This window comes from Phodopus roborovskii, unplaced genomic scaffold (assembly GCF_943737965.1).
Source record: "Phodopus roborovskii unplaced genomic scaffold, PHOROB, whole genome shotgun sequence".
NCBI lineage: Eukaryota > Metazoa > Chordata > Mammalia > Rodentia > Cricetidae > Phodopus > Phodopus roborovskii.
This window is the reverse complement of record NW_026125444.1, coordinates 16,458,970-16,697,500: the sequence shown is the minus strand read 5'-3', so window position 1 is coordinate 16,697,500 and position 238,531 is coordinate 16,458,970. Positions and strand designations below refer to the sequence as shown.

The following is a 238,531-nucleotide window of genomic DNA, read 5'->3' as shown; positions in this document are numbered from 1 at the left end:
AGTTGAATAGCTTTAAAATGTTGCCTATATTCCACAAAAAATGGCTCATTGAAGGCATTAGCATATTTTAATTAACAGATTTGAGTAGCACAATTATATCTAAATTACATTTTGTGATCTCTCTAATAGCTTTACAAGTAATTTTCAGATATATCTGAAACTCTGCTCAGGGATTTTATTTGGTATAAACCAACCAAGGAATTTTTTAGCGACTTTTATAGAAAGTTTCACAGAAACATCCAATTTTCTAAGCCATATCAAGATCAAGGTTTGGATACTGTGGGAATGTCTAATTAGTACTGAGACTATCACAAAGTCACCTTCTCATTAGGTATTTATTAATTACTTTTTAAGACAGGGTCTCCTGTATCCCAGGCTGGCCTCAAACTTGCTGTGTAGCCAAGGGTGATCTTGATCTTCTGATTCTCCTGAGTGCTGGGTTAGCAGGTGTGAGTCACAACACCCAACACGATGCTGGGGATCAAACCCAGGGCTTCATAAAGCTAGGCAACCACTCTGCTCACTGAGCTGCGTGAATAGCATCTCTGTTTCCTGAATGTATATCAATAAAAACCCCAAGTGCAGCACCAGCCTTGTGGTGTACTGCCCCTAGGCCATGAGAGCCAATTCTGTGTATCTCTTCCTAATTTTGCCTTCAGTGACTGAGTATCAATAGTTCTTATACATCGATAGTGTAAGAAGGGAAATGACATCAATGAAACCAACAATAATAACAAAAACTAAGCTCCGGGCGGAGTTTTCTCTCCCTCCTTCCTTTCTGGAAACAGAGGCCCACTCAGCTTCCCCCTAGGACCTGGTAGAGGCCTGTAATGAGGTGATTTTGATGTCTGTGGTTTCCGGGGAATGGCTCCTGCCATGTGGTTGCCTGGAATTTAACTGTTTCCATGAGCTCCCTGGGACTGATGAACCTGTATATTCGGTTAAGAATTGTGGTAAGGGACACACCTCCACTGGGGGTCCTCAGTGTCACTCTGTGCTAGGACCCTGGCCTGTGTGTCTCAGGAAGAGGGGCCCTCTTTGAAGACACTTCCTCTCATCTCCATTCTGCCCAGGCCTGCTCAGTGCAGCTAGTCTCCGCAGACACTCTTCTGTTCTCTTTAATGCCTCTTGGCGCTAGACTGCATCCCTCCAGGGTCCTGGTGCCCGAGGAGCTGGTTTTTCAATAATTTTAGGATATATGATTGTCCTTTGACCCACGTCACCCCGTTGCCTTCCCCTCACACACTTCTGTCTACAAGAGGGAGGATCGCAGCCGAGCATCAACAGCACATTCTCAGTTCAGAAGTCACATGAGCTGTGGCCACAAGCCAAGGTCCCAAATTAACCTATGCCATCACTTTCCTCCTAGTACTTGAAACTGTAGCATGTTCTGGGCAGAATGCCAAAGGCTTTCTATCTTGAGGCCCAAAGGCCTTCATTACCTAAATAAAATGATGCCTGAAATAGAAAAGTCAGATTTTTTATTAACTCTTTATTGACATTTTCTTTATGTCACAAGTTATGATTTAGTGTCCTTGTGAGCTATGGAGCACCTTGATAAGGGAGAAGTTTCCATGTAACATTTTCCCAGTCATACTTAGGCAAGAAGTATAAGTTCTTACTAGACTTAAGCAGCAGGCAGTTTTGTAGAAGTTGAAAGAAGAAATCTCCATATGTTAACTTGACAAACGGAAGGTCTGTGCAGCTGGGAACACTATACACTTTTTTGCAAGTCAGTTTTCCAAAACACAGAATGGTAACTGTGACGTCACCCACCTGGCTGGCCTCAGGTAATAAGAACCAAAATGGAGCTTGCCGGAAGCCCATGTCTCAGCATGCCAATCATCATCATAATTAATCAGCACGCAGCCAGCCATCTGTCTTCTATTTTAACTCACGCTGAGTAGAGTGGGTCGTTCGGAGTTCCAAACAGAACATACTCATCTCTGCTGTGTTCCCTTACTTCCCAGAGTGCTTTGGTGTTGCGTATTGTGGCTCTGTTGTGATTGTAAAAAGGGTAATATAAAGGGTAATGCGTTCAATATGGGTAACTTCCTCCTACGTCTTAAGTCAGTGTTCTGTTGCTGTGAAGAGACACCAAGAACAAGGCAACTGTTGTGAAAGAAAGCATTTAATTGGGAACCTACTTACAGTTTCAAGGTTTAGTCCATTATCATCATCGTGGCGGGAAGCATGGTGGTGTGCAGGCAGACCACCTGGAGAATTAGCCAAGAGCTATATCCTGCATCCTGATCCACAGGCAGAGAGAATTTGGACCTAGCCTGGGCTTTTGAAACCTTGAAGTCCATCCACAGTTATACACTTCCTCCAACAAGGCCACACCTCCTAATCCTTCTAATCCTTTCAAATATTGCCGCTCCCTGATGACCAAGCATTGGGACATTCTTATTCAAAACACCACATCCTGCTATGTTGAAGGCCCCTGCTGGGACTCTTCAAGGTTGCTTTTTGATGCCGTTCATTGCACTTTTCTTGGGGGGGCATAGTCTAGAAACTGATACCTGTAAAGATGGGAAAAAGAAGTGTGCAGTTAAAAAGTGGTCCTGCCGCAGCTGGGCTGGGTGGGGGGCTGTATTGATGTCTGTGACCCATGCTACCACGAAAGGACATTCCCATACCCATGGTCCCTGCTGCTACCTGAAGCCATAGTGATGTCCATGGGTTGTCTGCTACTAGGAGCCATGTTGATGTCTGTCATCCCTGTTGCTGCCAAGGGCCATGTTAGGGGTCAGTGGTTCTGCCGCAGCCTGGGGCCAAGTTAATATCTGTGTTCCTTGTTACCACCAAACGCCACCTGTATGTCTGTGATCTGTGCTGCTGCCTAAGGCCATAGTGATGCCCATGGGCTGGGCTGCCACTGGGGACTGTGTTGGTGTCCATGGCCTATACTGCCAGTGGAGACCATGCTGAGGTCTGTGGCACATGCTGACACCAGAGGCCAGGCGGAAGTCCATGACCTGTGGTCCTGCTGACTGTGAAGGACAAGGCAGCTACTTCTGCAGTGGCATCGATGCCGCAGACCCACAGATGAGAAAGAGAGACACAGAGGCTTCCGTGACAACCCCCACCCTCACCAAAAGTCACAACCCAGACAGGAAGCCATGAAAAATTGTGATAAGGATGCTGAAGTGTAGCTCTCCCCAATAGACGGCTACTGGCAGGGGTGGGGTGGGGAAGGACACAGTGTTCTTTAAGGGATGGGCCACTGGGAGTTGAACCATGCTCCAGTGAGTATATGGACAACACAAATTGGACTTGTTTTTTAGAGAGTTTTGTTTTGTTTTTTGTTTTTACTCTTTTTCCGTGGGGAGGACACAAGAGTGTGTGTGTGTGTGTGTGTGTGTGTGTGTGTGTGTGTGTGTGTGATGATGATGGGGAGACCTGGGAAGACTGGGAAGCAAGGGTGATCAGGGTGCATTAAATGAAATTCCCAAATAAGCAATAAAAATATTACACAAAAGTAAAATAGAGACAAAGGAACCACGGTCCCAAAACTGGAATTCTTAATGGTAAATTCGTCTTCTGTCTCCAATCTTTTTTTTTTTTTTTTTTTTTTTTTTGCTCTACTTTTCATTCTCCAGATTTGTTTATTCCCTTTCCTTTCATTGGTTTGTTGGTTTGTTTGGTTTTAGATAGTCTCACTATGTAATCCAGTCTGGCCTTTGACTTAACAGCCTGTAGCGGCGAATCGCTGGGATTGTGACTGTGTACACACCCATGCCCTGATCACCTCTCCTTTTACACAGTAAAATCAGACAAAAGGTTTTCTGTAGTCTGACTAAGAGGGGACTAATCTCTAACTGACTGTATCAATACTTTAATTATTTCATTATCCTGCTAAGTCTAGTGGATTATGTTATAACTACTTAACATTCTCTTAAACATTCATTCGCTTAAGTGGAAATGAAAAAAACAAATGGATAGTGAAAAATAAGGGTTCCCCAGACGTGGATTGAAACTTTAAGTTTCGTGTATCTAATAGATTGGATTCTTGTAACCGCTTTACATGCCATTAAGAATAAATATAGAACAGCATAACAAATACAAAATCAGGAATATATTGATGCCAGTTGCAAAAATGCTAATTCCTTGCCTTAAGCTCTCCTTGATCTTTTTACCTCAACAGGGAGATCTCTATCATGAGAAGTAGAGTTTTAAACCTAAACTATCACACTCCTAGATCTGAATCAATGGCTTTCACCCAATTCCACCTGCCAGATTAGGGGTCTTAAATCATGTCAGACCTTTCTGTTTTAAAGCCGAAGAATTACAGACTCATCTACATTTTTATTGTAAATATTGCGTTCGGTTGGTGCAATTGAAGCTTCGTGCTCCTGAACCTCTGAGACACAAAACAAATTTGCCTGAATTAAACAGTCCAGATACAGGGAATTGTAATGTGGAATAAGCCTTGATAAAGGAATACCAATTAGCCAAGAGAAAATCGCCTTTATGCTTGTGCTGGTACCTTGGTTACAGTTTTAATTCCCATGTTTTCCTTAGTCGTTCTCTCTCCCCATTTCTCACCAAAGTCAAGAACACAATGCCTGACCTGGAAGGAGTCTACATAAAGGTGTAGGATGGGCGTGTCACATCATCTCAAAGACATTGCTATAGCGTCTGTCCTGAGACAAGTCCTAAGATTAGACACACTGCCATCGTGCAGCGGAAAGACAGCACACTTCAAGGAGCAAAAACTCACACTGATGTCTTCAGGTGTCAGTGTGGATGCTAAGGGCTTTTACGTTCTAATAGAAACTTCTAACATGAGAGTCATAAAGAAAAACTGCATGTCTGCTCCCAAAAGCATACAGGCGTGAAAAGTATCGAATCAGAAGGGGAACTATTGGGGCAGATTATGAGACCAGCAAGAAGGGGAAACAGGATGGTAATAGGGAGAGTGAAGACTAGCAAGGTGTGTGTGCGCGCGTGCGTGCGTGCGCTGCGTGTGCGTGTGTGTGCTGGTGAACCCCATTATTTTGTGTCAATTTTAAAAAGAAAAGAAACTACTTGGCATGGGAAAACAGACAGGTGTCACTCACTTGGAGGAAGGAAGATGGAGAGAACATCAGAATCAAGAAGTGGATGTCATTAGAGAAATCAACTAACAAAGAGGACAGGCAAAAAGTATCAGTGTGCTTGAACATTTTTTGGACCTCACCCCCCCAGTTCCCAAATGATGACATGGAGATTTCTTATTGATTATGAAAGCTTGGCCTTAGCTTACTTAGCCTTATTCCCAGCTATATCTTTTTATATTAATCTATGTTCTGCCATGGGGCTTCTTATCTCTCCTCCATGCTATATGTCCAACTTCCCCATGCCTCACTGGCAAAATCCCCGCACCAGATTCTAACCCAGAGTTCCTCTCTGCCTGGAAGCCCGACTGTACTCCTGCCTAACTGTTGGCTGATGAGCTCTTTATTAAACCAATCAGAAGGTGCCTTGGCAGAGAAGATTATCCCACAACGAGTCGGGGTATAAAATCCATAGGATGAAAATAGGATTTCATGAGAAGGAAAGAACAACATGGGATTAAAAAGAGGAGGAAAAAGCATAGGACAGGTAAAAATGTTGGTCAAATGGAAAAAAACAAAGCCTGCAGCATAAGAACCATGAAGGTTTGCCTTTCTCCAAAGAGAGAGAGAAGAAAACAGGGTGGGCTTTCGCTGTGCAGACAGACGGCCTTGCTCCTCATATGTGAAGTGTGACAGAGCCACACCTCCTTGTGCATCCAGTGTCCTCGCCACACTTCTGTCCTTTGGGGCCTCCTGCTGCTGGTTCTCATCCTACCTACACATTGTCACAGGGAACCGTGGTCTGGGACTGGACATCTCAACCTGTGCGCAAACAGAAATGAGCGTGTTACAGGCCAACAACCACTCGGTGTTCCTGCCGTGACCTCAGAGCTTGAATCTGGGCAAGGCACTCCGCCCCCACCTGTAAAGAGAACTTAATAACATGAACAGAACAGGTGGCGTAGGCAAAGCCCTTAGCTGGCTTCGCTCCCCATGACTGGGACACCGAACACCCAGTCAGTGTCCCAGGATAGCAAGTGACACATGAGAGGGATAACAGGTGAAATAGAGGGGTTGGACTCCCTAGAATCCCATACAAAAGGACTGGCCACAGGACATGGGGCGGACACCGAGTTCTTAAGATTCCCTAGGCACAAGAGCAGAGACTTGTATCAGAACTTATGAAAACGGAGTGAAGCTTAGACACTGTCTGCCCTTGAATTTAGGTCAGTCAGCTGCTGCTTGGAGACCTCCTAAGAGTGTGTTCTCCCTTTGTTGAATACTCTCCCATGTTTGCACTTTGCAGTATGCTTTCACATTGTGTGTGTGTGTGCAAGCACGTGTGCGTGCGTGTGTGCATGTGTGTGTGTGTGTGTGCATGCACGCGTGCGTGCATGTGCGTATGCACGCACACACTCAAGAACATGCATGTGCATGCATGTGGACATACAGACACATGCATGTTCTATACAGTTAGAAGAATGATCTATGACAGCCATACTTTTGGTTTTGAATGAGTGTGTCTATTAAGTTATACAGCAAACCAAAGTAAAAGAATAAATAGCAAGAGACAGATAAATAGCAAAACATTATCAAATTAAGGCTCAAAACATCCAGCAGAAATCGATTGGGGAGGCCCTTTTATGGAAACCAGCTGGAGTTCCTCATAGGGTCCCAGACAGAGCAGAGTATCCCCGTGGGTGAAGCTTTTGGTAAATGAACAAGCAGCAACAGATAGAGATGATGTCATCAAGTCAGGCACTCATGAAGCCCAGCGGGAACTGAAGGGGAAACTGAGGTAGTCAATTGGGGTCCCCAGCGGAGCTATCCTGTTCCCACCAGAAGCACGTTACATCACAGGGTAAACAATAGTGACCTCTGCTGAAAATGGCCTGCCTTCTTCTAAGTGTGTTCGAGAACACAGTGCTTTTACTCTTCGGCCATTTTACCGTTCATCCTCTTTCCTCCCTGTCACAGAGCTGGGGGGGGGGGAACAGCCCACCCCCAGCCTTGGAGGACACTTTGAAACAAACAGGCTTGGATATGAAATGGGGGAGGGGAGAGGAGAACCCAGCTCCCCCTGGAGTCAAACAGCCCGTGACAATTCACCACAGCAATGTACATTACAGTACAAGTGTACTGAGCAAGTCAGCCTCAGGTGCTATTATTTCAGACACCCACCTTGTTTCTTTGAGGCAGGGTCTCTCATTGGCCTGGAGCTCGCTGGTTAGGCTAGGCTTGCTTGTCCAGAGTCCTCTTGTGTCTGCTTTCCCAATGCTGGGATTATAGACTTGGGTCCTGCGGATCAAACTCAAGTCGTCATGCTTATATAGCAGGCTCTTCACCAAGTAAGCCACCATCCCAGGCCCTAAAGGTTTTCTTTATGCATCCAAAATGTAATCAGTCTTAACTTTCAAATGTATTGATTCCCGCTGTGGTTGGCACAAAGGGAGACTTCTGTATCTACCCCAGCAACTAATTTGAGATGGTCTGGAAATACTGAACCTTGGAGTCAGCAAGAAGACTCAGTAAGTAAAGACACGTGCCGCCAACTCTGACATTCTGAGTTCAGCCTCCAGGGCCCACATGATAGCAGGAAAGACCCAACTTCCCTAAGTTATGTTGTGACATGCACATGCCATGGCACAAGTGTGCCCACAGGTAAACACATACACATAGACAGATAGATAAATACATGTTTAAAGTGTCAGTTGTGGTTGGCGGCACATGCCTGTAATCCTAGCATTTGGAAACTTAGATGTGAAGGTCACAAGTTCAAGTCCAACCTGGAATACATAGCAAGAGCCTATCTCAAACAAAGCAAAAAGCCTTAATTTTCATAGTATATGCAAACAAAAACCCCAAAGAAATTAGTGGCCTTAATATAAATGTTAAAACTGCCATGGCCTGAATGACTTAGGGATCAGCCTAACTGGGAAAACAGGGAAGCTGGGGTCAGGTGGGCCAGGAGCTCAGATGGAGATTTGCTAGCAGCTGCCCGGAAACTCAGTGCATTTATTATGCACATAAGAAGGATGCAGGTTAGCTAGTCAGCAGGAAGTCTGTGTAGGTAACTCAGTCTCAGGTTGTAGTCATCCAGGGAGGGGCTGTGGTCTGTCCTTTGCACACAGAGGTTTTAGCTAAAGGTCAACCGTTTGTCAATATTCTTTCTTGAACCAGGGGAAGGCTAACACACATTTCACTAGGGGCTTCATTCGCTCCTCACCTAAAAACTATCCTAGAGCTTGTAGAAGAAAGCATAATTTTGAAAATCTTAAGATTACATCTTATAAAAAGGAACCAGTTATCTCCTTCCTTAACATCTAAGGGCATCTAAGATGCAGAAGTAAGCAGCGACTGCTAAACCTTAATCAGATAAAAACGGACTTTTAGTGCAAAAACTGTAAAATGAGGCAAGTAAGCTCAAAATATATGAAAAAGGAGTCATCAAGAGAATTTAACAATTTAAATTATATGTTTCCAACACTGGATCTACATGCCTAAGCCAAATAATGAACCTAAAACAAGAAACCAATACAGCAGCATCCTTGCTTACTCTATATACAATGGCGAGCAGACCAACAGCTGAGAAAGAGATGTCTGAGTCAGTGAAGGGACTGTACCCCAGCACCCACGTCACAACCAGGGGCAGCATGCTTTGTCTGCAATCCCCTCACTGAGGGGGTGGAGACAGAGGATCTGTGGGGCTTGCTAGCCTGCCAGTTCAGCTGAGTGAATATAACCGATGAAGTTACATAACATGCACTTCTGACTTGCACACATCTAACTGGAGTTTCTTTCCAGCCTGGTCCTGCAGCCCATTCACCCCAAGTAAACACAGGAACGCTACATTAATTATAAAACTGTTGGCTGATGGCTAGGGCTTCTTACTGGCTAGCTCTGTCTTAATTATTAACCCATAACTACTAATCTATGCATTTCTACATGGCCTTATCTTACCAGAGAACGCCTGGTGTGTCCCATCTTCCTGGTCTCTACATGGCGTCTCTTTGCAGCTCCCTCTCTCTCCTTCATCTCTTGTCCTGCCTATACTTCCTGCCTGTGTATTGGCCAATCAGTGATTTATTCATCAACCAATAAGAGAAACATATATACAGAAGGATCATCCCCCATCACACGCCCACACACAGAAATCAATGGGGAAACACTGGATTGAACTGTACTTTAGGACAGTAGCTCTCAACCTTGTAGCTGGATTTTCTTGTCCCGCCAGCCAGCTCCCAAATAATGACATAGAGACTTGTTATTAATTATAAAAGATCAGCTGATAGCTTAGAATTGTTTCTAACTAGCTTTTATAACTTAAATTAACCTATTTCTATTCATTTACTTTCTGCCCTGTGGCTTGATTACTTCATCTCCATAGTGCCCATCCTGCTTGCTCTGCATCTTTTTTCCCAGTGTCCCGTCTGCCCTGAAAATCTCGCTTAGCTATGGGATGTTCAGCTTTTTATTAAACCCATCAGTGTCAAATCTCCACACTATAAAAAAAGATTATTCCACAACACAACATCCCTAGTGCTATGACCCTGTAACACAGTTCCTTACGTTGTGGTGACTCCAACAATAAAATTACTTTCATTGTAATCCAGAGATAAAGCAGCTCAAAGGCCTATCAACAGCTGGAAAAGTGGGGTGACATGAAATACCCATGCCGTGGCAGGCGGCAGCGTTGATTATGTCCCAGAAAATATGTTGAACAAGAGAAGTCAGACACATACTATAAAGCTCTGTTTTTATCATGTATTAGAGTGGGCACGGTGGATCTATGGTTATAGTAAAAAGAACTTCTTAAAAATGGGCTCAGGGGGCTGGAGAGATGGCTCAGAGGTTAAGAGCCCTTGGTGCTTCCAGAGGTCTTGAGTTCAATCCCCAGCGCCCACGTGGTGACTCACAACCATCTCTAGTGAGATCTGATGCTCCCTCTTCCGGTGTGCAGATGTGCAGGCAGGCAGAACACTGTGTACATAGTAAATAAATAAATAAATCTTCAAAAGTAATAATAAAAAATGGCCTCAGACAAAGATGAGGCAGGTACTGTCTCCCGGCGCCTGCAGAGGAGGTGGGAGCTTTGGGGTTATGGAAAGGGCAGTGACGAGGACTATAACTGGCCCCAACCGAAGCAAACTGTGGTTTAAATGGGCATTTTATTATGTGTCAACTTTGTCTTGATCATTATTTCATCTTTTACATGAGGTCAAGTCACATTGCTCCTGAGAACTTCGCCATAGCCCCCTGGCACTCGGCATAAAAGCCAAAGCTCTCACTTCATAGCCTGTAGCTTTCCTCTCTGCCTCCCAGGCCTATGTTCCTTCTGCCCCCACCCCCAGTGTGGCCCCCACATGTCCCCAGACAACTAGGCTGCCACCCCAGAGCCTTTGTGCCTGCTGAGCCTTCCATCTGGAATGCTCACCTCCAGAAACCACGCATGTCTCCTCCTTAGGCCTGGCTTCAACTTCCAACTGGCCAATGAGATCCATCTTGAGAATCCTTTTTAAAAGGACAACTTCTCCTTCCACTCTGCATACCGGCCATTTGTTGTCGTTAATTCCTCCTACCCGCTGGGGCTGTACATTGCAGTACCCACACGGAAAGACAATTCAGTCTTGAGTCAACTTCTATCCCAGGGAAACCCCTGCAGATGCTCCCCAGGAGGCCCTGCGTCTGGGTGCTTGCTGCAGTAGATCTCAAACAGTCGAAGCTGGAAACCATTGTGCTTGTCAATACTATTGTGTATTTGTGTGTATACCTCAGCACACATCTGTAGGCAAAGAGACAGATTTGTGGAGTAAGGGTCTCCTTTCACTTTTAATGTTGATTCCGGAGGTCAAACTCAGGTCATTAGGCTTGCACTGTTAGCAACAAGTGCCTTTACCAGTGTGGACCAAACACTGGGAATAGCTTAACAGTCTGTTAGCAGAAGAAGAATGAGTAAATATATCGATCATATCCATCTATGACGCTCTTTTCATAATTTAAACAGAATTGGGTGTTAACACGAATTAATATTGAGTGAAAGATAAAATTAAGATTTTTACCAGAAAGTGAAAAACAGAAGCTGTATCATATTGTAGGACAGAGTCAGGAATCTTTTGAGATGAACAAGTCTCCCTGCTGACGGTGTGGTGTGGTGTAGTGTGGTGCATGTGGTGTATATGGTGTGGTGTGTGTGGTATGGTGTGGTGTATGTGGTGTGGTGTGTGTGGTGTGGTGTATGTGGTGTGGTGTATGTGGTGTGGTGTATGTGGTGTGGTGTATGTGTTGTGGTGTGTATGGTATGGTGTGGTGTATGTGTTGTGGTGTGTATGTGGTGTGGTGTATGTGGTGTGGTGTGTGTGGTATGGTGTGGTGTATGTGTTGTGGTGTGTATGTGTTGTGGTGTATGTGGTGTGGTGTATGTGGTGTATGTGGTGTAGTGTATGTGTTGTGTGTGGTATGGTGTGGTGTGGTGTATGTGGTGTGGTGTGTGTGGTGTGGTGTGGTGTGGTGTATGTGGTGTGGTGTGGTGTATGTGGTGTGGTGTATGTGGTGTGGTGTATGTGGTGTGGTGTGTGTGGTGTGGTGTGGTGTGGTGTATGTGGTGTGGTGTGGTGTATGTGGTGTGGTGTATGTGGTGTGGTGTATGTGGTGTGGTGTGGTGTATGTGGTGTGGTGTGGTGTGGTGTATATGGTGTGGTGTGGTGTATGTGGTGTGGTGTATGTGTTGTGGTGTGTATGGTATGGTGTGGTGTATGTGTTGTGGTGTGGTGTATGTGGTGTGGTGTGTGTGGTATGGTGTGGTGTGTGTGGTATGGTGTGGTGTGTGTGGTGCATGTGGTGTATATGGTGTGGTGTGGTGTATATGGTGTGGTGTATGTGGTGTGGTGTATGTGGTGTGGTGTGTGTGGTATGGTGTGGTGTATGTGGTGTGGTGTATATGGTGTGGTGTATGTGGTGTGGTGTGTGTGGTGTGGTGTGTGTGGTATGGTGTGGTGTGTGTGGTGTGGTGTATATGGTGTGGTGTGTGTGGTATGGTGTGGTGTATGTGGTGTGGGAGAGTTACTCAGGTGCTCTCCACCCCCCCCCCCCGGTACAATCCGAATCAGGTCTGACTGTGCCAATGCCAGTGTTCTAGTTTAGGCACTAAACCATAATTAGATAGACTACTGCTAGGAGACGCTGACTGAATGGTTTCCTGTTCTGTTTATGTAGCTTCTTATGAATCTATAATCATTTCAAGATTTAAACAGTTTAAGTGTTTGGGGGTAATTGATCAACCGTAACTCATGAGACAGAGCAAGCAACCAGTTGACAGGAAGTAACCTTAGAGAGTGAGGGGAAGTCGGGAGGTCTGGGATAGAGGCACAGGAAGTAGAAGGGAGGGACAAGGGAAGGACAGCAGGTGGCAGGAGCTTGTTTCAGAAGGTGTCTGCGGGCTCTCTTTCTGAGATAGAGACTTACTTTAAACAACATTGGTCTCCGTATGTGGAGGAGCCGAGGCCATGGCGGCCAGACGTACAGTCCCGTGGCCATGGCCTCAGCCGAGTGGATCAGGTGCAGCCACGAGTTACAGATAAAGACAACGTGAACAGAATAAAAACTAAATCCTGATGTATTTGAAAATTCAATTTTGTGAAACTAATTTTTCCTGAATTGTATGTAGTCAGTAGCGCTTATACAGAAGAAAACAGAGAACAAGGTGTCGCAGGGACCCTCCTGAAAAGAAAAGCTGGGAATGTGCCCTGCCAGACACAGGGATTTGCTATAAAGCTACCGTGCAAGTGGAGGTTTCTCCTCCTGCCCGCCCACCAGTTTCCAAATAACCACTCTAAGGCCAATGGCTCAGGCATATTTCTGACTAGCTCTCTCAGTTAAATTAACCTATTTGGTTTATTTATGTTTTACCATGATGCTCATGGCTTGTTACCTCACATCTTGCTTCTCCTACAGCAATATGGAGTCTCCCCGACTCTGCCTCCTTTCTTCTTTGTTTGTATTCCTGCCTGGCTCTATTCTGCCTGGCCATTGGCCAAATCAGCCTTATGTACCAACCACTAAAAGCAACACATATTCTCAGCATACAGAAGGACATCTCATGTCACGGTTGCAATAAGGAAATGTGCTCTAGCCACCAGAATCAGCAAATTGATCAAAGGAACAGAATAGGAAGGGAGGGGGCAATGAATAGCAGAACAATTTATTAGTCACTGTAAAATAGAAAGCTTAGGCTTTTCAATAAAAGGTGTGTATACAAAATAAAAGTAGTGGTTAGGAATGGGCACACACCTTTAATCCCAGTACCATGGAGGCAGAAACAGATTTAAATATCTACCATCATCAACACAAGGAGATTCAATTTAATGTTATAACGATGCAAACTCGCCCCCAAATAAATCTCTCTCACAAACTAAACCCAATGGGGATTTTAGCCCATATCAAAAAAATAAAAGTGAGAATATTACCAATGGCTATTTTAAAAAGGAGTGATAATGTTGGGCCTGTGTATTTAGCCACAAGAAACATTTCAAAATATATTAAGTGACTTAATGAAGATTATGAAACATGAGCAACATTTTGTTGTAAGTTAAATTATGCCCATACAACAGATTGTCTGGGGGGGGGCGTGGAATAGTGGAATGATTTTTAAAATCACATTTGTATTTTCTAAATTGTCTACAATAAATCTACGATTGCATTAAGTAAAGGAAAAGGCAGCAAGCATTGCCTTTTTAAAAAGCTGAAATATTTCTCTTGCCCCTCAAGGAAATCCTTATTCAGCCCCATTCCTCCCCGTGTGGCTAGAACTCTTGTTCTCATTGGGTAATACTTCAAATAGAGGATATCACACCCTTGTCTAGTCCAACCATCTGAGCTTTTCATAAAAGAATCTTTCAGTTATCTGTGCAGCCTTAGAACAAACCTTAATATACTGTCAGCTCTCAATATTTGTTGACCAACCGAGAAAATTAAAAAAAAAAAAAAACAAAAAAACAAAAAAACAAACCAAAACAAAAAACCTTGCAATGTCTCATCTTAACACTAGGAGGCACCATATCTCCACTAAGACAGTGCCCGGAGCTTGGGAGACTGGAGAAAGGGGGGGAAAAAGTTGGTGGTTGGGGTTTTTTGTTTTTTTAATGTTTTTTTTCTTTTTTTTTTTTTCTTATTCCCCCCCCCCCAAACTGGGAAAGCTTCCATAAAGCATTGTCAAGTCCACCCGAAGGGGAAATGAGTGTAAACCATTCGCAACGATGAAATGTCGATCCTAAGATGAGATAGCCTTCCCTTATCTAAAGGCTCCGTACTTCGTGTCTGCATCATCCTTTTCCGCCCTTACCATAAACAGCAGTTTTACTGGGTACCAAATTAGATGCTGTGCTTGCCTCCACAAGAAAACAAGTTTGTGTTTCAAGCTCATGCCTTCTTTCAGCCACCAGTTCAGTTTGAACCCCTACGAGTGTAAAAACTGGTGAATTAAAGGGTTAAGGTTCCCTTTTGAAGCATGTGTTTCCCTCTCCCAAGAAAAATCCAACAGGCAGAGTTCCAGACTTAACAAAACACAAAAATGACGTGATGGTTATAAAACCCTTCTCGGATTTACGGACGGTTTCAACTCAAGTCATAACGGAATGTTCTCCTGATTCACTTAAAGTTTCACAAAGATATGATTTAAGGGCTGGCAGCCCTTGCTAATGACAGTGGGCAGGCAGAGAAGCCCACTCACAGGGGCAGCGATTCCTCCAGAAAAAGATGTAGCTTGGATATCTTTGATATCCGAAACAGGAGGCTGCTAGATGCAGCTCTGCTGGGTTGCAGAGGCTGGGACCCAGGGTCTAAGGAGCAAGTCTCCAGCACTCGCGCCCCTCCCCCGCCCGCCCCGCCCCAAGCCCTAAGCCCAGGGCTCACTGATCTCTCTGACCCTGAACAATTGCTCGGCTCCTCCGAGCTTCCTGTCCCCTATCTGAGATATGGGGGTGGCAGTGAGACTGTCTTGCATAGGAAGAGCCTCGTGAGGGTTAAATGAGACCGTGCGAACAACACCTGTAAACACCCAGAACAGTCACCGTTACTCACAAGCCCACTCTGCAAATGACGTGGGAAGCATCTAACGCATCCTGCCTAGCAGAGTGGGCACTAGGTGTGGGCTGTAATTTTCTTGTGAGAGAGAGGCTCCAGACGCCTGCCAGGTTCTTGAACCCCTTGAAGGATGGATGCCTCATCGTCACGCGCATGTGGCATGAGACATCCCACTTGTAACAGTGTGGGGGTCCTGGATTCTGTTTCGTACTCAGCCAAGAAGCCTTCTTCTGCCAGCGATGCCCCGCGTTATAGAAACATCTTGCCAACGAGAGAATGTGAGGGGCAGCTGGTCTGATACGGCCCTGTAGTTTAGGAGATGAAAATGCACTCGCATCCCCGCAAAAATGTTCAATTTGGAGAGACTTTTAGACCTTTCCTTGACCAAATCCAGTCCCTTCTTTGCCACAAATTGAGACTTACAAGCTTTCTTTACCTAGGAATATTCTTGTCCTGTTTACTTTTTATTAGCTATATTAACTTGCATAAGGGTTAGGGTTAGGGCACTCCACACTCAGCCATTACTCTCCCACTCCTGCTGAACCCTGTCCCCCTCCCCCCCCAAGTCCCCTGCTCCTTCACATCTTTTTGTTTTTGGATGACTGGTGATTCGGTTAGGTTTACTTAATTGGACCACGTGGGAGGGTTGTTCACAGGGGGCAAGGGTACCTCACCAGTGGCTACACCACAGAAGAAAGCGACTCTTCCTGTCCTGTCAACCATTTCTGTGTATAAATCACCAGGGAGGGGTAGGGCCCAAGTTCACACACACACACACGCACGCACGCACGCACACACACACACACACACACACACACACACCCCACATGGTGTTGGCGGGTAATTGTCTTAAGCGGGTAACCCCCGTTGCTGTGAGCTCAGGAGGACAAGAGCCTTGCCAGGCTCAGAAGTCAGCGTCCTGCCCCACACCACTCCCCTCCTTCTTTTGGTGGTCCCTGAATATTAAAGGGTTTGCTGGATTCAATCGGCAAGCATTTATTGAGCACCTGCTGTGTATCAGGCGCGGTGCAAAGCCCTGCTGAGAAAGGCCCCGCCCCCATCTCTGCTGCGGCTCTTTTCTGTTGGGGGTGGGCGCAAACTATGCCCAGGGGACGACAAGTCACGCCACATCAGGGACAAGGGACAAGCACTAAGGAGAAAAATAAACTCTTAAGTGACAGGCTACGGGGGGAGGTTGGCAGTAGAGGAGTAACACAGTTTGGATGGAGAAGGCAGGGCTCTCAGGCACAGGAGTCAGCTAACCTTGTGGCTGAGCCCCCGCAGTGTGCTGAGAAAGTAAGTTTCGAGTGTTCCCCAGTCCTTCACAACCGAGCCATTGCATCTCCCCTTCTGCCGAGCTCATAAGCACCCGGACAGAGCCAGCTGGCCCACAGCCATTCCCTTAATCCTGCTGCCGCTCCCTCCAGTGAGACCCCTGCCCCAGCTCCCAGGGCCTCCGAAGGAACGTGGAGCCGTCCAAGCGCACACACCCCACCCCCACCTCCGGCCGGTACCTCCGCGGTTAGCCCAGAGACTGCAGAGCTTTTCCCTTCTCGTTTTTAACAGGAGTTGGCCATGCCTAACATGACGGGCACAAAGGGCTTCCTGACCCCAGTAGGTGACCCTCAAACAGCCCAGTCCGGCTCTACTCCGTGAGACACCCCCCGCTCCCCAGTCCCGCTCTTCTGATACCAAGGGTCCAGAGTTGGGTGAGCATCTGTTAAGGGGCAGAGAAGAGTCACTCACAGTTTGTGAGATAAATAGGTTTCTGCCATCCAGCCTTGTTGCTGTTTTGCCACCGATTACAATTTTTCCCCCTAAAGATTTCTTTAAAGTTCTTAGCTGTGGGCTGTGATTACGCGTGCCCTGGGTCATCGTCTGGCCACCCCTACCCCAATCCGTTTGTTGATTCTTACATTACTGTTCACCAGTAGCTCTCTTGTGGTTAATAAAGAAGTCGTTGTCGGCTTAGGGATTTATTGGCTTATTCGTTTATTTATTTGGGGGTTTTTAAGACAGGGTCTCACTATGTAGCCCAGTCTGGCCTTGGATTTGCAATCCTCCGGCCTCAGCTTCCTGAGTACTGGGATTGCAGGCACGAGCTGACAGCGGGAGGCATTGGGAAGCAGGAGAAGTCAGCTAAAGGGAGATGGGTGGCGAGAAGAGGAGACTGAGGCTGACAGCACTGTGGAACCCTGCAGGAGAGATGTCAAAGCCGTGGTCCTGTGGCTGAGTGGACAAACCCTTCCAAGACTGCGCATCCTTAGTGCTGATGTAAAACGAACTCCCACAGAGCCCAAACCCTTCCTCCTGCCCTCAGGCAAGACTGTGGCTAGCCCCCCCCCCCACACACACACACCAGGAGATTGAAGCAGATGAAAGAATTTAAGGACGTATTGAGAGAACAGGCTTGGGGAAGCACTTTCGGAATCCGTCTAGGCTGCCACTCACGAAATATCCCCTGGGACATCTCACTCCAGACGCAGGTCCAGGAGGGCATCAGACTGGAGCAACCCAACAGCCCAGGGTCGTGAGGTAGCTTAGCCTGCTGTATACAGGTCTGCTAGGTGAGGGCTAAGGTCCCCAACGCGGACTGGACAGCAAACCAGGAAGCGGAGGCTGCAGACGGCAAGATCAGCCAGTGCTTACCATAACCAGTCTATAACACCAGCTTCTGCAAGGGGGGAGGGGAGGGGGAGAAACAGTGCCGACAGAGGCACAAAGACAAAGGGGATGTGAGGAAGGACCCCCAGAAATCCTAGGGAGGCCACTGGAATTTCCTTAGCATGTGGGAAGGGGGAAGGGACTCAGCTGAGGGATGACCTTGGACTCTGCTCCTGCTTGTACCTTTTGAGTGCTGAGATAACATCTGTTCCCCGTTCATGCAATGCTTCTTCCGATTAAACGCCATCTTGCTTGGTTTACCTGCCTACTGCCCAACAGCGTTCCATGCCAGTGGTACTCAGCTGGCCTCCCCGGTTCAGCAGCTACCACTTGGGAATTGTTAAAGATGCTGACTTTAATACTTTGTTCTTGACTCACCACTTCAGAAACTAGAGGTGGGGTGAGGCGGTCGGTGGGCATTTGCACAAGGGCCCCAGTGTTTCTGGGGCAGGCTCACCCTCAGGCACCGCTGTCATAACGATGGTTAGGGAAGAGAAGCTGGGTCCCATGCCATTTCTTTTTCCTGTTCTCTCCTGAAATCCAGTCCTTTCCCTCTCCTTACTTCCTAGCTGGAGTGACATTTCACTCTAGCTAACCCTGAATCTGTAGGGATAGCAGACCTCCACACTCTATCTGTGGAACTATGCAAGGTTGGAAAATTTCACTTTTCCTTTTCCACAGTCAGCCCTGGCTGCAATTTTGCCATTAGCCTTCCCCTGATATTTCCTTTGAGACTGTAGGATTACCATCAACATCTGATCTCTTCCGAGCCATGCTTGCCAGTAACCTTAATTTTGGAATTTCGGTCCCTACCTGTAATAAGACTCCTCTTAAATTCCATAGTTTCAAGACAACTCAAAGGACAGAAATCACCCTGGCTCACAAAACATAGAGCAAATACCTTCTGGGGTCATGATGCCCCCCTCCCCCTCCCCCGGTCATGGAAAAGGAATGTGCTCCCCGGAGCTGAATTCAAATTCATTTTGATCATGACTTTATATGACTCAACAGCCTCTCCTTCCGTTGTTCTTTCTCTGCAACCATTCTCAGCAGCAAGACAAACCCCATCCCAGGAGATTCTGGGGATGTTATGAGGACAGACAGCAAGGATAAGCCTTCCAATGGGTACTCCAAGACCAAAGGTGTTATCTGTCCTTAGAGGAAGTCACAGTTGTCTCCTTCCCATTGAATCTGGTCCCTGTGTCACAGGGCACTTTTTCCCTCAACTGCCTAAACGCTCCTGGGTCAGCCTGAGCCCTTCTAGCACCTTAGAACCACGTATAGGATATTCCACAGCATTAATAGTGGACCCAAAACAGAAATCAGGTAACTCATGGATTGGGGTAAGTTGGGCAGGTCTCAGGCAGACGATTCCAAGTCTCTGCCAGGCCAACCTTTCCCCAGAACGAGGAAGCTCGATCTGTTAGGAAGCTTGGTGATGTCCTTGTGGGTGACACCGTTCTGTTTGGGCTCTATTCTTTCTGTTTGTCCATCTGCTCTCTTCCATTCTGCTCGTGAGGCACTGCCCTGATACTGCAATTCTTTGGATCCCTTTCTCCTTTAAATACAGTTTTTAAGACAAACAAACAAACAAAAACGGATACTCCAGCAGCTGTATCTGATTGGCCCCTGATGGGGACCGTTCCAGGTCGTGTATATTTTTCTGTACTAGAGATTCATTGTGTAGGCTCATTATAAATAATTAGCTAACATAATAGAAGTAAGCATAGTGTCTGTCACCTTGGAAGGTGTATGTCCTTGATCATGTCACCTTCACAGGGCATCATATCATTTATCAATATGAAGGTAATTACATTTGTCCCGTTTGACATTCTGTTCCTGAATCCTCTTGCATGTAACTTTAAAGCCACGGTGACACACATGGATATGTTTCTCTGTTTTCATTTCTAATAATTCTCCCATATCATTCTTTTTTTTACCTTCTTCGTCAATTCCATTTTTAAAAAACACCATATAATAACGTTTCCTTCCCCCTAATCCCTTTTTTTTTTTTTTTTTTTTTTTTTTTTTTTTACTGAGTCTGATAACTTGGCTTTTGGTCATTGTTAGCCAATTATGTCATGGCCAGAGCTATACTATACTTGATCTTAATTTTTTCCCACTAATTTTATGTTTCTGTTCTTAATACTTCCCTTTTTTTTCTTACTCCAGCAAACAGATTTGCTCCCCGTCCCATTTGTGATTTGCAAATTATTTTCCATTTTGTTTTGTTTGTTTGTTTGTTTGTTTGTTTGTTTGAGCTCACTTAATTGAAGATACAGTTAAATTAAACCTCTTTATTTCATTAGCTAAAAGCAGTTGCACAAGTGAAATGCTAGCATTTGAAAAATTCAAGTAGCAGATAAATATGATGGGGAGGCATGAGATTCTAGCCCCGGAGAGGCTGAGGCAGGAGGATTGAGGGGTGGCGGCTGGAGCCAGCCTGAGTTTACATAGGAAATGTTATGCCAGCGTGGGCTGCATACAGTGGGGACCCTGTCACAAACAAAACAAACGTCAAACAAGATCAAGGAATGTAGAGTAAAAAGTGTAAGTTGTTTTCATGGCCCCAATCTCCCTGCCCCTGATACCCACAAAGAGCCACTATGCTAACACCTGAATGTGGTGTGCAGAGCTTTTCTGTGCATGTGTGAGAGTGTGTGTGCATGCAGATTTGTAAATATTTCAAAAATCATAAACAGAACCCATACCCATGCCTTTCTGCTCTTCTTCCATTAGATAGATCTCAACATAAGTAAGTAGGTCAGGTTCCCTACGAGTGCTCACACACCTGTTATTTGTGCTGTGACAATGGCCCATGAGATGGCTTTTCCCAAATTACAGACCAGCCTTTTAATGACCAGTGCTTAATTCGGTCCCTGGTTTTTTTTTTTTTTTTTTTTTTTTTTTCATTTCAAAAATGATCTTGCAACAAATCTTTGACACATATAGCTGTATTGATGGTTAAAAGTGAAGTTACTGAGTCAATGAGTAGGGGCCTTTAAGGTTTTCCTAGTTCTACCAAACTGTCCCCCAAGAAGTCAAGGGCCAGTGAGATGGTTCAGGGGGTGCAGGTACTGCTGGACAAGTCTGGTGCCCTGAGCTTGATCTCTGGAATCTGCATAAAAGAGAACTGACCCCACAAACTGTCCCGTGATCTTCACATGTATTCATAGACACATACACAGACTCCTGCCAGGGAACACATGCACACTCACATACACACGCACACACATGTGCACAAGCATGCACACACATGGGCACGCACACACACACACACACCACAAATACACATGCACACACATGGGCACACACACACACACACACACCACAAATACACATGCGCATATATGGGCACACACACACCACAAATACACATGCACACACATGGACACACACACACACACATACCACAAATACACATGCACATACATGGGTACACACACACCACAAATACACATGCACACACATGGGCACACACACACACACATACACATACACACACCACAAATACACATGCACACACATGGGCACACACACACACACACATACACACACACCACAAATACACATGCACACACATGAGCACACACACACATACACACACACACCACAAATATACATGCACACACATGGGTGCACACATACAACACAAGTACACATGCACACACATGAACACACACATACACCACAAATACACATGCACACACATGGGCACACACACAAGTACACATGCACACACATGGGCACACACACACACAATACACATGCACATGTGCCCTGAAGAGGCACATCTCGTGCCTCACACCCTTACTAATCTTGGATGTTAACTTAGAGCTCTGGCCGTCAGGGCACTGGCTGCTTTTCCAGGGGACCCCAGTTCAGTGGTGAAAGTGATTCTTTGCCATAGCTTTAAGCTATCTGCCCCATGGTGTGGTTACCATTACACATTTTCCGACCGTGCAGACTCTGCGTAACTCACTGCCTCCCTCCATAATAATTTGTAGAGGATCCATGTATGTATGTATGTATGTATGTATGTATGTATGTATGTGTGTGTGTTAGTCCTTCATCTAGAATATTTGCTGAAAAATATAATTATGGGCTCTTAGCCTGATTTTTTTTTTATTGTTCTTGTTGTTTATGATGACTTTGTCCTACAAGATTTTAAGAGTTTGTAGGATGTAAATCTATGAGTATTTCCCTTTATGGCTGCTGGGATTTGTGTCTTCCTCCTGTACTAAACAATCATAAAAATGTATATGTTTTCACAGCAGTGTTTAAATTCATATTTTAACATTCACAAACAAGGAATTTTCTTTGGAGTGGTCCATTCCAGGAATCTGAACAAATTCATCAAAAGAATTGTGCAGCGGCCACCACCACCACCACAGGATATAGAAGAGTTCTAGAATACCCTCCTGATCCAGTTTATTACTGTTGTTATTGTTATTTTAATATGTGCAGGTGTGTATGTCTCCATGTGGGTATGTTCATATGAATTTAATATGTGTAGGTGTGTATGTCTCCATGTGGGTATGTTCATATGAATTTAATATGTGCAGGTGTGTATGTCTCCATGTGGGTATGTTCATATGAATTTAATATGTGCAGGTGTGTATGTGTCCATGTGGGTATGTTCATATGAATTTAATATGTGCAGGTGTGTATGTCTCCATGTGGGTATGTTCATATGAATTTAATATGTGCAGGTGTGTATGTGTCCATGTGGGTATGTTCATATGAATATAAGTGCCTTCAGGGGCCAGAGGTGTTAGATCCCCTTGAACTGGAGTTACAGGTGGCTGTGAGCACTGAACTGGGGACCTCTGGAAGAGCAGCCAGTACTCTGAACCACTGAGCCATCACTCCAGCCCCTCTGATATGTTAAAGGGTTTCTCATGCACACAAAGCTGACCTTTCTCACTGAGCACGATGAGGCTGAGAGTCACCCTGGTGTTGTGTGGGTTGGTGTGTACCTCTCTCTGCTTAGTTGTACTGAATTCTTTTGGAAGGAGGAAGCCTTCTCCAGCTGAAGGGCTCTTAGGCTGCTCCTGGAGTTTGGGCTTTTAATGGTTAGTTACAATGGGCCTCACAAGTTGTCATAGTGTCCCCCAAAGCAGCAGTACGGTTGTGTGTCCCTCCCTCAATGTTTGAGGTGTCCACTTGACAAAGTTAGTACTGCCTGGCTAGAAAGTTATGTCCTAGGAGGTGTACATTGGTAATTCGCTGTGATTTTAAATTTGCACTTTAAAGGACTGATAACATTTAGCAGCCCGCATATGTCTTTTACAAAGATTTTGTTCACTTTATAGATTGAGGGTTTTTAAAATTGAATTTGAAAGTTCTTTATATTTTTATTATACGTCTTGTCAGATAGAGAAACTTGCAAATATTTCTTTTAGTCCATGTCTTGTCCTCAAAGTTTTAGCAGTCTTTTGCAGGAATAAATATTAAAACGTGTTTATGATTTTTAAAGAAATCCATTCTTATCAGTTTGTGCTTCAGAATTTGTGTATAAGAAGTCTCTCCTAACCCTATAATACAGTCTTTTTTTTTTTTTTTTTCCTTTTCTGTGGATTTTCTTCAAAGCTCTGGAATTTACATTTACGTCTATGATCCATTTCAGTCATAATTTTTTAGAAGCTGCGAGGCATGAGATTTTGATCGGTACTGTGTTTGTTAGTTTGTTTGACATAGACTCATAATATGTAGCCCAGGTTGGCTCCAAAAGTGTGATCAGGCTCACAATGTCCTAATCTGCAGTTGTAGATTAATTCCTGAAATCAAATGGTATGATAAAATGAACTTTGTTCTTCTCCCAAATTGCTTTATGTTAGTTCCTGTCAACAGCTATTACCTCCACAGGATGATTAGGACCACACTGAATCTGCACTTTCTCCCCTTGCTGTGTCTTCCGTGAATTGGTGCTTGTACGTATGCCAGCTTTATTAGTTTTATAATCACAGATAATGCATATTTCATTAAACATCCATTAAATATTCTCACCGGTGCTAACTTTAGTAGAAAACTAATTTTTATTTTGGTTTTTATTTGTTCATTGTCTGGATATAGGAATACGATTGATTTTTTTTTTTTTAATATCCAAAAAACCTTCCTAAAATTGCTTTTTTGATTCTGGTAACTTTTTGATAGATTCCTTGGGAATTTTTAAATAGACTAATCTCATCTAGAATAAAACCAGTTTTCTCCCTGCCATTCCAGCAACGATGCCTTTTTTGTTTTGTTTTCATGCCTCATTGCATGGAAAGGGACAGAAACCTCCAGTAAAATGTTGAATAAATATAGACAAGTGGGCTTGCCCGGTGGCGGAGGGGAGGGCCACCCCTTGCTTCATCATTAAGTACAATGGAAGCCTTTTCAGAGACCCCATTTACAATTTAAGTTTTCTGAGAGTTGCCAGTTTTTGCCAAGTGCTCATTTTATATCTACTAAGAATACTCTTTCACATCTTAAATTCATTTTAGTGCTTAGGTGGCTAGTCCACATAGAATTTATTTTTTAAAGATTGTATGCGAATGTAATTGAATTTAATTCCGCCCCCCCCTCCCAGCGATGAACTGTCAATGTTTTTTAATAAGTGTCCGTGTTTCCCCTCACTGGGAATGTCACTTTTGTCATTCCCTGAGAGTCTCTCATCTGCATGGCTGTTTCTGGATCATGTCTTTTGTTGTACCAATTAACGAGACTATTCCCCTGCCAACACCACACCGAATCAGTTCCTAAGCTTTATGGTATGTTTTGAAAGCTGCTAAAAAATGTTACTCTTGTCGTTTTTCTCTTCCAGATGAACTCAAATCCGCTTGCCAGATCCCATACAGAAACCTGTTGCTCCTCTGAATGGCAAAGCATCGTATTTATAAATATTTATAAATACACTCAATATTGTATAGCTGTCGGTTCTTACTGAGCTGATTTTTATAAACAGTGTTGTTTTGCAGCACCAAGCATCTCTATTAGGAAACACTATGTGTTTCTCTATTTATTCAACCATTATTTGTGCATTTCAACTTAGTTGTTTATTTTCTCCATGAACATGTGTATATAGTTATCCCAATGATATCTTACTTGCTACATAGTTTTAGACATTTCTTTTGGACTATAAAAAATAGTTGCTTGGAAATACCTGTAAAAGGTGACAATTTTGTATCTTCAAAAATGTCTATATAGCTTATTGTGCACTCTTAAAAGTATTTCATTGGATGGGACATCTAGTTCAACGCTACATTTATTCCCGTATTGTTCCCAACATAATGGAAAGTCTTCAAGTATTTCAAGATTAGACAGTTAGTTCAAGCCTCAGATGTCTGATAGAGAGCCGGTTTCAGAGAGCAGATGTTTCTTCCTCTTATGACTTATCTACGAAGATATGTTTAACCAGAGCTGTGTATTTCATCTGATCACTTACTTTCTGAAGCACCTTTTGAGAACAGTATCCTTTTTATCTTTAGAGAATACAACGAATTCTGTCAAGGTCCAGCTGGGAAACACTCAGCAGCTTGAACAGGGCTTCAGTGCTCTTCCAATACACGGCAAGGTTTAGACGGTTTGTATTGCTCTTCACCAGCAAGACTGGCTTACTTTTCAGTCCTATCATTACATTATTTCAGAAGAAGGTAATAGCTGTTCCTGGTGAATGAAAAGGTATCTGTCTGTTCTGTGAGCTACAATCACTTACTTCACAGAGAAATGCCTCTTAGTTTTCGTAGCTACATGTGGCAAAGTTACTTGTGTCTGGTTCTGGTTATTTTCATGTTTGATTATCTTCTCAGTTTTTGATTGTTTTATTTATTCTCCCCCCCCACACACACACATGCCACAAGATAGGGTTGTATAGCTCAGGTTGGCCTCAGACTTCCTAAGGATGACTTCTTAGGACTATGGGTGTCTGCAGCCACACCCAGCACCCATTTGTTTGGTATGCATGTGTGCAAAGGGGTGTCTCCTGCATATTGAACCATCACCCTTAGGGATCTGTGCTTTCATGGATAGAACATGTCATCTTAATTTTAGTTGTATTTATTTTAATTTGTGCACAATGATAACTCAGCTTTTCCCATACCTCCCTGTGCTAACCCTGATCACGTCTTTTCTGTTTTTTATCAGTCAATCACTCATCTATTTTCTTGGTCTTGCCAGAGACTAGTAATTGGTTTTATTTTAACTAGGTCCAACTATTTTTTGGTTTTGTTTGGTTAATTCCTACCTTAATCCTATTCTTGTCTTCCTCTTATTTCTCAGGATTTTTTATTTTCTGTTATTTTTCTGGTGCTGGAGTCAAGCGCTCCGTTTGTTTATTTTCACAATTTCTGTTCCTGCAAGCTCTGAAGGCTTCACATCTTTCCATTTGCACCACTGTGGCAGCCTGCACAGACCTTGAAGTGTGATGTGCTCATTTGCTCGTTTCCAAGTAGTTTGTAATTTCAAATCTAATTCCTCTATAATCCAAGTTAATTAGCTGCGTACTTGCTCATTTCTAAGAGGATGGTGGTTTTTGCCTTTGTTGGGTTTTTCAAGACTACTTTTTTTGTTGTTAAATAGTGATTTTATGCATATGGCAACAATTGTAGTTTGTATAATTTCTGTCTTATCCTGGACTTTTCTGGTAAGAACTCCATGTGAGTCTAAGCAAATCGCATATCCAGTATTTCTTAAGTATAATGTCTCTTAATTATTTTATTAGAATATACCAAATTCTCATTTTGCTATTTGAAATGTTTAAAAATAACACTGATTTGTATGGTTGCCATTTTCATAGTTTATCTGTTTCTATTACCTAAATTTAAATTCCTGGGTGACTTTGTTTTAAGAGTTGTAGATACATAGCATATAGCTTTTAGGACTTTTGGCCCTCTCTCTTGTTAATTCTAACCTGAAGTTCTCCATATTTTCAGTGTGGTAAATCTATTCACATTAGCATTACTGGTACTTCAATCTAGACACTTCCATTTAATTGTTAGCTAGTTAGCATATTTTTTTCCTGATCGCCATTGTTGGATTGGTGGTGTCCCCCTTATTCCACTTAAAAAAAAAAAATGTAATGGTTGGGAAGTTATGCATCTTACTTCAATTTTTTCCCAATGGTTGACTCTTTAATTTTTAAGCGCATGTTTAATCATATTTATAAAGTCAATATGTTCAATTATTCACTCTAACTAGCTCCTCGGTAAACAATCAAGAGCCTGCCCTGTACCTTCTGCTGCCTTCCAAGTAGGAGGCGCCGGGGATTTCAGCTGCAGCTCAGATAGTCGCCTCTCCCCGCACCCCTCTTCCCCATCTCCTCAATCAGTGATCATTTTAAGCTTCACCGTGTTTTGTCACTAAATTTCCTGCCCTTGCTGCCTTCCTCTTCCCACCTATCATTTTCCCAGAATACGTGGTCTAGCTGCCCTTCCAGGGAGGGTCTTGTGAGGTCTGTGTTCTGGCCATGGGCCTTTCCCTAAAGTGGTTTTAATTTGCCCTCACATTTAGCTGATTGTTTCACCTGGGTAGAGACTCTGAAGCTCAAATCATTTTCCAGGAGAACCTTGAAAGCCCCACTTCACTGTCTCCCCGAATCCACGTGGCTTTTAAAGGAAGTGTTCCCTCCTAATGGCCAACATACCCGGTGGCTCTCTCCCACGGCTAGGAAGCAAGCTAAGAGAAACACCTGGCTAGACATTTGTGGGGCTGCTCCCCCAGCCCCTGACACGGCCTCGTTACTCCTTCATTTCCCAGATATTTGTTGTGTACCTAATGTTCCAGCTGTGTTCTGGGACGTAAAAATAAAAAGATAAAACGTTGCAGGGGCACAGAAAAGTATAGAGGATAATAAAGCAATCAGCAATGTACTTACTGCTCACGTGGACAAATCTTATCATTTTGCCTCATTCAGTTCAGTTTTTAAAAACAGACAGGGAACAATCAGCTGAAACTATTCCCTCCCCTCCCATATGCTGCACTAAATTTTCTGTTTGTCACAACTGATATACTTTTAAATATGGAAACGGTATTATGGATGTAGGTGGTTAGATAATTGCAGATAAACAGCACACAGTAACAAATACAGTGCTTGCTACCTGTCTGCATGCAATATACTCTTACTGCACGTATTAACATCCCTGCTACAACCTGGTGAAGTAGGTGCTAGTATTCTTTTTATGAACCCAGGACCACAACTGAATGACTGTCATTTAGCTGGTAGGTGACAGCATCAGACCCTGGCAATCTGGCTGCTGCTTGTACTACTCACAAAATAAGATGTGCTGATAAGGTAATAATTAGCATGTATTCAGAAAATTAAGTGGTATTTTTTGTTGTTGTTGTGTAAAAAAAAAAAGTGGTATCATTTTTGACACTTCTAAAATCTTGGAGTATTTTTTTTTTTCTCTGCTCTATTTACTGAACAGAGAACACAGCCCACGATCTAGCAAGCTTTGGTTCGTCATTTATTTTTAATCCTATATAGCACTGCCTTGCATTTTCATAAATATTTGGGTTGCTTCTAGAGATCACAGGAAATGCTGCACTGAGCATGTCTGTAGATGATCTCTGAGGGAGAAGTTTCTCCAAGGCATGTCACAAAGCAAGAAATCGCTAAGTAGCAAGGCTTGCACTTTGTCCTCTTGACAGGTTACTGTCGGATTGATCCTCCATCCGACTCACAATCCTCCCGTGGGAAAGGGGAGGGCACTGCACTTCAATCTAGCTTGTAAAACTCCAAATTCAAATCACACTTTGCTGCTACACTGTTGCATTCTCATTCCAGAGAATTTCACATGAGCTGCTTCCTTTCCATCTGGGTTTAGATAACTCTCTTGAGTCAAGTCTTATGTGAAAGTTTCCTGAGGACTTTCTCTGTTCTCTTCCAGAACTGTGCTGAAACTCACAACACGACGACAGGCTCTGAGAAGTGTTGGCCATTGATTAAATAACTTATACCATTCGCCTAACTAACCGTACCTGTTGACCACTGCCATAAGATACTGTATAATTCACTTGAACCTGTAAATCAGCATGAGCCTGAGTGTGAAATGAAGCTGTTCAGTTGGATCTAAATGAAACTAAGAACACAGTAGTTTACCAATCAAACCTGAAACGTTGTATATCATGATGAGGTTTTTACAAAGTATTTTGCTTTTAGAATTTAACGCTAAATAATAGCTTTAACTATTTTATTATCAGTATACTAGGAGAAATCATTAAGAGAATAAGTACTTGCAGCATTTTTAGAAACCCAGCATCCTGTCCTTAGGGATCGTTGTTAAAATGCACTAGCTCTTTAGTCCTTTTATCCCAGCTCTCATCCAGGATACAGCTGGACCTCAAACAGGAGAACCTTCATGGACCCAGCTCTTCATCTCTACTTACATGTCTTAAAAAATGGCTCAGATACTTCAAAATCAAACTCCTAGTTTTTGTCTCCTGAGTCCTATTTCTTTTTAGGTCTCTGTCTCAAAAAAAAAAAAAAAAAAAAAAAACCCAAAAAATCCTTGAATTAGATCACTAGTCCTACTCTTCTTTTGGATCCCCCAGCCAAATACCCTACAGCACCCTAAATCTGACCTTACAACAGTCACTCTGGCAGAAACTGCCACCATCTCATGCTCATATGTGCAGCAGCCTAAGGGGGTCTCCTGAGCTCTCATGCATTTGCCACATAGCATCTAAAGAGAATCTTTACAAATTAATTTATATGACACCACAGCTCAAAATCCTCCTTAAGATTACCTTACTCCTTCCATTGGTTTACAAAATGCTTACAGGGCATGCCTCCCACCTGGTCCAGATCCCAGAGCCCTTCCCTCTCCCTCCATGATTCCTTTTGCTGTCTGCCTTAGCTTTGTGCAAAGCAGGGTAATGGCTCCCAGAGATGCCCACATCCTGAACCCAGAACCCAATAAACATGCTATGCTTCATACCAATGCAGGGTTGAGGTAACAAACGAACCGTAGGCCATTAAAGTTCATCTAGGGATGGAGAGACCATCCTGTGCCATTCAAGTGTGCTAGGTTCAGTCAGGATCTCTGGGAACGAGGAGCAGAAGTTCAGAGTGAGGCAACAGGGAGAGATGTGGCCTGTACTTGCTGTTTGTTGATGGAGAGAGGTGTTCTCTGTGTGTGCGTGCGTGCATGTGTGCATGTGTGCGTGTGTGCGTGTGTGTGTGTGTGTGTGTATGTGTCTTTTCTCTCCTTTTCTTTTTTGAGACAAGGTCTTTCTACATAGACCTGGCCGTCCTGGAACTCACTACACAAAGCCTCAAACTCAGAGATCCCTCTTCTCTGACTCACCACAGAGGCGTGTGCCTCTGTGTCCAGCTGAGATTTCTGCATTTTCTGTACCTATTGCTTATTTTCCCAATAACCCTACACAAAACATTCCCTTCAGAACTCCTATCTCACTGGCCCTATTGTGCTGTCCACCAAAGCATTCATCGACTACCTGGAATATGCATTTGCCACTTGTTTATCATTTGTCTTCCTGTTAAAATGCAAACAAGAAAACTGAGGCTGTTCTGTTACTTCCTGTAGCTTCAATGCCTCGTGTTATGCCAGACAGAGAAGGGAACCCTGATAAACTCTTATTAAATGAGTGGGTCACTTTGTCACAGAGCGAACAGGGGAGGCTTTTGGGGGGAAGTACGAATAGGTAGAGATGCTGGTACTCGGTTACTGAGTGAAGGGATGAGCAGTCAAGGATGAGGAGGGAAAAACCCAGACAAAAGCTTATACATCTTGAGAGGCTGAGGACCCATTGTTTTCAAAGGCCCGTGGAAGCTGGCGAGTGCAGGATGGAAAAAACAAGTGTAAGCCAGATGGTCCCCTGCTACTTGGGTTTGCCTTGACTGTGACTGGTTTTGAGGGCTTTGACAGGGAAGAGAGTGGAATAGACCAAGGGGAATCTGTGAGGGGAACTCTGGGAGGGCTATAGCTTGTTTGAAAACGATGACGGTTTAGAGTAGGGTGTTGGAAGGAAAAATGAGAAAGTGGGCCATCTAGATCCCCTTTTAAGGTATCATTGACCAGACCTGGAGGCGAATTATATGTGGGGCTGACATAGAGAGAAGTAACATCCATGACAAGCTTGATGGCAGTGCTGGATGCCGAGTGTGCGGAGCAGATCTGAGGGTAATGAACAAGAATTCAGCTTCTGAATGTATTGAAGTATCTGTTAGACATGCCAGAGGGCTGGGGTATTATCAAGTGGTTGGATGGATTTGAAATGGACATCTCTGGAAAAGAGATCTGGGTGACATCATAATTTCAGAAGTCAAGGGTGTACCTATGTACTTAAATCACACGGAAAATACTATAAATCACCTAGCGAGGCTCGGTAGAATTGAGAGAAGGTAACCTGGGACATAGCTCAGAGAACTTTAAATTTTAGAGGTTAGGTGAAAAAGGAAAAAAAAAATGAATAATAAACTACTGAAGACCCAGTAAATGAAGAAAGCTCCAAAGAATGTCGGATTACAGAAGCCAAGAGAAGGGTATGCTTCAGCATTGCTCACTGCTTTCAGAGGCTCTGGTCACTCAATGGTTGGATTTAGCAACAAAAGGGCCCACGTTATGTATTAACTTTTTCTTTTCTAAGGAAGATTTTATTGTGGTAAAAATATATACAATTAAGTTTGCTTTTTTTTTTAAAGATTTATTTATCTATGTATTATGTACAATGTTCTGTCTGCATGTGTGCCTGCAGGCCAGAAGTGGGTACAAGATCTCATTACAAATGATTGAGTATGGTTACTGGGAATTGAACTCAGGACATCTGAAGAGCAACCAGTGCTCCTAACCACTGAGCCATCTCTCCAGCCCCAAGTTTGCTATTCTTAAACAGCCAGCTCAGCGGTGGCGAGGCATCTGCATTATCTTAACAAGGGCAATCTCTGTGGGAAAGAGCCAAATGCTGATGGGACTTTAGTACCACTCCAGGGTAAGGGAGTGGTGGCAGAGAATTCACTCGGGCTTGAGAAGCGTGGCTCTGGTGGCTTCTATATCGAGGGGGAGGCTTTAGAAAATTAAAGCTATTAGTCCATTATTTAATATTGACTCAAACTATGCTGTAAAGAAGAAAGGACAAAAGATGCTGGGGAGGGAGGAAGCATGTGATGAACTGAAATTGGGAGAAGGAAAGGTAATGGGCTAGAACAGGAAAGGAGGGAGGGAGTCAGGAAAGGAGGGAGGGAGTCTGAACCCTACGCAGATGGAGTCGCAGTGTTTCCAGGAAAGCTGTCTTTCTCAGATTGGTGGTCATTCATCTATTCTGTGTGTATTTGTTGAATTCCTACTCCTTTCCAGCACTGAATCATTAGGTCAAAAGGGATGTTGAGATGGCTTTCCAGGACATCTGTGTTACTGTGACATTCCTGGGAGCCTCTGAATGGGTTTGCAAGATTATTTTAGTAACATTTCTTCCAAGGCCACATTGAGAAATTACCCCTATTCTACTTTTCATTTCAAATAATCCTCAATTGTACTTCCAACACTGGCTACAAACTAGCTCCAGTGACTTAACAGCAGGGAAATCCAGGAAGAATGTCCCTCTGAATGTTTGAGAAATCACAGTGAAGTATGACACTCAGCACAAGTGTCAGGGATTAAAAATACCCAAACACAGAAAGTAAACATGTATCTCTATATTAAAAGAAACAGATACTGTCAGCTAAAGCTGCCCATTTGAAAGGATCACAGACAAATGCCAACAGGCTCATAAAAAATATAGATAAACCTTTGTTTATTTAGGAGAAAAATAATTCAATATATATACATATACATGTAATAAAATGGAGTATGACAACAGATATGGTAATACATGTTAAAATGAGAGAATATGAGCCAAATTTCAAAATTTTGTAGATTTGAATATATCTATTTTTAAGAGAAATATGAATTACCAAAATGGATTAGAGAAATTGCATTAAATTTTCAAAACATGGTAGCCTTACAGATGAGATTCATTAAACATTCAAGGAAATAATATCTATTAGAAACTGTCAGAGAAAACAGGAAAAGAAAGAAAAATTTCCAAATGCATTTTGGAACCCTGACACCAGACAACAGCCAAGCACAGTATAAGAAAGAGAAATCCTAAGCCTTCACTTATGAATAAAACGCTAAAATAAAATATTATAGACTGCTTGAAGTAGTGTATTAAAAATACAACAGTAGACTATGGAAAGCACTATTGTTTTATTTTAGAGATTCAACAGGCTCATATTAGAAAAAAAATCTATCAATGTGACCTGTTGCTTTAGCATACCAACAACAAAATCTATAACTGCCTCAACAGTCTGAGGAAAAGTATATAATAACATTTCAGTATCCATTTCAAGTTTTTTAAATAGTCCTACTTTAAACATGCTGGGATAGAAAAAAAAAAAAAAAAAAAAAAAAAAAAAAAGAACTACCCTAACCTGATAAAAGGTTTCTATATAAAAAAAAATGCACAGCAAGGATGGACACTAGATATTCTCAATGAGACAGAAAGGGGGTGCTTATTAACACTCTGATTGCACTGGAGTCCCAGTACATGCAATGAGATTAATCAGAGAAAGGGTGTTATTTACAGATAACATGATAATTTACGAAAAACACAAAAGTCATCTAATAATAAACCAATGAGAATGTTTGCCTTTTAAATAAGATCATTAGCCCTTTCAAAAAATGGCAATCAATAAATTTAATTTTTAATGGAAAAATTATTCCAGTGTCATGATAACAGAAGCTGTAAGCTTCGTTCCCTGCTTGGGGTGGGAGCATCGGGAGCTAACAAGGAGCCACAAGCATTTTGCAAACAAACTGTAAAATCAGAATAATATTCATGAACTGGGTCACTGGGCTTCATAAAAATGTCATAGCTCCTCAAATTAAATTGTAAATTTAACCCAGCCAAAAAAAAAAAAAAAAAAAGCTTTTCTTTAGAATTTGACAGGCTGATGCTAAAGTTAGCATAGAAGGGAAGTCTAAAAATGGTCAGTGCGGTTGTAAAAAGTGAACAAAGAAAGGACACATCCTTCTGTATTTCAAGAGTAATTATCAAGCCATCACAATTAAGACTTGTTATCAAGCCATGGTAATTCAGAATGTGCTATTGGTTCAGAATTGGTTTGATCCATGGGTAAGGACAAATTAGGAACACTTCCATGAATATATGGAAATTTAATTTATAATCATGGTGGTGTTACACATTAATAGGGACATGGTGACTGCTTAGTAAATCAGGTCACAGCAGGCTTTCCATGGTGGGGGAGAGGGTACTGAAATAATTCCTGCTTTCCCCCAAGCTTTCCACTGTGGGAAAGCATCAGAGAGAAACACAGAAGATGCTATCTTCATGCATCAGGTGTGGAGGTGTTCTCACTGTTGTTGTTATTTTTAAGGGACTAGTGTGCCCATGCCTACATTTTACATTTTCTGTAACATAGAAGACATCAAAAGTTAAAAGACAAGCAATAGATTGGGACAATGTATACACATGAAACACTATAAATCCAAGGGATGATAGGTAAAAAAGCATGCATAGCATATTGGAAAAATGACAAAGGCTGTGAAAAAACAAATCACAGACTCAGAAACTTCAACAGCCAATAAATACATGGAAAAATGCCCAGCCTCACTAGCAGTGAGGGAAATTCAAATAAAAATAACAAGATACTGGGTTTTTTTTTTTTAAATCAAATTGGCAGAAATAAGTCTGAATCTAGAAAGTGTTTCATATTAAGTGAGGGAGACAGAACCTCTCACCCACTACTGATGGGGTGAAAAAATTAGAGAGTCATTTGGCAGTGCCTAGTAAAGCTCCATCCATCCATGAGTGCTGTTTAGCAAGCCCCATCTAGGTATACACATGGAGAAAGTCTTCCATATGTGCAAGAGAAACATGCTCCAGTAATATCAAAATATTGGCAGCAACTCCAAAATTCATCAATAGGACCATGCATAAATAGGACACATTCATATACATGGGTCTACACTGGGACAATTAAAATGAATGAACTGTATTTATATTTACCAACATGAATAAGAAAAAAAAAATAACAGCAAGAAGGAAGAAACAGCTGCAGAAGATATATATGTATGTGTATGTATATGTATGTATATATATATATATATACACACATATATATCCTAAAACCATGTGCATACATTTTTAAAAAGCAATATTTCATATAGATTTATATGCTGTTGAAAGTGTACAGCCTAAATTGCAAAGTTGCCCACCAAATTCATGACAGTGTTTGTCTTGGGGAAAGGGTGGAGAGAGCTGACAGGGAGGCAAGCAAAGGGAACTTTAATTTTACCAGAAATGTCAAATAGCTCAAATTAGTAAAGATCTGAAACAGATATGACAAAAATGATAACATTTATCAATTACAGAAGACAGGTACACTTGTATTTTCTCCTATCAGCATTTAAAAACATCTTTACATGTTTTTCTAAATCATAAATTAAAAAGAAAAACAGGTAGCAAATTATTCTGATAGAATGTTCATGTGCAGATTGTTGCAGCATCTGAAAATTTGAGGTAAATACCTTTGGCCAAAAAAAAAAAAAATCAGTTTTAGAACTGGGTCTCTTTAATAACAAACAATACAGATGCTAATATTATTTTAACGCTGAAGAAATGAAGCAGCAGCTCTACAGGTATCAGCACAAAAATCATGTTGAGAAAAGCAAGCTGCACCGTGACATGTGCAGCTCTACAACATTTATTAAAAACTGTAAATACGCTAACAAAGCTGCACGTGCATGTTTACACACATAGGTGACTGGGCAATAAAGTACAGCATGCTTTAGAAAGAGATACACCTCACGATAGCGAAGGAGGGAATGAATGGTCCCCGGGAGGAGGAAAGTGACAGTCAGCCCTCTCTGACTAAATATAAATGAAAAATGTGAAACAAACACGACAAAAATATCATATTTGATTATTCTAGCCATTAAGTATATGGGCATACGTTATTCTTGATGCACGTGTGTCATTTTAATTTTCCAGAGGGAAAAAAAATTACTGAAGCACCGCAAACAAAATGCACACAACTGAATGTTATAAAAGTAAAGCCTGTGTGCATCCCAAACTGCGGTGGGATTTATTTAGAAATTACCCTGTTTATTTTCTGTGGGTATTTTAATTTTAAAAAATAAAAAAGGGGAACAGCAGACAAAGCAGTGAAGCCCTGTAAAAGAAATCATTCACACACTCGATTATAAAAAAGAAAAAGCCCCCCCCCCGAATCATAAACCACTGCATGAGCATTCTATACCGTTTTGCTGCTTTTTCTTATTTTTAATTTTTTGTCAAAAAAGAAATAGAAGACGCTGCCTAATTGGAAACGCGACTTTCTATTATTAAAATTGTGGGAGTCCATTTTAATGTGTTTACCTCGCTGCTAGTCTGTAATTTATATTTCAGCGCGGAAATTTGTTTGTGTGCCTGTGACAGGTTAATGCCGTTTAAACACGCATTTTTCTTTCGTTGCTTAAATAGTTAAATCGTTACTCCAAGGATTTTAAGTTTCTATTTCAAGCCGGGAGGCTTCTGCGCTCTCGCCAGGGTTAAAAACGTTTCTGATTCAAACTGCTATTAATTAATAGCGGCTACGTGGTCGATCGATTTAGGAAACGGCTGCCGACCCTGCTTTAACAGTCGAACTGCTAAATGCGAAAACTTTGTTTCGCCCCGGTTTCTTTTGGATGCAGCCACGGGGCTATTTTCAATTCGGGCGGCGAGCGGTGGACGCGAGTCAAACGCAATCCCAGCTCACTTCGCCAGCGATCGCGTTAGCGAAGCGAAAGACAAGTCAGGTATTAACGCGGCTTTTTCTCGCCCCCCCCTTAAAGGAAAAAAAAGTTTCTCGGACTCTGCCGGACACCCAGCTGGCCGGGGACCAGGGGCGCGGGGGGCGAGGCCGGCAGGCTGCCCAGAAGTTGCGATCCGGCACTTGCGCGCATTGAAATTACCTGGCTCGCCAGCAGCGGAGAGAAAGCGCAGACAAGATAATTTCTCAGGCTGCTGGGAATGCCTTAGCCCGCGCGGCAGCGCGATCCAGGGGTATCCTCGGGCCGGGGCGGGTTCCCCCGCCACCCCCCGCAGGCTCCTGTGCCTCAGGGCACCTTAAGCGGGGCAGGTTCGATACCGGCAGCAGCGGCCCGGGACAGCGAGCGTCGCGCCCCGGTCCCTAGCTCGACCGGCTCGAAGAGGCGGGACGGACGCTCCCGGGGACTCTCCTGCCCGCGGCTGGCCGCGCTCGGACGGCGCTCGCCCGCAACCGGGCGCCGCCAGCATGTCAGCCGCCGTGGCTTGCCTGGACTTCTTCGCTGCCGAGTGCCTGGTGTCTATGTCCACCCACGCCGTGCTGCACCAGCGTGCAACCGATCCTGAAGGCGCCGATGCAGCAGCTGTCTCCGAGGTGGGTGCGGTGCCCCGGGAGTCGGCGGGGACGGGTCCCGGGACACGGGGGGTGCTGTGGGTACCCCCGGTCCTCCAGATTCCCGCCCCCAGCCCCGGGGAGGGCGAGGGAGCGCCCCACCTGCTGGCTGAAACGCCCCACATGCTGGCTGCGAGCGCTTTGGCGGATCTGAGCTGTGGTGTCCGGGAAGGCACCCGGGAGGACCCCGGAGAAGCTCCGTGTGCCTCAACTAGCTGCAGCGAGCCCACCTGGTGCTCCAGCCCTACTGGGTGCCCCGAGCCGGTCCAGGCCTTCTTCGAGGATGAGCTCTCCTGCGCTGAGGGCTCCAGCGGCGAGCCTGCCATCCTGAGTGCACCTGAGGTCCCAGAGAACCCCGAAAACAGCGGAGAAGTGCCCGAGGGGCCCCCAGGGGCCCAACCCGCGCCAGCAGTGGGTTCGACGTTCCGAAGGAGGCCGATTACACCCGCATCCAAGCGACACCAGTGCACTTTTCCAGGATGCAACAAAGCCTATTACAAGTCTTCGCACCTCAAGTCACACCAGCGCACCCACACGGGGGAGCGCCCGTTCTCCTGCGATTGGCTCGACTGCGACAAGAAGTTTACACGTTCTGATGAGCTGGCCCGCCACTACAGAACCCACACCGGTGAAAAGCGCTTCTCCTGCCCGCTGTGCCCCAAGCAGTTCTCTCGCAGCGACCACTTGACCAAGCATGCCCGTCGCCACCCAACTTACCATCCCGACATGATTGAGTACCGGGGGCGTCGTCGCACTCCCCGCCCTGAGCCACCACCTCCAGCTATGATGGAAAGCTCTGGCTCCGACTCCAGCTCCTGCTCTGGCCAGGAGACCAGCTTCACTGCTTGCCTGTAGGACTGCCCTTGCTGCTTGCTGTCTCTTTCGAGCAACGCCCCCGCCACCCCCACCCCCTCCCCCTGCGTGCCTCCACCCCCACCCCCAGGCCATTGTCCTTGCCTTCTCTGTCCATTCCTACTTTCCAGGTCTTTAAACCAAGGCACAGACTGGTTGCTCCGCTTTGAGGGTGGATTCCAGACAAGCTTGTCAGACTCTGGAGAGGGACTGGGAGCCAGAAAACAGCAGGAAGTCTTGCAAAGCAATTACCATCTGAAAGGAACAGTTGCTTCAAAACAGCTTGCAACAAACCAGCCAGAAGGGATGAACTTTCCAGTGCTCTTCAGCCTACTGAAGATTCTTCCCTCCATGTCACCAGAGATGTAAAACTGAATTCTCAGAAGCTTGAAGACCTCCCAGTCCCAAGGACTCTGGTGTCTCACCCACTGACCAGGGCGGACCTTTGAGAGGGTGTCCAGGGTGGTAGTCTTGGCAATGTCCAGACTTGGATGATGAGAGGCCTTTGGAAACAGAAAAGTATTTCTATTTCTGTAAACAGCAATGTTTACTAATTTATTTTTATTATCTGTTAACAAAAATCCCAGGTCGATGGGAGACTAATGTCTCCCACTCTCCCTCATGCCCCAGCTTTGTGGATATGTGGCTGGGATGTGCTTTTTGGTGCCTGGGGAGTGGTATGAGTTTGCTTGCAGTTCCTATAACATAATGTGGAACCCTGCGCTTGCATTGTAGCCCTCGTCCCTTTTAACAGTCCCTTCTTAGGGGTGGTAGCTTTCTGGCCCACGATTATGAGGAGATCGGTTAAGTAATTAGAAAACAACCACAATAGCACCAGAGAGAAACAGCTGGTCTGAAATAATTTCTCCTTCACCCAGAAGGCAAGCTCAAGTAACTTTTGGGTGGGACAGGTGCAAAACAAGACTTTTTACAACCATCGATAGCTGTTCAGAGAGACAGAGAGATGGAAGTTCCTGATGCCACGCCCTCAGTAATCTCAGGCATAGTAGAGACTACCCTTCTCTTAGTGGCTAAGTAAGGTTGAATTTCCATGGAGGTCTGCACAGTGTTGTTTCTGTCATAGGTGGACTGGTGGGTGAGGGGGCGGGAAAGGTGTGAGAGATTGGTTTATTTTAGAGAGCTGCTGTCTTGGATTTGAGGAAGGAGCAGCTAGATGATAGCTACTATTAAACAGGAGCATCTTTCTCTAAGAACAGTCTTAAGTTACAACCTCAGGGCCCTTCTGCCCCTTGAAGGACTTGGACATCAGAAGGGTTTTTCTGTTTTGTGTCCCAGCTACTGTGGATTGACGGCATTGGTGTGTGTGTGTGTGTGTGCCTGTGCTCCTTTCATTAAATATGAGGCTGAAATGCTTTTCCTAACTTGATGAGGTTCCCCTATGGTTCCCTCCTGGATATCTTATGCCACCCCATCAATTAACTTGTAAAGGATGTTGTAATCTCGTGGGATGGTAAGAGGCACCCAATTAAACAATTGCTTTCCCCTGTTTTATAGATTAAAGTGCTGAAGCTTAAATTATCTTCAAAGCTATATGCTAAGTTTCTGGCAAGAGCTGTGAATAAAAGTAAAGTGTTTGACTTCTACATGGCTGTACTTTGTGTTTGTGTCCTCCTTTTCTCAGTCCCTGGGACATTAGACAAAAGGTACCACATCTCCACTCATCCTGTTTTCTACTGCTTTTATAAGTCTTTTAATGCTGAGTGGTTACCTGAGCCCTTTAGCCATTATATTTAATACCCAAACACCTTTTTTCCTTTCTCTCTCTCCCTTTTTTTTTTTTTTTTTTTTTTTTTTTTTTTGTTTGTTTTTTGTTTGTTTGAGGCATGGTTTCATTGTAAAGCCCTGGCTGTCCTGGAACTAGCTCTGTAGTTCAGACAGGCCTGGAACTCACAGAGATTCCCGTCACTGCCTCCCAAGCACTGGGATGAAAGGCGTGTGCCACCACCATTGGGCTCCAAAACCCTTTCTTAACAGGTTAAGTCCATTCTCATGTCCATACCCTGTGGTTTTAAGGTTTTAAATCTTTGGCATCTTGGGAGAAACTTTTTCTTTGGAATTGATAGACTGACTCTTAGTATCATCTCTCTTGTTTTTCTGGTCCTGGGCATTCAGGTATCTTGGAGAGAATAAATGATCACAAACATAGCATTGGAATGCTACTAGATTCTCATAAACCATGTGAGGGAGGGATCCTTGGATTGGACCAAAGAAGGTGGCCTATAATACTCAAGAGGTTCTCCGTGTTTTATAATGAGGGCAGGAAGAGCAGGTGGGATTGCCCTAGCATTACACATAGGAAGAGGAAACCCCCAACTTTAAAGGTAATTAAAAAAAAAAAAAAAATAGGACAAGGCCTCCTTTTGCTTGTCTGTGAAGCTAGATAGTTGGGTCCTGAAGGGCCCAGAAGCTAGGGTTTTCTCTTTATTCCTTTCAGTAGAACATCCACTATTGGGTGAGTAAACTACAGAAGCTAACAAGAGCTCCTAGGAACTATTCTGGAATTTAAAAAATACTTGGATTTCCAACTAGCATATAACTTTTAATTTTCAATAATGCCCACAGTAGGACTTCATCTGGGGACTTCTGTTTGGGAATGCCCTCTGACTGCTATCACACTCAGGACTACACAGTGGACAGATGAAAGAGGCCAGAGGTTTTTTGTTTGTTTTGTGTTTTTTGGGGGGGGGGGTTGGTTTGGGTTTTTTTTTTTTTTTTTGGTCTTTCTGGACCTGAGTACTATGTATTTGCATTCAAGCAGATTTTGAGGAATAGTGTTAATGAGGCATTTCTGTTTCTTTCTTTTTGTTGTTGTTGTTAATCAGAGCAGGCTCAGGGAGAAAATGTATCTGGTGTTGGTTGGATTTGGGCTGAGCCTCTGTGTTCCTAACCCCACCCTCTTCTCCTCAGATCTGATATAGAATGAACTAGTAACAGAATCTATTAATAAAAAAATTTTTAATTTTGGGTTGGAAGCTGGGAAGTAATTCCAAGTCAGACTTGGGTGTGAGATGAGTGTATTTCCTATCTTGCTCAGAGGAGGTGAAGGGGACAGGCTGACCCCACCCCACACACGGAGGCGACTGTCGGTCTGTCATTTGTTCCGGTTTCTCTGTGCTTTTTCAAGCAAGGAATTGTTTTGAAATCTTTCTCTTTGCCCTGTCAACCTCTCACTTCTCCCATAAGAAAAAGATTACATTCTCCACTTGGGACATAGGGAATCCAGTCATTGTGCACACATCCTTCATCCCCTCATCTCTTCTGTGACTCCCGGCTTTGGTGCATATACACACAGCTCAGATTCCGAGTTCCTGAGGTCATTACATTTGCTGAGTGAGACCCAGGTCTGTCTTCCAGAGACAGGCCTGAAGAGCATCCCTGTCTTAACTACTTTGAGCACATCATGGCCCATGCTGACATCCAGGTAAGTATTCCTTTGTATGTCTTCCTTTGGGTGGGTCACCCCAAGTCTAAGAATTGGGTGATGATGGGGAGACAGGGTATTAGAAAGTCCTTATTAAGCATGATATAGCTTTATCAGCAAAGTACTTATATTTTGATTTTATTGCTATATCTGTTATTCATTTGCTTGAAAACTTGGAAGGATATGTGTGTGTGTGTGTGTGTGTGTGTGTGTGTGTGTGTGTGTGTGTGTGTGTATCATGTTATATAGAAAATCCCTTACATATTTAAGTATGCCTTTGATGTTAAATCTTGATTAGGCACACTGACTGAGTTAAGGGACTGAAACAGGATGTCTAATGTGCTGGGACACAGTTTTAATGCTTTAGTTAGCTTGAATCTTGCAGTTTTTTGAGTTTTTCAAGTCCAAACAGCTTATGTTAACAATTTTTTAAACCTTTCATTTATAACTTTTGAAAAGCTTTGGAGAATATAAAGAAAAAATAGAAAAGCATTGGAGATTAAGGTTTGCAAAAATGGGCTGCATTTTTGGTTGATTCTCGTGGATATGGCTGAGACAGGCTTGCTGCAGAAAGGGGATGCACCACACAATTGAATGGATTGGTTTTTGCTGCCTTTATTCCCAACCTCAATGGGAAGTGATGTTAGGTTACAAACTCCCCTTATATTTTAGAACAAACACTTAGAAGGCCCTTGCACTAAAATTGTGCTAGAGATTATTACACAGCACTAGATCCATTTCCCAAACTTTATTCTCCCTGATCTTGATCTGAATTGCATATTTCCACAGAGTCACAGCAGGGCTGTTGGGAGGGTCCAAGCTCTCTGCTTCATGTGGAGTAGGTGCCCTGTGTTTGTTCATAGTTATTGCTAGCCTTTTTGACTGTGTAAACCCCCAAAAACAGGATTTCAGGGACCCACTCAACTGAAATTCGCTGTGTCCAACCACAGAGAAATGGAGATTTTATCATAAATACATAAAAAAGAATGGAGTGTGTATTACATGGGAGTTTAAGGAAGAGAGAAGCAGTGTAATTATAATCCCAAAGGTAGAAAAGATATTTAACAGGATTGTGTCTAGATACTTCTTCTGCCTCTACCAATCATATATGTGTTTAGATACTGAACTCAAACAAGAAACAGGGAGTTAGTGAAAAATAAAGGGAAATGGATGATTAAGCTAGAAGAAATGGAGTTATTAAGAAGATTTTAGTTTTATATATATATATATATATGAAAAATAAAATTAGATAATACATTTTAACAACAAGATTAAAAAAGGATGATATTGTAATCATTACTAAATCAAAGAGGAGGTGATTAGAAAGAGATTAATAAAAGGATGGAAGCAAGTTTTCAGAGCATTACTGGAGATCTCAGGTTTAAAAAAATTTTGGAGCCAGGCAGTGGTGGTGCATGTCTTTAATCTCAGCACTTGGGAGGCAGAGGCAGGTGGATCTCTGTGAGTTAGAGACCAGCCTGGTCTACAAGAGTGAGTTCTAGGACATGGTCCAATACTACACAGAGAAACTCTGTCTTGAAAAAATAAAAACAAAACAAAAAGGAAAAGAAAAAAAAGAAAGAAAGAAAAAGAAAAGAAAATTTTGGGAAGCGCCCGCTCTCATTATTTGCAGAGAAAATAATGAGAAGTCATCCTTTTGTTCCTAATGTAGGGTACTAGGTGGCTTGAAGAGTGAAATAATTAGAACTACAGGAGAAAGTAGAGGAAGACAAGACTCTGAAATATGTACAAATAATTAATCAAATGAATTTAAGAAATTAAGAAAGAAAAAAAAAAAGACATGAACATCTTAGTAGGCTCCAGAATAAGTATTTGTTAAAAATGAAACCCCAATTTATTACTTAATTTACAAGGAAACTAGTAGCAAATGGTGATTGCTGAAATTGGGAAACAATATCTATTAAAAGCTTACTGCAAATGTCAGACCGAGATGTTGAAAGTTTGCAAGCATTCTTACTGAATATGTGGCAAGAAAAAAAAAAATCTTAATAGTCAAGCAGATAGTAACATAAAATGCATCTAATATATCCAAATTGCCTTAAAATATTATAATCTTGGAGGTCTAAAAGCAAAATTCTACACAACTAAGATAAAAAGAGAGATTTAGCCAAAATATAGAGATGAATGAAAACAAAAAACACTACGCAGGCCATGAATAACACTAAGCCCAGAAATATAGTTCATAGCCTGGAACTTATCTTGGGTAAAAAAAGAATTGTCTAAGTTTTTTTAACTATAGGAGAAAAGGAAAACAATCAAATGCAAAGCAGACAACCATTGCCCATATTCTTCTCAGTTATAAAAACAGTGGCCACAAAAGCAGGTTTTTGTTTTTGTTTTTTTTTTTTTTTTAATTAGTTAGGTTTTTTTTTTCCTTATTTTACATGCCAATCCCAGTTCCCTCTCTTTCCCATCTTTTCATGCTCCTCACCGACCCCCTCCCCAAACAACAAAGCAGTTTTTAAATGATGTTCTTAAATGTAGGGAGACCTCTTGGTGGTGGTGGCTCACAAGAGCCTATTATATAAACATATGCATGCTGTATGTGGGATTTAAGATTCCATACAGGCAGAAGGTGGGAAGTGATTATGAGGAGATTCAAAAGAACAATCTTAGTGGGATAATATTTTTTTTTAAAAGCATAAAAGAAGAAATTAGTGAGGCAGAAGACAAAATTAGAATAGGCAAAACCTTTAAAGGCCTAATAAGATAATTTTGTTTAAAGACAAATATGGCTTAAAAATAATAGAGCTGGTACAGAGACATTCTCAGGAAAAAAGAAGGACAAAGTCACGTACCACGTGAGCAGAAGTTTTAATTATAAGAGAATAATACAATTAACTCTATATTAATTGAAAATGGTGCATGATTTTATAAGAAGCGTATAGAAGTTAAAGATGGCCTAAGATGATGTAAAAAATCCGAAAGTGAAATATTAGATCTATTCTCCAAAAGGTTTCATGTTCAGGAAGTTGTACAGGTGAGTTACATAAATCTATAAAACATAGATTGCTTCATGGGGCTGGAGAGATGGCTCCAGGGATGGCTGTTCTTTCAAAAGAGAGGGTTCAATTCCAATCCCAACGTGGCTCACATGCATCTGTAACTACAGTACCAGGGCATCTGGAGCCCTTTCTTGGCCTCTATGAATGCTTAAAAAAAAATTACTCCTTTTATAAACTGCTCCAGAGCATAGGAAAAAAAAAAGATATAACTCTATTTTATATAGTTAGTTCTGATACCAAAAAAAGATAAGTGATAAGGAATAAATATACCTATTTAATCTATCAAAACAAGTAAAAAATCCTAAACAAAATATTAGAAATTAGAATTCAGCGTCAAATGAAAAAGAAAAGTGTAATGACCCACGAAGTCCATATGAATAAAGTAATTCAATAAAATGATATTGAATAAAAGCCATCAAGTATGTGTTCATACTTTTGCAATTATCAATCAGAAAATATAATAGACTGAAATATTCCATACATGATAGCAACAAACAGCATTTACAACCTTTACGGAAACAACTGTAATTTTTTTTTTTTTTTTGAGTAACAAAAGAAATGGGGGTAACTAGCAGTAGTAGAAGTCATGTCTGTGGGTGGTGAAATTCAGTTATTCTGGAAAAGTATCAGTTCTTCCTTCCACTTTGCCTAAATTGTTAGTACCATTTCAAACCTCTCCCCCATGACTTTCCACTGAGCTTGTTGCTTTCCCTTCCTTTTTTAAGCCAGGACCCCAAGCATGCTAGGCAAACTATGTACCTCAGCCCTCATAGAGCTTTTTAGAAAGAAATACCTCAGAAGGACCAGAAGAAATAAAGGGAAACTGTTTCAATGGATGTCAAAATATTATAATGAAATGATCGAACCACCATAATACAGTATAGTAACTGACTAATGGATGAGAAGAATTGAATAAAGACCCCATAAATAAGCCTGTGAATAAAGTTCCTGATGGATAGGAACAAAGACACTTCATGTAAGTACAGAATTAAAAAAAAAAAAAAGACAAGCTGATCAATGATACAGAAATAATTGATTAATCACAAGGAAAGGAAAGCAAAACATAGCACTGTTCTCTATTGTACAGCTTTCAAAAAGATAAATTCCTCATGGTAAATACTTAAAGTTAAGTATTTACCATTTAAAGTTAAGAAACATATTGGTTAAAATGCTGATAAATGTCTCTATTGTCATTAAACAAGAAAAGTTGTCTTGGTTAAGATACAATTTTATTTTTATATACTGAGTTATTTATTGTAGGGTTAGGACTTGAACACAGGGTCTCATGTATGCTAGGCTAGAAAAAAAAATCAAGAAGGAAAATAATTTGGCTAAATCAAAATTTAAAAATAGTTTATACTTTGAAAACCAATAAGTAAATATCAAGCTATACTCTGAGAAAAAATAGCAATCAGAAGATGAATGTCCAGAATATATTAACAGCTGAAACTTCAAGAGATGGGGACTAGACTCATACACAAAGTGGCTGAAGGATAGGCATTTAAAGAAAAGTAGCATTAAGAGTGACAGGAGCATCATCCCTTCCAAAGGTGAGTCAGTTGAAAAGGATGACATTTAAAAAAAATACCTTAAAGGGAAGAAAAATATTATTTAGAAACCAGAAGCATCCGGGTACTGAGGTTCACGCTGTAATCGCAGCATTCAGGGGTCAGAAGCAGGGAAGCTCAGAGTTTATGCCAGTGTGAGCTACATAATGAGGCCCTGTGTGAGGAAATAAATAAAGGCAGGTGTCTGGCACGGAAACATGCACTGGGCAAATGGTAATAAAAGCAAGTAAATGTGGCATGCTACAATATCAAGTGCAAATTCACAGCGCAAATCACTAGTGGGATAAATATAGACTTATATAGACGAAAGAAGACTAAGAATCCAAAGGAACCTAGGACCATTGTGCCTCTGTTGGAGGGCTATCAGCTCAGGAGGGGTTTTATTGCTGGGGCTGAGGATTCTGCCTTCACTATTCCTGTGGCTGTACTTTCACTGCATGTGCAGAGGTAATAACTCTCAACACAGACTAAGTCACAGAGGAGCAATGTGGATCCTTTTGAGAAAATTTCACTACCCCTCTCCACAATACATGTACCCATCTTAGTCACTCAGAGCAGCTATGGAGGCTTCCAGGTTTCACCCTAAACACCAATGGCCCTTTCAAAATGTTTAGCTCTGTAACGGGAGCAAAAGCAAATGCACAAACACTTGCAAATCAATTTGAAGGAGAAACAGTTGTGTTCTTTCTTATCTATAGCTACCTGCCTCTAATTAATACAGCTCTCACCCTCCATTAGTGACAGAGGAAAAATGCAAAATTGTCAATTAAGGTAATAGAATTAATTTCTATTTCAATTTGTCATTTTCAGTTTAAAATATTCCCATTCCATTTAATTTTGTTTTTGAGATAAAAGTTGAATCATCTGCGCAGCAGACAGGAAGTGCTCTCAGGAATGATGAGTGGAGTGCTGTTCTCTGGGACTTAGCTTGGCTTTCCTGCCTTCATGGCCAGTATGGGAGTTTCAGGGAAAACTGTGATTGTGCCGAGAATTGTAAAAGATCTTGTCTGGGTTTTGTTACTGTTTTGTTTTGCTGTCTTTCTGGTATTCAGGCTGGAGTCTGAGTCTGGCTAAATCTGCTGTTTGTGATGTCCCCACTGAGTGTGACCATCTTATCTGCAATGTAGACTTTTGGACTTCCAGTTTTCTCAGCATGCCTGCTCATTCCAGCCAAAGGGCAGGAAAAAAAAAAAAAATTCTGGTACTCCATATCACACAAAAGCCACAGGGAGCTGGGTACACACAGAAATCCATCTGCATAGATGCCTCCGTTTCTTAAATGGCACCACGTTACTCTGCCATCAGTAGGCATGGAGTAAAGAGGTCTAACCCAGGCATTACAGAGTCCACATTAGTGTATATAGGGGTGGGTGCCTTCCCCCGCCCTAGCATATGGAAGGAAGTCGGCCACTTCTCAGGGACCTAAGCTTCCAGTGTAGTTCCAACCCTTCTCACTTCCCTCCAGTCCTTGGCTCTTCCAATGGGAAAGGAGGTGCTGGCATCCTAAGTTGGCTCTATCTACTTACTAACCACAGCAAAGGTTCGAATTCGGGCTATACACTTTGCTCTTAATATTTGCCAGACTCGGAGGTTCAGGCTCCTTCTCTTTCCCAACAGAAATTTCAGGACTGCTATTTAGTCGGAGATAAAGTGTGCAAGATGAAGTGAAATCCTTTACTGTCACACGCCTGCCCCAGCAGCCTGGATGCTCTCCTACTTGAAAGAGAATAGTCACACAGAAAAGAAAAAAGAAAGAACACATAATAATTTTTTTTTTCAAAACAAATTTTCTCTCTTATGCCAATTTTTGGTTTGCTTAAAGGTCGAGTGTTCTTAGTTCTGAAGGTGGAAGCAAGGGGAAAAAAACCATTTTTTCTGTATTTCCTCTCTGGGCGCTTCTAAGTGAAGACATTTGTTAATATGAGTAAGGCAAAAAGAAGCTAACTCTGTCATTTGCAGGCCCCTAAGGGTCAGGAAATGACCAAGACAGGAAGAGCGATGTCACTATTGCTACAAGTGAATGAGGCCCAGTTGATGACAGAGACAATGTCAGTAGAGTCTTATCATACTGCTGGTCCCCAGGGAGTCATAGGGCTTCCTGTCCCATCAAAGGAGGGATAGCAATTTGGTCAGTGAGTTCCAGCAGGGGTCAGCAATGGATTAGACTGGAATGCATAGAAAAGCCCAGAGGTGGCGGGAGAAACCTTCCTTCTGGACTGTCATGTAGCCTTGGCTTTGATCTTTAAAAAAACCAATGCAATGCAACCACTGTTTATCAGACATGTACAATGTGCCAGGCACTGTCATAGGCATGTTGGGACACAAAAGTAAACAGAAAGAAACCTCTTTCATATTCCAGTCAAAGAGATACAGAAAATAAATAATAAATAAATTATATATGTTAGGCAAAAAAAAAAAAAAAAAAGTAGCATTAGGAAAAGCAGAGATACTCAATGTACTTGAGGGGTTAGTTGGAGTAGGAGTGGGTGGAGGGCTTTGTTGGGTACATAAGATATGGGCGAAGACATGAAGGGGGCGAGGAAGCCAACCAGCAGATAAAAGGTCTCCAGGAAGAGAACACAGCTAGGTGCTGTGAGCCCAGGCATAGTTGGCATGGCCACAGCACACTAGCAGGCTGAAAGGAACATACGAGACCACATGCACCTTGTAAGCTATTGCAATAACTCTGTTTTCTTCTCAGAATCAAACATAGTCCTTGAGGGTGTATGTTTCAAGAGATCTTTTGACAGTGATGTCAAGCAGAGAGGTCTGTGAAGGAATGATTTCATTAACCTAGTTAGGAAATTATGTTGCCCTGGGACAAACCAATGTTAGGAGGTAAGAGGAGAAGAAATCGAGTATGAATAGCATTTAAAGGAAAAGCCTTTAGACTTCCCTAAAGGATGTACTGTTGGGATGGAAAGAAAGAAAAGAGTCAGGTGACTCAGAGGCCTTTGACCAGAGCACCTGAACACTTTCCATCGCTGAAATGAGGAAGGCTAGAAATGGGCAAATTTTGGGGGAAGAAAAAGCATCCATTTTGGACATGTTGAACTCTTGTATACTGGACATCCCAGTAGAAAATTTGAATAGGCAGAAAAATAAATAAGTAGTCTAGGATTTTGGAGAAAGTCTGGTCTAAATAGAAAACAATACAGATGCTATTTAAACCTGTAAGTCTGGATCATATGGTCAATGTACTACAGAGAGCGAAAGGGAAAAGGTTAAAGTTGGTCTCAAGAGCATTCATTCGTGAAGAAGTGAGAAAGGCTAGCATCCAGCAAAAGGCACACAGTGAGGCGGGAAGAGAGCAAGAGCGAAGCATCCCCAGAGCCTCACGGAAGAAAGCACACAAAATGGGAGTGGTCCACGTCATCAGATGTGGTTGCTAAGTGGTTGCTAACCCAGGCTGAGGGCTGGGGGCTGCCCATCTCTCTGACTACCGGTCAGTTACTGGAGACCCCAGTAAGAGCAAGTGTGGTGGGCCGGCAGGAGCGATGGATTCAAGAAAGGGTGTGCATTGAAAACCATAAGGATAAGGCACTATTGTGAGGGGTTTGTTTTGCTTCGTTTTGCAAAGAAGTGTAGTGGGAATCAGCTGGGAAAACAGAGACGAGATAAACGACCTTTTTTGGGGGGTTAAAGATGGGAAAGAAATAAACCCGCTAGTGAAAATAACCCGAGAGAGAGTAAAAAGTTGTTAGTGCAAGACAGAGAAGGAAAAGAGCGGCTGGAACACTCTCCCTCTGCAGAACAAGAGCAGCGAGGGCTAGGTGTGTGCATGGGAGGAGGTACTTCTGCTAGCTGCACCGGGATTTCATCTTAAAGTGCTTGGGAACACAAACTTTCTCGGGAAGGTCCCATAAAGAAAGCTTGAGAGTAACACATGAGCTCTCAGGATTTGAAGAGGGAGGGAGGGATGTGACAAAGTCAGTGGGGAAACAAGAGAAATTAACCAGGGTGTGTGATTGCCTTAAGAATTCTCTCAAAGCGCGGGGTTGTGAAGTTAAAATGATAGCTTGCTGGGTGTGAGCCCATGTCCATATGGACACTGAAGCTTCATTTAAGTACACGGGTTTAGGCACAGACGGGGCACACAAGCTGAGTTAACCACTTTAGTTAGACTCAAGCAAAATCAGCAAGGGGACCAGAGATAAGTGAGTGGACGCATTCGCAGTGACAGAGCATAGGATTTAAAGTGGGTGCAGAGGGGGTTAAGAACATTAGGGCTGGAGAAATACAGTGGGAAATAAATTCCCAGCACAAATTAAATAATAGATCAGGAGTTCAAGGTTATCTGCCACATAGTGAGTTGGAGGCCCTGCCTCACACCCCGCACCTCAAGGAAACGAGAAAGGGAAGGATAGTAATGGCAAGAGCCATAGTGAGCCTGCAGATTAAATTATTAAGAAATATTGACAAATGACCCACTGATATTTTTGAAGTAAATCACTAATTGAATCTTGTGACTGAAACATACAATTTATGACTTAATGTAACTATCACACTCAATGAAGGATAATATTGCTACAGAGTAATATGTGCTTGCAGGGGTCTGAACTTAACAAGGAGAGATTTCCCTGGGGATTCCTGTCAATATTTTCCATTACTCAAGTGTTTCTTCTTAGAGAGAAGGAGCTGTACTTTTGACAGTGTGATTACTGCTTTTATGCCAGTCGTGTCAAAGAGAGAGACATCTTGAGCAGCTAAAAAAAAAAAAAACCCTGAGTTTCATGTAGCCCAGACTGGCTTCGAACTCACTATGTAGCTGAAGACCCTGAGCTCTTCAGCTTACTTCCTCCCCTCTCCAACTGCTGGTGTTACAGGCATGGACACCACCCTTGCTGCTATGTGGGTATGAATTGAACCCAGGGACTTGTGCACAGTAGGAAAAACTTCTATCCACTGAGCCATATTCCTAGCCCTAGATATCTTCATTTTACTTTCCCTTCCAACAGCATAAAATGATTCAGATATCATATTTCTGTAATTAGTGTAGATGTCAATAATGTTTATTTACTTTTAGTTTTTGCAAAATATCACATCCAGGGGCTGGGTGGAGGGATGGCCCCACAGTTACAGTGTTGGTCAAGCAAGTTGGAATGCCTACTATCCTTGTAAATAGGATGGGCGTGGCAGTCTACCAGAGTTCCAGCACTGAGAAGGCAGAGGCAGGGGGACTGCTTGAGCAATCTGGCTAGCTAGACTAACTAGCCTTATGGCTGAGTTGTGGGTTCAGATGAAAAGCCCAGTTTTGATAAGCAAGGAAGAGAATGCTCAAGGAAGACTCCCAAACTCAGCTATCGTCCACAGTACTTGCGCATACATGTGAGAACATGCACATAACACACACACAACAGATACACACATGTGCCAAATAAAAAAATAGCATTTTATTATTTTTTCTGAGCAATATGTTGACTTCTACCAACACAAGCCATATCCATTCATCCAACTATTTGCTTGCTGTTGTTTAAGGGAGATTCAGATTTCTTCTTCACTAAGGTCTGTGCAGCATCATAACAGCACCTTAGTTACTCAAACACTAATCTAATGCATGATGGGGTATTCATCTCCCTCAGCATCCACTAAAGAGTTTTGAGGCGATGGTTCTGACCTCTGAACGATGTCCTGTTTTATACCTGTCTCCTTCAATTGCTAATATCTCATGGTTTATTTTCCTATCACCATTTTTTACAGCTGAGCAGAGATATTTTAATCTCTGTTGTAAATGCAATCACAGATACAGGCTGCATCCTCTACTTCATTTTGGTGACATTAGTGTCCTGTGATGGGCCATCATGCCTTTTACCAGGGGGCCTGGCCAAGTGGAGAATTACTATTGGTGTGTTCACAGTGTAGTCTGTCTTGGTATATTTCCTGTGACATACAGGTAGTTTCTGTTCTGGAATCTTAATTACAAAAAAAAAAAAAAAAAAAAAAAAAAAAAAAGTCCTACCATTCTCTCTCCCAAGATGTTAAGACAGATAGAGCAAATCTACTTTCCCTAGGAAGCAATTAGCTTAATGAGCACTGGGTCACCGGCAGAGACAGTGATAGCCCCAAGGGGTAATTCTAAGGTGCTGGTGTAGTTCCTCCTGGAGGCGGGAGAGCCTGGAATTACAGGGTCCTAGTGCCCATTCTTCCTATTGTGCTGGAGACCCAGTCGTTATTTGCTATGACTCACAGGTCAACCCTTCCCAGTTTTGCTCATGACAGTTCTCCATCATTTAGAATTCTCCCCTCTGCTTCGCTTGGTGCAAATCTATGTAATTCTGAGAGCATCTCTAGGGGTCTGAGCTCTATAAGCATAAGAAGAAGGAAGGTTTGGGTCAAGGCCTGGTGCTAAGCCACCCAGGGAACACTGAAAAGCTTCTTCAGCTCCCTCGGTCTGTTTAGCAGGGAGATGTGAGCTAAGGCCAGCTGTTTCCCTGTTCTCTCTAGACTTCCACGCTGCAGCGTACAAGCCTGGGCCATACTGAGAGGTACCACCTGCCCCAGGTGCCCCAGGGTATTCAGTAGAGACCACAAGCCACATTTTACCTGGAGTGGTGGCTATGAAGAAAGCAGAACGTAGCATCTTAGTCCTACTCTGTTTTTCCAACAGCACACAGCTTTGGGCAAATATGAATTGGATATTGAGGGTAGACGCCAGTGTTATTAGCTCCCAGTTGGGAAACTGAGTCTGGTTATTCCTGAATGTCAGCATTCCATACCTGGACTGTACCTATTCAACTTTCTTAAAGGGGACAATGGAGAGTCTACCCTTCAGGTTCCACTAGCATCTAAGGCAGAGGTTCTCAACCTTCCTAATGCTGTGACCCTTTAATACAGTTCCTAACCATAAAGGTGTTTTCATTGTTACTTCATAACTGTAATTTGCTGCTATTATAAATTGTAATGTAATGTAAATATCTGTGTTTTCCAATGGTCTTAGGCCACCACTGTGAAAAGATCATTTGACCCCCACCTCCAAAGGGGTCACAACCCACAGGTTGAGAACCACTGATCAAAGTTGTATCTCTTAAAAATATCAGAGAGTTGATTTAGGATTTGTTTTGGTTTGGCTTGGCTTTTTTTTAAGACAGGGTTTCTCTGTATTGCTTTGGAGCCTGTCCTGGAACTTGTTCTATAGACCAGACTGCACTGGAATTCACAGAGATCTGCCTGCCTCTGCCTCCTGAGTGCTGAGATTACAGGCGTGCACCACCACTGCCTGGCTGACTTAGGATTTTGATCCTTGGAAAAGGACAAGCTTCCATTTCCCTAGAGGATAAGGCACGTATATTGAAACCTTTTTGTTCAATGCCCTCCTCCACAGATAGGTGCTTCCCAATGTTTATTGCTACCCTAGTCACAATAGACAGGAAATGAAAACAACCTACATGTCCACCAACACATGAATGCATAACAAAAACGTGGTACCTATCTATGCACAACAGAATACTATTTGGCTGGGAAGAAAAATGAAATTTGGATGGATCTAGAAAAGATTATACCAAGTAAGCCAACCAGGCAAGAAACAAACACTACATATTCCCTCTCATCTGCAGCTCCTAGCTCCCACCTTTAGATGTGAGTAAGCAACATGGAGTGGGCAAAAAAAAGGGGGGGGAATATAAAGACACCATGAGTTGGGGCACAGGAGGGGGGATCATGAGAGAGAAATAGCAGGAAATGGAAGAGGGAAGAGGGGCTTCAGCTGGGGAAGAGGTCAGTACAGGAGAGATGAATGAGTAACACCAAGGTTGTTTGATGAGGTCTCAAGGAATCACATTATTTTATATTTACCTATTTATATATATCACATTATATTTATATTTATATAATACACTGTGTGTGTGTGTGTGTGTGCGCGCGCGCGCGCATTCACACACACGTGCACTCACGCAAAGGGAGTTATGCTACTTGGGCTGACAGTGTTCCCCACAGAACCTTAGACTAACAAAGTCCCTAGGACCAGACATGAGAACCCTCCTTTCCTGTGGTTGGTCAGGGCAGGCCAAGTGGCTCTCAAAAACAATGTATGCTATTGTTGTTGCCCTTGGTTGTTTCTCAGAGGTTGAAGGTTAAGTTCCTATTGGTGAAGACACTACTTTCTTCAGACACAGATTATTCAAGCTGGATCTAACCTGAAAGCTTCCTTCCTGTGGGCCAGCCTCCATGGTCCCACAAAACACTGTACAAGCTGCCAAGGGAGGGCTGTGGAAAATGACCCCCTAAAGGCTCTCAGGGACACTTGCTGCAATTTCTTTTAAAAACACAAGACACCCAACATCGCTAGCCTATTAAGGGTCCCAGTAGGAGACATGACACACTCAAACTGGGTCAATAGATTTCAAAAGAGGCACCATCTTTAAAGGGGGTGGGGTGTCAGCTAGTAATTTGCAGTGCTCTTTCCCTGGGTAGAATTCAATGAGGAAGACCACGCATGCGAGAGACGCAACGCTCTTCTAGTAGAATGTTAGGCCAACTTGAAGCAAGCCTGTAGGGGTGATCCAGAAGAGAAATTTACCCAGAGCTCCTTCCCATGCATTTTTGTTGTTGTTGTTTTTGTTTTTTTGTTTTTTCCCCCACTATTGGCCAAACCCAGCAGAAGCCGAACAACCAGGGAGGGCCAGGCATGGGGCGGGGGTGGGGATTGGGGGGGTGGGGCGGGGGTGGGGGTGAGGTGGGGGGTGGGGAGTAAATATGGAGGCGCTTAGAAGACAGCCAGGACATTACCACTACTTTCCAAGAGCTGGAGGGCTGCCAGCGGCTTTTTAGAAACGACTGTTTTTCTCTGTTTTGATTACAGAACAAAACACCTACTCACCCAAGACAAGATAAGCAGACCACACATTAATGAATGCAATATCCATGTCACGTCTCTCAGGGAGAGCCAGAGCAGGCCTGTGGTTAGCATCTAACACACGAAGATTAATTTTGAAAGCTTCTCAACAACTCATAGTTTCCAAGTTTCTTTTGTCCTTATCACAAAGCAAAAGACATAGATTTGCATCCTGGGGCATTTAGACATACAGACAAACTAAAAAGAGAACATAAAACTGTCTTGTAACCCCAGTGTAGTGATAGCTACTGCTAATATTACAGGATGCGTTTTTAAATCTCTTCACTTGATAAACATTTGTATACTTTTCATTCTGACAAAGAAATTACAGTAGCAGTGCACAAAATGCACCTATTATTCCCATGCCGATCTCCCAGGGGGCACCTAACACATTTCTTACCCACTGTACATATGTATGTATTCATTTGTACATATGTGTGTGCACATGCAACTTCACAATATTCACAGAGGTATGTTGTGTCAAAAGTCTTGCTTATTTAGGTTGTTTCTCTCTCTCTCTTTCTTTTTTTTTTTTTTTTTTTTTTTTTTTTTTTTTTTTTTTTTTTGAGACAGTGTCTCTCTGTTATGTAGCTCTAGCTGTCCTGGAACTCACTGTGAAGACCAGGCTGGCCTTGAACTCACAGAGATCCACCTGCCTCTGCCTCCCAAATGCTACCACTCGTGTGCCACCATCCCCTCTACTGTGCCAATGCTCTTTAAATAATCACTTTTATACTTGTAGTGCCCAGTTCTCTCAACTCTGAATAAAATCATAATAGTGATAGCCCATCAGGTCAGAACAGAAGACAACACCCATCATCGTTTGTCAAAGCCCCAGAGTATTACTGTGATCCTGAGGCAGGTTGGGAAGTGGCCACACTTCTGCTCATGGGGGTGATAGGCTGCAAACTGGGACAGCCTGAGAGGTACTAGGCAATCCCTAAAGGCTCAGAGAGGGACCTCAGAAAGTCACCAGTGAGGGGGACATCTGGAGGTACTGAGCCTGCCTGTGGGCTGCAGAACAACAGACGTTCGTTTCAAAGTCACTGTTGTCTAGTGTCCCCTCTAAATTCCGCACACTGGGTTACAAATGCTTGATCTAGAAGACAGAGGGAGCGGGCTTGAAATCAATCACTGTGGCAGGGTGTAATCAGCCTCTTCCTTAGAGGAACCAGAGGAGAAGGGACAGAATTGAGGCCATCTCTTATCCGTTAGGTGCTGGTGTGGTAGTTGGTTTTCTAAGGCATTGCATATCATCTTAAAATGTCTTGGTATAAAACAGCCACATGCCAAAGCACTTCCCTGGAATGCTATCCAAAGATGGACCTGCTCTCCAGAGGCATGAATTGAAATGAGCAGGCTGTTCCATGCCTCTGAAGGCCAAGCCACAGGGGACTGAGGTGTCAAAGCACTATAGAATGGCACTGGGCTGAGTGCAAGTGTGTACTGAGTCTCAAGAATGGTTCATTAAGCCAGGTGGTGTTGGTGTACACCTTCAATCCCAGCATGCGCGAGGCAGGGGTAGGCGGGTCTCTGAGTCTGAACGCCATCCTGGTCTACAGAGTGAGTTCCAGGACAGCCAGGATGAACACAGAAAAACCCTGTCTCAAAACAAACAAAAAGAATGGCTCATTAAGTAGAACATGGCCTATGTAACCCTAGACTTTGTTGCTTGTATCTGTTTTTAATCAGAAAGTCCATCATTTTCCTTGCAGTCTTAGAGGTGTCAATTAACGTAGGCTATTTCTTGATCCAAAAGGGAAAAACAGATTTTGAACATACTAATTCCCAACAGAGCCTTGTTCTCTTTAAGACACACATCTGCGTTCTGTGTGGGAAGCTAGCAGATCGCACTGCAGACAGGCCATTTCATTGTCAAAGAAACACTGAGAGATCTGCCCTTGGGCTTTGAGATCAGGAAGAAAATGTAAAATAAAATAAAATAAATGTAATATTAATTTTATTTCTACTGCTGTGATTGAAACAACCAACCTTGGCCAAAAAGCAGCTTAGGAGAGAAAGAGGTTTATTTCAACTCTTACAACTCCAGGTAAGAACCCATCATTGTAGAGCAGTCAGGGCAGGAGCTTTGGCTAGTCACATCCTATCCACAGTCAAGAGTAGAGAGAAAGGAATGTGTGCATCAGACATACTCCCTCACTAGATTACTTGTGCTCAGGTCGATTTCTCTAGTCTTAGACAATTCAAGACCACAGTGGGCTGGTTCTTATGCCCACAGGCCAACCCGGTGTAGACAGCCCTCAGTGAGGCTCTCTTCCAGGAAAGGCTAGGTTGGGTCAAATTGACAAAGCCAACCAGTTCAGACAGCATGATGGGGCAAACGAAGAAGAAAGGGATCCAGGGTTGGCCCTCACCTAGCTCCCAACTTCTGAATGAATGGTGTCTGGATCTTCTGAATACCTTTAGGTCCAAGAATTAGAGGCAAAGAGTGAGTGGAGTTTGGGGGAAAAAACAGTCTTGCTCAGACTGCCACAGTATGGTCATTAAGGAGGGAGTGGCCTGATAGTGGGTCCCCTGTGGAGCTTGTGGAGGCTAGCATCCTGTCCAAAGCAGGCCTGTGGACAATGAACCAAAGAAAGGACCTTACTGTCTCTGTGGATAATCGAGAAGATAGTTGTGACTTGCTGTTAGCTCTCTTTCCCACTCCTTTGATAAAAAGGCTTGTAGGGGGTGGTCGGCGGAGGAGAGGGGTAAAATCCAGTCCTTCTCCATCCTAAGCTAGTAGGAGCTAAGGTGAGGCTCAGGGGAGGCCTTGAAATTAAGTCATAAAGGCTCAGCTAGTAAACTTTTGCCTTGAAGGCAGGAGGACTTGAATTCAATCCTCAGACCTGATAAAATGTCAGGTATAGTAGTGTCTGCTTGTAATCCCAGTCCTGTGGGGTAGAGACATGCAGATCTCTACGGTCCCAGTCCAGCCAGCCTAACCTCACCTCCTGGGTGAGCTCTAGGCCAGTGAGAAACCATGTCTGAAACTCAAGGTGGACAGCTCTGGAGGGACAGCCCCTGAGGTTGTCCTCTGGCTTCTGTGCACATACCCACATGAATATATGTAGGTACACACATGCAATACATATGTATGTACGAAAAATAAGTTGTAGAGCAAACAACAAAGAGTTAAAAGAACTGAGAATGACTTATTGAATAGGTGAAAGTTGCTGAAATGTATTGAATTGGTAAGAAGGGGCGTTTTAGGGCTGGAGAGATGGCAACCAAAAATATAAGGGGCATTTTATAAGAGAACAGATTATAGTGGTCACTGGGAAAATGTTTCTTTCAGTTTGTAACAACAGTTGAGATTCTTCTCTAAGACAATTACTTTAGACATGTACACATTACTTTTCCTCTTCTTAGAGTCCAGGACCACATGCATACCCCACCCTCCATTCATACCTTCTTACTACGTGAGCATCAGGGATCAAATGCATACCATCCAGCATCAGAATCTCAGGGGTGTGTGGATACAACCTGAATGGCTAGGACACACAGTCTATATCACCCTGACCATCTAGGAGGCAGTCTTAGTTTCCAGTTTAATGGGATCCCTACCCCCATCACCATAGAAGCCTTCTGGAAGTCTTTTGATATTAAGAACTTTAAACAAGCTAGGTGTAAAGTGGGCGTGGTGGTGTATCTTGTAATCCCAGCGTTCAAAAGTAGTACGCTTCTTCTGAGAATAATGAGTTCAAGGTTAGTCTGGGCTACTACCTCGAAAACAAAAACAAAAAGCAACGTGGAGCCGGAGTATGGGGAGTTAGGGGGAGGGGATAGTGGAACAGGATTATGGGGAGTTAGGGGGAGGGGATAGTGGAACAGGAGATGGGGAGTTAGGGGGAGGGGATAGTGGAACAGGAGATGGGGAGTTAGGGGGAGGGGATAGTGGAACAGGAGATGGGGAGTTAGGGGCAGGGGATGTTACAGGGGTCTTCACTGGGACTTTATTAAAAGTTCTTCTTTCTCCCCTGGTAGCACAGGTCTGAGTAGTATGCCCCTGGTGATGGTGATTTGAGTCATGAGCCAGCTGGAGGGTGTGAGAGCAGGAGAAGGGGCCCCACCCCTTGCTGCCTGTGGCTTCGGGTGAGCTAGCTGGGGCCGCGCTGGAGAGTGAGGATGTAGTGAGGATGGGGGACGGAGCTGGTGGACTCACCAACTCAGCTACCACCCAGGTCCAGACCCATCTATGAGCTGCTGGAGCACATGAAGGGGCCAGTCTTGCAGACCCAAAGCTGCAGGATCTCCACGACACTGGGCAGCGACAGGGTACAGCAACATGATATCCAAGAGGAGTCCCGTGAGGATTCAGTATTGATAATATAGCTGAAGCCAGAGGCCTCAAACCAGACCAACGACTCATTGCAACAAACCCTTACAAGTAGAGATGTATGGACTAAAGTGTATACTCTGTGACTCACTGTGACACACTACAGCGTCTATGACAATATTTTATTTTATTTTATAGTGGGGAGTGGGGGAGGTTGCAAGAGCAGGGGGCAGATACAAAGGGATAGGGAGGTAAGTGGGATTGGGCTACAAAAAAATCAATAAAAAGTTAAAAAAAAAAAAAACTTACCTGCCACCATTTTTCTGGCTATGAGAGAAGTATTAAACATAATTAGTTGAATCCTTCAAGAATTTTTTATTATGGAGAGGAGAGAAATAGGTCACTATCTAGAGTGGAGAAGGAGAATAAAGAAAATTTTAGAGTTAAAAAAAAAGAAAACCTCCCTTTTTCCTCACTGTCGCCAATCCTCCAGTCTTATTCCAAGTCCCTGACTATAGCAAAACCATTAGTCCCCACCTGTAACCAGTGTGACCCCTCTCTTAAGCATCTGTAAGAAAATAAATTGTTCCTATTATGTTATGTCATCTCATCTTCAGCAGAGACAGGAGGCCCTGGACTGTTCTGCTTGAGGTCCTACCCAAATGACCCTTGCTATTCCATTTTCCTCTTGGCTAGCCTTGAGAGGACTGAGTAGAACAAAGAGTGGATTATTAGGCAACGCTGCATCATCAGTTCCTGGAGAAATGGGAGCTGAAATCCTTGCCTGTATCACATACAAAGTGGTGGTGATGGGGAGAAGAGCCCTGGGTGGTCCCGTGACTCAAATGTGGGAAAGAAAACCTGTCAATCGAAGAAAAGAGTATTGTTGTTGTTCAAGAACAAGTTCTTTCTCTTTTAGATCTATTTATGTGTACGAATGATTCACTTGCATGTGTATGTATGTACCATGTATGTGCCTCGTAGCCACAGAAGTCAGAAAAGGGCGCTGGATCCTAGACGGCTGTGGCTGGGAATTAAACCGGTATCCTGTGCCCAGAGCATCAAGTACCCTTAACCACTGATCCATCTAGCGCCCCAGAACAGGCTCTTAAATAAAACTTAGAAAATACAAACTATAAGACAAAACACAGGTGCATCGGAATACATCAAAATTGAAGCTATCCAACACATAAAGTATGTTTTTTGTTTGTTTGTTTTGTTTTGTTTTTTCAGCAGAAAGCAAGTGTTTGCAAGGATGTAGAGGAATTGGGACCATCATCCCTTGCTGGTGGGAATATACAATGGCTCAACCACAGTGGTAGACAATTTACTGGTTCATTAAAAAAATAAAAAAAAATTACCATGTGGCCCAGTGCTATTCATACCAGTCAAAAAGAAGAAACAGCTCAAATGTCTCTGGATGAAAGGATGGAGAACTGAATTATGGTCGGTGTGTCCACACAGGGAGATCATTTAGCTATTTAAAAAGGAACGAAGTACCGATAAATGTTTATAGTATCCACATTCAGAACATGGATCTCTAAAATGTATGTCAAACGAAAGAGGCAGACACAAAGGACACATAATAAATGATTTAATTATTGTGAAGTAACTGGAACTGGGTGTGGTGACACACAATCGTGGTCCAAGCACCCATGAGACAGAAGCAGGAGGATCAGAGGAGGAGAGAAATTAAGGAGAGAGATGGGAAGGAGAAAACACTTCTTTGAACTGCATTCCCATGTCAACTGTTCTGTATTTGCAGTTTAAGTGTATCCAGGTAAAGACTGCATGACTGGATATTTTTTTTTTTAAGTTACATTTATCTATTTACGGTTCGTGTTTGGTGGGGCATGCATGTGTATGCAATTATGCACAAACAGAGGCCAGAGGACAGCTTTCAGGGGCCAGTTCCCTCCTGCTATCATTTGAGCCCTGGAGACTGAACTCAGGTCATCAGGTTGGAAGTAGGTCCCTTTATGTGCTGAGCTATTTTGCTGGCTTGTGACTGGGCAATTTTAATTGAACCTGAAAACATTTTCCTCATAGGCAAATTTAATGCATTTACCTATTGTTTATTGATTTAAATCACCTTTACTTATTTTGTTATTCAATCTGCTATCTTTTTGACTTGATTTTATTTTCTTCCCCCTTTCCTCATTTACATTGGATCACACTTTCTTTTGTCCCTTCTATTTAGTTGAAAATTCTAAATTTATCCTCAAACATCTCCCACTTCAATCAACAGTCCTTGCCTGAGAACCAGATGTTATATATGAAAATGTTAATCGTGATCTTATTTCCTAGTATTTAAAACGAAACTACTACCCTGAGTTATGTATTAACAACTCCTCTGCTGGAGCAAGTTCCTAAAGCAAAGCAAAAACATCTCTGAATCATTCACAGACTGTAGTGTTAGAAAGAAGCTTTAACATGCTTTCTGGTGGGAAACAGTGTAACTGTTAAGAAGCAGTTGGTCTGATGCAATAATTTGGCTTAGCATCAGGTACATCTGAAGCTCCTTTGTCAATGCTGCGCTTTGTAACTACATGTGATTGCCACATTCTGCTGATTTTAGGTGGAATTTGAATACAATCATCACTACTTGCACATCTTTACCATGAGCTTTTAGAGTCGTACTGAATCCAAGAGCCGTGAATACCAATTTTTCTTAAATGGGAAACATTGTATTGAGAGCTCTATTTCAACGGAATGAGAATTTAAAATCAAAGAAATACTAATAGTGACGAGCATGGTATTCATACCTGTATTTAGTAATGATTTAAAGTGTTCAAAGCTCATTTCTGATGGAAAAAGAGGGATACTGGGTCTGTTTGCCTATAATGCCCTAGACCCATTCTTTCCTGTGACATTCTCGTCCCCTTACCTGGTCATAGTCTTTGGGACATGTGTTAGCTACGGTTCCCCACCCACAAAAACCATGCCATCCTGAATCCACAAAAGGACTCCTAAAGTATCTTTTGAGTGTTGTGTGTGTGTGGGGTCCTCTCACCTAAATTTTCTGCAACTGTTTTGAGTGGTTGTTCCAGTGATCAAAGGAGTCCACCAACTATTCTTACTAAGACTTTCTACCTGTCACCATCAGAGGGCGACTTTCAATAGTTTCCTAGACCTAGTCTTCTTGGGGTATAATTCCAAATTGATACCTTGTATCATTTCTTTCCTATTAAAATGTCCTGGGATCCACTCTCATTAAAAAACGTCTCATAGTCATAAGGCAGAGTACCAAGATAGGATGTGATTAGAAGGGACTGACTTTAGTGTGTTCATGGACTAGCACAAACTCCAAGATTGGGCTGGAAAGATGGTTCCATCAGACAATGCTTGCAAGGCAGGCATGAGAACCCAAGCAAGTTCCATTCTCAGAACCCACATAAAAAAGAAGTCACAAAATTGGGTGGGTAGAGTAGGGAGGGGGAAGCTGGGAAGAGCTGGGGGAGGGGCTGAATATAATAATAATAATACATTTTACAAAATCTTCTATGAACTAGTAAAAGTGAGAAACTAAATTAATTAATTAGTCAAATGGAGCCAGACATAGTAAAGCATGTTCCCCATGCATACCAACACCCCCCACCCCCACGCACCAAATCAAAACAAAATAATTAAGTAAATACACAATTACTAAAAAAAAAATAAGAAGCCCCAAATGGCAAGAGTGCCTGATCTGGTAGAGAAGTAGTTACCAGATCTGGGGAGGGGGCGGGGTGGGTAAGCAGGGTGAACTCGGTAAGTTTTATAAACAACAGGGCCAGAGAGTAGGCTCATCAGTTAAGAGCATTTGGTGCTCTTGCAGAGGACCTAGGTTCAATTCCCAGCACCTATATGGTGGCCCACAGTTCCAGAGTACCTGACTCACTCTTATGGTCTCCACAGACACTGCACACACATGGTTCACAGATGGGCACGCAGACAAAACACCTGTACACATAAATAAACTTTTTTTTTTTTTTAATGGCAAGCAGTTTGAATTTATCCCAAATATAATGGGATATTAGGCAGGCTTTGAGCAAGAAAATTCCATGATTCTTTTATACAAAATAAATAAATAAATAAATAAAATAACCCATAGGGGCCAGTGGAATGACTCTGTGCGTAAAGATGCCTGCTGGGTGAGCTGGGCAACCTGAGTTCAGTCCTGGAAGCCCATGAAAAGGTGAGATGCAGTGATATTATGTTTATGATCTAACAAATAAAGCTTGCCTGAAGTTCAGAGTGCAAAACTAGCCACACTAGTCTGACATAGAGCCAGGCAGTGGTGGTGCACACCTTTAATCCCAGCAGCCACACTAGTCAGCCATAGCAGCTGGGCGGTGGTGGTGCACGCCTTTGATCCCAGCACTGCAGAGGAATGTAAGATGGGAGCTGAGGGCCTCAGTATGCATTCAGTCTGCAGTCTAGGCAGTCTTGGAGCAGTGCAGTTTAGAGATGCGATCAGAGAACAGGATCGCCCCTTTGGTCTGAGCATGGTAGAGGTGAGAACTCTCTAGTGGCTGGCTGCTTTGTTTCTCTGACCTTCAGCTTTAACCCCAATATCTGTCTCTGGGTTTTTATTATTCCTGCTACAGTGAGAATAAGCACCAACGTCACAAACTTGTTCTCTTACCTGCTGAGGCATATGCAACCCCCCCCCCAGTCATTTTAAAGTGATCTATAGAGATATGTTTGTTTTGTTTTGTTTTTCCTCTGTCTTTCCACAAGGCAGGCAGAGCTGCAAATTCTGGGAAATGGTGTCTGAGATTATAGTTCAGATATTCTGGACCCAAGGAAAACCATTCAGAATTCTGTCTTAAAAACAGAAATAGTCTATAAGTTTTTAGAGGAAACAGAGCCAAGAGCGTGCGTGCAGCCTAATTGCTGCCTGCTGTTCATTTCCTAATGTCTCTACCCTCCGCGCCACCCCATCTCTCCCTCTGAAGAAGCTCACACCAGTGGAAGCCCCAGTGTGAGGAAAACTTTGGTGCAGTCCATGGCGATGTAAAAGCATCCTGACTTCAGACACAGAAGACATCTGAAGACAGCATCGGCAAGACTCGACAAAGGGCCATTTGGATGTGTCATGTGACAGGATGGAGAAAAATCAAGAATAACTTCGAAGCTGTCATTGTCTAAGTGACAGGATGAGTGGCCTTGCCACCGAGATAAGGAAGAGTATGAAAGGAATGGGTTTGAAGGGGAGATGAAATCAAGGATTATTTAAAACCCTTCAAGTCTGAGATGCCTATTAGATATCCAAGAACTCTGGCTGCGTGTAACTCCCACTCAGAGTCTTAAGCTTGAACAGGAATGGGCTGCTGTCTCTTTGCTCCTATGTCCCTGGAACCTACAGGAGACTCTGGCACACAGTAGGTGATGAATAAATATTTCTTGGATAAGTAAGTGAACATGTGTCTGAAGCTTTTGTAGTTTGACACCCTGGACCACAGCCCTGGCTGAATGGGAAAGCCAATTGGCAATGGAGACTATTTATCAATAGCTAGAATGCTAAGAGAAATTGCAGATGATCCAACCACTTTTGCCAGAGAGTGGCTGACAAGAACTGGAAAACGGGAAGTGTTTCTCGTTTCCTTCTGCCAAGTCCCTCTTTTTGATGGAAACTAAGAGCAAGCCCACAGGACAAGGGAAGCTGGGAAGTACAGTATTTCAGCGTGGAGTTGAAAGGGGGTGGGGTGGGGGCTTGGAGCCAAGAGGCAGTAGGTGAATAACCAGCATAGAAGGGTAGTCAAAAGAAGCAAAGAGCCCAGGAGGGCATCCTATTATCTGAGCTTAACCCTGGATGCAGGAGAAAAAAGGGGGATGAGGGCCAGGATAGAGGCCCTTCAAGATGAACTTTTAATACCTAGAGGCCTCCTCTGAGAAGGAAAGGACCTACAAATGGCAATATGAATTATCCTCTTAAGCAAAAGCTGAGTGGGACCGTGAGAAAGAAGAGACTTCCCGAGAGCTGCTCACCCCAGCCCCCCAGTCACTCACTGGACTAACACTGATGCTCTCAAAGCATTTGCCAGTGTAAGAGTCAATATCTGGTCGGCGGTGAGGATTTATGGCACAGGCGCAGATCTGGTAATAGTTGAGTACAATTTTGTGTTATCCACTATTCACTGCTGGAGGCTAGTATGCCACACAGAGGCTGGAGTTATTGGGAAGAGCTGGAAGAAGAGAAAATACTCAGAAAGCAAGAAGATAGGGCTCTAGGTGCGGCTCAGAGAATAAAGTGTTTGTTTTGCATAAGCGTAAGAATCCTAGAAACCATCTAAAATAGTTAGGTATGATGGTGTGGGTTTGTAATCCCAGCAGTGGGAGGTGGAAACAGACTGGTCCCTGGTACTCCCTGACCAGTCAGCCTACCCCAGTTGGCTAGCTCTAGGCTAGCCAGAGGCCCAGACCTCCAAAACACAAGGTCAATAGCACCCAAGGAACAAACTGAATGTGTCATTTGGCTGGTGCGTTACACGCAAGTGAGAGGGTGGGAGAGTTTTTTGGTGTCAGCATCGCTGAGATACCAATAAATGATTTCTGGCCTCCTAGAGTTCCTTTCAGTGAGTACAATCAGTTATGCTCAGCTGTGACACAGATGTCTCCCATGTCTGGGTAGAAATCGCTAAGATTAATAATTTTCTTTCTTCCTGAGACAGAGTTATCTGTACTGATCACATCTGTTTGCTAAACCATTCTGTGTTACAATTGAGCTTCTGGAGCTTGCATTCAAAGGTTAAGAACTGCTGCTTGCTCCATTCTGTGGTCCAATAAGTTAGATCAAGAAGACAAGACCATGTCTGGGGGGGGGAGGAGGCCCCTTAGGATGGATACCCTGTTCTTTTTGTATCTGCCTCTTGTATTGGAAACATTTGGAAATTTGCAACAGACATCTCTACTCCCCAAAGTTTGCCCATTCTCTCTCCTGTGCCCCTCTCTACGCACCTTGTACTTTCAGAACACATTTTTTCCCTTTGTGTTTCTTTCTTGGTCCTTGGACCCCTGAGAATCCAATACTAAACTGAATGGGAGTACAGAGGGGAGTCTCCAGTCCCATGGAAGCCCTTTCCCTCCCATGTTAAAAAGACAGGCACACGAACATGCCTATCTCATGGGCCTGCCTGATTCTTGGTTGGTAGGTTAGCCATCCTCATCACGCTCCATCTAGACTGTTCTCCATTTCTGCCGCTCTCTGCCTCAGCTTCCTGTGTGTTCCAGAAGGGCTACTACTGCTGCAGGATTTACCTCCTCACAGAGCTTATTAGCGTAGATAATCATCATCTAGTCATTCACCTCCGAATAATACTAATTCTCTTCAGATGTGGTGTTGTGGTGAATGGATTGATAAACCCTAACTCCACTGTCTGCTCATAGGTGGAGGGTAGGTTGTTAAGCAACTCTCGCTGGTCTCCCAATTCCTGTGTGAGGGCTTGCTCTAGTCCTTCCTTCCTTCCTCCTCCCTCCCTCCCTTCCATCCTTCCCTCTTTCCTTCCTTTCTCCCTACCCATCTCTTTTCTTTCTCTCTTTCCCTTTGTTAAGAAGACAGCTTTCCAGAACTTTCCTTTGTTGGTTCTATGATACCCTAATCAATGCGGTCCATTAAACTTACAACTGTGGCCATTTTCCCCAGCCTGGATATTTCAGCATAAGACATTTAAAATATCCAGTCATGTGTCTTTCTCATACAGGCTCCAAAGCAATTAATAAGCATGATCACTTAGGTTCCTCTAGAAGGTGTTTTGGAGTCTGTGGTTGGTTCTGACCTGCCAAGACCGAGCTCTCTGTGACAAAAGAACAGCTTTACCTGTTGTCAGCAGCTATTTGAAAAGAGAACAGAGCCAGAATCGGGAGGTGTCCTGCTCAGCACACACACTGCTTTTTCAGTGCAGAAAGAACCACAGATCTATGTCCCAGAAATGGTAGAAACAGTCTTCTTGCTTGAGCCCACACCCCTTCGTTGCTCCTGAGGTCACATGTAGAATTGCTATGGGAACTAGAGTGGTTAAGAGAGCCTGCTGCTCTTCCAGAGAACCTGAGTTTACAGGCAGCTCACGATAGCCTGTAAATCCAGCTCCAGGGGCTCTGACACCCTCTCCTGGCCCCCACACGGGGCGGGGGAGGCTTTTATTTTTATTTATCAATATAGTGTCTTTCTGGCTGTCCTGAAACTCACTATGTAGAGGCTTCAAACTCACAGAGACCCACCTGCCTCTGCCACCTGAGTGCTAGGATTAAAGGCATGAGCCACCACATCCAGCCAGACACAAGTTATAGTTTGTTTGTTTTTAAGTTAAAAAGTACAGCATCACTTCTAGGACCCCATGATTTACAACCAGATGTTTCCCAGGCATAGACTCCAGCTGAACGTGCAAAGTGTTGAAGATGAGGAGATGAGACTTGCCTTACCATTAGTAAACATCCAATGAGTTGTAGGGAGTGATGTGTACCCTGAGTTATGGTTGATACAGTTCCCTATGTCTCTAAAAGAAGACATCGGTGGCCATTCACATTGTTTCTTACCAGATGGTCTCTGAGTCTTTGAATAAACCCTGGCTCTTCCAGGAACTCAAGCCTACTAGATCTTTTTCTATCTCTTGGTTTTTTGTTTTGTTTTTCTTTTTGTTTGTTTGTTTTTGATGCAGGGTTTCTCTGTGGAACAGCTCTGCCTGTCCTGAAACTCATGTTGTAGACCATGCTGGCCTCATTTTTGCAAGAGATCCACCTGCCTCTGCTTCCCCAGTGCTGAGATTATGGACATGCACCTCCAAACCTGGCAGATATTTTGGTCTTTTTCTATTCCTTCAGGAGTAGCCATTTAGATGCTACCTCCAAGGGAGAGGCTTATCTTCTTTTTTGTTTTGTTTGTTTTTGTTTTTCGAGACAGGGTTTCTTTGTGCAGCCCTAGATGTGCTGGAACTTGATCTGCAGACCATGCTGGTTTTGAACTTACAGAGGTGAGCCTACCTCTGCCTCCCAAGTGTTGGGATCAAAGGTGGTGCCACAATCGCCCAGCTAGGCTTAGCTCCTTTTTTTGGAGACCATCCTCCCAGCCCGGGCCTTTCTTTTTCCGTGTTCTTAAACGATCTGTTTAGGATCCTATCAATGTTTGTTAATTTGAGGCTCTGTTCTAAGCCTTATATTTTCTCAGAGCTCCATTTTCCCTCCATAGTTTCATAGTCCATTGTTTCAATTAGCACGCTCACTCAGGCTGACTCCTAAATGTGGCATTCTGTCCCAAATGTCTTAATGCAGTTAGGTTGCTATAGTAAAATGATGGGAGGCTTATAAACACAGAAATTTGTTTCTCAAAGTTCTAGGGGCTAACAGGTCAAGATCAAGGAGCTGGCAGGTGCTGTCTCTGATGAACTTCCTAGTTCAAAAATGGAATCTTAGTTGTGCCTTCATATGGCAGACAGAACAGAGCTGCCTCCCAGACCTTCCCTTATAAGAGCATTAGTCACCTCCCCCCAAGGCTGTAACTTCTAGCACCCCATTCTGATGGTTACACATTAACCTATGAACTTCTTTAGCTGGGCAATGGTGGCACAAGGTTTTAATCCCAACAGAACTAGGAAGAAACAGACAGTTCTCTGAGTTCAAGGCCAGTCTTGTCTACAGAGGGAGTTCCAGAACAGTCAGGACCACACAGAGAAAACCTGTCTCAGAGGGGAAAACATAATCCCAATCTGTAGCATCAAACTTGTCTCTTCTAAACTCTGGATTCATCCTTTTCTAATATTGTATTTTATTTTATCTTATTTTGGTGCTAGAGACTAAACCTGGGGTGTCTCAAACATTCCAATCAAGGGTCCTACCACCAGACTATACCACAAGCCCCAGACTCATCATTTAATGACACTACCTGTGCCAAATAAACTCAACAAAACCAAAATCATTTATTCCTCACATGCTCTCATTCTATTATTCTTTAGTTTACTGAATCCCATCCCTACCTCCTCAGGCAATAAGGCTAAAATATGATGGTATTCATTATCCCATGGCTACTCAGTCTTGGTAACTCTCTCTCACACCCACTATGGGCTTTAGCGACAATGTCTATTTAGATATTTTGTGGTTATTGTTATAAATTATAGAAATGAGCTCTGATTAATTTAAACTAAAAATGTTTATTTGAGAGAATATTGGCAAAGTCCAGACACTTGGAGGGAAAGCCAAATGACCATTGCTTCAGGAAAAGCTGGATCTGGGGTCTTTAGCAAATAACACAGATTCAATCACCTTCCAGCTGTCTCTTTATCAAGCTTTCAAACTCTTGGCAAAGAGATCAAGTCATTCAGGGCCAGGACCCAGGGGTAGACGGCACACATCTATGACTTCAACAGACCCTTACTATTACTTAGTCCTTCCCAGTGTTACCACATCTTCCTGTCTTCTTCACCATTTTGTAGCCCTACAATCTCTAGTTGTCACTTCCAATGCCACCGTTTTCATAGTCTAAAAATATTTTCTATTTTATTCAATTTAACTTGTGGTTAAATTGTGTTGTGTTGTCTCTGCTATTCTTATTGCCCCGAGACAGGGTCTCGTGGAGCCCAGGCTGGTGTCAACGTCATTATGTAACCAGAAATGATCTTGAATTTCTGATCCTTCTGCCTCCTCTTCCCACGTGTGCGGATCGCGGGTGTACCCCACCGTGCCTGGCTTGGTGTTTAATGTATCTTCTTGAGCCCCGGTGATAACTCTTCAGTGCTGAGAACAGTCTGCAAGCTTCCTAGCAGCCACTCCATTTTAAGATTTAGATTCTGTGTGCTTCTAGTCTGACCCCTTGCTTCCTTTCCTTTGCTTTTAAACCCTAGACATTCGGAGGTCATTCCAATACCATCAAACAAGCCGTCCTTTGTTTCAGACTCATGGTTTTGGTTGTTCCGATCCCTCTTCCTCAACACCCCTCACCTTATGAATTCAGTTTAGATGTCAATTCTAAGTCTCTTCTGGGTTCTTGAAAAATATATATTTGTTTTTGTTGTTTGTGTATTTGAAACATATGAATGAGGACATCAGAGCCTCCAGAGTTAATTAAAGGTGATTGTGAGCCACCCAACATGGGTCTAGGACCCAAACTCAGATTCTGTGCTGTTAACCTCTGAGACATTTCTTGTACCCTGGATTAAGTGTTTTCCCTCACTGCTCCCACGGCACCCCGAACTTGCCTCTAATGTGGCCATCACATTTTGTGGCACTATCCTTGTGTTTCTCTCTGGATTAATTGCTCTCCTTAAAGAAACACATTGAATTTATGTCTGGTTTCCTTGACCTAGGATGGCATCTGGTGCATTATCACATTTGTTAAAAAATAAACTGACTGGGAGCGCCTAACATACAAAACACCCAGTGGCTGGAAGTATGTATGAAAGTCACATTCACGTTTTTAAGGAGCTGACTGTCTTGGAGGGAAACAAGACCAGTGTGTAAGAAAAATACAGTTAGAACTAGAAGACATCTGTGTGCACCAAAAACAATGCCTGAAGACATGGACCAGGAAGTTGACCTGAGTAGTAACACAGAGAGGACTCAAATGGTTAGGAAGTGTGTTTTAAGGTGAGAGTAGAGATGAGAGGGAAGTACTCCCGCATACGGCATACTTACTGTGCTGAGAGATGGGTGGAAATGCTGTTAACCAAGAGACGAAGAGATACTGGGCAGGTCAGTGGGAAGGAGAGGAGCAACAGGCAAAGAGGCGGTAGGTAAACAAGAGCAGAGCATGCAGAGCAGTTTTCTTTAAATGTGTGACTTTGTCCTTTACAATCTGTCTTTAGAACAGAGTGCTTCAGCATTCTAGATTGCTAATTCATCACAAATTCCTCAGCACCTTCAGAATCCAGATGGGAATCATGGCCTTCACGATGGGAAGTTTCCCTAGTAGGGGATTGTATCTTCCTGAGATTTCCTAATGTCCTTAAAGGTACCATATGCCGGGTCTTTTCTCCTTTCCTCCCTCTCCCCTTCCTCTCTTCCCTTGCCCTCTCTTCCCTTCCCTTCTTTTTTACATGTCTTTGTCAGGGACTGTCTATGTTGCCCAAGATGGTCTCAACCTCCTGATGTCAATCCTTCTCATGCTTTCCTCCTTCTCTAGTCTTCTGAGTAGCTGAGACGACGAGCATGTACCACCGTGCCCAGATATATCTTTCTGCCTTGACTGTAGTTTTGTGTGTGCGCGCGATTCTTCCCCTCCAGCCTGGTTTGCACACAAACAACACAAGACTTCTCATTGAAAGTAAACTTTTTATTTCAATTTCAATACATACTCAAAACTAGACAGGCAATTCTAGAAAAAGCTGAATGTGAGAAAAGAATAAAGAACTTATTAATAAAAGAAATTAATAAAGAAAATAAAGGACTTCTTGGGAAGAGACCGGGACCTTCAGGATCTCATTCAGTCTAGTTACAGTGTGGACATTATTATTATTATTTTATGGTTTATGTTTAGACATTAAAACTGGACAGAAACCCTAAGGGAAAAGTCCTACTGATATGAATTCAGACCATTTTTCCAAACTGTGGTTTGACAGGACTTGGGCTTACCAATCTTACCAAAGCTCTACTTGATTTTCAAGTCCCCTATTGGTTACCTCCCTTTTATTTCTTACTGCTCAAAACAGCAACCACTAACCTTCCAGTTAGGGTGCCTCACACACTGTCCTACACGATTCTTAAGTCCCACATCCTTTAGAAAACCCCTTTCCCGAGCCCCGTTAGCCTCTCCTTTCTCTAATGGCAGGTCCCCTCAGCATGCATCACATGTTTCTAACGGTCTGTACGGAGAAGCATAGCAGGGCCTGGAGAGATGGCTCAACAAGGAAGAGTGCTTGCTTGCTGCTCGTGTAGCACACCTGAATTTTGTTGCTGGCACTCACATCAAGTGTCCTGCAACTACCCTTAGCCATAGCTCCAGGGGATCCAACACCTCTGGCCCTGCGCTCACTCACATGCACTACACTCCATGCATATTAAATGTCAAATATCAAGTAAATATTTTTTTTTAAGTTTAGCAGATCTACACTACACGCGCGCGCGCGCGCACACACACACACACACACACACACACACACATTTCCCGGGTCCTCAGGCCTTAGCTGTAGATACGGTTGGTTGTAAGTTGAAAGAAGAAGAAAACGGAAAGTTGGAAGTTCCACAGACTTTCCTCCACCATTGTACATATGATTTCATTGCACTCAGAGCCCTTATGGAGGTTAAACCTCACCAGTGTCACCAGATTAGAATGTCACCTTTGAATCACTCAGTTAATGATTTAACTTTATAGATGAAATTGAGATTTCTAAGAGATGAAGCCGCTAATGTATTATCATGTATTTTTCTTTTCTGGTTTCAGATTTGGGAATTACTTCCTTTGCTCTCCCCTTATTTGTTAAATAAATTTAATTTCTCAAGGGCAAGGAGCATCATGGTTATTCAGCTCCCATATCTACAATACCATTTATTAGTCTTCTCTTGTTTCCCATGCAGGATCAAGATTGGGTCTGAGCATACATTGTGTGCTAAGAAAAGAATATTTTATTGACTTGACTCTTCATAGAACGTTAATCATTTAGAGGCACTAACTTTGGCCCTCTGTGAATACTTGCTGCGAGTTGGCCCAGTATTCAGTGAACAGCCATGGGCCCAAAGAAATATACCAAGTATGTAATCTTCTTTGCTCAACTAAGCTATACATACCAATTTCTGCTAACTTTGTCCCTCACAGCACTCTAGATGTGTCAATCAGAGTGGACCTTTATTAAATATTTTTTTAGTTGACCAACTGTTTGCAGAACAAAACAAAACAGAGTTGGAACTGTGTTTTGTGTAGCAACAAAAGGAATTCGCCACAAAGAAAGCACCAGGAGCTTCAAGATGAGTACTGCTGGGATATTGAAGAGCTTTTTGTGTAGTTCAAGGCTAAGTATGAGATTCTGAGCTATTTTGTACACACACACACACACACACACACACACACACACACAAATTATTTTGAAAAGTGCTACAATAAAAATGATGCAACAGTATTATTATGTACTTATAGTAAGAGAATATATCAAAAAGGAACACATTTTAAGATGTTTAGTCAAAGTGAACTTATTTAAACCTATCCAATAGGCTTGGTCTGAATTTGGAGGACTAGGAATGTAGCTCAGCAGTAGGGCCTTGTTTAGCCAGTACAAGTCCCTAGGTCCGGTCACCAATGGGAAAAGACCAGTCAAGGACTCCAGAATACTTTATTATTAGGTATTGCAACTTCCTCCTTCCCCTCAAAAGGAAGTGGTACCTGGTGAAAGATGCAAAAGTAAGTGACATAACAGTATAGCAAACTTTGCCATTGATGACTATTTTCTACTACCCTAGTTCTAGGAAAAGAAACATTTAGATGTGGTTAGGAAAATTATTTGACCATTAATCCAAGCAAAGCCAACAGGAATCAGAAAGTTAGTTATGATGTTCCCTAGCTATATTCCTTCCCATGACTGGCCAATTGGCCATCTCTAGCAAAGTCAGGGCATATCAATACGAAGGACAAGCAGGTAAGTATTCAAAATAGTCATAGGTGGTTTTTAAGGTATTATGATAGTCTAGCTGTCTGCAAGACTTTCCTTGGGCATTCTTCTAAAGCAACTTCTTTGAGGGATCCAAAACTCCTGTTAAAATAGGTGCCAGGCAGTGGTGGCGCACACCTTTAATCCCAGCACTTGGGAGGCAGAGGCAGGCAGATCTCTGTGAGTTCGAGACCAGCCTCGACTACAAGAGCTAGTTCCAGGACAGGCTCCAGAGCCACAGAGAAACCCTTCTAGAAAAACCAAAACAACAACAACAAAAACTTAACCTACTGGATGCCAGTATACCCTGTAGAAGTCTGTATTTGTTTAACCATTCATCTTAAATTTTTTCTCAGCATGCAAGCTGGCTAAGAGTTCTATTCAATTCATGAGCTCCTAAATTAGTAATCTCCCAAATTAAGCCCCCAAATTTAAACAGAGGTTGAGAGCATGCAGAAAGCTGGGATACTTGAGTCAGTAACACAACTGGATGTTCCACTGTTTTTCAGGTTTCTCATTGACAGGGATTCAAAGACAGTGGGAAATGTCTCTATTAAATTTGAGAGAAAAATAGTTCCAGATGGTGACGAGGTAAGAAAACACAGTACTATCTATCCTATGCCAGTTTTCCTTGGGATTGCTTAATATCTTACGAACAGTAGCTTTATAAACTTCCTATATAAAAGCAAAAAGAAACAAAGAATTTGTATTATTTTATTTTATGAAAAAGAAAGAGAGAAGTTAAGCAGGGGCAACAAGGACATGTAAGCAACAAATCAAGACTCAAAACCCAAAAAACAGGTAACTTTCCTTAGAGCATACTAAATTCTAATTCACCTAGATACCAAGGCTACTTTTTATGTCACTTTTAATTGATTTTTAAAGTTAGCATACAAAGTAATGTTTTGTTTGTTTGTTTTGTAGTACTGGAGATAAAACCATGTATACCAATCACTCCACCACTGAGCTGTCTCCATACCCCTGTTTTTTTGTTTTTGTTTTTGTTTTTTAATGAGACACAGGGTTTCTCTGTAGCTTTGGAGCCTGTCCTGGAACTCACTACTCTGTAGATCCCACTGGCCTCAAACTCACAGATATCTGCCTGCCTCTGTCTCTTGAATGCTGGGATTAAAGACATGTGCCACCACCACCCGGCAAACTTTTCTTCCTTTTTTTTTTTTTTTAAACTTTTTAATACAGGGTCTTACAAAGTCGCCCAGTGTAACCCTGAACTCTGCCTATGCCTCTGCCTCTGGAGAAACCAAGACCATAAGCCTATGCCTCTAAGCTTGGCAAAGTAGTAAGTTTCAATAGGCATTGAATGTGCCATATGTATATGTCATTATGGTTTATTCCTATTTGTCTCCCTCCTGCTACTCTTTATCCATGTTTCCTATCTTCCTCTTGCTGACCCATTTCTTCTCTCTGAAGCAGTACTCTCTTCTGTGTTCATGTCACCTATATCCTATAATCTACTTCCTTTTTGTCAACTTGACACAGCCTAGAGTCACCTAGAAGGTAGTCTCAAATGAGGAATCACCCAGATCACATTGACCTGTGGGCATGTCTGTAGGGTTGGTCTGATGGTTAATTGATATAGAAAGGTGCAGTCCCCTGTGGGCATCACCGTTCCCTGGGAAAATACTCTGGGCTAGAAAGCTAGCTCAGCATAAGCCTGGGGGTGAGCCAGCAATTCCTTCATGGTTTCTGCTGTAGGTCCCTGCCGCGTCTTCTCCCAAAAGTGGACTATGACTTGGAAGTATAAGCCCAATGAGAATCTGGTTTTGCCCTAAGTTGCTTTCTTATCAGTGTGTTTTTATCATAGCACCAGAAGGAAACTAGAACACCCACCACTTTGAGATCTCTTCCTCCCATTGCTGATCTCTTTCCTGCTCTCACCCCACCACACACCACAAGCACACATTTAAATCTTATTTCTGTATATGAAAGAAAAGCAAGCGCTTTTATCCCTCTGAGTGTGGCTTGTTTTACTTAACATAGTGGGCTCCCATTCATTTTCCTGAACCTGCCATAATTGCATTCTTCTCTAAAGCTAAATAAGATTCATTGTGTGTATAGACCACAACTTCTTTATCCACTCATTTATTGGATACCTGGACTGTTTTCCACCCCTTAGCCATTGTGAATGGTATAGCAATAAGCATGGATATGCATAGGTCTCTGTGGTCTGTTGGTTTGGGGCTAGTATAGCTATGGTAGCCCTGCTTTTAATTCTCTGGCGAAACTTCCACACGGTCTTACATGGTGGCTGCATTAGTTTACACTTCCACCAGCAGTGCACAAGGCTTCCAAGGTCACTGCTTATAGCGAAATTCCATTGTCTATCTTGGTGGCTTTCCCAAGATTATCATATTCAAGTGAATTTTTGAAGCCAGCTTTTATTTCACCAGGGATAATAGTGTAAGTCAACTTGACAAAATTAAAAACATACTCCAATTGTTAGGTTTGGTCAATTGCGGCAGGCTGATTTGGAGCAGAGCCTCAATTCTCAGCAAAGTCCAGAAGTTAAAATGTTTTCCTCACAGACTTTTCCCTCCTAAAATGAACTTTAAAGCATTTTCAAGGGGAAAAAAGCCTTCAAACCTTTTCCCCAACAGAATTTTCTAAGTTTTCTAATATATTCATCAGACAGAAAGCTTGTGAAGCAGGTTTTACATAACTTTTGTTTTAGAACAAGTAGACGTTAGTTTTCCAAAAGTTAAAAACAAAACGGTTAATTCTTTGGATTTGCCCCTTATTTCTCCTCGCCCTTCCTAACAGAAAAGGCTGGGCTGATGATGCTTTCAGTCCTGATCTAACTCAAAAGCCACAAGGCCTGGCAGTTTTCCCCTGAAGTACATTATGTTCTTTCCTCCTATGGTTCCGCCCGATTCTTGCTGTCTCCTTCATCTCCATCTGCTTTTAGCTTTATTCACTTTCCAGTGCATACCTCCTTTTCCCAGAACCCCATCCTAACTCTTTGGAGGATGGCCTCTTCCAAACTGATGCTCCAAACACAGGATTAAGCTTATCTCCTTGTATTCTGATTTCTGAGTGTGCTAAGAAGGTGGGTGATTCATGGTCCCTCTCTCCTGTGTTCTTCCTACTTTTTTTTTTCAACTTTGGATAACCCAGGGCTAAGTACATGGGCAGGAGCCCTTCCTTTATCAGACAGGACACTCTTAACAATCCAAATAGCAGTGTTCCCACCAATCCAGTGATGCTAAGTACTACACAGAAGGGACATCAAAAGTTAACTATTTTTTTTAACATCTCTAAAAGAATTATATTTGCAGAGATATTTAGAAATGAAAAATGCTCTCTGTTTTCTCTTCTGTGTCAGTTTCCAGCTCAGTTGCCAGAGTTGTCCTTGGAGGCCCCTGGAATCCACACCTCTTGGCTTTTGTCCTTTTGTAGTTTTCTGCTTAGAGCTTAGCCTGGGTTAGCCTCTTGGTTGATGTTACCTGATCTTACTCCTGCACAGGAAAAAGGAAGGGGAAAGTGTGATTCCTCTTGTCCACTAGTCTGTAGCCTATGCAGCAGTGTGTGTGTGTGTGTGTGTGTGTGTGTGTGTGTGTGTGTGTGTGCTCATGGGTGTGAGGGTCTATGGGGGTTGAGGGTATGTGTGCATATATGAATGGAGACAAGTCACCCCAAGATTTTGCTCCCTGGGACCACCCATCTAGTTTTTTGAGACAGTCTCTCACTGGTATCCGGCATCTCTGGTTAGGCTAAGCTGGCTAGTCAAAGAGCACCAGGGTTCTACCTGTATTTGCCTCCCCAGAGCTGGGATTGCCATCATGTGTCTTGATGCGTGGCTTCTTTTGGGGCTGTTTTGGGTCTCTTGCTCACATGGCAAATACTTTCCTGGATTGAGTTAGCTCTCTAGTTCCCTTATATAAAATTTCTAAGGCAGGTTCACATTACCATCTACAAACTTCTTCCCATATCTCAGGCTTTCTGAATCCTGCTCTCCTGGCTGTAGACCTTGTTCCAAAAACCTCAGAACATAACACAGGCAGAATAGTTTCTCCTTGCTTAGTGTCTAGAAAAGACCCTCTTAGTGAGACTGAAATGAGGCCATGCCGTTTAGTGGGTGTGACTTGGGCACTAGATAGAAAGCTCAGTAGGTAATGTGTTCACACAGCAAGTGTGAAGGACCTGAGTTCCGACTCCCAGGTCAGGGGTGGGAATTTGGCTCAGTTGGTGGAGTGCTTGCCTGGCATGTACAAAGCCCTCGTTAAATCCCCAGTACCAGATAGTCCAGGCATGTTGCAAGCCTGGAACCCATACTTAAGTGGTGGAGGCAGGAGGATAGGAATTTAGCCTTGGATGCATGAAATCCAGCCTTTAAATTTTTTTTTAAAATGTGGTAGTGTGGGTCCATAACTCCAGTATTTTGGAGGAAGGGCCAAGAGACAGGAGGATTCCAGAGCTTGCTTGCCACGCAGTCTAGCTGAATCAGGAAGCTCCGGATTCAGAGACACTGTCTCAAAAAAATAAAGTGGAGAGAAAGATACCTACACTCACACTCACACTCACACACACACACACACACACACACACATACACACACACACACACACGAGGGGCTGCGGGGCTGGGGAGGGGGGAGGAGATGTGACTTGAGACCACTAAATTGTGTTTCTTCTCTTCAGCCATATGATGTGACTGGGCAATCCAAATTTGTCCTCAAGAACCTCAAACACTACACAGTCCATCCAAATATGGTAGGTGGAAAAGCGTGCCACGCCCCCAAGCCCTCTAAGGGTAAGTTACAGCAGTGGGTCCAGAGCTCCAAGCACAGAGCACCCCTAATAAAAATCCCCCATTTTCCAGGGTGGGGGACGGGGTCTGATTGTGAGGTGGGAGGGGATAGACTGGGGAGAAAGTGGTGGCAGCTCATTTAATTCTTCAGTAGAGAAAACATAATCGGGAAAGTATGCGTAATTCATGCTTCCTCCCTCCCTTCCTCTCTAGTTTCCCTAGTCAGAGAAAAGCACGCGGGGTGGTGACTGCCCCTTCTCCACCCATACCCTTCGGAGATGCACTGTGCTTCGTGACTGTCTTTCCCTTTTAACTGTTCTATAGCTGGTTAATAATGCCTGTGCCTGGGGAGAGAGGTTGCTGGAAATAAGAGAAAGCTGAGCTTCTGGGGTTTCCCCTCTGCCTCAGAGACAGGGAGAGGAAGGCCAATCAGGCCAGCCACAGACAACTTCTCTTTATGCCACTAGGGCTAGATGCTATCTTTTTTTCTTCTTCTTCTTTTTCTTTTTGTGACTTTAATCATCTTGTTCTGTTACTATGGAAACCCTTCCGGTGCATTTCCCCAGGCCCCTAGTTTACTTGCAGCTCTAAAGGAAGGCTGTGACAGAGAGCTTCCAAAAGTTTGAAATCAACAAACATAAAGGCAGGGTTATTCAGGCCCTGCTCATCCTCCTAGCCTACCATACAGAGGGGTAAAAATTGGCCAACTGATTCCTTAGTCCTCCCTTGACCCTAATCCCTTTGTCTGGAAACCTTTCTCTCTACTCAGACCAAATACTATGAACATTTGAAGCCCAGTAAACTGGAAAGATTCCTGACCCAAAGGAAGAAAATCAGAAGTTTCATGATAAAAGTGACAGAGTATGATCAGGATATGACCTTACTGCTCATGACCAACAACCCACCTCCCTGCTCCATCAGCTCGCAGGAAAACGATGGTGCTCCAAAATACTTTCCCCCGGAGTTTCAGTTCAAGGTAATGGTGTCCAAGCAGGTCTCCTGGCAGCCTATGCATGGACCCGAGGGAGGCAGGGAATAGAGTAGTCACAGGGAAAGCCAACTGAACCTACAGAAGGGTTACCAAGATGCCACCTACCTCCTTCTCATGCCTGGTCATATGTTTCATGAAATCGGAATAGCTGTGAGTGTAAAGTCTGTGTGGGCTACATAGAAAGACCCTACTGTCTCAAAACAAAACAAAATGACACATAAAAAACTAATTGCTGAACATTTTCAGTAAGCTAAAAACTAGGACTAGACTATGAAGATGATCCTAGGACAAATTCTACCTTGAAGTATCTGAGAGTCCAATAGATTGAGAAGTAATACACATTAAAATAATTCTACTGACCAGGACATATGAAGAATCCAAGAATACTTAAGATATAGAAATTATATAGACAAGAGAGGAAGCTCCGGTTGGGGAAAAGGAGGTGACTCACTACAAAACAATAGGAGAAGAGCTTGGGGACATGAGAAGCACGTTCATAGAAATATAAACGGGAAAGTGGCTGGAGATAAAAGGGTGTAATCAAATTTGTGTTTTAGGAAGAGCATTTGCAGGGTGAAGAAAGGTGCATTAGTTACAGAAGAGACAAAAGCCAGGCAGATAGGATATGCTATTACTTTAATAGTCGAGATAAACAATACAGAAAATTTGAACGAAATAGCAGAGACAGTGAGGAAAATTGATTTAAGAGATATTTGGGAGTCAGGAGCTAAGGAAGTTGTTGACAGCCTGGAGTGCGGGGCCCCAATCTAATAGGAAGAAATTAAGTAAGTGAAAGTACAAACAAGAGAATCTAACAGATTAGCGTCCGGGAGTGGGATAGCCCAAAGACCTCTCCTTATAGCAAAACATGAGTTGAAAGTTAGGGCTTTTGTAGTGACTGCGTGGCTGGCACTGAGCGATGCCAAAACGCAGCGGTGTGTCCTGAAAAAGAGCTCATGAATGCAACGCCTGTGGCCCCCTGGGTCTCAGAATTTGTGCCCTTTGACAGTAACTTCAGTGTTTATCGTGTGGTGATAGTGGGTGTAACGTGTTTCCGAGAAAAACAAACAAACAAACAAACAAACGTGGACGAGGACTGGCGTCCTTAACACAGAGCAGGGAACAAAGCAAACATGTAGCCTGAGTGCAGGAAAAGCTTTCTCCCCAAAGCTGTCCCTCGTGGGTCAGGTGTAGGACCCGAGGGTCCTCATGAGCGGCAGTCCTAGTGCCCAGGCACAGTATAGATTCTAGTCTAGATTCTAGTCTGTGGGAAGACACATCAATGATTGTTGCTCTCGGTCCCTTCTAAGTATCTGTGGTCCTAGCACTGTCTCCCGTGAGAATGCCTAAGTGACTTTTTTTAAAACACACTATAACCCTATCTCTACTCATAGTATGGACCAGGCATGGATACAAGATCTAGTGAAACAAAATTCCTAGACTGTTTACTGACCTGAGGTGCAGGCTGGTAACTCCAAACCCAAAGAAACCAAAACTAAACCAACCAATATACTAGCCACCAAATCCCCGAGGAAATCACAGATTTTCATTTCTAAGCACCTGAGTTAGAAAAGGCAAAGATTAAGGCAATGGGAATGAAAATTGAAAGGGCACATAGAGAGATGCCATCAAAGAATGAAACCATGGGGAAAAGGGGTAGTTCAAGGGCCAGGAATGTACGTGGTTGAAGTTACAGGGAAGGAAGGAACAGGCGTCTGGGAGAGAGAGAGATAGAATCAACTATTGTAACCCTTGTATTTATCTCTATATGTGTATATATGCAGGTTACAAAAGGGCAATAGACATTTCAGAGTTTGAGAAGATGGAGGGGAGAGAGGGAAAGAGGAAAGTGGTGGAGGAGGAAGACAGACAGGAATAGAGAAAGGATGTATCAATATGTTATGGTTAAGACAACTAGGAAGGCTCCACTAGCGCCATCTTGAATCCCAAATAACTTTTAGTTCTTGCTTATTTTCTTTGCATTTACATTTTTAAAGAGAAAAAACAGCCTTTGCTTTTGAGAGGCGAGGGAGTGACATGTGGAGGTTAGAGGACAACCTGCCAGGGTAGGCTCTCTCTTTCCATCATGTAATTATGGGGATGGAAATAAAATCACCAGGCTTGGCAATAAGCGCCTTTATCTACCTTAGCCATCGAGCTGTCTCGCCACCCTTAGCTACTTTTTCTTTTTGCCCTGAGGTCAGGGATCTGCTGTTGTTAATGGCAGGACCATTAACTCTGTCATAGTTTCTAGCTTCTGCTGTTGCCTTGCTACCTACAAGCTTGAAAGAGAGTCCTGTGTCTTCAAACTGGACCAGCTTAAAGAGAAGGAGTTTAGAATGAAAAAAACAACAGCTTGGTGGCAACTCCAAGTATGTTTGAAAAGATTTTAAAATTATGAAGCTAAGAGCTCAACATGTCAATCGATAGCTCTGTCTCTTCTACTATGTGCCAGACCCTAAGAAGGCTAAGGGACTCAGGGTGCGTTGGGACCGAAGTCTTTGCTTTGCTGAAGTATAAGCTTAATGACATCTATGCAGACTGCAGGCAAAGAAGCAAACACACAGATCACACATAATGTGACAGGTGCTTAGAAAGCCAGGACAAGGAAATGGGATGTGAGTGGGAGTTTTAGATAGTGTCATCTGAATGATGTTCTCTCTCAGGAGAGGTTGTGACTCTTCAATAGATATTCAGGGCTGGGGAAATAGCATGTAATTGCTGCTCCTGGCATACTGGTCTCCTTTTACATGGCCTCACAGCAGGGAAACATTGATCAGGACTTTCTCTAGTGAGATAAAGCAGGGGAATAAGGCAATTCAAACTAGGGCAGGTGAAGAACAGTTCAAATAGTTGATGATGCTTATCTTAGGAGAAACGGAGCCTAGGAGGAATGTGGTGGATAGCACCAGCTTTGAGCACGTTATGCAAGAGGCACCGGATTCATTCTGTTTGAACTATTTTGGAGAAAGCTACAAGGAGATATGGATATTGGTTGATTGAAGAGGAAGCTTATTATGAGCACCACTGTCATGATGATGATCATGATGATGATGATGGTGTGTGTGTGTGTGTGTTACATGAGAAGGAGGCAGAACAGGCATGCATATATTAGCTCCCATGTAGAAATCAGAAGATAACTCTGGAATTAATTCTAGGGTTGAAGCTCAGGCTTGGACAGCAAGTGCTGTTGTGTGTTTTTGCTTTTTTTTTTTTTTTTTTTTTTTTTTTTTTTTTGATAAAGGACAATGGGATCACTTGGCAGGGAGATTACTGATGGGATATGAGTGTATGAGTGCCAATGGACAGTCACACTGGATGACTTTTAAGAGTCTGAAAGCTTCTGGTTGTATGACTTTTAGGAATGGTAAAATTATTACCTCATAAGACCTTTCATTCTATAGCTTTTCCTCAGCTGAAAAAAGAATGTAGTAGATAAGGCAGCTATCTCCAAGGAAGGAAGGTAGTGTTCCATGGGTCTGTTCCCCAGTTTGTTGTTAAAGATTTGGTCTCCCAAGCAGTTCACTGATTGGGTCTAAGTGTGCTATGTCCGAGACACAGACAGGCACGTCTGTGTCTTTACCCAATGTCAGAATTCATTGAATAACAATAAACTCACAAGTGACTTTGCTTTCTTTGGTTGGCTGCAATTTGCCAAGCAGTCCTGATTTCCCTTGATAGCTGGCTGCTGGCAAACACAGATTGTTTTATTACAGTCTTAACTACTAAAAACAAAACAAAAAAACCCTTTCAATTTTGTACACATTACATGTCACACAGTGAATCTGTCTATGCCTCTATCCATCTATAAATATAAAGGTTTCAGAATGGCTGGAAAAGGGGTTCTAAAGGCTTCAGAGTTTAAGAAGTTTAAAGAGAGCTTACTGGAGGCAGAGAGCTAGTACAGGTATAAACGCTAAGATTAACAATCCATTTGGAGAAGAACCCAGTTGGAAAGCTACCGGAAGCACAGTGCTAACTGGCAGTGGTACAGGGTCCAGTTAGGCTGCAGAGGCACAGGACCATGGAGATGAGGTGGAGCAGGGATGAAGGAATGGGTGGATAGGCAGGAAATCAAGTAAGCCTTGCCAAATGGTGGAGATGCCCTCAACCTGTCAGTCAGTCCCTTGGCACACACACTGGTCTCATGACCGGTCTCTGGAGCTGCCACCATCTCGGTGTTAGGTGTCTTCGTCTTTATGGCATTCAGGAGAGAGCCACTGGTCTGGTGTGTCCAGTAAAGTCTCAGGTTTTTCCATATGGTTTTACCTTTCAGCTTTAGGAGTGAGTTATTTGCCAGTCTGCCTCAGGGTTTGGTGCTGAAAGGGAGATGTTTTCTATGTGTGCTATGAAATACAGATTCCTCCTCCACCGCATTTATGCTCAAAATGAAGCCAAGGACTCAAGGAGTCAGCCAAGGAACAGCCCAGCTGGAAAGTGACTGTTTTTACACAGTATGGAGTAACTTAGGGCAGGGCACACAGCCTGACTGCCATAAACGCTTTCCACTAACCCCGGAACTCCCTCGGCCATCATTTTCAGGAGCCCATAACTAAGGAGTTTTGGGAAAGTTACCTGACAACGAATCTTGTCTTTTCACACTCCTGTCCCTGTGGCTTTTTAGTTCTCACTTATCCCTCTGATAGGCTGGGTGCATCATTTTAACATACTCCATGGTGATTCAGTTCAGGAGCTCAGCTCCGTTTGTAAACTTCCGGGGATTCAGCTTCCTTCCTCCTTTACTTTTTTTTTTTTTTTCCCTCTCAGGAAACTCCAGATCAGCACAAACCCACCAAGAACTTCTGCCTTCCCACAATGCCTCAGAAAAAGAAGTTAAGACCAGAGCTGAAGCCAGTCTTCCCTATGAAACGGATAGGTGACCCTACATCCAAGGGACAACAGTGGTTTAGGTGAAGTGGCCACTCTTACGGTGCTATCTTTTCCTCTTATCTTTTCCTGGTGCCAACTGCTGTATCATTTAGCAAACCCAGATGGAAGACCAAGGAGATTTAGGATAAGGTCAACTGGAAGAGGCTGCAACAGAGAATCTGCCTCATGTAGTTTTGGTTGTATAGAAGATGCCAAAACACAAGGCCTTCTTCGTGTTTCAATACATAGGCGTTGTCTTCAGCAATAGGGCCTTACCATCAGGTAGCGGAGACACAGTAGGACCGAGGTACATATGATCTCACAGAGACCATGTTGGTAGGTACAAGACCTGACCAGGTTCTAGACAGAAGGGTCCCAGCACCGAGAAGTGGACATGGGATCCTACTCTTAACCAAGAAACTACCTGCAATTAATTCCCGCTGGCAAAGAGAAAATTGGTTTTTGTCAAGAGTCTCACTAGGTATATTAACCACACTTCAGGGCAGGCCCCATGGCCAGGAGTAATTGACCAACGTGACAAAACAAACCCAGTAGTATTTTTTGTGGACTCTTAATTTAATTGTTCTATGTTTTAGAATTTTATTGGTCTTCGGATTGATTTGATTTTTATTTTTATAGGCTTTGTGTGTCTTATTTTATTTCTTAAAATTCTTTTTGTGTTGTTTTTTGTTTTGTTTTGTTTTTTGGTTTTTTGTTTGTTTGTTTTGTTTTGTTTTTCTTAGTCAGGGTTTCTGTGTAGTTTAGGCACTCGATCTTGAACTCACAGAGATCTGCCTGCCTCTGCCTCTCCGGTACTGGGATCAAAGGTGTGCGCCACCACTGCCTGGCCTTTAATTCTTTTTTGGAGAATGAGAAAAAAAAAATTGGATGAAGGATCTGTGAGAAACTTGAGGAGAAATCATGATCAATTTTTTTTTTTTTTAATGAAAAAACATTTTGCCAATAAAAAGGAAAAAACAAAACAGGATGGTGGTAGTGTGGGCCTTTATCCCAGCTAGTACCCCGAAGGTAAAGGCAGGCAGATCGCTGTGAGTTTGAGGCCAGCGTGGTTTACAGAGCCAGTTTCAGGACAGCAGAGGCTACCCAGAGAAACCCTGTCTCCAAAGACAAAACAACAAAAGACAATATGACGCATGATGTCACTTATATGCTAATGAAAGAAACAATATTTTCAAGAGTGAAGGAAACTGTATTCATAAGGTCTGTGTTTGGAGGAGACAGCAAAATAAAAGTGAAGTTCAGCACCAGAGACACAAATGCTGTGAGGACACTAAGTAAGGCTGGCCAGTTGGCTCAGTCAAGTGATCACTGCCCTCATTGGAGGACCTAAGTTTGATCTGTGGCGCCCAAGTTAAAAAGCCAGGCTGTGTGGTGCAAACCTGTAATGTCAACACTGGGAAGTAGAGGCAGGAGGACCCCTGGAGCCTCCTGGCCAGGCAGTCTAGCAAACTCCAGGTTCAACAAGAGCCCCTGTCTCAAGTCTCAACAAACAACCAAAAAACTCAAAAAACAAAATAAGAGTTATTGAGAAGCACAGCGTGTCTCTGGCCTCCATGTTTGCATGTACACATATGCATCTGTATGCATAGATGCATACACATGTATGAACAATTTTTTAAAACAAACATAAAATTTTTTATTTGAAACTAGCCATGAGAGGATTTTATCTAATATTGAGAAGACAGGGGATTCTGGAATCATCTGAAAGGTTTGTATGACCAGTATACCAATCCCTTCACTTTTTTTTTTTTTTTTTTTTTAAACCAACCACCCCAACCCTCTGGTCACTGTCCTTTCTTCCTTGGGATCTCTAATGATATAGCTGACTTTTAAGTGGCTAGCCATTAACTCACAACTCTAGATCAACCAAGTGCACTTTTGTTGGTTAAGGTTTTCCACTGACAATGATTTCAAGACTGAAGGGAGGTATTCTGAAGTCTATGCTTTGAGGAAACAGAAAAAAATGTACCCTAAGCTCATCTTTGCTCCAGCCGGCCAAAGAGAGGCAAAGAAAGATGGTAAGTTCTCCTCTGTCCAACTGTGGTTTGCTAGACTGAGATGTTGGCTGAAGTGAGAATTTACTAGGCTTAGAGAGGTGCTGGAGCTGGCATCTTTTGTCATGAGTCCAAACACTACTTTTCCTTGTAGAAGAAAAGTTAAGAGGGTGGTAGACTATTCTGATACTCAAATTTCGGGAAGGTTCAAGAGGATATAGAATTCTCTGAACTATATCATCTTGAAACAACAACAAAAAGTATGCAAGTCTCTTTTAGATAGAAGTGAGACTAGGATGGAAGGGGTTTGGGACAAGTATTTACAGAAGGCATAGTAAGAATGCTCATATCTTCTCTCTCATTTGGTAACACTCATAGGGGTGGGCGGGTAAAGACAGTCTAGACCAAGAAGGGCCTTGTATGTTATACAAATATGTGCTTGGATTTTCTCCATTATGTAGTTGGGCCTCACTGAAGGGTTTCAGGGTGTCAAATACACAGCTGTATACTAGGCATGCAATTGGTGAGCCTTTAGACTTCACCAGCCATAGCTTTAGCATACGACAATCATTTTTTGGAGGTCATAATTATATTAGGATATATATATACATATACATATATATATATATATGATATATAACGTTTCCTCAGCTCCTTCAATCTTCTCTGTTCCTTCTGCTACCTCTCCCATCCTATCCCTATGCTTCTCCTTAATTCCCCAAATACAGCTAAAGCCAACCTGTGGTAAGAGAGAAAAATGGGTCAATGTATAAAAGATCAGAAGAAGCAGAGTGGTCTATCGTGTTTAAAAGAGCCCAGCCTCACTCTACCCACAGTTTCCTTCCTCTTCCACAGGCCTCCTTTACATTACCTGTTCTTGGGAATTGCCAGGTTTCATGACCCTGTCCCTACCGAACTCCCGGTAACTATAGTCCAAGGGAGAAGAGGGGCTCTACAGCAGGTCGTTCTTGTAAGGCTTTCTTTGGACCATCATTCCCCAAATAATGACACAGAGACTTACTCTTAATTATGAAAGCTTGACCTTAGCTTAGGCTTGTTCCCAACTTGCTCTTCTAACTTAAAGTAAGCCCTTTAAATTAATCTGTGTCCTGCCACATGGCTCATTACCTCTCCTCATACTGTACATCCAACTACCTCCACATTTTGCTGGCTTATCCTCAGCATGTCTGAGATTCTTTCCAAGTTCCCTCTCTTCTCAGAAGTCCTGCCTATCTTCCCCTATCTGGCTATTGGTCATTCAGCTCTTTATTAAACCAATTAGAAGGTGCCTTGGCAGAGACACATCTTCACAGTGTACAGAAAGATTATCCCACAACTGGTCTCTCCTTCTCCAGAATATAGAAGAGGAAGCATCTATTTCTTTCACAAGAAATTCCACCCTATGTGCATGGGTTAGACTTTATAAGCCAGATGAGGCAGCTATCATTAGCATAGTACTTAAAATTGATGTTGGATTTATTAATTTTGATTTATGTATGAATGCTTTGCCTCTATGCTGTGTACTTCGTGTATGCTTGGTTCAGAAACATGTGCATCAGGTCCTCTGGAACTAGAGTTACTGATGGTTGTGAATTAACATGTGGCTGCTGAATTGAACCCAGACCCTCTGCAAGGGCAACAGGTTCTCTTAATCTCTCCAGTCCCTAGCACAGTACTTTTAATCAGGATGGAGTAAAATCTTAAATGATATTATTATTAAGGATTAGTAACATCATTCAGCTTAAATCTGTATATGGTGGAAAATTTTTCTTTTACTCTTTTGGTTTTTTAAGACAAGGTTATTCTGTTTATCCCTGGCTACCCTGGAACCCACTCTGTAGACCAGGCTGGCTTCAAAGTCAGAAATCTGACTGCCTTTGCTTCTTAGTGCTGGGATTTAAGGCACGAGCCAACCATGCCTACCTTGAAATTGTCCTTTAAGATTTGTAATATAACTTGGGTAAGACTTTCTTAATTCTGCAACAGCCCTGTCAGTAACAGGAAGATCTAGATAGACATACATAAAGTAGTATGTCAGTCTGCAGCCTCTAATGATATTAGTGCCATTAATAGTGACCTCTCCAAACCTGAGTTGTTAGTTTACTTTTGTACCCAAACAGCTAGTTATGGTGCATTTCCTCAACAATGGTGCATTTCTTCAATAATGACCAGTCTGCCAGGGCAGTTTATTTCTAAGCTAACATCAACTCTGCCTCCAAATGATGTCCCATGACAGTGTGTGTGTGTGTGAGAGAGAGAGAGAGAGAGAGAGACAGACAGAGAGAGAGACAGAGAGATAGACACAGAGAGACAGACAGAGAGAGAGAGATGATCTGGGTAGGAGTTGTATAGGCTGGTTAGTTTGCTCAAGAGGCAAACCACACCCTGAACCCAGGACAGTAGTTAAGATTTATCAATAGACAACGCCCTAAGAACAGGTGGAGCGGGAAAGACCATCTAGAAATGTGATGCCATCCATGCCAAAGGTAGAAAAACTGTGTTATTCATGCTCGTCGAGGATGAGAATGAGAAAACATTTTGGGAAAGCACCGGGGCACGTGAGTGTGGGTGTGTCCCTTAAATTACTTCGGTGTTAGTCAGTATGGCTGCAGACTGAGCCATTTGAAGACTACACTGGCAGTGGGTTTTGGTGAACAAGTAATCCAGAATCATAAGAGGTCAAGAATGGCAGTCCCAAAGTCTACCATCTTGGTAAGGCATCACGCCTTCCTTTAATTATCCTTCTAGTACTTTCAGAGATGCACACTCAGTGTTTTCTATGCTTTGTCGCAGTGTTCAAGAAGTCAGAGGGTGAGACACCAACTTCGCACATACTTTGGGAACCACTGACATTTTCAAAGCTCCTGGAAGACAAGCCCACCAGAAGTGTGCCAGGGGATAGCGTCTTTCGCCATGGAAGAGCCCAGCAGTGGGTTATCAAAAATGCCACTGTCATTAAGTGAAGACAAATCCTTCAAGTCCCCTTCCTGGCTCTCCAAGAACTCAGGAGGCCTGGAGAAGTCACCAACCAAATAAAGTTCCACACTTGCTGCCTCAGACCTGAGTTGCAGATGCCGGCCCGAGGGGCGGGGCGAACCTCGGGGCGGGGCCCGGCCCCGGCCCCGCCCCCGCGCGACCGTGGGCGGAGCGGAGGGCGTGCCTGCGTCCCTCGGGGGCGGGGGCGGCCACGGATGCCCGACGGGGGCGGGCCTTGGCCCCGAGTGACGGCCCGCCGGCCCAACCGGCGTGAGGACACGGGGCCGGCCTTCCTGTAGCGTCTTCCGCTCGCCGGCTGCGGCGCCTGGGACGGTTGCGGTGGGTCTGGGCGCTGGGAAGCCGTCCAAGATGATTAAAAAATTCGACAAGAAGGACGAGGAGTCTGGTACGCGCGGCGCTCCGGACGCCCACCCTCAGACGCAGGGGTCCCCCTCCCCTCGCCCGCAGCCACCTGCTCCGGGGACCGGCCGCAGCGGCGGGGTCTGCCCGAAGCCCCTCCCTCGGCGCCGGGGCCTCCCCTCGGGCCGCGCGCTCCCGGCCCTGGCGTGGCCCGGAGCGCTCGGCGGCTCCGCCCCGGCGCGTCCCCGCCCCCCGCGCCCGCCCCCGGCCGAGCCCCTCAGAGCCGGCCCTCCGCGGGGCCCTGTCGGGGGGCGAGGAGGTGCGCGCGCACGTCTCGGTAGCCCGGGGTTGCTGGTGGGGTTAGGCCCCAGGGCGAGCACCCCTTGTTTGCCGGGGGTGGCTGGGCTCGACCGGGCCAGGGTTGCGTGTTTATGTGGACTCTGAAGGGCCTTGATTCTCCTGTTCCCAGGGGTTAAGACTGCCCGGTGGGACACAGCTCATTGAATGCGCAGGCATCCAGAAGTGACTTGCGTGTTGATACCTGTCTGTGGTGCAGTGCAAGTGGCGAAGATGCCAAGCCTCTTCAAAAATAAAAAAAAAAATCTTCAGCTCTTCAGTGGTAGCTGCTCTCACAAGTGTGGTCGAAGGTTGGGTTAGTGGACCTTCATGGCCTCATCCTGCATGGCCTCTGTACATTTGTGACTCTCTGCGAAACTGTTCCTTTTCCGCTTCAGTAAATGTGTGAAACACGTAACGATAGGGCTTGCTTTCAGGGAAATCCATAGTGTCCTGTCATCTCATTACTCTTGGTGGTGGTGGAAACGACACATTTGTTAACATCCATGGGATGGGGGAGGGGGAAGCAAGGAATGAAGGCACTCATTTTGGACAGGGTTCCTATATCCAGAGAAGGCCAAGCTCTTTCAGTATGGCAGTGGCAGACTTTGTACCAGAGTCAAAATTACTTCATCCAACGTATATGCATATTAGTAATGGTTGTCCTTGTGACTTCCAAGGGACCATACTGTTTAGGTGAGAATTCCCAAGCATGCAATATCCTTCTCTGGAAAAGTCTTTGCAGGACATCTACTGAAGACCTTCTCTTTCTCTTCTCCTGTAGGTAGTGGTTCCAATCCTTTCCAGAATTTGGAGAAGAGTGCTGTCTTGCAGGAGGTATGGCTTGGACATGTACAGTACCTTGTCAGTTCTGTTTGAGAATGATGGGCAAAGAACCTCTGAGGTACTAAAGTCAGGACACCCAAAATAAGCATGAAGTAGACACACCCGACAGGCTGAAAATCACTCTTCCCTACATTTGGCCAAGGAAAGAAACTCATTTTTCATTTACATATTAAAAGTAATGAAGGAGTATAATGGAGTGCAGAGGACAGGTAGAGGGAAAAGGACAGTCTGGACCCATAGACGTGTAGACCTACAGACTCTGTCAGGTGCTGGGAGATTTTAATGAAATACTAGAAGTAGTGTTAAGCGCAAGGTTATTGGAAGACTTTACAGATATTAAACTCTTGACTGAGGTTCTGGTAAAGTCTTTATAGTTGAAATAGTCAACCTAAGGGAATAAATAAGGAAGTATAGACAGGAAAAGTCCAGGTCACATCCAATAATTTGTTGTATACCATCATAACTTGAGAGCACAGACAACTGACATTATTTGGATATTGTACTAACATGATGTTACTAAAGATGATTTGTTGTCCTCTGTGATAGAAATTACACTATATATAGTACACTGTTTTTCATATTTCTGTAGGCACGCATATTCAATGAAACCCCCATCAATCCAAGAAGATGCTTGCATATCTTGACAAAGATTCTGTACTTACTCAACCAGGTAAACTATTCTGACTTCCTGAGATTTGTGTATTAGGATAGAAATACATGAGCCATAATGAAGTAGTTACTGAAAAGTAGGAATTTTTTTTTTTAAAGTATGAAACTTGGAAAATCCACAGTGTGGTTTAGAACAATAATATATAAAGTTCTTTAATACAAGGAGTATATTCTTAAATTCATGAGGTATTAAGCCAGCTAAATATGTACATTTCAATAAATATCTTGATTTGAATTCAACAAATAGTGCTTAGAACACATTGGTTACATGTAATTATTCTTAATTCTTAAAAGTCTTATTTTATGTGTTTTGCCCGCATGTCATCTTGTGTCCATGGATGCCTGGTGTTCATGGAGGTCAGAAGAGGGCATCAGGTCCCATGAGACTAGAGTTAGAGAGGGTTGTGAGCCACCCAATGCTGGGAACCAAACCTGGAGCAATGAGTGGTCTTAACTGCTGAACCTACTGTCTAGATCAGTTTACATGTATTTTGAGATCCTTTGAAAATACAATATAAAGTCAAACAGACTACAAGTATTTTGTTTGCATATTTATTTGGCATAATAGTGATATGTTGAAGGTTTTGTCTTTTTGTTCAGGTTTTATATTAGTAACATTATTACACTATTATTGTATTTGTCCAGAATTCGATTCTGGACAAGTAATTTAATCATTACGTGCCTTACTGCTCTTCTGTAAATGAGGATTGTAATAACAATCCAATCCCCACCCCTCCCCACCCCCCCGGATGGTTTCTCTGTGTAATAGCCCAGAACATGCTTTGTAGACCAGGCTGTTCTTGAATTCACAGAGATTTGCTTGCTTCTGCCTCCTGAGTACTGGGACTAAACGTTTATGTCACCACACCTGGATGCCTGAATGATAATACCAATTTTTGTTGGTTTGGTTTGGTTTGTTTTTGGTTTTTGAGACAGGGTTTGTCTGTAGCTTTAGAGCCTGTCCTGGAACTAGCTCTGTAGACCAAGCTGGCCTCAAACTCACAGAGATCCACCTGTCTCTGCCTCCCACAAGTGCTGGGGTTAAAGGCGTGTGCCACCAACGCCCTGCTTGATAATACCAATTTTTAAAACATTAGAGTTAAATGAAATAGCAGATATAAGCCATTATAATAGTATTAGGCACATAGTTTGTGTACAGAAATACTTTCCATTTGTAACTCAGCAAGTTTTATTGTATACTTGCTGTATCTCATATTCTGTTCTAGGTACTGGTGTTATAGCAGACAAACCAAAAATAAATTTTTTTTTTAAATTCTGTGTTCTAATATTGCTATTAATTTCCTTTTTTTCTTAAACTGTAAATACAATTGCACAACATTTAAAACCTTAGAAAATATGATTTTATTTTGTAGACAATATCTATCTCTGTAAGTATTTACATACAAACCTATATACGTTGAATACCTAAGAGATTTATATTTGATACTAAATATGTTCTACTTACCAACTAAAATTCTAAGAAAAAATTTTATTTTACTGTTTTACACTTACTTATTAAGGTTGTGTGTGCTTGCATCAAGTGCATATGGAGATCAGGTTTCTCTACCATGGGGATTGAACTCAAGTCGTCAGGCTTGGTAACAAGTGTCTTTATCCACTGAGCCATCTTATCAGCCTCTAAAGACCTAATCTAAAGATAGTAACAGTTTGTTGTTTGCAAATGAAGACTGAGAAATAAGTATGTAATCCTACTGTGGTAGCATGTTAGGAATGTTTAAGCCAAAATCAGTTTGACTGACTTAACTTTGCATCACATATATTGTATTGTGTCCAAAGTGGCTAACTCCATTGTATAAGTAGAATTTGGAGTAGTCAGAGTTGGTTCAAAGTAGTCAAAGTCAGAGTTGGCCAATATCTCTTTCTTGGAGCAACTCATGTTGGCAGTTATCTTGATAAGGAGATTGAGAATGAACTTGGTCATGTAAACAGGTTTTGGAGTATTCATTTTATCTCATTCCCTGGTTCTTAGTAGAACACTATGAGGAAAAATAAATAAATAAATAAAAATTAAAAAATCTCCAAAAAAAAAAAAAACCAAAAACCAAAAACAAATAACAACAGCAACAACAACAAACAATTTCTACTAGAGTTGACAGAGCCACATATTCTGAGTTTAAGTCAAAAGTAGTAACAAGATTTTTCTAATGTGACTGAAGAATCCCATAGGCTTTTGGGTATTTGCAAAGTTTCACAGTAAGAAAGTATTATCCCTTGCTGATAAGCAAGTTGGGCACCGGCTTAAATTTTGTTAGACTTTGTCTTTCATCCTAAACGAGACATTTTTTAAATCAAATTTCTTATACTCATGGCAAATAGATGTTAAGACTAATTATATTTTATGTAAAATATGAACACTGTGCTATATAGGACCAGTGTCAATGAAAGAGGTAAGTGTTGAAAGGGTAGTGTCTGAGGAAGTCTGTGACCGGAATTGTTTTGAGAACTAGTGAATTAAGTTGTCTAATTGAGCTACTGCCAAGTTGGCAGCAGTACTGTTGTGCCTGGGGGTTTGTACCAAGTGAAAAATGCCATGTTCTCTCAAGCTTTCACTGAAGGGGACTGCATTTTGACAAGGTCTCTACATAATCTGTTGTTCGCATCAAAAATTGTAAGCTCCAAATCATGCTTCTAAGAATTTTTAGGTCAGTGTCTATAGCACCTTGAAACATAAAAATAAGGGGAATCTAGATCCTTCTCTTTTGGTTTGGACACCATTTTGCCATTTTTTTCTGGAATTCCTTATAAGCATACACAGACATGACACAGACACACACAGACACACAGACACACACAGACATAACACAGACATACACAGACACACACACACACACACACACACCATACACTGTACTGGGCATGTGCCAGGCACTAGACTATGGAAATTTACAAGATGTAATCCCAGATTTTAGGTTGTGTGACCTTATTCAATGCTGATTGGAAAATCTACTTCCTATCATGTTTTGCCTACCTGTAAATCCTTGAAGGATATAGAGGCAGTTAAAAACATAGAGACTACAATTGCAGACTGTGGTGTGCTGATTTGAATTATTTTAAATAACAAGTCTCTAAAGGGTTTTCCTCCCCTGCAGGGTTCTAAATTGAAAGCAGAAAAGTTGCCAAGAATGTTTATAAAGAGACCTTCTCCCGAATTCACAATGATTTTTTGAGAAATAAAGAGAAAAGCCTTACCATCTATATTTTTTTGGTTTAAAAAATTGTTTTAAATTTTACTCAGGGTGAGCCCTTTGGAACTATGGAAGCTACAGAAGCCTTCTTTGCAATGACTCGCTTGTTTCAATCTAATGATGTAAGTCTTTTTTATTCTTTTATGATGAAAACATTTGTTTTCTACAAATTAAAGAGGGTTACTTGAAATGTTTACACTTACTTTAAGATGGTTTTTATTTATAAAACTTAGGAATTTTTTTTAAACAATATGTGAGCGTGGGAGATTTAAAGTATATAATATAAAACTGTTCCTGAAGTCATTAGGGAAAAAAGTTGATAGCTGTACGTCCACATCTGTTGATTTCTACTCAGGTTTTTCGTGGGCCTGGATTGTTGGTCAGCGGGGTGGCAGTTGAAAAGAGCTGGATTTGGAGTGGGGACACAGTAAGCCTGCCAGCACCTCTGTAGCGCCTCTCATTACCCTGGGTCACCTCAGTGCATAGAGGGTAATTGCCCCTACTTTCCTTCTGTTTCCTGAGTGTGGCAGATTTCTTCTATGCCCAGGGTTAATACAGAAACACACAGGGAGTAGGATTCTGAGATATATAGTTCTTAGCTTTCTGTTAGCTTACATTTGCCAAATTATTTTCATACATATTGTATATCAGCACAGGATACATTTTGTGTCCAGTTCCCAGGACCCCCTGGGATTTGAGTCTGCCCATATGTCTAGATGATAAAGCTTTTAGGAGTGGTTCTTCAAGAAAATCAGCAGACCCCTGTAAGACAGTTGTATTAAGGGAGGCCATTGTATATGGTCAGGCAGAGGGAGAGCAATCCCCTCAGATCAAAGATGACTTGTGTTGACAAAAGATGCTTGGCAGAATTTGGGGTTTCAGATGCCTTCGTTAGAGTATGCCCACTGTCTCCACCTCACTTTCAGATCCTCTTCCTTCCCAATCAAGTTCTCCAGGGGCATGGCTTCAATTTGTTTTGTAATTAAACTTCCTGCAGCATATACTTTCCCAATTTTGTGGCCACATGGTTATGGCAAAAGGGTTTCTGTTACCCCGCAGTATAATATATAGTATATGTAACCAGAGGGGATATCTGGTCCCCTCACAGATGTTCAGCTGTCCATTTAAACCTGTTAAGCTCATCATTTTCTTTTAAGAAAAGATTTGTATGTGATGTGTGTGTGCACACATACCATGGTGCCTGTGTGGAGGTCAGAGGACAACTTGCAATACTCAGTCCTATCCTTCCACCGTGAAGGTCCCGGTTATTGAACTCAGACCTTCAGTGTTTGTAACAAGTGCCTATCTTATCAGCCCCCTAGACAAATTACTTTTAACAACTTAATTTTTATGACATATACCCTGGCAACACGTGCTTATTTAACCAAAACTTTGTCTTCTATAAATCTTTGCAAGTGATAATTTAAATATTTCTTTATGTTAGTTATTTCATGCTATGGACTATTTACATTCCCTGATTACCTAGAAACAGGATTATTGATGTCTTCAGTCCAAACAGAAAGTTCCAAGTTCCTAGCCTTTAGGACATGATTCCCTTTAATCACTTCCTGTACCAAAAATTCAGGGTTCAATCAAAGAGACAGAGCCATTGTGAGTTTATGGGATTAGGTACTTCTTTAGGAATTAGACTAGAAAAGTAGACATTTCAAGTTGTTGGAATAGGCCAAAGACCTGCTGTTTTTATAAAAGTCAGGTAAGGCTGCATGTGGCTCTGGTTTTGCAGTCAGGTACCTGGTATTGGGCCAGTTGGGGTTAGCAAGTAGTTACAGGATTAAGGGGTTATTATACATGATGGTAGAATGAACAGGGTTGTTGGAGCCAAGAGTGGTGGCTGTCATTGCTGCAGGCTGTGATAGTGAAAATTAGTGACCATTGTAGTGAATGCTGGTAGGAGATGTAGTATGAGGGCATGGCGTTTAAAATGCAGAACATTTAAGGGAAGGAGGTGCGCTGAAAGAAGGTGGCGTCAAGATCTGGAAAGGCAGTGAGGAGTAGCTTTTGTCTGGAGGCCATGAGAAAGAAAACAGCCTTCATTAATAAAGTTGTAGGGCAAATCTTAGGGAACAAAAGATTTCAATTCGAAGGATAGGGACATTTATGGAAGAAGATGGAAATAATGAAGGAATTTTCTGTGTGAGTGCATGCACCTGTATGTGTGTGTGTATGTGTGTGCATGCACCTGTACATGTGTGTGAGTGCATGCACAGGCTTGAGTTTGTGGGAAGATGGAAAATAGAATTGTTCATAATCTTTTTTTTATAATGTCTGCAGATTCTGTAATGATACTATCATTTTAATATGGGTAAATTATATCTTATATTCCTTAGAGTTTCATCTAAAGGTTTATACCTTATAGGTATCTTCATGGAGCAAGCTTTTTGATTCACTTTTTTTTCTATTAATTTTTTTCCTAAAATAATTGGAGTAAAATAGAATGAACTGAAGATACTGGTTAGTTGGTAGAGTGCTTGGTTTGAATGCATGAAGCCCTGGGTTCAGTCTCCAGCCCCTCCTAAACCAGGTGTGATGGTGTACACCTATAACCACTTGGCAGGAAGCACCAGAAGTTTAGGGCCATTTTTGACTGCCTATTGAGTTCAAGTCTAGCCCGTGTCATAGTGTGAGGTCCATTAAAAGCGAAGCAAGAGAATTAGAGAAAGAGAAGAAAAAAAGACAAACACATAGTTTATCTAACTTTATATATAAATGAAGAACACAACATTTACAGAACTTTACTACAGAATCGGAATACAAGCAGACAAGTAATTTTAAAGGAACAAAATCATATTTTAACTGTGAGGTAGCAGGGTTAGAAATCAGTGGTGAAAGAAGCAGAAAAAAGGGGTAGAAAAAGAAAAACAGTTATTTTGGATAAATTACTCCATAATTTGATGTTAAGGACCACATTTCTGTTTTGTTTCCAGCTGTGTGTAGGGCTGAATTTACCTTGCTACCATAAATACTAAAGACCCAAACAAAACATGAAGTTTCAGTTTCCAGACGGTATGTGCAGCATGCAAGGACTGTGATCTGAAAAAGGGAAGCCAGCAAGATGAGCCCAGAGATTGCACCAGTTAGCTGCCCATAGGCAGATCACAGGCAGCAGGAAGGGCAAATAGAATTGGCAAAGCCAAGAAAGTTTATAACTTGTGGGAGTTGTTTCTATTCTCATTTTTTGGGTTCTAGGGATTAAATCCAAACCATCCAACTTGGTGGAAAGCACCTTTACCCTCTGTGCTACCTCCTGGCTCAGGAACACCACTTAATATACTCTCTAGACTTAAAAGAATTAGCAAGGGTTCTTACAAATAACTTGGTAACATCTGTAAATACACTTTCAGCAAACACTGAGGAGAATGTGCTACCTTACCATTAAAGAAATGGCCACCATCTCTGAGGATGTGATCATCGTTACAAGCAGGTATGTGAATAGTCTACAGTCTAGGATAAAATGCTTACGTATCAATGGAATATGTGTTGTTCTCTTTCTTTAATCATTCTTTTCCTAAATGCAATTGTCATATATGATATTTGTTATTCTCTTGAGTTAATGTTTCTTTTTGCCAATAAGAATTTGCAAAAAATATTATATCTTAAACCATTCTTTTCTATAACCCATTATATAAAAATCATCCTTATCTGCTAAGAGGGTTACAGAGGGTATTGATAATAGACTGTGGGTTCATTTTTAAACGTTTATAAAAATTGGAATTGAGAGATGGCTCAAGTGGTTAAGAACTTGCTGCCCTTGTGGAGACCCTGAGTTCACTCCCTAGTACTTGTGTTGTGGCTTGTAACTGTCAGTAACTCTAGTTACTAGGGGTCCAACACCCTCTTCTGGTCCCTGTGGATGCCAGACATACATATGATATACATATACACCCTGTGGATGCCAGGCACACATGTGATACACATACATACCCTGCAGATGCCAGATACACATGTAATATATATACATACCTGCAAACAGACTCTGTATACAAATAGAATAAAATTCCTTCCTTTTGGAGGAGGGTTGGTTTTGAGGCAGGGTTTCTCTAAGTAGCCCTGGGTGTGCTGGAACTTGCTTTGTAGACCAGGATGGCCTCAAACTCACAGAGATTCACCTGCCTCTACCTCCTAAGTGCTGGGATAGAAGGCATATGCCACCATACCAGGCATAAAAATATCTTTAAAGTTCATTAAAATAAATATAAGCAAAACTGAAAAGTAACTGCTTACTGAAATGGGGTATTAATACTTAAAACAAATAGTATCAAAACATTATCATTTTACGTATAAAGAACTTTTATTCTTAAAAAAATACTGAGAGATATTCTGAAAATAACCGCTATAAATATGTAAATATCTTTAGTCACTGTCATTAATAACCAAAATAAGTAAAGTAAAAACTGAAGAATGAGGTGTAATCTATTTACTTATCAGATCAGCAGGAGAGTGAAGAAGTGTCATTACATTTCTCCAAGGAAGACTGTTGCTCTGGTACACAGACATAGAGTCATACGTGAACTTTGTTTTTCTGGAAGGCACTTAGGCAGTATTTATGAAATGCTGGGAAATTTCATCCTCAGCAACACCATGTTCTGGATCACTCTTTTGTTGTGTGTCATTGCTAAAATTACTTAGTAAGCATGGGATACTCACATTAGGAAATATTCCTTAGTAAACATAATACTGAGTGGAAGCTGGGTATTCTTTGACTTTGAAATAGCTTATATATGTATGTAACATATGGTGAAAACTCAGTAAAGTAGTAATAGTATATATATATACATATATATATATACATATATATATATACATATAATACACACACACTATATATGTATGTGTATGTATAACATACGGTGGTGAACACAGTAATGTAGTAATGGTAATTTATCTTTGGTTGCTTGAATTGTAGCTAATGTTTTATTTAAAAGTTTGGTAATTTCTAAATATCTTAGAATTAATCTATATAATTTATAGTAAAATATATAATGTTACTTAAAAAATAGTTGCCCTTTTAATGATTAATTATAATTTATTTAACTGAATATAGTTTTCATACAATGAAATACATTTTGAGCGAAGATGTTTTTGTTTAGTTATGTTGAATACAATTTCAATTAAAGCTTTCAATTGGCAATATCAGAAAAGCAGATATAAAAAGTAATATAAGATGAAAATGTGTTTTCCCTTAAGTAACTATAACTCTGGAGACACAGAGTAGCTGGTGTTGCTGCAGCCATTTGACAGTGACAGGGCTAGTGTCGCTTGGATTCTTTTGGATGTACTCCATCATGGCAACAAGGATGCTTGAATTACTGGCAGTGTCCCGTGTTTAAGCAGGAGAACCTGGGAAGGGGCCAAGGGGCTCCAGCACCATCTGCCTCTTTTAGCAGGAATGCAGTAACATTTCCTGAGCAAATTTTAGATTTCATTTGGCACATCCATATTGTATGCCTCTTTAGGAGGCCAGGAAAGTGAGTGTTTAGCTTTCATAGTCCAAGTACTAGGAGCAGGCAAGGAAGGAAGGGGTTGAAAATTAGTGTTGAATTAGTCATCTAGTGGTATCTGCCACAAATAAGAAAGAGAAACCCTTCCGTTACTTTTTTTTAAAATTCACTAAATACTTGAAAAATTAAAGATAAAGTAACTGTGTTATTTGTTCTTTCAGTGGTTAATGCTTCCCTCTGAGCCTTACTTGATATAATTATGGTTTATTTCTAGTGCTCTTAAGTGATTAGTATGTATGGTAGGCTGGATAATGGTCCTCTGATGATGTTTATGTCCAAATTCTTAGAACCTGAGAATATGTTATATTCTATGGAAAAGGGCAGTTAAAGCTGATAGGAGTATTCTGATTTATTCATGTGGTCCTTTAAAAATGTAAGTATTCTTAAAAATGGAAGTAGATGGCTGGAGACATGGCTAGCAGTAGATAGTGCTTGCTGCTTTTCCAATGACTCATGTTTGATTCCCATCACCAATATTGGACAGCTTACAACCACCTGTAACTCTAGCTCTAAGGGACCCAAGAGAAGACCTTCTTCTGGCCTCCTCATGCCATTCAGTCTCTCTCTCTCTCTCTCTCTCTCTCTCTCTCTCTCTCTCTCTCTCTCTCTCTCTCACGCACGCACGCGCGCACACACACACAAAGTAAAAACATGTCTTTATAAAAATTTAAGTGGGAGGCAGAAGAATGTCAGGAAAGATGCAAGCAAGGTCAGACATGCTGTGAAAGGTTTGAAAATGGAGGAAGGGCGGTGAGTCACAAGGCACAAGTGACCTCTGAAGTTGAGAGAAATGAGGAAATGGATTCACCCATCTTTACTTTCTTGTTCTTTTCTTTTTTTACTTGTTTTTACATTGTTGCCGAAACAATGCCTGGGGCTGGCTTCTGTAAAAAGTAGGGAGGTTTATTTACTTCATGTGTGACTAAAAGTTCAAGATTGGAGCCTGTTTCTCCTGTTGCTGTGGTTAATACCCTGACTAAAGCAGCTTAGGGAAAGGGCTGTTTTGGTTCAGTCTGTCATGGTGGGAAGACATGGTGGGAAGGGGTGGCAGGACTTGGACGCTGGCTGATCACATTTCATCCATTGCCAAGAGGCTGAGAGCAAATAGGAGGTGGGCTGGGCTGTAAGACCTCAAAGGCTGCTGCCCCCAGTGACCCACGAGGCTTCACCTCCTAAAGGCTCCGCAGCTTTCCCAAACAGCCAGACACATGAACCTATGGAGGACATTTGTCATCCAAATCACAGCAGTTGAGTAGCTCCAACTCTTTGACCTCTGCTGGGGGCTCCTTGGATTATAATATAATTAAAGCATAATGGCAGGGGTGTATGTGTATACAAAAGAGATCAGGTGGTTAAGACCAGAAGTCAGAGGATGTAGGAAGCCAGTATTTTTATTTTTTATAACACTTGGTCTTGCAAGACTAACCGTGTTCTCAGTGATTTCTGTAATCACTTCTGGAGGCAGCATCACCAGTGACTTAAGTACCTTGTGCTAGGTCCCCTGTGTTAGAGGTTCTGCCACATCCCTACTGCCATTCTGGGCAATAAGCTTCCAGTACCTGGACCTTTAAAGGTCATACTCAAACCCAGCAAACCCCTAAGCTTCCATAATGTAGACCTCCAAACATCTCAGTTTTCCAGTGAGACCTGTTTTGGATACCAACTCATTTGAATATTACTTTAACCCTCTAACTTCGTGGTACTTGTTAGAGTGACAGTTGAGTAGAAAAGCAATACAGGGTGCTGCTGTAATGTAAAATCTGAAAGTAGCTTTGGAACTTTGAGGGTATGTTAGGAAATCCTAGACCAGCAGTTCTCAACCAGTAGGGTCATACTTCCTTTGGGGGTTAAATGACCCTTTCATGGGGACCCCCTAAAACACAGATACTTACATTATAATTCATAGCAGTAGCAAAATTACACTTATGAAGTAGCAATGAAAATAATTTTATGGTTGGGGGTCACCACAGCATGAGGAACTAATTGTATTAAAGGGTCCTAGCGTTAGTTAAGGTTGCGAACCACTGCCTTAGTCTGTTAGTGGAAATAGATTCAGAAGTTAAAGGAGAAGGAAAAAAAATCACCTTAAAGAATATCTAAGTCACTGTGAATAGATTGTTAGTGTAAACATAAGCATTAGAGATGCCAATAGTGAGGATTCAGAGGAAAATAAAGATGTAGGAAGAGGAATCTTTTTATTATAGGGCAGGAAGCTTATCAAAATTATATTCTGTGGTTATGTGAGGAGCATGACTTGCAATAAATAAACTTAGATTTTTAACTGGTGAGATTTCTAAGCAAAGTGTTGAAGATACATTCTGATTTCTTTTTATGTGATTAGTAAAATTTGAAAGTAGGTAAGTTGAGGGAAGACCTGTTTAAAAAGAACCAGGTTTTCTTTAGTTAGGACTTGGGAGGTAAGAGCAGGAGGATCAGGAGTTCAGGGCATTTTTGGCAACATAGCAAGTTTGAGGCCAGTCTAGGCTACATGAGGTCCTATCTCAAAACCAACAACCACCACAAAACCAAGGAAATAACACCAACAACACAAATCATCAAAAATGAGGACTTAACAATTTTGGAAATTCTCTGTCTACAGGGCATAGGGTGTTAAGACTGGGAGAGTCCCTGTCATGAAAGTGTGCTATAGAGAAACAACAAAGGGAGTCAGTACTGGAAAATGAGATCAAAAGAGCAAAGTGTTCATTTGGAACACTAATGAGATCAGCAGTGAGTCCTCAGCATTTAAGCAGAAGCTGAAGATAGGGATGAGATTTTCAAGGCAGGATCTGTGGTTGAGCCTCTGTCTAAATGCAGGGTCTGCATTGTGAGTCTGCCTATGGTAGACCCACAAGGTACTTACTTGAGTATATTATACCCACAGAAATACTACTGTCTTGGACTTGAAGGGACACAGAGAGGGCAAAGTTAAAGAAGCCTTCAGTACTTCAGAATTCAGCATCTAGGAAATAGGCTAATGGACCTCCAGTTGTCACTGCATGCTAGCTGCACTTTATAGCCAAATGAAGGCGGCTGACTACGTGGGCAGAGGTGCAGGCCTGAAGAGTGGCACGGAGACTTCTTAGATTGCTGCTTAAGCACTTCGCCTGGCTTCATTCTAAAGCTGTTGAGGGCCTGTCTTAGTTTCTTTTCTTGTTGCTGTGACAAAATACCCTGTCAAGAGCAACTTAAGGATAAAAGGCTTATTTGGTTTGCAGTTCCATTATTACCAGGAAGTCAAAGCAGCAGGAACTTGAAAGAGCTGGTCACATATTTTTAAAGTTCAGAGTTCTAGGTTACAGTTTATCAGGGTAGGACAGCCACAGCAGCAGGAGTCTGAGGGACATTATGTCCACAGAGAAGAAAAGAGCAATTAACAAATTCATGCTTAGTATTCACCTTGCCTTTCCCACTCCTATATAGTACAGGACTCCCTGCCTGGGGAATGGTGCCACCCACGGTGGGCTGTAAGGAGTACGGTTTTTCCGCCTGCCGCCGCTGGTCTTGTCCCACCGCCGCGCCAGCCCCAAATAATGCACAGAGACTCTGTATTTGATACAATGCTATTGGCCAGGTGCTAGTTTCTTATCGGCTAGCTCTGTCTTAATTATTAACCCATTTCTATGTATTTCCACGTGGTCTTACCAGCAAGAGGCGGCTGGCGGTTCCATTCTCTCCACATTCTCCATCTTGACTCCTCCTTACTATTTCCTATTTCCTCCTTATCTCCTAGCCCCTCCTATCTTCCTTTCCTATTGGCTAACAGTGCTTTATTCATTAACCAGCATGACAAACATTTACAGAATGACATCTCCCATCAGTGGGCAGATCCAAAATAATCCCCCAAGACATGCCCAAAGGTCCTTCTTCCAGCGATTCCAGGTTTTGTCGAATTTGATAATTTGCATTAGCCATCACAAAGCCAGTGACTTATCTTACCATTTTCTCTTTTTCAAAATGGGAACATCTGTAATTGTTATACTGTGGCATTCTTACATTTTGTTTTTTGTCACAGATCCAGAGATAGGGATGATTGTTGGACCAGGAATGACAAGGACCTCACCCTGATGATTTTGATAAGATTGAGAATTTTGAATCAGTGAAATTTAGATATTAGACTGACTTGATGCTACAGTTTGGGGAGATCTCGGGATGGGGTGAATGTATTTTGCAGATGAAATGGATGCAGATTTCATGGAACAATGGTTTTTGGCCTAGTGATTACTATGTTGGATTTCGATTATCCAGAACTGTAAGATAATAGATGTGTGCTGTTAAGCTTCTAATTGTGGTAATTTGTTACAGTAAGAATAGAAAACAAGTAGTACAGATTGCCATTCTGAACACATAGATGGTTGTGTTAAAGGGCAGGGAAACTTGAAGGCAGATTCTTCATAATAGAATATATATGAATGAATAGTAAGTACAGGGAAATGTAAACTAAAATCTTAATTAGCTATTGTACCATAGGCTAATTAAAGAAGCCTGGCAATACAAAAACAATAACAAGAATAGCAAACTTTTGCTGTAATAATAGAGTAGATAGAACAATTAAAACTTTCATATACTATAGTAGAACTATAACTATTTAAAAGACAGTTTCTTGTAAAGTTAAACAGGTACTAACCCTGTGACCAGTAACTTGTTTAGATATTTACCCACTGAAAATGAAAATATGTGCCTAAATACAAGGCTGTTTAAGAATTTTGTGGCAGCTTTATTTGTAATAGGTTTAGATTACAGATAACTCAAAGTGCCTATGTATAGAAGAATGGATAAACAAAATGTGATGTATTCATGTAGTGACCTGTTGTATAGCTATCAAAAGGAACATATTGCTGGTTAAGACAACAGCATAAATAAACCTCAAAAACTTTATGTTGGAACAAAACCAAAAAGACACAAAGAATCATCCTGGGTGGCTCTACTTTTATAAATGTCAAGGGCAGCCCAAACTCATTGTGTTGCTAGAAGTTGTAATGGGGACTTGGAGGAAATTGCCTAGAAATAAGCATGGAGAGCTTTCTATGGACATGCAGGTGTTCGGTAGTTTATTTTGGGTGGTTACATGTTTATCACACTTGCCAAAACTCATCTAACTAAACACTTAGATAGTTTTGGTTTACATTACAACTCAAAGTATAACTTGCTGGGCAGTGGTGGCACATACCTTTGATCTCAGTGCTTGGGAGGCAGAGATAGGTGGATCCCTGTGAATTTGAGGCCAGCTTTGTAGATGGAGTTTACCCAGCCTGATCTACAGAGTTCTGGGACAGCCAGAGCCATTACACAGAGAAATCCTGTCTAAAACAAAACAAAACAAAACACACAAACAAAACCACAAACTTAAAGAGATTTTGTTAGTGGCTTAAAGTTGGTCACATAGATTAACGTCTGGTGACACTGTTCTCTGTGGGAGCCCATGAAGACTGGCCCATCGCTCGCACTGTGGAAGTAGTGTTGTCTGTGGGAGCCCATGAAGACTGGCCCATCGCTCGCACTGTGGAAGTAGTGTTGTCTGTGGGAGCCCATGAAGACTGGCCCATCGCTCGCACTGTGGAAGTAGTGTTTTCTGTGGGAGCCCATGAAGACTGGCCCATCGCTCGCACTGTGGAAGTAGCATATGTGTGGCAGGGGTGATGTAGATCTCAGTAGCTTTAGAGTCACCCACAAGATTGGTGAGGCACAACTTTGCATGTATTTGTAAGTTGTTCCCCGAGAGCCTGAACTAAGAAAAGAATATCCACTTGGAATGTGGGTGATACCTTCTTATATAGGCTGGAGGCCTATAGGATGGGGAAGGTCATCAGAATCCAGTCATTTCCATCTCTTTGCTTCTTGACCCATAATGACTTCAACTTCTCTGCTATATTCTATTCACCACAATGGGCGGAACCTTCTGAAACCATGAGACCCCCCCAAAAAAAAATTGCTGTTGGTTTCTGTAAAGCATTTGGTTACAGCAACAAGGAAGAAAAGTGGGTTTCAGTTTCAGTTTGTGCTAAGTTACTATCTCTAGTCTCAGTAAATAAAATCAGTGGTCCATAAATCATGATATGTGAATAATAAATGTGTTGTAGAGTTTGTAATCATGTAAAAATTTTGAATTGTAGAGTTAATGTATGGATTCTGGTTGGGGATGAAAATAGTTTTAGGAAAGTGAAGTCTTTTCATTTACTTGATAAGAAGCATATAGACCTGAGCCAGTTTTTCTGACTGGATGACTTTGTTGTCCTTGGATGACTAGTTTGAGGAATGGCTATCAGGGACCTGCTCAGTCTTTTCTGTGGCGAAATTCTTCTTTCAGAGATCTTCAATAATGTTTTCATTGCAAAATCAAAAAAATGAATTTCCAGATGATATTTGAAGTTCTACTATCTTTAGATGTGAGAAACTTTATAGTCTTAAATTATCTCCCATTTCCTCGCCAGTTTGTACTTCAAAGTGCTTACTTACCTCCTGCCTGTGATCCTGGGAGTTATCAGTGCAGTTCTGTTGGCCAGACTCTGAATGCTATTTGATACCTTGTATCTCTTTACATTTCTGTCATGTTTCCTTTTTTGCATAGCTCAGACACTTAGTATCTTGTGTATTTATTTCCCTATTCTGCTTGACAGTCTTCTAGTTTGAGTTGTTCTTAAAGCACTGTTTTGTATGTATGTTCTAGTATTTAGTGAGTTGTTCAGTACTCTGTTTAAATATTTTCTGCCCTCTGCACCATTAAAGTTTTTGAGAGAAAGAGCTTGTACCATTAAAGTTTGAACAGTGTCTTCCATTTATAGAAATTCTGTATAGGCATGTTGCAAAAGGTGAACATAATATAATCTGCTTTTCTCCTTTAAGCAAGGGCTTTGGAAATCTGAGGATTATTTATTTTCCTCTCTGTCTTCAGAAAGTCTTGTTACATAGTTGCAGATGTGAAAGATGTGACTTAATGAGTGTTGAGAAACCTTTCTGTGTCTGCTTCCTTTGTTTTTTCTTATTTTGTTCGTAAGACTGATTGTTTGGATTAACATTTATTTCCTTTTCAAATGAAATTGTGACAAGCTCTTGAAGTGAAATAATAAACTGATGCCACATCATAAAACATCTCCAAAAACCTAATGAACAACAATGAATAGAAATGAAGGTCAGAGACTTTTAATTCTAGCCAAGATGAAGTAAGGACACTGTAGTCTGTCTTTCCCAGCAGTACAACTAAAAACTTGAGGAAAAATACAAAGTAAACTACTGAGGCCTCCATAAAGGAAATTATATCAAGTCAAGGGGGGGGGCACATTACTTATTAAATGACTGATAAAACAACAGCAAACTTTGTGAGTTATGCTCCTTGTATTCTTGGAAGAGTGAATTAGGTCTCTACCCAGTGGGGCTCCAGGGAGGATGCTACCTCTGTGGTCTGAGCACCAATTTGAACAGGAGGGCCCAGTGGAGAACCTGAATTGCAGAGCACAGAGAAGAATTCTTGTTACTTTTTCCCCCAAGGTCAGCCCCGGTGATAGAAATACTATGGTATGTAACTGGTATTATCGACATGGAAACCCTGAGAAAAAACACCCTGGAAAGGGTGTTCCTGGTACATGACAAGTAGGGAGAAATCCACTCATTGTTATTATTATTATTATTAAGAACTTTCTGTTTAGTTTTCCTTATCCTAAGAGTAAGCCTAGTTATGTAAAATTGGGCATTAGCACAGGAATTAAAACTGATAATTTCTGGTTAAGAGAACTGATAAAAGAGGTCACTGATAGCCATAAAGTATGGCAAAAATGACATTCGGGGACATTCTGGAAGATCTGGAAAGATCTGAGTGCTTTTTCAAGGCAGCACAGAGGTAAAAAGGCATGACAAAGGTTTTGAAGTGTGAACTAACTTTGAAATCACCACGCATGGGACAGGTGGGATCTGGAATGTAATTAATTCTTTTCTAACTAAAACATCAACATCTTTTAATAGAACTCAAGAGTCTCATGATACATTTAAAATGTTCAGGGTATAAAAAGTAATCTTGAGATTCAATATAATTCCCAGTTGAAAGATCAATAGTAGTATTACAATAACTCTTTCCTACCAGCGTGGTCCCACAGCTGTTTCATCCCCAAATGAACACTCAGAGACTTATATTAATTATAATACTGGTGGCCAATGACTAGGGCTTCTTATTGGGCAGCTCTGTCTTAATTACTAACCCATTTCTATTTATCTAAGTATATTCATGTGTTCTTATCTTATTGGAGAAAGGTTCTGGGCCCTGTTACTCCTCTGGTGTCCTATATGGTGACTGCTCTCTGCCTACACCTCCCAGAATCATCCTTATCTCCTAGACCTGCCTATCTTGCTGCCCTTTTGGCCACGGTGTTTTATTCAGCAACCAATAAAATAAACATATATACAGAATGACATCTCCCATTATAGTATGCTTAACAGAACTAGAAAACACAATCTTAAATTCACATAGATACAAAAAGGATCGCCAAGGTAGTTTGAATATGCATGACTCCCATCAGCTCATATATTTGAATTCTTAGTCACCAGAGAGTAGCACTGTTTGAAAGGATTAAAAGGATTAGGAAGTGTGGCCTTTTTGGAGGAAATGTGTCACTGAGCATGGGTTTTGCAGTTTCAAAAGCTCTTGCGAAGCCTAGAGTCTTCAGCCTATAGGTCAGGATGTAGCTCTCACCTACTGCTCTAGCACCTGCCTGTATATCCTGCCACGATGATAGTGGACTAAATCTCTGAAAATGTAGGCAATGGCTAAGCCTTGGTCATGGTGTCAAAGCAATACAGTAGTGGACTAAGACAATAAATACCCATTGCATACTGAGCAAAAAGAACAATGTTGGAGTGATCTATAGTACCTGATTTCAAAATATATTCCAGAGTCACAGTAGTGAAAAACAGCATGATACCACTATAGATATAGACACACAGAAGACCCAGAAATACAACTATACATCTGTATCTAAATGTTTCTTGTAAAAGATGCTGAAGGCTTGCTTTGGGAAAAAGACAGCCTCTTTGACAACTGGTGCTGGAAAAATTAGAATTATTTTGTATAAAAATAAACTAAAAAAAAAAGGATGAAAGATTTTAGTGGGACACCCTAAACTTTGATCTGGCAGTGATTTTCCCAATAGTGCTACAGTAGCCCAGAAAACAGAAGCAAGGACTGAGGAACAAGATCACATTAAATTCACTAAGCTTTTTCATAGCAGGGAGGCAATAGAGTGAAGAGACAGTCTGCAGGGTGGTAAGAAAGCTCTGCATACATCCATCTGACAGTGAATTAATGCCTAGAGTATATAAAAATAAAAAAATACAACATAAAAATTAAATCCAGTCAAAGAGGTGCAAATGATAAGAAAAGACATTTCTCAAAAGAAGGTCAAATGGCCAATACAAATGTGATAAACAGCCCAGTATCTCCAGACATCAGAACCATGAAAATCAAAACTGCACCAAAGAGCCAATATTATTCCAGTCAGAATGGCCATTGCCAGAAAACTAAACCTAAGCTAAGGATGTTAAGGATGCAGAGGAAGGAACCCTTACATACAAATTAGTACAGCCACTAGGGGAGTACACAGGGGTGATTCCTCAGAAAGCAGCCATACCAGGGCTTCTTAATTGTTTTCCACTTAAAGCCACTTTTGCCTGTGCAATTAAGCTGTATGACTCTGCACATATAAAACAGTAGTACACATAAAAGCTTTACTGATAATATAAAGAATCATATTATGAAACAATTTTGGTATGCATTTTATTTTACCACTTATTAAATTGAACAAATTTTTATACTAATGATATTCTTTTATGTAAGGAATTAAATTTTAGCTGAATATTTAATACTATAGGCTGCAGAACCTCTTCGATAATTTTAGAGTTGATTTTACTTTATAAATTTCAGTCTTGGGAATGGTGCTTTATACAGATGTGTGTAGTACAGAATTGCAGAAGGAAGTGTTTTTCAATCCGAAATTCATTTAACAATTTTTTGTGAAATTCAAGTAACCATCTCAAAGAACAGTTTTAAAAATCAAACATTCTAATTTAATAACAACCTAAAGATGAGTAATTTGATACTGACATGCTGCAGAATTATGGGTTGTTGTTATTATTATTATTATTATTATTATTATTATTATTATTACTACTACTACTACTACTACTACTATTTTGGTTTTTGAGACAGGGTTTCTCTGTATTGTTTTGGAGCCTGTCCTGGAACTAGCTCTGTAGACCAGGCTGGACTCAAACTCACAGAGCCTGCTTCTGCCTCCTGAGTGCTGGGATTAAAGACATTAATGCCTGGCATAAATTATGTTTTATAAAGGCAGAAATTTTATTTGTACAGGAAAAGCACTGCAGTTCATACCCACAGTACTCTTGAGACCTGAGCCAGAGTGTTTGAGGCAGCGTTGTTGACACTGTTGGTAAGATGGTCTGTGTTGTACAAGAGCGAGTGTTTTGTGCTCAGAGCCAAGGGTTCAGTGAAGTCACAGTGGTGCGACGTGAGGGATCACTGGCAGAAACACACATGCACTGTGACATGCATGCAGCTCCACTTGAGTATACCATCCCAAACAAGCACAAGTACACAGGCATTTCTTTAAAATGATATAAAGGCAATTTTAGACATCCAGAACCTGAAGTAATTCATTTTTAGTTTTATTAACATAAATACAAAAATTTTTTGATTGAAATAAAGTGGTAATGAAAATGTGGATCTACGTAAAGGAATAGGATATTGGAGTAACTGAAACACTATGAAATGTAAAACAAGCCAAGGTCTGCTTTGATGAAAACTATGTCTTGATTTATTGTCATAGTATGCTACAAGACATTGCCACTTATTTTATGGCAAAACAATGTGACAATAGACAAGAGTGTGAGATGTAATGGTTGTCATAATCTAGTTTGCCTAGGAGCAGGAAGCCCAGTGTAGAGGTGGTATGCCTACTGGAGGGTATTAAGTCAGAGATGGTTTTCAGTGATGTTGAAGAATGTTCTTCTAGGACAGCAATTCTCAACCCATGGGTCGTGACCCCCTTGGGTGTCACATGTCAGATATCTTGATATCAGGTGTTTATATTATGGTTCATAACAGTAGTAACATTAGAGTTACAAAGTAACAGTGGAATTAATTTTATGGTTGGGGATTACCAAAACATGAGGAACTATATTAAAGAGTCTCAGCATTAGGAAGGTTCAGAACCACTGCTCTATGAAGCAGTATATGATGGCGTATGTATGGTGCCGTTTTAGTTCTGGTGCAGTGATATGAAGAAAAGAGGGCTGTAGAGGATATTAATTGGTCACTTAACATATTAATTCTATTTTAAAAGAAGTTTTGCAGTGCTGCCTCTTGCTCTTCAGGCCTTTTGACTATTTGAATCTCCCTGCATAGTGCCTTCTGTAAAGACCAGGCCCTCACCACACATTAAATCTATTAGTACCAGACCTTGAACTTGCCATCCTCCAGAACTATAAACAAATGCGTTTCTATTGATGACAAATTAACTCAGTCTAAGGTATATCAGCAAAAATAGAGTAGCCAGCATTCTCGTCTCACTCTTAGTGTGGATTTGAGATCCTTATTAGTTGAGGGATAAAAAGGCAGAAACATTTAACAGGCTTCTAGTTCCGTTTGGTGATGGTTGTCCTCACACAGAAATGCCCCACACTTACCATTTGTATACCCCTGAATGAGAAGTTGACAACCAAGGGCACCCCATGCTCCCACATCAGTGAAGGCCTGGGGCAGGAAATGAACTACATTGTGACTGCTGGGCCACTTTAAAGTTCCCATATTAGTGAAGGTAAAGTAAGCACTCATAGAGGTCATGAATTGATCTTGATTTTGTATAGTGACAGCAAAAAGCACTGTATTTCAAATCCATGTTACTCATTTGAATACATTTTGGTCCTTTCATGCCTATGACAGTAGCGGATTAGAAATAGGGAACAACTAATAGTCCAACGAGGGTGCATCCAACAATGGGCTCAAATCCTGTGAAATATAGGTTTGAGTCATATCCTGGAGAGATAACAAGAGCAGATTAAGTACATACTAAGGATTGGGGGAAGTAAAGTAAATGGAAAGAGGTGATGGATGAAGGGCCCTAGCAGGTTCAAGCATGGCAAACAGGCCCAAGCATGGCAAATATGGCACCAGTAGGTTTTGCCTTTTACCCTTCTCCCCCTTGCTAAAAACCATTAGATTAAATCCCGAAAGCTAACCCCGATGGTCTGTTCCCTTATTTGGCCACTGACTCATTCCTGAGATGAAACACCAAGTTTCAGCAATCAAAATTCATTATTTCGCTAATATATCCAATCAGAATTTACCAACTCAACCTAGCACAGATTTCCCCCTTTTCTCCTTAAAAAAATCCACTCCTGCAAAACAAAAACCTGCAAAACAAAAAGCAAACAAAAAAGCCTGCTTTGTTGCTTGCTGTCTGCCTCTGTACTCCACCTCCCTTTGGTCCTTCAGTGTAATAAATCTCCATTGTGCTAAGAATTTGGTGTCTGGATATGTCATCTACTGACTCTGAGTGGGGGTGATCTCTCTTACAGTGTGCATAGTTAGCCTTAGAATGAGTTGTAGAAGCAAGGATTAGGTACTGTGTGTTCTGCTCACTTTCCTGTGTTTAGGCTTTGGTTGAAATAGTAAGTGGTTACCATCTTGAGACTTCAGTAGTAGATTAAGCTTAACAGAGATAAACAAACTGAAGGATATATACATCCTGTATTAGATGCTTCTTCTGAGTCACTTGGCGTAGTTTCAGGCTTCTTTGATTTCAGCTATGGTATAGTGAGCAATTTTGTTCAGGATTCCCCTCATTTAATTTATATTACCGAATTTCTGGCTTGCGTTATGCATTTTGTTACCCATCCAGTGAGATTACATACTCACAACCATATCTATATGCCCCAGAAATGTGGGAGAAGTTTAAGGCTAATGTTTAGCCAGGGAGTAATGGCTCTGGGATGTATTTCAAATGCTCCTTAGGAGATAGTCTGTTTTTAGTCTCTGTGATACTGTACCTGCCAAAAATGAATGGAGGAAAGACTTTTAGAGGCACGGCCATTGTCACGTGGCTCTCTTGCTTCTATACTCACACCTGGTGAAGCTGGGGGCAGGTAGTGCAAGTGGGCCATTGGGCAAACAGGAGACAGAAAGCAGCAGAGAAAAAAGTCTGGGACAAGACACGCCCTCCAAAGCACCCCCCCCCCCCCCAGTGAAGTGCCTCTTGCAGCCAGGTTTTCCTTCCTGAGGTTTCTAGCACCTCTCAGTGATGCCTTCATACTACAAACCCATTAGGGGATCACAAAAGCCCAGTAGCTGGCAACCGAGTCTTTAACACATGGACTTTTTGAAATAACACTTCATACCCCAACCATGGAATTGCTTATTAAATATCTAGTTGCAAACTGGAGAAAATCGGTTTATACTGATTTTATCTACTAACCTGCTGTCTTTCCTGTGCTTCATAGTTCTTTTAGCACATTCCCATATGAGCTCTCTGGAGCAAGCCTTTTTAATACACAGGGAAGCTAAAATAGTTATAAATAGCATAATTTAGGAAAATGTGGGCTATGGCTAAAATCACTGCTTAATCTTTTAAAATAAAATTTTATTTGAATATAGCCACACCCATTTATTGCTCTAGTTGTATTTCTCTGTCTCTCTCTCACTCTCTCTCTCTCTCTCTTTTTTTTTTTTTTTTTTTTCTGGATCCAAGGAGCGAAATCCAGGGCCTTGTGCTTGCTAGGCAAGTGCTCTACCACAGAGCTAAATCCCCAACCTGCCACACTCACTTTTATGTATTGTGTATGATAGCTTTCATACTATGAAAGACGGGGTAGTATTGAGAAAATGTATAGCCTACAAAATTCTAAAATATTTACTAATTGATCCTATTCAGAAACAACAACAACAACAAAAATGCCAAGCCTGTTTCCTAATGTTGCTGTAGCAAGTTATTACAAACATGCTAACTTGAACAGTCAGCTTGGTAGCTTAAAAACAGGACAGATTTTTTTTTTTTTTTTAAACAGATCAGACTAGGAAGATGACTTGGGCAAAGAGCATGCTATGGAATCACGAGGACCCGAGTTTGAATCCCCAGAGCCCATGTGGTGAATTAGCATCTGTAACTCTAGTGCCTCCCTGTAGTGAGATGGGAAGCAGAGACAGGAGAGTCCCTGAAGCTCATGGGCCAGCTGGTCAGGCATATGGTGCAGAAAAACAACGGGGTGCTTCAAACAAGATGAAAAGCAAGAGCTTGCATCTCAGGTTTCCCTCTGACCTCTGCATGCTTGCTGTGGCATACATCTTACACATGAATGTGTGCACACACACATCATATAACCCCCCACACAACACAACCCTGAAAAGCAGTTTCACTGGGCTGGAGTCAGAGGTGTGTCAAGACTTGCTCTTTACGGCCACGCTAGGACATTTGCTTATTTTCTCTAGCTTCAGAAGACTACAGGCATTGTCACATTGCCTCATGCTTCCTTGTCACGTGCACTTCTGTGCCAGTCTCCTGCTTTACTCTCATGACAATGCTTGTAATTATATTTAGGCCACACCCCACTATGCTGGCAGATTCCCTCCCACCTTAAAATCTTTAACCACATCTACAAAGAACGTTGCCACATAAAATAAATTTGTAGGTTCTAGAGAATAATAGCTGGGTATCTTTGGAACATTGGAGTTAACTGATCAGTCTTTCACATCTGCCCTACATGTAAAATATTTTCTTCCTCTCATAATATCCTCCAGAGACTAAAACCTCTAGCTCAGAAGTCCTAGATATCATCATTTAAAATGTCAAAACTTAGTATGGGCATGTTTCTTGGTGTAATTCCTCCGGGTGAAGAGGGACTCACCTAGTCTCATAGGTTTACAGACCTCTCCATGTCTGCTCCCCAGATATAGCAGAGGGGTGGGCAGAGAGCCACACTTGACATCATTTTCATTGGGAAAGGGAGCAGCATAGAAAGAAAGAAGGAATTAATAGTGCTAAACCATTTTGAAATCCAGCCATATAAACTTCTTTTAAACTCTCTTGGTGATAATACCCCCTCCCCAACCCTGCATGTGTTCTGCTTGGATGTTTTTGTGTTACTATAGTAGAACTGTAGCTGTGAGTAGGTCTTACAGCCTGCAAAGCCTAAAATATTTCTTAGATTATCCTTGTTAGAATGTACACTTGTTAGCAGCAGGAGTCTTTGTTGCTCACTAACATATCCAAGTTTCTAGAATACTACTTGCTATATAATAAACATTTAACTGTAATGTGGCACAAAAAGTAAAGATTAAGGTAACTTAGTGGAAGTGAGGGGCAAACCTTTGATATTGCTGAGACAAACCCAGGTTATAGAAAACAAAACATTCAACGATAAAATAGGAGAAATTTTTCTTGGTTTATGAAAAAGAAATGCACAGCTTAAAATAGCATAGTGTATTTAAATAAAAATTGCAATAGAATGACCAGTGCTAAAATACATGTTGACTAAATTATATTGTTGAGAAAAACAAAGAGTGCCTGTCCCTTAAACATAGATGTGGTGGTGCATGTCTGGAACCCTAGCCCTTTGTAAACTGAAAGAGAAGGACTGGATTCCAAGTCAGCCTGAGCAGTGTAACAAGTTCCAGGCCAGCCTGTGCTGCGTAATGAATGGAGGCAGGGAGGGTGGGGGTGGGGGTGGGGGAGACAGACAGACAGACAGCAGAGACAAGTACAGACTCCAGAGACTGACCGCTTGACCCAGTCTGATTTTAACCATTCATGACCATTTTAAGTGGCACAAAAGAATGGCAACAGTGTCTGCAAAGCTGTGAGAAAGACTGGGATTCAAGAGTAGTTTACACATTGCTAAGCAAGTTGTTTTTCAGATGCAGGGAGAATAGTCAGACTTCCAGACTTGAAAGAACTTAGGGATCATGACATCAATGAGCATTTCTTATCATTAAAAATTCAAATTACAGTTATATTAAAGTTAAGAGTGAATTCTGTAATAGGCTTTAGAAAATAAGTTAGCAGTGAATATTGATCTTATAAAAATAAGGGTAAATAGGTAAACCACTCTAGGAATTATTGATAAAAATTGAATATAAATATATGTATATATAGTTATAAATATTTTTCATAATAATGCAAAAGTGTGATAAAATTGAGAGATGGGCAAGTAGACAAAAGAAATGTTATATGTACATTAATTTTTCTTAGATTATATAAGTTATTTTTTTGCTGTTCTGTTGCATTTATGTTTCATTTTTTTATTAATTTATTTTTTACATTCCAATCCCAGTTCCCTCTCCCTCCTCTCTTTCTGCTCCCCCCCACTCCCTCCCACCTCCCATCTGTTCTCAGAGAGGGTAAGGCCTCCCCTAAGTCTGTCCTATCATCTCATTGAGGCAGGACCAAGGCACCTCTCCACCCCCACACCCCTGTGTCTGGACTGAGCAGGGTATCTCTCCATGTAGAATGGGTTCCACTAAGTCAGTTTGTGCATCAGTGTTAGATCGTGGACCCACTGCCAGCAGCCTCATGCATTGTCCCAGTCACACCATTGTGTATATTAAGGGAGTCTAGTTTGGTCTTATGCAGGTTCCCCATTTGTCAGACCTGAGTCAGTGATCTCTCACTAGCTTGAGTCAGCTGATTCTGTGGGTTTCCCCATCATGGTCTTGACTCCTTTGTTCATTATCTCTCCTCCCTCACTTCAATTGTACTCCAGGAGCTTGGCTCATTGGTCAGTTGTGGATTTCTGCATTTGATTCCATCTGTTTCTGGAAGAGGGTTCTAGCTTCTCTGGGGTTGTGGATTGAAGGCTGGGTATCTTTTGCTTTATGCCTGTATCCACTTATGAGTGAGTACATACTTTATTTGACTTTCTGGTTTTGGGTTACCTCACTGAAGATGTTTTTTTCTAGCTCTGTCCATTTGACTGTAAATTTTAGGATGCCATTGTTTCTTACCGCTGAGTAGTACTCCATTGTGCAAATAAATGTACCACAATTTCTTTATCCATTCTTCAGTTGAGGGGCATCTAGGTTTTTTCCAAGATATTACAAATAATATTGCTATGAATGTAGTTGAACAAATGTCCTTGTGATGTAAATGTGTCTCCTTTAGATATATGCCCAGCAGTGGTGTTGCAGGGTCTCGAAGTAGGTAGATCTCTTATTTTCTGAGAAATTGTCATACTGATTTCCACACTAGCAATGCAGGAATGTTCCCCTTTCTCCATATCCTCTCCAGCATAAGCTGTTATTAGTGTTTTTGATCTTAGCCATTCTGAAGGTGTAAGGTGGAATCTCAGAGAGGTTTTGATTTGCATTTCCCTGATGTTAAGCATCTCCTTAAGTGCCTTTCCATCATTTGAGATTGTTCTGTTGAGAATTCTCTGTTTATATCTGTACCCCGTTTTTTAAATAGGATTACTTGGTTGTTTACTTTCTAATTTCTTGAGTTCATTGTATATTTTGGAGATCAGTCTTCTGTCAGATGTGGGGTTAGTGAAGATCTTTCTTTTCCCATTCTGTAGGGAGCTGTTTTGCCTTATTGAACATATTCTTTGCTTTACAGAACTTTCTCAGTTTCAGGAAGTCCCATTTATTAATTGTTGCTCTTAGTGTTTGTGCTACTGGTGTTCTATTTAGGAAGTGGTCTCCTGTGCCTATGCACTCGAATGTATTTCCCACTTTTTCTTCTATGAGGTTCAGTGTGGATGGATTTATATTGAGGTCTTTGATCCATTTGAACTTGAGTTTTGTGCATGACGATAGATATGGATCTATTTGTATTCTTCTACATGTCGACAGCCAGTTATACCAGCACCATTTGTTAAATATGCTTTTTTCCCATTTTATATTTTTAGCTTCTTTGTCAAAAATTAGCTTTTCATAGGTGTGTGGGTTGATATCAATTTTATTTCATTGGTCCGCCTGTCTGTTTTTATGCTAATACCAAGCTGTTTCATTACCATAGCACTCTGATAGAACTTGAAGTCCCTAGATGATCCTTTATTGTACGGAATTGTTTTGGCTATCTTGGATTTTTTGTTTTCCCATGTGAAGTTGAGTATTGTTCTTTTCAAGGTCTGTGAAGAATTGTGCTGGGATTTTGATGGGGATTGCATTGAATCTGTACATTACTTTTGGTAGGATTGCCATTCCTACTATGTTCATCCTACCTATCCAAGAGCATGGGGGGATCTTTCCATTTTTTGATATTTTCTTTATTTAAAGACTTGAAGTTCTTGTCATACAGGTCTTTGGTTAGAGTTATACTCCAAGATATTTTATGTTATCTATGGCTATTGTAAAAGGTGATGTTTCTCTGATTTCCTCCTCAGCCTGTTTGTCATCTATATATAGAAGGGCTACTGATTTTTTTTTTTTTAAGTTAATCTTGTATCCTGCTACATTACTGAAGGTGTTTATCAATTGTAGGAGTTCTCTGGTAGAATTTTTGGGATCACTTACTTATACTGTCATATCATCAGCAAATATCGAGAGTTTGACTTCTTCTTTTCCAATTTGTATCCCTTTGATCTCCTTTTGTTGTCTTATTATTATTGCTAGAACTTCAAATACTTTGTTGAGTAGATATGGAGCGAGTGGACAACCTGGTTTTGTTCTTGATGTCAGTGAGATGGCTTTGAGTTTCTCTCCATTTAGTTTGATGTTGGCTGTTGGGTTACTGTATATTGCCTTTATTATGTTTAGGTATGTTCTTCTTTGTATCCCTATTCTCTCCAAGATGTTTATCATGAAAGGGTGTTGAATTTTGTTGAAGGCTTTTTCAGCATCTGTTGAGATGATCATGTGGGTTTTTTTTTTCTTTCAGTTTGTTTATATGGTGGATTACATTGATGGATTTTCGTATGTTGAACCATCCCTGCATGTCTGGGATGAGTGCTACTTGGTCATGGTGGATGATTTTTCTGATGTGTTCTTGAATTCAGTTTGCCAGTATTTTATTGAGTATTTTTGCATCTATATTCATGAGGGAAATTGGTCTGTAATTCTCTTTCTTAGTCATGTCTTTGTGTGGTTTGAGTATCAGGATAACTGTAGTTTCATAAAAAGAGTTTGGCAATGTTCCTTCTGTTTCTATTGTGTGAAATAATTTGAGAAGTATTAGTATTATCTTCTTTGAACATCTGATAGAATTCTGCACTAAATCCATCTGGGCCTGGGCTTTTTTTTTTTTTTTTTTTTTTTTTTTGTTTGGGAGAGTATTGATAACTGTTTCCGTTTCCTTAGGGGTTATAGGTATATTTAAGTTGTTTATCTCTTCTGGGTTTAATTTTGGTATGTGATATTTATCTAGAAAATTGTCCATCTCCATAAAGTTTTCCAATTTTGTGGATTATAGGTTTTTGAAGTATGACCTGATGATTCTCTGAATTTCCTCGGTGTCTGTTGTTGTGTCCCCCTTTTCATTTCTAATTTTGTTGATTTGTATATTCTCTCTGTGTCTTTTTGGTTAGTTTGGATAAAGGTTTGTCTATTTTGTTGAATTTCTCAAAAAAACCAACTCTTTGTTTCATTGATTCTTTGCATTGTTTTCTCTGTTTCTATTTTATTGACTCCAGCTCTCAATTTGACTCTTTCTTGCCATCTACTCCTTCTGGGTGAGTTTGCTTCTTTTTGTTCTAGCACTTTCAGTTGTCTGTTAATTCACTGGTGTGGGGCTTTTCCAGCTTCTCTATGTAGGCATTTAGTGCTGTGAACTTTCCTCTCAGCACTGCTTTCATTGTGTCCTATAAGTTTGGGTATGTTGTGTGGTTATTTTCATTAAATTTTAGGAAGTTTTTTTTTTTTTTTTTTCTTTATTTCTTCCTTGACCCAGTGGTGGTTCAGGTGATCATTGTTCAATTTCCATGTGTGTGTGGGTTTCTAAAATTAATGTTGCTGTTGAATTCTAACTTTTAGCTGTGGTGATCTGATAGGGTACAGGGGTTTATTCCTTTTTTTTTTTTTTTTTTTTTTTTTTTTTTGTTACCAAGTATGTGTTTGATTTTGAGAAGGTTCCATGAAGTGCTGAGAAGAAAGTGATGATGTGATGATGGGAGATGTCATTCTATAAATATGTTTCTTGTATTGGCTAATGAATAAAGCACTGTTGGCCAGTAGGAAAACAAGATAGGCGGGACTAGGAGACAAGGAGGAGTCCGGGATAGATAGTAGGAGATTCAAAATGTAAAACCAAGATAGAAGAACTCCAAACCCTCTCTCGGGTAAGATAAGACCATGTGGAAATACTTAGATGAATAGAAATGGGTTAATATTTAAGACAGAGCTAGCCAATAAGAAATGCTAGTAACAGGCCAACAGCTTTATATCTAATACAGTGTCTCTGTGTGTTATTTGTGGCTGGTGTGGCTCTGGGACCAGGCGGGCAGGAAAACCTGTTCATAACAAAGTATATTCTTTTATATTTGGGTGAAATGTTCTATAAATGTCTGTCAAGTCTATTTGAGTCATAACAACTGTTAGTTCCCTTATTTCTCTGTTAAGCTTTTGTCTGGCAGACCTGTCCAGTGGTGAGAGTAGGGTGTTGAAGTCTCCCACTATTAGTGTGTGGGGCTTGATTTGTGATTTAAGCTTTGGTAATGTTTCTTTTACAAATGCAGAAGCCTTTGTGTTTGGGGCTTAGATGTTCAGAATTAAGATTTCCTCTTGATGGATTTTTCCTGTGATGAATATGAAATGATCTTTATCTTTTTTAATTGATTTTAGTTTGAAATCTATTTTGTTAGATATTAGGATAGCTACAACAGCTTGTTTCTTAGGTCCATTTGATTGGAAAATTTTTTCCCAACCCTTTACTCTGAGGTAATGTCTGCTTGTGAGTTTGAAGTGTGTTTCTTGTTTGCAGCAGAAGGATGGATTCTGTCTTCATATCCAGTCTGTTAGTCTGTGTCTTTTTTATAGGGGAGTTCAGACCATTTATATTAATAATGGATATTAATGACCAGTGATTGCTAGTGCCTGTTATTTTTGTTTTTGTTGTTGGTGATGGCATTGTGTGTTCAGTTCCCCTCTTTAGGGTTTGTTGCTGTAAGCTCATCTATTTCCTGTGTTCTTGTGGACATAGGTGATTTCCTTGGGTTGGCGTTTTCCTTCTAGTACTTTCAGTAGGGCTGGATTTATGGATAGGTATTGTTTAAATTTGGTTTTATCATGGAATATCTTGTTTTCTCCATCTATGGTTATTTAAAGCTTTGTTGGGTAAATTATTCTGGGCTGGCATCTGCGGTCCCTTAGTGTCTACATAACATCTGTCTAGGACCTTCTGGCTTTCATTGTTTCTGTTGAGAAGTCAGGTCTAATTCTGATAGGTTTGCCTTTATATGTTAGCTGGCCTTTCTCCTTTGCAGGTCTTAATATTCTTTCTTTATTCTGTATGTTTATTGTTTTGATTATTAGTGGCAAGGAGACTTTTTTCTTTCGTCTACTCTATTTGGTGTTCTGTAAGCTTCTTGTACTTTCATAGGCATGTCCTTCTTTATGTTGGGGAATTTTCTTCTATGCTTTTGTTAAATATATTTTCTGTGCCTTTGAGTTGGGTTTCTTCTTCTTCTTCTATATCTATTATTCTTAGGTATGGTCTTTTCATGGTGTCCCAGATTTTCTATATGTGTTGTGTTACAGATTTGTTGGATTTAAACATTTTTTGACTGACGAATCTATTTCCATCAAATTATCTTCAATGCCTGAAATTCTTTCTTCCATCTCTTGTATTCTGTTGCTTATGCTTGGATTTGTAGTTCCTGATCATTTACTCAGCTTTTCCATTTCTTGAATTCCCTCAGTTTGTGTTTACTTTATTCCCTCTATTTCAGATTTCAAGTCTTGAATCATTTCCTTCACTTGTTTGATTGCTTTTTCCTGGTTTTCTTTAAGGAATTTGTTGATATCTTCCAATTGTTTGCTTGACTTTTCCATTTTTAAGAGAACTTTTCTTTCCCTCTTTATGGGCTTCAGTCACGCTCATTTTTAGGTTGTTTCCTCTGCTCGTCTGTGTTGGGATGTTCAGGTCTTGCTGTTGTAGTGCACTAATTTCTAGCGGTGCCTCATTGCTCTTTATACTGTTGAGTGTGTTCTTTTTGTCTATGCATCTCTTCCTCTAATCCATGTAGGTGGAGCTTATGCTTCAGGGGCTCTCGCTTTCTCCAACTGGTCCTGTTGGGGTCTGTGGCTCCCTTGACTACTCCTTCAGGCACAAGTAGAGCAGAGCTTCTAGTGAACACTCCTCCTGGTGGAACTGGGCCCAATACTCAGGTGGTCACTCTTGAGGTGCAGGTGAGGCTACAGCGCCAGTGGATGCTCCTCCTGTTGGAGTTGTAGGTGAGGCTGAAGGTCCAGTGTTGATGTAGTAGAGGGGTATCTCCAACTGAGAAATGGCAGTAGATACTGGCTGGGACACAGGCGCTCGTTCCCAGCGGAACTTTTTGTGGTAGATTCTGGAAGCTACAGCTGGAAACCATTGCTGTCGTTTTACCTGGTGATCACTCCTCACTCCTGGGCCCAAAACTCGAACCTCTCTCTGATCCTGCTCCCAGGTCTGAGTCTAGTGGCTCCCTTGATGCTGCTCTAGGCCTGAAGCTCTGGTCTCCCCTAAACCTGCTTCTGGGTTGGGATTCAGGCCTCCTTCTGATGCAGCTCGGGGCCTGAAGCTCGAATCTACCTCTGATGCTGCTGCTTTGGGTCTGAAACTTGAACCTCCCTCTGATGCTGCTTCCTGGATCTCATAAGCTAATTTTTTCTAATCTAAAAATTATGGCAATCACAAAAAAGAGCTAAAGTATCAATTTCCCCATTTCAGAAAGAAAGCATAACACTTAGCAGAGCACAGTAACTCTTGTTCTCTTCAGGAAGGTAGCAAGTAGCTATGCAAGCCTACTAAAGTTATAGTGAACATTAAGTGAAGTCAAGTTCAAAACTGAGTTCTTTAGTTCCTCCCTTGTACTGAGCGCTCAGTAACAACATAGAGCCTACAGATAGTGTATTCAGTTATGTAGAACATTCTCATCATTGTGAAAAGTCTCTTGGAGAGCATTGCCTTATTAAGAACAAATACAGAACTCAAAATAAAGTTGCTACACAGAATGATTGGATAGGAGTAACATTCAATGTAGTCTGTTAAAAGAGATACAGAGGTCAAATATAGCCAGGTGTGCTGATAGACCTCTCTAATCTTAGCACTTAGGAAGTGTAGGCAAGAAGATGCAGATTCAAGGCCAGCATGGGCTGTATAGAGAAACCTGTCTCAAAACACTCTAGCAGCAGGAGAAGCAACAAATAAAACAAACTCTGTTAGATATTGTATCTATGCAATATACAAAATAAAATCTGAATGTAAAAGAATAGGCAAACACATGAGCCAAATGGCTGCAAAAGAAGCTCAAGCTATGCTGTTAATATTAATATTAGGAAACTGGGTTCTGTGCAAAGAAGTTTTGAATGAGACAAAAGAAGTACTTTTTGATTATGAAAAATGAGAATAAAATGGTTGTGAATTATTTAATCATTTAATAGATGATCAAAAATGTAAGCCAAAAGCACAATTAATACAAACAGAAGCAAAATATTATCAATCTCATTACACAAAAGATAAAAACACATAAAGATTTTAAATAATATATTTTATAAGATTAATATTTATAAAATTGCACCTTTATAATAGAAAAGTTACATTTACATGTGTTTATGGAATAATTAAAAAATATTTTACATGCATTTAGGCCCTGAAAATCTTTAATTTCAGAAAATGGAAATATAGTAGAAGATATATTTTCTCATTGCAGTGTACTGAGACTGTAAATTTATTTAGGAAATGAAAGAACAATGAATAATAAAGCTGTGCTAAAAAATTTCATACATATTAGCCTATAAGTTATGTAGTAAATGTGTGGTTGAGGGTAAAGAAATTATTGTGGGAATATTTTATAAAATTTAATGCAATTAAGTTTGTAACATGTTTGAAAGAAGTGAGTTTCTATGAAAATAAAATTAACAAAATTGTCTCTAGGAGAGACAAACCTATTTTTGTTGTTTTTCACCCTATTGGAATTTGTCTTTCAGGGCAGTATTTGTTGAACTAGTAGTAGTGGTAAAGTCATTATGAAGACAATTAGTAATTGGTTAGGAGTGGACTCTAGAGAGAGAACGTTTTGATTAAACTCATGGTAACCAATTTGTCTTTTAGTCTGACAAAGGACATGACTGGAAAGGAAGATGTGTACCGAGGCCCAGCCATCAGGGCTCTCTGCAGAATCACAGATGTAAGTTCTCTTTGTTTTTAGTGGGTTGGTAAAGGAAACAATCTGTAGGTAGCATGAGATCTACTAGACCCCCACATCTGACTCGGTGAATCTTCAGTGTGAAGAAAGATGACCATAAGAAAGGGTTTTAACTCCAGTATTTTTCCTCTGCTTGTCCTTCCTTCCTTCCTTCCTTCCTGCCTTCCTTCATTCCTTCCTTCCTTCCTTCCTTCCTTTCTTTCTTTCTTTCTAATAGTTGTCTATTTTTTTCTGTTTGCTCTCAGGAACTGTTTTATGTAGGAAACAAAAACCATTCCATATTTGCTTTTTATGGGAACTTTATTGTGGGGCTTATATCTTTCAGAATCTGAGGAAAACCTTGTAACAAGTTACAAAAGCAGAGACTAGGGTATGTGTCGGGAAATCAGCAGTGAGATTTCCCTTTGTCACAGTGGTTGCCCATCACTTAACAGTGATGCAGATACTTGAGGGTAGATATGTGATTAGTCACCAGAAAGCCAGTAGATTGTGTCTACCTGGCCATTTGTTTACTTTGGTCTAGTCTTCTCTATGTAGAGATTCTATAGACTGTTCTAGAAACTCTGAAGTAGGAAAAGTTAAAGGGTCAGGATCACCAAGTAGATTGGATTAATAGCTGCAGGTTATGCTATTAGGTGTATTTCTGGTGTTGGAATCTTCTCAAGGTTTATACTTTCTTTTGAGACAGGACCTTTAACCTGCTACATATCTCAGACTGGCCTTGAAGTTCTTCTGCCTCAGCCTCCTGAGTGCTAAAATTAAAGGTGTCTATCACCATGCCTGGGATGCGTTTTATAATTTGATCCAGATCAAATTGAAAATCCTAGAAGAAATAAATAGCTTGATTTATTTTTGCTATCCTATTATTTTGTTGTGATTTTCTTTTTAGTATTAAATTCTTAGGACTTAGAAATATTATTGCTAGCAATAAAGTTCTTTTTAATCTCAATATTGATCTCAGCATGTCTACTTATTTGTATCTATCACTACCCTTCCAGGGCAAAAAGCTTTTTCCATGTTAAAGTTTAAAAGAACCTTACTTCCAGAAGATTCCATGCTGAGGGCTTGCTATAGTAGGATATTACACATTTAATTTTCCATGTCTTAAAATAATCAGAAATTACATTTGATGTGTATGATTGTTCTAGATGTAGAACATGTACTTTTCATATAGAATTATCTAGTCATCTTCAAGATTTCAAATGGAGCTTCTGCCCCCATATAGGAATTTATTTTTCTCCTTCCTTCCTTCCTTCTTTCCTCCCTTGTTTTTTCCCTTTCTTTCTTTCTTTCTTTCTTTCTTTCTTTCTTTCTTTCTTTCTTCCTTTTTTGGGGGGAGAGACTGTCTAACTAGTTTGCTCAGGTTAGACTTGCACGCACACATACACACACACACACACACACACACACACACACACACACATACACCATACACACACACATACACACACACACGCATGTACTAGATTATTTGAATTCTGCTTTCTAGAATACTATTACTATATACAATCTTTTATTGCAAAATGAATATTTATAGAGACCATATATATGGCCAGTGTTGTACACTTTTGTGTGTGTGTGTGTTTGTAGTAATTTTGCATGAATGGTTTTAACAACTTTTTCTTTCTGAATGTTATTAGGGAACAATGTTGCAAGCTATTGAAAGATACATGAAGCAGGCCATTGTGGACAAAGTCTCCAGTGTATCCAGTTCAGCACTTGTATCTTCCCTAGTAAGTGATGAGGCAGCTGTATACATGGTCTAGTTTCTAGTTAAAAATACATTATCACTATTGTTCTCTCAGGAGAGAAACAGCTAAAAATGTGTTTACATCCTGTTACTTTATTCAACTGTGTTTTATTTGGAAGAACACTGAATAATTTTAATGGGCAATAAAACTTGAACTTTGCATGTTTGGAAGCTTTGGCGACCTAAGACTTGTGTAGCTACTGAAGGTGTTGAGTAAGATAAGAGCACTAATGAGCAGGGAAGAAATAGCGCTGGGTTTTACATTCTTCCTTGTGCCCCATATGTTTACCTTTTGCCTCTTTGTCCGTAGCTCCCCTTGGTTTCCTGGATCTGTCTGTGTCCTGTAAGGTCTCCCTTACCACTTTTGAAATTCCTTGCAAGAAGTAACCTTTTATTTCAATAATAGCTTTTTTTCCCTTTCATCAAAACAAAATTATTCATTATAACTTTACATATTGCATATAATTAAAATCAGAAAATATAGGACTTGGAAGACTGCTTGGTTGATGAATTGCTTGCCAGTAAGCATGAAGACTTGAGTTAAGGTCTCAGAACTCACATACAAAGATACACATGGGGCACATGCTTGTAACCCCAGCTCTAGGGAGGTGAAGACAGGCAGATCCCTGAAGCTCACCAGCTAGCTAGCCTAGAATATTGTCAGGTCCAGGTCCCAGTGAGAGATCTTGCTTGAAAAAAACAAGTTTGACCTTAACCTCTGTACTGTGCACACCCATCCCCATGGACAAACATACCTACCCACATTTTACACATGCATAGAAATCATTAGAGCAGTGAAATCACAGGCTGCCTAGTTCTAGGGTGTCATGGGTCAGGTTTTAGTTCAAGGAGTATGTTGTACTCTATCTCTTTCTTCCAGGGAAACTTCCTGGAAGTAAACTTTTTATTAACATTATTTAAATGGCATTCTCTTTGGTGCTTTTGTTTTTTCCCTTTTGTTGCTTTCTTTTGCTTACCTCTTCCAGCTCACAAAGCTTTAGGTGTCTATTACTTTGCAAAGAGATTCTGAAGAAAAAAAATTTACAGTTTATAGTTGCCCTAGGATGGAGACATTGTAGACTTAAAAAGCAGCACTATTTTCAGTATTTGGGAAATGTCTTTTAGTAATGTTACAAGAAATTTAACTCATGTTTCTAATGTCTAATGATCATGCATTATATATTCTTTCTTTTTAATTAGCACATGATGAAGATAAGCTATGACGTGGTTAAACGATGGATAAATGAGGCTCAAGAAGCTGCATCAAGTGACAATATCATGGTGCAGGTACTACCTTTGAATCTTGTCATCTTATTTTTCAGGACAAAGTATTAATTATCCAGCATTAAAAGCAATGTTTAATATATTAATCCACTTATTAGTTATAGTATCAATTGTGTATCTTACTAATTTTGATTATTTTCATCAGCTTTCAAGTGACTAGTAAAAGATAGATGATCTCCAGTAGGAGTTTTCAGGGGAGACCCTCCTTTCAGTAGTAGATAGACATGCTTATTTCAAAGGAATTCGCAAAACATTCCAGTCTTTTATTTGAAAATAATTGGTGTAAAAGGAAACTTTGTTTCTTAGGCACTAATGATAGATATTGTAAAAATAGTAAACCATTTTTACTGTATAAAACAATAAGACATTTTATCAAAAAGATCTTAAGATATTTATTAGGCAATTCTTATCAAAAGGAATGTGATCAAATTTTTAACTGGTGGTTTTATGTGAAATCCCTGTATATGTTTGAGAAAGTTTTAATATTTACAACTTCTTATGTTAGCATATTTAATAGTATGAAAGCCAGTCACTTTTCTATTTGAAGATATCTTTTGGCCAAATTCAGATCATTGTATTTTTACATACACTCTCCTAGCCTACTTTAGGAGATTAACCCTTTGCTAAGGTGATGGCAGATTTAAAGCCACTTGATGATCTTGGACTAGGCACAGTGGCATGTGCTTATAGTCACAGCACTCAGGAGACTGAACTAGGAGGACCACTTGAGATCATGAGTTGGAGAGCAGCCTGTTTATGAATAAATCAGTGTATCTGTGATGTAATGCTGACAGAACCCTTAGGTCTGAGGGTGTGAGCCAGTGTTGAATCCACTAGATCCATCTTCAGGTTGCATGCAACCTTTTCTTACTTGTCTGCTTTGAATTTACAACTTCTTTTAGCATTCCCTGTGTTTAATTCCATATTAAAAGAGACTGCATTTTGTGTGTTTTACTTGCTTGTCTGTCTTTGAAAAATCTTTTGTCTAGTTCCATGCAGTTGTCCTTCCTTTAGGTGACTTGTCACCTTCCTCAGCTCATGGTGTACTTTTCTTGTTCTTAGTACCATGCGTTGGGAGTGCTTTATCACCTTAGGAAGAATGATCGGCTAGCAGTCTCCAAGATGTTAAATAAGTTCACCAAATGTGGTCTCAAATCACAGTTTGCATACTGTATGCTGATTCGAATTGCTAGTCGCTTACTGAAAGAAAGTGAGGATGGGTAAGTCTCCTAAACTGAGTTGGTTTCAGTTTACAAGTTAATGTACCTTAGAATTTATTTCCTTTATGAATATTTTAGGGAAGCGCTGACTTTACAGATGAGTTTGATGTTTTCCAAATTAAAAAGCAGTTGTGGTAACACATTTTTTACATGTATGTATGTATGTATGTATGTATGTGCATATATATGTGTATATATAGTGATTGTTAGTAATATATCTTACAAACTGATACTGAACAAAAATTTACTATAGATCATAAGTTATACAGATGATTGGACATGATGGCTAGGAGGGACATTAAGAATCATCTTGTATATCTTAATCATCTTGTATATCTTGTATTTTTATAAGAGAGAATGTTGAAATACTAAATTGAATGATTTGCCCAAGGTTGCTTGCATAAGCGTGAGTGACACCATAGCGGTCCTAGAGGCTTAGAGGGAGGACAGGAAGATGGTAGGGAGCTTTCAAAGTATAGCAGGCTTGGAGCAAAGAAGCATCATCATCCCTAATGGCTATGGCTTTTCTTTTTTAACTTACAGACAGGATCTCTCCAAGTTGGCCTCTGTTGCCTCAGCCTCTGTAATGCTGGATATGAACTACTACCTGGCCAGTTAAAGCTTAATTTTAAAATAGATTTCTCATTTGATCTATTAACACCAAGATCTCTATACTAGTTGAGTATCAAATCATTGTTGAGAAGGAAAGCCTAATAATCTGTATTTCAGGTCAGTAGTGAATATAGCATGCTGAATTTGATTAAAACCAAAACAGCTGAGCCCTAGATTAGCTAGTGGCTTCTCTTAACAGAAAGAACTTGCTATTTTCTTGTTTTAAGTATCATTTTATATCAGTCTATACTATACTTGTATAAGCAGTACTTGTATTTAATAGTCAAAGTGGACAAAGAGATAAGAGTTTGACTTTAATGAAGATAGAGTATTAGGAAACAGATTTCCTGATGACTTGCGTGTTGAAGTTAGTTAACAGTGACTTTAGTAACAGTTTCACCATAGGGTACCTTGTCTGATTATGGTAGATGGCATTTTTTCATGCAAGGGCTTTTTGGTAGTTGAGACTGACTTTACAGCTTTTGTAACTTTTGGAACCAGGTCTAGTAATCTGACAGGATCCCATTCTTTTAACTTTAAAGACATGTTTAAACATCATAGATAGAATTGTTATGTTTTCAGATGTGACATATCTGGCTAGAATTTGATCCTGGAGGTAACTGGTTCTTGTGACTTAAACCACTTAACATCTCTAGAACTTAGTTTCCTTAACTGTGAAGTAATTGATCTGTTAGAATTATTGTAATGCTTTAAGTAATGTACATTGACAGTAGACAAATTACTAAAGAGCAAAGTATTATCCTTGACCACATCTAATGTAGTTTACACACAAACCTTTTGTAACAACCTAAAACCAAGGCTAATAGTGTTATGTGGCAGTGAGTCTTTAAACATCTGGCAATACAAGCCTGTGGCTACAGGCTTCAAAGTGAAGAGGCTATTTCTGATGCTTATCATATTACCTCTCTGTTGTGTGACAAAACTTTTCTAATGAGACACAACACACACATCTATTCACCCTGATAGAGAACTCAGGACAGACCAAAATACAGATACCACCAAAGTCCAATTTGGTGAATGAATGAGTTTTACAAGATTATGGGTGGGAGTTTACTTACAGGAGCAGAAATGACTCAAAGACAGCTGCGTCATTAGGCCCACACCAGCATGGCTGGCAACTCACAAAAGCTGGGAAACCTGAAACACATTGCATAGGCTGAAGACAGCTCAACAGGTTGGAGAATGTCCTTTGCAAGTGACTCTAGGTCCAGGCAGTGGTGGCACATGCCTTTAGTACCAGTACTCGGGAGGCAGAGGCAGGTGGATCTCTGTGAGTTCGAGGCCAGCCTGGTCTACAGAGCAAGTGCCAGGATAGGCTCCAAAGCCACAGAGAAACCCTGTCTCAAAACAAAACAAACAAAAAACAAAGCAAATGACTTTGGTCTAAATCTTTTCTAAGCATCTCTGCTGGTCTTTCTTCCAGGCGACTGGTTGGTCTCAGATACTTGTTTGTAGCATTTCTTCTCCGAGAGTCTTCTTTGTAGCTCTGTACTTAATCTGGCAGAGAGTGGGCCTAGTGAATCTGGTTAGTTTTAGGAAGTTCCTAAAGCCATTTTGAGTTATTTATCTTCCTGCTTAAGGAGCTTCCCTGCAGGATGGAATGTTTCAATATTGGAGGAGACTGTTATACAACGTTCCACCCCTCATTTTGGCCCTTATATTCTTCCCATTTTCTTTTCTATAAAGATCTCTGAGCCTTGGAGGGGATGACTATAGATCTCCACTATGGCTAAGAAATAGGCCACCACCATGTTGGAATAGTAGTCACTTGTTCTCAGGAGTTTCACCAGTGGTTATGAGTTGAGGTTGACAACAGTGATCTATAAACACACTTGTTTAGATGGCAGTTCAACAGGCACATCACATCCATCTAGAAAAACCATAGGACTTGCTTCCTTATTGGGACCTATGACCTATCTAGCTATGTATTTTTGTCCTGGCTTACAGTATCAAGACGTGCATTTCCTTTTGTGGAGTGGGTCTTAAATCAATTGGAAGGCTTTGGTGTTATCCACAGTAGCCAAGCTGCTATTGCACAAGCAGTCTCACTCTACCTAGCATATTGGTATTGCAACACCTAAGGTCTGTAGCCAAGCAGCAATGTTGGTGACGTTCAAGACGTTCAAGTACTGAGTATTTCCCGATCACCCTAGTTTCTTGTACCAGATATTGTTAGGTCGCCATCTTTATGTTGGGTCACAGATTTACTTTCTTTTCCTATTAAAGGTTGGATCCTTGAGGAGTCTTCTATTGCTTTTACCATGTTCTCCTCTTCACTTTCTGAACCTTCCCATGGCTCTGTGATCCCGCAAAGAGTGTTTGCACATGAATCTAGCTTGTCCTCTTTTCCCCCTGGCCTCCAAACCTTAAGCAGTGAGCCCAAAACCTCCCTCTTGTTTTCTTGTTTATCTGATTTACTTGCCCAATCAGAGGCCAACGCAGAGAATGCAAGTCACACCCCTCTTTCTTGTTGCACTTGCTCTTTACACAGACAACTTCTTCCTGTATAGCTGCCATCTTGGCTTCAAATGCATTTCTAATTTCACACAACAGGTCAGGCAACATCAGCTGCTGTTGGGACAGTCTCAACCCTACAAGACTGTAAAATTTCCTCTCAACCTTAAACTGTTTTCAGGGCATCTCTATATTCACTCATAGTTGCACTCAGGAAGCAGGGGCACAGGGATCTCTGAATTCAAAGCCAGTCTGACCTACAAAGTTCCAGGACAATCAGAACTACATAGAGAGACCCAGTCTCAAACAAACAAACAGCAGCTCTAAAGTAACTGGGGCACGTGGTCAGGTAGTCTCAGCAACAGCCCTACTCTCTGGAATCAGTTATTTTCCTTATTGCTTATTTCTATGACAAATCAGCTTACCATGATAGTGGGGGTGTTCCAGCTGTGGCAGCAGGAGCGTCAGCAGCCGTAAACATTCCTTCCAAGGTCAGGAAGCAGACACAGCGGGATCGCTGATGTCCGCTCACACTCTCCTTGCTACCCTTTTACTCAATTGGGAACCCCAGCCTACATTCAGGCTAGGTCTTCTCTCCACAGTTAAACCTCTCTGAAACACCCTCACGGACATGCCCAGAGGTGTGATCTAGCTCCCATCAAGCTGACAGTGATGAAGAGCCATTAGAGAACCCTTACTCTGGCAGGCTGTACTCTCTCTGGGTCCCATCTCTTTGGCTCACTCTCACTCCGCGAGTTCACTAGCTCCTGTATCTGCAGTTGACTGACTCTCACTCCGCGAGTTCACTAGCTCCTGTATCTGCAGTTGGCTCACTCTCACTCGGCGAGTTCACTAGCTCCTGTATCTGCAGTTGGCTCACTCTCACTCGGCGAGTTCACTAGCTCCTGTATCTGCAGTTGACTGACTCTCACTCTGCGAGTTCACTAGCTCCTGTATCTGCAGTTGACCCTCACCTCTTCAGCATTCACTTTGCCCCCTTTCCTTTCCTCTTTCCGAGTCACACTGCAGACACTGCAGGCTATGACATTTTCCCCTAGGCTTCAAATATTCTACTCATTTTCCCCTCATTTTCTTCCTATATTTCAGCTTCGGTAGTTTCCACTGAGCTGTCTTCAAACTCTCTAATCTCTTTCCTAAAGCAAATAATTTACTACTGAGCCCTTTCAAATACATTTTTATTCCTGATACTATACTTTCATTCATTTTTTTTTTCAAGTCTCCACTGGTTTGTGAAATTTCTTACCCATTTATACACTTTGTCCACTAAATCTTTAAACATTTTTAAAATAGTTGCTTTACATTTTTTGTAAGTTCAAGTGTGTAAGAGAGTGTGAGAGTGTATGTGTATGTAGGTGCATGTTCATGTGTGAAGCAGCCACAGAACAACTTCAGGTATCATTGTGGCATCTGTCGATTCTGTTGAGACAGTGTCCCTCACTGTCCTGGATTAGGACATACGTACACGGATTAGGAAAGGCTTTGGTGATACAGCTCAGCTGTCTGAGTCATTTCTGCTCCTATAAGTAACCTCCCACCCCTACTACTGGAAGTTTGGTTCAGTACAGAGCACTTGTCTAGCATACATGAAGTCCGGTTTCAGTTTAGTGCCATCAGAAAAAAGAAAATAAGCCAGGCAGTGGTGGCGCATATCTTTAATCCCAGCACTCAGGAGGTAGAGGCAGGTGGCTTTCTATGAGTTTGGGGCCAGCCTGGTCTACAGAGTGAGTTCCAGGACAGCCAAGGCTACACAGAGAAATTCTTTCTCAAAAAACCGAAAACTAAAACCCCAAACTAAAACAAAATCAAAAAGCAGAAAGAAAAGAAAATAGTAATTATTTTTGAGGTAGTGTTTATGAGGTAGCGTGAAGTTGCTTCTGGAGTTCTTGAAATACTTATTTTTCTTATCATACTAATCTTGTAATAATTCCCTTAAGAATTACGTGCTGTATTATGAATTGTTACATAACAAATTAGTCTAAAGTTTGCCAGACTAAGATAACATCAAACAATAAACATTTATTTTTCCAAACAAATTCTGTGGCCTTTTCTTTTTCTTCCTTATTTGTTGTCCATCTGTTTTTTGAGGTAGGGCCTTATGTTAGCCCAGTTTGGCCTTGAACTGACTATGCAACCCAGAATGGCCTTGAATTACTGATTCACTTGCCTCTTCCTCCCAAAGTACCACAGTAGTATTTCATCATACTCAGCAAGCTACTAGGCGATTGGGGTCTTTCTTGCAGTTGCAGTCAGGATAATTGTTTGGGCTACAATCATCTTGGAGGCTGAAAATTTGGCTTATAAATTATTTTACTGGTGTTCTGTTGGCAGAGCTATTTCAGTTCTTTGCCGTGTATGCGTCTGGTATTGCGTGAGTGTCTTCAGCTCTGACATCCTTCACAACAAGAGGAAAAAAGTGCATACTTTTTTTTCCTGGCCTAATCTTAAACATGCTAATGTTTCTGTTGCATAGAGAGGCTGGCCATATTAAAGGATAAAAACAGGTAGAGGGATGCAAGAATCAGTGGGGACTATTGTCGAGTTTGACTACCATGTTAGTTGTGGGCTGCCATAGCAAAATGCTTCAAACTGAAGGCTTACATGATGTGTTCCCTGCTGTACATACCCGAGTAGTTTACCCACAAGTTCCCTGAGATTCTCCTGTATTTGCTTCCTATCTTGCCTTAGGACCACCAGGATTACTGAGGGTGCTACTGTGCCTGACTTTATGTGTAGTCTACAGATCCAAACTCAGGTCCTTACTCTTACCCACAAGTCATCTCCCAGCCCAGAAGTTGGTATTTCTAACCCAAAGTTTTTCAGTGTTGAGATGTCTATGCATGTTCTCATGGGTGAGTGCATGTGCATGCAGTTAGGGCATGTACACATATTCATGTAGAGGCCAGAAATTTATATCAGATTTCTCCCTTGATTGATTTCTAATACTGAGACAGAATCACTCACTGAGCCCAGAGCTTACTAATTCACCTAGTCTAGTCAGCCAGCTTCCCTGGGGCATTCCCTGCCTCAGTCTCCAGAACCTGGATTACAGGCCAGCTGATACTCCCATACAGCTTTTATGAAAGTCTTGGAGATCTGAACTTTGGTCTTCATACTTGGTCACACACACTTTATCCACTGAAGGTTGTTAGCAGGAAAGATAAAGTGTTGCACATAAGCAGGGGCCAAGATAGAAGTGTCAGTGTATTTGATAGCCCTTGCTGTGTGGAAAATTGGCCTCGGACTTTTTAAAATAAGCATTTCTTTCACAGTTGCCATTATCAAGGAAATGGTGGCAACTTAGCTGTCTGGTTTTGATATGTGGTACCTTGTGAGTGTACAGTCATGGTCAGGCCTGCAGTCATCTGTCAGTAGAGGATCCACTCATGTTTTACTAACATGTGTTGGCAAGCCTCACTTTCTTCCTGACTATTGGCCAGATGTTTCACTTGTCCACCTTTGAGAGCTTTTCATTGGCTGTCCAGTGTCCACTTAGCATAACACAGCTAAGTGTTGGAAACTGCAGTGTTTGTAACCTAATCTCACTTTTCTTATATCCTCCTGATGCAATAATGTGAAAGGAAACTACACAGGATTTGAATAGTCAGCAGTGTGTATTTGGTGAGCCCATCTTTGTGAAATGGCTCAGAAGTTGAGGATACTGGCTGTTCTTCCCGTGGACTAAGTTTTAACTCCCAGCACCCACATGGAAGCTCACAAATGTCTATAATGCTAGTTCCAGGGGATCTGACACTCTCACACAGACATAAGTTCAGGCAAAACACTAATACACATTAAAAAAATAAAAAGTAATCATTAAAAATGATAGGATAAAAAATGATAAGGTACATATAGATTTTGTAAAACTTAGTTGTATACATATTATATGTATAGGACTGAGCGATTACATACATTAGGAAATATATTATTTTTAGTGCTCTGACATGCTTTATGTATGTTACTTGGTTATAACTATTGATATCCAGAAGAAAAACTAATATGACATTTAAAGCTCTCGTTGCTTTTCTTTATATTTTTAACTCCCTCTAGATCCATTCCTAAACTCTGAAATTGTTTCATCTTGTTCTGAACATTTTATTGATAGACTCATGTTCCATTGTGTGTGTGTATGTGTTTCACTTAGAATTTTATTATAAGAGTCTCACTTGGTTTTTATTTATAGCTATTCATTTAGACATATTTCCTTCGTCACTTCCCAGCTCATTCTTCTAAGAATGAGTATCTGGATTGTTTTCTGTTTTGGCACTTATGAATAAAGCTGCTCTAAATAGCTTCCTTCTCACACTGCTCATTTTTCCATTTTTGTTGCTATAAAAATATATATAGATGATCCTCAATTTATGACAGTTTGACTTGGAATTTTTCTTTTTTTAACTTTATGGCAGGTGACCAATACAAATGGGGTAACCCTTTCCCCAGGCCTTCAATAGGTGATAGTGAACAGCAACAGCAGCAGTGAACCATAGCTTCTAGCATGCAGGATGACGGCGGAGAAATACACTTCAGGTGTGATGTGCTACGAAGCTATAATGTTTGGCAGATAGGCGTAAAAGGACTTCTGAGTTACATTATCTTCATTTATAATTGTAAGTTAAGGAGCATCTATAGCTAAGACAAAGAAATCTGTTCGAAGAGATGTTGGATTTAGCTCGGTTCTAGAGGCTGGGAAGGCAAGAGCCTGCTAATGCTGGCATTTGCTCAGCATCTGGAAGCATTCTTGCTGCCTCACACAGTGAGACAGAGGAGAGGTGTCACTAGAGGTATCTTCTCTTACAACATTACTCTTGTCATATGGCTCAACCCCCATGATGCCATCTAATCCTAATAACCTCCCAAAGGTACCATTCTAAATAGCATTAACATATGGATTTGAGGGTTAAGTTTTCAATGCTTGAACAGCTAAGGAACATATTCAACCACAACAGTTTCCATAGCCCTATTTTCATGGTTAAGCACACACTTCTTTACACTATGTAAGAAAATGTGGTAAAATGAGATAATTGTCATATATACCTCTGCACTTTATAAATAACACTGGACTGTTTTTCCAAAATGGTAGTTTCAACACACATTCCATGGAGAAGGAATATTTTCTGAAGCTGATACTTGGGATTGTAAAAGTTCTAAGTGAAGAAGGACCTTACATAGTTTTGTGAGATGTAGCTTATAGACCAGAACGCTTGCTTTTGAAAAAGTAGAGTTTAGTGTTTTAGTATAGTCTGAAAGTTAGCTCACCATTACAAAGAGGTCCTAATTCAATTGACAACTACTCTTCATTCTTCATTTCCTCTGCCCCAGCAAGCTGGAAAACATTTATTCTTTATGTTTTTCAATCTCATTTATGGGATATTGCCCATAAATGGAGTCATACACTACACAGCCTCTTGTTTCTGGCTTATTTTTCTCAGTGAAGTATGTCAATATACTTCTGTATTGTGGAAGTGTCAGTCTTCCTTTTTAATTGATGAATACTGTTTATTCCATTATATAAATGTACTAAAATTCATTTATCCATTTATTCAGGAACATTTGGATATTATGAAGAATGCTATTTTACATTCTGGAAGTTTTTTTTTGTTTCTCTCTCTCTCTCTCTCTCTCTCTCTCTCTCTCTCTCTCTCTCTGTGTGTGTGTGTGTGTGTGTGTGTGTGTGTGTGTGTGTGTGTGTGTATTTGTAACTGTAAGGAGTATGGTTTTTCCGCCCACTGCCTGGCCTTGTCCTGCTGCCGCGCCAGTCCCAGTTAACACACAGAGACTCTGTATTTGATATAATGCTGTTGGCCCGGTATTAGTTTCTTATCGGCTAGCTCTGTCTTATTAACCAATTTCTGCTGATCTATATATTTTCATGTGGTCTTCTCTTACTGGGGAGCCGGCCAGCATTCTGATTTCTCCAGACTCTCCATCTTGACCCCTCCTTACTACTTCCTCTTTCCTCCTTGTCTCCTAGTCCCTCCTATCTTGCTTTCCTATTGGCCAATAGTGCTTTATTCATTAAACCAGTATGAGAAACATATATACATAATGATATCTCCCATCATCTCCTCTTTTCTGTTTAAATAAAAAGAAGGGTTTTAACCTTAACATAATAAAATATATAACACAACAGTTATCAAATAAGAATCACAGTTAACAATATTTAGTCCATTAACATTTAGCAAGATTAAAAAACTATTCTATCATCTATCCTAAATTTGTGAGTCTAAAGTCCTATATGTAACTTAGCTATATGTAACTTATCTTTAAGCTTAACTAAGGAAAACTATAACCATAACTATCTGTCTTCAACTCCTTCAAAGACCACAGAAGGATAGTATATAAACTCTAGAAATGACAGAGACATCTTGCCTTGTCAGTCACCTGAAGTTCTTCTGTAATCTTTCATCTTCAACCCATAGGCCATAGTGTATCTAGCAGACTCTTTAGCAAAGTAGGAAACTTTAAACTGTCTTCTTGTATTGGCAGTTGGTCAGTCTTTTTTCTCTGTGTCCTACAGACTGTCTGGCAGACTCTTCCATGAAGCAGGAACTCTGCAGCAATGTCCATCTTGAATCAGCAGTCACTTTTCTGTGGGTCCTGAATGACTTTATATAGCATAAAGTCAAACAGTCCAGATAAGAGCATTATCTTGTCCAAATGGCTAGTCTTGACATATTGGAAGTAAACTCCATAATGCGTTTCTTCGATGTCCATCTTCCTTTCTGACGTAGGTGATGTTGCTAGGAGCAGTTGTGCCTCGTTGTCAAGAAAAACCCTAAACCATTTTAAATGCCATATTCTGTAGGTCTTTGAAAGGTTTGAAGAATGCCTATTTATCTCAAATACATGTCTGTATATCTAGAAATCCTAACTCAACTAGCTATAAGTTTTGACTATGAACTAAATTATACATTATACATTACATTTTTAAATGAGCTATATAAACACAATACCTAAACAAAAGGAGAATATACACCTCACAAAATTGACCTTAAATTGTATCAATTAATGAAAATCCATTCCAAAGCATTCATATCTATACCATAATCCCCTTTTTACCTTTAAAAAGAGATTGGTTGTGGACATTAACCATTTATAAGCAAGCCCAGTTAAATGAAAACAAACATTTATAAACAATATTTGGGAATTTGGGTGTCATTCTTTCCAAACTACTTCCTGCTGATAGGGGGCGCTGTCATCGGGGAATCATAAGAAGATGCAGAAATCCTGGCTGTAGTCTGCAAGGCTGCCTTGTTCAAGCTGTTTTGAATGTTGGATCACCAGGAACCCTGTTTCAGGGGGTCTGGCTTGCTCAAACCACATTAGTCTGGAAGGAATCCACAGCTTTTTATTTTCTGTGGAAACAAAAATAGAAATCCTTTTCCCCAGTAACTTGTCCTTAGACTTAAATTTTTGAATCAAAGCATTTTTAAAATATATAAATTGAATTAATCCAGCAGTATTTCCTTTAACAGTTGTTTCTTCAGCAGTCAAATGATATAAAGACAATATAATGCCATATAGTATCCATACTCTCTCCATCTTTATGTGACGTTTTTATTACTCTTGTTTCTTTTACTTCTATTTTTTTTTTTTTTTTTTTTTTTTTTTTGAGACAGGGTTTCTCTGTGTAACTCTTATCTGTCCTGAAATTCACTCTGCATACCAGGTTTACTTTGAAATCACAAGAGATCTGCTTGCCTCTGTCTCCCGAGTGCTGGGATTAAAGGCCTGTGCCACCACATCCATCTCCTCTTTGTCTTTTTAAAACCATTTTATTTTTTTTTCCATGTCTACATATATTTTAAAACACACTGTAAACTTTTAGCGCTTTTTCTTAATGTGAATCTGTCTTTACTGTAAATCTTTATCTTTGTCTGGCCACAAGTCTTTATCTGTTAAACAACAACATTGCTAAAATGGAAGTCATAGTTGTTTCAGCCACGGTTTACCAAAGATGGTGGCGGCTATTTTACTGCTAGCACTGAGAGCTGTGGTCATTGTCTTGGTCTATGCTGCCATGCAACAGCATGTTGCCGGCTAGGAGATGTGGTCACTGCCATTGCCAGCTCTCATACACACCAATAAATTGTTAGCAGAGTTTCTTAAAAGCCTTGCGGTTTTTTGCCGCTTATGCTGAGTCAGGAATCTCCTCTTAAAGGAGCCACGCAAATATCTGCTTGTCTCTCGCAAAGCAGAGTCCAACTGAGAAAAATGCTGCTACCAAGAAACCTTGCTTGTCTCTGTTCTTTTGTTTCTAAAACCCTTTTTTAAGCGTTTGTTAAATTTTAAGTGGAAGTTCTTATTAGCCATGTGGGTGCCATTTGTAAGGAGTAAGGTTTTTCCTCTCGCCGCCTGGTCTTGTCCCGCCGCCACGCCAGCCCCAATTAACACACAGAGACTCTGTATTTGATATAATGCTGTTGGCCAGGTACTAGTTTCTTAATGGCTAGCTCTGTCTTAAGTATTAACCCATTTCTATGTATTTCCACATGGTCTTACCAGTGAGAGGCGGCTGGCGGTTCTGCCTTCCCCAGACTCTCCATCTTGACTCCTCCTTACTACTTCCTCTTTCCTTCTTGTCTCCTAGGCCCGCCTATCTTGCTTTCCTATTGGCTAACAGTGCTTTATTCATTAACCAGTATGAGAAACATATTTACAGAATGACATCTCCCATCATCTCTTTTCTGTACTACAATTCGTTTATCCATTTATTCAGGAACATTTGGATTGTGTCCCCTTTGGGATATTATGAAGAATGCTATTTTACATTCTGGAAGTTTTTTGTTTTTCTTTGTGTGTGTGTGTGTATGTGTGTGTGTGTGTGTGTGTGTGTGCCAATTTGTAACCTTGGAGGAAGTAAGTTACTGGGGCATACTTTTGAAGGTCCTGGTCCATAGTCCCATTTTCACTCTCTGCTTCCTGACTCCCTCATACACATCCTGCCATAATTTTCTTCTAGAGTATATGGGACCAAGTAGACTGTTCTCTCTAAAACTGTAAGCCACAATAATTATTTCCTTTTTGTTGGGTATATTAGTCATAATGATGGTAATATAGATTAATAGTTGGACCATTGTTTTGTAAAATGCTATTTATTCATTATTAAGTTTACATTTTTGTTGTTGTGGTTTTGATGTGTAATTTTGACAGTGTTTTTAATGTTTTGCTTTATTAACAAATTTTATGTATGTACGTGATACATTCTGGTTAACTCTCCAACACCCTTTCTTATTTCCTTGCTACTCCTGTCAGCCTTCTTTCTTATTTATAAGTCTCTTTCCCATATTCATGACTTTTTGTTTTGTTTTTGTCTTCCACAGAGGTTAGCTAGGGCTGTTTCTATGACCATGGGTTTGCAACTATCCATTAGAATAGTGGACTCACCCATGGGTATGCAGACAACTGAACACTATCCCAGATTCTGTGTTAGTTGCCAATAATTCAGAAGTGGTAGGGGCTCCCTCCCAACTCATAGCCAACTGTTAGGAGAGCATGATGTGTAGGTCCAGTGACTGTAGACTCAACTGCCATGAATTGGAGATTTTCATGGACTTGTTATGCTTGGAAGATGGTATTTCTTACTGTTCTCCCTATCTCCTATCTTCTCACTCTTAGATTCTTTCTGCCCCTCTTTTGCAGTGTTCCCTGAACCTTGGGGAGTAATATAAATGCCTTATTTAGGTCTGAGTCCTCAAATGTTCTTAGCATTTTATGTGGCCATGGATCTCTTCATTCACCTACATTCACTGCTAGGAAAGGCTTCTCTGAATCTGAGAGTAGCCTTATCAGTGGATGTAAACAGATATTTAAAAGGTGATTTGGTTCTCTTGACACTCTGTTTCTGAGTTTACTGTCCATTTGGATTTCTTTAATATGGAAACACCTGTTTTTTGAATATTGCCCAATGATTTATATTATCACCTGATCTTCCCATTGAGTTTTAGGAATTCTTAATATATAATAATAGAAGTTCTTGCTTGATTATAAATATTGCAGATACTTTAGATTGACTGTTCTTTTCCCGAAATCTTTGATGAACAGAAAGAACTACTTACATATAAGACAATTTAAATTTATTGGTATTTTATTGAAAGAATGGTGTTATTGTTGTATTACTTGAACCCCAAGTTCATAAATATATTTTCTGTGTTATTTCAAGCATTATAGTTTTAACTTTATTGTTAATTAATTGTAGTTTTACTTTTCATGCTTTGGGTCTGTATCCTACCTGAATTTGTTTTCTCGGTATGATATAAAGTAGCAACTTAATTTTCCCTCTCATCTGAAAGCCAGTAGACTGAGTGTCATTTGTTGTCATGAATCTGTGTTCACTGCTATGTAATGTCAGTTTTACTCTGACAGCTAGATTGCCTTACATGCTTTGGTCAATTTCTGGGCTCCTGTTTCCCACTGCAGTCAGTTACAGTACCTGAGCCACCACCATACTGACTTTAATAGCATTACAAAAGTGTAGGTATATGCCAGAGTCAAATCTTTCGTTCTTCTGTACAAGAGTTTTTTCAGGTCTTGTTTTTCTGTCTGTGTCTGTATAATCTGAACACGGATTACTTATCTTTCTTTTCAGAGGAGTTTGTTTATTCTTATGAGACTAGCATCATTATAACAATCAGGAGTTCTAAACTGGTTTGTTAATCAGCTTTTCATCATTGAGATTAACATCTGTAAACAAAAGAAAGATTTACCTTGGCTCTTGTTTTAGGATGTTTGAGTCTATGGTTGTGTTGCTTCTGGGCCCATGCATGGTAAGACAGAGCATTTATTTAGAATGCCCAGCCATTGAGATTTTTTACCAACTGTCTGGGGTAAACAACCCAAGTGTCACAGTAACTGAAACACATGGGAGTAAGAACATGCATGTATCATAATTTAGAAGTAAAGTGTGGTAGGCACATGTGATGGAAAAACTGTCTCAGTTCATGGTGATAACAGTCAGTCATACAGAAAGGGGACAGAACAATATACACCTTTCAAAGGCTTACCCTACTGATTTACTTCCTCCAATAAGTCCCACCATCCTAGTAGTTCATTCATTCACTGTGAGCTCAGTTAGTGCCCTCAGTCACCTCTCAGTAATCAGGGATAGAGCATGAGCCTTCCCATGATCTTTTTGTGGGGACACTTTACTTCTAAAATTTTCACTTGTGATCTATTGATTTACTTTCAGAAAGCCATGGCAGAAATCAAATGTGATGCCCAATTTGCTATGACATTTAAAAAACGCAAACCAAGCACAAGTGGCCAAGTAGGACTCATAAATCCAACAGCTATAACATGTGTTGAAGGACTGAATGTGTTACATGTGTTACAGAACTGAATGAAGTAATACTAGATGCTCTGGCCTCTCTGTTGCCTATTTGTTTTAGCTCAGTGTACAGAAGAGAGAGGAGAGGAAAAGAGAGAAAAGAAGAAAGGAGTTGGACATAGTGGCACTCTAAACAATAATCCCAGCACTTGGGAGGGTGGCTAACCTGACTACATATCAAGAGCATGTCTCAAAAAAATGAAAACAAATTATATACAAACAATTTTACAGTTTTTCAGTAAGTGAAGTTAATGTTTTACCTAAACAAAGATTTTACAAGAAACATTTTAAAGGTTTCATCTCACCATTAATTAGAAACACACATCAAAATAAAATACAATTTTCAGATATATTGGCAAAATATGTTATACTTCATAGTATCAAATATTAGCTAGAATGTGAATATTCTCAACATTGCTGGGAGTTTAAAAGAGAACTTTGGAATTTGCATGCCTATTAAAAAGTAAAAGCACATACATTGCTTGTTTGTCATCCAGAAGTTTCTCTTCAAGAATTCATCAGAGGAATACTTGTACACATGCACAAGAAACAAGATGTCAGTTCCTATATTATTTATAATGTTTGAATTTTCAGAGCTATCTTTAATATACAGCCAACAAAAAATTGTACAGAAAATGTAGTTATAAGAAAAATACTGCCTCATAGGAAAAAAAAACATGGTAAAGTAAATGTGAAGACTAGATCATTTCTGTAAAAGAAAAACTCTCTCTCTCTCTCTCTCTCTCTCTCTCTCTCACACACACACACACACACACACACTAGTCTCTTGTGGTACATATATGTATATGTGTAGGACTGTTGGAAGTGTAAGATGAGATAAACCCTTTCTTCCCCAAATTGCTTTTGGTCAGTATTTTATCACAGCAATAAGAAGCAAACCAGGACAGTATCTAGGATATTGGAAACTGTTTTAGGGATACTGCTTCTTTCTTGAATGATGTTTTTAATATAGTAGAATTTATGATAGGTAATATTAAAAGTAGGGATTGCATTGAATTTATTCACTATTAAAATGAAAGCTGGGTGTGATAGCTTGTGCCTGTACCAGCACTCAGGCAGAAGAGGCAAGAGGAGTTTAAGTCTGGAGCCTCTTGGGCTACAGAGTGAGACCTTTTCTTAAGAACTACCTCAACTTTAATCTCAGCCTTGGGAGGCAGAGGCACATAGATCTCTGTAAGTTTGAGACCATCCTGGTCTACAAAATAGCCAAGGCTACAGAAAGAAATCCTGTCTTGAAAAACAAAATAAACAAAAACAAAAAAGAACTACCTCCCACAAAAGAAATTAAAAGAAATTTGTAGTGTTGTTATATGAGAACATATGGTTAAGAACTATTATAAATTATACAGTTGATTGACAGAAATCAGAACCCATAATGGAGAGAGAGCCCCAAGCCTAGACACTGTTATCTAATCACCACACATGCACAGCACGTTCATTTATTCTCCCCCCTTATGTTATACACACACACAGCCAGTTGAGGTCATGTTCCCCTCTAGTAGTTATATTTCTACTGTGCATAAAGATAACTATCGATGCTCAAGTATAAATCTTTGTGTGAACATATTATGTTCTATTTTGGGGGAAGATTCCTGGACTATAGGCTGTTGTTGATTTTTAGAGATGCTGAAGAAGAATTTGCAAAGTTGCATACTATTTCACATGCCTTTGAGGATACTGGTGCTCCCTGTCTTCATCAGTGTGTGATGTTGTCTGTTTTCAAACTCCTAGATTGCTGTCACTGGGTATCCCTGGAGCTGTCTGTCTCCGCCTCCTGAGTGATGGGATCCTAGATGGACCTGTCTGCCTGGTGCTACTATTTTAATAGACATTCTAGTAGCTATATGGAAATCACTTTCCTAATTACTAATACTTATTTTCTCTTCAGGTGTTTATTTGCTTTACTCCTTCCTCTTTTGCTGTTACTAAGTAGAGCTTGTTTAGATCTCTTACCCATCTTTTAACAGAAATGTTGCATTTGGAAGGCTTCCTTACCCATTCTGGATACAAGTCCTTAAAAAAAAAAAACAAACTACAGATAACAAAACTTGACAAAATTTCATAAGAAATCTATAGATAAGTACATCTGGTATTACCCCCCCCCCCAATTTTAACAAATACTTTTACATGGCCTATTGTTTGTTTTTGCTTTCTTATTTTAACATTTTGATGAAATTTGTTTTATCACCTTTCTCTTTGAGAGATTGTGCTTTGGATGCTGTATGTAATAATGGCCTAGTTCAAGATTACATTAACTTCCTCAATGTATTTTTGTTTGTTTGTTTGGTTAGTTTGTTTGTTTGTTTTTTGTTTTTCGAGGCAGGGGTTCTCTAACTTTGGAGCCTGTCCTGGAACGAGCTCTTGTAAACCGTGCTGGCCCCTGGAGCTCTCAGAGACCCTCCTGCCTCTGCCTCCTGAGTGCTAGGGTTAAAGATGCGCCCCCCCTCAATGTATTTGTATAGCAGCACAGTGTTAATAGTTTAGTTTGCAACCTTTAAGTCTGAGTTAAGTTCTGCATATGCTCATATAATGGTGTGTGTTCATTTAAAAATAGATGCATACCGATTTTCCCAGCGCCAACTAGTAAAAACTCATCTTTTCCCCTTTCAATTGTCTCCTTTTGGAAAATCAGCTGACCATGTGATGAAACACCCAGTTTTGTTCATTTGTCTTGGTTGCTCAAGATTTATAAAAGTTGTGAATTTGAAAAATGTTTTCCAGAATTCTTTGCTTATATACATTTTGGAATGAGATTTGAATTACTACAACAAATCACTGCTGGTATTTTGATAGGATTTGCATCGAATGGAACAATGAATGTATTTTAAATAAATCCATGTGGGAATATTGCCATCTTGATGATAAGTAGTTTTAGAGCATGGTCATGGTCCTTTTCTTCATTTAGAAAGACTTTAGTTTTCAGTTTAAAATTGTGATGATTTTATTAAAACCATTTAAAAGTATGTTTTTATTTTGTGTGCATATAGAATTCAGAGAGGACAACTCACAGGAGTTGGTACTCATATTCCTTCATGAGGATCCTGGGGACTCAAACTCAGACTTGAAAGCAAGTGCCTTAACCAACTGAGCCATCTCATGGGCCCCAAACTTTGCTCTTCGCTTTTGCTATTATGAATGGAGTTGTTTGGTTCCTTTCACTTTTGGATTTCTTTTTGCAGCACCTTGAAATACTGTTGTTTCTTATGTCGGTCTTACAGACTATAAACATACTACACTCCTAGCTACTGCTCTCTTGCTCTTTTGCTCTCTATCTCCTCTCTCTCTCTCTCTTTCTCTTTCTCTCTCTCCCCCACTCTCTGCATCTGTGCACTACTTTGGATTGTCTGTGTACATAATTACGTCACCTGTAAACAAATATGGTTTCACTTCTTTGTTTCTAGACTAGCTTCTGTATTTTGGGCTTTGTCTTTTTCACTGGTTCAAGCTTTCAGTGCAGTAATAAATAGAAATGCTGAAAGAAGGCTTCGTTGTCTGACTGCCGTTCTACAGGGAAATTATTAAGTTTGATGGTTGTTGTAGATCTTTGAAGATCTTCTTTATCCAATTGAGGTCATCTTCCTCTCATTGTTTGCTTTATTATTTTTGTTTGTAATAGTAAATGTGTATTAATGTAACATTTGACTTTTTTCTAATAGCCAATTTGTTTTACTGTGATTACTATATTTTATCCTACATGTAATAGTGCATTGTGTAATATGTATTTATTATTTATTTGCTATGAATGAGTGTGCAAGTACCTGTACAATACTGACTTAGATTCATCCTAAGACACACTCAGCAGTAGTGTTACTTTGAGGAACCACCATATTGATTTCCATAATGGCTGTACTGATTTACAATCCCACCATTTGTTTCTGGTGTAACTATTGTGATTGGGGGAGATAAAAGTTCAGTGTCATTTCATTTGCATATCACTGGTTATATCAGTTTCCTGGCTCTGTCACACATCATGTACATTTGCAATCGAACCTCCGTAGCAGGCTTTTTCTTCTGGGCCATCAACCAGCTCCCAAATTATGACTGGAGACTTAATATTAGTTGTGAGTGCTTGGCCTAGTGTAGGCTCATTTCTGGCTAGCTTTTTAAAATTAACCTGTTTCTCTTTACCTACCCTTTTGCCTCAGGGCCTTTTTACTTTTCCTTCCTTTGTTCTATTCCCCCTCCCTTTCCCTCTCCCTCCCCCCCCCTCCGTCCTCTCCCTCCTTTCCTCCTAATTTTCTATGTCTTTCTTTACTGCTGTCTCTGTCTGACTGGTGGCTGCCTGGCTTCTGTCCCACATGTGTCCCTCCTTTTCTCCCTGTTCTCTTCATCTTCTCTTCCTCTTGTTCTTTTTGAACCTAGATTTCTTCTCTTCTTTTATTCTTGCTGCCCGGCAGCCTCACCTGTCCCTCCCTCTCCTGCCTAGCTATTGGCCATTTGGTTTTTATTAGACCAGTTAGGTGCCTTAGGAAGGCAAGGTGTGACAGCAACATATCTTTTCATAATTAAACAACTGCAGCAGAACAAAGGCCACACTCTTTACATTGTTTAACAAAGGTAGCAGAAACAAATGCGATACCCCTTTACATAGTTAAAGTAATAACTTCACAGCATAAACAAGTGTCACACATCTTTTGTAGTTAAATATTCCACAACCAATCTCCTTGATTAATCTTTCAGTACAGTCACCGCTTTCCCCAAATCTCTGGTTTTTAATTAGTTATAATCTTTCATAGTTAGAGATTTATTTAATTATTTATATGTAGCTTCCTTTAGTACTTTGAACTTGTTTATATCAATTGACTCAAAGTGTTTGCCTAGTAAGTCTAATATCTCGGCTTCCTCAAGAATAATTGCTGGTGACTACTTTTTTTCTTGTGTTTACTGTTTCTTTGTATCCTCATGATTTTGGGGGGGTAGGAGAATAATTGTGTAGTTTTCAGATTTTCCGTTTTTAATGTGCTACGTCATATAAATTGATTTGGCTGATGTTAACCCAGTTCTTTGAGGCTGCTGCCACTCACTGGTTCAGGGTTATGAAGCTGCTGGTTCCCAGAGCTATGGTAATCCTAGGAAGGAGAGATGGAAATTGGGAGTCCAGAAATTTCACTATTCTCCCTAAAATCTGTGTTTTTCTTCAGTCATTGCTTACTTGGTGAAAATTTAAAGTTCTGAAAAAAACTACTTTTGACAAAATTTCATTGCTTTTTGAAAAAGTAAATCTTCAGTGATCTTTTATCCAGGGTTCCAGAAGTATATCTCAGTCTGCCTGTGCTTTTACCTAGTGTGCACATACCCTGCTATTTGAAATGTAAACATGGTCTATATACATTTCTTGGCAGCCATGACAGTCCACTCTTTGATTTCATTGAGAGCTGCTTACGAAATAAACATGAAATGGTTATTTATGAAGCTGCTTCTGCCATTATTCACCTTCCTAACTGCACTGCAAGAGAGTTGGCGCCTGCCGTCTCAGGTCAGTTGTATTTGATAGATGTCCTCTGTTTGTGTTCTCACATTTTTTTAAATCATTGGGTCTGCAGAGGGGTCATTAAGAGTGGTGTTTAGGGCTGAGATTGCTTAGTAAGTAAAGGAACTTGTTAATGACTTCAGTTTTCTTTAATGTTTAGAAAACATATTTGCCTCCACAACTAGTCCTGTTTCTATTTATTTAAATTAAAATATTAATTGAGATATTAATTACTGGAGAAGAAAAGCAAACCTTGCTTTCTATTAAAGTTTTTATAACTGAACAAACAGTGCTTTTTTTCTTCTGTTTTTGATGATGTTTTTGTTCACATGTAGATTTGATGCCGTGATCTAATCCTGATACAATGAACATAATCATTACACATTGTAATTTTCAGCTGTATGGTGAACAGGATGCACACTGACTTTTCTGTTTCCCCTTTTCCAGTTCTTCAACTTTTCTGTAGCTCTCCTAAACCAGCCTTGAGATACGCAGCTGTGCGGACCTTGAACAAAGTAGGTATCACGTTGATAATCTAGACTTGCATGTTTAGTTCAGAAACATTCAATACAAAGCATTTGGCTTTCTCTTGAGCTTAGCCTATGGCGTCACATCTGTAGCACCTTATTTGTACTTGGGACCTTAGTTGTAGACATTTATACCATTAGTCCATGGAGGATTACAATTAATTTCTGACTTCTGAGTACTTTGTGTTCAAGTGTTATACTGCTCAGTATGGAGGCCATTCACAATGGCAATTTAAGTTTATTAAGATTAAGTAAGGGAGTCAGACCTTTAATTCTAGCACTCAGGAGGTAGAGACAGGCAGATCTCTGACTTTGAGGCCAGCCTGGTCTACAGAATGAGATCCAGGACATCCTCCAAAGCTACAGAGAAGCCCTGTCTTGATAAAAACAAAACAAAACAAAAGATTAAGTAAGAGATTCAGTTCTTTAGTCATTATAATCATACTACCTATGCTTATAGCCTTTGTGGTTAATGAAAATCATAGAAAAATGTACAAAGATTTAACAGTTTTATCAATTCCTTATCTCTAATCATTATACGAGTTATATCTTAGAATTTATTTGTTTGTGAATTTTAGAGAGGTTATATAGTATGATGCTACTTCTTATATTAATTCTAGTGAATACCAAACCATTAAAATATTCACAGATTTCTACACAACGCATGTGACTCTGTGCTGCATGGATAAATGAAGATTTTTTTCATCAGGCTGGGTCATCTTTTCCTGTTGAATGAGTTTTACTGATAAAGATCTGGAGAGCAGTTTCACATTTTCAGAATTAGGGGTCAGATATTCTAAGCCCCATATAGGAAAGACAGAGAGATGGCACAACATATTTCAGCAGCAGTTGATAAGCTAGTATGGCAGGAATTTGTTTAATTGTAGGGGTGTTTTAGAAATGACAGAATGTCTTTGTTAATCAGCATTTACCATAATAGATCTTTTTCTAATGTTTAGTGAACAGATACTTATGAACACATAAACTATAAGGAGATAACAGGTCCCACTTACAATAAAAGAGACTGATGTTATTGTTAAGGTTCTATGGAAAGGTTAACAAAGGAGACTACTATGCTATATTGTGGTCATCACTTATTTATCAAGTGAAACCTTGTTAGTTAAAAAACAATTACTTTGGGCAGGGAAGAGTTGAGACAGGGTGTCAGGTACCCCAGGCTGGTCTGGAACTTGTTAAGTGACCATAGATGATGATTACTTTTGGCCTATATTGTTCCCTTTAGATTGTCACTTTATTAAATTTTAAGCTCTGGCCTTTATCAACAACAGTGTGCTTTTTTTTTTTCCCCCTTGCCACTTTCTTCAAGGTGGCAATGAAGCACCCCTCAGCTGTTACTGCCTGCAACCTGGATTTAGAGAACTTAATCACAGACTCAAACAGAAGCATTGCTACCCTGGCCATTACTACATTGCTCAAAACAGGAAGTGAGAGCAGTGTGGACAGGCTCATGAAGCAGATATCTTCTTTTGTATCTGAAATCTCAGATGAGTTCAAGGTAAGATTTTAAAGAGACCTTTTCTAGGTCTATGGTTTACTTACAGTGTCTTTTGAGAAGGTTTTTATATTTATGAAGTCTGCACTATCATTCTTTTCCTTCCTAGGTACTGCTGTATCCTATCTAAATAACTTTTATCTTTCCCCAAGTTGTAAAGATGTGCTGTATTCTAGATGTTTTGACTTGTGTATCTTTTACATTTTGGTTTGTGACCACTTGAATTAATGTTTGTATGGTAAGTTCAGTGTTTTCCTATACCCATACCCAGTTATTCTAGCATAACTTGTTAAAGGGTTTCCTTTCCCTATTGGAGTGCTTTGGTATCTTTCTTGGGGTTTTATTGCTGTGAAGAGATACCGTGACGATGACAACTCTTATAAAGGAAGACATTTAATTGGGTTTGGCTTACAGTTTCAGAGGTTTAATCCATTATCCTCATGGAGAGAAGCATGGTGGTGGCATGCAACCAGACATAGTGCTGGAGAAGAGCTGAGCATTCTACATCTTGATCTGCAAGCAGCAGAAGGAGACTGCAAGCCACCCTAGGCATAGTTTGAGCATATGAGACCTCAAAGCCTGCCTCCAAGTGACATACTTCCTCCAACAAAGCCTACTCCACCAAGGCCACACCTCCTAAATGTACCATTCCCTATGGGCTAAGCATTCACACACATGAGTCTGTGGGGGCTATTCCTATTCAAACCACCATAGTATCTTTATTTGAAAATTAAGTAATCTAATAGTTATTTACTACTAGTGTGTAAAACTATATACCATATTCACGTGGTATCATGTGACCTTTCTGAATTCCTTTATTGCCTACGTTGTTTGAAATAATCTGTATAAATAATAATATCCTGTATAAATGAAAAGGTTTCCTTATTTTGAATCCAAAGATCTTTGCTTCCTTTTTTCTTACCTTATTAAAACAGTTAGCACTTCTAATAAAGTGCTGAGTAGAACCAGAGACAACGTATTAAAATGTTCAAAGGACAATAAGTTTTGGTGTAAAAAAGAGAAGACCATGTCATTCTTTTTTAATATCTAGCATGTAGCACAAGGGACTATTGCTGTCTACTTTATATGAAAAAGTAAACAAAGTAGATGCTTTAAAACCTTGCAGTGTTTTAAAAATTGTTTTGCAGCTGTTTGCCAAAATAAACTGGAATGGTAGAGAAAGTACATTGCTAAGGATAATGTTTTAGAATGGAAGTTGTCAGACTTCTCTAAATGACCATAAAATAAATGCTTTAGCTGATCCAGGCTCCTGAAATTATCTACATATATTATTTATTTTTATTCTTTACAATCCTTTCAAAACTCTAAAATCACCATAGTTTTCAAACCCTACAAAAATAGGATATAAATGTGGAATGATAGTATGTACCCATAACCCTAACCCTAGAAGGCCAGGACAGAAGCATCATGAGTTTTGGCCAGCTTGAGTACATACACATTCTAGGGCATCCTGGGTAAATAGTAAGACTCTTGTCTGAAAAAACAGTCAAGCAGAATGCAACCAAGATTGGATAGTATTTTACTGGCTTCAGTTTTAGAAAATTAAAAAGCTTAGACAGATTAAAAATTAAAGGACACTTAAAACTTAGGTATCACTCATTAGAAATATTTAATTATCCTTTTGTACACCTATTTGTAGAATTTTAAAAATCCAATGTCTAATAAAAGTGAGTTTGTTGTTGTTTTTTGTGTTTGTTTTTATATTTTCTTTTTGAGTCAGGTTCTGACTAGGTAACCTGGGCTGGCCTTAGAGTCACAAAAGGGTAGAGATTATAGTAGCCATGCCTGGCTGAAAAGGGGAAAGAAAAAAGAGAATCCTACAACTTCACTTTTTGAGCTGTGAGAGCATTTCAGTTGTGTGTGTTACTTATACTGGGCAAGTTGTAGGTTCTGTACAGAATGATAGCAGTCATAGAAGTACCAAAGAGTAAACAAAATTCCATGGGTATATTATTTGAGTACATTAGGAAACTGAAGAATGGTAAGAAGTGGTAAAGATACCTGGAAAGGAATCCATCAAGGAAGACTACAAAAGAAACGGTCAGGCAGGGAAGCAGAAAAAAGAGATTGAATCAATGTCACTACATGGAGTTGGTTATTGTCTCAGTCTGATTCTACAAAATGGTTCAGAGAAGTTGTTAATACTTGAGGGTTTAAGCCAGTTCTCCTAACATTGCTTCTGCCTGAAAATGATTTCATAATGGTCTGATCTGTCCTTGAGGTTGAGGTTCTTCTGTTTCTAGAATCTAAGATAAATACAGGTTTAAGACATGACTAAAGACACTTTTTGGAGGTTTGGAATGGGGTATTATAGCTAGTTATGAGCTGTCTCAATTACTGTTACCTTTGTGTATACAGCCTTAAAGGGGATGGAACTAGATGGGTACCACAATTTTTATGCTCTTTTTGAGTAGATTGACATACCTTTATGCAAAATAAGCAGGTGACTGGCCCAAAGTTAAAGGAAATAGATAAAAGATTAAAAAAAAAAAAAAAAAAAAAAAAGATTCCAGGCTTTTATCTTGCTTTTAATTTTGTAGACCCAAGTCAATGATTTTGAGCAGAAATAACTTCTAAATGCCTGTTACAGATCTGTGTAACCATACTCATATATGAGATCCATTGTCCTCTTAGGTAAACTAATAAAATGACTAATATTCATTGTGCTCTTTGTGTTTATATGGGGGTGGGGATCCATTGAGGGTGAAAGGTGACTGACATAAGATCACATTGGCATTAGCAGCACACCTGAAACCCAAACCTGTATTTTCTTATTTTAAATGCCCTTCCCGAGCTTACCATTCTGTGTCTTCATCTGCCATCAAACATTCAATGTTTATATCATTTTTACTAGGTCCGTTTTAAATCTTTCTTTTTGTTTCCTTGTCTTTAATTGTTGACTCTGACATTCTTTATTTTAGATACTGTGTTGACTATGATAAAATTCATCAAAATTAGATAATCACATAGAGAAAATATAATTCATAACCCCTTCACTCATACTATAGACAGAAATGAGTACCATCTGGGTTGCAGATTTGATTGTATAAAGAAAAACAATAAGTAGTTAAAAAAAAAAAAAACAGTGAGGGCATCTTCATGACCCAGAGTAAAACAGATACACATATTTGTTCATGCACATGCATACTTTTTATTGGTCTTGCTCAAGATGTGTTCAGTTGATCAACCACTGCCTCAGTTCTGCTTTTATAAAATGATTCAAAGAAGTCCTGTTTGCTTAAAGGGGCAAGCCATCACCCTTAACATGATTGCTCCTACCTAAGAGTAATTTCTTGTTAGAGGGGTGTGTGTGTGTGTGTGTGTGTGTGTGTATGTGTGTGTGTGCGCGTGTGCGTGCGCGCATATATGTATATATAATTTTAAAAACAAGACATAAAATCTGACAAACTAGAACTAGTAAGGAATTTATATTTACTTTCAATTCTCTTGCATCCCCAACTTTATCCCTGCTCAGCATTACAGACGTCATCTCATCTTCCATTCAAATAGGATAAAGTATTGATGCTGAGGAATGTAACAGTGTAGGCAAAAATCATATTTATACTGTAAAAAATGAAAGTACAAGAAAATCTTCAGAACAACATTAAGTGTTTTATTTGTTTAGGGAGAGGAGAATTTAGATATGAAACAGTTGGGGATGTTAGTTTTTGTCCCCACCCCAATCTTGTCATTAACCTAGTGTTAACTTTTCTTTGCCCTTCTTTTCTGTCTTTGCATTTTTATTGGTTTATATCAGCAAACATGTACATACACATTTCATACCATTATCCTCTTTGCATTTCTGCTTTCATGTTGTGTTTGTGTGGGGGGTGAGGGGTGGTTTGTTTCCCAATGAGTTTCTTTAATGTTGTTTACAGGATTGTGAATAACTTACACAGTGGCTAAACCACTGAAGAAAATGTCTCTCCCTCCCCTCTCAACCATAAATTGCTACTATTGTACCAGTGGGCTCATCTTGACTGGCCAGTTGATATTGTACCTTTCCTTAATCTTTTAAAAGTCCATCTTTTTCACATGTTTTTCCTCCCCTACCCCATCCATATGAATTGGTTAATCCAAAAAGAAAATGCAGATGGCACCTGTCTTATTTAGGGTTTCAATTGCTGTGAAGAGACACCATGGCCACAGCAACTTTTATAAAAGAAAATATTTAATTGAGACTGGCTTACAGGTTCAGAGATTTAGTCCATTATCATCATGGCAGGAAACATGGTGGCACACAGGCAGGCATGGTGCTGGAGAAGGAGCTGAGAGTTCTATGTCTTGAGTTGCATGCAACAGGAAGTGAATTGTCTACCATACTGAATGTAGCTTGAGCAAATGAAACCTTAAAGCCCACCTCCAAAGTGACACATTTCCTCCTGCAAGGCTATATCTACTCCAACAAAGCAACACCTCATAGTTCCATTCCCTTTGGGAAGTGCTGTCTCTGTTTTCTTTCAAACCACCACAGAACCCTAAGAAGTAGTTTCAGATCAACTTAAAAAAAAAAAAAAAAAAACAAAACAAAAAAAAACAAAAAACACTAAGATAGCTTCTAAAGAGACTATCCCTGCTCAGCCCATTCATTTCCTGTATGCTGTTTTACTATAATATCATGTCCTATAAAAGCCCTTTATATTCTCTGTATTCCAGAAGATAAAAACTTGAGAAGGGTCTACTTTGTTTTCTTCAGGGTCAGACTTCAATAGACCTGCTTTCCTTAACCAAAGCAAACATTTAATCTTACAAAACTACAGTACATAAAACATGTACCTAAAAACTTCTTTTGTTAAAAAGCATTGACTCCTCCCTTGGATCCATCAGTGAACTAAAAGAAGGATGAACACCTGGCATCCAAAGTTCAAAACCTGCCATTCAAGTTTTAGGAAGCAACCCAGGAAATGGCAATAGCCTATGTTGTTTTGTTTTGGAAGTTTCTTGGATACTCCCTACCTTGATGAAGATGAGGCAGACCAAAACTTACATATATTAAATGGAAGTATAAGTACAGTCATTTTGGAAAACTAATAATGTTTACTAATGCTGAATGAATCCATGCCTGGTGTGTGACTCCTAAGTGCTTTCCCTACTGCAACGCATGCACAAGACTCATTTTAAATATCAGATGAAGCAGTTAATTTTGGAGGAATCTGTGTGGTTAAGAAAATGACCTCTAAGCAGCTGGTAGTGGCACATACCTTTAATCACAGCACCCAGGAGACAGTGGTAGGCAGACCTGTCAGTTCAAGGCTAGCCTGGTCTAGAGATCCAGTTTCAGGACAGCCAGGACTATACAGAGAAACTCTGTCTTTAAAAAAGGAAGAAGAAGATTTTATAACTAGATGTGTGACTCTGGTTGCCTCAGTTCCTTTGGCTGTAGCAAGGAGATGATAATAGTAATAATCCATAGATTGTTGTGATCTATAAATGAAACCCTGAAAAGCTAAGTGTACCCTACTGTTAACTGCTGCTGTTTTCTGTGTGTATAATACGAGAACTGTAATTACCCAAAGAGTGGTTGAATATTGTCCATATTATTTGGATCGATTCTTTTATTTTAAGCCAATTACCATAAATCTCTTATAGTCTAAACAGACTAATTTCAGCTTGCTTTCAGTTTTAGTATTGCCCTCCCATTTTAATTATTTCATTTTTGATATATAGTACATTCAAAGAAGTATTGATATATTCAGAAAAGTATCACTTCCTCTCATGTCTCCTCCCATAGCTCCTTATAAGACTTTTATTTGCTTGCATATTTGTCTTTAGTACACCTTTTATAAGTATGAGATACATGCATGTTTCTTGTTTTATTGGCCATCAAAGATAGCATTCTGTTGTGTTCTTTTACAGTGCTTTTACTTTTCAACTTAAAAATAAAAAGTCATTCAAAGATTTTGGGAGGAGATATGCTTTTTTAAATTTTCTTTTCTTTTTTTTTTTTTTTTTTCATATTTTTCGAGACAGAGTTTCTCTGTGCCTCAGCTGCTCTGGAACTTGCTCTGTAGACCAGGCTGACCCCAAACTCTCAGAGATTCTTTTTTCTTTACAGCTGCATAATACCCCAGCAGCTGTGTGGAATGTAGCTAACTGAACTAGTCTTCTGTTTAGTTATTTTCTACTTAGCAACAGTACTGCAATGGATACTTGGGGCAGGTATTTTTCAAAACATTAGATCTGTGTCCTCAAGGCATTTTTATGATAAAAGCTAAATATAATAAATACATCATTCATAGAGCATGCTAAATGTTGCCAGCAGTGTATAAAAGTATTATTTTCCCATAAAATTACTAGTAATGTGTGTTGAGCTATTGTAGTTTGCCAACCTTTTGGATAAGAAATGGTGTTTCAGTGTGTGGTTTTAATTTGAATTCTGTTTTTATGAGGAAAATTAAACATCTTTCCCTTTTAAAATCCTTGTTTGCATAATGTTTGCTTGCAAATATGCCTGTAACCATGTGTAAAGGCCAGAGGACAGCCCTTAAGTGTCAGCCCTTCACTCCCACCTTGTCTGTGGTGGATTCTCCGTTTGCTACCAGACTCACCAAGCTAACTTATCCACTGCTAGCTCGCTTCCCAGCATTCTCCTGGTCCCTTCTCCCTTCTTCTAGGGAAGCACTAGGATTACAGATGCTCACTACTGTACCCAGATCTGGGTCCCCACACTTGCTGAGCATACCCATTGATCTGTCTCCCCAACATTTCTAGTAATCCTCTGCATTTCTGAAGGTCATCCAAGGCCTCTCTTTATGAGTTGTCTGTTGAGTTTTTCCACTACATTTTCTACAGAATCTTGTCTTTGTTTCTCAGTAATTTAAAGACTGCTTATATGTTAAGAATACAAACATGAAACATGTTACTACTTTTTTGTCTGAGTTTTCCATTTATCTCCTGTGTTAGAATGGGTTGTTTTTGCTTTCTGCCTTGGTTTATTTTTTGTTGTTGTTTTTTGTTTTTGTTTTGTTTTTTTTTTTTTGTATAGTTACATTTGTCAGTCTTACACGTCTGTGTTTTACTCAAGTTCCATATGTGCTTGTTTCTGCTTTTCTATATATTGTTCACTTATTTGTACATCTTTGCCACACACAGTATTTAGTAAACTTTGTTTACCCTGTTAGCAACTCTTAACTCCCCATCGAAGCTGTTTTTATTCTTTTCCTAGCTATGATTGTATGCTTGTTTTCCTTATCAAAATAAAGAATTTTTTATTGCCATTTTTATTGGAATCATATTAAATGTATAAATTACCATAGAGGAGAACAGCTATCTTATTTATGCTGAAAAACCCTAACCAAGTACAAGGAATGTTTTCAACTCCTTTGACTGTTCTGTGCTTTTCCACAGGTGGTGGTTGTACAGGCAATTAGTGCTCTCTGTCAGAAGTACCCTCGAAAGCACAGCGTCATGATGACTTTCCTTTCCAACATGCTTCGAGATGATGTAGGTAGCAGACGACTTTTTAAACATAGGAACTTGTCCCCTTCAATTCCCTTGATTGCTTGTTGTTGTTAACTCACTTTTGCATAGTTTGTATTTTTTTTAATTCTTTGAGAATTTTATACATATATTCAGTGTATGTTAATCATGTTCAACCCTCACTTCCCTTGCACTCACCTCCCATTAGTATTTTCAAACATTTCTTCATTGTATGTTAAATATATTTCCTTCTCATTTCTGTATGCCTCTCAAATACTACAAATAACCCCAACTGCTCTATTATCATGGCTGGTTATTTTCCCACTTGAAGGGGAAAAAACTTTATTGTTATTGTTAAATAAAGGAAGTTAACTGAACTATAATAAGCATGAATATTGAAATACAAGCATTTCTTTTTTTAAAAAAAAGTTCTTAAAATGGGGATGAGGCGGTGAAAAATATAAGCATGAATATCGAAATACAAGCATTTTTCAAAAAGAGAAAAAAGTCGTCAGAGTGGGAATGACAGTGGTAATTGTTGTGGGGGTGGGCAGAGACCCTGAACTAATGGTAGTGTTGTCTTCTCTTCTGTCAGGGAGGTTTCGAATACAAAAAGGCCATTGTGGACTGCATTATCAGCATTGTGGAAGAGAACCCTGAGAGTAAAGAAGCTGGCCTAGCCCACCTCTGTGAATTCATTGAGGATTGTGAACACACCGTTCTGGCTACTAAGATTCTACACTTACTGGGCAAAGAGGGCCCTAGAACTCCTGTCCCCTCCAAGTATATCAGATTCATTTTTAATAGGGTAGTCCTGGAGAATGAGGCTGTCAGAGCTGGTGAGTCATTAGATCACAACTAGTGATATAATTGCTGGTCTTTCAAAATATATAATTCAAGAGGGTAGTAATGAAATTGGAAAATGAAGTTACAGGTGTGATGTGATTTTGGAGGATACTCTGAGTCTAGATATACAGCTCTTCCTTTGTGTTCCAACTTCCATGCAGATTTTTGCCTTGAATTGGAGTTCTACAGTCCTTGCCTTTCAGTGTAACAGGTATTACTATAGTGATACCTCTAATTTTTTCATTAAACCAATAGTAAAAGTATATATAGGATGTATGTATGGATGTGTCCATATATACATTTTAAGTGATTCTAGTCTTTTCCACTAATATAGGTAAATTATCCTGTAATCCTGTCTCACATTAACTCCTGACATTATCCTTAAACTTCATTTACAGATAAACTCACAGAAGCCATCATTAGGCTCGTTTCCCATTTTCTTCTCAGCTCAATAAAATTTGAACCTCTCCTTTAAAAATGACCTCTCAAGTCATTTTTAAAATTACATATAATTTAGTGGGAAAATCAGACTACTTGATAATTTTGATCTTAGTTCACATCTCAACTTCATAAACTGTTGAATGGCTGCTTAAGGAAACTCTTCCTTTGTTTCCATAGTGTATTTCAGTTTTCTGTCATCCCTTGGTCTATTTATAGTCTTCCTTTCTAGTACATTAATTGGCCCTTCTTAGAATTGTCTTATCACTATATACACTCTTCTGAATTGCTTTTTTTTTTTTTGGTGGGGGGGGGGAGCACTGTTGGTAGGCATGACATTTCCTGAATATGAATGTCCACCGTCCACCCCATATGTAATGTGAAATTCAAACTAATCCAAACTGAAATCTTCACTTGATCCTCTCAGAAAGCTTTGAAACTTCATCTGTTCCTTACCACAGTCCTGTCACTTTGGCCTCCTTAACTGGTTTCTTCATTCTCTTCTGTCATTGGGTACAGGATTAGGCTTTCATTCATTCTGATCCCTAGCTGATCTGCTTCTAGTGTCACAGATATTTTGTTTTTTTACTAGTGGATTATGAAGAATGGACATTAAAATAACACACATTTGGGCTGGAAAGCTGACTTATCTGTTAAGGGTACTTACTGTTCTTGCCAAGGACCTGATTTTGGCTCTACCTGTAACTCCAGCTTCCAGGGGTTCTGAAACTTCTGGCCTCTCCAGCACCTGCACTCTCTCTCTCTCTCTCTCTCTCTCTCTCTCTCTCTCTCTCTCTCTCTCTCTCTCTGTGTGTGTGTGTGTGTGTGTGTGTGTACCTACACATAGGCATGTACACTTTATATAATTAAGAATAACCAAAATAAATCTTTAAAAACAATCTCAAATATATCCTATACTTATGTGGGATAATGTAACCTTTAAGACATTGAGGTTGAGCTATATGTGTATTTTAGTTTATCTCTAGTCTTTTGCTCCAGCTAAACTAACTATTCTACGAAATTAGTTTCAGTAGTGTCTCAGTTCCTTATCTGACCTAAGCCCCCATCTTTGTACTTACCTAGTATCTTGATTAGAGTTCTGCCAGAGATTTACTAGGTAAAACAGTCTCATTCAAAGACCATGTCTTTTATCTTTTTACCACTCAGCCTTTGCCACAGGTAATATTTAGGTGAACATTAAATCTTTGTTGAATGAAAAGAATTTTAATAATAGTTTCTTGGCACTAGTTGAGATTTGAACTGAATCATGTCAGAGGGTATAGGAGAAGCTGTCATGGGGTAGAGACAGCTTACACACGGTATGTACATGATTCTATTTTCCTTACTGGATGTATAATGTTCCTGTGCAGAGCTTGATAGATGTTTCACAATTCTATTTTTGCTTAAGTAATCAAGGAATTGCTAATGAAACAAGACTTTATTTCTACTGAATACTAGTTGTTTCTCATTTGTTTTTGGTTTTTGTATGTTTTTATTTTGTTTTGTTTTTTAATACAAGCTCTCACTTTGTATCCCACGCTGGCCTGGAACTCACTATATAACCCAGGCTGGTCTCAGACTTTGAATAATCTTCCTGCCTTGGCCTCACAAGTGTCTGATTTGTTTTTAGAATGCTTATTGCTTAACTCTGAGAAGCCAGTATTTATGTTGCTTCATTTTTATGTTTCACAATAGCTGCTGTCAGTGCTTTGGCTAAATTTGGAGCTCAGAATGAGGGCCTTCTCCCAAGCATACTGGTACTCTTACAAAGGTATGTAAAAGGATGCCAGCGTCTGAAAGACACAAACCCCATACAGCTACGTACTGAAAAACCTCATCGCACTATGTCTGACACACTGCAGGGCTAAGTGTAGAGCTAGCAGAGCTAGTCAAGAGAAAATGGAGTTTTTTCTATTTCTAATAATTATATATGTGCAAGATACATGTGAAATTTGAGTTTTAGGTTTCTTTTACATGTACAGTAATTTGTACAGTAATCACTAACTTGAAAGAGATATTAAACAATTTATATGAAGAATTGAAGCTAGCCTTTCATGATCTTTATAATTCCCTAGTTAGTGAGGAAAAGGCCTTTTTAGCAAATGTTTTGTGATTGCATTTTATATTTAAAGCAGTTAAGTCATAAGTCAAGACTGACAAGTTTAATTGAAGCAGATTGCCATTCAAACAGCACTGAGTGCTAGTTTTTTTTTTTTTTTTTTTTTTTTTTTTTGTTTGTTTGTTTTTTTTGTCTCCTTAGTGTAACATTTCCATTTCCTAGTGTTGGGCTCTTATAGTTACAGATTCAAGGTTAGACTTCTCATTATTATGTCATGTTACTGTGTTCTTCCTAGTAACTTCAGGTTTCCTAGTGTAGTAATTCTGATTTGCATTAGCATTTCTTTAGTACTTCATAACAGTTCAAGAATCATAGGAAATTTAGGAGCCATAAAAGTCATATCATATAACCTCAACTGTGCTCTACAGGAATGGTGGTAAAACTGTTGGACAACTTTGGGATATAGAAACATACCTATGCCATTCCTTCTGAACAGGTGTATGATGGATACTGATGATGAGGTACGGGACCGAGCTACCTTCTACCTGAATGTGCTACAGCAGAGACAGATGGCCCTGAATGCTACATATATCTTCAATGGTTAGTGCATTAGGGTTATGGAGACGCAACACTTCTGTTCAAGTAGACAAACCTATTTTATGGTGATTCACATATTAGCTGATTCCTTTAGGCAGCTGTATGGTTTTAATCTTTGAATGAAATTCCATTTCTAGAGAAACCTATATTCATTCACAGAGGTGTTTTTTAATTTGATAACAGCAATTCCTCTGAAATAATACGTATTTTTTTAAAGTATAAAAGGATCCAAAGAATATTGCTTATCTCTGGTTCTTCTTTGGTTCCCTCTTACATGATTCTCTCCAGTTTTGTTTCTTCTGCTTTTCTTGTTCTCATATAGCTAAATATTTGATTTTATGAGAGATGCTCACATTTTGTTGACTTTATGTTCTGCTCCTATGTTTCCTTGAAAGAAATGAGGCAGCTTATAATAAGTTGATAAGTAATCTTTAATTTGATTACTTGGGTTATAGCAGTGGTTCTCAACCTTCCTAATGCTGCAACCCTCTAACACAATTCTTCACATTGTGGTGACCCCAACTATAAAGTTATTTTTGTTGTTACTGCATAACTGTGATTTTGCTATTGTTATGAATTGTAATGTAAATATTTGTGTTTTTCAATGGTCTTAGGTGAACCACTGTGAAAGGGTTTTTTTGAGATCTTTTAGTAATACAACTGATGACATTGCCTAAATTCAGGATTTTAATTTTAACTCTCTTGGGTAACAATAAGAAAATGTCCCAAGATGAAAAGTTTTTCTTAATCACTTAATACAAAATGTCACAGTACTTGAAGCTGTTTGTTATTATTTTTTGGTACATGTTTCTCTTCCTACAGAAAGCTTTGAGAAGAGATTATAATGCTGAGATTTTCCTGTTTATAGGTCTGACAGTCTCTATACCAGGGATGGAAAAGGCCTTACACCAGTATACACTAGAGCCTTCAGAAAAACCATTTGACTTGAAATCCATTCCTCTTGCGATGGCTCCTGTCTTTGAACAGAAGTCAGGTAACAGAACTGTTTAACTCTGTTAGTTTTTCTGTGTGTAAGTAATTTATAAAAAACAAACAAAACAAAACAAAATTTAAAAAGAAACCTAGAAAAAGCTTTTTAAAAATAGCATAGTTAATCTCTTTCATTTTTTAAATTTTTGCTTGTTTGTTTTTTTGAGACAGGGTTTCTCTACATAATAGCCCTTTCCTGAAATTCACTCTATTGCTCAGGCTAGTCTCAAACTCACAGAGATTTACCTGCTTTTGCTTCCCAAGTGCTGGGGTTTAAGGTATGCACCATTGGTTTAAATTTAAAATTTTAATTTTAAGTCCCTTGCATTATACCCAAAAGCAAGAATAAGAAAATGTCCCAAGATGAAAAGTTTTTTTTTTTTTTAAGTTATTTAATACAAAATGTCATAGTACTTGAAGCTGTTTGCGACTGTGTATCTGCTAAAAGTTACTGCCTTCATCTCTTTCTGTATGCAAGGTTAGCTAACAGTGGAAAGAAACTCACTTGATTGCTTATATCTGTCTTTGTAGAAATCACGCTTGTGACTCCTAAGCCAGAGAAGTTGGCTCCTTCCAGACAAGATATTTTCCAAGGTATGTTTTTATGAGTACAAATAATAATCTTTATAATCTCTAGGCATCATAAATTAATAACATCTACTGCTTTTACTCAGTTCGATTAATTCTCAGTTTAGTAAATTTTCCTGTGACATAGGTTATAGTGGCTGCAATTACTTGGTGTTCATGAACTAGCCAGTGACTAATTTACTACCTGGGAGTATTGTTCTTGTACATCTTTTTTGGGTTAAAAGGGAAAGAAATTAGCAATTTAGTTTCTCCCCCTTCTCCCCCCCCCCAACACATATAGGAACATAGTCTATAATCTTTATAATTTCACAGAAGTTTGGAGTCCACTGGTTAAGTGTTCAGTTATTAGTAAGGCCATAGAAATGAAACTTTTTTTCTGTGCCGTGGTAACTAAATTATTTTAATTAAGTCCCTTCCTTTCTTCTTCATACAGTGCTTCTACTTTTCTTTCCCTTTGTGCTTAACAGAGCAGTTGGCTGCCATTCCTGAGTTTATGAATCTGGGGCCCTTGTTCAAATCTTCTGAGCCTGTCCAGCTCACAGAGGCAGAGACAGAATACTTTGTGCGCTGTATCAAGCACGTGTTTACTGACCACATTGTGTTCCAGGTGAGATAAAAAACTGTTGGTTCTCTCTAGGCCTTCTAATACAAGCTGGTATGCTTGGAGCAAATAGCACTTCCCATTAGTTTGATTCTAGTTCCTTTCATAGAGGGTTAATTTAGCAGTAGTTCTAGTTTTGTTTAGTGTTTTTTCCAGAGATATAGAGGTTTCTTCTGATGATGGTCTATTTTTGATAACTAAAATTTAAAAATATAAAATTGAATGTCTCAAGAAATGGACAATATGTATGTGTTCAACTATTTTAAAAATCAGCATTTAACATGGTAAACTGAGTGGGTTGTCCAAAGAACTTAGATTTGATAGTTGTCATATTTCTTTGTATGTGATGGTATCATGGAGAGAAACCCTGATGGTTCAACACTAAGAACGAAAAAGAAGCCTGTCTGTGTTTCACAGAGGCAGGCTAAGGGGGAGCTGAGAGCACACACTTGGCAGGTGTGAGGCCTGGATTCAATCCCTAATACCAACAGAAGAAAAAAAGATCTTAGGAGACTTATAGTGTTGTTTATATGAATGCAGTGGATTCCAGAGCTGAACTGTGGACTATGAGTGGGTAGAAACAACTCACTGGAAAGCATTTCTTATTCTTTACCACTTTTCTGTTGCTAACTCTTCAGTTTGACTGTACCAACACTCTGAATGATCAGCTGCTGGAGAAGGTGACAGTGCAGATGGAGCCATCTGATGCCTATGAAGTGCTGTGCTACGTCCCAGCCCCCAGCCTCACTTACAATCAGCCAGGGATATGCTACACACTTGTTCGCTTGCCGGAGGAGGACCCTGTAGCAGGTACTAACTTTAGAAGGGAGAAGATGCTCAGTGCTCCGAAAACAAGCTCTTAAGCTCTTAGAATGTCTAGACAAGTATTTAATGTTTAAGAATGTGGTTCTTTCCAGAACTTAATGGTGTGTGTGTGTGGGGGGGGGTATGTTTATGAAATTGGTTACTACTGTAGAAATACTACTTTCAAAACTAAGTCTGTGAGAAAAACGTGCTGATGATAATGTTAAAAGAGAAACTGAATGTATACAGTGATAGCCTCCAAAAGAACTCAGGCGTTTTTGTTTTGTTTTGTTTTTTGTTTTTCTCTATTTCATTTTACATGCCAGTCACAGTTCCCCTTCCCTCCCCTCCTCCCACTCTCTCTCTACCTCTCCCCAACCCCCCCCCCCATCTACTCAGAAAGGGGAAGGCCTCCCATGGGGAGTCAACAAAGCCTAGCACATTCAGTTGAAGCAGGACCAAGCCCCTTGCATTAAGGCTAAGTAAGCAAGTCATCTCACCATATGGAATGAACTCCAAAAAGCCAGTTCATGTACGAGTGTGAATTCGGGGCTTCTATTGAAACAATGTAACTGTTACGTGAAGGTTCTAATACCTGATGAGTCTTATAAGAATCATGATGTTTCTTTCCAGGGTCCCTGGGAATACTTGGTTATTTAGCAGATGGTTGGCATTTTAACACATTATTTTAATCATCTTGTAGTGTAAGACTCATCTGCAATGTCTCAGCTTAATAACTAGTTTACTCGACCATTTTGTGTCCATATTTGAGAAAGGCATTATCATTTATTTGACCTATGTTCAATCTTGGTGTGGAGGTAGTATAAGGGGTTTAAAAGAGAGCCAACTGCTAGTGAGAGTTTATAATTTGAGGATTTAGAATGGTCTTGACAGAATATCTTTATAAATGTTGGAATCTGTCACACTTGAATTCTTTTCCCCACTCAGTTTTCCCATATTCACTGCAGAACACCTAGCAGTAGTTACCCAGCTTTGCCAGAAATAAACACACATACCACGTTAATATTTAAACAGTTTTTATTACTAGTAAATACAGGAAATACAGAAATGAACAGTATTAACAACCATCAGGGAAGTTACAGAGTTACAAGTAATCATAAAAGTATTAGTAAATAGTTATCCCCAGTCATCATTCAGTTACATTTGAGGCTTAGTCCAATTTATTTTATGGCCCCTGTTCCTCGATGTTCATTCATGGGAGCCCCTGACCAGTCTTATCTGTGTTGGGTGCTAGACTAAGCTACTCAGACTCTGGCACGAGGTAGATTCACATTGGCACCATTGCCGAGTCTGAATCCCAGGTTGTTCCCTCCAATCCTGAGTGGAACTGTGTTTGTTGTTATACAGCCATCTGGATCTATTACCCCCTGGGTGGGAAGGCACTTCCTATCTGGACCCTGATATTCCTCCTTTAAATTTCATTACTCTTTTGTGAAATTTCTCACATTCCATTTCCTTGTAGCTTCACTTTGCTCTCCTGGTCTGGTTTTCCCTCCAGATATATATATATATATATATATATATATATATATATATATATATATATATATATATATATATATCTGAAGCATGTCAGCTAGGAATAATTAAACTTTCTGTTCTCTCAAGTAAAGCTAGTTTTATTTGCTGATGTTCCAAACTTGTATCCGGGTCCAGCCTTAATGTAGCTCTATGTTTTTTGCCATCATCCCAGGAGAATATGCATTTTGTCTGGATTTTTCCAACATCCATCTTTCCTTCCTTCAGAATTCCTCTGCAACCATTGTACTTCTCACTAAACTTATGGGCTGTTTTATTTTTAAGGGAAGCTATTACTTTTCCACTTAATTACAAAGGGAAGTAAAATCTGAACCCATTGAAAACTCTAGCTAGCCACTCCCAGTTGAAAATACTAGCTCCTCAAGCTCTTCAGGTGCATGCTGATATGGGATAACTCAGGGACCCACACCCCAGGGAATGGGATTAAAAGAGGAAGTACAGTTTTACAACACCAAAATACACAGAACAACAATACTGAAATCACAGTAGTTACATATATTACAGGAAAACAGCAGTAACATTAAACACTTCCACCAAGAGACATCACCTCAGCCCTCTTTTCTGAGGAGGTGACTTCTTTTTTAAAACACATCTTATACCTTATTAGCCCAGAGGTTTTAACTTTTGGTCTGCTGGCTAAGGACTATTTGGGGTTTGTTTATATAAAAATTTGGCAATTAGAGAATTCTCTTTATGTTAAAATTCAGAGGGTTTCCTGATCAGTGTCAGAATGTGGTTATAAACTCTAATCTTGTTTCAGTATTTTTCTGTTTGACCTACCATAGGCATGAATACTCCTTTCTATTCTTTAGTTTTTATTAGAACTCATGAATTTGTAATCCATAGCCAATGTCAGCTCTACTTTCCAGTGGACGAAGTGAAATGCCAGGACACAGGTGGTAATGGAGTCTTTATCTGCCCTCCCACCCTTCATGTTAGCACTGCAATTTTTCCCATTAGGGATACTCTAAAGATTACCAGTCATTTCAAACTCTATTACTTCTAATATGTATCTTATCTCAGAAAAATATTTTTCCTTATGGTCATAGGGGAAAAAATAGAAATTCTTGGTTATGAATTCCTTCAACATGAAAATAACAAAGCATCTTACAGAGGAATATGGGTTTAATAGATAGGTATAATAATTTGAATTCTGGCCTTACTACTCCTTTTCCATTGGGGCTATATGAATTTTGTTGCAGGCCATGTTAAATATAATTCAACGATGTCCAACTCTTCTCTCAATTGTCATTGTTCCCCCACACATCTTTTTTTTTTTTTTTTTTAATTTTATTTTGCCATTTTTTTTTTTTTTTTTTTTTTTTTTTTTTTTTTTTTTTTTTTTTTCCCTCCTTTCTAAGACAGGGTCTCCCTCTGTATCCCAGGCTGGCCTTCAGCTTGTGATCTTCCTGCCACTAAACGAAACTCACATTTTCTAATTCTACACTTTAATCATGTGATGATGCCACTACTTTCCTATGACTTTTCTTTAATGTTATTCTGTGTTTTGGTTTTTTTGTTCGTTTGTTTGTTTGATTGGTTGTTTTTTTTTTTTGTTTGTTTTGTTTTGTTTTGTTTTTTGTCCTTCTGCTTTTTAAAATCAGTGAAGTTGTTTCCATAATAAATGAAGGCAGGTCCACCTGAGTTGCCTCTCTTAAAAAGGCAACTCTGCTTAGGCCTCCAGAGTCTGCATATCATTCATTGCTTAACCTGGAGATCTGATAACACCGCCCACCTTGGAAACCCTGAATTCTGCCTGTTGCTTTCCTGCACTGGCTCCATTATCAAGGGTGAGCCACAATTTCAGTTGGTTCTATCCTCCCCTGACCCTTTCATTTCTCATCAGCTGTGTGACCAATTCGATTGAAACTTTGTTACCGACCTAGGGCCACCTACTTCAGTGTCACTTTCTAACTTGGTTGCAGGGCTATTCCTGGTAAAATCATCACCTATATTTTTCTCATGTGAACTTATCCACACTTATCTTGGAACCTTCCAATCGATGCATGGACTAAGGAGTCTTTCCAGCCGTGTCTGATCATTGCCAGCCTGTAAGCCTGGGGAATCTCTAGTGAGTCCAGATGCTATAACCATCCTAGTCTCTTCGGTGTACTGTTGTGGGAAAAACAAAAACCCACTTTCTTGCTTGGAATCATAGTCTGACCTGAGCCATCTTGCCATGCTTTTCCGTGACCTAGTGCTAATTATTTTCTAGGTACTACCCTGCCTGTACCCCCTGACCCAAATTGGCATGGCCTCATCTCTGCATTTCCCTCTAAATCCTGAGTGTACCTTCTTAGTGTGGTGCCTTCCCCTGAGCCTCTCTGCACCCTCTGCTCTCTCCGCTGCTGGCTCCTTCCTCCTCTCTTCTCATGTCCTCCTCGCCTACTCACAACTCTCCTGCATCCAGCTAACCCTGTCCCCTGCTCTATCTTCCACCGCCCAGAGAAGTAGAGGCATACTCTCAACACCTGAAGCTCCTTCCGGTGCCCTCTGTGCTGCTCTGGTGTATTCTGTGCACCTCTGAATCTGACCCCGCTTGACCTGTCCTCCACACCCACTGCTCCATCACATTTGGTCCTCTTGGCATCAGACTGACTGTCTCAAGTCTGCACACAGCCATCTCTGCCAGCCTCATCCATCTCTGTCACGTCAGTCCTCAGCAGGAACCACAGTGTGGGCACTGCACTCCCTGCCCCTGACAGGAAACCCTCACAGGCTCTCATCCTTCTCACACCTTCCTTCTGCACTGCATCAGATAGATGCCACTGTCACCCCTGCACTGACAGGGCCGTCTCTCCAAGTCTGACAGTCATGACTCTGATGCGTCCATCTGCCTGGACTCACAGGCTCCACCCGCTCACCCTTCCTTCTCTGTAGCCATCTCCGTTCCCCCCTCCACCAGTGATTCCCACCCAGGGGTGCATGGCCCCCCAGTAGCCTATCAGAACCTTCTTCTGGGTGGTGTTACTGTTGTGAGCAGATCCCTGCTCTGCCTCTGATGTTCTGATAGGCCACGTGGGGGCCATGCCCCGCCCGCCCCTCGGGTGGAATCCCCCCATCCCACCCCCCCCCCTGGTTGAGAATCACTGCTGTGGAGGCCTCCCTGCTGCCTGGCCTTTGCTGTCCCATTCTGTGTCCCCAGCTTTCTGGTGCTGACCATTAGATGACCTCATTCTAGCAGTTCAGGGCTTCCCTGTCTCATATGGATGGATAGGGCACTCTCTAGTTGGAACCACTCCCTTCCCTTCCTGGTTTATTCCTTTACACAAAGCAGTATTCATTGGTTTAAGATCACATTTCTCCCTGCTGGTTGTTTCCCATCCCTGTTTGGTTTGGTTTGGTTTTTCTTCCCAAAGTGTGGCTTGCAAGTTGACCAGAGTGCTCTTACGGGCCTCCTTCTGCCTCTGGGCTCCCCACTTGCTTGTTCCCGGGTTGCCTGGCTCCTACCCCTTCTTCCTGCTCCTGCTCTGTTCTCTCCGGCTGTGTCTGCCCTGGCTCCTGCTGCTCACTCCACCCTGTGCTACAGCGTCTCGATGTGCCCACTTCCTCACTCCAGTCTTTTTGCTGGGAACCTGTTTCTTCTCTTGCCTTTGCTTAGCGGGAGACTCCCTGCTTTTCCTCTATGGCCCATACTTTCCTCAAAAAAGCTACAACTTGCCACTTGATCTTACTCAGGACTCATGGCTCTAGGACCTGCTTCCTTCCTATATCTGCTTTCATACTCAGATATTTTCCATTGCTGCCCTACCGCCACTACTGAAGCTTTCCGATCACTGGTCTGGGTTTTCATTGCTTGTACCTGCTCCTCATCTTGTACTGCCATTCCGTGAACTCTCCCATGTCAACCACTCTCTTCTTTCCCCTTCTTTCCAGCAGCAGGTCAGAAGAGTAAAGCCAGTCCTACCACATCCTACTCTTCTCACTTCTTCACCTGCATTGCAAACCCCATGAAGAGATTGTAGCCCTGCCCATTGCAGGCACACTCCTTCAAGTGCACTAGATGTCCTTCTTTCCTTACTGCCACTAGGAAATACAATATTCATTATACTTGTATTTATATTTGAAGACATTCTCTTTATGTAAGTACCACACTATATCCTCTTCTTTATTACCTTACCTTTTGGCCTTTCAATCAGTCACACGGTAGCCTAAGCCCATCCTGTCACCAGACCCGGGCCTTTTTGGCCAGGGCCATTCCACTGCTCATGGACTAGTGACCTAACTTCACTCTAAACCTGTGAGGCTCCCATGGTGTTGGAAGGTCCTTCCTACCTGGTGGTTGGAACGTCCTACCTACGCTGGGCAGTTAGAAGGTCCTTCCTACCTTGAGCGGTTAGAAGGTCCTTTCTACCCGGTGGTTGGAACGTCCTTCCTACCCTGGGCAGTTAGAAGGTCCTTCCTACCTTGAGCGGTTAGAAGGTCCTTCCTACCCGGTAGTTGGAACGTCCTTCCTACCCTAGGCAGTTAGAAGGTCCTTCCTACCTTGAGCGGTTAGAAGGTCCTTCCTACCTGGGTAGTTGGACCATCCTTCCTACCCTGGGATTCACCAAGACCTCTTGCACAGTCTCTCTGTTGTACAGCACACCTCTCTCCTTTCAGCCAATCTTGAACAGTGGGAGCACAGGTTCAGAGGTCAACTGCGAAGTGGCTGCTACGCATTGGTACCCAGCTGTGCCTCTACTGTTTGCACACATCCTGTAGCTACACTCTTACTGGACTCTTCATGAGTCCAGTCCCACGTTTCTGAGGCGGCTTAACAGTAGTCTGTGCAGGAGTCTATAAGGTGCACCTCACCTGGTTTCCTCTAATAAAACTCAAGCCACTCTTGTCCCCTTTCTATAAACGCCATCCAGTTCCATTATGCACACACCCGGGCTTTTGCTCATCTTTTCTGTCCCAATAAAAACCTGACATTAATACCATCTATCCAACAAACTTGTCCCCTGAGATCTTCCAAGGATCTCAGTTAGGGAACTCTACTCTCTACTTTATTGTCTTCCATAGTGGCCCCTCACCTTGACTGAATTCACCACAAACTCATGAAATTCTCTGCTGAAATGCCTCTTCTTTTATTTGCACACCTGCTGCCCTAAGCCAGTTCAGCACCTGTCACCTTCCAATTGCAAGCCAAAGATCACTCTTTTTCTTCCATGCAGGTGCTATTAACTTTCTACCTCCATCCTCTGCAGATTGTTCCTTTCTCTGTGATCAACACTACTAACTTCACTTGCTGCCTTTCAATCAGTGCATGAACTCATCAGTCTTCCCCTTCTCTGCTCCCTTCCCAACCTTCATCCATTCCTGACATTACTGTCAGCCTTTGTGCTCTAAACAAGTTCTCCTGAGTACATGCTGTTTAAAGCCGCCCCTGCCAGCCTAGCTTTCTAGTTCTTACCACATTAAGGCAAGTCAGTTACTTGTCTGAGACCTTTATATCCAACTGATCCACTTCCTGTGGCCTCTTCTAACATTTCCTCCCAGTATTTCATGAGTATTATGATCACCACAGCCTAATGCAGATGCGTCCTTCACCTGTTTCGATCCTGCTTTCTTACCCAAACCATGCTGTTTCCTTCTCTGAATTGAATGAGCTACATCTAACACTCTCCATCTTCTTCCTTTCCCTTCACTCTTATTGTATCATCCTTGATGTGGTGCCTTCCCCTGAGCCTCTCTGCACCCTCTGCTCTCTCCGCTGCTGGCTCCTTCCTCCTCTCTTCTCATGCCCTCCTCGCCTACTCACAACTCTCCTGCATCCAGCTAACCCTGTCCCCTGCTCTATCTTCCACCGCCCAGAGAAGTAGAGGCATACTCTCAACACCTGAAGCTCCTTCCGGTGCCCTCTGTGCTGCTCTGGTGTATTCTGTGCACCTCTGAATCTGACCCCGCTTGACCTGTCCTCCACACCCACTGCTCCATCACATTTGGTCCTCTTGGCATCAGACTGACTGTCTCAAGTCTGCACACAGCCATCTCTGCCAGCCTCATCCATCTCTGTCACGTCAGTCCTCAGCAGGAACCACAGTGTGGGCACTGCACTCCCTGCCCCTGACAGGAAACCCTCACAGGCTCTCATCCTTCTCACACCTTCCTTCTGCACTGCATCAGATAGATGCCACTGTCACCCCTGCACTGACAGGGCCGTCTCTCCAAGTCTGACAGTCATGACTCTGATGCGTCCATCTGCCTGGACTCACAGGCTCCACCCGCTCACCCCTTCCTTCTCTGTAGCCATCTCCGTTCCCCCCTCCACCAGTGATTCCCACCCAGGGGTGCATGGCCCCCCAGTAGCCTATCAGAACCTTCTTCTGGGTGGTGTTACTGTTGTGAGCAGATCCCTGCTCTGCCTCTGATGTTCTGATAGGCCACGTGGGGGCCATGCCCCGCCCGCCCTCGGGTGGAATCCCCCCACCCCCCCCCCCCCCGGTTGAGAATCACTGCTGTGGAGGCCTCCCTGCTGCCTGGCCTTTGCTGTCCCATTCTGTGTCCCCAGCTTTCTGGTGCTGACCACTTCGTGTCCTCACTCAAGCATTGTGGCACTTCCTAGTCTCACTCCCTTTTTCAAGACACCTTCTTCCTTTCCCTGTTTATTCTGTCACACAGGACATGCCCTGGTCTTAATCTGCATGTTACAGCTGGTCTCTTTAACCCTCTGTCCTACCCAGCCTCACTCACGTCTTCCATTAGTCTGGGTCTTTGGGGTGAATGTTATTACCCCTTTTGTTTCTTCTGCAATTAAGAAGAATGTGGTTGTGCCTTTGGTCCTCAAGACCCTTGTTGTAGTGGGCCAACTGGTGTTATTGAGTGCAGCTATTTCACCCTTAACCGTCCTGCTTCTACCAAAGTAGATTCTGCTGACCTTCCATCATCTTGCCCGGCTCTTTGACATGTAATCACCACTCTTCCTAACTGCTCACAAGCCCCACAACCGTGCTGTTCTTTGGGCCTTTCCTTTGTCTCTTGATTGTACCCACCCACACCATGCTTTCTCTACACAGTTCATCACATTGATTCTTTCTTTGCAGCCATTTAAAAACAGAGTTCCTAGTTTTCTTGCTCTCAGTTGACTCCCCCTTTTTTGGGGGGGTTGTTTTGTTTTTTTGCTTTTTTTTGTGACATGCTTTCTCTATAGTGCTGGCTGTCTTAGAACTCATTCTTTAGACCAGGCTAGCATTGAACTCAGAGAGCCACCCGCCTCTGCCTCCTGAGTGCTGGGATTAAAGGCATGCACCACCATGGGCAGGCTAATTGACATTGTTCTTGATCCTCAGTATACTTTCCTTGGTTCAGTGCCCAGCCCTGCATGCTGCCCTCTCTCGTTCTTTCATATGTTGCAAACTCCTAACCTCTTCTCCTATCTCCTGGGTCCAGCTGACCCTCTCCCCTGCTGTACTCTGCCCTGCAGTGTAGCCGTGACCTCTACACCGGGAGCCCTTGCAACCATTGCACCGGTTCAGTCTGTAGCCCTGGGTGTGTACCCTCTGCTTTGCCTGCCCTCCACACCCATTGTTCTACCACGCTCCTTCATCTTTGCAGCCAACTTTGTACCAAGCCTGTGCACTATACCCAGAAGTCCACGTAAGTTCTTTCTAGAACTCCATACCCATGGCTTCCTCTAACTTTTGCTTCTTTTTGTGTTCTTTGTTTGACGCAATTCCTGAAAAGCCCACAGAGAGGATCTGACTCTTAATGTTGCTGTCCATATAAGCTTTTTGTCCTCTGTCCTCATTTCCGCCTACCCCTCCTCAAACAAGGGTGCCCACCTTCATTCTGTCATGCTGACGGGCTGACAGCTGTCTTCCAGGATACCCTAGCCCATCACCTTCCTTCTCTGTAGCCATCTCCGTTCCCCCCTCCACCAGTGATTCCCACCCAGGGGTGCATGGCCCCCCAGTAGCCTATCAGAACCTTCTTCTGGGTGGTGTTACTGTTGTGAGCAGATCCCTGTTCTGCCTCTGATGTTCTGATAGGCCACGTGGGGGCCATGCCCCGCCCGCCCCCCTCGGGTGGAATCCCCCCATCCCCCCCCCCCCGGGTTGAGAATCACTGCTGTGGAGGCCTCCCTGCTGCCTGGCCTTTGCTGTCCCATTCTGTGTCCCCAGCTTTCTGGTGCTGACCATTAGATGACCTCATTCTAGCAGTTCAGGGCTTCCCTGTCTCATATGGATGGATAGGGCACTCTCTAGTTGGAACCACTCCCTTCCCTTCCTGGTTTATTCCTTTACACAAAGCAGTATTCATTGGTTTAAGATCACATTTCTCCCTGCTGGTTGTTTCCCATCCCTGTTTGGTTTGGTTTGGTTTTTCTTCCCAAAGTGTGGCTTGCAAGTTGACCAGAGTGCTCTTACGGGCCTCCTTCTGCCTCTGGGCTCCCCACTTGCTTGTTCCCGGGGTTGCCTGGCTCCTACCCCTTCTTCCTGCTCCTGCTCTCTACCTTCTGCTCTGTTCTCTCCGGCTGTGTCTGCCCTGGCTCCTATGTTTGACTCTTTCTTGTAGCTTTCTTGTAGCATTGTATTTTCTGCCTCTGATCTATTTCTTCTTTTCCTCACCAAGAGAAAAATACTTTTTGCCTCTTCTGAAGTCTCAGCCAGCTAGTTCCTGTCACTCTGTGAGATAACACATCCCCTAGTGGTTCCCTGAACCTGTCATCACTGCTCAGACTCTTGCCTCTTCTCTGTATTCTACCTGCTTTTCCAGAACCAATCATTTACTCTCCTCACCATGCTCTGATTGTTCCCTCTGACTTTTCAGCCTATTGTATCCACTGTCACCCTGATGTCTTCTCTCCCTCTTCCTGTTCTGCTAACATAGACTTTCAAGCTTCTATCTAGCCACCAACAGGGCTCCATTAAGGAAACGCCTGCATCTGTGACCATGGGCCCCTCTAATTCACAGCATGCACGTGTCCTAGTCTTCACTCCCTACTTGGTCTGCCTGTATCACCACACTTGTGCTCAGTATTTAAGATCCTTTCTTACACAAGGTCCACGCTCCACCCTCCTCTTCGTAACTGTTTTCCTTTAGATCAAACTGCCCAAAACATAATCTGAGCCTAGACACACTAACTTTCTTCCAGGATGTTGCTCTCTGGCAGAACAAGTTTGGTCTTACGTTGCTTTCTTGTAATTTATATAATGCCTTGCTGGGTTTAATGCCCCACACACATCGATTTGCCATTTTCACTGGTGAGGCACTGTTTGCCAGTGCCTGTCTGCAGGCCAGCCATACCTCTTTCCTTTTGGATACTTTTAAATAGCTGAAGCACAGATTCAGTGGGCACTGCGAAATGCCTGTTCTGCATTGGTTCCCAGCTGTACCTCTGCCATTTGCAAGTATTTTGCTGCTGACATAATGGACTCAGTCTAGAGTAGAGGTTGCCTGTCAGTGTTATCCATGCAGGTCTGACTTCCCTATTTAGTTTAGGTCACTTTGGGCATTTGCCTCTGCTCTCCTCTGCCTCTCATGCGTGGCCTCGATACCACTCACCCTGTCTTCATGACTCGTCTGCTTTGATCTGAAAGCCTTCTGTTTCTGTTGGGAAACTGCATTCTCTCTCCCCCTGCACAAGGTTGTCCCACTCTGACCTCTCAAGAGTTTTCAAGCCATTGTCTCCAGGTTTCAGTGTCTCCCTTCACTCTGTCTTCATCAGCTCTGATGTGATTGGTCCCACATATCACTTTTGCATAGCAGCCAAATCTAGTGACCGGGCTCTATTTAACCCTTGCATGTCCCTCATCTTCTGTTTCTTTTCTTGTCTTTAGAGAGCCTCTACTTCATTGCAGTTTCCAGGCACTTTTCCTGTGCCGTCTGCCATCAAGCTGGTGAATGAGAGGTCTGCCCCACTGACATCATCTCACTGTTCCAGGAGTGTCAGGCTGTGTCTATCGACTGCGAAATCCATCTGCTCTCTGAGTTCACGCCTACAACCACTTTGACTCCACCCTTGCCTTTCCTGGCGTTGCCCTTTGTTGGACACCCCTGGCCTAGAATATTTCTGAGGTGCTGCTCCCTCTAGCCTCACCGCCCTCGGCCTCTTTCGTCTTTGCTTTCGGATGCCCTGCTCGTTCTCTTCCACCATTCACACTTAGAGGGAAACATCTCTACTTCATGTTCACGCCCTCTCGCTTCCCTGCTCTCCCTAATCTCCTGGTTTAGCAGCCCTCTCCTCTCAGTTGCGAGGACTTCCTCCTGCCTTCCCTTCCCTGGGGTACCGCTAACCACAGTTTTATCTGGCATTGGAGATCAAGCCTAGGACTTCTTGCATGCTAGACAAGTCCTCTACCAACTAAGCTACGTTCCTAGGCTCTCCTTGTTCTTCTTGCCTAATGCATGACATCACCACTGTTAGATCTTATTCCCCATGCCATTTGTAAGCCCCTTCCCCACCCTTGAATTTCCAAGACTCAGTTAACCATTTCATCTGTGGTGCCTGTGTGTTATCCATTAAAGTACTGATAATCCTTTTCTGAACTGTCCATCTAACTCTGTAGGGATCCCAAGAGTGTACTTCCCTCTTTACCTTACCCTGTCCCACCACATTTTGACATCTTTGCTTCATACTGCCCCAGATGCACGTCCCTTTCCCCGTGTAATAAGTCTTCACATCCCTGTGGCCAGGACTGTGAGTTCTCACTTCATGGAAACCTGTCAAGAATCCTTTCATGCACTTCCTAACATCCCAAAACTGTGTTTCCCTTGTCTCTGCTCCCCGACTGTGCTGCTATCCCCATACACTTTTGTCTTCTACCCTTACTCCTACACCCTTTTAACCCCTTCCCTACACAGCCCTAACACAGCCCTCTGCATGGACACTCCAGTCCCTGACTATAATGACTACTACAGCTGCCCTCTCCTCCCAGAACTCATCTCTTTCCTTTAGCTCCCATTAACTACTGGTTCCATTTTTCTCTGTCTCTGCCTCCCCATGAACAGCCAGCCACATACACACCCCATCACCGCCATGCATCATCCATCTCTGTCACGTCAGTCCTCAGCAGGAACCACAGTGTGGGCACTGCACTCCCTGCCCCTGACAGGAAACCCTCACAGGCTCTCATCCTTCTCACACCTTCCTTCTGCACTGCATCAGATAGATGCCACTGTCACCCCTGCACTGACAGGACCGTCTCTCCAAGTCTGACAGTCATGACTCTGATGCGTCCATCTGCCTGGACTCACAGGCTCCACCCGCTCACCCTTCCTTCTCTGTAGCCATCTCCGTTCCCCCCTCCACCAGTGATTCCCACCCAGGGGTGCATGGCCCCCCAGTAGCCTATCAGAACCTTCTTCCGGGTGGTGTTACTGTTGTGAGCAGATCCCTGCTCTGCCTCTGATGTTCTGATAGGCCACGTGGGGGCCATGCCCCACCCGCCCCTCGGGTGGAATCCCCCCATCCCACCCCCCACCCCTGGTTGAGAATCACTGCTGTGGAGGCCTCCCTGCTGCCTGGCCTTTGCTGTCCCATTCTGTGTCCCCAGCTTTCTGGTGCTGACCATTAGATGTCCTGACTCAGTCATCTCAGTGCTTCCTTCCCCGTTTCACATGGACAGGACACTCTCCACTCAGAATTACTTCCTTCCCTTGTGTTAATTCCTTCACACTGATAAAGTACCTAACCCCAATCTGTATGAATGAGCCATTTTCTTTTTCAAACACATCCCTCTTCACCCTAGTCACCCCTAACCAAATATGGTCCGACATTTTGATGGTACCCCAATCACATTATTCTGTCTGCTTATCATTATCCTTTTTATTTCCCCTATTCTTTTGCAGTTATAAGCAGTGAGCCCTAAAGAACCATCTGGTATTTTTGTCTATTATTACTTCCTACAAGCATTCCTGACCCTCATCTCTCCTCTCCCTCCCACCTGGGGCTACTCTTTCTCCTTTGGGTAGATCCCATCTTTCCCAGCAGGTGTCCATCTGTTCATTTCAACACTAGACATGGAATTGCTTTCTAGCTCAAAATAGCAGAATTATTTTCTCAGTACCTGGCACTTGGCTCGTGTCCCCACCCAAATCCCATCCCAGTCCTCCCGCCCCCAGTCCCTCCCCACCTACCCCACCCCTCCCCACCCCACTACTCCCAACCCTGCCCTCCCCACCTACCCAAGTAAGCCCCATCCCTTACCCCTTCCCACCCACCCACCCTTCCCCCGCCGGATCCGTAGTAAAGAGCCTGGCCTAAATGTTGCTCCTACAAGAACTCTCTAAGACAATAATTCAGCCATTTCACCTTACTTATATTTTTGACTACCCTTTTCTGTTTTTCCTTCTCCATGCTGAGTCTTACAAACTATTCTGGGCACTCTAGAGTGCCATCATTCTGACCCTGGGACCTCCCATGTATATTTATTCCCTGATTGGTTCCAGTTGTCTCCTTCTGCCTTGCTCTCTGGTGTCCATGCTGCCTGGGTATGTCTTGTGCACTGTCTGTCTGCCATGTACTGCATCATCCTCTTGTAGCAATATATTTCTTGCCACATTTCTTCTCTTTCCTCCCTGGCTGGGGTAACCCTTCTTGTTTCAATGCTGTGGTTCTTATTTTGTTGTTCATCTACCTGGTGTCAGTCACTTTATCACCTCTTTTTCTCCGTAGTATATGGTTCGGTCTTTGCTGGGCTCACATGCTCATATTCCCTCTCCCGGAGTCACTTTCCCTCCTGCAGCCATTCAGTATCACTGGTCTGGATGGTCAATTGGTCCTGCTGCGTATCTAATGTAAAACTGCCTTTGTCTTTTTCACCATCTCATACCAGCTTTATTCCTCTTCTTTCCTTTCCTTCCATCAGAGCACTACCACCAACCCTTCACTTAACTGTTCTTTCCCTGTCTTTCCTGCAGTTCTCTACAAAAGGACTCCCCAAACTGAATACAGCCTTGTCTGTTGCACTTGCTTCTGCACAATTAAAGATTTTCTAGATCACCCATCTCCTTCCATATCCAGCCTGTCCCTACCTTTACAATAGGAATGACACCGTTTTAAAGGCTTCTTTTTGCACAAGCGCCAGTTTCCATTCTGGCCTGCCCTCCACTCAAAATAGGAAGCCTTTCAGTTGAACCCCTACTTTGCACTACTAACATTAAATCTACAACTGCATTAAATCTACAAACCCTGCAGAGTTATCTCCTGTCCCTACACAGTCTCTCTGTTGTACAGCACACCTCTCTCCTTTCAGCCAATCTTGAACAGTGGGAGCACAGGTTCAGAGGTCAACTGCGAAGTGGCTGCTACGCATTGGTACCCAGCTGTGCCTCTACTGTTTGCACACATCCTGTAGCTACACTCTTACTGGACTCTTCATGAGTCCAGTCCCACGTTTCTGAGGCGGCTTAACAGTAGTCTGTGCAGGAGTCTATAAGGTGCACCTCACCTGGTTTCCTCTAATAAAACTCAAGCCACTCTTGTCCCCTTTCTATAAACGCCATCCAGTTCCATTCCACACCTGGGCTTTTGCTTCTGTTCTCCTCTTCTGAAATCTGACATTGGTACTACCAGTCTTATAAATTTGTCCCCTGAGATCTGCAAATGTTCCCTGCGAGGGAACTCTACAGTCTAATTTCTGTTTTTCATTTTCGCCCCTTGACCTTTGCTTAAACTACCACAAATGCAGAAAGTTCATTTCTGAATTGCTTCCTCTTCCATTTCCTCATCAACTCCCCAGACTCAACTGGACTCTCACTTGGCACTTCCCCGTGCCATCCCACCTCCAGTGTGTCTCCACCCTGACTCAGAATGTAACCCTGCATAGTCATCTCCTTATTTCCGCATTCTGTGCTTCCTAGAGATCCTCCAGTCCCTCCCTATATCTAGTGGTATTTCCCCTGCCAGCTCTCAGTCAGTTCATAGACCCAGGAGCTCTGCCCTCCTTGTCTACTGGATGCTTAGCTTTTCCTTAATTGTTGTAGTTATTGCTAACCTGTGTTCCCAGCCAGCTCTGCTGAGTCCTTCTGCTACATCAGTTCATCCAGACCATCCTAGTTGTGCTATTTTGGTGACAATGTTCTCTGCAAAAGATGTCCCCTGTACCTTTTCTTACTCAACAAACCCTTTCTAGGTCATGGCTGTGTCTACAACCTCATTCTCTAGACCTCCTTTACCACCACTTTTCTTTTTGGATTATCGATCCATGTCACAGTCTTTTCTCTCAAGTGACTTCAAATTCTCTTTGCCCATATATGGATGATAGAGTCCCTGGATTCTCTGTCCTTGCAGTCTCAGGAGCCCTCAGGGCCCCTGCTCTTTTCACCCTTCTGGCCTCCATAAAGTAAAACTTCTCACTTCCTCTCCTCTCATTCCTATTGTAGGTTAAATATTTATCCTTCCCCATCTGCCATTCTTTTAGTTCTTCTGATCTGTCAGACACTACTCATTCTGTTTAGTGGGAATTCTTTTCATGGTTTCAACAAATGAAAATATATGCAGTACTCCTTTCATTAGGCAGACTATATACAAAATCCACATGTTCTACCCATCCTGGTCTACAAAATGTGTGTTGTTTCTTACTCCCAACAACCATGGCTCCCTTCCTTACAGTCTCTCAGGTGTTCCTTTTATGAGACAGGAGTCTCATTATGTATGGCAAGGTAACACAATATCCTAACCCTTTAGCATCCTGAGATCTGAGGTTATAGGTATGTGCCACCATACCCAACCTTACACAACTGTTCTTTCAGACCCTTCTGAAACTTCTCTTATAGAACTGCCTTGGATTCTACTACCTGATCCCTAGCCCTGTTGCTTTCTGTCTCCTGACCTCACTCCTGCGCCATACATTGCCTACTCCGGTCTCCCACAGAAGCACCCACCCTCACTCTGACTTTCTGCTGGACTTAGAGCTCTCTTTGTTGGCACGCTAGACCCCAACTCCCCCTCCTGCCTCAGCAACCATCTCCCTCCATGAGCTCCCCTCATGCTAACTCCATTCCCCTCTGTTCTTGTGTCCCCTTGGATAACAAACGGCACATACTCAGTACCCACCTTTCTCAATGCAGAACCACAGTGTGGGCACTGCACTCCCTGCCCCTGACAGGAAACCCTCACAGGCTCTCATCCTTCTCACACCTTCCTTCTGCACTGCATCAGATAGATGCCACTGTCACCCCTGCACTGACAGGACCGTCTCTCCAAGTCTGACAGTCATGACTCTGATGCGTCCATCTGCCTGGACTCACAGGCTCCACCCGCTCACCCTTCCTTCTCTGTAGCCATCTCCGTTTCCCCCCTCCACCAGTGATTCCCACCCAGGGGTGCATGGCCCCCCAGTAGCCTATCAGAACCTTCTTCTGGGTGGTGTTACTGTTGTGAGCAGATCCCTGCTCTGCCTCTGATGTTCTGATAGGCCACGTGGGGGCCATGCCCCGCCCGCCCCTCGGGTGGAATCCCCCCATCCCACCCCCCCCCTGGTTGAGAATCACTGCTGTGGAGGCCTCCTGTGCTGCCTGGCCTTTGCTGTCCCATTCTGTGTCCCCAGCTTTCTGGTGCTGACAATTAGATGTCCTGACTCAGTCATCTCAGTGCTTCCTTCTTGTCATACAGGCCCAACACTCGATAGTTGGAATCACTCCCCTCTTTCTGTTTCTGCTTTCACACACAATGTGCCCGGATCCTAGTTTGTATAAGAGAGCTCTTTAAACAAACACATTCCTCCTCATTCCTTATAATTCCAACCAAATATGACTTTCAGGCATTCTGACAATAGTTTTTACTTGAACCTGGTCCTTATGTTTGCTTATTACCCCTACCCACTTCCGATTCTTTCCTCCTCTTTACAGCATCACCGAGAGTCTAGGCACAACATCACTGTTGTCACGTGTGTCCTATTGGTAAAAATCAGCACTTTACCGTTGCCATCCTTCCCACCCCCTCCCTGCTACAGTTGTTCTCTATCTCAGTAAACTCAGCTTCATCACCGGTGTAAATTTTTGTACCTCAGTACTCAAGGTGGAGTGTTTTAATGGCTGAGCTCAGAACCTGACTCCTGACTTGTACCTTCGCAAACTAACCCTCTCATCTCCCCATGTTCAGCCCCATTATTCTCAACCCTCCCTTGCTCCCCAATCTAGCTAGTCTCCAAATACACGTCACCCTAGCCACCCAACCTTCCTTGCCAGCCACCCATCCCTGACCAGTCTGTAACAGAGAACCTGGCCAAAAGGTGCAGTATCCAAGCACATTCAAGGCTTTAAGGTCACATCTTCCACTCTCCCTTCCCCGTGCCCAGGCTGGAAGGCTGGCTGAGTCCTCCGGATGTCTCCATCCCCCTCCCTTCTTGCTTGCCAGCCTAGAGTTGCCTCGCCTGTCTCCCTCCCAACCTACTCTCGCTCTCCATCTTCCCTGGGTGCCTTTTGTGCCATTTGTCTTCCATAAGTGACTACCGTACTGTGACTACATTTACCATCCTTCTCCCTCTAACCTGTTCCTCGTTTGCCACCTGCATTACAGAATTCATCCTCCTGTTTCTGAGGCTTGTACTTCTCTTAGCTATCCAGTGTCTGCCACTTGTCCCCTCCGCTGCTCTATTCTCCATAGGAGTCTTCCAGACTCACCTTCAGCCTCATTCCACGCTCTCCCTATCACCTTCCCTTCTGCAATCAACAGCTGTCACTCATCTGGGTATTCCATTAATTCTGGCTTCAAGAAACACTTTTTCTACCTTTGCTTCATCATCACAATGACTTGGATTGGGATGGGGAGTCATCTTTCCATTAGAGTCACTGGGTCCCTCAAAAGTCTGCACACTGCTTCCTTTCCTCTGTTGTTTCTAATCACCAGGATCCTTTTCCAAAACCCATTTGTGGCAGTTGCCTTCTCACCATCAGTCCAAGTCACTCGTTTCCTTTTTCTCCTTTGGGCCCACTACATTGTAAAACTAACATTCACTCTGTCTTCATCCTGTTTCTCTTCTTCATCTCTTGTCCTCTGACAAGAGAATAAATAACAACAAAAACCCAGCCCCTGAACTCCTAAGCCTCAAACCCCTAGAGCCTTGCTGTATCCTGTTATTACCTACTTCCTTTACCTTCTCAAGCTAAACCTAAAACCTCATGAAGATAGACTATCATCCCCTGCATCAATGCTCCACTAACCCCCTGATCTCTGCACAACACACCTCTCTCCTTTCAGCCAGTCTTGAACAGTGGAGGCACAGATTTGGTGGTCACTGCGAAGTGGCTGCTACGCATTGGTGTCCAGCTGTGCCTCCACCGTTTGCATGCATCCTTTATCTACCCACTTGCTCAATCTTTCCACTTGAGTCCATCCCCATGCCCCTGAGGTTGCCTTCCAGTGCCATCTGTTCAGGAACTGTCATAAAGTACATGCCGCTTGGGTTCTTCTAATTAAGCCAAGCCCCTTCGACCCCTTTACTTTACGTTTTCCTAAGGGCCCCATTCTGTAAACACTTGGAGTTTGTTTCTCTTCTCTTCTCCTAAGACTTGACATGGATACTCCCATCCTACTAGCTTGTCCCCTGAGATTTTCCAGTGCCCCCATTTCGAGAGCTTTACATTCAGACTTCCTTTTGTACAGTGGCCCATTTACTTTAGCCAAAAATACTGTGCAAGATCTTTCCATGTTCTCCTAGGTTGTCTCCTTCTCTTTCCTATCAACTCCTCTGACCCACCTTGACTTCTGCTGGACACCTTCTATGGTAGCCTCTCTGTGTGCCCTGAACACGAATTTAAATCTTGCTTGGTGTCCCCTATGCCTCTGTCTGCTGTTGTTCTCCAGAGACCCCCATTCTCTACCAGCATCCAGCCTTACTCCTGCCACCTCCCAGCCAATCCATGGGCTCAGGAATCTTTCCCTCACAATCTGCTCAGTTGTTGACCTGTCCTCACTGTTGCCACTATTGTCAGCCTCTTTGTCCCTAGCCAGCGGCACTGAGCCCATCTGCTGTTCAGATTCACCTCTAATACTCTGTGTTTATATTAAAATCAGTGACATACCGGGATCCTTTCCCTCAGCCTTTCCTCACAAATGCACATCAGTGACGAAGGGCCGTGACCACTCCTCCCTCGTTCTGCTTCATCTTGTTCTTTCTCTCATTCTTGCCAAATGGAGTATATCGTAGCTATCATGGGTCTCCCTTGGGTTGAAAACCTTGAGCTTGTTACTTCTGGGCCTAGTAACCATTTCTTCTGTTTTTCTCCCTAGTGCCTAACAAAGTACTATGTTTTGAGCTACTACTGCCTATGAATCCTCTAGCTGATCCAGTAGACATTTTCTTGAGCCTCCCTTTCTAAAGCCTTTGTGGCCGGTGTATCTATCTGTGCATTCACTAAGCTGGAGTCTGAGTACTCTACTCCTATACCTAGGCACTCAAAGTTTGCCTCCTCTTGGCCTGATCTATGGGATCCTCCCAATATCCTACATCCATAGCAGAAGGTGACAGATCACATTGCCTTTCACATTCTTCTACAAACATGCACAGGACAAATGGAACTTCCATTCTCTACGGTGTTTCCGTCCATGCATGCTTTTGTCTTCTGCCCTCATTCTTAACCCCTCACAGGACACCCCATACCCGCACAGGGTGCCCACCCCCAATCTGACTGCTGGTAGGTTGACAGCTCTCATCATGGGCACTCCAGTCCTCATCTCCTTCCCTGAGTTCCCTACCCCTCTCCCTATGGACAGCCAGTCACACACAGTTCACCACACCATCCATCTCTGTCACGTCAGTCCTCAGCAGGAACCACAGTGTGGGCACTGCACTCCCTGCCCCTGACAGGAAACCCTCACAGGCTCTCATCCTTCTCACACCTTCCTTCTGCACTGCATCAGATAGATGCCACTGTCACCCCTGCACTGACAGGACCGTCTCTCCAAGTCTGACAGTCATGACTCTGATGCGTCCATCTGCCTGGACTCACAGGCTCCACCCGCTCACCCTTCCTTCTCTGTAGCCATCTCCGTTCCCCCCTCCACCAGTGATTCCCACCCAGGGGGTGCATGGCCCCCCAGTAGCCTATCAGAACCTTCTTCTGGGTGGTGTTACTGTTGTGAGCAGATCCCTGCTCTGCCTCTGATGTTCTGATAGGCCACGTGGGGGCCATGCCCCGCCCGCCCCTCGGGTGGAATCCCCCCCCCCCCGGGTTGAGAATCACTGCTGTGGAGGCCTCCCCCCTACTCTTTCTCCCGTATGTCAGTATCTTTGATTTCATTCTGGTCTTCTTTGGACTTTCATCTCTTTTCCTTAAACCTCCACTCCTATCTCTATGCAGAGACAAAAGTAGCCCTTGCAGAGCTGACTGCTTTCTTATGCAAATCTCTCATTTCCTGTGAACATGACCCCTTGCTATTGCCCCCCTTCCTACTATACTGAAAGCTGCTCTAGCTTCTTTTCTTTGTAAGATCAGTAGATTCTTCAACTTGTATTAATCATCTTCATCACTCAGAATCTCTAAACCTATGTCCTCAATCCCACCCCCACCTCCAACATTACTACTCTCAATCTGCCCTCCTGGCTAAAGCATTCTGCCTTCACTCTGTGCCTATCCTAAATCCCTATCTTAAATCCACACACCTTTTCCTACTAGATCCCAAGAACCTGGCCAAAATTTACACCCTTGGCAATGGTGTTCACATTTTTTGTCTGGCATTTATTTTACATCCCTTTTCTGTTCTTTTCTCCCTCCCTCCATCTCCCTCTCCTCTCTCTTTCTCTTTCTCGCCCCCTCTTGTGCCCCCCTCCCCCACCTTGTGTATGATATGCTTGCCTTCATTGTAACCTTGGGACCACCTCCTCCTCCTTGGTCCAGCCTGCCTCTAGGTGCTGTTTGTCCAACTTAGCGCCTGCTCATCTCCGTCTGTCTCCTCATCAGAGATCTCCCCACATCTGTCCTTGCAGCCTTCCTTCTCTTTCTTAGCCTGCCTCTTACCTAGACCATACTTCCCTGACCTACTTCTTTGTATTCACTCCTTATTCTTCATAAGGATCAACTCACTTCTTTAACCCGTTCTCACTGCTCAGCCTCTTTTCCTCTTCTCCTTATCCTACTTTTCTTCAGGGACTTTGCCTGCCTGTTTTTACCATTGAGTCCAACCTTTTGGTTCCCCCCCCCCCCCCCGAGTAGTTTTTGCCCACAACTCCCCTTCTAGCCTTTCTTCCCATCCCATGAAACAAATTCTCACAAAACTCTCCTTTTTTTTTTTCTCCTTTCTTCCCATCATTTCCATGTCCCCCTAAAAGAACCTCCATTGATCATAGGCTGTCCGATTTCACGTGTTTCTCCTTTCTACCCTCACACACCCATTTTCAGATTTTAAGACCCTCTTCTTAAGGGATTTCTATTTTCCATCCTGTTGTTCCTTGTCATCTTGCCCTTTGGATCAGCTGAGCCAGAATAGAAGCCCCATGCAGCCCCAAAGCCCTCCACTCCTAGAGCCTGGTTTCCAGCTCTGCCATTTGTCTGCCTTCTTTACCTCAAATCCTAAACCCACAATGCCCAAAGGGTTCCAATGTCAACTTCCTACCCCATCTTGCCTTCTATATCAGCCAATAAAGACTTCCAATCACCCTGGAAAGGGGAAGAATGGATTACGTTAACCCTACATAATGTCTTCCAGCACTGATCAGCAGATGCTCCTCCACTGTTTACAAGCTTTCTACCCACACTCTAGACTTGGTGTCCATGGTCCAGCTCCATGTTCCTGAGATTACCTTCTTAGTTTTACTCAGTTAGTTCTTACTGCATTAGACATAGATGTTTCCTCCCTTCGGGGCTTCCCCTCAAAGCTGTTATCATTTCACCATGCCTTTCATTAATTTGGTAGTCCTAGAGTTTTCTAGGTGCCTTCCCAATCTGCTTCCTGCTCTGGCTGGTTTACCAAACTCTCTTCCTCCCAGGCTTGGTCCACCTGACTCACTCTTGTCTCCCATCGTGTGTGGTGTGGTGCAGTGCCTTTCCCTGAGCTCCCTGTACTCTCTGCTCTCCTAGCTGTTTGCTCTTTCTACTTCTTCTTCCCATTCTGACCCAGCCCTTCTTCCAAGCTCTGATGAGTTTCCAAACTCCTCATCTCCTCTCCCCTTTCCTGGACCCAACAGATCCTTTCTCTTGCTGTAGTCTCTTCTGCTCTGTATCACACCTTCAATGTCCAAAGCTCCTTCCGGTGCCCTCTGTGCTGCTGTGGTGTATTCTGTGGACCTCTGAATCTGACCCCGCTTGACCTGTCCTCCACACCCACTGCTCCATCACATTTGGTCCTCTTGGCATCAGACTGACTGTCTCAAGTCTGCACACAGCCATCTCTGCCAGCCTCATCCATCTCTGTCACCTCAGTCCTCAGCAGGAACCACAGTGTGGGCACTGCACTCCCTGCCCCTGACAGGAAACCCTCACAGGCTCTCATCCTTCTCACACCTTCCTTCTGCACTGCATCAGATAGATGCCACTGTCACCCCTGCACTGACAGGACCGTCTCTCCAAGTCTGACAGTCATGACTCTGATGCGTCCATCTGCCTGGACTCACAGGCTCCACCCGCTCACCCTTCCTTCTCTGTAGCCATCTCCGTTCCCCCCTCCACCAGTGATTCCCACCCAGGGGTGCATGGCCCCCCAGTAGCCTATCAGAACCTTCTTCTGGATGGTGTTACTGTTGTGAGCAGATCCCTGCTCTGCCTCTGATGTTCTGATAGGCCACGTGGGGGCCATGCCCCGCCCGCCCCTCGGGTGGAATCCCCCCATCCCACCCCCCCCCCCCGGTTGAGAATCACTGCTGTGGAGGCCTCCTGTGCTGCCTGGCCTTTGCTGTCCCATTCTGTGTCCCCAGCTTTCTGGTGCTGACCATTAGATGTCCTGACTCAGTCATCTCAGTGCTTCCTTCCCCATTTCACATGGACAGGACACTCTCCACTCAGAATTACTTCCTTCCCTTCCCTGTTTATTCTTCTTTGTTTTTGTTTTTGTTTGTTTTTTTGAGACAGGGTTTTTCTGTGGCATTGGAGCCTGTCCTGGAACTAGCTCTTGTAGACCAGGCTGGCCTGGAACTCACAAGAGATCCGCCTATGTCTGCTTCCCGAGCGCTGGGATTGAAGATGTGTGCCACCACCGCCCGGCCCCCTGTTCATTCTGTGACATACAATATGTTCCGACCACAGCCTGCACTATATGATTGATATTTTATCTCCTCGTTTCCACTCTCTTTTCTCTTTAAAGTTATTCTTTTAGAGGACCAGTATTTGTTTCTTCCTTTTCTTTTTATATTTACCTCCCTCGCATCTCCTCTGTCACTGTTTTCTAACGTTTCTCTGGTGTCACCAACCGTGCATTCTAGGGATGGATATGTTCTTTCACCTGTGTTCTCTGGGCTCTTTCCCCAGCTTAATTCAGTTTCCTTGTGCATTTCGTAACTTAAATATACTGCAAAGTCCTTCCATCTGCCGTACATGATAGCCATCCCACTTACTTCCTCATCCATTCTTTCCCTTCAGGGTGTTAGGGTTCTTTAGTTCTCTAGTCCTTCTCTTGGCTGACACCCTTGTTCTACTGGCCTTATCTTGTTGTTTGTTGCTAGCCTCACTCTTCACATTTACTCAAAGTTATCAAACCCATAGGGTACTTAGCTTCCACCTGCCTTCTATTCCTTTTGATGTAATTACAGTATCAAGACATTTCCCCAACGTGTCATCTTCACATGGCCTTTCCCAAGTAAAACTAAGTTCTTTCACCTTACTTGTTCATCTCTTTACTTTTCCCGATACTCCCTGGGGTAGGAGACAGCTACTTCCTCATTCGTATGCACATCCATCACTCAGTCTGTTTCCATAGCTCTGCTCTTCTGTACTGTGCTCCGTTGTCCTGGCTCTCTGTTCCATCCTTAGTGAGACCCCCGCCACTTGCTTTGTTTCACGTCTACACAACCTAATTCTTAACTCTTCTGTCAACTGCGCCTTTGTGCACTTCCTAACCCTTACCCCGTCCTCCCAAGTTCTGCCTTTAGTTATCACTTCACCTCTTTCCCTTTCTTCCTTTAATAACTTCCTCCCAACACCACATTCTTCCTGACTCAGCTGCTTTGTAAATACCAACAACTATCATTAACACCCCCTCCCCCGTCACACACACTTTTCATAGTAAACACACTGCATTTTGAGTTTTAAAACACCTCCCACCACCTCCCTTTTGGGGGGGAAAAAGCACATTTTCACAATCATCATTAAAATGCTTATGACAATTTTAAGAATGTTTTACAATATAAACTGTGTTTAAGAACAGGTGTCTAATTATTTTAAATGCAGTTTTCAATAGGAGACATATTTTATGTGGTACAAAATGATCCCATACTATAGGATGAAACAATGATATTTTTAACATAAGTAACAAGTTGTTATACTTTACATATTAAATACATACAATATAAATAAATATTTGAAAATGTTTACTTACCAACTGATGAGTTTCTTATCCCACCCATATTATTGGGAAGATGACAGGACTATTTCACAGCATTTTTTTTTCGGTCCTTGTTTATAGGTAATGAGTCTACTGATAAGTACTATGGCCATTAAAAAAAAAAAACAAAAACAAACAAACAAAAAAAAAAAAAACTATGCTACCCCAAGCAGGATTATGTACAAGGGAATCATTAGCATTAGCATCTGAGTGTAACTCACTGGTACCAGGCTTCCTAAGTACATAGTAGTGTGTGTGTGTGTGTGTGTGTGTGTGTGTGTGTGTGTGTGTGTGTGTCATACTAACTGTTCTTGGACTGTGTGCTACAGAGCTAATAATACTTGCGTTCCTCTTTCTGGACTGTCCTATTTGACACTCTGAGCCTCAGTTCATGTGTGTCATCTCTATTCAGGTACACATACCCCCATATATGTTTTCCTGATTGTATCACTTTCCTTGCCTTCAGCTGGTTCTACAAGATTCCTTAAGAATATCCTAGCCAATCCAGTCTCCATCCTTCCTCCCCCACCATACCTCAAACATTGCGCATGCCTCATCTGACCTGCTGGGTCCTCCTGGGTTTCTCATTCAGTAGGTCTGACTTTATACTTGTGATGCATTTAAGAAGCACTGCTCTTGTCTTTCCTTCCAAGCCCTTTAGTTAAAAACTCCACACTGGGGCATCAAGAGCAAGTTTACTCCAACTCCTTCCTGTTCCTTTCCGTACACTACCATTGTGATCAGAGTTTAGTTCTGGAGATTTCTATGGCTCTGTGATCTCTTTCATTACCATACCACCTCAGAATCAGCCTACATAGCTTGTACTCCTGTGTCTTAATTACATGTGTGCTCGTCCCCCATCTCTCCTTGGAAATAAAAATGAACTTTTACTTTTGAGTTGAATTCCCATCATAATCTTTAGCCACTCTCTTCCAGTAGTATTCATCCTTTCTATAGACAAACTACCCAGAGACCTCTCCTGGTGCCATTTTACCTCAGTTCATCCTAGTATATCTCTTCCTGGTCCTTTGAATTAGAACTCCCACCAAAGCCTCTCTGATTTAATGCCTTATTCTTCTCCCTGACCATGCACTGCCAGTTTTTAAATCTGACTTTTTAAGATCCAGCACCTAGCCTGAGACCCACATTCTTTCAGTCTTACAGATTCTACTCTGGGAAATACCATTGCCTATTTGCCCATGCCTCTCCTACTGTTAACTGTCCTTCAGATAACTCCCAGTTTACAGTGCCCGTCTCTCCTCCTCCTCAATCATGCTGTTCACTACAATTGTGGTATAGTCTAGACTTTCAGAGGGCTCCTAAAATTGGCCATAGCTCAGAGCCATCCCTTTTATACTGCTCAATCCTTAAGTCTGTTGGTCATATTGGTTGCTTCAGATGCCATTCAAGGAAAGAATACCAGATGATAACACTGTTTCATAGCCTAGCATAACACACATTTCACTCCTACAAATTCAACTTTGTCATTGTCATTGTTTTTTAGCGTTCCTCATTTTGGCCCTCTGTAATGCCCTTCCCTACCCACTCCTTGTACTCACTCTGTCCTTCCACCCAAAATGCTTCTTCCTTTTTTCCTTTTTAGATTCCAATTTCGGTCTCCTCTGTGATGCTTTCATAGAGGTTCCCTAAGTATCATGCCAACCAGAGCCAGCCAAGCCCCAAAATCATATCAGCAATTTTAATGCATACTGTGCCATAATCAGCATATGTCATCTAACTATCTGTCATCCTTTCCACTTCCACACCACTGTAGTCAACATGGATGCAGAATTCCTCAGATGGATTTGCCTCCTCATAATCTTCATTCATTTGCCATCTCATAACAATAATCTATTCTCAGGACAAGCTACCTGCCCACACCCTCCACTAAGCAACCCTGTTATCTCTGTCATCAGTCATTTCTATCAGCACTCTGGCATCTTAATCCTGACAGACTTTCCCTTCCTTTACAACCAAATCCTCCAGTTTCCTTCCAACCCTTCCTGTTCAGGCCCTTCTTCGTCACTATGGTCTCTATGCCCAGATGTGACCAGTTAGGTTTACATTGAGCTCTGACAGCACTTTCCATTGAGACCTTTATTCTACACTTTTGCTACTAGTTGGCCCTCTGACATGTTTTCCTTCCCTTTGCTTCCAATCTACCTTTTCATTTTCATTCCTTCCTGATTTGGGGCCCAAGGATATAGTCTTAGCTTTCCTTTTCTGTCTGTCATTCCGTAGTGCTGGCTCTTACATTTGAGGTTAACTTTAATGTTGATATTCTATACTGTTGTTCCTCCTTTGACCTAGAAAAAGCCTTAATTTTCAGCATCCTTCCTGTTCTGTGTGTAGCATTCCTATGGATTCAGCACCATCTGCTAGGTAAACATCCATCCCTACCACTCACTTTTTCTTTTTTACACATTCACTGTGTAACCCTTTCACCGCCTCAGTTTTCTGTGTACTATATTGCATCTGTTCTCAGCTCAGTCTAACCCTAAGTGAGTCATTATAGGTGGCCTATCCCAGATCCATTCCTTTAACCCTCTTTTTTTGCTCTCTGGGCACATCCTTTGCTTCAACTATTTAAGAATCTCTTCAGATCTATATCTGGTCTTTATTTTGCCACAGTCTTCCCCCCCAGTGATTAACATCTCCAACTTTCCACCCTGACATGTGCTTACTACTCTGCTCAGCCCAGCCGCACATCCCTCTCCCTATTTAGCTTTCAGCATTGATCTTTCTCCCCCCCCCCCCAATTCTTATTGCCTTGCCATTTCACTCTCATTTTTAGCAAATCCTTACAAAATATGCTCCATTTTTTAAACCTCTTTAACAGAGGTCTTCGGGTTTTCTTTTCTTTGTTTCTTTTGCTTTTTGCTTTTCCTATTTGATGAAGCTTGCTCTTGTCCTGGAAGGGCCCCTCTGACCTCCTGTCTTGTCTCCCAATGTCTGTCTCTTCTCTGACTTCACTGATGGATTCCTACCATTGGCTATTAATGCAACTCTTGGCTGGTTCCCTGCAAGTCCTCATTGTATCAACCACAAAAATGTAATCCATGCATTCTTCCTCAACCCATTCCTACATGTTGCATCCTCAGAACTTTTAAATGCCTTTTGTCTTGTCTTCTACATAAAAAACAAACCAATCTGCTCCAGTCTGTGTCTACTCTACCGTTCATTTGTTCTCTAATTTATCCCCAGGCTCTTAACCCTGCAACTGCATATAGCACTCTATTAAAATTTATACTAAAGGATCTATGGCATTGAATTATAATATCATCGATAGATTAATCATATATATATAGTCACATTAATTTAACTTGTAGATAGCTTTGGGGACAAAGGTCATGTCTAACCACATTGCCTTATTCCTTTACTTAAATGTCAGTGGGCTGGAAAGATGGATGGATGGATGAATGGATGGATGGATGGATGGATGGATGGATGGATGGATGGATACTGACCAAGTACCTCTTAATGCCCATACTATCATACATTTGAGTCTTTCTTCTCTTGCTCATACGCCCAAATAGCTTTCTAGTGCTCCAATTTCTAGTTATTCTGTACACATATAACAGCCTTTTCCAGATCCCTGATTAGACCATAGGCTCCTTTCCTTCATCCATGATGGCAAAATTCTCTCTTTCAAACTGGAAAACCCTGTCTTCATCAAAACTTCACTTTCCAAAATTCTGTCAGTTTTTTTACTATTCATTTCTTATGTTATTCTTAGTCATCTGAAACATACAGTGCTTATTGCTTTCCCATTTTGAAATAGACTTTACCAATAGTAAAGCCTCGCTTTCATGTACTCACTGATGGTTGAAAGTTGATTTAAGAGTAGTTTATTGTGGTGTTCTGTAGATCAAGTAAGTCCACTATCTAAAGACAACATTGAGACCCTGTTCTTGGTTGGTTTTAATCTGATGATCTGTGTGTTTTGCTGTGTTTTTGCTTTGAGTCCTAGAGCATCAAGTGGTTCTGTTACTTTTCAAAATATTGACCCTTTTGACCAGCATGACAGAAAGTCCCCTCAAAATAATCTCCCCCCTGTTTTCACATCAACACAGAAACAGTGTGCTCAGGTCATCTCTTCTGTGCATTCTTCTAGTCTACAGCACAGAAATGTTTCCAAAGCAATACTTTGTGAACTGACAAACTGGCTGCCTTGCAAGCTGCTACCTTAGAACAGGGTATGCATCTGTTAACACTTGGAATGTGGAGCACAATGCTAAGCACAGGTGGTACTTGCTCAGTGATGATGGGAATGTGCTTTTCCTACCCACTCATGTGGATTTGTCTGCTCTTCCCTCCAGTTGCTGGCACCTTTAGCTGCACCTTGAAGTTTACAGTCCGGGATTGTGACCCTAACACTGGGGTCCCAGATGAAGATGGATATGATGATGAATATGTGGTGAGTCTTCCCTGCAGACTCTGCACCTTTTCAATGCTCACAAGAGCATTTTCTAGAAACAGCTCACGAAGCTCGTGGGACCTAGACTAAACTCTGGCGTGGAGTTGTATCATGCCAGAGAGAATTTAAAGGGGGTGCTTTATAACTAGAGCAAGGGAATTTACCTTTATTCTCTTTTAATGGGAATGACTAAGCTAATTGCATCATTTTTAATGTAATTGAATTTATTTATAAAGTAGGTTTTGGTTTTATGTCCAAAACTTTATCTTTGGTTGGTTGTAATATCAGCAAGTCATAGACTGAAAACCTTTGATAAAAAAAAAAAAGACAGAAAGTGGCCTCAACTAGGGGACTAAATGTGACAGTATGACTGCTATGCACCAAAGGGCCACTTGGCTCTTGCCAGATTTTTCTTGCCCCTCTGTACTAGACCCTGTATAACATCAGGCTTATCCAGACCACATTAGTGAGGAAGGTCTTCCTTCAGGCCCTTTGCACGGTGAGTGGTTGTTGTAGATTCAAAGGTTTTTTTATTTACTGACCCCTGCTTATTGCCCACTAGCTGGAAGATCTTGAAGTGACTGTGTCTGACCACATTCAGAAAGTACTAAAGCCTAGCTTTGCTGCCGCCTGGGAAGAGGTGGGAGATGCCTTTGAGAAAGAAGAAACCTTTGCTCTTAGCTCTACAAAAACCCTTGAAGGTGAGAAGAGCTTTGCTGCCTGGGGCTAGTATAAAACCCAGGAGGCATACGTGCAACTCCAAAGGAATTCCTTTCTGTTGAGTATGTTTTAAGTAATTTACTCAAAACCAGTACCTGTCTTCATTCTCTAACCAAATCAGCCATTTTCTAGACTGGTAGCTTCTCTCCACATTGTCTACAACTCTGTGCACCTGCAACTCCTAGGACATACTAGAGCAGAGGCAGAGTCAGACCCTCATGTTTAACTTTCCTAATACTGTTACATCAACTTTCTCAACAGAGGCTGTCAACAACATCATCACATTTCTGGGCATGCAGCCATGTGAGAGATCAGACAAAGTACCTGAGAATAAGAATTCCCATTCCCTTTATCTGGCAGGTAAGAGATCCCCACCAAACATACAGAATTTAAAGGGATGTGGACAGGCACTCTCTATTGTCTCCTTATGTAACAATCTGAGACCTAATAAAAATGAATAATTAATTCTTCAGGTTCCCCTTAGGTTTTTCTTTCGGAGGTACGTCTGACCTAAAGTACTTTAGTCTCTAACAAATGCCAGCATCAATCCCTGAGTACACTAAGTCAGTGATACCCAATACCTTCCATGTACCTGGTTTTCATATGAACATTTAAAAATTAGGATTGTATATAGGACTTATTTCCTGTAAATTTCTATAAAGGTAAAACTAAAATAATAGAAAGGAGGTTCAGGCAAAACATGATAAATTCCATTAGTCAGAGCTTATTTGAAGTTCTTAATATTCTTTTCCTAACTTTTTTCTCTCAGGTGTTTACAGAGGTGGCTATGATTTATTGGTGCGATCAAGGCTAGCCTTAGCAGATGGAGTGACCATGCAGGTGACTGTGAGAAGCAAGGAGAGAACGCCTGTGGATGTGGTCTTGGCTTCTGTGGGATAAGGTCTTGCTGGGAAGGTGATGTGGCTATGCTCACCCTATTGGTGATTTTTGGGCTAGTGGCATGGATTTCTCAGAATTACACTTATCCAGTGTTTGGCCCTGAGCCAGCAGATCAAGCAAATGTTTGTCTTTTGTGCATGGATTTTAGTGTGTTTCTTCCCTTCTCATTGTCTTACTTGTTCAGCTTTGGTATGACAATGCAGCTTTGAATGATGTTGAAAACCAGATGCTGTGTATGCTATTCTACAGCTGCTTGGCTTCATTATATGCTTTTATTTCATGTATGAAAACTCTTGGCAATGCTGGAAAATTTTTATCCCAGAAGGGTGGAGGGGGAGGGGAAGCCGGAATCCATTTTTGTCACAGTTTGTTTTTATTAATAGAAAATAAACACTCATTCATTCCAGTTTCAAAGTTGCTATACTTGAAATTCCTAATTTTAAAAAAATGAATTTAAAATAATCAATAATGCTGCTTTAACTAAGACAGTTAAAACTGTGGCTTAAAAAGTATTCAGCACCATTTGCTCTTAGGTCTTTCAACATTTGTTCTTAAGCAATTGTTCTTAAGCATCTAAGCACTTGTTCTTAAGCGTCTGCCTGTCTCTCAGTACAGGAGTTGCTGAGTTACATGAGAGAGCCTTTCCGAACAACCAGTGGGATGGATGCTAACATCCTGAGAGGGTGTCTGGCTGTTACAGTGGCCCCTCCCCCCACTTCAGCTCTGGAGGAACATGTATGTACCTAAGCACTGGTGCGAGGAGGCAGGCTCTTATCTACTGTTCAGCTTGGACTCTCTGGCCAGGAACAGTAAATCTCTGGCACAGATGCAACTGGTTAATACCGTGTGGTTTTAGGGAATTCTGTAAATAATTTGAATCTGTTTATTCACAAATTATATGTGCGACCAGGGTCTCTACTCTAGCAAGTAAGGGCCAACTATTTTAATACCCTTATAAAATACATACACAAGTATGCAAATCAGTTTTAAAAGCTGCATCATTCAGAATGCTGCATCGTTTATGCCAATGATGGCTACCTTGGTTTGATGAGTTTGTGGGTGGGGGGAGCAGTGCTGGAGACTGAACCCAAGGGCATTATTAGTTTGATAGGCAGGTGCTCTACCATGAGCTACATCCCCAGCCCCTAAGCCAATGGTCTGTTTCAACAAAATGTAATTAGAAGCTGCTGATGAAACTAAATGTAAGGTGTGACATGATATTCCTTCTCATAAGCTGTGCTGTACAGAGCTTGGAGGGAAGATGAGCACTTTACTCCCTCACTCTTTACTACAGGGTTCCAATTAGTGTTGGGCCAGAAGTTAGCATTTCTAAATATTTCAGCAAAGTCCACAAAAAAATCGAGGGTGGGTTTGTTTGCTTTGTTTTGTTTTGTTTTTGTTTAGTGTTTAAGAATGTCCAATGCTGTCTTTCTGCATCATTGAGAAGTGTTATTCATTAGGGTGTTCTAATAACATAAAACAGTAACAGATCTGTGCACTTGGTCAGATGTCACAGAAATGAGGGGAGGATTATCATGTCACCCTTAGAGAATGAGAGATGGATCATCATGTCATCCTTAGCGTTTCTGCTGCCTATTCTCTATAGTTTGTTCACCAATGTGAATAAGATGGACTTTTATGAAAGGGTAGTACTTGGTTGCCAGGACCTCGTTTGGGCATTTCTAAGTGGAATACACATAGATACGAGAATAGGGGAGGTAATTAATACAGGGAAGCTACTCTTTCCAGCTCAGAAGGAGTTGATGAAGCCCATATATGCATTCAAGAAGCCCATGGGATCCTCTAGCTGTGGGTAGTGGCTAATGTGGTCATCCAGAATCGACACTGTGGACCGCGGCAGCGTTTTCCTAGTGGAAGAGAACAGCATGGAGGTGAACTTAAGGCTGGAAGGATGAGAGGATGTAAGCCATGGGAAGCCCCGTAAATGCCCCTGTAGACACACCACACTGCAAGAAGCCAGCGAAGAGCTTATTCATCTCCTACTTGGGAACTATACCTTAGCCAGATAAACTTGCCAATTGTTCAGAACACAACAGACAACATCTTGCAAATACAACACTTCTGTAACAGTCCTCAAAACATGACTTTCAGCTCCTTAGAGAAGCATCAACAGGTGGCTCACTCAGCAACTCACTGCCCAAGCAAAGATAAACAAAGAACCTTCCTTAATCTCGTGAGGAGATTGTTTAAAATTATAAGCTAGCTGTTGATTGCCAGATTGTATCTACTGGGGCACATGAAGGTATGGAACATTCTTACATGATAGTCAAGATTTCATATTCCAGCACCTTCTGAATAAGTACCCTGAGGGAGCAACAACCAATGAAAACCTTTTTCATGGTTAGCTGTTCATAACTGCTCAATGAAGTGTGCTCAGTTGAGGTCAGTGAATTGGCTTTACAGTCAGACTAACACATTTCTTAAGATGTTTGGTTCACATGACGCCCCCCCACTCCCCACTGAGGAACATGATAACAGCCACAGAGAATATCGAGAACAGGATGTATGAATTCAGAGAATCTTTCCACTTTGGTGAGAATAAGATTTCCTGTCCCTAACTGGTCTAGATGTGTATGTTTCCAATGAGGTCGGAGGTGGTAGTAAATAGTGCCAACAAGCCTGTCAGGATGAAACAGCTAAGAGAACCAAGACCTCTGAGGAGGACTCACCTGTACAGCTCCAGAAACTCTGGGTAGGGGTTTATAGGATCCAATGGCCCATAGATAAAATGAACTAGGAAAGAGAAGAGGAAGGGATTTCTAACAGCTCACAGGTGTGCTTCCTACCCTAAAATCAACCCCCTCCCTTCATTTAAAGAAGACATTCTGTGAATAAAAATTCCTGTTATAGAAATCGTTCTTATTAGGTCAGCTATAAAGAACTTCTAGAACAAGCCAGTCTGTCTTCTACACAGAACTGGGTGGTCCCTCCTTGCTCTTCTGTACCCTGAATCCAAAGGAACAAGCTCGCTTTGAAGACCTGCTTTCCAGAAATGTAGGTAGAATGATCATTCTTTGAAGTTCCCTCAGCTGGGGCTGACCTCTGACATCTTGATCACTAGTATTGTGAGGCATGAGGACAGAGCACTGACCTGTGACCTTCATTAACGACCTCACTAGCTTCCTGTCCCAAGAGTTACATATTACCATGTAACTCTTACATATTACATATTACCATGGCAGGCAAGCCATACTAGCCCCATCTGTAGAGGGTGGTGCCTCAGTGTCTTACACCCCTTACTGGGGCATTCTAGGGGTTTGGAATAGGATTGCCAGTGAATACAGAATGGGCAGTTAGCCGGGCGGTGGTGGCACACGCCTTTAATCCTGGCACTCAGGTGGCAGAGGCAGGCAGATCTCTGTGAGTTTAAGGACAGCCTGGTCTACAGAGAGTTCCAGGACAGCCAGAGCTACACAGAGAAATCCTGTAAGGATTTTAAAAAGTGTGTCCTAAGCATGATATAACACACACTTTTTTATACTAAAAGTTGCTGTTTTTCTGTAAGATTCAGATTGACTTGGGTGCATGTTTTTAGTTGCTAGCCCTGGCGACCCTGCATGGGGACTTTATGCGTGGCAGTTATGTTAAGTCACTGTTCCCAAGGCTCCTTGTCAGAAAGTGACAGAAAACTATACAGATACTCACTGGGGATGCTCACAGAGGCAAGTGTTCCCACCCAGCGCCTTCTGAATTTCTTCCTTTGATTGATGTACTGTAAAAGACTACAGTGCAGGTGAGTCAGCAGGAGCAGGGCAAGAACTATTTCTATCAGTGCAATCTCCCAGTCCACAGAGCCACAGAAAAGTGTCTTCATATAGAAGCAGCCTCAGGTCCCAGGAACAGCCTACTTCATCCCTTTGTGTTAACTACTCATTAACTACTCACAATAGTGACTGCTTAAGCAGGGAATGAGATCTCCAGAAGAATTGCAGTTAGCTTGGAGTGTACATGATTTAAAACCTGGTTCTAAAAATCCAGTTTTGACCCCCCCACTACTGACCAGGTCTGTGACTGCAAAAACACATTTTTATTTTATTTTATTTTATTTTTAAACTAAGACCAAACTACATGATCTTAAGTTGATAGCCACTTCTAAGAATGCAATGTAGAAGTTTCTGGGATCAGGGCTTCATCACTCTATTTCATCTCATGGAGTGGAGAACTAAGTCTTCCTGCAATGGAAGATGCCAACAGCCATGCTGCAGCGCATGTGGCAGGTTCCCTAACTCTGGGGCAGGGAAGAAGGCAGGCTATGAGAATACTTTTTTTAAAAAGAGGCATGTTTGTTATTCAGTTTTTTATTTAAGGACTCATATAGAGTTCACAGCAACACCAGCAGTTAGGGCACTGCTAGAGTCACAGGCCCAGCTGGCGAAAGGCAAGGCAAGGCAAGGCCTTATCTCAAGGAAAGATGCATATATTCACTCTCCCATCTCTCCAAGGAAACAGCTACAGTCTCACCTAAGCCATAGCCCTGCTCCTCAAACTCTGTTGCTGCTGGAGAAAGAGACAAAGGAAGAGCTTTGTACTTAGGAGAGACATTGGGCTCCTTTCAAAACTAGGACTGCAGCGTTCTGAAACATTTCATAGTAACCAAAAGTCTAAAGAAGGGTATTATGTCAAAGTCATTTCCATGCAAATAAGCACTACGATTTGCAACTATTTATCTACATTTTCTGTGACAAATGCTTTTGGAGTAAGGGCTCACCCTATGCTAGATTTCTTTGTTGGAAAACACAGACCAGGACTGTTTTAGTTTTGCCTCATCGTCCCTAGCCAGCCTTCTTGTGACAGGGAGTAAGCAAACAAGGAGCAGGACATGCTGTGCCTGCCCTTCGCTCCAGGAGTGTCACTAGGGCCCACCCAGAGCAAGGTTCCCCTGTTACCTGTCAATGACCAAGTTCCCGTCATTGTTGCGGATCCCAGCCCACATGTCCCACAGTTCACTCTCGGAGGGGCGGGTATACGGTCCGAAGACTGGGGTAAGACTGAGAGAGGACAAATGCGGGAAGGTAAGACAGAGTGGAAGGAGTCAGAGCACTTCTGCAGATTCAGAAATTCCTTCTAGAAAATGTCCAAGCTCAGGCTTGCCTTGGTCCATGACTATAATAGCAGCAAGCTCCACTACCCTGTCCAGCTCCTAGTCTTTGGTGATGACTTACCCTCGAGAGAACACAAAGAAGTTCATAAGCCTTGTGAGGATGGGTGAAAGCACACCTCCATCTTTGAGGAGCTGCGGATAAGAAGTGAAAGTAAAAATCAAGGACCCAGAAAAAGCTGACAGCACATAAAAATGCAACTTAGCCATAGCTGCTTCTAGGGGGGAAAAAAAAGTATAATCCCTAAATGTAACTGGAATCAAGTTTAGCCTGGGATCTCAACTTATTCAAACATCATACTTGTGGCACAGATCTTCATATAGTTATAGTTCTCTAAAAAATTTGTCTCTTATTTCTCAGAAATATTTGGTTTTTATGTAGGGGAGCCTGCTTTATTTGACTAAGGAGGGAAAAATTAACTTGATTAATGTGAATTCATAATAAAGAAGATTATTATTATCACAGGTATGGCCCTCAGAAGGTCCCAGATTTGTTTGATATTAATGTCACAGATATCTGAACTGAGAAGCTATGCAGTAAAACTGCCAACCTTTTGGAGAAGGAGAGGACGGTGGGTTTCAGGAAAGATACCTGTGAAAAGAGAGACTTCTTAGTCATTTACCAACAACTCTTAAGTTAACAGCACAACCATTACCAGAAACTAATTCCACTGTTCGTTATTCCATTTGGGGCTTTCACTGACAGAACAGAATTATGAATAAAGACAGCCATGTACTGCATAACAACTGATGCTCAACATGGAACTGCATACATGTGTACCAATCTGAGGCATGACTCTACTGCTAATTCCTAAAGATTCTGTTTGACAAATTATAACACACTGGGACTATCTTCCTCCTTTCAAAGGTACAAAATGGATAAAGTAATTCATGTGCTCTTCCATAATGCGTTGATGCCTGGGCCTTAACTCCCTTCAGCATCTCCAATGCTCAGACATCACAGTGTTGTTGATGAACTAGACTGCATGCGTGCACACGTGCGTGCATGCACGCACACACACACACACACACAACACACACGTGTGATTTTCAGTCAGTAGGTTCTAGTAAAAGAGAATGACTTCTTTTCTTTTGCAGAGATAAAGAGACAGACTCACTATTCTCCCAGGCCACCCTTAAGGCATTCAGGTAGGGGCATTTGGGCACTTCAGGGTTAATGAGCACCTCAATGACAGTCAGAAAAATAAACTGCAATTAACACTCATTGGTTTAGGCACTGCCACGGATGAGGAGGCGCTTACTGATGCAGCTCACCAGCCACATAAGCAGAGTCACATTGGTGGTAGACCTTTTTTGTTTGCTTTGTCTTTGTTTTGGGGACAAGGTTTCTCTATATAGCCCTAGCTATTTTGTACATAGGCCAGGCTGGCCTCGAAGTCACAGAGATACACCTGCCTCTGCCTCCCAAGTGCTGGGATTAAAGGTGTTGCGACACCCCCATCCGGCTTCCTTTTATTTTCTGTATGTTTGGAAACCTATTCCATAAATGCCATCAGTTATCAAAACTATTCATGGCACAACAACGGTAAAAAAATGCCCCATGTCTAGTGTCTGTTTATGTCAGATTACCATTTAGATGTCTTTATGACTTAAAAAGGTGACTTTTCTAGGCTACACTCCACGTTCCACCTGACCCCAAGGCAATTACCTCCATTTGACAGACAGAGACTCTTTATGGTAAGCCGTCCAGATCGATTCTGCTTGTACCTGTAACAGGGAAAGAAGAAACACACATGTACCTGAACAGCTGGCACCCATGCAGGGGGCTGTGGACAACCCCCAAAGGTTTGAAGATCCCAGAACGATTCAGTGACCTGTCATCTTAAGCTCCTGACACCTGTGCTGAGGGCAAAAGTCTGGTCTCACTGACCTGTACAACAGCTCCTGGGCAACAATGTCCCCATAGTCATGAGACAACAGGTTGATTCTGCGGTTCTGAAGCCCCAGGTGCCGGAGAAGAGACTCCACGATGCTGGCCTGCTCAAATATGGAATACTGATGCGGTCGCTAAGGAAAAGAAAGCCAGAGGCACAGCATGAGGTCACCAGAGCTTGACCTGCATTCATACCCGTCCCACCAAGCTACTGCTTACCGGTTTGTCACTGAAGCCAAAGCCTAAGAAATCAAGGGCAATCACTCGATGAAACCTCAGGGTCAGTCCTTCCCAGATCTGAAAGAAAGCAAGCATGATGTGCACTCTGCTTCCACATGCTACTGCCCTGCCCACAGCAGCACACACACGAGACTCATGCCCGTATGTCAGCTTGGATAAAGTGAAAAATCTCATAAAACCACCACAGGCCTGGGTGGCCCCCCTGGAAAAGGGTGTGAGGCCTAGCTTTCAATATATGGAGAGCATAACTCCAGCCTTTAACTTAGCAATGATCCTTTCTGAACAGCCAGTTTTTTAGTCCCTTACATGCCATGAAAAGCAATTCTACACTTAATGAGATTTTTATCAAGCAGTTCAAATCTGCTAGAGCCTTCTAGGGCTGACCAAAAAAAGGGGGGGGGGGGGGAGGATCTAGAGTTTGAATGTTTTGTAGGACATAGCAGGACCTAGAAACCAAACTTCATTACCTTGTACCAATCGTAGCTGGATGTTGGAAAGCCATGTAGAAGCACAACTATCTCAGGGCTTCCAACCACACCAACAGAGTCTAGGAGGAGGAGGAGAGAGATTAGGCAAATCCCTGCAATACAGCACTGGAGACACCAAAATCTAACACAGTAAGAAGGATCAGACCAAATTAGTGACATTAAAATGCAAGTATACAATACTCTAGATGAGGAGCTTCCTCATAACCTGTATTTTCAATTGAAACAGTTTGCTCATTGTTGCTTGGATTTTTTAGAGACAGTCCCATATTTTAGGTACTAATAATATTAAAATGCAAATAATTTTTCATTTAGTAAAAAGTAAACCAGTTAAATAAAAATTAAAACCAATTACAATGTTATAATCACAACAAACTAAAGATTCTTTATATCTTATCACTAATTTATCACATTTCTCTATGACCTGACAGTTATTACCATAGGAGCACCTGAGTTTGTACTGCTTTTCCAGCATTAGCAGATGACAACCAACTCAAAAACAAACTTACAAAATTCTGTCAGTTACAAAAACAGGCTATTAGTGCCAAGAACTTTTTCTATGTGTGACATCGAATTATTCAACAGTAGAATACCTTGCCACAGTACTAGATTTAAATCAATGCTGCCAGTGGCATAAAATTTTGGTATTAAGTTTTCAAAAATTGTTTAATTAGAAGCAGTTAAAAACAATGTACTAAAAATCTACACAAATAATGCACACCACTAAATATTAATTCTGGGAAAGAGCCAACAAGTTAACATAAAGAAAATTTCATACTTACTTGACTGTATATAACAAATGAGAGGAGGTCAGGAGCAATAATGAAAAACGGTTTACGAAAAACAAACATTTTTCGTTATTGCTCTTGACCCCCGCCCAAAAGAAATCTTTTCCAATCTGTTTCTCAGTGTCTTCACCTATAAAATGAGATTAATGGCACCTATCTCCAAGTGCTGTTGTAAAGATTTAAGTGAAAAATTAAAATAATGAAGGTTAAAAATAGAACAATGCCTTGAATGTAATTAACAATCATATTAATTCCCAGTAAATCTTATCAGGTTTAGATACATATAACAAATCATGGAAAATAATAAAATGACATACGGGGATGGGTGGGGTTGGGGGGGAAGAACGGTATGTATAGGTCTCTAAATAGCATACATGTTACCTAACACTAGGGGCGCTCAAGAGAAAACGAATGTCAAATACAAATGGAGCTGCAAGAAACTTCTATACCAGGTACAATTCCACCCCACCCCGCCCCTCCCTCTATTCCTGAGTTCCCTGCTCTGTCTTATGAAGACTGAAGGGAATTGGTCCAGTATTTCAGGTACACCTTACACAAATGGGGTTACTCCTCTCCCCTCTGTCACTATAGAGCAACAGAGACCAAAGAACAGGAAATAAGTAACCTCAGCGGGTACCTAAACGATCCTAGGATTCTCCAACAGTCCAGTTCTCACCTTGGTAGAAGATGCGCAGTCCCTTGTAGGTGAAGAACTTGCCAGAAGTCTTCCATGAGTGCAGAGCAGGGGAGAGCTGCGGGGGTGGGATATGCAGGTACGCAGCCAGCAAGGGCACGGCCAGTAGCCCCACTTGGACCCACCACTCCCTCATCCTGTGGGAAAAGCAGCCAAGGAAACATTGTACACTTCCAAAGATCAAAACGGACCATGGGGTGGGAAACTTTGGCACTATGGGGTAAATTGATTGATTTCCACCCGATGTGGCCACGGCTGAAAAGTTTACCAAGAAAATATGACGTCTCTACCCTTTGGCAATCACCGTATTTGATCTCCACCATTGTTTCCATGTACGACCTTCGCACATACGTATAATGTATTACACGTCCTTAAGCAGAGAGCTGCTCATCACTGTTTAAATACATACCCTCTGGCCAAATGAAGCTCTATTTGGCACTACTGTCTGGATTGGGGCCAAGAAACTGATTCGAGAGACTGAAAGCAAGACAGCACTTCCTATCCCAGTAAGCAGCTTTGCCCTCACCCTGAATATCTAATCTTAGAAGTCTAGGCAGCAGATTATATTTTTGCTTTCTTAGCAGACTCTTGAGGCGGTTCCCCTTTTAAATATTAAGACCCGCCCACATACCTAGCATTTAGGACTTGGTTTTGTCTGTAAAAAGAACAAATTTGTGCCCCAGCTTGCCATTCCCAGATTTATACGGTCCAGGTCAATTTATCTACACTGGAGGCAAGAATTAAAGCAGCATTAGAAACCATTTCTTCTGTCCATTTGTGACTTGTCACAGTCACCAAGGAAAGGGTTCTCTAAACAAAAAACTGGATAATGCCTCCTAAACTAAAACTAGCTACAAGTTAAACAAATTAATTGCTAGAGTCCTGGCAGATGTGGGCTTGTTGGCTCACTTTGTACATAAGAACGCCCTATGACAAGTTACCTGCAATCTCAAGAAACTGGCTTGGGGGGGAGGGAGGTGGTTAACTCTAACAATAAACCTGACAAGGCGGGTAAAAAAAAAAAAGACCCCTCTCGGGAAACCTCAACTCCGTGCCTGAACTTTAGGCTGCGCTTGGACTTTTTTTTTTTTTTTTTTTTTTCACCTGTCCAATAAACAGTCACAATGGCTTGGTTCTGCCTTTAACGGCAATACTAGAAATGACTGGAAAGGCGCCAGGGCATAATGGTTTAGTCGCAGTCTGTGATCCGCTAACGGGCTTTACCGCCGAACCTCCTTGAACCTCCTTGAAAGGCAAATAACAAAAACGTTAGGTTTAAGATTTATTTATTTTTGTTTGTTTGTTTTGTTATTATTGTTCATTTTTGTTTGGTTGGTTGTTTTCCTCAAAGCCCCTTCGGTCCCGTTACCTGTTCATACATTTCCATGTAGCCTCTGGGCGGTCCACGCAGGTCTCAGACTGAATCTGCAGTGACTCAGCAGAACACTGGGAGGGGCGCCCACAGCAGAGTGAACAGGGGCTTCCCGCTCGCTAGCGAAGGGGGGGGAGGGGGAACAGAGGTGCCACACCCACGCTCTCCACACCGTACGTCGGTGCACCTCCTCCACCCAGGAAAGGGGGGGCAACACCCCCCCAGGAGCCGTTTTCAGTCTTAGTTACCTTAGTAAAAATACCCCCCCCCCAACATTTTATGATTTTTAGTAGTCAAGCAATCTGGCAATCAGGCGAAAGGTTTAAACATATTTTTAAGTCAAATCCCCATTATTTGATGGCGCCATGATTTACATTAAAAATTCAGCACACTCCCGTAACAAACTTTACGTGCCTTGATTTCTCATTTCTGTAAATGATGGAAAAACACATTTATCTAACACCACCAAACCAGCCCACCTAACCACTTCTAAGCGAGAATTACACTGTGAACCCACAAACCGAAGCAAACATTTCTCGTAACATTTTAACCGTCTGGCCGACGTCCCCGAGCTCCCGAGGGTTCGCATTTCTGTCTTGAACAACACTTACGGCCGCGGCCACACAGCGCGGCCAAGGTCCACTCACACCTATGCGGTAACTACGCCACTGCGAGGCCAGATCCTGGAAATCTTAAACCGCGCCGCGGCAATCTCGGCTCCTCGAACCCTAAATCACACACCTGGGTCTAAAAATCCTAAGTCACCGCACAACAATGAGCAGCTCTAAAAACCTTGGAACGCACCGGGGCGTTACCGAGGTTCACGGACCCTAAATTGCGCCACCACCACCTCCAAAATCACACCACAGCCAAGACCCGGACAAAAACCCCTAATTTGCACCAGGAGATCCTAAAATGCCTACATCTCACGCAGCAGACCCCAGGTTTGTTAAAAGTCACCAGCGAAGGCGATCCCGAGTTCGGGCCGAGCAACCGACAGCACGGCCACCTTTTGGTGAGGGTTTTACCATGGGCAGCTCCGGGGAGGCAGTGGCACCCACACCGAGTCGGGCCAGCCACACCCCCCTCGCGGCACGGCCGGCAGCACCCACCTGCGCAAGCGGTCTCGGCGCACCATGGCCGCATTTTCCCATGCCGCGCGCCGCAGGATTGCGGATCACGGGGCGCGCCGAGGCGCCCACAACCGTACAGGATCGGAGGTGGCGTCGGCGCAGCCCACGGTCCGCGCAGGGCGGCCCGCAGCGGCGGCGGCAAAGGCAGCGAGCGGCCTCTCGGGCGAGCCTGCAGCACTACGCCGTTCGGCGAGGCGCGGCTGCCGCAGAGGAAGGCTGCTCAGCCAGCGAAGATGCACCGGGATGTGCTGGTGGCCGCAGCAGAGCGGGGCGAGCGGGCTCCGGCTTTTAGTACCCACTGAGCCCCGCCCCTGGCCCGCCCACCGTGCTGCAGTGTCCCTCCCTCTCGCTCCCGCCGCAGAGCCCCTCCCTACCTCTGCAGAGAAGGGGGGCCTCTGTCGTGGGCGCCTCCCGGGAAATCAACCCCCTCTTTCTTTGCAGATTTCTAATCTTGAACCCCAAATTTGTTTAAAAAAATCCTTTTCCGTGTGATTACCACACGGAAAGCAAAGACGGGAAATGTCTGAGACCCCCGACCCTTCCTTCCCTTGGACCACGCACAGGTCCCAAGCCCCGGAAGGTGGCTGTTAGACATAAATCACCTCAGGGCTAGGGTGCTCATTGTGGCACCCCCTGTTTTTCTACATCCTAAATGGGTGCTGAGTCCTGGGAGAGACTACGTAGCCGAAAATAACGGCTACCAGAAAGCGACAACCCCGAGCCCTTAACCCATGGTAACAATGAAGGAAGGACACACTAAATGGCTAGGGGATGGACACGTTCTGTTGTATCCTCCACTGGGCTAAGTGAATACATTCATGGAAGGGCTGCGACCACATCAAGCGGGCCCAGGATACCACCATCACCACGGTGGCATCAGTATGTTTCCTTTGCAGCAGCACGACGTGGTCGGCATGCCAGAAGCTGCTGCAGCGCCGGGGACCGTTCATCAGGGACACGAGCCTCCTTTTTTTACGCACAACTCAATCGCAATGCAAACACGCTAGAGGTACTGGCAAAACTGGAGATTTTTAAAATCCATAATCCTTTAAAAGGCGTCTCTCGCACCTTTGCAAAGTGCCGAGCATCGTGTTGCCTGTGTGCCATTTGGAGATGTACACTGAAATTCTAACAGCTCGGGAGTGAGCTGGGGACACAGCGCGGGCTGGCCCAGTGGGGGCGCTGCAGGCCTCTCTTCGGCACCTGGTTCACCGCAGCTCCGGCTTTGCTACAAGCACACCGAGTCATGCAGGCGAGTAAGAATCGGCCAGAGGGCCGCAGCGGCTCAGCCGAACCCGTGGGCATCTAACCTGTGGCCACCTAACCTGTGGCCATCTAACCACGCTCCCGGAGTTGGGAGCCACCCTGCAGACACTTTTTAGTGCCAGCACCTGAGAGAGGGTCATCAGAACGCCTAAAGCGGTCCAGGGTATCCTTCTTCGGGAATGGCATGAAATAAATGCTTGTTATCAACCTCGCAGGGCGATACACGGGGTTATGAAATGAGTGAAGGGTGGGACTTTATATTTTTTTATTTCAGAACATTTTCCAACAGGTCGGCCCCCTGTTTCCCAGCCTAAAACCCTCAAAGTCTGAACCCATATCTCATTCACCTTTTGTATCCCAGATCCCGCCATCGGGTGGGCAACAAAGCAGGCCCCTAACAAATACCGCATGAATAAGTTCAAGAATTTGAGGGCGCACAGGGGAGGAAGTAATTAAGGGGAGGGAGGAAGGGGTTGTCTTGAGTGATGAATAGACATTTACCAGAGACAAAGAACATTCCAGCCCGAGGGGACGGCTTTCGCAAAGCACTAGGGGCTCCATACCATGGAACCTTTAGTTTAAAAAAAAAAAAAAAAAAACAGTGTTTCCTTTGGGCGCCAGCGCTGATTGGAGGGCAGGGGGGGAGGGGGAGACAAGAAAGAATAGTTCATCGGAAGGAATGTGGAATTTGTCCTAAATGAGAAGATGTATTTAAAACCCTGTAGAGCTGCAATTAAAGTTTGTACCTTTACAAGTAGAGGACTACCTACATTAACTAACCACCAAACCTTTTAAAGGCCAAGCTACTTAGCACAATCTGAACTAGTGTTCTCTATAGAGTAAAAGCATTCCGATTTTTAACAACCGCCAGTGCGGAAAGCTTCTGCATTGTATACGTTTTTTCGTATTTGCTGTCAATGAAACCTTTTAAGCCTTACAAACAATTACACTTTCTTTCTCACTAGGCCGAAGCACTAGCATCTAAGATGAAGGCAATTTTCTAATTAGTGGACCAAGTGCCCCACAAAGGAACTCATTCTGAAGGCCGGGGAAACAGTACCCACATGGAACTAGAGGGTCGTGGGGGCCGGGCACGTTTCATCCCCCGAGGGGGGAAAGTCAGCGGAAAGCTCTGAACCGCAGAAGTGACTCCAGTCCAGGCCTCGGGAATCCTTCCTGCTCGGGATGACTAGGAATAACTTGGGTGGTAAAGGGCAGGATGCGGTTGAAATGGCGTGGAAGGCAGAACTTGGTTAGACAGAAAACTGGTAGCAGCCCCGACACAAAGGCAAGGAGCTGGAGCCGAGGAACAGGCGCATTGCTGGAGATCGGCAAGGATGGGGAAGGCTTTTTCTAACGTCCAAAGGGTTAGGGAATCTTCCAACCTGGACCGACTTATTTCTGAGCCTCCTCCACAGCGGGGAGAATCTGACCTGCGTTCTAAGAACCCCTGGATAAAACCTGAAAATCCATAAATGAAGAGTCCGCTACCGAGTTTGCTGCCAGCATCCCCCACCCCTTTCCAAACAGGCACTAGCTATCTTATCGGACATGACCCGCAGCAGAGTTCCCTCGGCCAGCGGCTTGGAGGACATTCCCTTCAGATTCCTTTTCTAACACAGGTTCACATCCTAACAGCACCTCAAATCTGTGCAAAACTCAGCGCAGAAAGATCTCCGTGTACCGTCTCAGAACAGCAAACAGTAAGAAACCAGCGCGGCTTCTATCTAGGTTCAAACAACATTATGTTTCTAACCCCATTTTAAACGCTGTAATGATAGGACAAATACAAATATGCTTTCAGACAACAGCACAGAGCCCCCTTCTAAAGCCATAGTTACAAATCTAAATAAAAAAGTGCAGATAGGAAAAATGCAATGGAACAATAACACTTGGTTAAAGAGTGTTGGGGCTTGATTTTTTTTTTTTAAAGGTTTCATTGCGTCTGCGAGAGATGGGTTTGAGGTTTTGGGGGGGGATTAGAAAAGAAAAAGCTACTGTCTGAAGTTATGGAGATATACCCAGAATAACCTGATGATCCAGTGTTATTTTGCTCACCAAACCCCTTTAAGACTATTTTATTCCTTTTTTACAGAGCAGATGTTAAGAGATATTTAATGTGATACATCTCTATGCCCGTGTAACCGGGGTAAAACTAAAATGCTCTGCAAATCGTGTGACTCCAGAGCAACCAGCCTAGCTGAAGTTCCTCCTGTGAGCATATCACGCGCATCCCCCATCTTCACGGGAACTGGCTAGCAGAGAATTTCCATTCATCCCTGAGAAAGATCCTGCAGCTCAAGGGCCTGTGTGCTAACACCGAGGAGCCGGGGGCGCTGAACACAGATGTGTCTGGCTCCCGAGCTGGCGTTCATTCGACTGTCCCACACTGCCTCGCTGTTTGAAATAACTGGGCATGTTTAGTCTAAAGAAAAGGAGCCTTGTGGATTGAGGGGAAGGCGGAAATGTGTCCGCAGTCTTCAAATATTTGTGGAAGCGGCTTTAGACATTTTATCCCATATGGCTCCAATGAGCACAGACGGTACAGAAACAGAAATCCATTCAGCATAAAGAATTTTCCAACAGTCCGGTCCTGCTAGAAGGGCTGAGTGCTTCATGACAAGCTCCCTGTCACTAGGGACTGGGCAAGCCGGCAGCAGGTATGTGAGGTCCTGGTCTTTAGCTCCGTGAATGGCCTTTGAAGGCTTTTACCATTCAGTGGCTTAGAGAGGTGCCGGCTTGGCCAAACAGAACCCTCTGTCCAAGGTACAAACTACCCCTCAGTCTTCCCCGGGCAAGATCCTGAGCCCCAGACTCACTTAGGAATATATTAGACACCGTGGGGCGTGGGGGAGCAGAAGTGCTGTGAATTTATTGATAATTCCTTCCGTCTGCTTAGCCTCCGGCCAGCCCTTCTTTCTCCCCACCGAATGTATCTAATGTATTCTTAAGTGATGTCTTCCTCCCTTTTCAGACTCTTTTTGAGGTTTAAAATAAAAAAGCAGCAAAGAGCTCCAAAAATGAGCGGTAGAGGAGGGAATAATATCAAAGCCGAATAGTGAAATGAGAAGCTAAAGGACGGCCGCTTCTTTACTCGGCAGTATCACAGTACGCCCCTAAACAGTCCACACCCTTTCCTCCACGCTTTCTACCGGGCCAAGCCCGGAACTACCCAGGCCCTCTGCTCCACCGATAGAGGCCATCTTAGCCACTCGAACATCAACAGGCTTGAAGGGTTCTAATTAACTAATAGTATCTTGCATTTTCACAGCTCTTTAGCCTCCTCACACACCCCACAGTGTCTCATTTGCTGCTCAGCACAGGCCCCCTCTAAGGAGCAGCTACGTTCAAGCAGGCAGGCAGGCGTTCTTTTCCCAGCTGCCCGGGAAAGAAGTCTTCCTTCAGGGCCCCTGCTCCTTCTTTTTTGCTGTCTTTCACGGAAGGGTTTTCCTCCAGCTCCGATGAGCAGCCCCTGGGGCAGGTGTTTTGGGGTTGCCTTCTGGCTCTCAATCCTGCCCCTGACCCTGCAGGAGCCCGAGCCACGCACACCAGCACTTCAATCTCGGGGCTCAGCAACCTGCACTCCCTGTCTCCCTGGCTGCCCAGGCCTTGCCTTCCACCCTCCATTCAGCCACTCCTGTGTGTCTTCCCTACCCTGGGCACCCGCTGCCCGGGGAGTCTGGCCTCTGGAGCTTAACAAGAGAGGTTCAGGAGGGAGCCGGCCTCGGCAGGGCAATGAGGGCTGGGCTTTGTGTTTCCTTCAGGAGAGGTGCAGCCACAGGACTGGGGGGGGGGGGGCAGGCCTTGTGGCAGTGCCCATTGTCACCCCCCCCCCAGGGCTGGCGAGATCCACCTTCCCCGAGAGGGACCAGTCTCACCCTTGGGGTGCAAAGGTAAAAGTGGGACCATCTTTCTTCCTACCTGATTCAGATAAGACCTGTCCCACAGGACCCCCATGATGAGGGGAGGGATGGAGGGAAGGAGGGACGGTGCATGTGCACTTCCTGGGACCAGTGATGTGTTGTCTCCTTAGCCCAGTTCCCAGGATCTACTAGGCCAAGCCCCTGATTACCGGCCCAGGCTGCAGCAGCGTCTCACCACAGTGCACTAGCCCACCCCAACCCCCCAGCCCAGCAGAGGGTATGAAATGGCAGGCCGCACCTTGACACTCGACCTAGGCAATGGATAACCGAAAGAATGAAGTCTTGAGGGGCCTTCCCCACCTGAGTACTTTAGATGTTCGAACATTAAAACTGAACGGCAAGGAAGCAGTATTTCCATGGTTATTAACTATGGAGACACCGTGGTGTGTCTTTTGCATATCCGCCTTCCTCCTCAGGTCGTCGTTGTTACTCTCTAGACTCCGACCTCTGCAGCGCCAACCCTAGCCTCTGAACCCCACCCTCACCCAGCCTATAAAGTAAACCGTGACCTCTGGGTTTGTTTGTTTGTTTTATGTAGGTAACAAACACTTCGTAGTCAACGAAGTCTTGGTTAAATTTATCACCTGTTCTCCATCTCCTCTTTCCCACACTACAAACTGACCCGACCACATTCTCTGCCTCCTTCCGTACCTACCCTGTCTTGACCACCACCATCCATCGCGATCTTCCATGCACAAGTTTCTTTGCATTTTACCTCCCAGGCCCCTCTTAAATCCCTAGCGCCCTTCCATTGCTACCCCCCCCCCCCCGTTTTCCTAAACTCAGGCCTTCTCACGGTTCACCTGGACCTTTGTTCCTAATTGCCCCCAGGTCTCTACCGTCACACCATTCCCACTTTTCTAAAATGAAAATCTGATGACATCTTTTTTTCTATTTAAAATGTTTTGCTGATGTTAAATCCAACCTCTTTAGATTGGCACACAAAACTTGTCACACACACACACACACTGAAAACCTTCAAAATCTGGCCCTCGCCTTCCTCTAGAATCTTCTCTTACCCTCCTACTTGTCCATTCTCCAACACTTCATCATCTGACCAACCATTACTCATCAAATACACCAGGCAGTCTTCTCTCCATACCTTCACAGAGGTCCTCTACCCTAATCAAGTGTATCCTTTCCTACCGTGTTTACCTCAAAAAAAAAAAAATCCTATTCTTTCATCAAAAGTCAGTTTAGCAACTGTATCTCTTGTCTGCCTCCCTACAGAACCATCTCCTTCCTTCTACTGTGCCTTTCAGATGCACCCCTACTACCATCTCTAAACTCCTTAAGGGCAAGTGGCCATATCATTTGTTTGTGTCTCTTCTGTCCACCCAGTATTGTATAATAACAAGAATGAATAATAGCAAAATATTGTTGATCATTTTGTACCAGACCCTGTCTATATCTTTATATTTACCAATAGGACAACTGAGGCTTTGAAAGTCCCAGAATTCCAGCCAAGATTTCAAGACTGGTAAATTGCTGGGTAGGATTTGAATCTAGTTCAATCTAATCGTGTTTATCTATTCATCAAAGAATTTGGGATAATTAACATAACATTTGGGGAAAGACATTTCCTAATGATACCAGTGTTACAGGTTTGGTTTCTCTCTTCAAGGTAAATTGCACTGTTATTCTACTGCAGTGGGTGAACATAGAGTGTTCTAACTTAAACTGATGGGATAAGAAGCTAAAGTTAACAGTCTTGATGACAGGCTAAATGAGAAAACAACCGTGTTATCATTTCATAGTTTCGGATCTTAATAGATGAAATGTGATGAATGTTTTTTAAGAGATGTCATGACTCAAAGCAATAATGTCTTCTTTTATTGTTGTTTCCCCCAAAACTCATGGGTAACTTAGAGAGCAGAGATCTAAATTGAAAATGAGTAGAATGTTCAAGAAGTTGCCAGAGATGGAGATACCATCATGAGGTCTAACTGAGTTCTTGTGCAACACTAATGTGCCTGGCACATAGGAAACACATAATATCACAATTACTATTGTCATTAAGATAACTAGCTCTCGACCCAGTGCTGGGGAAACAGAGAAGCAAAATGATAGATTATTTAATATGGCTGTGATCAAAAGTCTAAGGGAGTATCAAGTGAGAGCCACCAAGGAACAAGGAGAGTTAGCCAGTGCCCAGAATCTCATGACAGAATTTCTAGAACTAGAACTGTACCAAAAGGAGACCAGAGGACCAAAAAGTATGCAAAAGGTCTTGAAAACCTATATTGGCATGGCCCTGTACTCAAAGTAAGTTCTAGATGCAACCAGAAGTCCAAGTAGGGATGTCAAACTCCAGGACAGAATAGCACATTTCCATCCCCCAGCCCCAGGTCCTCTCCAGCATAGAAGAATCAGCCAAATACAAACATCATGATGTGTACATTAAGTGAGGAGAAGCAAGGCAGAGGCCTGGGACCAACTCTGCCAGCACAGCCCACTAAGGCCCACCTCTTCCCGAAATCCCAAGCCATGCCAGGTGTCCAAGACACTGCCTCACTGTTTCCCCAGCCAAAGGACACGGAAGGCTGCATAAAAAAGTCGACATTCTTTACCACAGACCATTAACTTTATATAGGCAAAACATATTTATGTTCCTCCAGTTTTTCAACAAACAGAGCAAAGAGAATTTCTGTGAGCTGTCCACCCTGCCCACCCCTGTCCCCCAGGAGGGGACTGTCATTCTGATGGGAACCACTAATGAGACTCATGGTGGGGGTGGTAGGGTGTTCAAAGTTAAACAGAGGAACACTGTTGCTAAAATTCAATAGATCTATCTTTTTTGGAGGATAGTTTGGCACCATCAAAATGGGGCCAGCAATATCACTTTGTCAAATTATCCTACACGTATGCTCCTTGGCATGTGTCCAAGATTGAACAATACTGCATTATTTAGGGGGGGAAATTTTTTTTTCTAAACTGGAAATGACTTCAACGTCCATTTATAGGATACAAGTGAAAAAGTCCTCTAAGATGCCAGACTTCTCAGTGTTGTATGAAAGAGCAAGATTCAAAACAGCCTATATATTGTTATCCTGCGTGCAGGAAAGCATGTATGGTCCATATTGTTAAATATAAGATCAGCATGTAATTCTGATGGCAGGGATATCTTCCGTCATGCACCAGGAATGCCTGTAAAACCCTGGGGGTGACAAAGCTGGTCCCAGGGACAAATCTGTTCCTCTGAGAGGTTTGGTTGGTTTTAGATTTAAATTTGGGTGTGTTAGGAGGGTGTCCCCTGCAGTTCCCATTAAGCTGCCTATTCACCCACACCCTCCACTCCCCTCTATTGGTACTTGGCCCCAAAATATACAAGAACACAGACCCAAGGTGGAGAAGGGCTGAATGGATGCTTAGTTCTCACTTTGCCTTCTATGTGGCAGGCAAACATTTCTTTCATACCTCAAGGGAAGGTGGGGCTTGGACCCAGGTCTTTCCTGGCAGGGGAAGGGTGAGGGGAAGGGTAGGGACTGCAAGTCAACAGGGATCTGAACGAAGAGGGTGGTTTGGAAGCTGTGGCTGTAGTTCAGATAACAGCCTGGGAAACCCGGACAAATGAAGTCCATGGTTGAAACTTCCTTTGCACTGTGCTCCCAACCACGGCAATGAGAGGACATCTATGCCTCTTTGAAGCCTGCAGTTCATCACCTAGGCTGCTGGGCAAGGAAGGACAACTGGTCCTCACCATCCCGGAGGGTCTCAGCCTCTGGTTCCTCTCAATTAATCCCTCCTTCTTTACTATGCTGGCACCAGACGCACAGGAGTTGTCCCAGCCAAGGTCTATGGAAATCAAACTAATCAAACTGGAACGTCCCTGAGCCAAGGTCTCCAGAAGATTGGTGTGGTCTTGGCTCATGCTGCCCACCACTAAGGATTGATGGTTTCCACAGTTAAAAAACCTTTGAGTCTGCAAAAGATTTGCCTTAAAAAAAAAAGAAAGAAAGAAAGAACAAAGAGCATTTCCAAATGAAATATGCTCTTGTCTTTGGCAGCAGATAGACAGACTGGAGTGAGGGTTCCCATGCTGTGCCGTACTGTTTCCTCCACTGGAAATCCTTCAGCAGAATAAAATTATTTACTTGAAAAAGTTTCCCAGAAGGAAGATGGATGGGTAACTCAGAGTCATCTCTTCTGTGGTCGTGTGGTGTAACAGTTTCCTCTGAGATTAAAACATTCTAAGCTGCAGTGCAGGGAAGCTCTTCAAACAGAAAGGGAAACAACTCAAAATAGCTTCAGGAAGTCCCTGAAACCGACCAGATTCACTAGCCCACTCTCTGCTATAGTAAGCAATAAAAGCTGAGTCTCTCTCTCTCAGAGTAACACAGTTGAGCTGCTAAGACGACTCCCAGACAAGCCAAGAAGCCTGGAACAACTTTAGATCAAACCGTTGAGCTGCCAGCAGCTGTGCAATGCGCTACAGGTTCCCCAGCTTTGGTGAGCTGTAGCCGTGCTGGGATGGACTTTGGTGATACGGTTGTCTTTGAGCCATTTCTGCTCTTGAAAGTAGCCCTTTAATCACATTCCTATAAGTAACCCCAGTAAAATCCATCGGTTCACCAAGTTGGACTTTGGTGGTGTCTGTACTTTGGTCTGTCATGGGATCCCCATCTGGGGTGAATAGATGTGCATGCTGCATCTTCCCAGGAAAAGTTTTGTCACACAACAGGTATGAAGGATGGGGAATGCACTGTAAGGCTAGAGTGGAGAAAGTAGTTCACGAAGGAAGTCAAATCCATATTCACCTATCGTTTTGGCTTGATTTCTTAGAGAAAAAAAAAAAGATTCTACAGGCATAAAAGTGGCTGGGTTCTAGCCACTTGCCACCCTGTTACCTCTATTTCTGTCAGGGATGTGCAAGTCCTTCAAGGCAAACCTGAAAGGCCCACCATCTTAGGCAAGACAGAGCTTGCCACATCCATACAATGGCATAGAGTTGACGTGTAGACCAGGCTAGCCTCACACTAACAGAGCTCCTCCTGTCTCTGCCTCCCATGTGCTGGGGTGCAACAGGCACGTACCACTGTGCCTAGCTCTTTCAACATTTTATTTTGTTTTAAGACACATCTCACTAAATCTCCTCGATTGGCCTTGAGCTCAGCTATGTAGTCCAGGAAAGACCTTCCTTCAACTTGTGATCCGCCTGCCTCTGGATCACACTCCAGAGTAAGTGTGATTTAAGCCTATTATCACCAGAACAAGTTACAGCTAGAGTTTTTAACTTTCTTGACAACCCATGGAGGGAGTAGACAGAAAATCAGAACATGAAATAGAAGTACATGAACAACTGTATCAGCTTGAACTTGTTTCCATTAAAGAAAACTTCAAGCCACTAAAGTAAAACACACATAATTTTTAACCACACATGAAACAGTCACCAAGATAGGTCATTTTCTGAACCATAAGTCTCAACAAATTTTGAAACTCATATGATCTGTTCCAAAACTGCAACACAATCAAATTATGAATTCATTACAGAAAAATATATGGTAATCCTCAAATTCTTAGAAATTAAAAATAAATTTCTAAGCAATACATAGGTCAAATAATAAGCCTGCTGGATGGAAATAGGGCATGGCAGAGCAGGCCTGCAGGGCATGACCCGCACTGCGCTGTGTGGCAGTTTGGGTAATGAATGATTCAAATGGATGTGTTTCAAATAAAAAAAAAAAAGCCATCTTTGTGCCAGTCACTGGTGGCACACACCTTTAATCCCAGCACTCAGGAGGCAGAGGCAGGTGGATCTCTGTGAGTTTGAGGCCAGCCTGGTCTACAAAGTGAGTTCCAGGACAGGCCCAAAGCAATACAGAGAAACCCTGTCTCAAAAAAACCAACAAATAAATAAAAAATAAATGCCATCTCCTACCTAGAGAAGTGAGCAGGAATAAAGTAAACCCAAAGTAAATCGAAGAAAGGAAATATAGAAAGCAGAAGGTAATAAAACAGAAAACCAAATTTAAAAAAAAAATCAATGAAAATAAAAGCTAATTCCTTTATAAAAAGTCAACACAATTAAAAAAAAAAACTCTAGAGAGCAAAAAAGAGAAAATAGAAAGAGTCCTTAAATAAAAAGGAAATGTTAATCAATAAATCCAATAACTTCAGTGAAATTCATTCCTTTATTCCAAACTATCCAGATTGCTGAGTAGGGAAGCGGAGGGGCCCATATCTACTCAATGAACTACACTCAGGATTCAGACTCTTCCTGCACAGAAAAACCCCAGTGACCTTAGTGAGTCCTTCCAACTATCTCAGGGAGTAATAGCCCATCTTCCAGTCTCCTAGAACCAGAAGGGCCACTTTCCAGCTTATTTTATGAGGCCAGCATTATTCAGTTGCTGACCAGGCAAAGGCAATACAGGAAAACTTCACACCGACAAATCCACAAAACCCATTTGCAAAAATCCTTAATACATTTTCTGGCAAAGTGAACCTAGCAATACATAAAATGGATGACACATTATAACTAAATGGAGTTTGTTACAGAAATGCCAAGAATCATTTTAATATTCAGGAGCCAATTAATATAATTCAACACATTAAGAGATTAAAAGTGAGGAGTCGTCTCAATAGATTTAGAAAAGCATTTGGCAAAATTCAAACTCCATTATTGATTAAACTCTCTCAACAAACTAGAGCCAGGGAGGGTCCTCTCAAACCTAATGAAGGCTCGAAAACTTTCAGTGAGCCTCACTCCCAGGGTTTTCCCATAACAGAGCTAGCAAGGAAAGGGGACTTTTCCACCATCTTCTGCATTGTTCTGGAAGCCTTAGTCACAAAAATAAGGTAACAAAAAGGCCTCAGGTATTGAAAAGGAAGAGGCTGAATTGTGTCCATATACACACATGACTGCATGCTTTGAAAATCTCAAAGAATCAAACACAGAAGCTTCCAGAAGCAATCAGTTTGACATACAAGGTTAGTAAGGAAGGTCAATGGCACACAACCACTTACCAAGGAGGGAAGTTGAAAATTGTACTTCAAAAATACCATATGCAATAGCATCCGAAAATATGAAATGCTTGTGGATAATTTAAATACACTAAACAGTCAACACTCTAAAGAGAAATTGGTTGTCTGAGTAAGTGGAGGGCTGCACCAAGCACCTGGACTGGAAGACTCAAATTTCAAAGTCTCATAGTCCTCAAACTGATGTGTAATCTCAGTAAAATCACAAGAATCTGGAGCGTTTGGTAGTAGAAAAATAGCAAACTGATTCAAAGTTTGCACGAAATGTCAGTGGCACACTGTTTTATCTTCAGCCTTCGGAACGACTGGGAGCCTTTGGGGCATCTCTGGGGACACAGCATGAAGGAGTGAGGTGTTCTTTGACCCCATGTGCCAGCACTCTTGGAGATGGGGTAGAGAAGAGTGACAGGAGACAGAGGGTGTCATGTGAGGGCACCTCTTTTCCTTCTGGCTGGAACAGAAGGCAATTTGTCCCAAGAGGCCGAAATAGGATTAAGCTGGATGTGTTTAGAATAGTGCACTGAGGGAGAAGCCACAGCAAGTTCATTAGGTATACATAAAGAACCTCTGTGCCAACTAAGGGTGGGTCAACAGTGGGGTCCCTTTGTGGACCATGGTTTCTTGTGTCACCTGCCCCTCAAGCTCCAGGATAAAACTATTGTACTTCCAGAGGTCAGACCTGTTTTGCTTGATGGTAAATCATTAGAAACATATTCATATTAATACAAATGGGAATTCATTATGAAGCCAAATATAAGCATTACATGAATTTTAAGATCAAATGCAAATTTCGTGCTCACAATAATCCCTTAAAAATTGCTTTTTGATACCCCTTCATGCAAATGCAGATCTCTGGTGCCATTAGGGAGATTTTGGTAGAAACATTTGCAAAGTACCTCTTTAAAGAATGAGGAGGAAATCAGGAGTGTTCTTGGGATTTTTTTTTTTCATTGTCCAGACACTTTGGCAGAAGAAGCCAGGCAAGTATTTTGAGTGGAAGGGTTAGGACAGTACTGGCGTCTGGCTGAACTGGCTGGACCACTGCAAGCATGCACAAGGGACTGCGGTGTGGGGCTGACCATGCATCCCTGGGAGCAGCTGCACTCCTGACTGACATTTCACGTGGAAAGGGTGGGATCTGCCCAGGCCTGGGGTCTCCGTGAGTGTGTCTCCATGTAGAAGTAGAAACCTGGGGCCTTCAGAGAGGCAGATCAGGGTCACAGGATGATCACAGGATGCTCACCTAAGAACAACCCACTCGGCAAACTGACTTTTAGCTCAGAATCAGGGAGAGGAAAAGATAGAGCCCAGGCAGAGGTCTTGAGTTCACAGGATTAATAAGACAACAGAGCTCCACAAAAACATCTTAGAGAGGTTGAGGGGGTGGGGGGAGGGGATTGGAACGGATAGCCTCTCCCCCAGGAACAACAATGTCTATAAGCTAGCCTCCCTTTTTATATTTCCATGCAGACTTCCAAAAAAATCTTCATGAGAGGCCTCATTATTCAGAAGGAGCAGGTCCCTGTATGAAAATGACTTCAGGGGAGTCGGGGAGATGGCATAGGAAGTGCTTGCTGCATAGATGTGAGGTGAGTTCTAGTCCCAGAATCAATGGAAGTACTCGCTTGGGATCCCAGGCCAGGGAGGTAGAGACAGGCAGAGATGCCTTGTCTCAAAAAAAAAAAAAAAAAAAAAAAAAAAAAAAGGTAGATGCCTCCTGAGGAACACAACAAAGTGACCTCTGGCCTGCACACATACATGTGCACACATATAAGCATACATACACACATGTACACACACACACACACACACACAAGAAAGAGAAATAGGGAGAAAAGGAAAATGACAGATTGTCTCACTGATACAAAAGTGGCTTACTAGAGATGGTTTTGTTGTCTCAACATTTCTGTGAGCAAAATACTAAAACGGAAAGTGATTCCTGTCGATACTCTTGTATGTTAATCACGCTAAATTAATTTAAATTATGTAATTCTATAGATTATAAAAGAGATGTACTATATTTTCACACACACACAGGCCAAAGGACCAGCACAAACCCTGCCCAGAAGATGTCCAATGACCCAGGCATTTCTGTCTCTCTTGGTTGAGGGACCTCTGGAAATTTTAATCAATAAGTCTTGATTATCACAGTGGATTTGAAAGGCCAGATAATACAGGGCACAGAGTAGGAGGGAAGAATTAAATTGGCAATATAGCTTCTTTGGTCTAGGTGGTTGGAAAAAAATTAAATAAGCACAAACCTAAAGGCAAAAGAAGGGGGCGGAAAAAGCAAACGAGAGAGAGAGAGAGAGAGAGAGAGAGAGAGAAAGAGAGAGAGAGAGAGGGGGGGGGCAATCACAGTCAGCCGCTGCACCTGGAGCATTAGGCTCTGAAAATCCAATTTGCACATTGTGAGTGGAAGGGCCTTTGCTGAGGGGGCAGGGGCTGGGGACTTGCAAGGAGCAGAGGACCGTTGCCCTGGAGACAGTCTTAGCTTGGAAATGGCAAATAGGAAAATAGCAAGGGCTTAAGGGAGAAAGGGAGGGGGCGGGGAATGGGCACTACTTATGATGGTTGAAATCTTAGAAACCAGACTAGACCAGGAAAAAGAACGGTACTTAAAGACAAATACAGATTTAACCACTTTGAAAATGAAGCCAGGAAGAGGGCCACCCTTCCGTTGTCTCCATGTTGTGTTTAAGATGGGTCATCAGACCCTGGAGGGGTCACATCAGGAAGAGGAACATTTGCTCAGAGCACAAACTGCCTCTTCATCTCTGCCCCCAGAACACACGAGCAAGGGTGTGCTCAGGGAGCCATTAATAGAGGAGAAAGATGGACGCAGAGCCTCCTCCCTGATGCCCGTAACCACCTGCGGCATCCGATGTAAAGGGGCGTGAGCAGGGCTAGTAAAGCAGGGGCTTCATACGAATCGACCAGGGGCAAGGTGGGACCTTACTGGGGGAACGGTGTGGGGAACCCTGGCAAGGATTGGACAGATGACCGAGCAGTGAAGGGGTTTTGCTGCTCTTCCAAAGGATCAGAGTTTGGGTCCCAGCATCCACCCTGGGCAGCTCACAACCACCCCTAACTCCAGTTCCAGGACCTATTGTGGCCTCCGATGGCACCTGCAGTGCAAATACATACACATGAAAACTTATATAAAATAAAATAAATCTAGGACGCCTTAGAATTCTGGTGCTGAATTTGGCAGCGTCTACCTAATGGCGGGGAAAGTCAGTGAGATAGATCAAAGGGTTCAAAGATAGAGAAGAACGTCTCAAGCCCGGGAGGAGCACCAAGGATGGGTGTGATAAAGGAAACACCAAGGAGGCCCTTCCACTGCTGCTAACTGAGCTGTGGCTCCAACGGCAGCTGCTGGTAGGGTACAGTAAGACACTAACAATCAGTCCCCATGAGTCAGCAACCCCGGGGGTGGGAACCCCTCAGAGCAGTCTGCTGTGCCCTGAGGATTGAGAAGCAACCTCCTCAAGCCACCCTGACTTGCCTCCAATGGATAACTGGTCACACTTGCTGGGGAGCGGGCCTCTTAAAGCCTACAGGTAAGCTCCGACCAGTAGAGAAGTGATGTGATCCCTTCGAAGGTGGTCACATCTGGGTTTGAGACAGGCTTGAGACTGAGGGTGAGAGAGATTGAAAGAGAAGTATAGAGCACCAGCTTAGGTGTTAGGGCTCTGGGAAGAGCCAGAATTCACGGCCACCTGTCCCCTCTAGAACAAGCTGTAGAAAACTACAGGTTTGTGAGTGGAGAATTAGTGAGCCCAATAAGGGAAAACAAACAAAGATAACCCTCTGATCTCAATATTGACCAGGTGTGCAGTTCAGAAGGCCCCTGGGAAATGAGAAAGGCACATTTTCAGCTTGGAGAAACCAGGTAGTAGAGCAGCAAGATGTTTTAAACATCAGGAACCAAACATGTAGACATAATGGGCTGGGGGTCAGGGCACTGATGGAGAACACAGCGAATGACTGTAATTTTCAGAACTGTGAACCCATAAATAACACCAGGAGAACTGTGCTAGTGTAGCATCTGCTCTCACACTGAAGCAGCTGGAGGGCGTGGGACTGGTTAAAATGATTCTTGGGAAAAGGGAGGAAATTGTATCAGAAGGGGGGCCCAAAGCTCTGGACACAGAGTCCTGGACCAGCATCAGGGGTAAAGCCGTGTTCATGTTTCAGTAATGCATGGATAGGTTTTTACAGCTAAAGACTCAAGGGCATTAAAAACAAACAAATGAACTGCCTGTTCTGGTTACCATTAAGCTTTTAGTTTTACATAGCAGCCCCAGAAGGGTCCCAGCTTGTCCAGGAAGCTGGAAAGTATGCTCAGGAAGTATGGGGCAGCAAACCTGTTTCTCTCCAAAGGACCTTAGCTTTGGGGACCAAGAAGCCAAGAGACATAACAAAGTTCAGGAGAGACTGAGAGACCTGGTACCTTCTTCAAGTTCCAACTCCTGAAACTTCGGACACAACAGCAGGAAAGAAAAACTAACACACAAAGTGAGTGAGGATCAAGACGCTAGAGAAATCCCAGGATGAGACCAGGAAAGTTGGGGAGCCAGAGCTGAGTGACCTCCAGGGTCCAAGTCCATTATCTAAGAGCTTTCCTCGGCCCTGTCTCCTTTCTGAGTGTTTACATGTTCTCAGTGGCTCCACTGTACAACTGTCATTGTACAACGTGCCTTAGCAAGTTATTGTTCAGTGTACGATAACTTGAAGAAAAAAAAAAGTATGTCGTTTCACAAATCCCAGCATATGGTAGACTCTAAAAGAAACCCCATCATATTCAAAATAATGGACACACCCTGTGTCTGCCCCCCAGCTCCATGCACTCATTTCTTTCCAACCCATTTCTTGTCTTTATGTCCCACCTCCCCTCTGTTCTCCCCAGCCCCAGGGACTCACGTATTGATTCAACTTCTGTTTCTATAGATTAATCAGCACATTCTAGAATTATACATAAGAGGTGCTATGTGGTAAGTACCCTTTTAATTTTCTTATTAACTTATATTTTTATATGAATATGCACGTGCCTTGGCATGCATGTGGGCATCAGAGGACAACTTCTGAGAGTTGGTTCTCCTCTTCTACTGCATAGGTCCCAGGGATTGTACTCAGATCGACAGTCTTGGCAGCAAGTGCCCTTACCCACTGAACCACATTGTCAATGCCCTAGGAACTCCCTGTCAATAGGCTTTTTTCACTTAATGTAATGACTTCAAGATCTAAGCGTGTTGTTTATTTTTCACGACTACTAAGTTGTGTTTCACCACGTGTGGACAGATTTCTCTTAGACAAATATGGAGGATGCAGTATTTGATTTTACTAAGATGAGTTTTCTTCTTATAATACCTCTGTCTAATTTTAGTACCTAACTAATGCTGACCTAAAAACGTGACTCGGGAAGTAAATCTTTTTCCATCCTATGGAAACTTTAGTGTACAATGAGTATTATTCCTTCTGTAAATATTGGTGGGATTATTAGTGAAGACATTTTGGCCTGGAGGTATTGTTCTGTAGTGGGTGAGTTTGTTTTGTGAAGGGGAGGTTTTTAGTCTATATAACAGAATCCTTTAATAGATACATGACAATTCTTGTCACCTGCTTCCATCTTGAATGAGTTTGAATAGTGTATTTTATTGTCAATTTTTTGGCATACTTTTTATTCATAAATATTAATGTCCTTTTGACATCTGCAGGGTCCATAGTGATACTCCTCACTCATTCCTTACATAAGTAATTTGTCTCTTTTCTCTTTTCTTCTTGACAAAGATTTATCTTGGCTACAGATTTATCAACATTGTTGATAATCCCAAATAACCAGATTTTAAACATCTCAAGAGGGATGAGCTTCTTAAAAGTTTCTAGGACTTGGGGCCATTAACCCCTTTCCTATCACAAGAATATCCTATTCCAGGCTGAAGAGACGCCTCAGTGGTTGAGAGCTCTGACTACTCTTCCAGAGGACTGGGTTCAATTCTCAGCACCCACAAAGCAGCTCACACCTGTCTGTAACTCCAAGATCTGACACCCTCACACAGACATGTATGCACACAAAACACCAATGCAAAAAAAAGAAAAAAGAAAAAGAAAGAAAAGAAAAAGAATATCCAACTTTGATGACTAAAGGGACCCTAGTCACATATGGTCAACTGGGAGAAAGAGACAGAAAATTGTCTCAAATTTATGGCCAGCCTGGGCTAAAAGATAAATTTCAGGACAGCCTTGAGAATGAATAAACAATAACAGTCTCATCTATTAGTGCGGCTAAAGTAACCCAGGTTGTGAGGGGCTTACATATCAGTTCTCCATCCATCCAGATACCCAAGTCTACTGCAGGACCAACAACACCAGCCTTCATGATGCCAAGAAAGACAATTTTTCCACCCAGACTGAATGATTTCCTAGGCTTGTTAGAGCTCCAGAATAGAAAAAAAATGGAAGCCAAGTTTCTTGCTATTGGAGTGGGAAGTCTCAGGAAAGCAAGGCAGGCCAGCTGAAACGAACTCTGTGCGACTGCATAGAAGTCAGAGCACCAACATGAACTTGTTCATCTACCTGTCCCTCTCTCTACATGAACATGCATACATACATGCAAGCACATACATAGGGGAAAACATTTAGAGATATATTTCTTTTTATGAGTTAGCATATGTGTATCTTTCCTAGATCAATGTGCTGTGAAATCTAAATACAATGAACAAATCTAGAATCAACATCTAGCTTAGTATATAACATTTTCAAATTAATACAAAGCTAGACTGGGGCATATAGCTCAGTGTTAGGCAATTACCTAGCACATATGAAGCCCTGGGCTCTACCTACATCCTAGAAAAAAAAATAAACTGAATAGAAACAGACATCTTGAAAAGACTGATGCTGGATTGGGATGGCGTGATCCAAAACCAGCCTGGAGCACTTCATAAAGCCAGAAAGTAGGGAATGCCCAAAAAGGGGTGGGCCAAGCTGTGAAGCATCAACCAGAAAGACTTCCCAAAGGCCAAAATTGCAAACAGTTCAAGCAAAAGCAAAGCAGCATGGGGTGTGAATCCAAAGGGAAGTAAATGAGCATTAAGTCCCCAGAAAGTAAATAAGCAAGTGGAGCAGAAAATCTCAAGCTCTACATAACACCCAAATCATCTGCAGATATTCTCCAGTCCAGCATGGAGAACTGCGATCCTTTTTCCCCTGACTTACTTTGAAGAATCAGGTATGGAAATGGAGACTTAGCAACTATACTGGTAGAGAAGGCAAGCCCAGACTACTTCACCCAAGGATGGAGGATGCCCTCACCAGTGACGTCATCATGTGAATAAGATGGGCCTCCTCACCATCCTGAAAAAATCCCATAACCTCAGTCTCATCACAAGAAACAGTGCCAGGAAAACCTTCTGAAGAACATTCGTTCTTGTAAATCAAGGAGAGACTGGAAACAGGCCCAAGAAGATTAAGGATGCACAGCTCTAAGAATGCATAAGTGGCCGGCCTCGTGCAAGGGTAGCATACCTGACTCCAAAAATGCATAAGCAGATGCAGATACAAAGAGTAGGAGGAGGGTGTTGGGGAGAAGAAAGGGGAACATAAGAAGTGGGACGGTAGAGAATAACAGGGAATGAAAATGACCAAAATGCGTTATCTACATGTCTGAAATGAATTAAAAAGTGTGATGTGTACCTGGGGTAGGATCCAGGGACACAAAGACGGTGTTGATGACAGAGCTGCTGAGATGCAGATGGAGCTAGAGTTTAGTTAATAGGAAGGTGCCTGTGCTGGCTTCTTGGTTTGCCAAAGGTGTCCCATAATGTAAGATGCTGGTAATAGGGGAAAGGTTATGAACCTCCGCTGTGTTACCTTTGTAACTTTCTTCTAAGTTTAAAGTCCTTTCAGGATAAAGTAGCATCCCTAAATGAAGGTGAAATAAATATATTTTAGATGAAAGCATTGAGCTTCAGTGCTACCGGACCCTGCTAGTGAAATCTTTCCTTCTCAGAGAAATGAGACCGCAGTGAAAGATGATTCCTACGTGAAGAAAGGAGCCTGGGGCCTAAGCCTTCTCTGCGGCTGTGGCTTCAGTCTGGACTGTCCCCCACAGGCTACCTTTTCAGCATCTGGTCCCCAGCTTCTGTTGCTACAGGGAGGCTGCAGAGCAGCAAATGTGGATAAAATAAGCATGAAATACCAAGAGTAGACATGGGTTAAACAATGTACGATTAAATCTAAATGAACCAAAATGTCTGAGACTTAGCTAGGTGGTGGCTACGCAAAGACTTAAACATGTAAAGTACAGACAGAAGATGAATGCAATGTGCAAGCCCTAAGCATAAGAAATCCAGAATGACCACATGAAGTTCAGCCAAGTAGACTTCAGAATGAGAAATATTACCACAGATAAAGGAATGTGTCCACTTTTTATTGCTTTATAATAAATGACCACAAAGCTATTAGTTTAACTTTAGGACAATCCCCATGTGCTGCTTCACAATCCTGTGCACAGGAAGTCTGGCCAGGCACTGTTGAGTTTTCTACTCCAGTTATTGCAATACTGAAATTCTCCAAGTTAAAGTTTCATTTAGAAGCTCTAAGGGGGAATCTATGTCCAAGAATCAAATTCCCTGTGGTTTATTATTGAGTTTCTGCATGTCTTTCCTGCCTGTCGAGCAGAGGTCACCCTTTGTTCCCACAGACTGTCCTACCGTAATTGATATGTTGTCCCTTCCATCTTCAAACCAGCACCAAGGCGCTAAATCTTTCTTATGCTTCAAACTGCTGACCTGGCTTCTGGGACCAGCTAGAGAAAAACTGCACTTACAAGGGATTAGGTCAGACTCACCCAGAAAACTCTCATCTTAAGGGCAACAGCAGCCATGTAACAGCCATACTCACTGGAGGGACAAGAAATCTGTGTGGTTGTTTTAGAATTCTTCCAGCCGCAGGGATATTTCATAGTGGTTTAATTCATAGACTAATAATAGAATCTCAAGACACATGAAGCAAGCATTAATAAAGCTAAAAGAAGTAGACAAATTTACATTCATGGTTAGATATCTCAGACATTCTCTCAGTAATTGGAAGAAAAAGAAAAAGAAAAAAGAAAGAAGAAATAGATAACTTGAGCAATATTATCAACCAAATTGGCCTAACTGACATTTGTAGAGCATATCCCACTGATTTTAGTATGCCCGTTTGCCCCCTAAATTCACACTCATCCACCCATGTAGACAGTTAACTGTAGTGTAAAAGGATGAAAATCCTACAGTGTACTCTCAGACCACAATAACGTTAAATTCGAACTCAATAAAACCCGTCACAGCAATTCTACAACGATGCAGAGAATGTGTTTGGACGTTAACAGGATGGTATGATCAAAGAAATACTAATTTCATAGGAGTAGAGGTCCCAAACAGAGTTGTAGAGAAGATGGCTTTCTGGGACAAAGTTCAGAACAGGAAGTGAGGAATGAGCAAGTGTACAATGTTTTATAACAGGAAAGCCCTGCCAGTGTGAATCTTGAAAGAGGTCCCACCTACCATGAAATTTCAGAGGCAGCAAACATGTGCTTGTGAGACCGGGGAGTGGGTGAACTTTACAACATCCTGCAGAAAGCAACAGACACTAGCAGGGAATGAACCTCAGAGATCCAGAGGCAGCTCAAGTCCCAGAAGTCTTTGTATGGTCTTCATAACCAAGCAGAAAGAAAGCAAACAACACGTTTATAGCTCCTTCTGGGCCAAGGAAACCACGGGGGAAGTGAGAAGGTATTTTGAACTGAACAACAATGAAACTATATTGGGGCTTGGGAATGTAGCTCAATCAGCAGATTGCTTGCCTTGTATACATGAAGCACTGGGCTCCATTCCTAGTATCACATAAAACCAGACATCATAGCATATGTCTGTGATCCCAGCACCGGGGGATGGTGGTGGGAAGAGGATCAGAAGTCCAAGTTCATCCTTGGATATATAATGTCATGGACCACATGAGAACAAGCTTTAAAAAAATGAAAAAAAAAAGTAATAAATAAGAATTTTGGGGATACAGCTAAGGGAAACCTTTTCTGACTCTAAAAATGTCTACAATCTAAGCTTCTGCCTAAAAAGTTGGAAAAGGAGCAAAAAAAAAAGGGGGGGCTTATAATAAATAAATAATGAAGGGAAGAGCAAGAATTAATAAGGAGGAAATAGAGAAGGAAATTTTTAAAGTGCTTCCTGAAAACATCAATGAAACTGACATACCCTGGGCTTGATCAAGAAATAAAGAGTGCATGCTCTGACATCAAAAAGAAGGAGCTAGCACCACAGACAATACAGACGTTAAAGGGGAATAAAATGGCCCTATGATTTAGTTTATGATGAGTGTGACACCCTAAATGAAAATGGTTTCCTTCAAAATATGCACCTTGTAACCCAGACCCAAAATCAAATTCACAACATATGTGTAAGAAAAGGGATTTGTATTCAGCATGAATGTAACTCTTGAAATCCTCCAGTAAGAAAACCTAAGAGCTAAAATGCTCTTTACAAACCAACATATTTAATGAGCCAACTGGCACACAAACAGATACAATATCACTGGTTATCAGAGAGAGGTATCCCAAACGGCCATCTTGACCACTACACGTCCACTACAATGACTATGAATTCAAAATTCAGAATGCTCTGCTCTGGGGAATTCTTCTGTCCTGTGTGGGGGATGCAAAATATTTCAGTCACATTCAAAGACATCTGTCACTTCCTTACACAGATAAGCGTACCCTTATCCAGCAACCCAGCCATCCTGTTTACACAAGGGAAGTAAAGACACGTCCACATAAAAGCTTGCTAGGAACATTTACAGTAGTTTTATCTACAGACTGTAAAACCTGAAAATAATCTGGGTGACTTGAAACAGACTGTGGTATATCTATATTAAATAACAAAAAGTAACTGAATAACTAATTCCTGGGGAAATGGTGTCCTGAGTCAAGGGGTATGCCAATTACCTCAATCAGATTATTGAATATATGAAATGTCACCCTGTGCCCCATTAATATGTGCAATTGCTGTGTCCAAACTTAAACTAAACATATATCTTACGACAGTATGATGAATGCCAGTAACCACACCATGTGATTCTATACAGATGGAGCTGAAATGAATATCCAACCCGTAGTAAGTAACAAAAGCAGATCTGTGGTAGGCTCAGACCACAGTGTGCTGCCTGGGCACAGTTATTGCCCATGTGGCTGAACTGACTGCTGCTGTAGTGATGTGGGTACATGCACTTTTCAAAATTCATTGGATTTTATGTTTGAAATTGGTACATGTTACTGCTTGTAAATTACAACTCAATAACACTGAGTATAAACAATCTTTCTTCAAGAAAATCTCCAGGCCCAGATGGTCTCACTAGTCTCTATTAAATGGTTAAGAAAGAAATGACACCAACTTTATACAAACTCAGAAAAAAAAGGTGAGGTCGCTTTTCGACTCATTTCTCGAAACCTGCAGTACCTCAACACCAAAGCCACATATGTTACAATCAAGTATATCTCCACACCAGCATCCATTCATGACATATATATGGAAACAGACTAAATATTAATAAACTGAATGTAGCAATAAAAGGACACTACATCATGACCAAGCAGGGGGTTATCCCAAGAATAGAAAATTGGCTTACTATTCAAAAATCAATTGATGTAATTCAATAGACTCTTGGAGTAAAAGTTGGGGGAAAAACATAAACAAAGCAGAGGACTCTGCAGGCACACATAGGGTGCTTTTAAAAAGTCTCTCTCCAGCTGACTCAGGTTCAATGCCAGCTAATGTTGTGTGAGTGGTTTGACCCACCTGCTGATTTGCCTCACACCTAATCACCCTCTCTGTTTGCCTCCATTAGAAAGAGCTTTGCTTTATGGGACCTGCAGGCCAATGTCTGGTGATGGCATGCAGCTCAGAACAAACCTGGGCAGGATCCAATCCCCCTCCTGACTATTTTTCTGAAAGATTTCTCTCACAGGGAGGGTTTACATATTATGGTAGTGACACCAAATTCATTCTTATCTTTTTGGGGGCTTGGCTTTTTGAGACAGGGGTTCTCTATATAGCCCTGGCTGTCCTGGAACTGACGCTATAGACCAGGCTGGCCTCAAACTCACAGAGATCTGCCTGCCTCTGCCTCAAGAGTACTGGGATTAATCTCTTAATGAACAACATTAAGATAAAAGGTGGTACACACCTTTATTCCCAGCACTCAGGAGGCAGAGACAGGCGGATCTGTGTGAGTTCGAGACCAGCCTGGTCTAAAAGAGCTAGTTCCAGGACAGTCTCCAAGGCCTGTCTTGAAAAACCAAAAAAAAAAAAAAGATATTTGTTGAAGAGCAGGAGAACTTCCACCTGCTCATCTGCTCTTGTCCCCAAACAAGAAAGCAGTGATTGAAAAGTTGTCTCTAACCAAGAAAAGTCCAGGGTTCTCTCAACCACAGCCAAGTTTTACCTGAGCAGCCAACGGGCCGCAGTCTTCTTGATGCCAAACACTGTTGCTTGCCAGTGCCTGGAAGCTGCCTTTGACCCGGAACCTCGGAAGGACCAGATAGCAAACATTTTCTTCAAACCAGCAACCCAGCAGCCCCGGTCCCACAATCTGGCCTCAGGAGCTTGAGGGGCCATGCAGCCATCCTACTGCGGCTCTGACCAAAACAACCGAAAGAGTCTGAGGGGACCTGAATTCACCTGGGTATCACAGCAGGTGGGAGGAAGGTTGAGTGATGGCTGGGAAGTCCGCAGAAGGAATCAGCTCTGAAGAGGAAGGAACTGCCCCAAATAAAACTTCAAAAGAGACCCAAGAAGCCCCTGGGACACCTCTCTACCCTTCCTGGGGAGACACACCCAGGCCTTTTACCCCAAGGTTCACTCAACACTAGACTCCCCGTATTTCCCCTTGTCGGGCCCAGCAGTCGGTAAAACCGTGGCCTGACAGCCCCAGCAGCTGCTGATCATTAAGGTGGCCATAAAATATGTCACCCAAACTGGGACCTTTTGAGAGTAAAAACATGAATGCTATCAGTTACACTGTGTTAACAAAAAATAAACTGGATTGTTCCAGGGGACAGGGGCGCATCTCCCTCTAACAATTGCCCCTCCCCACCCAGGACAGACAGGTCCTCTCAGAACCAACTGGAAAGCAACAATCTTGACACTGCGTTCTTAGCCCCCACAGAAATTCCGGCTGGCTTTTTCTTCTAAGGACATTATTTTCTAGACACTAAACTGAGATTGAAAAATAAAAATAACCAATATGGGAAAGTTAAAAGGATGTTCCTGAGCCATTGAGATAGTTCACTGGTAAAGGTGCTCACTGACAAGCCTGGTGGCCTGAGTTCAATCCCTGGGACCCAAATGGTCGAAGGAGAGAACCCAATTCTAGAGAGTTGTTCTCTGACCTTCACACAAACACTGTGACACACACACACACACACACATATGCACAGCAACAACTACCACCACCAAGCAGCAATAACAAATAAATAAAATATAATTTTAAAAACTAGTAAAATAAAGGCTGTTCTCAGCTTACAGTACCTAGTCTAAATAGCCAAACTCATTTTGGGAAGACAAAGTTCCTCATTTCAGTTTTATTTTTTGTACGTTTCAATGGCTGCTTGTTGTTCTAATACACATCACACATATTACAGAAACTTAGAAAATTTAAATCGACCTAAAAAACTAAGTCCTGCGTGGTTACCACAGTCACTGTTATTGAGTAGTGAGTGACGTCAGCAAAAGTGATGAACTAAGGACCTCAAAATCCAACTCTCCCTAAAGTGAAATGGTTCCAGATCAGCTTTCTCAGAACTCTGGAGGTCAAGCATGGGCCTTAGTAATGCAGGGAGCATTTATTCAAGAAAGGCTACCGAGTGTCCATTAAAACAGTGAGTTTATGATCGTTTAGCTTGTCATCTTTCTGTACCAGGTTTCTAGCTCCACAGCAGCCTTGAAGACAAAGAGACCCCATTGAGGGGAAAAAAAAAGCCTATTGGCCTGGCAGTTAAGAGAGAGCCCACTCGCCTCTGTGGAAAAGCTGGGGCTTCTTAAAAGCTCCATTCAGAAGGAATTGTTATTATTTCACCTATCTGGTGTTTCCCTGGGAGACTCCATTCGCAAGGCTTTCTTTATTTGATTAGAGTTCATCAGTGCAAGTAAAACCCACTTTTCCCTAGGATGTTTGTCAAAAACAATTAGAGCTAATTGTTTAACTTCATGGCTGCTTGAGTCTGCAAATAATGGTTGGGACAAATAATAGACTAACCAGAAGGCTTCAAAGGAAAAGTCTGGGGACAACATGTCCCTGGGGGAATTGAAATGTGTATTTTCTTGGACTGTGTATGTATACAATATACTTATGCCTCAGGTGATGCACAGGGTCAGCTTGGCCATGGGAGTCTGCTTCTTCTGACCCCGGAGACGGGTACAGTGGGCATTTTGAGGGTTTGAAATAACTGAAGGAAACTTAGCTGCTGAGGGACTGGGAGATTCTTTTCGTTAAGACGGCAAGGCTCCGTAAGTAAATCCCATAGATTCAGTTCAGTTCCTATAAAGTTTCAACCCTTACTTCATAAATAGACAAGCTGATGATTTGAACGGAAATACAAGGAACTGTGAAGATGCTAGCAATCTTTTTCTAAGTACTTATTATTTACTTTTTATCTATGTATATGTATGTGAACCTTCATGAGTTTATATGCATCACATGCTTGTGAGCCCACGGAGGTCAGAAAGAGACCATGCAATTAGAGTTGCAGATGTTGGTGAACTGCCATGTGGGTGCTGGGAATTGAACCCAGGTCCTCTGTAAAAGCAGCCAAGACTCTTAAGCCCACCCCTCCAGCCACAAGCCTAACTCAACTACCTTGATAAAGAACAAAGCTGCTTCCCAAATTTAAGTTGTGAACATAACAATGTGTGGGGCCCTGTAATTGATGAAGATGTGGATGAACAGAAAGATGAAAACACAGAAATGGGGGTTGGAAAGATGGCTCAGTGGTTAAGAGCTCTGCTGCTCTTGCAGAGGATCCAGGTTCAATTCCCAGCACCTACACGGCAGCTCCTAGCTGTCTGTAACTACAGTTCCATGGGACCTAACAACCTTCCACAGGCAAACAGACACCAATGCACATAAAAAACAAAACAAAAACAATACTTTTAGGAAAAAGAAAACTCAGAAATGAACCCAGCAGTTTATGGACCATTGATTGTATTTGGTTGTTGTTTTGTTGCTGTGGTTGCTTGAGAGAGGGTTTCTTTGTGAAGCCCTGGCCGTACCAGAACTTCCTCTGTAGACAGGGTGGTCTGGAACTCACAGATCCAATTGCTTCTGCCTCCAAACTGCTGGGATTAAAGGTGTGCGCCACCACACCTGCCTTTGGTCCATTGATTTTTTTTTTTTTTTTTTTTTTTGACAAGGGTACTAAGACAATTCAGTAGGAAAAAATAAATATTCCTTTCAACAACTGTTTCTAGGGTAGTGGGATACAAAAGAAAAAAGGGTAGATCCTTTCTTGTATTCTTTGTAAAGATTAACAATATTGATAAAATACCCAAGTTAACTCTAAAAGTTAAAATTATAAAATTCTTACAAGAAAATGAGGGGTAAGACTTCACAAATTTAGATCAGGCACAGATTCTTAGAAACGACACCAAAGGACAAAACAACAAAAGGAAAATACAGATAAATTTGGCTTCATAAAAAATGTAAAATCTGTTTTCTTGGAAAGATGCCATGGAGAAACAACTTGTGGTGGTCAGACAAGATTTCAGAACTGACAAAGCGCCACCCTGCCTGGTCAAGAAGCTTTTTGGAACTGCTGGGAAAGGGGGAATCAGTTTTCGCCAATGGCGCATCACTGGATGCATCAACCACACTCCAAGGCAAGCCGCATGCCCAGGAGCACTTGGCCAACACAAAACTCAATGGTTTTTGTACTTGGTTGTTTTATGTTTTATCTTGTTTTTGAGAGGGAGAGAGAGGTAGAGAAAAAAAAAACATGAAGTTGGAGAAAGAATATGATTGAAATATATAAAAAAAATTTTAAATGAATAAAAGGTAGGAAAATATTTGCAAATCCTACATCTAATAAGTGTTTTATATGCAGAATATGTTTAGTATCTTCTTTAACTCTAAAAAATTAACCCTAATCTTCAAATTGAATAAAATGAATAAACACTTCTTCAAAGAAAATATTAAAAAGCCAGTAAGCCCCCCTGCTTTCCTTATTGTATAATTCCTTCTGTGTCTAATAGCTAGACTTCTTCTGCTGGGGTCTCTCCTCATCAGTCATGTGCTTTTGTGTTGATGGGGCATAGCAGGCAGTCGTTTGGTCCTGATGGAGTCTTCTCAAAGGGATGATGCTTTTCTTGCTGGACGGGGCTGGTCACCACAAGCCAGGTCCCTTTAGCTTTTCTCTCTCTCTCTCTCTCTCTCTCTCTCTCTCTCTCTCTCTCTCTCTCTCTCAGACAGGGTCTCCCTGCAGAGCCCTGGCTGTCCTGGAACTTGCTCTGTAGACCAGGCTGGCCTCTAACTCATGGAGATCCAGCTGCCTCTGCCTCCTGAGTGCTGGGATTACAGGTGTCATTTTTTTATTGTTGTTTTTGTTTGTTTAAGTTTTTTTTATTACTTATGTGTATGTGTGTGTGTCTCTCTGGATGGGTGTACATCCTGTATGTGTATGTATGGGTGCCTGAAGAGGCTGAAAAGAAGTCAGATCCCCTAGAGCTGGAATAACAGGCAGTCGTGAGTCACCTGATGTGGGTGCTGGGAACCGAACCCTTCTGCAAGAACAGCAAGCACTTTTTAACCACTGAGCCAGCTCTGCATCCCCAAAGTCCCTCCCCCTTGCTCCATCCCTACCCCTCTCTCACTCCCTCCGTCTTCCCTTTCTCCTTTCCCCTCCCTCCTTCTCTTTCTCTCTCTGATCATGGCAACCCACCCTCGCACTTGTCCCCTGGCAGAAGCTGAGAAGGGGCTTACAGCCTCTAGGATTGTGAAACAAAGCTCTTTTCTCTGTAAGTGACTTCCTGTCGGGTATTCTGTTACAGTCCCAGAAATGGACTGGGCATGGGCATGGTAGCTCATGCTTGAAATTCCAGCACCAGGACCACTGAGGCAAGAGGGTTAGCTTACATTCAAAACCAGCCTCTAGGTTTATATAAATCCAGTCCAGCTGCTGGGTTTATATGAGCTCAAAGTCGCAGCTCAAGGCTAACCATCTTCCTGAAAGAGTTCCTTTCCACCCCCAGTCTTCAGAAGTGGTCACTAAAGTGAGTGAGCTTACTGGGAAAGAACTCTGGTGTGAGCACAAAAGAACTGTGTCATGAGCAGGGGCCAGATTTCTGAAGAAGGGGAAGCTGGAGGATATGCCCTGACTGTGAGCACTGACAGTCGGTTGAATGCAGTGTGCCCTTGGCAGGATGGAGAACAGGTAAACCCTAAGCAAGAAGGGCTTGACTCAGTGGAAGTTGAGGCTCACTTGAGATCCTTTGTCCTCTGCCTACACCGAGTGAGGCAGGGGGAAAGAAAGAGAGGAGCAGGGCCCGTTGATGGCCTTAGCAAGGTCTGGGAGAATGTGCACCTCTGTAGCCCCTGGGGTGTATAAACTGACTGATATATAAACCAGAACACCAATACATTCGTATACAAAGAGAACGCTCCCTGCCAAATGGACCAGATGTTCATGCTGACTGGTCAGCGCATTCTCTCCTGTTGGAAAAATCTACATGGGAAGCCAAATTATAATCAGGAGGTTGTTTGTGAGCATGAAATCAGAACAAAGGAAGGGAATTGGATGAGTTCTGAGGCATCCGTGGGGATATAGGGTGGACTGCGTGCTTGTGTCTAACGGTCAAAAAAACAACCCTTCCCTTGACAGGGCTGGAGACATAATGACAAATGTTTGTTCCTTGGCTCCATTCTTCAGCACTCCCTGCAGACCACCCCCTCCCTCTCCCATACTCTTGCTTCAGCTGTTAAGGACATTGATTAGGTTACAGGGCTCCCTCACATTCCGTCACGCCTTGATTGTATTTCCAGGCTCTGCAGCATCCTGTTTCTTAGGATGACATTTGCAGACATTTGTGCGTGGATCATGTGTGGGTCTCATTGGTTTAACAATCAAAGGGAAATATTATTTATCACTTTGGGAGATCATTTATCACTCAGCCTTATTATTGATACACTAGATAGCAGATAAAAAGGTTGAGAATGGCCAGGGTGACAAAGGAGAAGGCTTTCCATGTGTCAGTCCCTCGTGTGTCTTCATAGGAACCGTCACGGTTCATTCTTGACAAATATTGAGCACCTATCTTATTCCAGACACCAAGAGTGTGAAGAATGAGGTTTCATGGAGTGTCAGGTGGAGCGTTGGAT

The 238,531-nt window shown here is 42.1% G+C and overlaps 4 protein-coding genes across 6 annotated transcripts; 3 read left to right on the top strand and 1 right to left on the bottom strand.

Annotated features, from left to right (window-relative positions):
- The first annotated feature begins 36,908 nt into the window (after positions 1-36,908).
- Klf14 (KLF transcription factor 14) lies at positions 36,909-38,092 on the top strand. The gene has a single exon (XM_051175860.1). The coding sequence runs from the start codon at positions 37,066-37,068 to the stop codon at positions 38,062-38,064; it is 999 nt and encodes a 332-aa protein (XP_051031817.1). The 5' UTR covers positions 36,909-37,065; the 3' UTR covers positions 38,065-38,092.
- A 3,390-nt stretch (positions 38,093-41,482) lies between these two features.
- On the top strand, positions 41,483-89,451 carry Tsga13 (testis specific 13). The gene is made up of 6 exons (XM_051175905.1): positions 41,483-41,503; positions 78,411-78,482; positions 79,289-79,495; positions 84,278-84,420; positions 86,291-86,418; positions 89,188-89,451. The coding sequence occupies exons 1-6, from the start codon at positions 41,483-41,485 to the stop codon at positions 89,355-89,357; spliced, it is 741 nt and encodes a 246-aa protein (XP_051031862.1). The 3' UTR covers positions 89,358-89,451.
- A 160-nt stretch (positions 89,452-89,611) lies between these two features.
- Positions 89,612-196,337, top strand: Copg2 (COPI coat complex subunit gamma 2). Of its 2 annotated transcripts, XM_051175855.1 has the most exons (25): positions 89,625-89,776; positions 90,200-90,382; positions 90,851-90,903; positions 91,502-91,582; positions 94,838-94,909; positions 98,150-98,229; positions 124,546-124,621; positions 126,280-126,372; positions 127,590-127,676; positions 128,736-128,893; positions 148,688-148,821; positions 149,263-149,330; positions 150,670-150,858; positions 158,224-158,319; positions 158,891-159,134; positions 161,275-161,350; positions 162,135-162,238; positions 163,104-163,229; positions 163,757-163,819; positions 164,281-164,420; positions 165,053-165,224; positions 194,499-194,596; positions 195,159-195,297; positions 195,578-195,676; positions 196,086-196,337. In XM_051175855.1, the coding sequence occupies exons 2-25, from the start codon at positions 90,235-90,237 to the stop codon at positions 196,214-196,216; spliced, it is 2,727 nt and encodes a 908-aa protein (XP_051031812.1). In that variant the 5' UTR covers positions 89,625-89,776; positions 90,200-90,234; the 3' UTR covers positions 196,217-196,337. The 2 variants fall into 2 exon arrangements, with proteins under 2 accessions (XP_051031813.1, XP_051031812.1); XM_051175856.1 differs by lacking the exon at positions 90,200-90,382 and having other exon boundaries at positions 89,612-89,776.
- A 280-nt stretch (positions 196,338-196,617) lies between these two features.
- Positions 196,618-208,219, bottom strand: Mest (mesoderm specific transcript). 2 transcript variants are annotated; one of them, XM_051175858.1, is made up of 12 exons: positions 207,921-208,218; positions 205,419-205,573; positions 203,937-204,016; positions 203,449-203,526; positions 203,227-203,363; positions 203,005-203,063; positions 201,887-201,927; positions 201,400-201,470; positions 201,124-201,225; positions 199,883-199,959; positions 198,907-198,970; positions 196,618-198,084 (listed from the first exon to the last, which is right to left on the bottom strand). In XM_051175858.1, the coding sequence occupies exons 1-12, from the start codon at positions 207,944-207,946 to the stop codon at positions 197,967-197,969; spliced, it is 1,008 nt and encodes a 335-aa protein (XP_051031815.1). In that variant the 5' UTR covers positions 207,947-208,218; the 3' UTR covers positions 196,618-197,966. The 2 variants fall into 2 exon arrangements, with proteins under 2 accessions (XP_051031815.1, XP_051031816.1); XM_051175859.1 differs by lacking the exon at positions 196,618-198,084 and adding an exon at positions 198,259-198,370 and having other exon boundaries at positions 207,921-208,219.
- Positions 208,220-238,531: the final 30,312 nt, after the last annotated feature.

Coding starts and splice junctions, on each gene's coding strand:
- Mest (XM_051175858.1), bottom strand. CDS start 207,946: ATGGTGCGCCGAGACCGCTTGCGCAG. Junction 205,574..207,920: donor CGCCGAGACCGCTTGCGCAG/GTGGGTGCTGCC, acceptor CTTTTCCCACAG/GATGAGGGAGTGGTGGGTCC. Junction 203,064..203,226: donor GCCCAGGAGCTGTTGTACAG/GTCAGTGAGACC, acceptor TCCCTGTTACAG/GTACAAGCAGAATCGATCTG.
- Klf14 (XM_051175860.1), top strand. CDS start 37,066: ATGTCAGCCGCCGTGGCTTGCCTGGACTTCTTCGCTGCCGAGTGCCTG.
- Tsga13 (XM_051175905.1), top strand. CDS start 41,483: ATGGCCCATGCTGACATCCAG. Junction 79,496..84,277: donor CCCCGGAGTTTCAGTTCAAG/GTAATGGTGTCC, acceptor TTTCCCTCTCAG/GAAACTCCAGATCAGCACAA. Junction 84,421..86,290: donor AAGGGACAACAGTGGTTTAG/GTGAAGTGGCCA, acceptor TTGTTGGTTAAG/GTTTTCCACTGACAATGATT.
- Copg2 (XM_051175855.1), top strand. CDS start 90,235: ATGCGCAGGCATCCAGAAGTGACTTGCGTGTTGATACCTGTCTGTGGT. Junction 163,820..164,280: donor CAGACAAGATATTTTCCAAG/GTATGTTTTTAT, acceptor TGTGCTTAACAG/AGCAGTTGGCTGCCATTCCT. Junction 165,225..194,498: donor GGAGGAGGACCCTGTAGCAG/GTACTAACTTTA, acceptor TCTTCCCTCCAG/TTGCTGGCACCTTTAGCTGC.